This window comes from Corythoichthys intestinalis, chromosome 4 (assembly GCF_030265065.1).
Source record: "Corythoichthys intestinalis isolate RoL2023-P3 chromosome 4, ASM3026506v1, whole genome shotgun sequence".
In the NCBI taxonomy this organism is placed as follows: Eukaryota; Metazoa; Chordata; class Actinopteri; order Syngnathiformes; family Syngnathidae; genus Corythoichthys; species Corythoichthys intestinalis.
Genome location: NC_080398.1, coordinates 52,040,172 through 52,328,529, shown reverse-complemented (window position 1 = coordinate 52,328,529; position 288,358 = coordinate 52,040,172). Strand labels below are relative to the sequence as shown.

The following is a 288,358-nucleotide window of genomic DNA, read 5'->3' as shown; positions in this document are numbered from 1 at the left end:
TACTTTCTATTAAATTTTGTTTCAAGAGGATTAGTAGATTAAAAAACATATCTTAAATGACAAAAACGATGCTAAATTACAGCAAAATCTTACTCATTATTCTCAAGACAATCTCTTTAGTACCATGATTTTGACTGATTTTTCAAGGCACACACAATATGGCGCTTCCTTGCTATATAAACACAGTATGTAACAGAAGAAATATTTGACTCTCAACTTTCATCTGGGTTAAAAAGTTTAATTCCCCCCCCCTCTCTTTTATGTTCTTTTAGTTATTATCAGTTGAACATGACAAAATTGAAAAAGCTTAATCTCAGGGAAAATGATGCTTAATAGAGGCAGTCGGACATCCGGGCATTAATGACGTCACCAGCCACAACAAAGTGTCGCCATATTGAAAACGGGGCTAAAGACGAGTCGCAAGCAATTGTTCTGTCATGCATTGTAATACAAACGCGTTGAACTTTCGTCTTATTGGTGGGTTTTTTTCTGTCTGAAAGACTAAAAGTTGCTGTGTTGCGGGTTGTCACACAAGGAAGAGTTCGGAGCCGCATTTGAAGTTCTTTATTCTTCCTCGTGAGAGGAAGAGAAACAAATGGCTGAAAGCAATTATTCGAGGAACAGTAAAAGAAGACGGTTCTGTGGACTATTCTCACCTGTGGGGAACCTATATCCAAGCACACTTACGTTTGCAGCCGACATTTTATTACTGGTGAGTATACTTTAATTTTTGCCCCAATTAGCTGCTAGGATTCAATAGTCTAGGCAATGGTTATTATTACCGTAACCGGCAACTCGCAAAGCATTATTTTTCTTTTGCTGTGAACTGCTCTGATCAGTCAATCGGTATATTATTGGTATGGTGGGAATTGGTTATTTTGCCGTGACGTGTTCACGGCTAAATAACGCTTGGAGGCGAATTACCGGTTAAGGCAGAAATAATCACTTCGTATATACTGCCAATTTTCTCAGTTCCACACAGTACATATTCCACGTAATTGATAAAGGTCAACTTATTGGGTAACTTTTTGAGGTAGTTGTAGATGTTTCCGAACTCCACTGCAGGCTATTCCTTTGTTTATCCAGCTATCAGCTGCGACTTTGTATGGGCAGCTTTGTAAGCCAATAAACGGTAATTTTAAATTGTATCGCCTCCTCGCTGCTGTCGGCAGTGACTCGTGATAATAGTAAGCCACGTTTAAGACGTTTTTATGAAAAAAGACGCAAAACACACCTGAAATATATGAATTTCAGATGTTTGTCTATGGAATGTTTAGCTGTGCGTACCCCCGTCACTAAATGGCAACACGTTGCTAAGCAAGGTGACGTCATTGTGACATCACACATTCCTCCATAGGATTTAGATCAGAACTCCTAATTTATAGGGCAGCTTCAGAATACTGTATTTTTGCGACCATAAGGCGCACCATATTAAAAGGCTCATTTTGGGGTAATACTTTTGTATTTAACACACACACAAGGCGCACCACATTCTTGGGCTCATGAAAAACATACGCTAGCATGGACGCTAGCATGCGCGCTAGCGTGTTTTTTTTTTTTTTTTTAATTCTTATTTTTTAAAGGACGCGGGAGCAAAACTGAGTTCAGTTGAACTTTATTAAAGAATTCAACAAAGTGCTCCCATCAATCTTAATCCACAAATCCATCAAAGTCCTTATCTTCTGTAACCGATATTAACAGCTAAACTAGGTCTCCATCAAACATGGCAGGTTCCCTCTCTTGTTGTCAAAGTCAGTCTACTTGACGTGTGTCTCCTCCTTCTCAGAATTAATTCCAGTTTTGGGGAAAGCACGAACAACAGTGCAAGCAGAACCCTTAGCCCAAGCATCCACAATCCAGTCGCAAATTCGGTGCTGCCTCCCAGTCTTTGTAAAGCTGTTTTCGCCATTCGTCATCCATTGCTACCACGCCACACACAACTTGACTGTGAACACCTGGTTTACACCGACATCCAGCGGTTGGGGTTCCTTCATCCAGCCTCCCGAAGTGATGGCAAGCTCAAAGTTCATCAGATGCACTTGGTTTTTCACAGCGGGTGGGATATGGGCACGCATGGAGTCACAGATAACAGGGATGGTGACGCGTGGATAAAGCCTTCCGGTCGCTTGACGTACACTTCCCTCAGCCACTCTCTCATGTTCTCTTCGTCCATCCAGCCTTTTTGATTAGCGTTCACGATGAGTCTTGCTGGAAACATTTCTTTCGGCAGTGTCTTCCTCTTAAAAATTACCATATGTGGCAGTTTGTTTTTGTTTCGCGTAGGTGATAGCCTTGAGTTTGAACTGGGCTTCATAAGCGTGTCTCTTCACAGTAGATGCCATTTTTCCTTTGCCAAACCAACGTTGTTTAGCTTATCGCACACACTCGAACGTGACAGCCATTGAAGACACATCCCCTATAACGCGAACCTTCTCTCTTTAAGGTTCTCATGCAGCTCTCACTTACGTCCGCCTTTTCAAAAATTAGTCAGACACACATTTTGGTACTCAGTCCACACAATGGGCACACCACATTATTCGGCGCACTGTCCATTTTAGATTTTTTTTTTCTTCTAGGTGCGCCTTAAAGTTGTGAAAATACAGTACTCCAATGATTTGCTCTTAGCCATTCTGCAGCATTTATAGCAGTGTGTTTTGGCTAATCATCCTGTTGCAAGACCAATAACCTGCACCTGAGACCAAGCTTAATTTAGCACAGAAAAGCATATATCACTGTTATATTGGTGGGCAGAGAACCCCAAAACGGGCACATGAGACGGCGAGGACAGGCAGTCAAACAATTTATTTAATACAGGGCCTTGGCATGGAGAACCTGGGCGAAGGTAATAATTAATGAGAGATGTAGGCGAGATCCTGGGACAAAGCAAAAAGGTAGATGATCAGATGAGCACAGTATTGGCCCGAATATCAGACAGCCCTGATTATAAGATGACCCCCTCTTTTTCAAGACTCAAGTTTGAAAAAAGACTTTTTGAACACCAAATTATTTTTTATACAGAATTACAGTACATCCGAAACAAATGATTATAACAATATATTTGAGAGAAAAAGCATGTTATTTTGCCTCATTCAAATCCTAATATCTGAACATTTGAATATGTAAACTAAAGTGCAATCACATTCGTAAATGAATGGCTTCTGGTTTTTGAAATGTAAATGAACCAATCTGTTGTGATAAAACAACAAAATTGCAATAACTGCATTAACCATCAAAGTAAGGTCTAACTGTAACTGTAGTCTTGAACAAATCTGAATAAGGAAAACATTAAATAACAAATAATAAAACATAAAATAATGCAAACTGGTTAAACTAAAAAGAGTAGCTGACATCTGTCATGACAGAACATCGCTTCAATGATATCTGGCACCATCTAGCGTCGTGACTGGGGAGAGTAGCTGAGATCTGTCATGACAGAACATCGCTTCAATGATATCTGGCACCATCTAGCGTCGTGAATGGGTATAACGTCTTGACCGCGAATATAAGACGACCCCCTCTTTCTCAGTGTTATTTCAATGCAAAAAACATCGTCTTATATTCGGGCCAATACGGTATACTTGGAAAAATTCAAACCACGAAAAATCAGTATACTAGTATAATAGTATACTGAAAAAGACGATCCAGCGACGTGGTGGATCTCTGGCTTCCTTATGTAGGCAGATGTTGATTGCTGACACCTTGCCGCTGCTCCACCCGTCAGGTGCTGGCCCTGTAATGGGATGACAGACACACCCACACACTTGCTCAGCCCGGGGCCTGACAGTCACATTTTACAATACCTTGATAGTCTTGAAAATTGATTGTGCAATGCACATAATCAAGACACCCTGTGCTAGATGTAGCAAAGCAGAATTAGAACATAACAGAGAGACTTGTTTCACAGTGTTCAGTGTTTCACAGATAAATTTGAAACAAGGCAAGGCGACATGATGGGCAATCAAATTACCATGACTGCTTGGACAGGTTTTTAAACAGTTAACCATGTTTCCGGGACAGATGAGAAACGTCCAAAGCAGTAAGTAACATGGGGTAAACGCAGGAAAAAAAGCAAGGTGATACACTATGAGAATGTGACACCCCCGAACTGTAGTGTGCTTTTGAGCCTCAGAGACCCAGCCGCCTCTTCCTCCAGCAGCCCATCACACATAGTGTTGAAACTTAACAAGACTTAAATACAGATTTACACCAAAATCCCATGGTGAACTGTGCTTCAGGCAAACGGAGTTGTCGTGGCCTACGGGAACATTGTGCAAATTTAGCAGTAGAGCACCAGGTCTCTCGGTGAGTCATACACAACGACTCTTTAACAACAGTTTTCCTTTCATTTCCCTTCTGGATGACCCAAAAAAACTCTGCAGGGTGGCTTGTAACACAGCCCAACTAAGGTTTGAACATCATCTCTGTCCTTCATTTGTAGACAGGATGTTTAACCAAATTATTTGGACAGGTCAAGGGGGGGTGGTCATGAAGGGATTTGGTCCAGATGGTGTTACTAAAGCATATTTTGCACAGTGCTGAAAATGAAGAAATTGAGACACTGTTCCTACCCAGCATAATTCATACTTGCCTGAAACAAATTATGAGAACCGCTTCATTGACAAGTTAACATTATGAAAATACAATAATGTAGGATTTTTGTGTGTGTAGAATATTGGCTTTCCCAATATAAATACTACTGTATTTTCCACACTATAAGGCGCACCAATAAGCCTTCAATTTTCTCAAAACCCAATAGTGCGCCATATAGTCTGATGCACCCTATATATGGATCAATATTAGTTACCCATAGCATGATATTCCTTGTAGTGCAGCCCATTGGCGGATTTTGACTTTGTGGGGGGGTGGGGGGGTGCAAAACATGTTGAAAAGTTAAAATTAACTAAAATAACTAAATTAATAGCCCATGCTTGTACTTACAGGCATCCCAGCTGTGTATATTAGCGTGCGTGTGTGAGCAGACGCGTTTTGCTGCCTTACCTAGGTGGAGAAGTAAACGCCGCATCCTTATTGACTGAATAGTCCAACCAGGAATATTTACAATAATACGTTGGAAATTAGCATTTTGTAGTTGTTGTTGTTTCCCATCATTTTTGAGGGGAATTCTAAATCAGGCTGCTTAGGACAGCTATGCTTTGGCCAAGAACGTTTTCCATTGCATATGGTACTTTCGGTGGTGGCTCTGTTGTACAATTAAAGTCTTTAGAGTGGCAAACTGAAACGCTGCTCACCAATTTGGCGGTTTTTCTTCGGCGTTTCATGGTCCACATCTTCAATCCTTGGTTCTTGCTCAGTAGTTGTTCTCCCTTTTGAAAGCTTAAGTTTGAAAAAAGTACGTATACCCATCTGGCCTTTTCTGTCCTCAAGAGGTTTTGGCTAAGCAAAGCAAATGACCGTTTCTAAGGTGCTAGTCACATAATCTGTTCAAAAAATAATTTTGACATGACATAAAATGTTTATTTTTTATCAATTCATTTTTGTTTCTTTTATTGCTTTACACCTTTCATGGACAATATTTTACCGGCAAAGTCTTAACTTTAAATTCCTATATATAGAAAAGTCAGTTGCATGCAATTACAAATTCAGCCACCGGGGGGCCCCCTTAATCTCTGCGTATGGTGCAGCCATAGAATTCACTTTCAGTTGACGAAACAGCTCCTACAGACATTGTGCCACGGCATCCCCGTTATACAATATAATAATTAATTGGGATTTTATTAGGGAACGACTTTTGAATTTTATGATGCCCCCGCTCGTGGAGACTCATATACTGTATTTCTAAGAGAGGTGCCTGTTCTGGTTTTAGGTCGCTAGCGACTTTGGTTTTGAAAATATTTGAATTTTAAGTTTTTGAAAATAGGCCCCCTACGAAGCAGCCCCGCGCCCGGTTTCATGTCAACTGATAGTGAGTCTATGGTGCAACTTCATATAGTGGATGCATAACGCAAACAGTTTTAAAATAGAGCATTTATTGAAGGTGCTTATATTCCGATGCGCCTTATTGTGCAGAAAATATTAAGCCTTTTCTTTTATTCTTAACACCAAATTTCCGTTTCAGAAGGTCAAAATGTTTAAATGTATAGTAAACTGTGCTCTACACTTTTTTTGTCTGGTATTAGCTTATTTCCCAGAAGGGACAACTCCCACCTAGAATTTGAGACATCGTCATCCCATTTTATAAAGTTTTGGCCAGATTTATGTGGGCGCTTGACTAAGCAACATTATACACAGGAGACAATTTTCAATTTTCTGAAATTAATTTACAAATATTTTGAGCAACCTCTAAACCATTGTCAAGACCACCAGTCAAGGGTGTGCCACCCCTATAGATTTTTTTTTCTAATAATTACCGTAGCAGCTTCCTTGCGGGTATCTTGATGTATAATTATGCTCCATTCCTGGACAGCAGATGCTCCCACTCACAACGAATTAGATGAACAGCCTATATAGTAAGTGGGGCAATGGAGGGAGGCTTTGAAAGTTTGCCAGGGGCTTTGTTTGAATGTTTTATCATTACAGAGTGACAATTTTCTACATACCTCTCACCTCAAGTGCTCATTGAAGCTAAAATTACAGTGAAAAGCTTACAAACCACTGTCTTACGAATGTTGGTCCCTTTTCCTTGGACAAGGAGCTGATTTCCCATAATGGTGCAACACTTTAATCCAGAACTCCAAGATGCAAACCACCGCAATGCTTACATGGGATGAAGGGATACTGTATAATCATCAGCTTTCCCATCGTCGTACCTACATCAGCCGAATCTCAAACATACTACTGCAAAAACACACCTCCTTTAAACGAGTTGAATTCCCTCGTTTTCAGTGTAAATCTACTAGAAATAAGTGAAATTATCTGCCAGTGCTTCAAGTAAAATTTACTCAGATTTCTTGAAATAGAAAAAATAGCTAACCGAAAATAAGCTTCACAGATTTATTTTAAGCAATAAATTAGTATATCTAAAAAAAAAAAAAAAAAAAAAAGCTTTGAAATGTCAGAAATGTTCTTAATTCAAGAATTGCTATTGTTCTAAACTTGATTTGAAACCAAATTTTTTTTTTTTTTGATGTAGGTGAAAAATGACCAAATTTCAGATGTATGGGCTTCATAAGAACAAAGAGTAATATTTACCTTAGGTAAGTGGAATAATGTGACACATTATTCTGTTAACTAGTCTTTAACACTCAAAACACAATGGAGAAAATGATTTGACTAGATTTAAGAAAAATAATCTGATTAACACGTTATAAATTTGCAGTGTATACAGTATACATGTGACCCAGCAGAGATAGTCGTGTAAAAGTTAATTGTTGATTCCTTACTTTAAACTCACTGAAAAAAGGAGAGCCCTTTTCTCTGCTGTTCTAATCTCATCATCCTTCTTTAAATGTGTTAAAAATATTGTTAATTTCATGGCCAAAGCCTATACTTTGGAAAGAGTTCAGTTATTTACAAAAGTTTTCAATGCACAACAAACAGTGACTATCAATTTCTATCGGCTGTTGGCATTTTCTACTGTCACTTTGACATACAGGAGACGAGATACACACATACAAAAATATAAAACAACCAAAAAAAAAAAAAAATCACCGCATGAAGAAATTTATGTCAAGCTATACAACTGTATACTCCACACGAGTTCATGTCCCCAAAAATATGTGCTATACATATTGCAATACATACACACAAAAACACAAACACCTTGAAGTACTCATCACATTTTCTTTTCTTTTTTGTTTTAACCAAAGTCCACGTATACATCAAATGATGACAGGAGGAGAGGAGTAGGGGTCTACTATAAATTCAAGTGTTCCAAAATTGGTTGCCATACAATCAGGAACTTTTGAGGGTTGCCTGATACCTCGTATCTTAATTTTTCTATATGTAACACTCCTGTAAATTCCCTGAGCCAGGTTTCAAAGTGGGGTGGGACATCAGACTTCCATAATTTTAAGGTACACCTTTTGGCTATTATCATGCCTGTTTCCTCAGTGAAAGATTAACTGCAAATTTTAAAATGTCTTAATCACATTTTTTTTTCTTTAAATCTAGTCAAATCATTTTCTCCACCTTATTTTGAGTGATGAAAGACTAGTTTCTTTAAGTCAATTTTACTATTTGTTCTTATGAAGCCCATATAAAAGTTGGTAATTTTTCACCTCAATTAAGATATATGTTTTCAAATAATGTTTCGCACAATATCTATTCTTGAATTAAGAGCATTTCTGACAAACAAGCTTTTTCTTTTAATATATACAAATACTAATTTATTGCTTAAAATTAGTCTGGGGCTTATTTTCAGCTATCATTTTATCTTTTTTTATGAAATCTAAGTGAATGAAATTTACTTGAATTACTGGCAGATAATTTCATTTATTTCTAGTAGATTTACACTGAACACAAGGAAATTTAACTACCGTAATTTTTGCACAATAAAGCGCACCTGACTATAAGCCGCCACCCACCACATTTGAGACGAAAACGGCAATTGGCCATAGATAAGCTGCACTGGACTATAAGCCGCAGCTGTCAGCTGCATCATAGGACTGTCAAATTAAGCACCAGCAAGCTTTGAACCAATTGACTGCAAAGCTTCATTGCTTCAAGAAGCTTCATTTGGCAATCACTGCCCCCTTGGGGGAGACAATCAACATCCTGCTGTCAACGCTGTTGTTGTCCATAATTCCTTCCAGGATGCATTGCAGCACTACAGATGTAAATAACAATCAAAATTCATGTTCTGTGCTAATTATTTCTTCAGCGACTGTACCAATTGTTTCATTAATTGCTAGTTATGATATTTGGTAACACTTAATTTGACAGTGGTGCCGTAAGATTGTCATTAGACAATCATAATTATGACATGACACTGTCATGTGCATTATTGAATGCTTATAACAGATGTCATTTAGTGTTATCTGGCAAATTATCTCCCTTTTGAATGGATGTAACAGATACAAGCTGGACATATAATTGGAGTTAGTGACATATATTACTGGATAGCACTTCATCTGTCATCTGTCATAAGCATTCAGTAATGGCAATGATAGTGTCATGTCATAATTATGACGGTCTTATGTCAGTCTTCTGACGTTGCTGTCAAATACAGTGTTCCCTATTGACCCAAATAAATCAACAAATAAGACGCATTGGACTATAAGTCGCAGGATTCAAAATGAAGAAAAAAAGGAGCGGCTTATATATCTGAAAATTACGGTAGTTTTAAGGGGGTGTTTTTTGCGGCGTACAAGTATTAGCATACCGACTGAGCAGATCACACGACTCAGTAGTTGATGGGGGAAGATATTATGTGATGCCTTAACATTAGCACATTATGTCTTCGTGATGTATGATTGCCTCTGCGACCTAGATTGTAACAACTTCTATTGTTTTTCACCTTGGGTTCCATAGTTAGGAGGGAATCTCACGAGATAACTTGTTTTGCACCCATAATATTTACCGCGGAGACACAACATCTGTTACCAGGACAGAACAACTTGTTGACCATGTGAGAAGCCCTTTTTCAAGGGGCTGAACCAAAAGTAGCTGTAATATTTGTCATTGGGCAGGGCGCGTGCCTTCTGGGGGCGAGGGTTGGCCATCCCCGCCCCTACGGGGTGCGTTCCTACAAGAACCGGACATTTCCGGGCAACCCGTGAAGTCCGCTGGAGGATCACTTACGGATCGCCCGGCTTTGTTCCTTCGCCGCTTTACCGGAGTGTTAGCCCCCCGCTCATTTGTCACGGTAAGCGATTTTCATTGCTAAGGAACATCTTGTTGTGCTGTAACGGTAGCGCGGGGATTCTGGAATTGACAAGCTAGATCTAGCGTCATCGTTACCACTTGTTATGCTGGTTTTGATGTTTGTTTGCTTGCTCTTGTGGGATTGTAATCAATAAATCTAATTTATTCTGCATTTTCTAATCAATAAACTTCGTATATTTCGCAAAAGTGTACCTGTTGCTGACCTACTGCGAACCCGGAAATTTTGGAAAACAGTAGTTAAGACTGCGTTCTGCTTGGTTACTTGCGTTGGTGAAATACCCCCTGCCACCTCCATCCCCGATTGTGTAGCATTCAGTGGGATTTTCGAATCACAATAAAATGATAAAAAATTGATTCATATAATGATTCAGAAGAAAAGATGCACGTTGTTTAAGTATAACATGTTGAGGGCAACATCACATGACAGCTGGGCTGCGTATCTATTTGCATGTGACCTGTATGGTCGTACGCAAGACCAGCGGTCACGCCGGTCAACCTTGAAACAATGTAAAACTGTGGTAAATTATTACTTGAACCAGGCGCATTGAAAAAACATACACCCTTGCTGTACTGTTACGCCTCAATTTGCGCAGACTGGTCAACCTAATTCCAAAACATGTGAGGCCTGTGTAATGGCACGAAAACACACTCGTGTCGCATTTTTTTGCCAAATCGCTCAGATACATTCTATTAAGATAAGGCTCTTAGTGTTCCATTTTCCCTTCTCTTCTCTCTTTTCGTGTGCATCCTCTTTTATACCTTTTTTATGACTGACTGTATTTCCATTAGATATCCATCACAGTAAAAATAACCACATAGGGTGTAAGCAATCTCTAACCTTTCAGTTTCAAATAGCAGTATTAGTTCAGTCATAGTCATATTTATTCATTCATATATAACTCACATAAACTAAAATGCTTAATTTGGGATTTGGTGTGAGGTGGGTGTACCCAGAGAAAAACCACACAGGAATCGGAAGAACATGCAAACTCCACGCAGGAAAGTCGATGCCCGGGATCAAACCCTACTTAGATGCTTATTTTCCCATCATTTTATGCACACAGTATGAGATACAGTGGTACCTCTACTTACAAACGTCTCTTTATACGGAATTTGCAGCTCACTGCACGCCTCAATGAGAAAATATTGCCTATTGTTACGAAAAAAAAAATTCAGGATACCAAAGGCAAAAATACAGTATGGGCTGCTACTAGCAGCTCCAAGAGATTACTGAACATAACATACGTACTGTATAGTTGCTCTACCATTAGCTATTGCCTAACATCTTCCTGGTTTCCAACTGGCCAAGAGAGACCTGTATTGTATGTGTACGTGTGTATCCCAGCTTCCTCTTAATTCACCATGCGGTGTTCCGACAGCTTTACGTGAGTGTATTAACTTTATTCTTTTTTTTTTATACATTACGCACAACTCTCATTTTGTGTTTAATGTGCGATAATCTAATTGTAACATGTATTGGCTACATGTTTTGTTGCATTTTTATGCTTTATAAAAGATTTTTGTCTGAATTTTGGGGGCTTGGAATGGTTTAGATAATTTACATGGAAAATGCGTCTCTAATGAAGGGAATTGTCTCTTTTCTTGTATGTATTGATCGACTGTTTGTATTACTCTAACACACTTAATATGATCAATCAGGGAATAGTATCGTTTCTCAGATTTACTGTTTGACTGTTTGTATTTCTCTAACACACCCAATATAAAATAAATAGCACTTACACCATAGTTTAAGGAAAACAAGCAGAATATAAGGCATAAGAGATACATGACGCCTTCTTATGATGGAAGTCTAGCGAGTGCGTCATGCCGCTGACTGAGCAAGATTGACGCTGATGAGGCAAGACATCTACAAGCCCACGTCTGCACCACCAACTCTCGCAATCAGTTCTCCCGGACAGTCCAGAACAAATGGCGGGACGTCCTGTCCCAACACATGGAACAACGGAGAAAGCCCAATATCCAACTGATAGCATGACTGATAAGACTCCAAGAGCCCCTTTGACACTGAGGTGGCAAAATCCATAACCCTCGTTGCCCTGACAACAGTAATTCCCTAATCTTCCCGTCCAATCCACAGACAGACAATAATCCTAAACAACGCCCAAGCACACCCTTCTTCTGCCGTCTGCACGCCCCGCGACAGCCTTCAAAAAGACTGAATGTTTAACTAATCGTTGCCATTTTTCGCAGCAACCTCTCTGCCTCCTCGCCTGAGTCTGTTTCGCCTTGCCGTTTGATCGATGTCGACCTGAATAAATTGTCAACTTGTGCTTCGAAGCCTTCCAGCTTTCAATATGGAGTCAGTGCAAAGGGTTAAGACGAAGGAGGAGTAAGAACGCGTGGAGTTTGGTCTTTTGGCCGGGTTAATCTGGTCAGATTCCTTCACTACTTACAGAATTTTCAGTTTACGAAACTAATTCTAGAAAAAAAATTTTCATAAGTAGCGGTACCACTGTAGTTTGAAACGCATGCATCATCTGGTTGAAGAGTGTCATGTAGCCATTTGTGATTTGATTACAATCACTTTTAAAAGTGTTTGCAATTAAGCAGATTTTGAATCGGTGACAGTGTGACATCACACCGTGCCTAATTATTTAAGCTTATGCCCTTTTCGCGCTCAGCACTCGCAAACTCATCTCTTGAAAGTTGAAGAGACGAGCCGTCTCAACAACGCATTCATGATGTGCAAAGCTGCTGAAGTCAGCCAAATTCATACAACTTTATAAATTGCTTCAATCTATTTTGGGAGGACCTTTAGAACATGGATTTTACCATCTTCAGGTCCATTTAGTGAATATTAACACATGGAGCACATTTCCTCGTTCATTGACAGCAGGCATCGAGCTGCAGCCAAGCCATACAAACACAGTAAAAATGCATACAATTGTTGCAGTGTCTACAATAGGTAATACTGTGGCTAATTGAGGATTAGAGCAAAGTTTGTATATTGATGCCCAAAGGTGGATGGCACCAGGCTGTCAAGAGATTGAATGTGAGTACGTTGACCTTATCCACACACAGCAAGGTTTTTGTAAAACTAATAATGGGGGGATAAGACATGATAGGTCAACTTTAACTATGAAAATGATACTACTTGCACATTCATTGTTTATTAGTTATGAGTATGCTTGTTTTCTTGATAGTTCATCATTCTAAGGCACATGTGAAATGAGTTACTTTGTTTTGGGACTCGAAGTGGTGGAGCACTGTTGGAGGGTTCTCCCAGTCCAGAAGGTGGCAGATTTCTGGTGACATTCCAACCGTGCTTCCATTTTAAATCTGTTTCCACTTAATGTGATGTGTTTTCTTGAAGACAGACCTTCTCTGCTGTGCTTTATTATAAGTCAATTACAGTCCATTCTGGGTCTGGAGCCAGTCTGCTGGGGTCCTCACATGACTGTTCCTGTTGGGTTTCATCAGGGCTGAAGCTTCACAGTTTTATTAAAAATAAATAAATAAATAAATAAATAAATAACTTAAATTCAATTCACTTTATTTATCCATTAGTAACTTAATTCGCAGAGAGAGCACCAAGCTGAGTAGCACAAGACATTCACACTAGAGTGACCACCTGTCCAGTTTTAGGATGGACACTCAGCCTTTTCAGCACAACCTATTTTGAAGAAAATGGGCCGCGGTTCAGTTTATGTGACGCAACTCAGCCCCACGGTTGTCACAACTGGTCTGTGATTGGTCAAAAGTGGCTTCAGTTAAAAACGTCCTATATCGTTGGTTCAATAAAATGTAAACAAAGCTTCATGAGGCTATCTGAGGACATCATTTCCTCGCAGAAATTTTACAACAGTGCCATGCCAAACGCCGGACATCTTTTAACATGGACGAAAGAGCACGATTTCCACACCAAAAGCAGTCGAGACTCCGTCCACGGTTTCTGTATGCTTTGCCAGTGTGACGTGGATGTGAGCAGCAGGGGTGAAGTTGCCGTAGAATGTCATGCAGACAGTGCGAAACATAAAAAAATGAGGCAGCAGATGCTTTGAAATTGAAAATATTTTTTGGAGAACCCTCATGGCCTCTAGATAACAAAATAACTGCAGCTGAACTTTGCAAAGTTGTTCCTCTTTTAAATGGTTCACTTCTTTTGAACATATTAATGCCCACGTTGTTTTTACACAAAAAAATATTGTTGTAAAGAAATGTGCTTGTTTGTTACTGTGCACTTTCAGCTTGTTTTGTTTGGATGCATACAGGAAGAATGTACTAAAAATGCCTTGAGAAAATACTTAAATGTAACAATATCAAATAACGATGGTTTAATACACTATGTGCCTAATGTGGTCAACAGATTGCTCAAGAAAGCATAACGCTTAAAAGCTGTCAGAGGAAAACACACGGCAAAAGTATTTTGGGGCAATGGAAAGGTAAAAAAAAAGACTCAATAAACATGAAAATAATAAGTACTCGCTGCTTTTTACTGATGTGCGCATTGGTATGCAAGCACATTGAGCATTGGTAGACATTTCATCGTGTAGGATGTTTTGGCAGAACACCGTTTCAAAATAAGATTTGTTCTTAGGCACGTTGTAATTTGAAAATACGGTACTGTAAACTAAATAAATTGTCAAAAAAAGGTTGACCTTTAATTTGTATTTTTTTACTATCTAGTTACAAGAAATATTATGTATAAACCATGCAAAACTTTATTGTTCATGAAAATACACCGGACGTCTGATGTATTATTATTATTTTTTTTTCAATATGTCCATTTTGAACGTATGAAAGTGGTCACCCTAATTCATATATGATTCAACATATCACACTAAAAAAGTGAAAAACAAAACAATAAGGCAACTAAGAAACTTACATACGTATACTAAATAAACATTGGAATCAGGGGTCAGATTTACTTTATAAAGACAAGATTTCCAGGTATTTCCGCTTTACTTCCTTATGTCTGCTAGCAACTTCCGATTTAGAATTTCTCCATCCAAAACAACAGTGGGGCTGGAGTAACGTTACACATTAAAATCCCTTAAAAAAGACAATTTGGAAATACTGCATCCAACTGCCATCGTCATGACAGGGGACAGGGGAAGACAACATTTTCATGAAGGCAGATGTAGAAATAAACTCGTGCCACCACAAAGAACGGGTGTTTTTGTATCCATGTTGCCACTGTGTTATTGAAGGTATGTTTCTTCCTATCCCTGCATTTTTATGTGTCGGGCGCTCAAAAAATACTAAAGCTAAAATCTTGCGTATGAAACGACTTGTTGCCTTTGATATTGTTATTACGATGATGATTGTAATTATGATGATCTTAAATATTATTTACTACAACTACTGTGTCTGCTGCTAGCCTGTTGCTAATCAGTGCGTGTAGCATGGCGCAATTATGTCAATGCATCAATGCAATTGTTTCAAGTTTTTTGTTCGTTTGTTTACAGGTGGAAAACACTGTAAGGCAAGGGAAGATAAATTGATGCGCCCACAGTAACACTTAAGGCTGAGTTATGCTTCTGCGGCAGACCCGATTTACGACCCTTCGCCGTAGCCTGACGTGCATCTACAAAATTTTCTGACTTCACATCACGTCAACGCGTGGTGACGTGATGCAAATGGACTGTGATTGGTCCGCTCAGACTGTTGTTTCCGGTTCAGAGCGAAATCACCGCCATTTTCAAACATTGTTGTGCTACACGTAAAAATGGACCAAGCCGACGAGAGTATCATCGAAGAGGTCCGCATGTACAACAACCTCTACAATGTCTCGTTAAGACGTTATAAAGATTGCCAAATGGCAAACAAAAAAACTCAGTTGGCATTATTGTGTAACCGGAAGAAAACTAGAGGAAGTCGACAAGAGTCCCCCAAAACCGTACAAACACAACATCGCACCCCTCTAATGGCTTGGCGGTGAATTACAGAGCAATGCATTCCATTAGCTCAGAACTATCGAATGCTCATTGACGCCGTCGTTGTTACGCCGTCACCGCAACGCAGAAGTGTAACTCAGGCTTTACTGTACTTCGATGGATGTATATATCGAGACTACGTCGTTCTCCGCCGGGGCAGCCGAGATGCTGAGGATGGAGGCGGTGGCTCACTTCGGGCTGGACCGTCACCTCGATCCCGATATCCATCTACAAGCTTTTTAAATGCAACAACTTTAAGATACGCTATTGGAGCTGGAATTACCGAGGGCGGGGGGAGAAAGCCCGTCTGGAGGCTGAAATGTCGGGTGAAAGTTGCTGTCTGATATCGCATTCTCGTATGCTATTTTTCCAATGATTTTATAAATTGTGATTTATTGACCTGTTTTGCACATGCACCAATCGTTTTAAATAAAACAAGAAATGGAATCATGCCGTCCAAATGTTTTATTGCGATCAATATCTGCAGTAAAAAAGAATGACATACTGTTTTTGTTTATATTTACATACCTTGTAGTGTTTCCTTGAAACGACAAAATCCGTGTCAGCCCCTCTGCATTTGGCAAATGTAATATAATTTGTAATTTCACCTCATTTTGGTCACTCAAGTGGCTGGCGTATCAATCTATACCTCACATCAACACAGGCTGACAGGTTGTTATAATTTTGTGCAAGAATGATCAACGAAGTGATAAGAACAATCTCATCTATGTCGTGCTGAATCCATTTTTGGAGATTCCGTGGGTTCCTCTGACTTGATTTAGCAGTTTTAACTTTGTCAACACACTGCTTACTTCAACCACAATTCATGTTGGTCTTTCTAGGCCGGAAGTTCGGAGCAGACATTTTCCAAGATGGCGCCACCCATATTTCGCTCAGGAAACTTGTCTATACTGTAGATGAGGAATGGACCATCGTCTAGTTGTGGTAATCATGGAAAGTAAAATTACCAGTTATTGTCTTGTTTCACACTAATAACATGCTGGTCAAACACAAACCCGACCAATAGCGTACCGCACGAATGTTATTTATAGACCATGACGTCGAATCGTAAAGCGGAAGTGGGACATTGTAGACCCGCCCTCACATAGAAATAATGTTATTTCAGCTACTTTTCTCCGGTAATCTTTCAAAAGCAAACATGCCGATCACACATTGCTTTTTTGGAACTGGTAGGAACAACATATAAAGGATGTTTTCTTCATACGTTTCCCGAAACCAAAAACCAAGAGGAAAGAAGAATTAATCAACTTGCGCGGACGTTTAAAGCCAGCTCGGTGAAGCCATTCACATTTCATATGCAGTAAACATTTTGTTGGGTTGGCATGGTCTTTCAGAGGACAAAGATGTAAGCCATTTTGATATTTTGAACTTATTTTTAACGTGAAGTTGTCCCGTGCTGCTTCTGTCTGACAATGAATGACCTGAAAAGAATTAAAATGGTATCTGACTGCCACTGTTACCTTTTCTCTTGTGAAAAACCAACTTTAGTAAGGGGGAAGTGTAAATAAATTATAGAATTAGGATTTGGCATTAATGAAAAAATAAAAAGTGTTCGTTGGCTGTCACTGAGTAGCAATTGCGATCGCTACGCAAAACTAACAACATAAATTACCCCCAAAAACGGTCAGAGACGTAGGACAACCAGAGGATATAATATATAAGAAAGAGAGGGCTGTTGGTAAAGGATAGCTTGTTGAAACAGGAGAATGTCATTGTCAGTCATGTAAGAAAAAGGTGTCGGTAAAAAAGCTAAGGCTATGCTTAGGTCGGCTCGTTTTTTTTCGTCTTTCTCAGCCCTCGACACTCAAGCCATCTCTTTAACTGAACATTTTCATGTTCTTCCACATCTTTACCAGTGAAGTTGGCATCAGGACCATCATTTTCGGACAGAATTGTTAGGTTTAGCTGAGTAAACATCTCCTTCGTACACGATTTCGATTAATTTCCTATTGGGGAAAAACGGTGCGTGTCCTCCCTTAGCAACAGTAGCTAATGTAATGAATATTAATGAGCGGAAGTGACGCGTTGCATGCGGTACGCCATTAGCAGGCCCCGCTAAAAAGTGGTCAGCTGCTATATGGCCTGGTGTGTGTTATTTAAATGGCACAAATATGGAGAGCACACTCAGGCTCTGATATTACTCAAGCCAGAGAACACAGTTTTCAAAGTTGAACAATTCTTGTCATGTAAAGAGCAAAGCACAATGCTTCAAAAACCTGCCCTTTTCCCAGCGGTTTATATCAGCACGTTCTCAGATAGCTTTGGGAAACAACCCATCTGGCACATTGGGTCAGTCAACTTCCACCTTTTGTCAAGAGGTGACCAAATACCATACAGTATATCGCATATCGTCTTTTCCTTGGACCAGGCTTTCTTCCTTTTGGCTTCAAAATACTGTATGTAAATTCCGACAACTCTCTTTGTGTATTTATTAATGCCGTTGCTAGACACTATTTAATCTGTTTGAGCCTTTTTGGAGTAAGAAAAGGCGACTGAGGTACCGGCCACAACTGGACAGACATAAATCTGACAACAGATATGTAATTCTGTATTCATCTTTCATTGACTTGTTTATAACATGATAGCACAGTAACTGACACCTAGTCCACCACAGAGCTTCAGTCCATGTGGCTTCAGTCACTTATCACCTGAAGAAACAAATGTTATGCCAATATTTGGGCTGACCTGTTTTATTTTACCCATCCCTTCCGCTCACCCAACACCCCCTTTGTTGTTCTGTGTGTTTGGCTTCCAGACACAAGGAATTTTATTCTGCTTCTCATTAGCTGTGATCGCAATGACCCTGAGTTGTGATATTGCCAGAATGTCCCTTCCTATAACAGGAAACACCATCACCCACAATTAGCCAACCAATACAGAACTTTTGGAAGTTATCTCAAACTTTCAGTCTTGCAGATTAAATTGCATGAAACATAGAGTTGGCCCATAGAGATAAAACTCATAACATGGGAAATGTCCCAGTTTGCAGGGTTGTAGCACGGCATCCCACCAGCCAGATAGCTTTTACGGCAAGACCAGGACGTGTATTGTTCACAATCAGCCAATCAAGACAGCTTCTTGGTTCTCTGTCAGGTACTTTCAACCTCAAAGTATTTTTCTGATGAAACTCATGCAACCTAAACAGAAGCGTTGGGTGGCAGTTTGGCTGCTCCACCACTGCAGGGAGTTTTGGATTTATGGGCCAGTCAACCACAGAATCCTAAGATACCAGGACACACACTGGACAAAAAAATAATGCACACATGAATCTCATTAGTTGTAAACCATGCTTTTAAAGGTATAGGCCTACACAGCATGGATTATTTGGAGAGAAAATAATCACATTTCAGCAAAATGTAACTGGGGCTTTGCATCAGTATCTGTTTGGCAATTAAAGATAGCAGCAGATAGAAGTAATTTTAATGGCCACACATTACAAAGTACTATTTTGGAACAAAAAACGGTCTCAGCAGTATTTAAAGAGTTCTCTACTAACTCTCTAATCAGTTCTCTTTCCAGGTGACCATAATTTAGACTTAACTGGCGGACTCTAACATTGTGTGATAACCAAGGAACTCAATTGCTTCTAGGCTTATTCAGCATGTTAACCGGTTTGAAATGTTTTCCTTAACATGCACTGACTAGTTACTAGATCTGGCATGAGTTCCCCACATATAGCCCAAATTTTATATGTCCCCTTGATCTAAATCATCGCAAGCATGAAAGTGAAGTTTTTTGATGAGATTTTGGTAATTTCACTTATACTGTAGGTGTTTGCAAAATAAGCAAGCTTCTTTACATCCCCTTTAGCTGATACAGCTTGTCTTCTACCTCAGCGGTTCCCAACCATCAGGCCGGAGAACAGTACTGGTCCATGGAGCATTTGCTACCGGGCTGCACAGAAATAGTAAATAATTTAAAACGACCACATTCTAGCCTCTGCCTCTTGACACAGAAATCTGCCTGTCTGCCCTATAGATACGATAATACAAGTGGATGTCATCATTGAAATCCTTTCGAGCTAGCAGCTAGCGTCTATATTATTATATCTATGTGCGCTTGTCCTATGACGGAGGCCGGGGTTCGTTAACCCGTGTTTTGAGAACCGCATGCGGCTCTTTATCGCTGCCCTAGTGGCTCCCAGGAGTATTTTCAAAAATGTTTGAAAACGGAAAAAAATGGTTGAGGGAAACATATTTTTTGATTAGATATGGTTTCTGTGGGAAGACAAAAATGACACAAACGTGTTTTCCAATGCAGTAAAAATGTGTAGAATAAATATCAAATTTCAAACATTCTGTCAATTTGCACCATAGCCTGCGACACACTCTTAGCTGCGCGACAGTGATGCAAGTGACGTTCCGTTATTCCCCCTGTATGATTGGCCGAAGAGTCGAAATGCTCTCCCATAAAATGCATGTTTAAAAATGAAACGGTGGTCACAACGACGCTTGCACGAACTGATGGGCTCTTTTTTTCAGTAACCATGGACAATTTATTTAATGCAGCAGACAGGAGAATGCAGCATTAGGACACTCAAAATGTCCCAAGGGCCTAAATTCCCACATTTCGAGAGGGACAGATGTGTGCGTGCACGTTTGCTCTTTTATATAACTTTAACATTTGTTAATAATCCTCTCTGTGTGTGATAATATCGAACGCTTTACATATGCATTTTTAAATAGGCTCTTGTAAGCAAAAGCATTCAAGAACAACCGGACCATTTTTAAACAGGCATTTTATTGGAGAGAATTTCGACTCTTTGGCCAGTCATATAGCGAGAATAACTAAACGTCACTGTCAAGCGCAGGCCCCCCAGGGGGATAGTGGGTGCGAGTGGATAGTGTACCTACACCGGAAGATAATAAAGCGTGGAAAACCGTTCACAGATGGTGAGTACATGAAGAAGACATTCATCAACATATCAGGACATCTATTTGCAGACATCAAAAGCAAAACCGAGATAATAAAAAAAAAATCAAAAACATGCCCAGATAAGAGGCATGTTATGCACATTCCATTTTGTTGTTTTTTTGAAACCTCAAAATAAAAATGACATAAAAAAAATCAGATTTCTTTATTGCATTTCTATAATTTCATGAAAGCCATGAAACATGTCATTAATATTGTAATGGTTAAACTTGAGGTGGCATCATACAACAGAGTACTCACGTTGTGCGTTGGATGCACTGCAGGGAAAATAAATATTAAATCATGAAGGTTCATTATGTGTTTTTAGCCACTTAGTCATTTTGATAGTAGGCTAATATAGCTAATACAGATACATACACCATGTGTTGCCTTCATTATTAGGCTCACTTAAGGCTTTACATTTTTTGCGGCTCCAGACGTATTTGTTTTTGTTTTTTTGGTCCAGTATAGCTCTTTCAACATTTTGAGTTGCCGACCCTAACGTAGGCGCATCAAATTTGTTCCCTGAATAAATAAGCCCACACGCTGGCGAAGACGACTGAAAGATAGACGTCTTTTGACTGCTTTTTTACGGGGAAAGAGCCAAAATAAAAGCTTGCATCACAAAACAAAAGTCAACATTAAAAAAAAAAAATCGACGAAACTCAGACATAAAGTCAAAATCGGGTCCATCGTAACCCAGGGACTACCTGTATATATTGTTTTGGTATCGGATCCTGACTGCGGGTCGGCACATTCTCAAAATCAGGTGACATGGACTCAGACTTCGCTTAAAAATACGCGATCGGGACAACCCTAATTATTATTATTATTACATTTCAATAATGATTAATAGTTCCATTTTTTGCATTTTCTGAAAATTGTGAAAAAACTTAGGCCGTCATTTTAAAGGGGTGTTGATATTCTTTTGAAGAGGCACTACAATCTTTGTAGTACATTTTATGCAGACTGAGGCTTTTTTTATTTTATTTTTTTTATTTTATTTTTTTTTTATAAACAGGTGAAGAAATGATACACATTCTTTTTTTTTTTTTTAATCAAACAGTCACAACAGTGTTAAAGCGGGAGCCTGAGAAGCCTGACAACTCTACAAACACCACATTTGAACAGTTTCCTACATATAGAAGCAACTGTTGGCCTTTTTGACAAATCTCAAATTAGAGGAGTGCAGCAGCAGAAGAATGAGATTAAACTTTGGAAACAGTGTGTAAAAATATACATTACTCTTCCTCATTGATTAAGTATCAATCCCTCCAAAAATGAATGGTTGACAAGGTTTACTTGATTTTAGTTCTGAAACAAAAAAAAAGATCGAACAAACTTTGTACATGCCAGAAGCTGCAACTGAAACCATGAGCTCAGCTAACCTATCATTCACTTGCCACCCGAGATATAGCAGTACAAATTATATAACATCTTAACGAAGCTGCAGTAATGCGAGTTTAGTGGCACATTTGTTCCAAGAAGACCGTTTGTGCTCCTCTCTATACTTTGATACAGTTAACTACTTCCTGGATGAAAGAGTGAGGACATAAATCGTAAACATGCATGACAGCTTTCTGTGCACACTAGCAGAGGCTACTGCATGAAGGATAAATGATTACTGATCCCCATCAGGCTCTACTGGGGCCGACATAATGCAGACGTTCATGTGGCTGCAGTCAAAATAACACAATTGATGGTGAGCAGGTTAAGGGCCAAAATCATTTGACTCACTTGACTGAGGGACAAACTGCTAATGCACATTACCTTTAGCCTAATCTATCCATTCCCCAAGACATACTGGAAGATTTATTTCTTAAACAGCGCTGAGAGAATAAATCTTTAGACAAGAGGAGGATCTGACATTTCCAACTGCTGCTTGCCTGGGCCTGCTTTTAGGACCTCTAAACATCCCTCAATGATACATGAACTCACAACCATTTGTGTCATGTATGCCACAGGTTCTACCTATCTTGATAAAACGATAAGGATGTGGCGGTGTCAATTGTGTGAAGTCCATTTAGACTAAGACTCAAACTTGAGGTGCTAAAGTGCAGCTGTCTGCATGTTAGGAGGAAATTGTGCAGCAAAAAGGGAATGACTTACCCCAGTAAATATGCAAGTCAAGTTATGTGGCATGTAGAGACAAGGCAGACAGTTATATCACGTGGAGAAAAAGGTGAATCCATGTGCAGAACAGCAACATTGATCATGCACAGGTCACTTTGTCTGCACAAAAATTAGCACTCTGTTCTCCAGAGGCCTGACTCATGCCTGAAGCTTCGTTCTACTCCACTTGCGATTGTTAGTCATTTACTTTAATGTCAAAATGTTATAGCTTTGCTGTCATAGACCGTTAAGCAAATTTAGCCCAGACCAACACAATTTGAATAATTCTTATTGTCTACCCGGCACCAGTCCTTTATTACATTGTCTCATACATGAGGAAACAACTCATAGAGATGCTGGCCAAAAATGAAAATTGCAGCGTTGTCTTGCTTTTATTTACTTGGAGAAAAAACTTTCCCCAACTACAACAGGTCAGATTTTATCTAGTATAATAACACATAGAATGAAGGCAAAATTATGACAAGATCAAAGGTTTTCAACAGAGCAGAACTGATTTGTCATGATGCACATTGCTGTCACGCAGCCTTGAGAAAGAGCAGAGCTACTGTGAACATAGAGGTCCACACGCCCGTCCAAGAACAATTTAATTGGACCTATTCGATCCGACCCGCTCATGGATTACAACAACAATGATGTCTAAGGAACACTAAATAGGAAAATGATGCATTAGATTAAGGCACACATGACTTCAAAATGAAAGGGAATGCTTTGAACATCATTGGGTAATTGATCTACATAATGTGAAATCATATTCATTTTGTGGTGCATGGTAATAATCGGTAAACGATGGATCTAATTTAAAGCAACAATACACACCTTACAGTCTATTATTTTACCTCTCTGTAATATTTTTAACATCATGCTAAAGCTACACTGAGAAAAGCCTCTGAGTCATTGCTGTGGCCTAGATCAGAAACCGTATTCATCTTATAATTGTGTATAATATACTTAATAAAAACCTTTATGTGTTGAGCCTTGTTCATTCCCAATCAGGTGCGATAGTGCCTTATCACACACTAAAATAAAAAAAATGGTTATGCATGGTGTTATGTGTTTCATGTAAAGTCTATTTTACATTAAATCACAATTCACAGCTCTGGCAAACAAAGCCTTTTGTTGAATTTCCAAAGGATTGCATGGATAAAAATTATAAATGACAGGGCAATACACAATGCATGGCATTGGCATATAATATTGCATTAAAGAGCAAACGTGGTCATTTACAGTATTTTATGGTAGATTAAAAAAAAAACAAAAAAACATGTCTGAACAAAAAGAATCAGAACGTTATTTATTTAAGGATTGATTTCTAATAGGGTATTGAACATTTCTAAATGCCGTCATTTCCTTTTTGGAAATACTGAAGTCTGTCGTGTCCCCTCATCCCTTCCGATTAATGAGGACTGGGATGGTCCGGGGGACCACCCTGGTTCCCAGGGGGATGACTGCAGCCCCCTTGCTGGAGCTGTTCTTCTCTTCTGTCTCTCTCTCCTTTTCTATTTTCCTTTCTGTCCCCCCATTCCCCCTTCCTGCTTGGGGAAAAAAAGAAAAATAAATCGCACTATTGCAACGGAAAAGCGTTCCCCCATAGAAATCCATTGAACTTTGTCGGTTAGAGGACGAGAATTGCATGTTTTTTTTTTTTTTTTTTTTAATGACGTACTAGAACAAAGTGTCGTAGCACATTCACTACAGCAGGGGTCCCCAAACTACGGCCCGTGGGCCGGATACGGACCGCCTCCACATTTGGTCCGGCCCCCTGAACATTTTTTTTTTTCCTTTCCAATAGCGTTATTTATTTCCTCAATTTTTTCTGTGAAGAACCCAGAGAGGGTTATTTGTTTGTCATCTATTTAATTAATAGTGTTATTATATTATATTATATTATATTATATTATATTATATTATATTATATTATATTATATTATATTATATTATATTATATTATATTTATTTTATTTACTTATGTTCCGCGAAGAATCCAGAAAGGAAGATTTGATTGTGGCTTTCTGAAAAACAATACATTTTTACATTTAGGTACTCCTGCAATCGTCACACTTTTTCTGTTACAAACTGACCCGGCCCCTCATCAGAGAAGGGGAAAGTTATGTGGCCCTCACAGGAAAAAGTTTGGGGACCCCTGCACTACAGTGTTGAAGGCAGAGACATTCTCATTGTCCCAGTGTGCACACGGAATATTAGCCGTACATAAAGTATGCGTAGAGCTATTATGCAAAAACACACCTCCTTAAAACTAGTTAAATTCCCTCGTTTTCAGTGTAAATCTACTAGAAATAAGTGAAATTATCTGCCAGCGCTTCAAGTAAATTTCATTCCCTTAGATTTCTTGAAATAAGAAAAATAGCTAGCTGAAAATAGGTTTAACACTTATTTCAAGCAATAAAAAAGGTATATTTAATATTTAAAAACAAAGGGTTGTTTGTCAAAAAATTTTCCTAATTCAAGAATAAATATTGTTCAAAACACTATTTGAAACCAGATTTTTCTTGATTTAGGTGAAAAATGACCAACTTTTAGATATATGGGCTTAATAAGAACAAATAATAACAATGGGCAACAAAAAATTTGAGTTTTGTCAGTTGATTTAAGACGATTCTGATGAGCTGAATCCAAAAACGACATTGGTTTTGCTCAATCAAGTCAACTTTTTTTTCCTATGACCTAATATTGTTTTTCAGTTTCTGGTTGGCCTTCAGTCTTTATATGACATGTTATGGAATGTCAAATTATAACAAACTATATGCCATTTTGCTCTAAATTCATCAAGGAGTATGGCAGTGAAGACCCCATGTTGATATCTTTCATTGCAGCCTCACAAAAGGTGAACGTTGAAAAAAATTGTTATTTGACCACTGGAAACGCTATAAATTTGACAATTGACATGTCATAAGTTGGTCAAAAATTGACCTAAGATCCAAAATTTTATGCTCAATCGTGAGGTCTCTTCGAGAGCAATCTGCTGGTTTTTGAGATGCTCCGTTTGGAATTGACAGGGGAGATCACATAACATCCCCTCCAACCCAACCGTTCTTTCTCATACAGTGAATGTTCTGGTCATGAAGAACTTTCTTGGCAACAACAAGGCCAAGAACTATGCAAAACTTATCAACAACATGCTGACTGCTTTCAGAAACCTCGGATGCAATATGAGCATCAAAATGCATTACCTATTCTCACATATGGACTGGTTTCCTGAGAATCTGGGATCAATGACTGACGAGCAGGAGGAGCGATTCCACCAGGATATGAAAGAGATGGAGAGCAGGTATCAGGGACGCTCGGACGCAGTCATGGTGGCTGATTACTGTCGGACTCTAAAAAGAGACATCCCTGCCGCTGAGCATTCTAAGAGTTCGAAGAAACAGAAGTTCACGCCCTCAATTTTGAACGATGGTGAAGTAACATGCAATTTATGTGTACTTACCTTTTTCAATGTCCAACATTCAGCTTGCAGTAATCGATGTTTCTATCATATAATCAATATTTTTTGTTGGAAAACGATTTTTTTTTCTCGAAAACATGTTTCGGATCATGATATGTGTTGACAACAATTAGCTGACAATGCCACAAAAATGTTATTGCTTTTGTCATATCTTTTTCATTTCAAATCAATTTAGCTCAAAATCCTGACCTGATTGAGAGAAATGGATGTCATTTCGTGATTCAGAAGTGCAAAATACCCTAAATTGGATGTAGAAATCCAGACAGCATTCGAAAAGAGAAAAATATTGCCCAGTGTAATATTTACTTAAAGTAAGTGGACTAATCTGATGCATTAATCTGTTAACTAGTCTTTAACACTCAAAACAACATGGAGAAAATTATTTGAGTAGATTAAAGAAAAATAATTTGATTTAGAGCAAGGATGGGAATCAAGAACCGGTTCCTGTAGAACCGGTTCCGTGCGTTTCAATTCTATGGAATTGTTTGGCAGTTTATCTATCGATTCTCTTATAGATTGCAAGCAGCATGAATTTCGTCACGTAAATTCCGCATGTTACACATGCCCAATTCAGCAAGTAAAACTACGTGATTATTCAAAGAGTGACCAGTCACAAAGAATAATATGGAGAGTTGTCGCCGAGTGACTATACATTGATTTTCACAGGCCAGCTTATTATTCATGAGACTAACTAAAGAAATGCTGTTTTTTTCCCCCCCAAAAATCTATTAATCGGTCTATCGTATTCCTCGTCGAATACTCTATGAGAAAAATGTAACATATACTTTATGCATCTAAAATAACCCTAAACGATTTCATTAGCAATTTTAATACTCATTTCGGTCGGTAGTCCACCAATCAGTGTTTTTTTCAAAATAATTTGAATTTGGTGGGTCGTAGGGCCAATCTGACCACTGATTTCATGCAAAAGTATAAACCTCCGCATCCGATGGTGGCATTTTTGTGTTGCTACGACTAACGGAAGTGGACGTTGCAAATTACTTCCCAAAATGCACCTGACGACTACAGTCAATCAGCGTATTTTTTCCCGTAATTCGAGATAGAATGGTCCTGTTGGTCCCAAACCGCTTTTATTCTACTCAGCATCATAAGGCCCTTCCATAGACTACCCAAACTATGTCTAGGAAGTTAACAAATCCAAGTTAACGGAGGATTATGCTAAAATTCCTCTTATATTGTATGAGGTCCAACCGTCTTTATGTAATTACACCAACCTAATTATAAACTTGTTAATATTTGGGACAACAAAAGACATACTCTGCTGTCTGGTCTAGCTGAATATTTTCTGTGTGTGCAGGCTTTCTCCACCCCATCTGAGAAGGTGTTCTCCACTGCTGGAGACACCATAAGTCCAGAAAGATCACGTATCCTACCTGAAAAAGTAGACATGGCATTTTAAAAGATTAAAGACTACGCACTGTTCTGTTGTATTTGACAGTATTAATCTTTTTGTTATTTGTGAGTGCTATCACTTCATATGTTCTTTTAAAAAGTAGGATTTTTTATTTCTATTAGAAAAATGTTTCAGTAAAATGTTACACATTCTTGTCTATTTGCCACAGTTACATATTGCCAGTTAACATCGAGGCTTTCGACCTCTTTTGACCTCGTTGTGAGTTTGTAAGGTTGCGACTTCTGGTTAAATATACTAGATGCCAATCAAAATGTTTGTTCTTCTTTTCCCCCCAATTAGAATAGATAGGAGAATCGATAAAGAATCGAATCGTGAAGCAATATCGATAATTCCGGAATCGTTAGCGGTGATCAAAAGAAAAGTGGTGAGAGATGGCAGTAACGAAAAACAAATGAAAGTCTCCTAAAAGCTAAGACCAGGAAACATGACGTAGCGTATTTAACATTAGCTTAACTTTGACTAGGGTGGGAGGTGAGGAAAGACCAGTTTGTTCATTAAGTCAGCAGCTCAGCATGAAACCAAATACATTCAGACGTCTCTCACAGACATTATATCAGTGTATGTCGAAATTGTCTAGCAACTGTGAGCCCGTGAAGCCCTTTGAGACGTTTGTTGTGATTAAGTGCTACATAAATAAATGTGACTTGACATTACAGCTCCAACGATTATCATGAGCCGTTTGTTTTTACTCAATATTGATCAATATGAATAGTAGGAGTGGGAACCTCTTGGTACCTCACGATACGATACGATTTGCGATACAAAGCTTACGATAATGATGTTCGCACAATATGGTGATACAACGATTATCGATACATTGGTCAGGAAAACAACTAATAAACAGAAAAACAAGCTTCTGTTGTGAATTGGAATGAGTTTAGCACTAGCAGACGTTCAATCTGTTTGAAGTGGGAGGGATGGCAGCGAATGCACGAATGTGCATTCGCTGCCACCCTCCCAATTCAAATGGATTGGATGTCTATGGCCATCAGCGGCAGCTAATGCTAGGCAACGAGGTAAATTTGGGGGCATTTCAAATCATTACTTTATTGATTTTGAGTCACTTCCTGTTGATTTCGGGACATTTTATGAGTCACTTCCAGTTGGTTTTGGGTTACGGAACAGGAAGTGGCCCAGGAATCTCCCAAATGAATAGGCAACGACTCAAACTCAACAGGAAGCGACCTGTAAATGCACTAAAATAAAATTGACTTTTAAATGGCCTGAAAATCAGAAAGTGTGACTGTGAATGCTCTGGTTTCGAATAAACGAACCTTCGTTCGACCCTCCCAGTCTAAATGGATTGGGCGTTGAGCGCTATCAATGGCAGCCATAGAGTTAACTGAGACACTATTATAGTTGAAGATTTTGATAGCAAATTGTTGGTTCCTTTTTTTTTTTTTTTTTTTAACATTGACACCTTTTTAAAATGATATCTCGATTCTTGGCGGGTGCATATCGATAACCTTTTGGGATACAAAGTATCACGATATATCACCATTTTGATATTTTGTCACACCCCCAATGAATAGTGTGGTGTTGCAATGTATATAATTCACTAACCCTTTTAGGTGATACACTCGGGTCTGAGTTCCCACGTGCCTCATGTTTGCTGTGCAAGTTCTACTCTTGTGAGAAATAAATGTGTTCAAGTTTTGACCATAATACTCCGCCTCCGACTCCTGCTTGGCACTACAATAGCTTGGTAACAAAACTCTTGACATTTAACGGAGCACCTAATCATGTAAAACCTTCAGTGCATATTGTATGCTTGTGGTTATTGCACCCAAACAGATGAATACCGTCAAAAATGAATGCCAGTATATTTTGAGTGGGGGAAAAAAAAATCAAGTGAGGTTGTTGTGGAAATATTGACCACCTGTATTTACTGGCCCTTCGAGACTGTGTTTTAAAATGCTTTTGTAATACTGATTTTAAAATGCATACAAATGTACATACTACATTAAAAAAGGTTTCATAAATCTTTCATAATAAAAATAACTGTTTCGATGGGGAGGGAAGATTGGGGTATAGAGATTTAAATCATTTTTTTCCTTTTTTTTTTTTTTTTTTTTTTTTTAATATGAAAAACACGCTTTCCCAGAAGTTGACTGGTAATGATGGTAAGTATGAAGCTTCATTATTCTCAGCAGATGGCCTCTGAAGCCATTTATAGTGCAGCAAATGGGTCTACACCCATTGACAGAGAAATCTAACCCTGGAAAAAGACACAATTTGAGAAAACACCTAAGAACAAACCTATGACTTGATTCCACTCAATTCCGTGAACTTTAAAACTTACCCTTTACAATTGCACAACAAATAGTAACATTGGATTTAGAACATTCAATACCTTAAAACAAACAAACAAACAAACAAAAAAACAATGACCCCTAGGGCGCAACCAGAATGAATTAGTTGAACATGGGACTATCAGAGACAGTGGTACAGTGGACATCTATTCAAATTTTATTTTTAGCTTAACATATTTGCTAGCCCAGGTCACAAACTGATAGGGGAAACACCTATTCACTGCGCTAGACATCAAATGCATTGCAACTGCAGTTCTGTTTTACGTAGCCATGAAAACCAGCAACTTGTTCACACTAAGGCTAGGTTCATACTGCAGGTCTCAGTGCCCTAATCCGATTTTTTCGTGTTTTTTCGACTTGAGTGAGGCATTAACTTGACCGTCTGAACGGGACAAGTCGCATAGAAGTTGACCATTTCAAATCCGAACTGGGTCACTTTCGTATGTGGTTTAAATACGATCTGGGCCACATTTTTCCAGAATGTCGCGGCGGTCTAAACTGTCAAGTCTCCTAAATTGGAATTCATGCAGCAATTACGTCATCAAAGAGCGAGACAGACGGCGCGCTACAGTAGCGTTGCAGCTGTGCCTTGCCTTGAACACAGCTTTTGGGGAAGGGTCGGGCTTGACAACAGTCATAAAAAAAATTTAAAAATAAAAAATAAAAATGGGTTGAGGATAAGCCTGAGAATGATCGGTTTTCTTTCTGCTCTATCTGAGCAATATTTTAAGATTGCTTGCACAGCCGGGAGTCTGGGCAAACTGCCCGTATGTGTGTGTGACATGCACGGACAGTGCGTGCATGCTATCGATTAGGGGTGTGACAAAATATCGAAATGGTGATATATTGTGATACTATGTACCCCAGAAGGTTATCGATATGTCCCTGCCAAGAATCGAGATATCGTTTTGAAAAGGTGTCAATGTCTAAAAACAAAAATAAAAATTAACCAACAAGTTGCTACCAAAATTTTCCACCATAATAGTGTATCAGTTAACTCTAAGGCTGCACTGACGGTGCTCGATGACCAATCCATTAAAACTGGGAACGTTCGTTCATTCGAAACCAGCGCATTCACAGTCATTCTGTCTGATTTTCAGAGCATTTACAGGTCACTTGCTGTTCATTTTGGGCACTTACTGGTCATTTTCTATTGAGTTTGAGTCACTGCCTATTCATTTGGGTGATTCCTAGGTCATTTCCTCTTCTATAACTCAAAATAAACAGAAAGAGAACCATAAAATACCCCAAAATCAACAGGAAGTAACTGAAAATGAACAGGTGAAAATGAACGTGACCTTGAATGGCCCAAAATTACCTCATTGCCTAGCATTGGCTGCCACGACAGGCCATAGACATTCAGATCATTTAAAAGTCAATTTCTGTTCATTTTAGTGCATTTACAGGTCGCTTCCTGTTGAGTTTGAGTCGTTGCCTGTTCATTTGGGAGATTCCTGGGCCACTTCCTGTTCCGTAACCCAAAATCAACTGGAAGTGACTCATAAAATGCCCCGAAATCCACAGGAGGTGACTCAAAATCAATAAAGTAATGATTTGAAATGCCCCCAAATTTACCTCGTTGCCTAGCATTGGCTGCCGCTAATGGCCATTGACGTTCCATCCATTTGAAGTGGGAGGGATGGCAGCGAATGAACATTCGTTCATTCGCTGCCATCCCTCCCACTTCAAACGGATTGGACGTCTACTAATGATAAACTCATTCCAATTTACAGCAGAAGCTTGTTTTTCTGTTTACTAGTTGTTTGTAGAATATCCTAGAATGATTTCCTGACCAATGTATCGATAATCGTTGTATCGTCAGATCATCGTTATCGTGAGCTTGGTATGGCAAATCGTATCGTATCGTATCATGAGGTACCAAGAGGTTCCCACTCCTACTTGATCCATATAAACTTTGAATATAAGCCTAAACTGGTATTATTTATGTCTGTTAATTGTGTCCTCTTTTTGGAAATCAAAATATGATCATCCTGGAATGACGGATGACAGCCAGCATGTGTAGTAATTTGTTTTGATGCTTCTGCGCATGTGGGTCTTCTTACGCACTGTGTGTCGGACTGAGAATTAGTGCGCTTGCGAAATACTGTATTTTAACGGTCTCAATGGACAAAGGCAGTCTAAAAGGGCACGCCAAAAAAACAAATATGACAAAAAATCGGATGTGTGCATTAAGACCTGCGGTATGAACCTAGCCTAAGAAGCATGCTTCGATCTATTTTCTTTAACAGTGGCACGATTGTTAGCACAGTTCTTCCTCAACCTGGTAGAAGGAAAAACTGTGTTGCTCAATGAAGTCTGGTCATCCTGTAAGGGGAATCTATCTGTGGTCCCTTCTCAAGGTTTTCCTCAGACAGGGCTTTGAGTTTGTCATTGCTCCATTGATGGAATTTAGATCAGGGGATGTCATCATTTTTGTCAACTGTGGACCAGTGAAGCCCTTTCAGAATGTTGTGATTAAGTACACGTGACTTGACTTGTCTCACGCTTGGTATGAGGGAATACGAGTAGGGATATACACTGTAAAATATAATAAGTTGACTTTACTTTAAAAAATCCCTACTTGCTTCCTTAGAAAACATAATTTATGTTACATTTATTAGATGCACTTCATTCAATTATTTCATGTTATAAGGGCTGAAGTTAACCTCAATAATTATAGTAAATCTTTTATTTTGAGTTTGCAGTACTCAAATTAACTTGAATGTATTAGATTACTACTCATAATAACTTGAATACACAAAATAACTTGAGTGAAGTAACTTTATTGTAAGCTTCCAGCACTGAGGTGATACCAGTGTTGTTTTTGGCAGCCTTTTTAATTTTCATCTTAGTCTTAGTCTTTGAACGATAATACTTATTAGTCTTAGTCATATTTTAGTCATCTCAAAATGGCTTTGCCTTCGTCTAGTGTTGACAAAACTCAAGACTAATTTTGTCTAGTTTTAGTCAACATTTACTAAAAATGTTTTCGTCTGTAAAATTGAAAAATTTTACTCCAAAAATAAATAAATAAATTAAGTACGGCTGTCAAAATTATCGCGTTAACGGGCATTAATTAATTTTTTAAATTAATCACGTTAAAATATTTGACGCAATTAACGCAGGTGGCCGGCTCAGACAGATTTAAATTAGGGTACAGTGAAACGCTCACTTGTTAATTGTGTTTTATGGAGTTTTTCCGCCCTCTGCTGGCGCTTGGGTGCGACTGATTTTATAGGCTTCAGCACCCATGAGCATTGTGTAAGTAATTATTGACATCAACAATGGCGGGCTACTAGTTTTTTTTTTTGATTGAAAATTTTACAAATTTTATTAAAACGAAAACATTAAGAGGGGTTTTAATATAAAATTTCATAACTTGTACTAACATTTTTCTTTTAAGAACTACAAGTCTTTCTATCCATGGATCGCTTTAACAGAATGTTAATAATGTTAATGCCATCTTGTTGATTTATTGTTATAATAAACAAATACAGTCCTTATGTACCGTATGTTTAATGTATATATCCATCATGTGTCTTATGTTTCCATTCCAACAATAATTTACAGAAAAATATGGCATATTTTATAGATGGTTTGAATTGCGATTAATTGCGATTAACTACGATTAATTAATTTTTAAGTTGTAATTAACTCGATTAAAAATTTTAATCGTTTGACAGCCCTAAAATTAAGGTGTCCACCTATTTTGAATGAACGTGGACAGACGAGCACATATCTTAGCATCAACAAGGACATCGCCAACTTGGTGATAAAACACACTCAGCAGTTCTAATTATTTATACCCATCTGGACGCCACAAACTATGTAAAAAAAGTTGCCCAAGTATTTAAGAGAACATTCGTCATTAGCATTAGTCTAATGCTAACTCGAATGCTTTGCTAATGCTAAGAGTTACTTTAGTGTGTGATGATCACTCAGCACAGAGCTTTAAAGGCTAAAGCAACATTGCGGGTCCGCGGGAATGGAGATACTTTTGAGTCGTTTTTTTAACATGTCACATGTGTGACACAACCAGACACTGCTACAATGCAGGCTAACTACACATAAAATGTCGCACATTGTGAACATGTGACGGAAACTATTGAGAAAACTGGCATTCATTTCGTTATGGTTTAGTCTGCCAAAACACGTTTTTAGCTCGTTATCGTCTTGTCAGTCATGAAAAAAATAGTCGTTGACAAAATATTTTTGTTATCGTCATCGTTGATGAAAACAACACTGAGTGATACCTCAGTTAGCTTTAGTGCTGCTCATTTTTCATATGCAGGTGAAGTTCTTTTTTTTTTAACCTGAAATAATTGTAAGATATAAACAGCACATGCTAATTTAATTAATGACACATTTTCAAACAGTAATGACCCTACCCCCAAATAAATAAAGGGAGAACACTCAATGGAATAATTCAGTGGACTCAAACTACAGTATTTTAAAATGCTTAACAATGCATTTAAGACACACAAGACATTGGCTCTTGAGATGTTGCTGAATGTTTTGTTAATGCGTGGTGTAAAATGAACAATCAGTAGTTTAACCAGACCTCTTTTGAACACCTTCACTTACTTCACATCAATTTAGTAAGTAAATATTGTGGCGAGCAACGTGGAGAAGAATTACAAAGACCGGCTTTTGTTGCTGTTCTTATGCCCCATACACCACATGATCCCAAGAAACAACACACTTACCGGAACACACATGACTTAACAACAGAAATCACTACTCTCAATAGTGGTTGCCACAACTACCCATCATCCATTGCAGCGGAGCAGATAAATAAGTCGCTACAATATTTTACTACAAAAGAGTGAACTATTTAATTACTAAAATGATGTGAAGCAAGTAAAGTAAGTGCAGGTGATGAAGAGAGCTCTGGTTGACGGCGCAGTTCACCGTGGACGTATGCGTGAATATTTTGGTGTCAGAAAAGCACGAAATAGACGTGGCAGATCTGCACATGTCTGAAAGAATGCACAAAGAACACAGGGTATCAAAAAAAAAATTTTTTTTTTAAATTTGACTTACAGTAATTGTACAGAAAAGATTAGGGCCACTGAAGGAAAAAAAAAGCTGGCCAAGATTCTGACTTTGAAGTCAGAATAAAGATTCTGACTTTATTCTCTGAATCTTGGCCACCGTTTTTTTTTTTTCCTCCTTCCTGGGCCCCTGCTAAAAGCTTTGAATAGCTTCTTTGGAGTGTCCTATTCGCCCATCTTAACATGTGAACTGCTAGCGTATGATCATGTACTGTATTTGATGATGTGCGAATAAACTGAAACTGAATCCTCTTCCATATAACTAAGATACATCAAGTTAGGCGTATTTTCCAGCCCCAAATTACTACTTATTTATTGAAAATTAGTGGTCTCAACACGTTGATAAAAATTGGAGTTTGGTTCACTTATCATATTTAATGAAATTTTATTGTATATTGTAAAATTGTAAATTGCACGTGACTTCATAATGTATTGAGGGGACACGGGGCCGATTCATAGGGGGCCTATCTCCTTCAAAGCTGACCGAGTGGAAACACAGAGCTTTTTACGTTAAAAATTCTTGTGAATAAATGCTTGAATCCCTGATTTTTTTTTTTTATAGATATGAACGTAAAACATTCTCGATTCTTGGTTAGAAGCAAAAAATGGGCAGTTAGCATTTATTTTACGTAAATATGTCAAATGTGATGCTAGTTTTTAAGCCAATGTGGCGACGCCTTTTCACAACAAAGAGCTTTTTACGATGAAAATTCTTGTGAATAAATGCTTAAATCCCTGAATTCTTTATAGATATGAACGTAAAACAGTCTTGATTCTTGTTAAAAGCAAAAAAAACGGGCAGTTAGCATTTATCATACGTAAATATTGCGAAGTAGGATGCCAATGCTGTAGCGGCTAATTTCTCCCATTGATTTATTTCACAATGTATCAAAATGCATGCATGTTACAAAAAATATAATAATTACCTTGAATCCTCAAATAAATTATTCCTGAGACAATCCTTCCTGTTTGTATGCAGTACAGCCTTTGTACTTTTTTAACCTAAATCCGGCGTTAGATTGCTGCGTGCGTCTGTTTGAGTATAACTCCTCTTGATGCTAGGTGTGGGCAGGCCCCCAACCCGAAGGCGTGGTGCAGTGTCAGCGCCCTGTGTCCCGTCAATATACATGTTATGAAGTCTATGATTAGCATTTACAGTGTGGGACAAATTACATGAACGTGGCAAATAAGATCTGCTCAGTGAAATGGGCATTTTGCGAATGCTCTCCATCCGTTCATTTTTCCCCGCTGTGCCACTGTGCCTATGACGCAAATGAGTCTATCAAATACCAAAACATGCGTGGTGTGGTCTCTGCTGGCACAAAAATACCCTTGTGTCTTTTTTTACGCCTGAGCACAGGGATCCAGTTGACAAAAATAGGGCCTGTAATCTGTAATAATGGGAAAGGCACAACGTCATCAGCACATTCGTCCATAAAAACATCCCAATAAGTGACAACAAAGCATATACAGTACACTGCATTTGCATGACATACTGAATTAATTAGTCTCATAATATTTTCATCGTACGCTGACATGCAACAATAGCACTATAATAATAGCGATGGGAATTCTGAATTACTAGTATCAAGGATGAGCGGCCCGGTGGAAGAGTGGTTAGCATGTACTCTGTCTTCCTCCTATATCCCTAAAAACATGCATGGTAGCTTGATTAAACACTCTAAATAGTGTTTCCGTGGATGGTTGTCTGTCTCTACAGTATGCGCCCTACGATTAGCTATAGCAACCAGTTCAGGGTGTACCCAGCCTCCTGGCCATTGTTAGCTGGGCTGGGCTCCAGACACCCTTGTGAGGATAAGCAGTTCAGAAGATGAATGACTGAATAAATAATATCAAGATGTACTACAGCATATTGGAGTACCAGACCTTTCACCTGACTCCACCTGGTACCCAATGCTTTTACTGAACTTGAACAAATATACTGTATATATGGCAGAAAACACTCAGGTGACTTGAAGTTCCACTATGAGACCCCCAATTTGGCTAAATTTCTAAATTGTCCTGTATGCATCTGTGATACATCATTGGAAAGCTTAAAGTCTGTATTTTCTGGGAGTCGAAAAATTTTGAACAGGAAGGCATTTTTTGACACTGTAAAAGTAGGTCAAATCAGGTGAGAGAAAAATAGACATTTTTAAGACCTTTGAAAGTTTCTCATTAAAAAAAAGGTTTGGGACACCCATGCTGGTACATAATAAATAACGATCACTTCAAGATGATCCCCCTTTGACTACTCAAGTCTTTTATAATCAATATGTATGCACGAAGACATGTGGGTGGATGTACAATATTTAAAGGAAATTTCTGTGTGAGTAAATGTAGATTTAATTCAGCCCTGTGTTTTATTTTGTAAATATGGGAGTTAGCTGTATAGTTAATGATAACATTACTGCATACATGTATTTGGTTTGATTTCTAGGGGTCTAGAGGGTATATACATACATATATATATATATATATATATATATATAGATATATAGATATATAGATATATAGATATATAGATATAGATATAGATATATATATATAGATAGATATATACAGTGCCTTGCAAAAGTATTCGGCCCCCTTGAATCTTGCAACCTTTCGCCACATTTCAGGCTCAAACATAAAGATATGAAATTTAATTTTTTTGTCAAGAATCAACAACAAGTGGGACACAATCGTGAAGTGGAACAACATTTATTGGATAATTTAAACTTTTTTAACAAATAAAAAACCGAAAAGTGGGGCGTGCAATATTATTCGGCCCCTTTACTTTCAGTGCAGCAAACTCACTCCAGAAGTTCATTGAGGATCTCTGAATGATCCAATGTTGTCCTAAATGACCGATGATGATAAATAGAATCCATCTGTGTGTAATCAAGTCTCCGTATAAATGCACCTGCTCTGTGATAGTCTCAGGGTTCTGTTTAAAGTGCAGAGAGCATTATGAAAACCAAGGAACACACCAGGCAGGTCCGAGATACTGTTGTGGAGAAGTTTAAAGCCGGATTTGGATACAAAAAGATTTCCCAAGCTTTAAACATCTCAAGGAGCACTGTGCAAGCCATCATATTGAAATGGAAGGAGCATCAGACCACTGCAAATCTACCAAGACCCGGCCATCCTTCCAAACTTTCTTCTCAAACAAGGAGAAAACTGATCAGAGATGCAGCCAAGAGGCCCATGATCACTCTGGATGAGCTGCAGAGATCTACAGCTGAGGTGGGAGAGTCTGTCCATAGGACAACAATCAGTCGTACACTGCACAAATCTGGCCTTTTTGGAAGAGTGGCAAGAAGAAAGCCATTTCTCAAAGATATCCATAAAAAGTCTCGTTTAAAGTTTGCCACAAGCCACCTGGGAGACACACCAAACATGTGGAAGAAGGTGCTCTGGTCAGATGAAACCAAAATTGAACTTTTTGGCCACAATGCAAAACGATATTTTTGGCGTAAAAGCAACACAGCTCATCACCCTGAACACACCATCCCCAGTGTCAAACATGGTGGTGGCAGCATCATGGTTTGGGCCTGCTTTTCTTCAGCAGGGACAGGGAAGATGGTTAAAATTGACGGGAAGATGGATGCAGCCAAATACAGGAACATTCTGGAAGAAAACCTGTTGGTATCTGCACAAGACCTGAGAATGGGACGGAGATTTATCTTCCAACAGGACAATGATCCAAAACATAAAGCCAAATCTACAATGGAATGGTTAAAAAATAAACGTATGCAGGTGTTAGAATGGCCAAGTCAAAGTCCAGACCTGAATCCAATCGAGAATCTGTGGAAAGAGCTGAAGACTGCTGTTCACAAACACTCTCCATCCAACCTCACTGAGCTCGAGCTGTTTTGCAAGGAAGAATGGGCAAGAATGTCAGTCTCTCGTTGTGCAAAACTGATAGAAACATACCCCAAGCGTCTTGCAGCTGTAATTGGAGCAAAAGGTGGCGCTACAAAATATTAACGCAAGGGGGCCGAATAATATTGCACTTTTCAGTTTTTTATTTGTTAAAAAAGTTTAAATTATCCAATAAATGCTGTTCCACTTCACGATTGTGTCCCACTTGTTGTTGATTCTTGACAAAAAAATTAAATTTCATATCTTTATGTTTGAAGCCTGAAATGTGGCGAAAGGTTGCAAGATTCAAGGGGGCCGAATACTTTTGCAAGGCACTGTATATGTGTATATATATATATATATATATATATATATATATATATATATATATATATATATATATATGTAACCCATTTTACCATTTTAAGATAAGATTTAAGATAAGAAGATAATCCTTTAGTGATTTTCACTAATTACAGCAGCATCAAAACTTGCATATTTATATGTACACTATATGTATTTTCAGGTTAACACACCCCTCAACAGGGAAATATTGCCTGTTGTTACGAAAGAAATTTCATTCGAAAGGCAAAAATACAGTATGGCTTGTACAGCTGCTCTGCCATTGGCTATTGCTTAGCATTCCTGGCATGCTACGGTATGTGTGTATCCCAGCGTCCTCTTCATCCACCATGAGGTGTTCCGACAGCTTAACATGAGTGTATTAACTTTCATTCTTTACTCAATTCCTGTTTTTTTATGCATAATTCTGATTTTGTAACATGTATTTGTTACATATTTTGATGCATTTTTATACATCAAAATAGATTTTTGTTCAAATTTGTTGGGCTTGGAACAGATTAGGGCATTTACATGGAAAACGTGTCTCTACTCAAGGAATTTTCAAGTTACAAAACTACTTCCAGAACCAATTTATTTCGTAAGAAGAGGTACCACTGTATTGCTGTCTGCTTGAATTATCATCTTTAGTACCACTAACTGTTCACAATGCTTGAGTATACCATTATTTTATCAATATGCTCTGTATGTTGTTAAGCACGGAAACCCTATTATCCTACAAGACGAGGGGCAGTGTGTGTGCATGTGTGTTTGTCAGCACTGGCATGAGCAGATGCTTCACGCAGCAGTAAACACCAGTGCGATCCAAGGGCAATGCTTGACGTCAACCTCCCCCTTGCTTCATGGAAACACTAATACACATGCGCATGTACATTTGTGTGTACACACATATGCAACCACAGTTGTGTGTATCCTTCACAACGTAGGGCATCTCTATGACTAAATAATTGTGACTTTCTCACTAAAACATGAACACATTATCCCAGCATGCATTTATTTATAGGAACGATAATGTTTAGCCCATAAATAGCTGTCAGCATGTAATTTGACATCCAAATAAATACTTTTCCTGGACTCGCAGTGATATTCGTTGCCATTGCTGCAGTATTATCAGTGATGTCATTGAATAAATATATATGCTTTCTCTATTAAAGTGAAAATATTAATAATAAAAGATAGAAATTAGAGAAATAGATTAATTTTAGTTGCTGAACTATCTTGGGTTCATGAGTGAGGGAAGAATGGAGAGTGACATCGACATGCTGATCGGTCAGTGCACCGTCTGCAGTGTTGAGACACTTAAGATTTTCGTGTTTAGCTCAAATGTAGACAGATGAGCTGTCGTGTTGTGTGAGTAGGTGGGTTTGATAGGCTGTTTGGAATTTTGTGAAAAGGCTCTGGCACGTGCATTTAAAAGTGGACGGTTTGGACTTGGATGGGCATGAAATAGACTGTGCGAATCACAGCGGGGTTGACATTGTGCGAAGTACACTCAGGACGAGTCTTTAACCAATTGCAGGACTTGATCAATTTCACCTGATAAGAGATAGTTGCAAGTTTTAAATTTTACTGCAGATTTTGTTCTGTTCCAAATATTTTTCTCTGAAAAAGATTAAACGTGACTCTTCACCGACTATCTTTTATACCTGGTACCAACATGGTACCAACTTAGTGAATTTGGCTACGACCTAACTCTGATTTATCCAACTCAAGTGAGGCACTTTCTTCAGAGTCTGAACAGGCCAAGTCGCATGGAAGCAGGTATTTTCAAATCCGATTTAGGCCACTTTCGTATGTGGTTTTAAATCGGAACTGGGTTGCATTTTCGTAAAGTGGCTGCTACAACAACACAATACAAGGAAAAGATTTTTTTTTAAATTAAAAAAACAAAATAATAATAATACATTGAACTACAGTGATGCACCACTTGGTCTCCGAGTGACCCACTTTTACAAGGCACCAATAACAGTGCTTCCAGAACTGTGCTAAGCAGCATGTAGAACTGTGCAAAATGTTAGTCAGGCCCGAGACAATCCCATTTTTAGAACCTTTTAGACGATTGATAAAATTAAACATCAATATCCTTAAAGCAGACTGGAGAGTATTCACCCAAGCCGCTACAAACATTTCTGAGGTCCTGCTCCATTTGACAAGACTTCAGAGTATTTTATATTTTCTAACTCCCATACCTGGAACACTTTAATGTTCACTTGTAAGCATAAATGATTTGAATGCACTTCAATACAAAATTAGCAGAGGTGGGTAGTGACGCATTACATGTACTCCGTAACATTTACTTGAGTAACTTTTTGAGAAAAAAATGTACTCCTAAGAGTAGTTTTACCAAGCCACACTTTTTACTTTTACCTGAGTAGATTTGTGAAGAAAAAATGATACTCTTACTCCACTACTTTGGGCTACACATTTTTCCTCTTTATTGTACATATTAGATTTTTTTTTACCAGTGATGCCAAGAGTACTTTTACCAATTTCACCAATGAGACGTCGCAACAATAATCACATGATTCCATTATAAGAATCAAATGCAAGCTTGCCGTTCTATGATGACGCCAGCCTGCTCAATCAGTCTGTAAAGTCTGGAGTCTGTAAAGCACCATAAAAAATGAAGTATTTGACATAGAGCACTGCCCTCAACATAACTCGAAAGCGCAGATTTTAACCTCTCTCCCAGTTTTATTTGGCGCCGATTGACCACGGAAAACTAGGAACAATTTTCTCCACCAGAGGGCACTCATGCTCTTTGGATGGATAATTCTTCATTTTTGTCATTTTTTACTCTCACTGGAATTCAATGATTTTTTTCCCCCACCTTTGGCTTAATGTGTTTATCTAATGGGTTATTGTACAGTATCATTATAACAACATTTTATATAGATAACTTTGTGCTGAAAAAAAAAATACCATTATTTACATCTTTTTTAAAAATCAAACATCTTAAGCAGTCACTCACAATGTTACTCATTACTTGAGTAATCCTTTCAACAAATGCTTTTTTACTTGAATTGTGCTATATAAATAAATTTGCCTTGCCTTGCCTTGTACTTGAGTACATTTTTTGGATGACTACTTTTTCTTTTACTTGAGTAATATTATTTTGAAATAACGCTACTCTTACTTGAGTAAAACTTTTGGCTACTCTACCCACCTCCGGAAATTAGACAATGACAATGAGGCAAGGGGTGGCAGATGGATGAATTTTGTTGACACGAGATGCTCGTATGCCTCCAGTGGGACGCTGAGACATTTTTGAGGAGACAAGCATTGGAGAAAGCTCGCATGGCAACTGGCGGGATGCCAAGGCCAAGCGAGAAAGACTTTTCTGGCACTTGTATGGTAGAATATTTGCTCACATAATGAGACTCACTTTCTCTTGTGACAATGCTTGTATCGGTGGGAAAAAAAAACTGTAAATTGAGATCTTCATTTCATGAGGGTTCAGTGTATATGTGTGTGCATGCTCTATGCATACACATAATTTTTTTAAAAATATTAAAATGATAAGGAATTGTTGAGCAGACTACACAAATATTTTAAGTCTATTATTTTGGTGTCCTCTTTTTGTGGAGGTCAAAATATGGTCACACGAGAATAACGTAGAAGCAGTATGACTAGCATGTACACACTAGTACTAGTATAAACCAGGGGTCCCCAACCTTTTTTGCACCACGGACCGGTGTGATTTGGGTCTTTATTTCACGGACCGGTGTTTTGACAAATTTTGCAAACCATAAAAACGGCAACTATGCGGTTCTGCACATGCGCGTAACATTAAAAATGGCCGGGAATGCAGCGATTCCAAAGTAAACACTACGAACTTTCTTTAAAGAAAGGAATATTAACTTACGTTTGATCGTAAATGGACAGGAAAAGTTCTCAGACCCATCCTGCCATGTTAGCGGCACACCGCTCTCTCACCGTTAACGCCTTCGCAGTGTTGTTAAGCATTAATTAAGAAACCCGCTTCACAAAGATGCGATGTTAGAAATTGTTGCAAGGTTTTCAGTGTTCTGGTAGCGCTGTCAGGATATTCCAGAATGACTTTAATTGTCTCAAATGTACGTTTAAGGTCACCGTCATTTGCGATCTCTACAAGCTGATCCTCCTGTTGCACAGACATGCTCGAATCATTCGGTTTATTCACGGATCCACTCCTTCGCAGTTGGTGGGTCTTCGAGGTTGTAGGCTCATCTTCTGGCTCGTAAGGTGCCCCTTTTGGCCGTAAAAAATCTCTCCAAAGACGTCTGTTTTCCAGTCATTTTCGCTCGTGTGGGGGAACAAATGTGCTGCGCCCGCAGCCTAGTCATACGTTATTATGGAGGACAAGCGCACATAGATATATTATATATACAAAACAAGATGTACTACTTGCTGTCCAATCAATGGATTTCTATGACGACATTCTAATCTATACTGTAGTATTATATCTAGAGTAGACAGGGATATTGATGTGTTAAGCAGGGGTACAGGCCAAAGTTAATTCAGCCAGAATGCGGTTGTTAATAAAATATTATTTCTGTGCGGCCCGGTAGCAAACGCGCCACGGACCAGTATCGGTCCGCGGCCCGACTACAGTTTGCTCAGAGATAATAATTTAAAAAAAATGACAAGCCACAGATCTGGTGTGTTTTGTCTCCTCTAATAAACTGACCTCAATTGAGTGACACCCCTTCAGTGAAAACAACAGGAACATATTCATAGAAACTTCATGAAGTCATCATTAATAAACACATTATTTACGCTCCATCCAATGCAAAACACACAGCTTTTGTTTCAATAGATATGCACGAAGCAGCAAATGGACTGTCAATTATACAGGTCCGTGTGTGCTTGTGTGCGCCTCTGTTGCTCTAACTTAATACAAGTATTGACTGTTGGATGAGTAGAACTAACATAGGTTGGTTCTAAAAGCAGCCTCAATGTTTAAAAAAAAAAAAAAAAAAAAAAAAAAAGATGAAAGATGAAAAGGTCATGACAGCCTGATATTATTGATGGGAAATGAAAACTGTGAACTGGTGCGCTAGATGAGTAGTCAGAAATGAATCACCCAAATCATGAGATTTGTCTTCAGATTCGTTAGATTTTCTTGAAAATAAGATGCCTGAATGAACCCAAACTACCCAAGTGACATAATCCTATCCCATTGAATAAACAGAATGATTTATGACAGAAGGTCAGCAAGCATCATAATCATTTTCAGTCTCCCAATGTTATGTAATATGATGTGATGTAACGTCACTGATGGGTATTTATCAGACACATGCTAAACAAACCAAAAATAATCATATACCACTACTGCCATTAAACTGCCTCAAAGATGGTTTTGATTATCTATTGTGTAATCATTTATTTATTCATGTAACATCTTACAGTTCACTTTTAAAGGCAATTTTTGTTGACCTTTTGCAACACATTGATAACACATTGCAATTTATTTACAATACACATATCAGTGTGTTCAAACTTGTGGAGACCAGACATTCTCATTTTAAGATGTACACTTTATAGAACCAAAAAGGCATGCTTCTGGGATTTTTAACCCTCGCAGAACTTGTCTAATTGCAAACTCTCAGTGACAGTCAATACATCACTGGACATAATAAAAACCTATTACATTTTTATTAGAACTCATTGATCTTGATGTCAAGCAATGTGCTTAAAATTTGTGCAAATCTGGAAAAGATTTTTTCTTACAGTTTTGTTTTGATAGCTGGAAGGCTATCAGAGTGTGCACAATGTCATACTTCTAAAGTCTGTAATTGTTTTTAGTGAAATGAACTTAAAGATCTCACCATATTATTAACTTTGTCAAGTAAGAATTGTTGATGCAGCTCCATTGGTGACTGTCTTTATCCGTACAGTGGTTATTGTATTACGTAATGTCCCGGAACATATAATAAAGGTACAGTGGTACTTCTACATACAAATTTATTTCGTTCCAGTACCAGGTTTGTAAGTCAAAATGGTCGTAAGTTGAGCTGGATTTACCCATAGGAATACATTATAATTCCATTCCAGCCCAAAAACCTACGTAAATAAATAAATACTGCAGGTAATCGCAATTACACATAGCAAAACAAATAAAATATAAATACGAATTGGAATTATAATAATATACAGTGGTATTAAAAAGCATCTGAACGTTTTGGAATTTTTTCAACTTTCTGCATAAAATCAGCATCAAATGTGATCTAAGCTTTGTCAAAATCACACAGATGTAAAAACAGTGTCTGCTTTAACTAAAACCAAACAAATATTTATAGGTTTTCATATTTCAATGAGAATAGTATGTAAACAATGACAGAAGGGGAGAGGAGTAAGGGAGTCATCCCATTTAATATTTTGTGACACCCCCCCCCCCCCCCCTTCCCCCTTTGGCAGCAATAACTTCAATCAGACACTTCCTGTAGCTGCACATCAGTCTGGCACATCGATCAGGACTAATATTGGTCCATTCTTCTCTACAAAACTGCTGTAGCTCAGTCAGATTCCTGGGATGTCTGGCATGAAACGCTGTCTTTAGGTCCTGCCACAGCATCTCAATGGGGTTCATGTTTGGACTTTGACTTGGCCACTCCAGAATGTGTATTTTGTTCTTCTTCTTTTCTGAAGTTTATTTACCTTTGTGTTTTGGATCATTGTGTTGTTGCAGCATCTATCCTCTTTTTAGCTTCAACTGTCTAACAGACGACTTCAGGTTTTTGCCAAAACTTGTGCGAAGTGTCCAAGTGCCTTTTTGCGAACATTAAACAATGTTTTTTTTTTGTTTTGTTTTTTAGACAGCAGTGACTTCCTCCGTGGAGTCCTCCCATTAACACCATTCTTGGCCATAGTTTTTCATATAGTTGGTGTGTACACAGAGATATTGGACTGTGGCAGTGATTTCTGTAAGTCTTTAGCAGACACTCTATGGTTCTTTTTTATCTCTCTGAGTACTCTGCGCTGAACTCTTGGCCTGATCATCTTTGGTGGACGGCCAGTCCTTCGGAGAGAAGCAACAGTGCCAAACTCTCCATTTGTAGACAACTCTGATTGTAGATTGATGAACATCCAGACAATTCGAGATGGTTCTGTATCCTTTCCCAGCTTTATACAAATCAACAATCCTTGATCACAGGTCTTCATACAGCTCTTTTGACGCATCAGACAATGTGTCTCATCAAGACAATTCTTACCAGGTGTGTGTTGTATAGTGCTTAGGGCTGCTTTAAACTGCTAATCAGTGATTGGGCACACACCTGACTTAAATTGTTTTGTAAAAATTGATTTCAATTGCTCTTTAAGTCTCCTTAGGCAGAGGGTTCACCTACTTATTTTCCCCCTTCTGTCATTGTTTGCATGCTATTCTTATTAATATACGAAAAGCAATAAATGTTTGGGTGGTTTTAGTTAAAACAATATTTTTGCATGTGTGTGATTTTGACAAAGATCAGCTCACATTTGATGGTGATTTTATGCAGAAATGTGAGAAATTCCAAAAGGTCCAGATACTTTTTCATACCACTGTAATACAGATAATAATAATAATAACAAATAAATGTAATCAACTAGGTTCTAATGTGGCAGTTGTGTTTTGCATGTTGTTCCTGAATGCACCGTGTGACTGACAGGAAAGAGAGGTGCTGTAGAGCGGGAGGTTTATACTTGCTGTTCTGTTGTTGTTGGCAGGGGTGGAGGGGACCGGTGAGCCACATTGTCTAGCCAGTTCACCAGTGACGTGCGGTAAGGTTCATGGTTGGTGAGGCACTGACTCCTTTAGTGTCAGATTTCCAAATATATAAACCAAAAAGGGTAGCTTATTCAATTGGCTACTGGTTATTTCATATCTCATCAGCATTCTTCACAAAACACGCGCACACGGTATATATAATCGATACGTAAAAGTAAGAAAATAACATGCATTTGCTCTACACCCTCAATGTGTTGGCCGTCGCAATTCTATAATTCATGCAACATAAATGAGAGTAAAGAGTGGTGTACAAAACCACAGCATTCGATTCTGACCTTTAGTGAAATATTTAGTTGTTTTTCAAACTTTTAATTCTGATACTTTAATCAATTTATTACAGATTGCTAAACAAAAAGTGTGAAAAGAAAAACAAAGGATATTTTATTTAAGTCCAAAATTTAGTTTTTAAATATTCTATTGTATTTTTCTTAGTCTAAGCTTTTTTTTTTAATTAAAATTTTTTTTTTTTTTAATAAGATTGAAATGAAAACTGTTAGTGGTCTTGCGCCTGTCCTTCACCACAAAAACCGCCGTTACTTTGGAAGGGCATAGGTTTGGTCTCAACATTCGTAGGGACGATATAACAGCATAACCTGCATGTAGGTACACTTTTTGCTGGGGACGGGACATTAATAAGACCAAACAGATTGGATGAAGGGGGCAAAGGGCCACATTTCTCATGTATATGAACCTAATTAATTAATAGGCAAAAATGATCAATGCAAAATAAATCCTTATCTACTGATAATAACTTTTACGTGCATTGGTTCAGATGATACACTGTTCGATTCAAACCTTTGTTTTAAAAAAATACTAAAGAAACATTTTGAAAACTTCCTGAATAAATGTCTGGTTTTTATTAGCAAACATAAACATAATGAAAATAATTCACTTAATAATGGTAGGGTCAATTCTATCCTTACAACATATGGAACTATTGAAAGATCTAAATTCTCTATGTAACTGAACATTATATCAAGCAAAAAAGGTTAGGTTGCTTAAAAGTTGGTGGGGACAACTTTAGCATCCTGATAAGTTGGTAGTGTTATGTCCCTACCGTCCCTATGCAAACCTACGCCCTTTTTGTAAAAGTCCTCCTTATTTTCCTTTACTTTAAAAAATCTCTCCGACTCAATGGAGAGGATTGCTTCAATTAGATCGTTCTGTATTCTATTTGACAAGCCAGAAAACACAGTGGATGTGTCCAAATGTCTAGCTAACCTTTCATCTTTCTCAGCAAAACCATGTAATCGTTCTACATATATGCCATGTTTAGAAGAGCTTACACGCTCATCGTTACCACGAAATGTTAACTCCTGTTTAGCTAGGATGCAGGTTGGATTAATGAGGTCTTTCAAACTCTTTCAGTTTTCCTTTACCTTGGGCATTGTGGATGGTACCATTGAGCTTCCGCTGTTCGTCAAAGCCAAATCGATCCTTGAGCTTCCAAAAGTTTTTAAAGCAATCAGGCTTTAAATGTGAGTGGTCGAGCTCTCATGTTTGCTAAGGCTTCGTGGTAGTTTTTTAATGTCACAATATCTCGTGTTAGTCCAGGCATTGGCACAAGTTGAGAAGAAAAGGCAGGGAAAGCAGCAAAGGCGATTTTTCGAAGGACAGCCACATAGCCAGTCTTTTCGAGTGTACCAGTCCGTTTGAAAAGCGCGAGTTATCTTCTGTCCCGTAGTTTGAAGCAAACCTTTTAGCTCCGGTGTTGTTAATCGCGTCCACTTTTGACGGAAAGTCCAGTTTCACGTACGCCCCCTTTCAGTGCGGCAGAGTACTATCTGCCGCAACCAGTGCCTTTTCACTGCGGTTTTATTTCCCATCAGCAAAACTAAATATGTCGCTAACAAACATTAAACTTTAAGGGTTAAAGACATTAGCCAGATTGTGGAAAATCAGGTCAAATAAACGTATCTGGAAACATTATAATGGCGACATGCAGATGTACGGCAACCAGCACGCTCCAATTCCATGTATCAACCCAGTTTGTTATGGATTGCGCAATCAGAGGTGAGGCTTTACTCGTTGCTGCCGCACCTCTCGTTTCATTTCGTTATTTGAACAGGAAATGGGCAAATTCAGCGATTTTGACTATAAAAAATGTTTGAAATGAGTCATACATTAAGAGCAATGGACAAATATTCATATAAATTTGATGCTATAATTATTTTTTTGTCATGATGACAGGTGAGGCTCTGCCTCACCTGCCTCCCCTGACCGCACGTCACTGCAGTTCACTCACACTCATACTATCATTTCCTTCTTAATTTCAATGGTAAGCATCACGTTTTTCCTTTTTTCACCATTAACCTTCTTAGGACCAATGTTGATTTCTCTCACAAGAAAATCCGCAATGCCATCTTGCGGAAAAACAATGATATTGCGACGCTGCCATAAATCATTGTATCTTGAACATGTCGTCATATGTCGAGACAAATGGCGAGTCAAATTTTAAGTACGATGTCGAAAGGATCGCATGTCAATACGATCGTATGTCGAGGTACCACAGTATTTTTCTTTTGTCCCAGAATGTTACTTACCACCTGTATTACAGTATATACAGCTCGCTTTGGTTGTATAAAGATGTAGAGCAGGTATGTCCAAAGTCCGGCCCGGGGGCCAAATGTGGCCCGTGGTCAAATTTCATCCGGCCCCCAGCCTCTGTCATAAAATCAATAACGTCTGGCCCGCATGCAAATTCAATAAATTGGTCAGCAGTACTGCTACCAGCATATGAAGTAGCTTACACACTAAATGCTGCTCCTCATTTACCCACTAAAAGGCAGCAGCACTCTAAGGAACATTACCCCGTGTGACCCTTTACTTCCAATTTGCTGACGCTTCAAGGATAGGTGGAAATGGGACTTTCTTCACTAAAATACGCAACTGTGTCTGCCTCATTTGCAAAGAGACAGTCGCTGTTTTTAAAGATTTCAATGTGAGGCGATTTTACCAAACATGACACGCTGACATGTACGACAAGATTACAGGGAAGATACTCAGCGACAAAATTGAAGCAACTTGAAGCTAGTTCAATTTCACAGCAGCAGTATTTCACACGTCGAAAGAGAACACCACAAAGGCTAGTTGCGAGATTGTTGAAATTATTTATTTAAAAAAATAATAAGGCAAATGTGACACACAGAATGGCTTTCTACGTAAAGGACGTCAGCCAAGGTCGGCCCCCCACATTTTTACTACACCAAATCTGGCCCCCTTTGCAAAAAGTTTGGACACCTCTGATGTAGAGGAATGACAGAGCATGATGTAGACGACTTCATCTGTTAAAGTCTTTTGTCCTTCAGATTCTGAACCCATTTAACTCTTTCTTGAGTCTTACGCCACGTTTGCACGACAATGATGTTACGACTTAATGCAAAAGTGGCGCTTTGCAATATCTTAATTCCGTGTTCATAAGACCATTATGTGTGGAAAAAACTGCATGCACACGGAAGCGCAAAAGTGCATGAAACCTCCAATTTGCCAATGCAGTATGCATTCCCAATGTGCAGGTGGCAGCACCACAAAAACTTGATCTGCATGTAACCCTTCCCTTCTGCTGTTTCTTCTTTCATCTGGTCAAATAACAACATGGCGGAGCACATCAGGCAGTGTAATTTTGTGAGGACTGACAAGACTACATTCTAGAATAAAGTTGAATGCAGTCAGGCCGTATTCAAGGTTGCTACATGTTTTCATACACTGTCGGACTGTCCGCGTGCACTGATCAGTATCTTCACCCCCTTCACTGACAAATATATTGGAGCATTATAAAGTCAGTTGTCACCCAAAACTCCTTTTGTGTTGTCATCCGTTTAGACGGCGACAACAGTGGGGAGCGTTGTCAAGATTGCGTTTTTAGCCCCCCAAAACTCTGTCGCCGTGTAAAGGATAGAGCTCTCTGGAAAGGTTTTTGCATTGATAGATATTATTTAAAATATTATTTGAAAGCAAGCTTTTCTTGATTTAGGTAAAAAATTACCAAATTTTCGATGCATGGGCTCAGAAAGAACAAATAGTCATATTTACTTTAAGTAAGTGAAATAATCTGACGCATCAATCTGTTAAGTAGTCTTGAACACTCAAAACACAATGGAGAAAATTATTTGACTAGATTTAAGAAAAATAATCTTATTAAATAGTTGTAATTTTGCAGTGCGCATTCTATTTTAGCTCAGACCACAAAAGCATTTCGTCCTTTGATTCGGTTCTTTTTGGGATTCCACTTAATGTACAAAAAAAAAAACATCCACTTCCAACGTTGAACCTACTGGCTCCTCAAACATGTTAAGACCTCATACTCTCATTTACAAATACGGGAAAATTATTTTTAACAAAGTGAGGACATGCACATGGGAGCGGGCGTATGTCGATTCTTGAACACATAGACACATGTGAACACATTTTAAATGGGAACCATTAAGTTCTCGGTATCCAGATGAGGGGGTAACAAATTGCTCCTTGTGGACACAGACTTCAAACATTCTCATAAAGACAGAATCTGGGGAATGCTCCATGGAACATAGGACGTTTCCAAGTGTGTTTGAGCTTGCCTGTGGTGGGGAGAGGATGACAGGATGCAGGCTAAGCAGGCTAAAGGTTCACTGTAAAGTTGAGGATGTGCATGTGCGTGTATGTGTGTGTTGGGGTGCGCGCATGTCTGCGTGTGCAAACTGGATGTGCAGGATACTAAAACATACCTTTGCGGGGTGTAAATGTTATAGTGGCTTCTAGTCAAGGAGGCTGAAAGCATCTTTGACTTAATTACACAGTTTGTCAAGGCTAAAGAAGAGGTTTCCTATGAGATGAGGATTGGCAGGTCAGTGTGAAAGAGTGGAAACCGGTCTGCCAAAAATGGGAAGCTGTTGACTAAACATCTGTGTGAATGAGTGACGGTTTGCATGTGCATGTGTGTGCTTCCATGGGTAACACTTTATTTGACAGTGGCGTCCAAAGACTGTCATAATTATGACATGATACCGTCCTGAACATAAATGAATGAGATATCATTAAGTTTCATCTGGCAAATTTTGTCACTAACTCCATTTATGTCCAGTCCGCATGTTTTACATCCCTTCAAAAGTGACATAATTTGCTGGATGACCCTTAATGACATCCGTCATAAGTATTCATTAATGTTCAAGACAGTGTTATGTCATAATTATGACGGTCTTATGGCAGCCTTATGATGCCACTTTCAATTTTTTTTTTTTTTAAACATACCTCGTTTATTATGACAAAGCAGTGAACAGGAAGGGGTTATGGGGGAACAGAGGAAAAGAAACACAAAAGAAGAAAGAAAAACACAAACTACAACAAGAAATACATTGAACATCTAGACCAGGGGTCGGCAACCTATGACACGCGTGTCAGCACTGGCACGCGAAGGGTTAACCAGTGACACGCGAGGGCATGGCCAAAAAAAAAAAAAAAAAAAATGCGTGTTATGTTTATTGTCGGTTGTATCTTTATCACTTGCTCAAGCGCCCCATCTTGTGGCCGTTTTATTTATTGGTTCTAAAACAGAAGAAAAATGCAAATAGGAAGTTCTTCAAATGGGATTCAGTGTGTTACATGGCAGCTCCACTCTCACAACTTGAGTGGCATTTGTGTTCTTTAGAGCAACGTCTGTGAGTATTTTGTTGTCAAATGGAGAATTACACTCTTTATATTGTCTTTAGGTTGCATGTTTGAGGGGAAATGTGTTTGATATTTCTAATTAAGAACTACTGAATACAGGCTAATTGTGTTTGCATATATGGATGGCATTTTTGTTATTTGCAGCATTGTTGCTGATTGCATGTATTTTTTCATTGTTTTAGTTTCATAAAAAAGAAAACAGACACATAAAGGATTACTGAAAACATCCGGAGTGTGAACCTTTTCATGTTTAGCTGTTTGGATAGCGGAAGCGAGCCCATTTACAATGTGCCTTTTTACCGGAAATTAAGGCATTTTCAGTTGCGCGCCCTGTTATCTAGGGGCTTTACGGGACCGCCCCTCTCACCCACTCTGCCTATGGCGTTATATGCGAGCAATAATGGATTTTGAGCACACCTCCAGCTCTTCCCCAATTTCTCGACTCCTGCGGTTGTCGGATTTTTTTTCCCTGCGCGTTTAATTCAGCCCACGCTACTAACATGTCACGAAGCCGACCAATCAGAGAGCTGGCGGAAGTACACTGTGTTACCAATTGCACTTTTTGGTAATTGCAACTCTGCACCGTAGGGTGTGGTGGACAGGCGATTAACGTGGCTTGTTGTCATCGATTCGCCCGGTGCTTACTTCAGAGAGGTGGTGATGTGTATAAAAAAACAGTGACACGTTGGATGGTATTTTGCTCGAGACTTTTATTAACAAAACTAAAACCAGCATGGGACACAGCCACTTTTCATGGCGCTCTTCGCACAACTCTCTCTCAACACCTTGCTCCCTGCCTCTCTTTTTCTTACGCTTAACTAGTAAGCTGGTCATACTGTAGGGGACAGCGGCCCCTTGGGGGTGCTGGTAACAACTGGTTGGCTGGTTACTTCCGCTTGCTCTGTGCATTATGCCTCGGGAGCGTTGTGTGTGTCGCACAACAAGTGTCAAACGCAACTACGAGACGAAACATGAAATTCATGGAAAACAGGGCCAGGGATCACATTAAGGTAGGCATCTTTTGTATTTGTTATATAAAATCTACAATTGTGCATATAATTCACTGTTAGTGAAAAAGACAAAGTAGTCGCCTGACTTTGAAGGTTAAAACAGCCCGCTCTGTACTGTGAGAGACCTGCACTGAGAATCACGCTTGTTCCCCTTTTCTTGCTGGGTTGTGTGTGTGTGTGTGTGATATGTTTACATAAGATGATGCTCAAGTTTTGATATTTTCTACAATGTACTTTTATTTTTTAGTTATTTGATAAAGAAGAATGGTAGTTGTAAGATTTCAACGTATGTTCATGTTGTTTTCTTTGGAGTAAAATTACAGCTCTGTTGGATATAAAAATTCGGATGTGCGTCATTAATCTTGGTGTGGCACACTGATTGACAAGAAAATTTGAAAGTGGCACGCCACACCAAAAAGGTTGCTGACCCCTGATCTAGACCAATTACTAATATGTTGGTGCTATCGTCAGCTAGATGTATTTCCGGTTGACACCATGTGGGGGGCCTGTTGACCAGGGAAAGAGGGGAATGGGGGTGGGGGAGTCTATAAGCTAAATGATTGAAAGGGGTAGAGTGTACACAAATCAGCTCTGTGATCTAGAACCCAGTAATCGTGTGAATCCCCCGTGAGTGTAAGCCCGTTGGCGAACAACCCTACGCCGCCCCATCGCCAATCCCGGCATCGGGACCCCCCCACCCGAGCGCGCCCTATCACATCCAGCCACACGCGAACCCCACCAGGCGCGCGACAGCCACGTGTTAAAGTGTTACCCTTCCATGCATGTGTGCCAGGGTTATAATAATTTAGGATTTCTCATAATACAGGTAATCCCCCATTGACGAACGACTTCCATTCCTACGCTAGCGACGTAACCCGAATTTCCACGTAACTCTGAATTAACCCCTTCAGCACCCCTAAATACCCCCTAAATCTCAAAATAACTATCCAAAAACATGTATTATATATCTTACTAATAAAATAAGGCAATTAATAAGATACGGTACTTACCATCAATGCTGAGAGATCGTTGGACGAGACTTCTGTCTCTTTCAGATACGCTGAACTCTGGTTAAGTCCCGGGATTGAAATGGGTAGCCCTTATGTCTGAAAGCAATTTTCCAGGTTGACTGATACTAGGACGGTCGCATTGTAGTATAATGCCGGGGACATGTATGAAAGCAGCCGGGTAGTTCCTGGGTCACAGCGCGAAGGCTGATGACATACACATATCATTGCGGGCTGATCGTCATTACAGCTTTCTTCGCAGTATGACGAAGAGCGGTAAACAAACATCACAATTATCAACACAACAAACTGGAAAGATAGCAAAATTAAACTGAAAACATAACGAAATTGAATTGCTGCGGGATCTTAGAGCCGAGGAAGAGACAGCCCATCGTCCATCTTTGGATATGTGTGGTTTATTTTGGTGCCGATGCCGACTAAAAATGACATTATGTCAGGGTTATAAAATCCCGTGCCCCGTCCTCCCCACACAGGGAGCGCCGAGCCGCCAACACACACAAGTCTGAAAGTATCCAACCTGGGTAATTCCCGGTACATCGCCGCATGCCTGAAAGAATTGATACGGGTATTACATGGCACGGAACCAAGGGGATCCCAACGGGGACACACACTGGCACGATGGTTGTAATTTCTAAATGCTTTTATTCAAATAAGACTGATGAAGGCTGGGCAGGCAAGAGGTTGATGACACTCAGGAGAAACACCTGGTCCAGGTCTCGACATGAGAGTGTAAATCATTCCTGGGACAAAAGAAAAATTCATGAGCTGGGGATCAAAACAGAGAGTACTCAAGGAAGGCGAGAAGCAAATGACAGCGAAACCAGACGAATTGGTCAGGCAACAAGATGGGGCGCTTTTAAAGGTGGCTGATGGAGATTGTGCGTACACCTGTGGCCGCTCCACCCGTCGGACGTCCAATCTGCAATTAGATGAAAACATGCACACCTGCCCACGGTGTGCCAGATCTCAGGGGGGCGGGGGGGATGCCCTAAAAACGGATCAATCTCGCGTCACATTACACGGGAATTTAACAGGATAAAAGTCTGAAAGGGGCTACTGTTATGCAACTAAAAACAATGAAACAACTGGAGACAAAATGGTGGACGAGATTCCAGTATCGTAAAGTCAAAATCACGTACATCAGGTACGTTGTAACCCGGGGACTACCTGTAGTTAGTTTTCATTTGTGTTTTATTTTTTTACTTAATTTTTTTGAATTGCGGGTATCTGAAATTATTTCACTTTGATTTTAATGCTATTTATTTTGCGCCAAATTTCAACAGAAGTTGTTTGAGAGAACTTTACAGCTGGAGTAGGTCTAAGACCACACATTACCCATCAATTTCATAAACTAACTGAACCACATGAGAAAGCATTAGTTGAGGGAGGCAGAGAAAAAGTCAGTTTGAAAGAAGAGTCAATGTGGGGCGGCCTTCAGCCCCAGCCAGTTAGTTGAGAAAATTATAAAAGAAAGAGAAAGAAGGAGAGAGTTGGCGAGTGTGAGAACAAGAAAGAGAAGAAGAGAGCAAAGGTTGCAAAAAAATAAAAAAAAATCCTCCTCTTTGCCCTCCAGGCTTCCAAATGCAACAATAGTAAAATTGACATTGACTAAAATCCACTCACTGGCACTGTGATCTTCTCAACGTGTGAGTTGAACACACACATCGCTCTCTTTCCCCAGAATTATGAACAAGAACTCTTCCTATTATTGTAAGGGAGAAGACAGAGGTTAGTGCCCCAATTCGCCAATTAAAGCCTCCACGTAGGGCCCCAAAAGGACCCAGACTGACAACCCAATGCTGATATTTTGCACTGCGTGTGTGTTAACGCAATGTACGACGAAACATAGTTCAAAAGAGCAACAATGTATCATGTGCCCCTGTTTTTTTTTTCTTTCTTCAATCCAGGCAACACTACACTTTGCACTGATTGATCAACGTGATTTTGTCTGAGGCATCACGCATTTTGTGATCTGTAGGAGTCCAAGGGAAAAGCATGTTAAGACTATCCACATTGAAATTTGAAGGAGTTAGGGATGAGAATAGCAAGTAAAGTTGTCTTTTTCTGTAATGCACAACAATGTTTGTGTTTGTGTCAACATACAGTGATGGTGCCAATGGTGTCACATGCACAAGTGGTCACCTTGTCTGATAACCAGTCAGGGTGGCTGCATAAATCAGCACTCCGTCATCACATGAGTAGACCTTATTTAACTCCCCATTCCAACAGAAGACAGTGTAAATCGAGCCTGTCTCTGCACCACTTCATTATTTTTTTCAGTAACGTTAGAATAAGCATGCATTAATTAAAGTTGCCCCTGTCCTGGCCCTTGCCCTGCACTCATCATTAGATATTGCAATAGGCCTTTTCTATCTCTGAGTAATTTAACAATTATGTCGAAGTAAATTTAGCCGATTACTTTTAGGCTATTTACATCAACATAACACATCCAAAATAAGGCTACTCGGGAGCTATTGAAGCTATTGGAGCTAATTGAAAAGTACTTTGGCTTTTGGAAGTGCAGTGCCATCAACATCACAAGATGTTCCGGATATCACTAAAGATACAATCTCAGCCTTGTAAAGCCATATGTAAAGGTGCGTGTGAGACCCATTAGAAAAAGTTTTTTTTTTTTTTTTAATGTATATTTACCATTTTTATTTTGGTTGGTTATTTTGTGTACTTTTTTTTTTTTTTTTGGTTTGTTTTTTGGTTTGGCACCAATTAATGTGCATCCGATGTGCTTACAATATTGTGTATTTAATTATTTGGCAGCAACAATAATGCAATAAAACCTTAATGTCAAGTGGTACATTTGTCCTTATACTATGAATAATATCACTATATTTAGAAATAGTTATAATCGGTACTAATTCACCTCAGATTATTTTGATTTGGCTTTTATCAAATAATTCATAAATACACAAACTCTTGCTCTTCTTTATTTGATCATGTGTTGAAACATGCTGTTTGTATTATTAATCACTTAACAGCATTGTACAAATGTCCTGACCTAACCCAACCAGACCAAATTAAAATGCACGAGGAAGCAGGACAACATAAAATAGTTGGCCTCTACTGTTTTAGCTGATGGTAAATGATCCAATGTTTACGTACGATCACAACATGTATAAATGGAGAGGTCGCAGGCCTTCTGAGTCACCCATACTTGTGCTTGGTTGGTGCTTTAGTTAAAAGGCCCCTAAAGTAAATTCTGCTTAGAAGACCATGGTCGGCCCTGGCCCCGAAGGGATCAGAACTGAGAAACAAGAATAACTGTCGAGCAGTTTAACAAGGATATGTGCTGAGGAACGATTGGAATGATCCTTATTTTGAGGGTAAAAGTAATTTCAGGTCTATTTTGAAAAACATTCACAATTACTAATATTATGTTGCAAAGATTCAAAACATGTGAATAATCTCAGTTCTTGGAAAGGAAAAGCGCTTTTTCACAATATTATAATCAGTTTGTCGGACATGGTCGAACTCTTATTATCTAGAAATCCAGCAATTTGAAATTGACTCCGCAATCACATGGAAATCTTAGTAACCTCACCTGATTCTTCACACAAAAAAACAGCATCTCCATTATAGACGGTGACATACAGTATATATATATGTATATATATATATATGTATATATACAGGGGTGCACATATTTTTTTTGCCCAGGTTCTCAGAGGAGGACATGGAGATGTGACTTGGTCCTCACTGAGTTTGAGAGCCGACCCGCCTGATGCGATAAAATTATGACAAGCTTTACTTAGAGCCAATTACCTTTAATTAATTATATTAACAATTAATTCTTGATTAACATCAACTGGCACAACAAAATTGCCATTACTTTGCAGTGAAATGTAAAGAAATAAACATAAAAGCACTAATTCAAAATAAAGGGCATTATGCGGCTCCCACATTAACTCCAAGCCTTTGTAAAAGTGGGATGTCCTCCTCATAAAAGCTCATTGAACGTGCATGTTTAGCTTTGTGAAATGCGAGCAAAAACACGTTTGTCAGTGCATGGCGCTGTTCTTCATTAACTTTATTCTGCCTCTTGTCCATAGGGCGAGTAGGGTCCTGTCTGACATCGATAGTTTGCTTAATTGCCACATGTTCTGTTTTCTTCGTGCTTTTCAAAGTTTGCATGACTGAAATTCTTTGACCCTACATAAAATGCGCTGCTCTTACCAGCGACATTGGGATTCGCACGGCAAATTTTGTACCACATTTCCGTGCGAGCATCATTTGCTTCTAGCCATGATACCTCCTGCAGCCACTTTTCAGCAAAAGTCCTTTTTTTGGTAGCTCCGGTGACGTCTCTGTCGTCTGTCTGTCTTTTGACGGGGGGTGGGGGAACACGGAAAGAATTACCCATTGGGGCCTGCCTCTTTGACATTTTAAGAAGTGATTTTCTCATGCCCGCCGCAAACACAGTGGTCAGCCATCGGTACGCAAAAGCATATGGAAGCCGTTGAGGGCCAGCGCGTTTGTCTACGTCTAGTACGTATGCGCGCATGCGGGCCACTTATGTGCACCCCTGTATATATTATATATATTATATATATATATATATATATATATATATATATATATATATATATATATATATATATATATATATATATATATATATATATATATATATTAGGGTGTCCCAGGCTCCCTATATAAGATCACATATTAACAGATTCGGACTCGCACACCCCTTCATTGTATTCCACTTCCTAAAAGAACCGAGCACACGAAATTTCACTCCCATAGCTGGTTGCTAAGGCTTCCCTCATTGACATTCCTACTGGACTGGCAGTGGTTAACGTGTCGGTCTCGCACTCTTCTGACTAATGATCGCCTCTCTCCCAGACCAATTGTCTACCTTGCACGATTCACATTGGACAAGGTTTCACATGCACTGGTGCAATACAACTGAAGACAGGGAAGTGACAGCTGCACTACTGGAAGCTGGCCTTGTCAGCCGTGGGGAATTGACGGCGGTGATGTTCGACGACCTGAAAGATGAGCTGCCGCTCGTCTTTGTCCTTCGTCAGGCACTGGTCGAAGTCGGTCGCCAGCTTCACCGCTCGCTCGGCAACATCATTCACCGACTTCAGCTCGGACACGACAACTGAAACTTCCCGAAGATCCGCGACTGTAGCTGGGAGAGGCAGCTTCAGGCAGTGGAACAGGTTCTGCGACCTCCGGGTGATGAAGTCGCCCAGGTCAGCCCTCTTGAGTGTAAGGGGCCTCCTTCCTTCCACCCGCCGCAGTTCCTTCGCTTTCTCCTGAGCCTCGTAGAGGTTGTGCAGCATCTTGGCCTTCTCCTCTTCCTCGGTCTTCGTTGAAAACATCGCCAGGGGGGCCAAGTCCTCGCTCAAGTACCAGAGATGCCCACGGAACCTCTTGAGAGCAGCCGAGCCGACTTCACTGTCAACAGCGGTGTATCTGTCCAGCTCCTCGGACATCTCCAGGTCGTTGACAGGTGCATCGACGGTCACTGGAGCTTCAAACCACCGCTTGAGGTAGACCGTCACTGCGAACAAGTTGATCTTGCGCAGAGTTCTTGCTTCATGTGGAGTGAGTTGGAACTGCTTCAGGAAGATGTAGATTTTCAGCGAGTAGATGCCTTTGGCCATCCATCGAGCCCCGCCGGTTGAAGCGGACAACTTCTGTCCCGGGGCCCGTGAGGAAGAAGCGGGCGAGGAGGAGGAACTCGCGGTAGTCGTCCCTGTGGTGGGTGGTCTCCAGCTGGCTATCGATAAACCCGACGACTTCGTCCTTCTTGAGACTCACCCACTCTGAGAGGTTGTCGTTCAGATCGTTGTCAAAGGGAGATGCCTTCGAGTGGTCCAGAAAATTCCATTCTGCTTTGAAGCGGACAAACAGGGAAATATTAGGGCCAGAGGATCGGAAGAAGAGGCCGAAGACAGCTGCGATGACCAGTTCCATGCTATGATCGCTTGAAAGTGTCATTTTCTCGAAGTAAGGTCACATTCTATCAGAAAAAGACTTGCTTAAACCACCTCCCACGTGGTAAGCTTCCCAAATCCGAAGAGTTTTTCAAAATCGGTGATATTTTGGGGGGAAATCCCCCCCCTTCGAGTTTCAGATTGCTTTTCTGGATCAGCCACTGTCAACACCAGGTCAAGGCAACACTGCATACGTTCTATGCATGTGAGTGCAAATGGACAGTTGAAAACAGATCAGGATGACGCTCCTACCTGGTTGGCCCCTGTATATGGCATAGCAGACATTACATGTGCTCTGAGGGAACCCTAAATATTAAGCGATCATTGTGAATTTTTTCTCACAGTACTTTGGCAAGAAGTGGAATGCATTGAGAGGGTGTGCGAGATTAGTTTCCTGGATTTACTTTTTTGGGACACCCTAATATATATATATATATATATATATATACATATATATATGGCGGAAAACAGACAAGACTGAAAAAGCAGTTTCTGCTCTTGCACTCCTCTTTAAAAGAAACTGCTGTATTTTACGCCAAAACAACTGTTGTGTTTGATAGAACTATATGTTTATTTGATGCCATAGCAGATTCATGGCGCATTAAGCCCCCGAATTATTTTTAATTTGCCCATTTTACCCTCAAAACCCCCATTTACAGACGTCTTGCAACCGTTTTTGTTTTAACCCAGCCATGAAAACAAGGAAAGTAATTATATTTATTATTCGAAATGTCTGTCATTTTTAGCTTAGAATCCTTAATTGATGTCTAATATTTTGTGTAAAAAAAAAAAAAACAGCTTTAAAAATTATTCACTCGTATATTTTAAATTTTTGAACAAATTATGTCACAATGAAAAAAATGGCGTCTGTAAAAGTCACGGATATCTACCTCATAACTGTCGCTAAATTGTATTTTTTTTGTCACTGTTGCATTTTCCTCAATATGTTAGATGATAAATAATCGATACAAACAAAAAAAATTGGAAAAAAAAACGTTTAAAAGGGTAAATATATGAAAAAGTAAATCTCGACCACTCCTTGATGTCTGCGATTTCTGCATCGCGACCCTTGTTAAACTATCATGTTTCACCCATAAAATCCCCAAAAAATCCAGCTGTGGCCATTCACAGCTGTGTCTTGACACTCGGTGATACATGCGACATGGAGTTTTTGGATCGAAACAAGATAAGTACGCGATAATATCTCGTTAAAGTCATGGCGTCTGTAATTCTGCTCTCGCGTGTTCTCGCCTCCAAATAGGGTTTTGCTGTTTAAAAAACATTAAAAAAAAAAAAAAAGCCCTCCTGTTCAAAACTTCTTCCCCCAGAAAATGGAGATTTTAAGCTTTCCAATGATGTATCACACATGCATATCGGACAAAATTGAAAGTTGGCCAAATTGGGGGTCTCAGAGCGGAACTTCAAGTCACCAGTCACACAAGTCAGTCATATATATATATATATATATATATATATATATATATATATAATATAGCGGTACTTCTACTTACAAAATTAATTGGTTCTGGAAGTAGTTTCCTTACTTGAAAACTCTGTAAGTAGAGACATGTTTTCCATGTAAATACTCTAATCCAGGGGTGTCCAAACTTTTTGCAAAGGGGCCCAGATTTGGTGCGGTAAAAATGTGGGGGGCCTACCTTGGCTGACATCCTTTACGTAGAGCAATATATTTAAGCAAATTTTAGCAAGCCATTCTGGTTGTTACATTTGCTTTATTATTTATATTAATTAATAGTTTTAACAATCTCGCAACTAGCCTTTGTGGCGTTCTCTTTCGACTCTCGGGCTCTTGCAAAATACTGCTGTTGTGAAGTTAAACTAGCTTCAAGTTGCTTCAATTTTTCTTTGCGTATCTTCCCTATAATCTTGTCGTGCATGTCAGCGTGCCTTGTTTGGTAATATCGCCTCACACTGAACTCTTTAAAAACAGCGACTGCCTTTTTTGCAAGTGAGGCAGACACAATTGTTGTGTATTTTAGTGAAGAAATAGTTCAATTTCCACCTGTCCTTGTAGCGTCGGCCGTCGCAGTCAACTTTCTTTTTCACGTTGATTGTCACCATTTCAGAAATTTGGAAGTAGATGGTCACACGGGGTGATGTTGCTCAGAGTGCTGCTGCCTTTTAGTGGGTAAATGAGGAGCAGCATTTAGTGTGTAAGCTACTTCATATGCTGGTAGCAGTACTGCTGACCAATTTATCAAGTCAGTGTGCGGGCCAGACTTTATTGATTTTATGGCTGGGGGCAGAATGAAATTTGACAATGGGCCGCATTTGGCCCCCGGGCCGGACTTTGGACATGTGTGCTCTAATCCGTTCCAAGCCCCCCAAAATTCAGACATAAATCTTTTATAATGCAAAAAAAAAAAAAAAATGCATCAAAACATGGAACAAATACATGTTACAATTAGATTACTGCACAAAAAGCACAACATCAGAGTTGTGCATAATGTAAAAGAAAACAAAGAATAAAGTACTGGATAAAAGTTAATACACTTAGGTAAAACTGTTGGACCAAGAGGGGCGAATGAAAAGGACGCTGGGATACACACATGCGAATATAGTAGAAGTTACTCTTAGCCAATTGGATGCCAGGGATGCTAGGCAATAGCCAATAGCAGAGCAACTATAAGTTTATTATGTTTTGTAAACTCTGGGAGCTGCCATACTGTATTTTTGCCTTTCGTATCCTGAAATTTCTTTCATCACAAGAGGCAATACTTTCTTGTTGAGGTGTGTCCTAATCTGGAAATTATGTATGTAGAGACGGTGGTAAGTAAAGGTACCATCAGGGGTAAAGTGGGCTGGAACGCTCCCGAATACCTTTCCAGCATGAGTTTCGGGGCCGGAACATCGTTCCGGCGTACGGTGCTTTGATCCCGAAAATATGACGGCAACTGTAAAAAGTCCATGTTCAAAAAAAAAAAAATCTCCAAAAAGAACAGACTACTAACATCAGATTTACATACACAAGTGTGTACAACAAGCCTAATAAAGTGCTTGTGTAACATAATCCATTTGCAACTATATTTATTATTCAGTCATCAATTCTACATTCTTCTTCCCAGCGTCTCTCTGTTTCTGTAATGTTTCCTTTATCTCCAAAATATATTCCATTTCAGTGTGCATAATGTAAGTCATTTGTACTTATCTTTTGTTAATGTATGTTACTCATATCATTATTTAAAAAAAAGTCAATGTTTACCCAGTTTTAATGTACATGTTGTTGAATAGTTACAATTAAGGTTTCGTATGTAGATTTGAGGAAATGAGGGAAAATAAAAATTAAGATGTAGTTTTACATAGAATTTTGTAAATCGGTGAACAATTTTTGAATGGAAATCAGTTTGTCATTTATGCCTTGTTTCAATGTAATGCATTAGCCTAATGCATGTTAAACCTTTCATTCATTCATTCATTCATTCATTTTCCAAGCCGCTTATCCTAACGAGGGTCAGGGGGTGCAGGAGCCAATCCCAGCTAACTATGAGCAAAAGGCGGGGTACACCCTGAATTCGTTGCCAGCTAATCGCAGGGCACAAGGAGACTAACAACCATTCGCACACAGACTCATACCTAGGGACAATTTAGAGTGTTCGACCAGCCTATCATGCATGTTTTTGGGATGTAGGGGGGAAACTGGAGTACCTGGATAAAACCCACGCAGGCACGGGGAAAATATGCAAACTCCACACATGAAGGCCGGAGCCCAGGGCGGAAGCCTTGATCTCAGAACTGTGAGGCAGACGTACTAACCACTGCGTGTGTGAAACCTGTCGTGTTTTATTATGTGTTATATTTATAACCGTGCCAAAAGTAGTTTTTGCATTTTGGTGGTTTTATGAGGTTTTAAAAAAATAGAAAAAAGGTGGCTCCATGCCGACCTTTATAGCCCCTCTTACACACTCCGAAACACCGGGAATATCACGGGATTTAACCGTGCAGCAGTTGTATGTGAAAACAATTTTCCAGGTCGACTGACATGGAGATTAAGCAGACATTTCAAGAGTCGCGTCTTAGTATGGTGTTTGGGTCTTTCCCCGGGAGCGGTGTGCGTGAAAGCAGGCGTCAAATTCCCGGGTCACAGCACGATAGCTGATGACGTAAATATCATGGCGGGCCGATCATCACTTCCTCTCTCTTCGCAGTAAGACGAAAAGCGGTAAACAGACATCCCAATTATCAATATAGCATGCTGGAAATAGCTAAATTAAACAGAAAACATAAAGAAATTAAATTGCTACGGGATTGTAGAGCCAATTAAGAAAGTCCATCGTCCACCTTTGGAAATGTTTGGTTTACTTTGTTGCCGATGTTATGGTCCGCTACTGCGGAAACAAGGTTGTACTTCAAAGCAGAAAACAACGGAGGGATTCGTTCAAGGATTTATTAAATACAAAAAAAATACACGCGATTGCGGAAAAGGGGGAATAACACAATGCGTCCGTGACAGTAGGTCGACAGGGATCAATAAAATACGGCTAGGCGGTTGGCAGAGAGCTGATAAGATAACAAAACAAAGCCAGCGGAATTCTTCCTTCCCCCGGCGGCTTTCGGGCTGGCTCTCCAGCGGTTATAACCCATCTAATGAAATACCATCACAACATAGAGGATTTCAAAAAAGGGCGGCAGAGGTGTCGAATGGCCCCTGCAAGTTAATATCATGACACCCTTCTCTTGGATCGCCTGGGCTTAAATACAGTCTTGATGAGCTTGAATTGGCTGCTGTTACGACATCAGGAACACGCCTTCCGGAACAAAACACAATTTGACCACCATTGTGACAGCCGATGCCGACCAAAAATGACGTAATATCCAGGTTATAAAGTCACACCAGCAGCCCTTCACGCACAGAGAGCGCTAGTGGCAACACGGAACAAGTCAGTGAAAGTGTCCAACCCGCGCCATTCTCGGTACATCTCTACATGCGTGAAAGCAATAACGTGAGTAAATCCCTTGTCACCTAACACGGGAATTTCCCTGTGTGTGAAAAGGGTTTATGTAAGGTAGTTCCGGCAAGAAAGTAATATATACACACACGCGCGCGCGCGCGTACACACACACACACACATATACACATATATATAGTATATCTTTTCATGGGACAACACTGACAAACTAACACTTTGACACAATGGCAAGTAGTCTGTGTGCAGCTAATATAATATAATATAGTTATTTTCCCCTCAAAATAAATCAAAATATAGCCATTAATATCTAAACCCCTGGCAACAAAAGTGAGTACACCCCTTTGAAAAAACGTACATCCATAAATGTCCAGATTGAGTACTGCTTGTCATTTTCCCTCCAACATGTCATGTGACTCGTTACAGGAGTGCTGTCAGCAAAGTTTTATCAGTGTTGTCCCATGAAAAGTTATACTTAAATATCTGCAAAAATGCGAGGGGTGTACTCACTTTTGTGATACACTTTATATATATATATATATATTTTTTTTTTAAATATTTATTTTATATATATATTTATCTCGATAGATAGATAGATAGATAGATAGATAGATAGATAGATAGATAGATAGATAGATAGATAGATAGATAGATAGATAGATAGATAGATAGATAGATAGATAGATAGATAGATAGATAGATAGATAGATAGATAGATAGATAGATAGATAGATAGATAGATAGATAGATAGATAGATAGATAGATATATCAGGGCTGTCAAACGATTAAAATTTTTAATAGAGTTAATTACGGCTTAAAAATTAATTAATCGTAATTAATAGCAATTCAAACCATATATAAAATATGCCATATTTTTCTGTAAATTATGTTTGGAATGGAAAGATAAGACGCAAGACGGATATATACATTGAACATATGGTACAAAAGTACTGTATTAGTTTATTATAACAATAAATCAACAAGATGGCATTAACATTATTAACATTCTCTTAAAGTGATCCATGGATAGAAAGACTTGTAGTTCTTAAAAGATAAATGTAAGTACAAGGTATAGAAATTTTATACTAAAACCCCTCTTAATGTTTTCGTTTTATTAAAATTTGTAAAAATTTTCTATCAAAAAATAAACTAATAGCTCGCCATTGTTGATGTCAATAATTACACCATGCTCACTCATGAAAGCCATAAAATCAGTTGGACCCAAGCGCCAACGCAGGGCACCAAACACCAAAAAAAAGTAACAAACGGACGTTACACTCTGCTGTCATTTTAATCTGTTTGAGCGGGGAATGTGCGTTAATTGCGTCAAATATTTTCACGTGATTAATTAAAAAAGTTAATTACTGCCCGTTAACGCGATAATTTTGACTATATATATGTGTGTATATATATATACATATTAGGGCTGTCAAACGATTAAAATTTTTAATCAAGTTAATTACAGCTTAAAAATTAATTAATCGTAATTAATCACAATTAATCGCAATTCAAACCATCTATAAAATATGCCATATTTTTCTGTAAATTATTGTTGGAATGGAAACATAAGACACAAGATGGATATATACATTCAACATACGGTACATAAGGACTGTATTTGTTCATTATAACAATAAATCAACAAGATGGCATTAACATTATTAACATTCTGTTAAAGCGATCCATGGATAGAAGGACTTGTAGTTAAAAGAAAAATGTTAGTACAAGTTATAGAAATTTTATATTAAAACCCCTCTTAATGTTTTCGTTTTAATAAAATTTGTAAAATTTTAAATAGAAAAATAAACTAGTAGCCCGCCATTGTTGATGTCAATAATTACTTACACAATGCTCATGGGTGCTGAAGCCTATAAAATCAGTCGCACCCAAGCGCCAACAGAGGGCGGCAAAACTCCATAAAACACAATTAACAAGTGGGCATTTTACTCTACTGACATTTAAATCTGTCTGAGCGGGACATGTGCGTTAATTGCGTCAAATACTTTAACGTGATTAATTTTTTAAAAAATAACGCCCGTTAACGCGATAATTTTGACAGCCCTAATATTTATATATATATATATATAAATGAAACCAAAATACAAAAAAATCAATGTAATGATGCAATATAAAAAAGGTGTAAAATTAATCCATGAGTTTCAAAATAAGATTTTATATGTATAATTGCATTAAACATGCCTGCCAGGCAGAACAACCGCCGTGGGCCAGACCAGACCCCCTGGCCAAGATGTTCTGACTGCAGAATGTGCTGTCCTGTTATTCAGTGTGCCACTCACACCGAGTGGTAATCCTACAATGACCTTAATGTTAGCTCTATATTCAATATAAGAATGTAGCCTGTGGCACCAATATCCGCTTGACACTTGAACAAACAACAGCTATGCTATTGAGTCACAAGACCCGTATTGGTATTAACCTGTATTGGGTGAAATAAAATAAAGGGTCAATAGTTCAATGGATTTCCATGGTATGTAGTGCCAATGTCCAACTTCCAGTTTTTGCAAAAGGGAATATGGGCTTTTCTAAATTGCCACACCACAAACCAAGCCGATGCTAGGTCTTCATTGGTCAGGTTTTTTTCTGCAAACATGTTTTTTCAGTGTAGCATGATAAATTAAGTGCTAATGTTAGTGTTATGCAGAAGCCTTTTAGACTTAGTCAGGTCCATAAGTATTGGGATATCAACAAATCTCATCTTTTGGTCTCAAAATACACCACCACAATGGATTGGAATAGACTTCACTTATAGAGCATTTACTGTAAATCCAAATCAGGTGAACAGCGTAGGAATGATCCTTCATTACCGTTTCATTATATTTGAATGGGGAAACTGGTAGCAGAGCACTGTTCTCAGTAAATTAACCAAGTATTACAGTTTAATAAAAGAATCAAACAGCTTTCGTACGTTCGCTAGCTCCAGAAAATGATGTGGCAGGAATTCCTCGAGCTTGGCATGGGTTGTACTAATATGTGATCCAAAGTTTCATTCTCAGGGACATTTGTAATATATTTGACACCCTCTTTTGTATTGTCTTCCTCAATTGCTTTATAAACGGGATGAAGGGAAGACATTTCAAACAAACACATGGTTGAACATAAAATCCTTCCTAAGTCATGACGTGAGTGATGGCATTCCATGAGTCACAAACCAGATGCTTTATTGATCATGTAGGAAATGGTAACTATTTCAAACCCTACTGTAAATATCACAAGACATGATGATAAAGCTTTCAAATCGGATTGAGTCCAATTTAATTCCTCAGATAATGAGATGAAACAAGATTATGGCTGTGCGATTAACTGGCGTTCAGTCCATTGTGCATCATGCCTCTAGCATGAGTCAGATGTCATCAACTCCAACTCACCCGCAACTCTAAGGAAGAGATATGGTGAAGGAAATAGATGCGTGGACAGAAAGATCAGGACAAACACAATCCATAAATCAATCAGTCAATCAGTCAATCAATCAATCAGCTTTATTTGTATAGGACATTTAAAAGATCCCAGAGGGAAGCCAAAGTGCTGCACATAAAACACGAAAATAAGTTAAACGACATGGGAACCCAAACATAAAAGTAAAAATTGAAAGTTCATATCAGACTGGACATAGTATACGGTATATCACAGTGTCTTACAAAGCCTTTAGCAGTATGGACGCAAATAAAATCTTATTTTTGAAAAATCAGTCAGACCAACACATTTTTCTTGTTTGCGTGATAATTGTATTCAAATTTTGATTGAGCTTCAAATCTTACGACACTTGGAGCATTCCTCTTTAGACGTCAAACTATTGATAGTTATGGATTAAAAATTGTTGTTATTTTACAGTCTGTGTTCAAATGCCCAGTGAACAATTGATGACACCTATGAAATATAAATTCCCAAACAACCGCATAGTCTGATTTGCATAAAAGAAAACATGTTAAAAAATATATATATAAGAATTTGGTAACACTTTACAATAAGGATCCCTTAATTAGCATTAGTTATTGCATTTTTGGACAATAACTAATGTTTAAGTATCATTATAATAATTCATATAATCCCTTATCTAACATTAATTAAACCAAGACTTGGTAACTTTCAGTTTTGGTCGATTTTAGCAAAGCCGGTGGACAAAATTGGTTGTGTTTTGCCTTAAAGAAGGCAGGAGGACCAGCACACACCCGCACAGTGTCGTAAAATCATCAATCAATCAAAAATCTCTCGGTCGCCTGCAGATGGATTAAACAACATTTCTGTTCCCAGCAGCTGTGTGAAGGATAAAAAATAATGAGATAATGAATCCAGTTGTGGCTTAACAATAGCATATGACGGTTAGCAACTGTGTGGCTAACCCCCCACCCGAGCTCGTTAGCGCTGATGAGTTCAGTGGAGGAGGGGGCGTCACGCCAGCAAGTGAAATCCGGGCCAATGTTTATTCTGTAGCTCCTGGTAGCCTTCCTTTTTTTTCCTCTTCAGACAATACTTTTTGTCTATTTGTTGCTCTGCCATCTTTGCAGAATTCACGTGAAAGCCTTCGCATCGACTTCCGTCTTTATAATAAATGGGGAAAGGAGGAAGTGACGTATGCTGTAAAGCAGTCATCACATTGGTAGTTGTTTTTGTGTCGCGGGGTTCCTGCTACCCTCCGCAAAGTTAATTAGTGCAGCTGAAAGTGATACAGACCCCCTGAAGATATAAAAGAGGTGTCATTCAACTAGTTGTTAGACGACATTTTAACACAAATGTTATGAAAATATTTTATAAAGGTTGAAAAGTTACCAAGTGCTGCTTTGAAAAATTAATTAACATTAGTTAATGCAAAACCAGACAGTACCTAAACTAATGGTTAAGTACCATAAAAAAAATAATAAAATGCAATACTTAACATTATTTAACATACACGTTAGTATATAAATACACATATATTTATGTATCCTGGTTCGAGAAAGTGAATACTGTATATTCTTCCAAATTGGGAAATATTGCTCTGTGAGTCATTAGCACCTTTCAAACTTATATCCCACCCGTGTAATGTGACGCGGGGCTTACCCGTGTCATGGCTTTCAAACATGGGGGATGTACCGGGAATTACCCGGGTTGGACACTTTCAGACTTGGCGACTCGGCGCTCTCTGTGAGGGTATGGCGGTGGACGGGATTTTAGAACCCCAAGATAACATCATTTTTGGTCGGCATCTGCAACAAAATAAACGACACATTTCCAAAGATGGACGATGGACTGTCGCTTCCTCGGCTCTAAGATCCTGTGGCATTTTTTTCCTAAGTTTTCAGTTAAATTTTTCTATCTTTCCATTTTGCTTTATTGATAATTGCAATGTTTTCGTCTTTTTGTCTTACCACGAAAAAAGGAGATGACGATCGGCTCGCCATGATATTCACGTCATCAGCCTTCGCGCCATGAATGGAAGTAACTGCTGCCTTCATATATGCCATTAGAAATTATACTAGGACGCAACCCGGTTAATGTCCATGTCATCTCCGTGTCAGTCGACCCGGAAAATTGCTTTCAGGCATAAGGGCTACCCGTTTAAATCCCGGGACTTAACCGGAGTTCAGCGTATGTCTGAAAGGGACTATTGGGAATAGGGGCTAGCTAACGTTAGTTACCTAATATTAATCTTAAAATACGCGTGCAGGTGCTTCGTATAGTTAACTACTACTGAATACTGTGTGGACCCTTATTGTAAGGTGTAGCATATGTGTCCCTAAACTAAGAAATCAGAAATGCTTAAGTGCCTCTCTTTAACCATAATTAACCATTATTGAATGCTTTTGGACTTTTATTGTGAAGTAGACCACATGTAACCCTTGGGTAGCAGATAATCTTACCCATTAATAGTTCAAATGAATGGAGTTGAAGCAATCACAACCAAAGACTTGTCCATATTTTATTGAAAATAATAAAATATTATTCGAGGTGACATCATATGTGTGTTAATTGATATATTAATTAATGTTAAGGATTTTAATAAATTATTATAATGTTACTTACACATTAGTTGTTGTCTAAAAATGCATTAACTAATGTTAATTAAGGGGCACTTATTGTAAAGTGTTACCAAGAATTAAAAAAAAAAAAAAAGCATTTCACCATCCACATTCTGAATTTCTCTACTTCTCGCCAAAAATAATACTGGAAGATGACAATATTTACAGCCTGTACTGCCATAGCTTTTGAGGTTTTATGAACACTTTTTTAGCTTCCACATCCACATTGAGTAGATTTGTCATTTACCCCGAGTACAATAAGTGAAGCACCTCAATGCAAGAGAAGAAATAAACATAATTCCAAAAATGTTATCGATCAATAAAGACATATAGTAAGACTGCCCACAATACTCCAACACTTGGGAAATTAAGAGTATTATTTATTTATGATCCCTCCTTCCTGTCGTCACTACGTCCTACTATACCCACTCAGACATACTGCCTCTGTGGTGAGTTTCACTTGGATTGAGTCCGACAACTGTTGACGGTATGCTACACTAAGCATTGTCTGAGCTCGAGTTACTTCTATGGCTAACAACCAGGAATCTTTTATCTAAAAACATTTTGGCTCTCATTCAGCTTTTGGAAACCCTGAGGAACACATGTTAGCGTTTTGTTTTTCTTATTTTCAAAGGGAATGCCTTTTATGTAATTTTACATGGAGACTGACATGGACTTCGTTAGACCCTTATGTACATTGTACAGTGGTATGAAAAAGAATCTGAACCGCTTGGAAGTTCTCACATTTCTGCATAAAATCACCATCAAAGGTGATCTGATCTTTGTCAAAATCACACAGATGCAAAAACAGTGTCTGCTTTAACTAAAACCACCCAAATATTTATAGTATTTTGATAAGGATATCATGCAAACAATGACACAAGGGCGAAAAATAAGTAAGTTAACCCTCTGCCTAAGGAGACTTAAAGAGCAGTTGAAACCAATTTTTACCAGAAAATTTAAGTCAGGTGGGTGCTTAATCACTGATGTGTGGTTTAAAGCTGCCCTGCCCACTATAAAATACACACCTGGTAAGAATTTTCTTGATGAGAGGCTTTGTCTGATGTGCATCATGGCTCAGTCAAAAGAGCTGTCTGAAGACCTGCGATCAAGGATTGTTGATTTGTATAAATCTGGGAAAGGATACAAAACCATCTCTAAAAGTCTCGATGTTCATCAATCGACAATCAGAGAAGTTGTCTACAAAAGAAAGGCGTTTGGCACTGTTGGTTCTCTCCCAAGGAGTGGCCATCCACCAAAGATGACACCAAGAGTTCAGCACAGAATACTCAGAGGTAAAAAAGAACCTTAGCGTGTCTGCTAAAGACTTACAGAAATCACTGGCACAGTCCAACATCTCTGTGCACTCATCAACTATATGTAAATCTATGGCCAAGAATGGTGTTCAAGGGAGGACTCCAAAGAGGAAGCCGCTGCTCAGTAAAAAAAAACATTGTTGCTCGTTTAATGTTCGAAAAAAGGCACTTGGACACTCCACAGATGTTTTGGCAAAATATTTTGTGGACTGCTGAAACCAAAGTTGAATTGTTTGTGAGTTAACACACAACGTCATGTGTGGTGGGAAAATGGAACAGCTCACCAACATCAACACCTAATCCCCACCGTGAAGCATGGTGGAGGGAGCATCATGGCGCTGTTTGGCTGCCTCAGAGCCTGGAAAAATTGCAATCATTAATGAAGAATGAATTCAAAAGCTAAAAAGAGGATGGATGCTGCAACAAGACAATGATCCAAAACACTGAAGTAAATCAACTTCAAAATGGTTTCAGAAGAACAAAATACACATTCTGGAGTGGCCAAGTCCAGACTTGAACCCCATTGAGATTCCTTGGCATGACCTAAAGACAGCGATTCAAGCCAGACATCCCCGGAATCCGACTAAACTACAGCAGTTTTGTAGAGAAGAATGTGCCAAGATTAGTCCTGATCAATGTGCCAGACTGATCTGCAGCTACAGGAAGCTTCTGGTTGACGTTATTGCTTCCAAAAGGTGTGTGTGTGTGTGGGGTGGGGTATTGCTGCCAAAGGGGGAAAGGGGGGGCACAAAATATTAAATGTGATTGTTCACTTACTTATTTTTCCCCATTCTGTCATTGTTTGCATACTATCCTCAGTAAAATTTGAAAACTTATAAATTTTTGGATGGTTATAATTAAATCAGACACTGTTTTTTCATCTGTGTGATTTAAAAAAAGATCAGATCACATTTGATGGTGACTGTATGCAGAAATGTGAGAAATTCCAAAAGGTTCAGATACTTTTTCATGCCACTGCACACACTGGACCAATGATCTAACAGCATTTGAAAGCAGATCATCTATCCATACATTTTCTCCCGCTTATCCCAGGTCAGGTCGCGGGGGCAGCAGCTTCAGCAGGGAAGCCCAAACATTAAGGAGCTTTTTAACCACCACAGTGACTTCAACCCCAGAGACAGGAGGACCTGCCTTGGCTTCCCCAGGCTCCTCTGCTTCCTCATTGGCAGGCGCGTTGGTAGATTGAGGAGGTCTTCAAAGTATTCGGCCCACCGACTCACAACATCTTAGGTCGAGGTCAGCAAAACCAAAAGCAAAAAGCAAATCAATTTCTATTTATTGCCCTCATTTTTTTATTTTTTTTTTTTTTGGGGGGGGGGGGGGTTCTCTTGCTACTACATATTTTATCATTTATACAATATCGTGGTTGCAGAACTAAAATTACAAATTATTTCTGATTTATTTTCAATAGTCGGATTTGGAGGAGGGGCAGCTCGCAGCTGGGATGACATGGTAACTTCCAACTGCTCTGTTACTCTGACATCTTTTGCTTGCAAAACATTTTCATCCCTCTAAATTCCTGTTTACCTCAGTCAATTTCAGCCACTTTCAATGCAGGCAACTCAAAATCTCCAGTCATTTGAAGACCCACAGAATTTAAGTAGTTAAAATTCGATCCATTTTGTTCTTTAGTAATCATCAGGTTTTACAAAATGCAGCCATTTCTCACAGAAATATACTCTTGAATGGCATTTGAAAGATTTAAGAGAAGATAAACAGCTAGTAAGCGTTTTCATCATGGGTTTTCCATAATCTTTAGGTCCAGCACCAAAAACATGTGGACACTGCGTACTGTTAATATTTATTTTCTGTTTCTCGCCATTATTCACTCCTAATGACATACTGAATGAAATGTTGTAACAGGCTGTCTGTTACTCCATGAATTCTCCCTTAACAGAGAGTAAATTTTAAAGTTTTAAACTCCACTCCTGGCTTTGATTTCCATTTAGAAAATGTGATCCAATCAATTATGATTGCAATTGAAAGTCCTGAGACAAACTACATGATCCATATGGTGCCTGTCTGTTTTCACTTTTCTGAGAAGTGTGAAAGAAAGGGTCAAGAGCCACAAAAATGCATATTGCTTTATCTGTCACATCTAAGATTGTTGTCTCTGAAGTGTGGTCGGAGATTTTGGCAAAGGTTAGTCCCCAAGTCATAAACTTTGCATCATTGCTGCATCGTTGATGTTGCTCCATCTTATTATTTCAGTTCTGGCCGTGCTCCGATTTAGCTTGATTTATTTTTCTTGTTGGCTTGATTGTTACTTTGGCACTTTGAAGATTGGAAACATAATTAATTTGTATTCATAATTTGAGCAACTTTTTACTGATCTGGCTTCAGTGGGAGATCCGCACTGAGAGCATATAACCAGATCAAGCTGTTTTCCATTGGCTCTGACCAGGCCAAGCCATTATTATTTTGTTTGGATGCTGGCCCTGTCACATGTGTGTGACACTCTGGATGTCTGATCCACTGAAGCTGGTGGTCTTTCTTTCACTACAGAGACGGATTCCTTTCCAGATTCCATTCCTGTCATTTTAGTATGTTTTAACTTAACATGCATTCGATGAATCTGATGCAAAGTTTAAGCACCTTCTCTACTATAGAGCTGAGAGATGTGTGCCTTCTGACGTCAAACTGTAAACTAAATAAATACTATCCAACAACATGACTCCGGGAGGAGGTCACTACGAACTTGAATGTCAACAAACCTCGAAAAAGAGGAAGAAAGTAGGTTTATCTGAATGACATGAGGACAACATATTGGTTCAAGTCAAAGGAACAATTTTATTACTGAAAAAGGTGAAGTGGTTAAAATAACATAGAGGCTTTAGGGTTGGAAGACTTTAGTATTAGCGCCATGTGGTCAAAACCGACGTTGTGAAAAGTTATATGTATCGTGAGGCATTTTTATTTGAAATGGAAAATGTTGAGTTGCGTACATTATGATTTAATCAGAGAACATCACATTTTTAGATGTGGTTAGTAATGAAAAGCATACATGCCCTAAATGGATGACAGGAAAGAGAGATGTAAAATAAATGGAAGCATGACCAAAAGTACAATTATTTTATTTCTCCAAATCAGCATGAAATGGAAAGTGATGAACAAGTGCAAGGTTTGAGGGTCACTTGTACTACTTACTCAAAAATAATGATTCCCTGGCACAACAGCATCTGATTATTCAAATGCAAAGTAATGTTTCATGTAACAAATGCCCCTGCTTCAGTGACTCACTTCCCCCATGCAGTTACGAATTCATGACGTCCATGGCATTAGTCAACACTTGAGAGCAGCTGGTGATCTAAGACCTCACTTGGAGTCAAAGGTCAAGGGAGAAAATTTAATAGGTACTGGTTTGTGTCAGATATGCAAGCAAAGATCAGCCTGGTGACGTCTTCACATGGCCATGAATCACAGACAGCTGGGGAGCAAATGTTTAAGAACTGTTCCATGTCAATTTCTATCATTTACTTCAGTTCAGAAAATATGCTACAGAAAAGTATGCATAAAATATTTGCGTTTAATAGTACGCTGCAAAAACACACCTCTTTACAACTAGTTAAATTCACTTGTTTTCAGTGCAAATCTACCAGAAATGAATGAAATCATGTGCTAGTACATCAAGTAAAGTGTACTCACTGAAGCCCCTTTCACATACGCCTAAACACCGTTAAAATCCTGGGATTCAAAGGGGCAGCCCTTGTATGTGAAAGCAATTTCCTGGGTCGACTGACAGGGAGATTACGAGGACATTTCACGGGTTGTGTCGTAGAATATACCCGGGACGGGGCATATGTGAAAGCAAGCGTTAAATTCCCAGTTCACAGCACAATGGCTGATGACGTACTGTAAATATTTTGGCGGGCCGATCTTTTCTTCCTTTTTCTACGCAGTAAGTCGAAAAGCGGTAAACAAACATCGCAAATGTCTACATAGCAAGCTGCAAATAACTAAATTAAACTACAAACATAATGAAATTAAATTGCTACTGGAGAGTCCATCGTCCATATTTGGAAATGTGTGGTTTATTTTGTTGCCGATGTCAAGGTCCGCAACTGCGGAAACAAGGTTGTACCTCAAAGCGGAAAACAACAGAGGGAAGTGTTCAAGGGTTTATTAAACACAAACAAAAATACATGCAAACGCGGAAAAGGGGGAATAACACAATGGGTCCTTGACAGTAGGTCGACGGGGATCAATATTACTAACCTAAGCGGGAGGCAGAGAGCCGATAAGACAACAAAACAAATACACTCAAATACCAGCACAATATAGGGCATTTCAAAACTAGGGCAGCAGAGGTGTCAAATGGTGCCCAGCAAGTTAATATCTCGGCACCCTTCTATTGGATCGCCTGGGCTTGAATACAGTCTTGATGAGCTTGAATTGGCTGTAGTTACGACGTCAGGAACGCTCCCACAATAAAACACGATTTGACCAACATTGTGACAGCCGATGCCGACCAAAAATAATGTAATGTCCAGGTTATAATATCGCGCCAGCAGCCCTCCCCGTACAGAGAGCACCAGTGGGCAACAAGGGAGAAGTCTGTGAAAGTTTCCAACCCGCGTCATTCCCAGGACATGACTACATGCGGAAAGCAATGACGAGAGTAAATTCCACGTCACCTTACACGGGAATTTACCAGGATATGTTTGTGAAAGGGGCTTTAGATTTCTTGAAATAAGACAAATAGCTAGCTGAAAATAAGCTTAACAACCTTATTTCAAGCAATAAATTAGTAAATTTAATCTTTAAAAAAATTGCTTGTCAGAGATGTTCTTAATTCAAGAATGGATATTGTTCAAAACATTATTTGAAAGGATTTTTTTCTAGATTTCGGCAAAAAATGACCAACTTTGAGATGTATGGGTTTAATAAGAACAAGTAGTAATATTTACTTCAAATAAGTGGAATAATCTGCCGTATTAATCTATTAACTAGTCTTTAACACTCGAAACAAGATGGAGAAAATTATTTGACTAGATTTAAAGGGATCCATGTATAGAAAGATTTGTAGTTCTTAAAAGATAAATGTTATTAGGAGTTGAAATAATTTGCTATTGAAACCCCTCTTGATGTTTTTGTTTTCATACAATTTGTAAAATTTGTTTAACTATTAGGATTGCCATTGTTGTTGACGTCACAAGGCAGTGACTTTACATGGTTACTCTACCGACATAAACATGTCACCTATTCAGACCTTTCAATTTGAACCTGAGAGGAACATTAATGAGTATGACAGCACTGTCGATAGTTCACAAAACGACCAGCAAAAGCAAAATGAACAGGAAAGATGAGACGTCACAAGAGTAGGAAAAAAAAACTGTTCTGCCAAAATATGCTACACCGGCGAAACATCTACAAGAGGCAAATTTGACACCCAAAGTACTACCGTGTGTTTTCAGCTTGTTTTGTTTAGATGCATACAGACAGAATATACTACAGATGCCTTAAGAAAATACTTAAATGTAGTAATAGCAAATAAGGGTGGCTTAAATATGGTACGTGAATAATGTGGTCAACAGATCAACTATCTGCTTTAGAGCTACCACAAGAAAACACTATGCTTAAAAGTATGAGAGGGAAACACATACAAAAAATATTTTGAGGCAATGAAAAGGTAATAAAAGACTCAATAAAAACACAAATAGTGACTACTCACTGCTTTTAATCGATGGGCGCATGTGTTGGACATCTCGCCGTGTAGAAGGAATTGCAGTAATCCGATAATATTCGTCGAGAGACAGTGGCAATCTACAACATCACCCCGTGCATCGTTTGCGCGCTTAAAACATGGCGCCCTCCATAGGTCAAAAAATGTACTAAATATTATTGATTTTTAAATCAATGGCAAAATTTTATGTGTTTCTAATAACATATTTCCGTAAAAGAGAACAATTGTGCCTTATAAGAGCCTACAAGTCTTTGAGTCCGAGGTTCCGTTTAAGAAAAATATGATTCAGACGTTACAATTTTGCAGTGTAATAGTAATGACTAAAAACAAGAAGTGAAAAAAGACATTTAAAAACAACTTCATAAAATTCATGAAATTTGTAAACCATTGATTGCCAATCACAAATTTTGTTGATCCCACATGTGAGAAACATCATCCTCACACAAACATCTATTCTATCTAAGAGTGGTCTTCCCTGGGCAAAAAAATCAAAGACAAATTCAACCGCATTGCGAATGTCTGATAATGCAATTATTATTGAGTCAACCGTTTATCAACACAGTGGTACATGCAACAGTATTTCTCCCAGACAGTGGCTCACACAACTTGACAGACATTTGAACGCCTACAGTACTTCTTGTTTGTTATATAGCATACTCCACAATGCTTTGCTTTCTAACATAGTTTACCAGTCGGCTGAATAACACAAACTAGACAAGATTACGGACATCAAATGACAAATAACATGCCGAACCTTTGTGCCACACAACAGTTGCGAATATTGTTGGTTGCTCTGACGACATGCACATTATGCTCTGAATTTTCAGTCCATCACTTTTCTCAGTCCCAGCTCAGTAGTTAATGTAAAGTCCAATTTATATTTGAAGGGTGGGGGGGGGGGGGGGGGGGCTCGGGGGGGTTCACTCTGGAAGTGGTTAGTTTGCTAAACCTCACTTCACTTTCATATTAGACAAAGAGGACTACGTTCTGATTGAAAAGCTAGCTCCCAACAACACTCGCAAATGACTTGTTGCCAAGGTTCAGTATTCACACTGCGCCAACCGAACTTTCCGAGTACCATCAAGTGGACGAAAGGCGCACTCATTGATTGCACAATTTTTAGAAGATCGCCATCCCTGTCGGAAGAAGGGAAAAAAACAACAACTGAAAATATTGAGCCCTTGGTGCAGGCAATTCTTTCCTTAATACGCTATTTTATGTATAATACGCAACTGCCTAGCACGGCCAAATATCATTTGGTGTTGATGAATCAGGTGACTTGGTCCTTGTTACGAAGCCGAAAGAGGATGTATCTGATCAAATGGAGATTTGTTGCTGTCTATGCCTTTATGATACTATGCAGACTGCAGGTAAGGCATGTACAGTATTCTCAGCGTTTACAAACATTATTGAACGTAACTTGTCTTAATTCATCATTGCTTTGCAATACGTAACTTGTCTCAAACCTTAGATGCACAAGTTACTGGACCCTACACTCTTCCATAAGTGGGTTAAAAATGACCCATATTAGAACAAATGTGTTTTAATGCCATTTTGGTGAAAAATAATCACTTTTATATTAATTTGTATTATATTTAGGGCCACACAAGAATGATTTCATGCTTGAAATATCTTTATGATTCAAATAGCATTTTTTGAAAAAAAAAAAAATAAAAAACTTTATCCTTCCTTGTATTTGATCATCAATGATGAAGAGCTCCCATGCATCTTTTTAGTGATACAGCGGTGCTAAGATCTTGTGGAGGCACTGACCGATTTCTGAGGATATTGTGGTTCTATGTTCTGCCCTGGGTGGGAGGTAATTCTCTCTAGTAAGAGCCCAACCAACTCATTCAGTTGGCCATGATTTGGACACTTTCTTCTTCAGAGGACACATAAGTGAAATCTTATGAGTCAGATTGATCCTGTTCAGTTGGATTTCCAGGTGGACAACTGCCACTGCCACCTGAACAATAGTCTGGGTCCTCACCATTAGAAATTTTGGACACTTGAGTCCAACCCCGTCACTGCCTCTCCATCATCCATCATCTGTAGGCCCATTTCAGCTGTAAATCTAGCAGCTATGACATTTTAGATAAGGAAACATAAAAGTAGTGTTTTCAATAGATCAAAATGTAGCTGTATAAATGAATGCACACACACACTATATATATACCATATATATATAAACAGTAATGTTAGCTAACCTAGGCTAGGTTCGAATCCGATTTTTTCGTGTTTTTCCGATTCGACTGAACGGGAAAAGTCGCATTAAAGTGGACCATTTCAAATTCTATCAAGGTCACTTTCGTATGTGTTTAAAATCCCATCCGGGCCACATTTTTCCAGAATGTGGCTGTGGTCCGAACTGTCAAGTCCCCTAAATTGGAATTCATGCAGCAATTAACATCAGCAAAGAGCGAGAGAGACCAGGTGCTACGGTAGCGGTGTAGCTATGCATTAGCATTAGCGCCTAGCTTGAAGGCGGCTTTTGAGGAAGGAGTGGGCTTGACAACAGTAATAAAAAAATAAAATAGGTTGAGGATTAGCCTGACAATGCTCGGTTTTCTCTCTGCTCCAATGCTCCTGCGCATGCGGGCCAGTTTGCTCAGCACATCTTGGACTGCGAATTAGAGCGCATGTGTGATACTTGAACAGGCTCAATGGACAAAGGCAGTCTGAACGGGTACGCCAAAAAAACAGATATTACAAAAAATCGGAATTGTGCATTAGGACCTGCGGTATGAATCTAGCCTTAGTTAGCTCGCTAGTTATTAAGTAGATTCATTTGTTTATAAATAATAATAAAAAGAGTCATGAAAGACACACACACAAAATACTATATGGACATAATACTTACAGTACACGTATCAGCTCTAGCTGTGTAAAATAATCTTCTTAAGGGATTCACTTTTTACATACTTAGTCTGTGTGGGCCATGGTAAATTTATTCAAAGTTTATGAGAATGAAAGATTCCCATTGGTTTCCATAGAAAATGTACGTGGGTCATTTTTGACTTAGGGTAGTAATACAAAAATGACAATTTCTTCAAATGTATAAAAAATTCATCGAAAATTTGAATGGCATTACATCAAAAACATGTTTTTTGAGGAATACCCGGAACACGAATTGATAACAATTTTTCATTCCGAAGATATTTCAAGAAAACAACCTCACGGGGTCATTTTTTACCCATTTATGCATCTAAGGGTTAATGCAATCATTGATTTGCAATGATAGAATGACATTGTGTGTAGAATCACAACGTGGAGCTGTGACGGTGCACATAATGTATCATAAGCCCACCTGGCTCTGGTTACATTCACAATTGAAGCAGGACCAGTGTTGTCACAGATAACTTGGAGAAGTAATTTAATTACTGATAACTGATTACGCCTCAAAAAAAGCAATCTGGTGACTTTACTGATTACTTTATTATCAAAGTAACTAAGTTACTTTAAAAATAATTTATCAATTACTTTTTTACCAAATTTTTCTCCCTTTGCTGCCTCAACATAACAATGACAACAGAAAAATGTCATCATCGCATGTAACTGAGTTTCCAAGGATTCAATTTAAAGGAGAAGATCAGAATTTTTCACATAAGGCCTAATCTTCGAGTTAGCCAGGGTTTAATTAGTCGATGGAGTTGATTTCAACCACCATTGATTTGCGCTACCTTAGCCACTCCGGAGCCCTGACACTAACAAATAACTGACAAACTGCACGGAATTTGTTCAAATCAACTCCAACGACTAATTAAAACCCCGCTAACTCCAAGATTAAGCCTAATGTAAAAAAAAAAATCTGAACATCCCCTTTAAAATATAAGACCTAGACTTTAAAATATTGTCTATAAAAGTTGTAAAGCAATAAAACAAACAACAAAAATGAATGAAATGAACAGGAATGCTACAAAGTATTTAATAATGGGTCAAAATTATTTTTGGAACAGATCATGTGACGAGCACCTTAGAGACTGTACTTTGCTTTGCTTAGCCAAAACTACAGCTGAGGAGGCAACATGGAAATTTAGAATTTCTTTAAACCTTAACTTTCAAAAGCTTCAACAACAACTGAGCTTGAATCGAGGATTGAACACTAACAGTGTCAAGATGTATAGTACAGGCCAAAAGTTTGGACACACCTCATTCAATGATGATGGTCCCAACCCCATTGAAAAGGCAACAAATTCCACTTATTAAACCTGATAAGGCATACCCGAGAAGTGAAAACCTTTTCAGGTGTCTGCATCTTAAAGCTCATTGAGATAGTGTCAAAAGTGTGATAAAAGGTAATAAGCGAAAAGGGTGGATACTTTGAAGAAAGTAGAATATAAAACATGTTTTCAGCTATTTCACTTTTTTCCCAAGTAATTCATTCCACAAGTTCAATCATAGTTTTGATATCTTCAGTAGAATTTGCAATGTAAATAGTAGTAAAAATATAGAAAATGCACCAATGATGAGGTTGTTTCAGAGTCATCAACATGTTTTGCCCCCCTCCCACAAAAGTCAAACTCCGCCTATGGTTACAAACTGTAACTTTAAAATGTACGTAAAGCCTGGTTACAAACTGTAGAAGTGCTGGCTGTCTCGTTACCTGTAGGCTTTGCTTCGTGATTTGACGTGTTGTACTCTAATTCCAAGTGGTTTCTTGAATTGGATGTGGAGTTTTTAGCGGTTGACAGTGTTTTCAAGCTAGCACAAAGTTTGCAACGCACGGAGATATTTTTGTCATCTTTACTGGACAAAAATGTGAAGTAATGGCTGTATTTCCAGTGAGCAAATGCAGCCGATTGTGGTATCTCTCCTGCCTCTTTCATTGTTGGCGTCCTTACAAGGTAGCTAGGCAATTGTTTTGGCCGCAGACCCTCAGCGCTAACATCCGGCATGGTAATACACGTTTTTATTTTTTTACTCCGATGAGACAACGTGACATATGATGTTATTCCCAAACTCAAGAGCAACATTTCTGTTTGAAATGCTCTTGGTACATGACTAATTCTTCATTCTACATACATTATGAGGCAATACCCAAATAGGAATGCACAGACACTAAGGAAACTAACTTTGATCAGATTAATGGTTTGAAAAAATGAAGGCGTTAGACTACTCGTTAATGAAAGAAAGTAATCAGATTACAACACTGCCGAGACAAACGATTTTTGAGCAGACTTTAGTTTGTTTGTTTGGTCCAAACTACCGTTAGGATGCACGTTGACATTTACAAAATGAAGTGGACTATCTGAGAAAAAGAACTCCCGTCCGTTTAAAAAGGACCAAACAGTGCTAGTGTGAAAGCTCCCTTAAACAAAAGTGTGAGTAAAAGTGTTTTTCCCTTAGAAGAAAAATCATGCCTATTGAAGTTACAAAATCCCACAAGATTTTCCCTACCAAGCAGACACTTTGAAGGTCCTAAAATATCTGAGGAAAGGGGAAATTGTGGTCAGCTTTACTCGATCCACCTATCCATTTTTAGCGCATGTCCTCAATAGGGTCACTGGTGGTATCACAGCTGACTTTGGGTACACCCTGGACTGGTTGCCAGCTAATCATTTTCCCCAACCTAAAAATAAACAATTATTCACACTCACATTGAAGTCTATGAGCAATTTAGAGTGGCAAAGCTCGGAAAAAACATTAAACTCTGCACAGGAAGGACAGTGAGTTGAGTTGAGATTCTCATGAAAATGCCACTGCATGTGGAGACAAAAATTGCTACTGGTTTCCGCCTACCGTCTATATGTACAGACGGCTCTGCAACAATTTGGTTTGAATCCATGGAAAAACATCAATTGTAATTAGAGGTTAGATCAGCACGACATAGTTGCTTTTTTCTTCTTCACATGGGAACCAAACTTATGATCGTGATGGAAATCACAGAGAAGTGGAAGCTGTCATTCTCGTTCAGACAGGAAGACATTGAGGGGACATGGACCATGCTGGGCGGCGGCACGCTACTTGAGGTTTTGCTGTTGTCTTGAACTGCTGCCTACATACTTTCTGCTACTCAAAGGATCGAGCCGTTCAAGGTCCATTTTCAACGACGTGTGTGGGGAAAGCTACTGTAGGTTACGCTCAGGTTCGAATTGTGAGCAAATGAGTGCTTTCTCCTCATTGAACCTGCATGCACTAAAACGTAATAATATACAGAGGATATAGTGCATATATCCTTATATATGTGGTCTGCGAAGAGCAAAAAAAGTTGTTTATATACAATAGTATGTTTTAAAAGTGCTGGCTTTAAATGGCAGGGTGAATTTGCAAAAGTACAATCAAGTAAAATTTCTCATGATATGCACTGAAGTTTCCACGTGCTCAGCCATCATTAAAAGCCAAAGAGCAGAGACTACTGTATCCTTACTTCTTGGGGGTCAGCTAGGCTGTGTGTGGATTTGTGCAACAGCAGAAGTAGAAACACTGTGATTATGACCGTCCCAAATAAATATTTTAGATGGCAAAGTCAAACGAGAGATGACATGAAGTCCAAAATCTAACCGTTGTGTAATTATATCAGTGCCTTACTCTTTGAAGCCTTCCTGGCATGTACAGCTGAGATCACATAAGGACGCATACTGCACAACTAGAAGAACGGCACGAGGCTATTCACGGCTTGACGGGAACAACGCAATCATTTTGTGTGGGACAGGTCAACAACATATTGGCGTCCACAGTCCGAAGTAATGCATTCTTTACATCTGCAACAGGCTGAGACTGGACAATATATTTAGGCACCATTTTAATCAGAGATCTGTTGTGTAGGCATGAAAATAATGAATGATTAAGTTACAAATTAGTTTGACCATAATTTAAATGTTAGCAAGCGCATAAGCGATCATTTTAGGCCTATACTCGATTGAATACGCTATAAAGACATGAAAGATATTCAGTGTTCAAACTGATGAATTATGAATTTATATATTTTGTCATATGTTCTCTCATTTTAATCTGTTACCTGCAACATACTCCCCAGAAACTGTAACTTGAGCCATAAACCTTATAAATTTGTTGACGGGTCATATCCGTCAGTCACTGTGCAGTCGGTCGCAGTTAGTCAGCACATGCAGGGATCCAACGCCAGATTTAGGTTGAAAAATATGAAAGCTGTACTGCATACAAACAGGAAGGATTGTCTCAGGAGTGATTTGTTCAAGGATTCAGGGTAATTATTATATTTTTCAGACCATGCATGCATTTTGAAACGTTGTGAAAAAAATCAATGGAGAATTTAGCCCCTACAGCATTGCCATTATACTTCGCAATATTAACAAAAAATAAATGCTACCTGCACGGTTTCTTGCTTTAAACCAAGAAATCAAGACTGTTTGACGTCCCTATCTATAAAGAATTCAGGGATTTAAGCATTTATTCACAAGAATTTTCAACGGAAAAAGCTCTTTGTTTACTTATGGCGGCCGCTAATTGCTTTACTGACTAGCCACATAGTTCGCAATATTTATGTAAAATTGAATGCTACCTGCACATTTTTTTGCTTTTAACCAAGAATCGAGAATGTTTTATGTCCATATCTATAAAGAATTCAGGGATTTATGCATTTATTCACAAGAATTTTGAATGGAAAAAACTCTTTGTGTTTCAACTTGGTCAGTTTTGACGGAGATAAGCCCCCTATGAATCGGCCCCGCGCCCATCAATGAATTATTAAAGTCTATGCTTTAGCAATAAAAGATAGGGAAGTTAGAGGAAAACTTAAACCACATGTCTGGAACATTTCACCGATATTCCAAGAGTGTTATTGTCACCAGTGACCAGGTGAATTGGAAACAAGCGCGTGACATGCATGTACAGTGAATGTAAAAGCGTCCCCAAAAACAAGGACGGAGCGAGGTTTGTCAATTTGTAGACAACTGCTTGAGCAAAACTCTCAGGTACGAGACAGGAGAACCAAATGCGTATCGCAAACACAAGGTTTTATACGTGTTGGCAAGCAGTGAAAACGGTTATAAACTGGTGAGATGGAGTTGTCGGGTCGAGCAGATGAGGCTGAGCAGGCTGATCAGGTTGGAGATCTGGCGAACTCAGGTCAACAGGACAGGTTAAGCTAACTGTAGAGCTGCCATAGTGGGGTCAAGCAGGACAGGTTGAGCTGACTGGGTCAGAAGTGGTGATCGGTAGTGATGTAAAGAGGTGCGCCAAGTCTTCGAAGCGTCTGTCGAGTAAAGAAGAGACATTTCCGCAAAGCGTGTAACGAGGCTCGCTTCATTTAGGGGAGATTCCGAAAACAATGACGTCCGAAGTCTTGCTGGCCAGCTGTACCATGTGATTGCTTCAGGGAGTGCTTTAGATTTTGCCGTGCGGTTTGACAGCTCGCTACAGTACATAAACACCTCTGGCTGGATTCAAAATGTGGGTGTTTGAAGAAAAGTTACGATCAGGCGTGAGTTTGGATAGTTTCGAGAGTGAAAGGTTTAGGAGTGAGGAGAGAAGGATTACTACACTAGTTGATAGGATGGAGCCAGCAAGAAAGTGAACTTCCCCTATTTGCCCCCACACCCCCATCAAGTACATCAATGTTCAAGTTACACAAGCACTTTTACTGTCCTCTGACTGATTACGCTGTTCAGAAAAAGTATTGCACAACTTGCCATATTATGATAATACCATTTGGGGAATAATTTTCACACTCACATACTACTACTACAATTATTAAACTTAAATACAATGCTAAAATTCCAAAGACATTTTTATGAAGACCTTATTTTCATCTATGTATTTATAAACACTTACACACACCTCAACATACGAATCATATGAAAATAAGAATGTAGTCTGTATTATTTATACATTACTTTATGTATGTTATTTATATCATTAATATTCTATTTATGTTTCAAATTATTACTTAATGTTCTAATGATAACATATGCATTCATAAGGTTTTATATGCACTTACTGATATTATATAGACACACAAAAAAATACTTATTCAAAATGGGATTAGGTCGTTACAATACTTAATGTTTTTTCACTTCTCCATCAGATAATGGCTTCTTATGGCTGGCCAACACCCACGACACTTTGAGTTAGCACTCCGTTGCAATTTGTTGTTGTGTCATAGATTTAACAATAACCTTGCTTGACTCTCCATATGACTGATTCAACCTCTTGATTTCTTGCTTTCTCAATGCTGATTCAGGAGGAAACTTCTCTTCAAAAGAGCTGTGCTCTTTAACATAATAGCGTTTCACATTTTCACTTTTAACAGCACAATTGTCTTAAAGTATATTAAGCACATACAGTGGGGCAAATAAATATTTAGTCAACCACTAACTGTGCAAGTTCTCCCAATTGAAAATATTAGAGAGGCCTGAAATTTTCAACATGGGTAAACCTCAACCATGAGAAAAAGAATGTGGGAAAAAAACAAGAAAAATCACATTGTTTGATTATTAAAGAATTTATTTGCAAATCATGGTGGAAATTAAGTATTTGGTCAATACCAAAAGTTCATCTCAATACTTTGTTATGTACCCTTTGTTGGCAATAAAGGAGGCCAAATGTTTTCTGTAACTCTTCTCAAGCTTTTCACACACTGTTGCTGGTATTTTGGCCCATTCCTCCATGCAGAGCTCCTCTAGAGCAGTGATGTTTTGGGTCTGTCGTTGGGCGACATGGACTTTCAACTCCCTCCACAGATTTTCTATGGGGTTGAGATCTGGAGACTGGCTAGGCCACTCCAGGACTTTGAAATGCTTGTTACGAAGCCACTCCTTTGTTGCCCTGGCTGTGTGTTTGGGGTCAGTGTCATGCTGAAAGACCCAGCCACGTCTCATCTTCAATGCCCTTGCTGATGGGATGGTGTTAAATGGTGTTATAAGGAGATTTTCACTCAAAATCTCTTGATACATGGCCCCATTCATTCTTTCCTTTACACAGATCAGTCGTCCTGGTCCCTTTGCTGAAAAGCAGCCCCAAAGCATGATGTTTCCACCCCCATGCTTCACAGTAGGTATGGTGTTCTTCGGATGCAATTCAGTATTCTTTCTCCTCCAAACACAAGAACCTGTGTTTCTACCAAAAAGTTCTATTTTGGTTTCATCTGACCATAATACATTCTCCCAGTCCTCTTCTGGATCATCTAAATGCGCTCTAGCGAATCACAGACGGGCCTGGACGTGTACTGGCTTCAGCAGGGGGACACGTCTGGCAGTGCAGGATTTGAGTCCCTGGCGGCGCATTGTGTTACTGATAGTAGCCTCTGTTACTGTGGTCCCAGCTCTCTGTAGGTCATTCACTAGGTCCCCCCTTGTGGTTCTGGGATTTATGCTCACCGTTGTTGTTATCATTTTGACGCCACGGGGTGAGATCTTGCATGGATCCCCAGATCAAGGGAGATTATCAGTGGTCTTGTATGTCTTCCATTTTCTAATAAGGAAAAGGTGTGTTATTTACCGATAATAAGTTAAAACAGGTGCCATTAATACAGGTAACGAGTGGAGGCTCGTTAGACCTCGTTAGAAGAAGTTAGACCTCTTTGACAGCCAGAAATCTTGCCTGTTTGTAAGCGACCAAATACTTATTTTCCACTCTAATTTGGAAATAAATTCTTTAAAAATCAAACAATGTGATTTTGTGTTTTTTTTTTCCACATTCTGTCTCTCATGGTTGAGGTTTACCCATGTTGACAATTACAGGCCTCTCTAATCTTTTCAAGTAAGAGAACTTGCACAATTGGTGGTTGACTAAATGCTTATTTGCCCCACTCTAGGTTTGGTACTTACAGTTGGTAAAATGGACGCATATTTGTCAGTCCATTCCTCATAGAAACAGCTATTTTCATGGTCCCTTTTTCGCCTCTTAGTCAACTTTGAGCATGACATTTTGCTAGATTCGGTCTTCCACTGGTGGCATGTAAACAAACAGATTGCAAAGTGCCAGGTGCAACTCATGTTTCACACTGATGTGGTCTGTCCACTCTGGCTAGCAGCATGCAGGCTCTCTCAGCCAATCAGCACATCCATGCAGGCTCTCTCAGCCAATCAGCACATCGTGATGACAATAGAAGTGGAAACATGGAAATATTTGACTAAAAATGAAAAAGAATTTAGTAAAAGAATAGTAGCGCATAGCGATAGATCGACGATTAATACAAATAATATATGTTTTTAAAAAAGTGGGGGGGGGTTTGTTTACTTTTTTTTAAAAGTGCCGTTTGCTCTGGGTCCGCAGAGAGGTGTGCCATGGTCCAGTCGTGGACCGCGGTCCCCTAATTGAGGACCCCGAATTTAGGGGTTCTGCTGTATCTGTGTTGATGTGAGTATGAAACAGTATGATTGATGCCTGGCATGAGTGGTGCTCCAAATAACCTAAGTGTACATTTCATAAACCTTCCGAGTTACTCTTGATATTGAGGCTGCAGGATACATCACATTTCGGGTGTGTTAGTTTTGGAGATTTGAAGGGCACTCTACAGGCAATTACTTAAATACAGATTGTTTAAAAATGGACTGAAATTTTTGAAAATGAAAGCCATAGATGACCAAGTTAACTTCGAAAAATAATATTTTTTACTTTGTGACCACTTTGTGTCTGAATATAGCCACAGGTTACACACATTTCATAATTTTGCTAAAAATTTATTTCCATCTATTTTATTATAAGGTCGTCCTTATTAAGGTCATGGCTTAGCTGGAGCCTAGCCAAGCTAACGAGAGAAAAGAAGCAGGGTACACATATTTTATGAAAATGATGTGTGAAAAATTGCGAAGTAAGATCTACTGTACTTTTCCCAGCATAACCAATCTTTTGCTGCTGCGTATACAGTATGAAGATAAACCTTAAAAGATGGAGACTTCACACTATCATGATATACGATTCAATTGGATAAAACCACAAGGTATTTTATGCACTGATATCTTCCATCTGATCTCAAGTAAAAATTCTTTTTGTGGTTTTAAGAGTGGAAAATCATTCTTTAACAGATGAAATGTGCACATACAGACAAGCTTGGTTTATCTGAGAGACACTTACTCAAACAAGATTTAAATCAATTAAGGAATAAAATTGTGTACTTTAATGAATACTTAGGTTACCCATAATATTGTTCAAAAGCTTTAAGTGACCCATAGACGCACATACAGTATATTTTTATCAATACCATTGATTTCACTTGACAGTTTGACGTTTGCCCTACACGCTTAAAATACATTGTGCAATACTCAGTCATGGTGAAGTATTTGATTCCACATCAACTCGAAAAGTGAAGTTTGCACAAATGTTTTGATGGTTTGTGCAATAAATATCTAAATGAAACACCTCTATCAATACATCGCCATCAATACTTTTGGGTAGTCAACATGTTCATACGCAGTCAAAAAAATGTCAAATATTTTGACGTCAACAATATTTATGAAAAGGTTTGTGCATGTATGCACCACTTTAGGTTATCATTACAAGTGTCAAAAACATGTTTTACATTGTGTATTTAAGAATTTTACGCTTTGCATTGATGTATCATGAGATGCTGCCCTCACCTAATACTGCACACAGCATTGTTTCTTTTGGTTGCATACTACTATCTCACCCATGCGCAGATATGCTTGTTGACAAGTTTCGTTTAACATACCGAGAATAAACTATTGTTTCTGGAAGTTTTCTGTAGTTTGTGCAGTAACGAGAGAAGCGAGTACAAATCCCTAGAGCGAAAAAAAAAAACTTTTACTAAATCAAATATAAAAATATCCTCTCTATTGGTGATAAGAAAATAGTCCTACAAGCATTAGAAAGATACAGTCCAATGTAAAGCTATCCCCTGAAAATCTGAACTGTGGAATCACAGTGAGCGAATGTAAAACATGCGAGTAAAACACTTAAAAAAACAAGATTCAAGCTTAGGCAGATGTTAGAATTTAAAGAATCGTGCAGAGCAACACCGTTTTGTCTTCCTATGTCTTGCTCCTTGTGATTCCTTTTGATCATAACTGTGCCGGTTTACTGAGAAAGTTTTGGGGTGGGCAAAAGATTTTGTGAGAAGGGAAAATAAACGGACCATTCAGGGGGTCAGCTTTATTTAACGATGTGTCAAGATTAAAGCCAGCACTCTGCAGAAGAACATTACCACATATGCAGAAACCAAATGAGAAAAGTTTGTTGAAAAAAACGCATTTGCCAAATACAGCGGTGGAATGTAACAAAGTAAAAGGGCTTCATTACTGTTCTTAACTACATTTTTGTGTATCTGGACTTTACTTGAGTAAAAAATATGAAGTGGTACGTTTTACTTTTACTTCACTACATTTTACAGCACGTATCTGTAGTTTTTAACTCCACTACTATTTAAATTATCACCTGCATTACACATTACCGTAAATTTCGGACTATAAGCCGCTACTTTTTTCCCTCCCTCAGTATCCTGCGGCTTATAGTCCAGCGCGGCTTATTTGTTGATTTATTTGGGTTAATAGGTAACACTTTATTTGAGAGCGGCATTATAAGACCGTCATAATTATAACACTATCAAGGGCATTAATGAATGCTTATGACAGATGTCATTGTCATCCGGCAAACTATGTCACTAACTCCATTTATGTCCAGCTCGGATCTTTTAAATCTATTCAAAAGTGAGATAATTTGCCGATGACCAATATGACATCTTTCATAAGGATTCATTAATGCTCATGGCAGTGTCATGTCATAATTATGATAGTCTTATGGCACGACTGTCAAATAAAATGTTACCAAATACCATAACTAGCAATTAATGAAACAACTGGAACATCAGCTGAAGAAATAATTGGCACATAACATGAATTTTGATTGTTATTTATATCTGTAGCATTGCAATGCATGCTAGGAGGCATGTTGGACAACAACAGTGTTGACGGCAGGTGGCAGCAGAGGTTGACTGTTTCTCCAAGGAAGCAGTGATGTCCAAATGAAGCTTCTTGAAGCAATGGTGGTTCACTATCATGGACATTACTGAATGCCTATGACAGATGTCATTAAGTGTCATCCGGCAAACTATGTCACTATCTCCATTTATGTTCGGCTCAGATCTTTTACATCCATTCAAAAGTGAGATAATTTGCCGGATAACACTAAATGACATCCGGTATAAGCATTCATTAATTGTCATAACAGTGTCATGTCATAATTATGATTGTCTAATGACAGTTTTATGGGGCCACTTTCAAATAGAGTTACCAAATACCATCTCTAGCAATAAATGAAACTGAAACAGTAACTGAAGAAATAATGTGCAGAGAACATGAATTTTGATTGTTATTTACATCTGTAGTGCTGCAATGCATGCTAGGAGGCATGTTGGACAACAACAGTGTTGACAGCAGGTGGAGCAGTGATGGGCAAATTAAGCTTCTCGAAGCAATGAAGCTTTTCAGCCCATTGGTTCAAAGCTTCATGGTGGTTCATTTGGTCTTATGACAGTCTTATGGTGCCGCTGTCAAATAAAGTGTTACCGTTTACTGTCGTTTGGTGTAAATATTCCATAATACAGTGAGGAGTGCTGCGGCTTATAGTCCAGTGCGGCTTATCGGTGGACAAATGCTGTTTTTTTTTTTTGTCAAATTTGGTGGGTGCGGCTTATAGTCAGGTGCGCCTTATAGTCCAAAAATTATGGTACTTTTGTTTGTAGGCTTTTCTTCTCATTGTGAATTGATAGTTTCATTTTCATGCCTCCGGCACAGTCGATGAGCCCCGTGCAATTGTACCCTAATTGAGCACTGGAGACAGCAACACGAGTAAAAGAAAGATTGGGCAGGTGAACAAGATATCGACCAATAAAAACCAACAACGAGAGCAGTGCACATTCAGATGGGTGCTGCACACTCTTGTACAGTCGGTGGGGGTATGCACTTGGTAGTTGCTTGCAATCCGCCATTAAGCCAAATTTTGGAAATTTTTTAGCTTGTTAAACTTCTGTTTAGAATGCAGTTAATTTTATTGCTTGTTTTTTCACATTTTGCAGTTTTACATAAAATCAAGCAATCAGTTAATTTTGTGGTTCTTTCTTTGAATATTGCCTCAGGTTTACGGCTATATTTACTAGTACAGTGGTACCTCTACATACAAAGTTAATTAATTTCAGGACCTTGTTTGTAAGTCGAAATGGTCGTATGTCGAACAGGATTTTCCCATAAGAATACCGTAATTTCCCGAATATAACGCGCACTTTTTTTCCCCAAAATCAACTTGTGAAATCATGGTCCGCATTATAAACGGGTACATGGATGGAGACAGAAATATATATATATATATATATATATATATATATAAACCAATTTTTTTTTTATTGACACGGCCATGTTGTGTTGAAGAAACGTATGCGGCGATCCGTTGCCAACCACTACGGTACGTGACGTCACCATTTTGTTTCGGTAATACTTCACTCTGATCGGCCGAATGACTTCATCTGTGTTAAATTCTGCTTTTTTCACTCTTCATAAAGCACAGAATTTAGTTTCTTGAACTCATCTGAGTCAATGTTTATTGCAGCTCCGCAACTCGGACCATAATAAACGTAACAACACAGACTTCCTGTGTCCGTCAACTGTATCTGTCCGTCGGGAAACTCAAACCCAAATAACAATAGTTCCTATTGTTACTGTCGTGTCTACAGCAATGAGCTCTCTCGGATTTCCGACTTACGTTGTCACTTTCATTTTACCGTATCAATCCATGGAGGAAACATTTATTCATCATGATGAAACGAGCAAGTTATACAGCAGCCTTTAAATGAAAAGTCACATCTGTTTCTTTTCTCCTGTATTCTGGTAAGTTCAAGAAGTTATCAGATCATATTATTACCGTACATATTGTCAGTTTACGGTAATGTTTTGAACTACCAATGTGCTATGTTTGTGCTGTGTTTCACCAGTCAGTAAAATGACATTTCTGTATCTGTACATGAGCTCTGTTTTCTTGTATTCTTCTATTTATTGGTGCTAAAATTAGGGTGTGCGTTATACACGGGTACAATAATTTCCCCTTGATTTTACAAGTAAATTTGGGGTGCGCATTATACACGGGTGCGCCTTATATTCAGGAAATTACGGTACATTATAATTCCATCAATTCATTCCACAGCCTGAAAATCTACACAAAACTGTTAATAAACACTGATGTTACTATTGCAAATATCAATTAAAAAGAGCAAAAGGAATAAATTCTGAATAGAAATTGGAATAATAATATAATAATAATACCTGTAATAATGTAACAAACCGGGTTCTGATGTGATGAATGTGTTTGTGTGGTGTACCTGAATGCATCGCGTGGCTGACTTGAGGGAGTGAGCCTTTTTACTTTCATTTCGTTTACTTGTTGCAGGAGACACTAAGCGTGTTGTGTTGCACAAGTTGATGGAATAAATGATTAGAAACCTGACGAAGGTGGCGATTTCTTTGGCGATGCTACCTCAATAATAATTGCCACCTTAACTTATAAAGACTGGCGAACAGAGGAGGACTGCCGAGATAGACAGTCTACGGCTGTATTTTTTAGCCATATCAAAGATGCGCACCCCAAGGTCATATTTTTCTATCATATCCATCTTCATGTCAATGGTAAGCATCACCTTTTTCCTTTATTTCCACCACCTGCACCAACATTGTTGGAACCCATGTTGATTTCTCTCACAAGAAAATATGCCGTGCGTCCATCTTGCAGGAAAACAAAGAAACTGCAGTGCTGTATGTAGAAACAAAGGGCGAGTCAAATATTACGTCGGATATCGAAAAGATCGTGTGTCGAAGCAATCGTACGTCGACGTACCACGGGAGAAAATACTTTTACTTTGTACTTGTAAAGTAATTTTTAAAGCCAGTACATTTGTATTTTTATTTAAGTACATTTTTTCTTAGGTACTTGTACTTTTACTTAAGTAATTTTTTGCCCCTTTATCTGTACTTTTACTCAAGTAAAAAAAGTGAGTACTTCATCCACCAATTCCCAAATATGATTAAGCGTAAAGTTCAAATGAAATCTACTCTTGAAGTTTCTTTGACCATTTTCCGTGGTGATGAATGCGAATCGAAAGCTCTCTATTTTATAGCCCGCAGCAAGTCCCCACTAGTTTAGCAAGTGACCAGTGCAGAAGGTTTACTGCAAGCTTTTAAATTAAAAATTTCATGGTTTCAAGGTCACTCTTCAAATCTCTCAAATGTACATAGTAAGATGAGCACTACTGTATGGTCTGAAGGAAGCGACCCCTGGCCCAACCCTGAAATGGATAGGTTGTATGGAAAATTTATAGATGGCGAAAAAAAAAAGCGAGTGGATATACTAGTACATTTCCTGGCAGCAAAAATTCTTATTGTTAGAATCATCTCTGGAATTTACCATATTTGGCTACGTCACAGGAAGGAAATATCAAATACATTACTACACATTATTTAAGCATATTAATCTTATGACAATTTAGTGAAAGGAAATATGGCAACAACACTGTAGTTGTGTTTTTCTAAATATAAAATGGTTATGTTCCTGGGGGGGAAAACACGGAATAATCGTGTAATACTCATGAGCTCATTCTGTATGCTCAGCATTTGTCAACATGGTTATCACCATCCAAATCCTCAAAACCAAAGACCAAATATGTGATGTCTTGTTGATTTGTTATTTATGTAATGATGGTACTTGGATCCTACACATCTACTTTGAAAGAAAAGGAAAGTTGTGTCATCATCAGATTTACGAGCTCACTGTCCTTAACTTACTTTACATTTGCATTACCAGATGATAAGAACAATGGGAGATAAAGAAGAATATATTTGATTAAAATGTAACAAATTGCAGAGCTGTGACTAATATCAAAACCACAGTAACATATCTTCATCTGGTTGTTCTTCAGATCCTTTCAACACTTTCAACCCAACTCTTCCTGGTTGAGCCAGTTTGCGTTTTGCACACTCATTCACTCGTTCAAGTGGAACAATTCCAATCAGTCCAAATGAAAAGCAAGCTTCCAAACTAAACTGAACTCCAACCCGGTCTTGTGTGGTGTCTTTGTTATTGGAAACATCTGCGAGGAGTCATCAAATATTAGATATGAGTTATTCGGCTCCTTTCTGGGGGTATTAAGGAATCAAATTGAGAACAATTTTGCAAAGTGGGGATGATTTTGTGAATTCACAGCTAACACAATTCATGATATACAGTCATGTGAAAAAATTAGGACACCCCACTAAATATTCAGTTCTATATTAACTCATTCACTCCCAGCCATTTTCACCGGAGCAAGGCCCTTCACTCCCGGCCGTTTTACTGGATTTTGACTGATTTTGCAGGGCCCACGGAAAATTCTGTTCTATTGCTATATAAACATGGAACCCACCAAAAGAAAGATCAGACTCTCTTCTTTCAGTAGAAAAAAAGCATATCTTTTTCCATTCTTTGGAAATCAGAATAAGAAAATAGCTTAGTTTGAGCAATTTTCCAATTTCTGATGAAAAAACGGAAAAATGGAGCTTTTTGTGAAAGCATACATTTCAAACATAACGTTGACTTATACACAGCTATTTTTTTTGCTTTAGTTACATCCCAAACATCTGAATAATGTTTCCTTTTACAAATTAAGATAAACAACAAGACAAATAGAGCTTTTGATCGCAAAGTAACAATTTATTTACACATAACTAAACTATTGAACGGTTGAACTATTTGCGCACATAACAACGGGGAAGCCTCTCCGCTGCTCTCGTGGCTAATCTTATGAGTCCAGATCAAGATCAGTCTCACTTTTTTCATCATCTTCATCGTTGGTTTCAACCTCGGGCTAAGGGGTAAGGCAACGTGAGCTCCGCAGAACGAGTGTGGAACCTGACGCTGTTTTGGACGTCACCGTCTGTCTCATCAAAATAGATTTTTTTTTTTAATCCTTCTTTGAAGATGGTTTCGTTTTCTTTTCAAAACACTTCTCCATTGTCGTTTGCCTTTTTTTTCCCCGATCGTTCTCCACATTTTTCTCAAATTCTCACGCGTCTTCACAAGATCCCTCCAACTTCCGTTTCCTGATTATTTTTTCTTCAATTCCTTTCTTGGCCCGAGATGAGTTCTTACCAAATATGGGTTTTGAGCTTTGTGCATTGTATCTTAGATAAATAGGAACCTATAAATGCCTCATGTAAAAAATGTAAAAAAAACCAAAAAAAACGCAAAAGACGTATAAATACGTTTTTGAGACACTGAAGCAATTAAAAATAGAACATATTCATACGTTTTCGGGAGCAAATGAGTTAAGAAATGTTCAGGTATCAATTTATATCTTGTTTTTCTCCATCACTGGAAAAGAAAGTGATTTAATTGCAGGTAAAAAACAAAATTAACATTGTTTTACTCACTAAACCAAATATATCAACAAAAATGCATATTCTAAATGAGAAAAAAGTTAGGACACCCTACCACCTAATAGCTAATGGTACCCCCTTTGTCTGAAATAACTTCAGTAAGACACTTTTTGTAGATACTACCAGTCTTTGACATCGGTCTGAAGAAAGTTTTCCCCACTCCTCAACACAGAATACTTTCAACAGTGAGATGTTTGAGGGTTGTTTTTTTTTTTTAATGTACAGCCCTCTTCAAGTCCCCCTACAGCATCTCAATGGGATTAAGATCTGGGCTTTGATTTGGCCATTCCAGGACTCTCCATTTCTTCTTTTTCAGCCAGTCTTTGGTTGATTTACTGGTATGTTTTGGGTCATTGTCATGTTTAGCTTTAATTTTTTCACCGATAATCCCACATGTTCCTCAAGCACTCTCTGATACACGATAGAATTCATGGTAAGTTTTATGATGGTGAGCTGGCCAGGTCCTGCTGCAGCGAAGCATCCCCAAACCATGACACTTCCACCTCCATGCTTCACAGTTGGTATGAGGTTCTTGTCCTGGAATGCTGTATTGAGTTTATGCCAGAAATGTCCTCTGTTCTGGTGTCCAAATAATTCAATTTTAGATCATCCGTCCAAAGAACATGATTCCAGAAGTCGTGGTCTTTGTCAATACTCACTCTGGCAAACTTCAGTCTGGCCTTCATGTTCTTCTTGGAAAGCAAAGATTTCCTCCTTGCACACCTCCCATGAAGGTTACATTTGTAAAGTCTCTTTCTGTTTGTAAAGGTATACATTTTCACATCAATAGTAGCAAGAGCCTGCTGTAGATCCCATGATGAAATTGTAGGGTTTTTGGAGACTTCTTTTCGCATCTTGCGGTCTGCTCTCAAGGTGAACTTGCTTGGGCGGGCAGGCCTGGGCATGTTGGCAGTTGTTTTGAATGTCCTCCACATGTAGACTATTTTCCGGATGGTGGAATGACAGTTTTATATACTTTTGAGATCTTTTGAAATCCCTTACCAGACTCATAAGCGTCTACAATCTTCTTTCTGAAGGCCTCAGACAGCTCGTTTGATCTCATCATGCTGTTTTCTCTCACTTCAACAGTCAGTCACGTTAAAAGTAATCTGCGTTGAGGAGTGGGGCAAATTTTTTAAGACCGCTGCCAATGTATAGTAGATGGCAGCAAAAAGTGTCTCACTGATGATATTTCAGCCAAAGTGGGTAGTACACTAGTTATTAGGTGGTAGGGTGTTTTTCTTCTCAGTTAGAATATGCATTTTGTTGATATATTTAGTTTATTGAGTAATGAGTAAAACAATATTTGTTGTTTATCTGCAATTAAATCACTTTCTTTTCCAGTGATAGAGAAAAACAAGATCAGACATTGATAGCTAAAAATTTCTTAATCAAGGACTGAATATTTAATGGGTGTCCTAATTTTTTCACATGACTGTATGTGATCTGGGAGTGACCAGTGGAATTCTCTCACAAGTGTAGCGAGACAAATGCAAGCGTGTACATATTTATGTTTAGATTACAGGGTTCATTGCTATTTCCTTAAATATTTGTCTTGGGTGTTTGGCTGGTCAGTGGCTGGGCCAGCAGAGAGGGTTTGTCTGCACCAAGTAGCTGTCTTTGAAAGAAGATCAGAGAAAGTGCTGGCCTAATTACCAGCATGTTTACCTCAAGACATCTGGGCTGACTGCCTTCTGCCGAATACTAAGATGGAGGTACTAGATGTCATTAGAGCAGGTCAACACAGACTAATCATACAATCAGTTGTGGAATTCAAGAAATTGCTTAGTCCGTACAGTGCATCTCTTAACCAATAACTTATTTCATAAATTGAGGGCTAGCCATTGGAATCAACAGAGGTGGGTAGAGTAACCAAAAGTTTTACTCAATTAAGAGTAGCGTTACTTCATAATAATATTGCTCAAGTAAAAGTAAAAATAGTCATCCAAAAAATGTACTCAAGTACAGGTAAAAAAAGTACTTTGTGAAAAGAATACTCAAGTAATGAGGAACATTGTGAGTAACTGCTTGTTTTTTTTTTAAACATTGGTATTTTTTTCCTGAGCACAAAGCACCACATATAGGAGATTGTGGCACACTGCTACAACAAAATCAAAGGCACCACGCCACCAAATGAGATTTTTTTTTTTAAAGGGCGTTTCAAACTAGTGGCAACCAAGTGTGAAGAGTTCAGCTGCAACCGATTCATTGTGTAATGTAACGTCTGTAACGGCCCCCTTAAAGAGACGATCGGACTGGGGAGTTGTGACACAGGAGAGAGGGGAGTAGGAAGAATGGGAGAACGGGCGAGATAGCAAGAGTTAGCAGTCGCATGTAGCGGCAGCCTGCTGTTATTTTGTTATTGTTTTTCTGTATTAATGTTACCAAAATAAAGTGGATAAGCCAATACCGACTCCTCTCCTCCTTCCCCATATCCGAGGCATTGCAGTAGTTTGGATCGGACTTTTCAACAAAAGTGAGCGGTGGATGGCCGACATGGACGGAAGGTCAAGTTTGAATGAATTAGTGCCGTGAGGTGGGGCCCAATATAGAGCTATTTTCTATTCTATTCCATTCCATTCTGTTTCGATTTTCACAGCGCTGCTGCACTAACATCATCAATGAGGGGCAGGGGTACTTACAGGGTGACCCAAAAAAAAGTTTACACTCAGTTGACTGCTTGTTTAAAAGCCATTGTAACATATCTAAATAGGTTGTCATGCTTAAGTGATTCATTATGGTCACTCAATGCAGCTGGTAATCTCTTGTCTCTACAATTCCTGTGCTTCTGCTGAAAATGAAGAAAACTTTAGCTGTACCTGAATTGCTGCGTCCGGTCTGACACCTACTGAAATTGCAGCAAATCTGAGAATATCCAGATGTGCAGTCTACAAAGTTAAAAAGAAGCTGAAAGATACTGGAACAGCCTCACGAAAACCTGGGTCTGGAAGTGCCCGATCTGTGGGGACCAAAAAGTTGATTGACAAGGTGATATGTGGCCGCCCAGAGTCCAGATCTCAATCCGCTGGATTATAGCATATGGGCAACTGTGGAGGACAGTGCCTGTAAGAAGCCACAAACTTCTGTGGCAGCCTTGGAGAGGTCCATTGTTAGATCTTGGGAAAAGATGACAGCATCCTGCATAAAGAAGACCTGTCAAGCGTTCCGCAGGCGCCTGGAGGCTGTTGTGACACTTAAGGGAGGACAGATTGAAAAATAGAGTGTACTGTACATGTTCTTTACAATAATGTATAATTTGTGATTAAATTCTAATTCTAAGATGAATAAACATGGCATTTAAGTTGTATTATGGCAGTGTAAACTTTTTTTTGGGTCACCCTGTATATCTGTGCTATAAGGCTGTTTCGGCGGACGGATTTACGCAATCATGGCTGACGAAACTCTGATAAATGCGCTTTTTTTCAAGTTTCGCGAGCTCTGGGACACTTGAAAAATGACTTTCATACCGCTCCTTGCTAAGTTAATGGTACCTCGATGTGCATTTGTGTGGAAATGTAGTTCATGAACAACTAAAATTACAATTCACTTTCTCGCCGAAACTAGGAAAACTCGTTACATGGCTATTAGAATTCCCCCCACTACTCCTTGAAATGGGTCCGTTAACAGAAGGACTATCATTGTTGTGGTAATGTAATACGTACCTATTAGGGCTAAATAAAAGGTAAAAGAAAGACTACGACGGGGTTTTGCAACCGGCGGCTCTTTAACGCTGCCCTAGTGGCTCCCAGGAGCTTTTTCAAAGATTTTTGAAAATGGAAAAAGATAGGGGAGGGAAATATATATTTTTTGTTTTAATATGGATTCTGTAGGAGGACAAACATGACACAACCATTCTTTCAATTCATTAATAGTGTAATGAAGTTAAACTTGAGGTGGCATCGTACAACGGAGTAGTCACGGGGTGAGTCATTCTCTATAGGATCCCACTGCAGGGAAAATAAACATTTAATTGTGAAGGCTAATTATGTTTCCGTAGCCAACTTAGTCATTTTGATAGTAGGCTAATATAGCTGATATTGATTCATACAGCCGGTGTTGCTTTCATTATAAAGCTTATACAAGGCTTTTAATATTTTGCAGCTCTAGACATACTGTATCAGTTTTTGTTGTTGTTTTTTTTGGGTCAAATATGGCTCCTTCGACATTTTGGGTTGCCGACCCTTGGGTCACTACGAGATGCAAGTTGTACTATTGCTACAAGAAAAAAGTTGTATTATTACCTAGGTTAAAGTAGCTGTAATCAGCTACGCATTTTACGTACATGTACCGTAGCTGGGAGCTACGGCTATTAGCCTGGCTAATAAAATATTTCAAATATATCTTTGTTATGGTTCTTCTTGGGGAGAAAAAAACATGAAAAATTTTTTTTACCGTGGCACGACATGGTGAGGTTGTCTGACTCCGATGCAGCTCACCACCACAGTTTACAAAAAAAAATCCCAGGGGAAACCCTGATATGGACTGTTGTTATAATGATACTGTACAATAACCCATTACATAACCACATTAAGCAAAAGAAATACAAAAAACATCATTGAATTCGGACGACAGGGGAAAAAAATACATAAAAGAAGCATTATTCGTCCAAAGAGCATGACTGCCCTCTGGTGTAGAAAATAGTTTGTTCGTAGTTCATTTGAATAGTGAAGAGTTCCTTCATAATTACTATTTTGAAATTAAAAGGCTCATATCTCCGTTTTTCCATGGTCAATCGGTATCAAATAAAAACTGGGAGAGAGGTTAGAATCCGTGCTTTTGAATCATTTTGAGGGCAGAGCTTTACATCAAATACTTCATTTTTTACGGTGCTTTAAAGACACCACATGATTGAACAAGTTGGTGTGAAGATAGAACGGCAAGCTTGCGTCGGATTGGTATAATGGAGTCATGTGATTATTGTTGCGACGTCTCATTGGTGAAATCGGAAGAGCTACCCCGGTAATACACCAGGCACGTCTCTACTCTTTCATTGCTGGGAATCTAATATGTATAATAAAGAGGAAATATTTACCTACTCTTGTGTAGCCCAAAGTAGCAAAGTAAGAGTTTTTTCTCTACAAATCTATTCAAGTAAAAGTACAAAGTAGGCTATAGCTTAGTAAAACTACTCTTAGAAGTATATTTTTCTCAAAAAGTTACTGAAGTAAATGTAACGGAGTACATGTTATGCGTTACTACCCACCTCTGTCAATCAATGGTATCCCAGCATAACTAAGTTCAAGTACTACGGACGAATGTGTTTGGTTGAGCAAGAACTTGACAACCCCAGACACCAACTCCATAAATCATCTTTGGCCTTAACCTCACAAATGTTTTTAAAAGATGAATGGACAATGATGGACGTGATCCCACAGACACACTCCGGTTATAAATACCAGGGGTTCTACCAGTGATTTGAGGAAAATAGCACCTCCCTCCAGTTGAATGCCACATTCTGAAAATACTACTGTAATTTTAGGGCCTTTGTCGGTCATAAGGCCTTTTCTGTTACTTAAGGCAATAGCCCTAAAATGCCATTGACAAAATAAGTTTTACTTCACCCAAGAGAGTCACTTTGGCTTTATATGGCATACGCCAAATGACTCCCTCGACCAAATTCTTCTACAGTATCTTTATCGGCCTGCAGAAGTTCCGTTTCAGCACACCCAAGCCGATCACTTCTTCACTCTAAAAAATATTTCATATGAATTTTCAAATTGTAAAGCTTGCATAGCTGAATGCAGGTGCGTCGCAACTTCACCCCTTGTCAGAATCAATCGGTGTGCCAATTACTGAGCACTATCAAGCATTTAAAGTTGCAATTCTGGTCTTACAGTATTGATGTCGTTCATGTCAGGGATCTGCAATTGACTGTGGATGTTTATTAATATGCTCTGATTAGGAATTGTCAAAGCTTAAGCTTGTAGCAATTACAACAAAAATATGTACAAATGTCAACAGTCAGCAGTTTAAACTAAACTTTGTGGCATCGTTTCTTGCACGTCTGATGTCTCCATTAAGATTTGTCTTAACAGAAATTGATATAAATGATCATTCTGAACAACTGGAGCTTCTTGCTTTCATTCGCACTCCGCTGACAAGGGTTTGTTAAGTTAAACATTTTAAGGCGTCCCAGTGGGAAGTGTTGAGAAATGTCTGCCTGGCTTCCTGTTCAACTGTCTTCTTTTTTTTTTTTAAGGATGTAAACTCAAAGCAGCCTCTCTCTTACTAACACTAGCGAACAGAGAGTCAAAATATTTACAGTCAAATTTCCCATTATTTGGCCTCGTCATCCATGTCAACCATGATGAGCAGGCACAAGCAACTGCTGTTTTAATTAATCGCAAAGAGAAGGATGTTAAATAATGTCTCAGTTTATGCAAAATTGAAATACAGTGATGTGCAGACCAGCTATTGTTTCCTCCATTGTTCTCCCTGGTGACTTAAATACAGCAGGTCTCGAAAGCCACACAGTTTTAAATATGTATTTCTGCAGCGCTAATTAGAGACTGCCTGTGAAGCGGGCACTGAGCCCAGGACAAGGGATGGCTATATATACCAAAACAAAAACAAAGCTGCCACACTGAAAATTACAAACAATATGATAATATGTCAGAGACATGCAGTAATCGCAAACTTTCTTGGAAAGGTGAGTTTTTGCATAATTTTCGTTTATTGAGTTAGGAGCACCGCACTGGCATGAGGCGCCGATTTGATCAAGTGCTTTGAAAACGTGATAGAGGAGCTCGTGGTAGTGTATAGGATGGCAATGCTATAAACTTTTGACTAGAGTTGTCCGATAATGACTTTTTAACTGATAACCGACATCCCGATATTGTCCAATTCCAAAAATTCAATACCGATATACGCGGTCGTGAACATAACATATTATGGCCAATTGTATTGTGATGCCCCACTGGATTCTTTAATAATGATAAATGTAACAACTTCAAGGTTTTCCAAATAAATACTCAGTGAAAAATAAAAACAACTTTAACTTAAATTATCGAAAAAGTGCTTATATTGCACCGCTATATTTATTGCTGAAAAATCAAAATAGTGCAAACATCATTTTTCCGGATTAAGTGCCAGTGCGAGTACAAAGTGCCAATAAGACACTAATTCTCTCCACAATGTGTGTGTGGTTACACAAATTGACGGATAGCATGTAAATCAGGCTCTAAAGGGAATTCAGACGGTGTTGAATTGGCTTTACTGTGGTCATCTTTCTCTTGACAAAAGCACTGATACATTTTATAAAACTAAAAACAACAAAACATATTGTCAGTAATTTGAAATAAAATCACAAATAAAGCAAAGTATACACCATGTGTCAATTTGAATGGCAACTGGTAGTACATCTTGTAAGCAATGAAATAATCTACCGGTAACCACATTTTTTACCACAAATGCATACAAAACAAAATATCTCCAATATACAACACAATACTCATGAATATAAAACAAAGGAAGAATATAATTTCCAAGTGATGCTTGTAATCGGCACAAACAACATGCTGAGATGACAAGAACTGCAATGGTACAGTGGCCGCAGATGTTAGCTCGTCCATTTAGCTCTCTCTATTTGCAGTGAGCTTGTGTCGACATATGATTACGTCAACAGAAAGCGCTGGGATTATCAGCGGACAGTAGGCGTGTTGTGTTGCACAAGTTGATGGAATAAATGTTAGAAACCTGACGAAGCTAGCGATTTCTTTGGTGATGTTACCACAATAATAATTGTCATCTTAACTTATTAAGACTGGCGAACTGAGTTCGGAGGAGGAATGTTGAGATCAACATTCTACGGCCGTATTGTCGCGCCAGTTCACGGATGCGCACACCATGCTCATATTTTTCTACCAATTCCATCTTCATTCATTCATTCAATGGTAAGCGTCACCTTTCCTTTTTTTTCACCCCCTGGACTAACCCTCTTGGAACCAGTGTTGATTTCTCATGCAAGAAAATCCGCCGTATGTCCGTCTTCCAGCAAAACAGAGAACTGCGGCGCTGTCATAAATCATCGTATTTCGAGCATGTCGTCGGATGTAGAAACAAAGGGTGAGTCGAATTTTTATTTTAATTGCTAGTTCGCCATTATATCCACACTGCAACATTGTGTCCTTTTCCAGGTTCAGGTGCCAAGCTCTCACGACATGCTCAGAATATTTAACATAGAATGCAGAAACGTGTAGTACATACAAAAGTATTTCTGTTGGTGGTCCAACTGTGACGACATATCTAACTACATTTGGCCACCAGGGGAAGTAGTTGTGGAGCATGGGTGCTGAAATTGTTATTATTTTTGTACCTCCATTTTTAATACAGGTTAATAACCCATTTCACAGCCAGACATTGCTACGCAACATTTAGATTTCCAGACATCTGGTAATCTTGCATTGTTTCTTCTTCCATCAGTCAGAACAGTTCTGCCTCTTAAGAGGCTACTTTCCCTCCTTACTTTCATAGGGTAATCTTTAAAATATTTATTTTTCTTTGTCCAAGCCACTTTGAAGTGAAAAACAAAGTATGGAACAGCTTTAGGCTATACTAGCTGACTAGTGTCATTCAGTGGCTTAATGCTTCTACAATTGCCAATCCTTTAAATGGTGGTCCATTTGTTTTCCACATTCTGGGCTCAACTTCCGCAAGTTAAAGCCACTTTTAAAAGCCACCCGTAAAACTACGCTTAAGGTTGTCACTTTTACTCATTTTGTGGTCGTGTCAATATTTAGCATTTTGGTGGCAAAGAAAACTATGTACTATACAAGTGAAGAAAATGTGATTGTGTTGCATCTGACAAGTCTTTCAAAGAAAGAAATTTCAGCATCATCACCTTCTGCATTGGACAAGGTGATGATGCTGGACCTTTTGTTTGGTTCTGTTCCAGTGAGTGCCTGAAGACATCAAAATTCGCTCAGTCCTTGATGATATGGGGCTGCATGTCAGGCAAAGGCACTGGGGAGATGGCTGTGGTTAAATCTTCAATAAATGCACAAGTTTACAATTAAATTTTAGACAGTTTTCTAATCCCTTCAATTGAGAATATGTTTGTCATTTTCCAAGATGACAATGCATCATGCCACAGAGCTAAAACTGGTAAAGCATTCACTGGAGAAAGACTCATCCAGTCAATGTCATGGTCTGCAAATAGCCCAGATCTCAACCCTATTGATAACCTGTGGTGGAAATGGAAAAAAATGGTCCACAGCAAGGCTCTGACCAGCAAGGATGATCTGGCAACTGCAATCAAAGAGAGTTGGCACCAAATTTATGAAGAATACTCACCAAGTCCATGCCTCAGAGACTGCAAGGTGTCATAAAAGCCAGAGGTGGTGCTGCTAAATACTAGAGATCTGTTTTGATTGTTATTTGTTTGTTTGTTTCTAATGATTCCATATTTTCTTCCTCAGAATGGAGTGATTCCATATATATTTCCCTGCACTTGCTCTTTAAAATTAACATTTACTGACCACCACAATGTTTTTTATTAATTTCTTTTAGTGTTTCTGAATACTAAAGAGTTGCACTTTTGAACTAATTCATTATTTTTTCAAGATTTTTATCTGAGTTTGTTATACATACATACATACATACATACATACATACACACACATATATGTATAGTATAGTATATATATATATATATATATATATATATATATATATACTAGTATATATATAGTATATATAGTATATATATGTATATATATATACTAGTATATATATAGTGTATATAGTATATATATATGTATATAGTATATATATAGTATATATAGTATATATATATATATATATATATATATATATATATATATATATATATATATATATATATATATATATATATATACACATATATATACAGTGCCTTGCAAAAGTATTCGGCCCCCTTGAACCTTGCAACCTTTCGCCACATTTCAGGCTTCAAACATAAAGATATAAAATTTTATTTTTTGTCAAGAATCAACAACAAGTGGGACACAGTCGTGAAGTGGAACAGAATTTATTGGATAATTTAAACTTTTTTAACAAATAAAAAACTGAAAAGTGGGGTGTGCAATATTATTCGGCCCCCTTGCGTTAATACTTTGTAACGCCACCTTTTGCTCCAATTACAGCTGCAAGTCGCTTGGGGTATGTTTCTATCAGTTTTGCACATCGAGAGACTGACATTCTTGCCTATTCTTCCTTGCAAAACAGCTCGAGCTCAGTGAGGTTGGATAGAGAGTGTTTGTGAACAGCAGTCTTCAGCTCTTTCCACAGATTCTCGATTGGATTCAGGTCTGGACTTTGACTTGGCCATTCTAACACCTGGATACGTTTATTTTTGAACCATTCCATTGTAGATTTGGCTTTATGTTTTGGATCATTGTCCTGTTGGAAGATAAATCTCCGTCCCAGTCTCAGGTCTTGTGCAGATACCAACAGGTTTTCTTCCAGAATGTTCCTGTATTTGGCTGCATCCATCTTCCCGTCAATTTTAACCATCTTCCCTGTCCCCGCTGAAGAAAAGCAGGCCCAAACCATGATGCTGCCACCACCATGTTTGACAGTGGGGATGGTGTGTTCAGGGTGATGAGCTGTGTTGCTTTTACGCCAAACACATCGTTTTGCATTGTGGCCAAAAAGTTCAATTTTGGTTTCATCTGACCAGAGCACCTTCTTCCACATGTTTGGTGTGTCGCCCAGGTGGCTTGTGGCAAACTTTAAACGAGACTTTTTATGGATATCTTTGAGAAATGGCTTTCTTCTTGCCACTCTTCCATAAAGGCCAGATTTGTGCAGTGTACGACTGATTGTTGTCCTGTGGACAGACTCTCCCACCACAGCTGTAGATCTCTGCAGTTCATCCAGAGTGATCATGGGCCTCTTGGCTGCATCTCTGATCCGTTTTCTCCTTGTTTGAGAAGAAAGTTTGGAAGGACGGCCGGGTCTTGGTAGATTTGCAGTGGTCTGATGCTCCTTCCATTTCAATATGATGGCTTGCACAGTGCTCCTTGAGATGTTTAAAGCTTGGGAAATCTTTTTGTATCCAAATCCGGCTTTAAACTTCTCCACAACAGTATCTCGGACCTGCCTGGTGTGTTCCTTGGTTTTCATAATGCTCTCTGCACTTTAAACAGAACCCTGAGACTATCACAGAGCAGGTGCATTCATACGGAGACTTGATTACACACAGGTGGATTCTATTTATCATCACCGGACATTTAGGACAACATTGGATCATTCTGAGATCCTCACTGAACTTCTGGAGTGAGTTTGCTGCACTGAAAGTAAAGGGGCCGAATAATATTGCACGCCCCACTTTTCAGTTTTTTATTTGTTAAAAAAGTTTAAATTATCCAATAAATGTTGTTCCACTTCACGATTGTGTCCCACTTGTTGTTGATTCTTCACAGAAAAATTAAATTTCATATCTTTATGTTTGAAGCCTGAAATGTGGCGAAAGGTTGCAAGATTCAAGGGGGCCGAATATTTTTGCAAGGCACTGTGTATATATATATATATATATACTATATATAGTATAGTATTCAACAAGGTGCTGGAAGCATTCTTCAGAGAGTTTGGTCCATATTGACATGATGGCATCACACAGTTGGTGCAGATTTGTCGGCTGCACATCCCTGATGCGAATCTCCCGTTCCACCACATCCCAAAGATGCTCTATTGGATTGAGATCTGGTGACTGTGGGGGCCATTTGAGTACAGTGAACTCATTGTCATGTTCAAGAAACCAGTCTGAGATGATTCCAGCTTTATGACATGGCGTATTATCCTGCTGAAAGTAGCCATCAAAAGTTTGGTACATTGTGGTCATAAAGGAATGGACATGGTCAGCAACAATACCCAGGTAGGCTGTGGCGTTCCAACGATGCTCAATTGGTACCAAGGGTCCCAAAGAGTGCCAAGAAAATATTCCCCACACCAATACACCACCAGCCTGAACCGTTGATACAAGGCAGGATGAATCCATGCTTTCATGTTGTTGACGCCAAATTCTGACCCTACCATCAGAATGTCGCAGCAGAAATTGAGACTCATCAGACCAGGCAACGTTTTTCCAATCTTCTATTGTCCAATTTCGATGAGTTTGTGCAAATTGTAGCTTCAGTTTCCTGTTCTTAGCTGAAAGGAGTGGCACCCGGCGTGGTCTTCCGCTGCTGTAGCCCATCTGCCTCAAAGTTTGACGTACTCAGAGATGCTCTTCTGCCTACCTTGGTTGTAATGGGTGGTTATTTGAGTCACTGTTGCCTTTCTATCAGCTCGAACCAGTCTGGCCATTCTCCTCTGACCTCTGGCATCAACAAGGCATTTCCGGCCTCAGAACTGCCGCTCACTGGATATTTTTTCTTTTTCAGACCATTCTTTGTAAACCCTAGAGATGGTTGTGCGTGAAAATCCCAGTAGATCAGCAGTTTCTGAAATACTCAGACCAGCCCCTCTGGCACCAACAACCATGCCACGTTCAAAGTCACTCAAATCACCTTTCTTCCCCGCTCGGTTTGAACTGCAGGAGATTGTCTTAAACCATGTCTACATGCCTAAATGCACTGAGTTGCCGCCATGTGATTGGCCGATTAGAAATAAAGTGTTACGCAGTTGGACAGGTGTACCTAATAAAGTGAGTGTACCTATATATATATATATATATATATATATATATATATCAGGGGTCGCGATAACCGAATATTTTCCGTCGTTGACCGATTTTTTAAAACGGTGACGGAAAAAACTGAAGTTCATCCGTCATTTTGACCGGTTGCAATTCACACCCCAGACCACAGGGTGGCGAGTGAGCTTATTAATTAGCTATTGTCTCTCTTGATGCATGACGTCGTTGGCCTTACTCTGAAAAATGTCAAGGCAACTGAGTGTCTGAAGTTTCTTCAAAAAGCCCCAAAACGACGATGGTGTTGATAAAAGAGGTGAAAAAACAGGGACTGCACAAGCGGGCACGCAATTCAAGTCCATGCGCACCAGGAGGAAAGTGTGAGACTACGTTCAGGCTACAGCAGGTGAACTTTTAATTTCATTGTTCCATATGCTACATATGGTAGGCTACCTAAGTACTGGGGCCACAGTCAGCTGTTTTTGTCACTGCGGAGAAAAAGTTACATATTCATCTGCTTGATGTGTGATGGCACGGTGTGGATTCTCTGTTAAGCTTTTTCGGACAGAATATCAATTTAAAATGAATGAAAACTAAATACTATTGAATATGTTGAAGCGGTATGCAATGTTAAGAGTCTTGTTAGCTGTAGGCGCACTATCCTAGACCCCTCACTATCCACTCGCGGGGGCCTGCGCTTGTCAGTGACGTTCCTTATTCTCGCTATATGATTATACAACTTTAACATTTGTTAATAATACGCTCTGTGTGTAGTATCATCCATCGCTTTTCCTTTTTAAATGGGCACTTATAAGCGAACGCAAGAAGTAACAACGGGAACATTTTTAAACATGCATTTCACTGGAGAGCATTTCGACTCTTCGGCCAATCATATAGCGAGAGCGAGTGGATAGAGAGGGGACCGCGCGCGGCTCTTAAGTGTCTCTGTCACGTGACTGTCGTAGCCGGTAAACGCGCTCGGCCAAATGGACACACAAGTACGGAAGGTGAATTATGCCAAACAAAGGGTCTCCACAATGCACCCCGTTCTTAAAATCTAGCGAAGCCCCTGGCATCACCAGTAGGTGGATGGGGATGTAGTGTGAAGCACTTTGAGGGCGTTGAAGGTGGAAAGGCACTATACAAGTACAAGTCCATAAAGTAATCATCGAAATAAAATGTGGATATGTTGAGCGTTTTTCTTCAATGTGAGTCACTTGAGAAGTGTGATCTAGGGAGTGTCATGCGCCTGCTGATCATCCTCCCTCTTGCCTCCCTTCCAGCAGATATAAGAGTCTTGAGTCAGTCTGGAAGAAGGTGAAATGTTTTACTGTTCACACATTTCTCTCGCTAACCTCAAAAGAGTCCTCTCTTCCCTCCCTGCAAAATAGCGCTCCTTGAGATCCTTGTGCACCGCCACTCAGCAGCACATCTGACACATCTGGGAACCCAGAGAGGATTAAGTGCTCTGTGTCTAAATGTGTTTTTGAAAAATGAGACCGCGTCAAGGGTTGCAGGATGGAAGCCATGACGCAAGCCTCGAGCAGCATGGTCAAAAAGTGGAAATATGCAAACAGCAAAAATGCTAAGGCATCAAAGTGTGTTTATGACCATGACTCAAAGGTAAGCCAGCACCATGTGTTGATATGAGTTGCAAAAACTGCAAAGGAACTGAAATCATCGCTTAGCAACTTTGGATTTCAATTATATTGAGGAATTTCAAACTGCTTAAACTTTTTTTTTGTTTTGTAAATGTCAGCCAATGAAAAGCGAGAGGTGCGCCAAGTTTTCTGTATTATTTGAAATCTGACCTAGCATACTCTTTTAGCATTCACCATTTTAGTGTCGAAAGCAAATTAATATTGCCAGGGGTACAATTTCAGAATTCATACAATTACTTTTAACAAAATTTGCCTATTACATTATATTAAAGTCTTCTATGTGTACAGTATGTGCATGAACAGGTTTGTGTATATATATGGCGGAAAACATTCAGGTGACATGAGGTTTCGCTCTGAGGCCCCCAATTTGGCCAAATATCAAAATTGTCCTAAATGCATGTGTGATACATCATTGGAAAGCTTAAAATCTCAATTTTCTGGGGAAAGAAAAAATTTAAAGAGGAGGACATTTAAAAATAATAATAATAAAAATTTTAAGCAGCAAAACCCTAACTAGAGGTGAGGGTACGCGAGAAGATAATTAAAGATGCCATAATTTTTAACGAGATATTATCACGTACTTACCTCTTCTTGATCCAAAAACTCCATGTAGCATGTGTCACCGAGTGTCAAGACACAGCTGTGAATCGCCACAGCTGGATTTTTGGGGGATTTTTTCAGTGAAACTTGGTAATATAACAAGGGTCGTAATGCAGAAATGGCAGACATCAAGAAGTGGTCGAGATTTCCTTTTTCATGTATTTAGCCTTTTAAACGTTTTTTTCTTCTTCTATTTTTCTCTGTTTGGATCGATTTATTTATCGTCTAAAATATTGGGGAAAATTCGACTGTAAAAAAAAAAATACAATGAAACGGTAGTTATGAGGTAGATATCTGTGACCTTTTTACAGACAGGGATTTTTTCATCGTGACGTAACTTGTTTAAAAGTTTAAAATACGTGAGTGAAGTTTTTTTAAAGACGTTTTTTTTTTTTAATTCAATATTAGACATGAATTAATGATTCTAAGATAAAAATAATAATAATATATAATAATAAATACAATTACTTACCTTTTTATGGCTAAGTTGAAACAAAAACTGTTGCACGACGTCTGTAAACGGGGGTTTCCAGGGTAAAACGGATAAATAAAAAATAGTTTGGTGGCTTAATGCGACATGAAGCTGCTATGGCAGCAAAAAGACATATTGTTCTGTCAAACACTACAGCTCTTTTGGTTTAAAGTACAGCAGTTTATTTTAAAGAGGGGTGCAGAGCAGAAACTGCTTTTTCAGCCTTGTCTGTGTTTTCTGCCATAAATATATATATATATATATATATATATATATATATATGGCGGAAAACACTCAGGTGACTTGAAGTTCCGCTCCCAGACCCCCAATTTAGCCAACTTTCAAAATTGTCTGATATACATCATTGGAAAGCTTAAAACCTCTATTTTCTGGGGGAAGAAAAATTTTGAACAGGAGGGCTTTTTTTTTTTTTTTTTTAATGTTTTTTAAACAGCAAAACCCCATCTGGAGGTGAGAGTACGCGAGAGCAGAATTACAGATGCCATGACTTTAACAAAATATTATCGCGTACTTACCTTGTTTCGATCCTAAAACTCCATGTAGCATGCATCACCGAGTGTTAAGACACTGGTTAGTTGGAATTAGGTGACTAGAAATTTGAATTGAAATAAAGACGTTTTTTTTTTTTTAACACAAAATTGTCTAGGTGACCCCAAACTTATAGGAGTATATTTTATATTTAATTATACACAAAGACAGCCAGAGAGGTCTCACATTAATACATTATGTGAAAACCACAAATAGATCTATAGTTAAATAAAACTAGACCTAGACAAACCTAAAAAAAAAAAAAATAAATAAATAAAAAATAGTAGCTTCATAGTAGGAGGAGCAAACACTGTACTTTGCACTGAAAAACTACACTTGGGGACTAATTCACAGATCAATCATGTTTTTAGATAGCATATACATATATGGATAACGTTAGACAACAAAGCATGCAGTACAATACAATATTAAGCAAAATGTACTGAGCTGACCTTTAAACTCAGCTGCTTTCCATACATTTTTGCATACCGCTAAAATGTATGGTCTAACATACTGTATTTTGCAACATTTAGTTACATTTCTATTCCCACACCAAACCATGTTCTTTTATATGAATACGACTTCTTCAAGATGTTTCATTTCTCCCGGTGCTTGCAAACCAGAAAAGTAAGAAAAAGGGGGGGGGAAAGGCAGCCAGACCTATATAGGCATAATTATACCATCCTTTGAATATACAGTACATGTCTTTGCTACACATCTAAAATTTAAAACTATTTGTGATAAGAGGTTACATGCCATGAATCATTTTGCTGTCAGCTTTTTTCATGTGAACAATACCACATGGACAGCCAAGGTTTTGGATGAAGATAAATCCAGTTGAATGGTGGTCTATTTGAACTTTCCTTCTGACATGTGGTAATCATCAGCTGACAAAACATGCCGCAATACATTTAATACTGTAAAGACAAATAAAGACAAAAATTCTCAGGAAGCTACATTAAATCAAATGCATTTTAAGTATTATCAGCTTTTTTTACTCAGTTGATCATATATACAGTCCTGTCGGAGCATCAGCATCTGGTCAGGTCCATCCATTTCTATATACTCAGGGCCGTTCCTGACCAATTTGGTACCCTAGGCAACATATTTGTTGCCCCCCCCCCACCCTATTTTCACCACATACTGTATATTTAAACACTCACATTGAAAAAGCACATTATCTCTTTGTAATTTATTATAAAAAACAACAACGAACGACTGCAGAACTTAAGAGAAAAATGCTCTAATAACTACCCAAAAGCACCAATAAAAACACTTCAAAAACAAATGAATAAAATAAATTACAATTGTTTTCACAATATGATTAACACCACCCACACAAATCTATATAAAGACACACAGAACACTTAAAAATGCAATTTTTTTTTTTTACTTTGCCCTATGACCTTACTCACCTTGTCTTTACTGATGCAAAAGCATCTATTGCACTTTCATATGACAGTTGTTTTGGAAGGTGCACCTCTTTCCTGGACTTGGTGGGCTTGGACTTAGTGCTGATGTGGATAAGTTCGCTGTAAAAGATGGCCCAGGATGTACAGAGGTAGAAGGAAAATATTTCAGAAGAGCATCTACAAAGAGAAAAAGTGGAATGTTACAATATATTCGTCGAATAGCTGTTGATTGTGAAACCAGCATGACATAACCATAATAGCGTCTACATTTTTGCTGTCTACTGTACCTGTCTATTGAATCCGGCCCCTATCTTTGATGGGCGTAGTTAAAAGAAAATAAATTCTTGAAGCCCTGCAACTACACAGGACTATCCAATAATAATGAATTAAATAATATATGATAGCAAAAAAAAAAAAACAAATTGAATATTTCTAATTTTTTTTACATGAACGTGATTGCCATTTTAATGAATTAATGACACATTTGATAACAAATGTTTGCATTTAAATCTGTGGCACATTTAGTCCCCCATACCACAGAACTTTGAAATTATTAATTGCATATTTAATTGTGCATTTATTTAATTAACCTTGGCACTTTTAGGCAAGGCAAATTTATTTGAAAAGCACAATTTAACAAAAGGTAAAAGTGGTTCACATCACATGAAAATAAGCAACACAATTTTAGTCCCCCATACACTTTGTCCAAATTTCTCTAAAATGGGAGGGGGAGTAAATTTAACTGAAACTAATCCACAGCTGGCTAAATACTGAAAATATTTCTAAAACAACAGTCTGGCTAATGATACAGTGTAATTTTGCTTTAGCAGTAAGTCATATAAAATATATGTAAATAACCGCTGGCTTGCAGTTGCGCTAAGTATACGTGCTTATGCTGTTGAAACAATCATCACAACAAACCTCTGTTTTTCTTCATGTTTATGCTCTCCTTTCTTTTTCTTCTGACCCGGAAGGCTTTTGTCTTTTCATGAAGTTGACTCGTCACCGCAACGTTGCTCAAGTGCAGAGGCTAAAAATAGCACCTTCAGGTAGCTCGCTGGTCTGCTGAGTGGTGAGTGAGACTAGGGTCGGTGGTGAAATTATTGCATCACAGGAAAAAGTGAAACGGGCAAAAGGCACACTGAAAAATGATTTCATTATTATTTAAACACTTATTGCGGTTTTGTTGTTCTTTTGTTTTAATGTTTTTTATAATTTTTTGAATACTGCTATCATCAAATATTATTTGAATATTTTTCTTGACGCCCTTTTGGATGCTGCTGCGCCCTTAGGCATTTGCCTAGCTCACCTTATGGGCAGCACGGATCTGTATATACTGGACTACAACTTATCCCAGCTGACTTTGAGAAGAGAGGCAGAGTAAAGGTAGCTTTTTCAGTGATCCCACAAAATCTTATCATTATTTGACACATCATTATTATCTACGATAAACATTAAAGAAGTTATCAAAAGTTGGGGCCATCTCACACAGCTTTAAACCTGTGGTGCGGTACATTTATGTACATTTATGAAAGAAGCCCATTTTAAGCACCCACATTGTCATGGTCAACTATCCACAAGTTGTAGTGACACTAAGATTGCACCTTCTCGTGAATTGAAAATTCCAATGCAACAGGATTTCCTGGTTACATAATTGAACAGCACTTCTACAAAGAAGTACTTAGGATATCTTAGATAGAACAGATCATGGAAGACGGTCTGTAAATACTGTATATATACTATATGGTGGGAAACACTCAGGTGATTTCAAGTTCCGCTCTGAGACCCCCAATTTGGCCAAATTTAAACATTGTCCTAAATGCATGTGTGATACATCATTGGAAATCTTAAATCTCAATTTTCTGGGGGAAGAAAAATTTTAAACAGGAGGGCATTTAAAAAATAATAATAATAATGATTTTTTTTAAACAGCAAAACCCTAACTGGAGGTGAGAGCACGCGAGAGCATAATTAAAGACGCCATGATTTTGACACGATATTATGGGGTACTTACCTCTTTTCGATCCAAAAACTCCATGTAGCATGTATCACCGAGTGTCAAGACACAGCTGTGAATGGCACAGCCGAATTTTGGGGGGATTTTATGGGTGAAACATGGTAATATAACAAGGGTCGCGATGCAGAAATCTGAGACATCAAGGAGTGGTCGAGATTTTCATTTTTATACAGTATAGTATATACCCTTTTAAATGTTTTTTTTTTTTCCAATTTTTATTTGTTTGGGTCGATTATTTATCATCTAAAATATTGGGGAAAATGCGACAGTGACAAAAAAAAAATACAATTAAGCAATAGTTATGAGGTAGATAACCGTGACTTCTTTACAGACGCAAATGTTTTAATTGTGACGTCATTTGTTTAAAAGTTAAATCTATGTGAATAATTTTTTAGTTTTTTTTTTTTTTTTTTTACTAAAGATTAGACCGTATTGTCCGTTTAACCCTGAAAACCCCAGTTTACAGACATCACACAACCACTTTTGTTTCAACCCAGCCATAAAACGAAGGTAATTAATGATATTTATTATTCAAAATGTCTGTCGTTTTTAGCTTAGAATCATTAATTGATGTCTCATATTTCGTTTTTTAAAAGAAAACACTTTAAAAAATTATTCACTCACATATTTTAAACTTTTAAACAAATTATGTCACAATGAAAAAAATGGCTACTGTAAAAAAGTCACGGATATCTTCCTCATAACTATCTCTTAATTGTATTTATTTTGTTACTGTCACATTTTCTCCGATATGTTAGATGATAAATAATTGATCAGAACAAAACAAAAAAAAAATGAAAAAAAAAATGTTTAAAAGGATAAATATATTAAAAAGAAAATCTCAACCACTCCTTGATGTCTGCGATTTCTGCATCGCGACCCTTGTTATATTACCATGTTTCACCCATAAAATCCCCAAAAAATCCAGCTGTGGTCATTCACAGCTGTGTCTTGACAATCAGTGATATATGCTACATGGAAGTTTTGGATCGAAACAAGGTAAGTACGCGATAATATCTCGTTAAAGTCATGGCGTCTGTAATTCTGCTCTCGCGTGCTCTCACCTCCAGATAGGGTTTTGCTGTTTAAAAAACATTAAAAAAAAAAAAAAAAAGCCCTCCTGTTCAAAATTTTTCTTCCCTCAGAAAATTGAGATTTTAAGCTTTCAAATGATGTATCACACATGCATATCGGACAGTTTTGAAAGTTGGCCGAATTGGAGGTCTTCAGGCCGGAACTTCAGGTCACCTGAGTGTTTTCCGCCACATGTATAGGTGGAGATTAAGGGGGGCGTAGCCCCCCACACACACTGTGGCCAAAATATGTCATTGCATGTTATTGACTTTCCTATACAGTGTACTGTATATGCATTTAAAATTAAGACTTTGCCGGTAAAATGTTGTCTATAAAAGTTGTAAAGCAGTAGAACAAACAACAACTATGAAGGATATGAACAAAAAAAAAATCATTTTTATAATGGGTCAAAATAATTTTTCGAACAGATCATATGACGAGGACAGAAGAGGTAAGATGGATAATGATGTAATTTTTCAACCCTACGGAAAACTTTCAAAAGTGACAACAACTACTGAGTGAGAACCAAGGATTGAAGATGTGGACCATGAAACGCCAGAGAGCACCGACAAATTAGTGAGCGGAGTTTAAGTTTCCCCCACTAAAGACGCTAACTCGTACAACAGAACCACCACTGAGCGTACCATATTCAATGGACACCGATCTTGGCCAAAAGCAGAGTTGTTCTAAGCAGCCTGATTAAGAATTCCTCTAAAAAATGATGGGAAACAAAAAACGTTCATTTTCAACGTATTATTATAATACTGCCTGGAATATTCAGTCAAAAGGATGCCATCTCCTGTTTTGCTTGCCGCCATTTTCAAACTGACCACGGTGAGGATTCCTTTCGCAAGGGTGTGAGTGACTGGAAAAAAAACAGTAAATTGGATATCTATGTGGAATGCAAAAGTCGGCGTCTGCTTCTCCACTAGGTAAGACAGAATAACGCGTACACTCACACACGCACGCATGCCCCCCCCCAAAAAAACACCCACCCACAGCTGGGATGCCTGTATTTAGGAGCATTGGGCTAATGGGCTAAGCTACTAACCATGCATATATCTTGTAAATCAATTCTATTGCTGACACTGCATTTTGGGGTCATCAACATGTTTTGCCCCCCCCTTGCCACAAAAATCAAACTTCGCCTATGATATACACACATACACACACACACACACATATATAAATACATATACATATACATACATATACAGCATATATACACACACATATTCTGTTGCCAGCTTGTCAGAGTCCATTTTGTGAGCACCGTTTTTTTCCTGAACGCATTTGAATACATCACGCAGGGGCAGGAGTGAGGTCATGCTCTGCTTAACACAAGCAAGAAAAATGTATTTTTCTATTGTTTAATCTAAAACGTACATATCTACTGTATATCTGCCGTCATTGCTCGAGCAAAAATGGCGTCGGTTCGCGCATGCGCAGTAGCGATCTGTCAAGATCCGGTAGCTCGTCACGATCGGGTACTGACAAGCACGAAGGACAGAAAAAATAATGGTGGTATGGTATTATAAATTGCACATTCCCTGCGCTTAGCATTCATTTTTAGCCTTATTGTGTTACTTTATATTTGCTTTATTGTTCTACCACACACTGCCGGTCTGTGAAAAAATGGCCCACATCACACCTGTAAGTGGTGCAAAAAAAGTTGGGGACCTCTGATCTAAACCACCTTATGCAGACATGTCCAAAGTCCGGCCCGGGGGCCAAATGCGGCCCGTGGTCAAATTTCATCTGGCCCCCAGCCTCTGTCATAAAATCAATAACGTCTGGCCCACACACAGAATTGATAAATTGGTCAGCAGTACTGCTACCAGCATATGAAGTATCTTACACACTAAATGCTGCTCCTCATTCACCCAGTAAAGTGCAGCAGCACTCTAAGCAACATTACCCCGTGTGACCCTTTACTCCGAATTTTGTAAAATGGCGACAATCAACAACAACAACAAAAAAGTTGACTGCGACCGCCGACGCGTCAAGGATAGGTGGAAATTGGACTATTCTTCACTAAAATACACAACAACTATCTGCTTCATTTGCAAAAAGACAGTCGCTGTTTTTAAAGATTTCAATGTGAGGCGATATTACCAAACAAGACACGCTGACATGTGCGACAAGATTACAGGGAAGACACCTAGCGAGAAATTGAAGCAACTTGAAGCTAGTTTAATTTCACAGCAGCAGTATTTCGCAGGAGCCCGAGAGTCGAAAGAGAACGCCACAAAGGCTAGTTGCGAGATTGTTGAAATTATTGATTAAAAAAAATAATGATAAAGCAAATGTGACACACAGAATGGCTAGCTAAAATTTGCTTAAATATATTGTTCGACATAAAAAACGTCAGCCAAGGTCAGCCCCCCACATTTTTACCACACCAAATCTGGCCCCCTTTGCAAAAAGTTTGGACATCCCTGATCTAATGCCATGAACATTTCATCTTACAAAGTCAAATAACCTGGAATCACAGTTAGTTTTCACATCATTTTGCTTACAGTTCTGCAGGAACACATTTAAAAGTAGAAATGCAATATGTAATTGGAAATGGATTTCAAAATACTGTATCTAGCTGAACTTACAATGGCAATGCATTAAATCTGGTATAGACAACAGACACGAAACTAACATTCTTCTTATGAATCCTTGTTCATAAACAGCCTTTCTTTCGAGGAAAATAGTCAGTGGCTTTGCCTGTTTACTGTAACGCAGATTACAAATGTGGCCTTGCATGAACACATCTATCTGAAGCTGTAAACATCTATCAAAAACTGTGTGAAAAAGCAAAGCTGGATCCAATGTGTCCAATACTACAGTTACCTAATTTTACCCATAACTTGTTTATTTCCCACAAAGTTTACAAAATTTAACCATAAGCTAGAGCTTAGAAAACATCCGGTACTCCTTAATGTCTGACTTTTCCAGATGGTCAGCATTCTCATATCATCATTTTTCACGGTCCCATGGAGTTGCAATTTTTTTGTCAAGGGTGTCATCACTCTTAAAAGGGTTAAAAGACCCCCTAAAACGCCCCCTGCTAGATCTGAAGGCAGTATACGTGTCAGCGTCACGTGTGGGGATCCTTCATTAGGGTTGGGGAATCATTCCTTTGACACGCCAATTAGTGCTGTACCCATTACATGAGATGGAACTACACTCTGTGTTTAAAGTGTCAGTGATGTGCACAAGAAAGCCCGCCCGTCTCATTAGACCATAAGACATGGTTCCAGTAATCCATGTGCTTTGTTGACATGTCTTCAGCAAACTGTTTGTGGGCTTTCTTTTGTACCATCTTCAGAGGAGGCTTCCTCCTGGGGTGACAGCCATGCACAGCAATTTGATGTAGAGTGTGGCGTATGGTCTGAGCACTAACAGGATGACCCCCCACCTCTTCAATCTCTGCAGCAATGCTGACAGCACTCCTGTAATGAGTCACATGACATTTTGAAGGGAAAACGACAAGCAGTACTCAATTTGGACATTTAGGGATGTACATAGTTTATAAGGGTGTACTCACTTTTGTTGCCAGGGGTTGAGATATCAATGGCTATATTTTGAGTTATTCTGAAGGCAAAATAAATTAACTCTATTATATAAGCTGCACACAGACATTGTGTCAAAGTGTCATTTTGTCAGTGTCGTCCCATGAAAAGATATACTTAAATGTCTGCAGAAATACGAGGGGTGTACTCACTTTTGTGATACACTGTAAAATCTCTCCTTGTGGGGCATCACTCATCCCAAGAACACTATCCCCACTGTGAAGTACGAGGGTGGAAACCTCATGCTTTGGGGCTGCTTTTCAGCAAATGGGACAGGACGACTGTACTGTATAAAACAGAGGATGAATGGTAAAATGTATCATCAGAATTTGAGCCACAACCTCTTTCCCTCAGTCAGAGACTTGAAGATGAGTCGTGGCTGAATCTTCCAACATGACAATGATCCGAAGCACACAGCCAAGATGACCAAGGAGTGGCTGCGTAAAAAGCATATCAAGGTTCTGGAGTGGGCAAGCCAGTCTCCAGACCTCAATCCAATAGAAAATCTTTGGATAGAGCTAAACTTCGTGTTTCTCAATGAAAGCCCCGAAACCTGACAGATCTAGAGAAGATTTGTGTGAAGGAATGGACCAAAACCTTTGTTTCCATATGTGAAAACCTGGTGAAGAACTACAGAGAGTGTCTGACCTCTGTAATTGCCAAAGAATCCTTCTGCACTAAATATTAGCACTGATTTTTTTAGGGGTACAAGTACTGATGAACCTCAGTAAATTGCAAATAAATTATTTTTAAAAATCATACAATGTGATTTCTGTTTTATTTTATTTTATTTTTTTTTTAGATTATGTCTCCATGAGTGGAAATGCATCTACGATTGAAATTTCAGACCATTTTGCCTCCTCAGGTGTAGTCTTGGCTAAAACAAAAGGACCGTCTCTAAGGTGCTAGTCACATCTGTTCGAAAAATAATTTTGGCCAATTATGAAATACTTTGTAGGATTCTTGTTCATTTCATTCATTTTTGTTGTTTGCTTTATTGGTTTACAACTTTTATTGACAACGTCTTAATGGATAGGTCTTTATTTTAAGGGGGAACTTCAGAATTTTTGACAAATATTATTATTACAATATATTTTTAACAAATTCCGTGAAGTTTGTCAGTTATTTGTTATTTTTAGGACTTCGGAGTGGCTAAGCTAGCGCGAGTCAATAGGGCCTGCTTAGCATGCCAATTAAAAAATGATATTAACAGATTTAACATAGTTTAAAAAAAAGTTTGAAATGAATGACGGACTTTGTTGAAATCAACTCTAATGACTAATTAAATCCCAGCAAACTTGAAGATTAAGCCTTAAATAAAAAAAATATTAACTTCCCCTTTAAATTCATTAATTAGAAAGTCAGTTATATGCAATGACATTTTCGGCCACCAGGGGGACACTGCCCATTGCACCCCCTCAATCTCCGCCCATGATTTTGTACAAATAGACTTTATAGCTTTTCTGATGTTAAGAATTAACCTTACTATAAGCATGCACAGAATACCCTTTACGAAAGAAAGAGGGATAGAGGTGATTGTGCGCAGTTCGCCCACAGTTCTATACTTAATGGGGCAATGAGGGTTTGGGTAGGTTGAACAAGAATATGTCATTTTCCCCATCAATGAAGTATCAAACACACACACCATTTACTGGAAGAGTAATAGGTTACAGATAAGGAATTGAACTCACTGTTTTACTTTGAATGTGATACAGCCCTTGAGCTTTGGAAAGGTTTGTTTTCTGTCACTGAGGTAAGATTTGTATGAGTAACACTTCATTATTTTTGTTACTAAAAGAAGAATTATCAGCTACAGTTCAAAGGAACTGATGCCTTTTATAAGTGTCCCACTAAGATATCATATTTCACAAACGAAAAGGAAAACTCCGGTTTGGAATAACAATTTCTCATAATTCAGCGATCCAATCCAAAATGGAAAGCAAAGGCTGGGAACACATATGCAGTGGTAAAACATCCATGGGAGGACACAGAGTGAAATAAATGTCATTTCCTAACATGCACACAGTATTTCTGTTAAGTGTAGATAAATCATCAATTCACAGAATAAAAATTTGTCAGCAACTTGGTACTCCATTATTAGACGCAGATTGATCTGAGTCAAAATTCAATATGCAGTTGATTAAGCTCTGCATGCTGTATGTGTGTCACATGCATTCTCAGAATACCACAGCTATGCATGTCAGTGTAAAGTTGTATGTATTTAAAAAAAAAAAAAAAAAAAAAAAGGAGGACGCATGCATTACGTAACTCTAATCGCGAATGAAAAAAAACTCGCCGACTTTTCTATTTATGATCCAGATGTTTATTCTGTTTGGTTTACCCCAAGCCTATTTTAAAACAAAAACAAAAAGAACTACAAGTGGCTTTTTTTTTTCTTGCAGCAGCAGCAGCAGCAGCAGACGAGTCGTATTTCTCTATTTGTGAGTGTGGTGGCCTAAACTTGCGCTCTCTGAACCTAAAGTTACAACAATAGCAGGAAACAATTTTTGTGAATTATTTAGAGCTAAAACTAATTGAGAAAGTGTGTGATAAATCATACATGTGTGAAGCACTGCAGGCCAACATACCACATGCATTCCCATGCACCCCAAAACCAAAGAGTCCTGAAATACATAGAAAGAGCAGTGGTGGCTGCAGAAACAAGGACTGCCACAAATGTGTTCGGATGGCTCCAATGGACAGTGGATTGGTCTAGAACACGAAGTCAGACTATTTTTATGATTTTAAAAACATCTAGAATGTTGCTCATACATTCTTATTATAATGAATCACTGCTCATATAGACATTTCGTTTTTTGTTTCGAACCCAAGGGTCATGCAGAACACTTAAATTGTAGGATTGAAGTGATATTTTCCTTCTGAGTGTAACTATAATTATCAACAATTCAGACAGTAACGAGGAAAGAATGTTGCAATTTGTTATTGAGTTGGTCAGTCGTATGTGTCGGTTATTCTGGAACCATAGACTTCACTATCAGTTGACGAGACAGCTCCAACAGACATTGTGCCACGCCTTCCCGGAGGGGGCCGGCCCAGGTAGAGTATTGAGGGGCTTTCATTGTGATAAACTCAAACGCATGCTGCATTCAAATGCTGGATTTAGGCAGAAAAAGGACAAGGGTTTTACTGCATACGAGCAGGCAGGAGTGTCTGAAGAGTGATTTGGTCGAGAATTCAAGGTAATTATTACATAAAATAGCACCATGCATGCACTTTGAAACGTTGTGGAAAAAAATGAATGGGAAAATCAGCGTTAACTTTAGCTTGAAATATTTACGTAAAATGAATGATAACTGCCCAGTTTTTTGCTTTTAACAATTTACGCAACAACAATTTAGACTGTTTTATGTTCATATCTATAGAAATTCCAGGATGTGCGCATTTATTTACAAGAATTTTAAACTTAAAAAGCTCTTTGTTTTGTGATGGCCGCCATGTTGTATTTTCTATCTATACACAATATGGTAACTCTACATTCAAATGATCAGGAAATTTTCAGCCAACAGCTCATTTTTTGTCATAAAATTAGTCATTTAGACATTTCTGGATCCATACAAAAAATAAATTCGCCTTTTACGTGTCTCATTTTATGTAACATCTCAATCTAAAAATGACGAGCGCCAGAAAACCGGCAAGACGTGCTGAGGCAAAAGTATAATCGGAATGCAAATAACTTGTGATTGTACAGTGGGGAGAATAAGTATTTGATACACTGCCAACGTTGGCAGTGTATCAAATACTTGTTCTCCCCACTGTATATAGAAAAATGCGAATTTGGTTTTGTTGAGTAAAGTTAAGATGATTCTGCATGTTTTCCTCAAATATTGAGTTTCTGATGTGAAAATTGAGTGATTAGCTGTTGAAAACTTGCACTAAAAAATAAAAAAGTCGCTATTTCGGGCAAAAACTTATATGTTAAATGTTGCTATTGATCCTGAAAATATAGGTGATTATCTCTGCATTTGGAGATTTTTGTGAATCTAGCGTATAATTTGAGAATTTTATAGCCATTTTAAGCCATTATTTGTAATAGTTATATATATAAAAAATAAAAATAAATTTAAAAAATCAGCATTTCATTAGGGAATGAGTGAATTTTTTGATGTCGCTGCTCATGGTGACTCATATACAGTGGGGCAAATAAGTATTTAGTCAACCACAAATTGTGCAAGTTCTCCTACTTGAAAAGATTAGAGAGGCCTGTAATTGTAAACATGGGTAAACCTAGATCATGAGAGACAGAATGTGAAAAAAAAAAAACAGAAAATCACATTGTTTGAATTTGAAAGAATTCCAAATTAGAGTGGAAAATAAGTATTTGGTCACCTACAAACAAGCAAGATTTCTGGCTGTCAAAGAGGTCTAACCTCTTCTAACGAGGTCTAACGAGGCTCCACTCATTACCTGTATTAATGGCACCTGTTTTAACTCATTATCGGTATAAAAGACACCTGTCCACAATCTCAGTCAGTCACACTCCAAACTCCACTATGGCCAAGACCAAAGAGCTGTCGAAGGACACCAGAGACAAAATTGTAGACCTGCACCAGGCTGGGAAGACTGAATCTGCAATAGGTAAAACGCTTAGTGTAAAGAAATCAACTATGGGAGCAATTATTAGAAAATGGAAGACATACAAGACCACTGATAATCTCCCTCGATCTGTGGCTCCATGCAAGATCTCACCCCATGGCGTCAAAATGATAACAAGAACGGTGAGCAAAAATCCCAGAACCACACGGGGGGACAGAGTGAATGACCGACAGAGAGGGGGACCAAAGTAACAAAGGCTACTATCAGTAACACAATGCGCCGCCAGGGACTCAAATCCTCCACTGCCAGACGTGTCCCCCTGCTAAAGCCAGTACACGTCCAGGCCCGTCTGCAGTTCGCTAGAGAGCATTTGGATGATCCAGAAAAGGAGTGGGAGAATGTGTTATGGTCAGATGAAACCAAAATAGAACTTTTTGGTAGAAACACAGGTTCACGTGTTTGGAGGAGAAAGAATACTGAATTGCATCCGAAGAACACCATACTCACTATGAAGCATGGGGGTGGAAACATCATGCTTTGGGGCTGTTTTTCTACAAAGGGACCGGGACGGCTGATCTGTGTAAAGAATTAATGGGGCCATGTATCGAGAGATTTTGAGTGAAAATCTCCTTCCATCAGCAAGGGCATTGAAGATGAGATGTGGCTGGGCAACAAAGGAGTGGCTTCGTAAGAAGCATTTCAAGGTCCTGTAGTGGCCTAGCCAGTCTCCAGATCTCAACCCCATAGAAAATCTGTTGAGGGAATTGAAAGTCCGTGTTGTCCAACGACAGCCCCGAAACATCACTGCTCTAGAGGAGATCTGCATGGAGGAGTGGGCCAAAATACCAGCAACAGTGTGTGAAAAGCTTGTGAAGAGTTACAGAAAACGTTTGGCCTCCGTTATTGCCAACAAAGGGTACATAACAAAGTATTGAGATGAACGTTTGGCACTGACCAAATACTTATTTTCCACCATGATTTGCAAATAAAATTCTTTAAAAATCAAACAATGTGATTTTCTGGTTTTTTTCCCACATTCTGTCTCTCATGGCTGAGGTTTACCCATGTTGACAATTACAGGCCTCTCTAATATTTTCAAGTAGGAGAACTTGCACAATTGGTGGTTGACTAAATACTTACAGTATTTACCCCAGTGTATGCCTAAGGGAGGTGCCTGTTTTGGTTTTAGGTCGCTTGCGGCTTTGGTTTTGAAAATATTTTAATTTTAATTTTTTGAAACTAGGCCTATGCTGGAACATCTGCAGCTGTGGTGGTTTTGACTCAGTTTGTATGTGTCGTAGCAGATTATGTGAAAAGACCCCTACTTCCACCAAACCAATTGTCTTTGAAGGATCTGGTCTGACTCTGCTGAAGCTTCTCCACCATGCCACAGAGATTTCTGTCAAGCTAAATGTCTTTCTGAAGGCTGCCCTGATGATGAACAGCATTTTAATGGTTGTTACAGGCCAATCGTTCAGTTTCATTATTGAGGCTCTTGGTAATAAGCTCAGCTTTTCATTTAGGTTTAACTGTGAACATAAGAGGACTTCAGAGGAAGTCAATTGTATGGCAATTTCCAAAATAATCGACAGTTAAAGCACCAGCATTAATTAGTGCATCAGATCCACCAACAGCTAGTAGGGATGATTAACTGCTCTGTTCATTTGAAACCGTTTTGCTCATCAAAAAAGCGAAATGTTTCCCCAGCACTAATTTGATGACCTAATAAATAAATAATAAGGGGGAAGGAATTGCAATAAACAGCTTCCTATGCGATTTATCTGGAATGAGATGATTTGAATCAATCTTGTAATTTCTTCCTGAAACAACATTCAGTTCATCATATTCAACTTGAACCACAAGGCAGTCTGTTCCAGGAAGGATCTTTTGTAGAAGTATCAACTCAACCACTGGATGTTGAAAAACACGATCCTAGCCATGCCATGAATTTGTACTGATGCTGTAAAACATGACTTAGTTAACCATTAAAATTCACAAGCGGCCACATGACAGGCTGAGCGGTTCCCCAATCTCCAGTAATCTCTGGTTGTACAGTTTGTACCGCAGCATCTTTACCTCCCGGAGCTTCATGGTGAGACCTACCACCTCCGGTTTGTGTGTTCTATATAAATATAGTGTCTAATGATACACTTTAAGAGCACAGATGGTAATATGGTCTTCCTTCCAAGCATAGGTCATCGTTGCCACCCAGCCCAAAAGGGGGGCCACATTACTACTGTGGTCAAAGTGCCAAATAGGGTCAAATAAAACAACTATGATTGACTGTTGTTGAAAACAGCAATGGAATGGACAACACTTACACTTACTTGGTTTGCACAGTCAGCAGTGACTAAACTATACAGTAGTTAATTTCTTCACAGGTTTAATTTACAAAATTATGGAGACCCCATATCATAATGGATTAAAATGACTTATTCAGAAGTATTCAAAAATAGTACAAAAGGACATTGGACTGATATGTTGAGAAAATTACATAGTAGAGTTCACTTAACTCATTTTAGGTTCCCGGAGTGACCTAATAGCGATAATTCACCATGAAGAGAAAATTTGAGAGGAAGTAAATTTGAGCTATTATGATAATTTAGCCCATTGCCATCTGGGAGAGACTCCAGCACCCCTGCGACCATCGAACAAATTAGAGACAACAGTGAGTCATCTGGCAGTAGTACGTCATATTTCCAGTTTGCACAAAACCGATGACATATATTTAAAAGTTCTCTATTGAAAGAGGGTGATATGCCTGGTCAAATCTATAATTTAACAAAAAGTTGTATGTCCAAAATCGTTCATACCCATTTTTCAAGGTTCCATACACTAAGTTAAATTTCACTGAGATTAAGGCTCTAAAATTTTCTTTTAATATTACTGGGAAAACAGTGAATACAGACAGTGAGGAGCAGAGGTATTTGGACCCCTTGTGATTTTGCAACTTCATCAACTTAGAAAATAGGTAGAGGTCTGAAATTTCAATCATAGATGCATTTCCACTTATAGAGACATAATCTTAACAACAACAAAAAAAAATCCGGAACTCAAATTACATGATTTTTCAATAATTTCTTTATAATTTACTGGGGTTCATAAGTGTACCCCTGAGAAAATCAGTGCTAATATTTAGAGCAGAAGCCTTTTTTTTTTTAATTAGAGGTCAGACGCTTTTTGTAGTTCTTCACCAGGTTTTCACATATAGAAAAAGGGATTTTGGCCCATTCCTCCACAAATCTTTTTTAGATCTGTCAGGTTTCGGGGCTGTCGTTGATAAACACAAAGTTTCAGCTCCATCCCAAGATTTTCTATCGGATTGAGGGCTGGAGACTGGCTTGGCCACTCCAGAACCTTGATATGCTTTTTACGCAGCCACTCCTTGGTCAGCTTGACTATTGCCATGTTGGAAGATCTAGCCAGGACTCATCTTCAAGTTTTTGACTAAGGGAAGTGGGTTTGGCAAAAAATCTGATGATACATTTAATCCTTCATCTTCTGCTTTATACACTACAGTCGTCATGTCCCCTTTGCCAATAAACAGCCTAAAAACATGATGTTTCCACTCCCATACTTCACAGTGGGGATGGTGTTCCTGGGATTGTACTCGTCCTTCTTTTTCGTCCACACAACAAGTAAAGTTTGCACCAAAAAGTTCTACTTTGGTCTCATCTGACCACATGACTTTCTCCCATGACCCCTCTGCATCATTCAGATTGTCCCTGGCAAACTTTAGATGAGTCTTCACATGAACAGGGGAAACTTCTGAGCAAAGCATGATTTTAAACCATTGCACTGTAGTGTTCTACTGACAGTAGCCTTTGAAACTGTGCAGCTTTCTTCAGGTCACTGACCAGCTCATGCATGTTCTTGACTAAGCCCTCACTTTTCTCATCATGAGTTATACCCCACGAGGAGAGATTTTACATGGAGCCCCAGCCCAAAGTAGATAATCAGTCTCAGTCAGTCAGTTTCCATTTTTTAACAATTGCTGAAACATTTGATTCATTCTCACCAAGCTGCTTTCCGATTGTCCCATAGCCCTTTCCAGCTTTGTGGAGCTCAACAATTTTTTCTCTGTTGTCTTTCGAAAGCTCTCTGGTCTTGCCCATGGTAGCAATTGGATTATGACCAGGGGTCGCGTTAACCGAATATTTTCCGTCGTTGACCGATTTTTTAAAACGGTGACGGAAAAAACTGAAGTCCATCCGTCATTTTGACCGGTTGCAATTCACACCCCAGACCACAGGGTGGCGAGTGAGCATATTAATTAGCTATTGTCTCTCTTGATGCATGACGTCGTTGGCCTTACTCTGAAAAAATGTCAAGGCAACTGAGTGTCCGAAGTTTCTTCAAAAAGCCCCAAAACGACGATGGTGTTGATAAAAGAGGTGAAAAAACAGGGACTGCAGAAGCGGGCATGCAATTCAAGTCCATACGCACCAGGAGGAAAGTGTGAGACTACGTTCAGGCCACAGCAGGTGAACTGTTAATTTCATTGTTCCATATGCTACATATGGTAGGCTACCTACCTACTAGGGCCTCAGTGACGTTTCTTATTCTCGCTATATGATTATACAACTTTAACATTTGTTAATAATACGCTCTGAGTGTAGTATCATCCATCGCTTTTCCTTTTTAAATGGGCACTTATAAGCGAATGCAAGAAGTAACAACGGGAACATTTTTAAATAGGCATTTCACGGGAGAGCATTTCGACTCTTCGGCCAATCATATAGCGAGAGCGAGTGGATAGTGAGGGGACCGCGCGCGGCTCTTAAGTGTCTCTGTCACGTGACTGTCGTAGCCGGTGTAGGCGCTTGAACCTACACCGGTAACGCGCTCGGCCAAATGGACACACAAGTACGGAAGGTGAATTATGCCAAACAAAGGGTCACCACAATGTCATTATCATCATTTTAAAAATTTAAGTGACGGGTAAAAATAGATTATGACCGGATTTTTATGACCCTGTCAGTCAAAATGACAGACAACGAAAAAGTCTAGCGCAACCTCTGATTATGACTGACTGTGGGGTGCACAGGTGACAATATTGAGCTCAAATGGGTGGTGCATGGGTGCGTGGTTACTCATGGGGTAAAAGTGGACTTTTTTAAAGGTAGACTTGACAACTCTTTGAGTGTCATAATTACTGCTGTTTCTCAGGGGTAAAAATACTTATGAACCCCAGTAAATTACAAAAAAAAAAAAAAAAAAAAAAAAAAAAAAAAAAATCATACAATGTTATTTCTCGATTTTTTTTTTTTTTTAGATTGTTTCTATGAGTAGAAATGCATTTATGATTCAAATTTCAGACCTCTATTTTCTAAGTGGGTGAACTTGCAAAATCACAAGGGGTGCAAATACTTCTGCTCCTGTTTGTACAGTACATTGCAATACACACAAAATTTCAATTCGCCTTCATCTTTTTCAAATGAGGAGTCACTTTTGTGAACATACTATTAGTGGCAAACACTGGCACAAAGAAACATTTGAGGGTATTTGGTGTCTTATACAAGGATATAATTTTAGGCTTATCTGCAGCAAAGCACATTACTCGGGGTAAAGTGCGTTGCTTTTGTAAAACTGCACACACTTCAACTCATTACTTTTGAAGATTGTTGACAAAGCGATGCCCGTGGAATAACTTACTGCAAAACCTTTAAGTCAAGACACAATGTAAAACATTTCCAAGCAACACTAAACATGCCAATTGTATAAAAGAGGATTACAGTTTTGTCAGATGTTTGAGCAGTTTTTCACATTTCAACACTATTTGGAAAAATTTGAGTTTCATTCGCCACACATACAACATGGAAAACATGACCTTTTAATATATTAGTCCCACTTTGAAGTCACTCTCTCTGACGTGTCGTGTTGATCACTTCAGGTGCAAATAAAAATTACAACTTCAAGGCACGTGGCCATCCTCTCCTTTGCCCCTTATTTGTGAAGGTAAATTGTTCATTAGGAAGCTGCTTATACGTTTTCCATAAATGCTGCATGAATGTAATCATGAGACAGCAATACCATAATGTCAGTGGGACAACAAAATTACAAAGCAACACAGGTAACCATATAAAAGCAACATATCGAAAATCTGATGAACAAACATTCAAGAAAATGTGAAGAAAATAGTATAAAGTAATAATGAAATTAAAATTATGTTCCTGAGTGCATTTAACAGGAACCTATGGTGAAAGTGGAAAATATTCATTTTGCCTTACCCTTTTTCCAGTAGTGGATGAAGTACTCACTTTTTTACTAAGTAAAAGTACAGATACAGGGGCAGAAAAATACTCAAGTAAAAGTATCTAAGAAAAAAATTACTCAAGTACAAAAGTTCTTGTTCTAAAATTTACTTTACAAAAGTAAAAGTATTTTCTCCCCAGTCTAAATTCATTGACTGCTCAGTTTTACATAAAACTATGCAGAATGGAAAAACAAGCAGTAAATTTGACTGCACTGTAAACAGAAACATTTTACTTATGTAAAAGTACAGATACACGGGCAAAAAAAATTACTGAAGTAAAAGTACAAGTATCTAAGAAAAAAAAAATACTCTGGTAAAAGTACAAAAATACATGCTTTACAATTGTGCAGAATGGGGAAAAGCAAGCAATAAAATTAACTGCAATGTAAACAGAAGCTTACCTAGCTCAAAAAAAACTCCCCCAAATTTAGCTTAATGGCGGATTGCAAGCAACTATCATGTGCATACCCCCACCTAGTACTATACAAGAGTGTGCCACACCCATCTGAAGGCGCGCTGCTTTCACAGATTTTTTTTTTTTTTTTTTTTTTGGTCAATACCTGCTGCCTCTAGTACACAATTAAAGTACAGTTGCACGGGGCATATCAATTGCCTCAGAGGCATGAAAACGAAACTATCAATTTCCAACAATAGAAAAAAAAAAAAAAAAAAAAAGTAACGTGAAACGCAAGCAACAAATTGAAAAGTAGTAGGGTACAAATTGAAAAGTAGTAGAGTAAAAAGCACAGATACGTGCAGTAAAATGTAGTGAAGTAAAAGTAAAAAGTTCCACTTCATATTTGTATTGGAGTAAAGTACAGATACTACATGCTTCAAAATGCAGTAAAGTACAGTAACAAAGTACTTTCACTTCGTTACATTCCGACACTGCCTTTTTCACATTTTATGATCTTGTCGTAATCAAAATTGAAAAAATTATATATATATTTTTTCAATAAGACGGCATGAAAATGCAATTTCTGGTAGCTTTGTTGTGATGGTTGGTTTATCAAGTCCTGTTAATTCTGGGGCTTTTGAAATTCACTTCCTGTAGATTTGGGGACATTTCAGGGTCACTTCCTGTTGATATTGGGTCACTTCCTTTTGACACGGGGAATTCCAAGGCCACATCCTGTTGATTTGGGGGCATTTCAGCGTGTGTCCAATTGATAACGGGTCACTTCCTGTTAATGGAATGGCGTAAAAGGCCACTGAAAATGAAAGGGAAATTTTGTTAATTGGAAATAGGAAAGTTTTGGGCAAATTTTAGTGGAACCGTACGTTTTTGCAGCATGAAAAGTAATAACCTGCTGCAACTCAATATCCTGAATTTGGATAGTAGATTTTGCATGAATTGCAAATCTATCATCAATAAATCATACATCTGGTGGGGGAAAAAAAGTCCCATACCAGAGTAGCTAGAAATTGAGCTAAGGTCCACTGACCTGTGGTTGATCGGCGTCCCCATTTAGGTCTTCCGCAGCACACAGCAATTAAGAAGAAAGGTGATTATAGCACTGCGCGCACACTCACACAATGAATGAGATTTTGAGTGGCAGACCGTGTTCCACTACTGTTAGTGTGAAAATACCTTTAATGTCAGAACTAAGACATTGCTCGAGCCAGTTAGCCACTTTAGATTTGTTAGATTTGAGAAATAACCACAAGAATTTAGATAATCAAATTGCATTTCTTCTTCCTTTGCCCCTTATAAAGATGTTTGTGAATGGAAAACTGTGTATGAGCTGTTTCTGGTCATGTGCTATCATGCTCACATTATTTTGTAACAAATTGGAAAAAAAGAAAAAAACATGCTTAAACTCCATAATTCATAACATTATGTGTGGAGTATTGAGGAATATCATGCATTATTTCCAAATAGGTCAATGAAATAACATTCAAAAATAAAATAGCAAAAGTAAAACACTACGATTAAGTTTTGGATGCACTGTAGCAGATGAAAGCACACATGCTGAAATAAAGTACAGGCCAAAAGTTTGGAAACACCTCATTCAATGCAACACAAATGAAGATCCCAACCCCACAGATAAAGCAATACATTCCACTAACCAACCCCGAAAAGGCATACACATGTGAAGTCAAAAAAACAGAAAACTTAAAATAAAAATGTCTACCTTTAGATTATCGTTTATGGACTCGAGAGTACACAGCTTTGATTTTGTTTTTTTATATATCGTTAGCCCAATAGCACACTGTAAATTCCTAACTCATATTGTAACATTTTCAGGAAAATGGGGGCAGGGGGTGTTGCAAACACATTGATATTTTCATGACTAAGGCAGTGTTTTTAAACAGTTCTGATTGGCTTAGGAGAAAAGCAGTAAGGCAGGATGATGCAGCAGTTGGTAGGAGAGTAACATTATACAAAAATCTCAATTCGGCAAAAATTTTCACATAGGCAATTATGCTCTTAGGCTAATCATATGAAAAATTTGCCTCAAACAGTATCATGTTAACTTCAATCTGGACTGGATTGTGTTCTGTCTGGAGAACAGCGTCACGGGATTACAATGATGGCAACTGTAGATATCCACTTTTAATATCTGTATTTGAGAACAACAATCAGACCCGTGCCGCCCATAAGGCAATTTAAGTAACCGCCTAGGGGCGCACCAGCGTCCAAAAAGGCGTCAAGAAAAATATTCAAATAATATCTGATGAAAGCAGTATTCAAAAAATTATACAAAACAATAAAACAAAAGAACAACAAAACCGTTCATAATGTCTTTAAATAATAATGAAATCATTTTTCTAGTGTGCCTTCTGCCCGTTTCACTTTTTCCTGTGATGCGATAATTTCACCACAAACCCTAGTCTCACCACCCAGCAGACCAGCGAGCTACCTGAAGGTGCTATTTTTAGCCTCCGCAATTGAGCGACGTTACGGTGACAAGTCAACTTCATGAAAAGACAAAAGCCCTTTGGGTCAGACGAAAAAGAAAGAAGACAGCAAAGACGTGAAGAAAAACAGAGGTTTGATGTGATGATTTTTTTCAACAGCATAAGCACTAGAGCTGTCCAGACTAGTCGACGTTGTCGACATCATCGATGACGTAAATGCGTCGACGGGCAAAACACACCGCCGACGGGTAATGACGGGTTAAAAAAAAAATGACATGCGGATAAAATTTAGAATGGTGGGCGCTCGCGATGCAAGTGGTTGTTACTGGCACCCCCAAGGGGGCCACTGTTATTTCAATGTGACCGGCATTGTCAGATTGAGCAAAGAGGAAGAAAGTGGGCGAGCGAGAGAGAGGGAGCGAGATCGGTGAGTTGGGAAAGTGCGTGGGTAGCTTGGAGTTCAGTGGCTGCATCCCCCACGTTTATGTTTTGGTCAATAAAAGTATCCATAAAGAGCCATCCGATGCCTCTCGGTGTTTTTATGCACGCTGCCGCCTTCCTGAGGAGGAAATCGGACGAACCGACGACAACGAGCCAAATGAATCGACGGTTCACTCCTCACTACGGCGAGGAGTTCAAAACACCACCAATTACCAAAAAAGAGCAGAATTGGTGACACGTGAAAGTGGCATAAAGCCAAAAAAGCGGACCGGAATAGCCGGAGCCTGGAATTATTTCAAGGAAAATATGGCGTACACTGTGTGTACTCTTTGCTTTGCTGAGCTCACATACCACGGTAGCACGTAGGCTATGAACGAACACTTGAAGCGCCGTCACCTAAGTATAACTTTCGAAGACAACAAGAAACAACAACCTAGCGGATTGTAAGTCCATACAACTTTTTAACGATTTTTTAAAAATGGAAGTTACCTTTATGTGCGTCGTATCAACTAGCATTTTTATTTAATAAAATAATTATAATATATATATATTTTAATAATTATATATATATTATATAATTATATACTATTTTTTAAAATTATTATTAAATTTATTAGGATCATGGAAGCTCCACTTGGGGAAAATATATACATATATCCTGTATATACATAATATAATAAAAATATATATGGAAACAGCACTGGCCTGCTTACTGTAATCCATGACTGCACTAATGTTAATTACTTTATATTATAAAGTATCATTGTGTATATACATATAGTAGTATACTATAAAATTGATACTATATATTTATTTATTATTTTGTTACTGTGAGTATGTGTGCCTCTCATTCAAAATAATTGTGGTAATATTTCAGTGTGCCCTCTACTTTATCTGATTTCAGGTTAAAACAAACAAAAGTTGAGCAGTTTTTCCCCTCCCCAGAAATGCGGAATGCACACCAGAAAAAGCATCTGAACTCACACAAAGTATTCTGGAAATGGTTGTCCGGGACATTGCAATTCATTTTAACATTTAGAACAATATAGACAATGACATACCACAAAAAGAGTAAGAATTGTTTTGACTCCTGTTAAAGAGGTGAAGTCTCAGTGTTCACGTTTACATTTTTTGCACTTGTTAATGCCAGCCGCATTTGACCTCATTGTTTGTGATTTATTATTGATATTTAGGTTACCGGTATTTATTTATAAGTTAATAAAGAATTTGGGTGTTCCAAAATGTTTTTGTGAATTAATAAGCTTCTACAAAAATTTATTTATTAAAGTAGTTAAAATATATATATATATATATATATATATATATATATATATATATATATATATATATATATATATATATATATATATATTAGATTAGTTGACTAATCGTAAAAATAGTCGGCTGACTAATCGGGAGGAAATTAGTCATTTGGGACAGCCCTAATAAGTACGTAGACCTAGCGCAACTGCAAGCTCGCGGTTATTTACATAGAGCTTATATGACTTTGTGCTAAAGCAAAATTATACTGTATCATTGGGCAGGCTGTTGTAAAAACTACGGCTGTCAAACGATTAAAATTTTTAATCGAGTTAATTACAACTTAAAAATTAATTAATCGTAATTAATCGCAATTCAAACCATCTATAAAATATGCCATATTTTTCTGTAAATTATTTATATTCTGTAAAATAAATTGGAATGGAATGATAAGACACAAGATGGATATATACAGTGGGGAAAACAAGTATTTGATACACTGCCAATGGAAAAATCCATTGGCAGTGTATCAAATACTTGTTCTCCCCACTGTACATTCAACATACGGTACATAAGGACTGTAGTGGGCATTTCACTCTACTGTCATTTAAATCTGTCTATCCTGTCCTCACTCCGAAGCGTCTACTTTTTCCAAAGCTAGACAGCTAGTGAACGACGCCTTAATAATCAGTCTTCTTCCTTTTTCATCTGATTTATTAATAAAATAGCCTCAAACCATTGTCCTCTTTAGACCGTCATAAAACTACAGTACACAAGCATTGCATTAGCAACAACGTTAGCTTAGCACGCTATACAGGTTCACTAAACATAAACAAAAAGCGTCTCATACAAAAAATAGAACATTTCGCTTACTAACATAATATGTACATTCTTTACAACAACCATACTTACGGACAAATCTTGTCCAAGGATCATATAAGCACAACATTATCAGCCCGAGACGTCGTGCAGCCATATGAACTGGCAAGAAAAAAATAAACCATGTCGCAAAGCGACCACAAGAGTTCGCTGTTGCGCTGCAGCACAAAAAGCCTTGCTGTAAAACTTACCAAAAGGCAGAATACTGTCTGAGCGGGACATATGCGTTAATTGCGTCAAATATTTTCACGTGATTAATTAAAAAAATTAATTACCGCGCGTTAACGCGATAATTTTGACAGCCCTAGTAAAAACATATTCCAATTTATTAATTTTTTTTGCTATCATATATTATTTAATTCATTATTATTGGATAGTCCTGTGTAGTTGCGGTGCTTCAAGAATTTATTTTCTTTTAACTAGGCCCATCAAAGATAGTGGCCGGATCCAACAGACAGGTACAGTAGGTTGCAAGAATTTAGGCGCTATTATGGTTATGTCATGCTGGTTTCACAATCAACAGCTATTTGACTAATATAATGTAACATTCCACTTTCTTCTTTTTGTAGATGCTCTTCTGAAATATTTTCTTTCTACCTCTGTACATACTGGGCCATCTTTTACAGCGAACTTATCCACATCAGCACCAAGTCCAAGCCCACCAAGTCCAGGAAAGAAGTGCACCTTCCAAAACAACGGTCATATGTAAGTGCAATAGATGCTTTTGCATCAGTGAAGACAAAGTGAGTAAGGTTATAAATCAAGGTGAAAAAAAAAGTTGCATTTTAAAGTGTTCTCTGTGTTTTTATATAGGTTTGTGTGGTTGTAATAACAATTGTAATTTATTTAATGCATTTGTTTTTGAAGTGTTTTCATTGGTGCTTTTGAAAAGTTATTACAGCACTTTTCTTTGAATTTCTGCACTTGTTCATTGTCTTTTTCTATATAATAAATTACAAAGAGATAACGTGCTTTTTCAGTGTGTTTAAATATATGTGGTGAAAATAGGGAGGGGGGGGGGGGGGGTGCCAATAAATATGTTGCCTAGGGCACCAAATGTGTCAGGAACGGCTATGACAACAATGAAGCCTTTTAAGGAGTTATATGTATTATGTTGCTATATTTTGTGTGTGGCTAACACGCAATTTTAAGGCTGCTGTCCATTTACATTATTGGCAGAATACATACAGGTCCTTTTCTATTTAACGTGGCTAAACCATAAATTTGTATTTAACTCGAGGGAGAGCCCAGGGTCTAAAAAAATTGCTGTCCCACAATATTATTAAATTACTACATTTGATGCATTATGTGGGAGTGATTGAGTTTGATATTATTCCACAATCATCTGCCCATTTTACACAGTATTCATAGCAGCAGGATATTGACGTGTGCATCCACCCCATTTAACAGCTAAAGAATATTCCACACTGAGTGTTTTTATAGACACCACTATAACACCAATCTATAAAGATTTATGAACTGTAACTGAATGCATATCATGAAAAAACAACATTTGAGGGTTGGCAAGAGTAAATAAATTCATAGGCTTCAACATTTATTGTATATAATCAAAACACAATGGATGTTTAATGTGATCCAGTTTTAGTAAGACTGCAGTGACATACTGTTGTCTGCAGTGACATATTCTAACAATTGAAAAGAAAAGCAACACACGGTTTGACAATAAACGTCCATGCATAAATTGATTGATTACAGCTGATATGAGTCATTAGTATGGGGTATGAAAAACTTTGTGCCAGGGCTAGTTGAGTCTACGAAATGTTAGAAGACAGATTATATATTGTAATGTTGGAAAAGTTGTCAGTTTCCCAGAATGTTGTTAAGAAACGATGTTGTTAATAACGGCGTTAAGAGTATAACAGCGTTTCTTACGGCGTTTTTTTTTTTTTTTTTTCAGTTGTGGGTAATCTAATTAATTACTTTTCTTATTTTTGCAACATCGTTACCAAAGATGTGAAGGGCACGTCACTACTATTTGTTTGAAAGATGCGCGAGTAGTCGTCAGTTGATTTTGTCATACATTAGCTGCTTCCTGCCTAAGAGCAGAACGGGAGGGGGGACGGTGTTGCAAACGCGATGATGATTGGCTAGGTGGGTGGATCATGCTTCATCATGATCACTGCTTCACTGTGACTACACGTTCTGGCAAAAACAACAGGACATCGATAATGGCGACAGGCCAAGGAATTTCAAAGATAGCGTTCTTAAATTTATTTTCCACATTTAATATTATCAAATATCTCTATTATGATATTGTTATTTTGTGGAATATTTAAGGATAGTGTTCTGCTTATTGTGCATTAGGCCTAACATAGTTTCAGAGATTTGCAGTGGTTAAAGGTCAGTTTACATTTGTGTTTTCTTAACAGACTAATATATTTGATCCCCATCAATACCAAATGTTCTAAAATACTGTACACAGTGCTTTCATTCTTCAATCAGTTAATATAAACATATTTGATGTGAAATGTTATAGAATGTAATGTATAATGTAATGACGTGTAGAACATGAAAAGTAATGTCAGTTTGCTGAGGAACCTAATTACTCTTAGAATGAGATAGGAGTTAGTAACTCAATTAATTTTTGGGAGAAGTAATTTGTAATTAATTACTTTTTTTTTTAAAGTAAGACTAACAACACTGCTCCTCAATGATGTCTAATTGTAATCACCTACCAAATACAGCCTTGAGGGAGACAATTTGTTTAATGTGAGAGATTCAAATCACTAATGGCTACTTTATAATTAAGAGATAGAGTCTTGGTATTGTTGTTAATGTTTTGCATCATTAAAGAATGAATCATTAATTCATTTAAAACTTCTTTAGCTGATTGATCGACTGATTGATCGACTGATTGATTGATTAGTGCTCCAGCGAGAGTCAGGGTGTCCCATCCCTGTGCGTTGAGCTGACCATATGAACCAGGTTTTTCCAATGCTAGAGATCTTGTGCCAGCTGCTCTGCATCCTCCACGGCAACTCTGTGTTGTTGGAGGTCGCTTTAGCTGATGCTTAAGACTATTTCAAGTCAACGGTTTGTAGAATATAAAAAGATTCCTCAGAAGAAGGAATTCGGCCCATGACTCAACTTTAATGACTGAGAAAATATTAAATCAGCCAATGATCAATAATCATATAGCAGATATAAAAAACTAATGGTGTAAGTGTATGAGGCTTAAAAATCAAAACACATCGGCCACGAGTGGTTTATTTTTAGAAGATATGTACTTAATGATGGAAACACAATCCAAGACAATAAATAGGCTCCTTTAATTTTTAAACACACTGCGGATATTCTATAATTATCCCATCATCAGGATGTGGTAAAATAAAATGTGTTCAAAATTTTCCTGACACTGTGGTTGAACTCCGTCACTTTCAAGTCTTCCAGCGCACACAGCAAATAAAAAGGCCATTACACCACTCAAATGTTTTCACGGATTTAACATTTGTTCCTTTTTCCTTGAAAATAAAATGTAATGTGTGCGTGTGCAGAAGCATTGGGTGGGAGTTGGGAGCAGTAACAAGTATGAGGTAATTAAATGACAGAATGTGATTTTATTGCTGAAGGCAAAACGCAAAAGAAACAAAACATAATAATAGCCTATGGATCATGTCATCAACATAGTTGCCATCACATACATCACAGAGTAAAGTTCCCTATTTAAGAGGTATGTAATGTAAAAGTATGAGCTGTGAGGGTATACGGGGACGTGGAGTCATCTGGACATGGGCTTCCCTACTGAATGGTCAACAAAGTGTCTTTTCCTGGCGTCTCTCCATTGATTGGATACATGAGTTGGAAAATAGGGAGCACATCGTTGGGGCTTTCGGGAGCTGGCTCTGGAACAAGAGAGTTTGAGAAAGTTAAAGTGAATCACTTTGTGATGATGGCAGATGAGGCGGAAAAGTCATGCTGGAGAGAGATGGCGGATAGCAAAGATGAGCACTGACGTCTGTTGGATTTGATTGTGAGAATTATTAATGGCTTTGTGGCTCTCGGGCCAACGCTTCAGTAACTATAAGTCAAAATGAAAATGAAAAAGGGATAACTAAAGTGTGGTTGATTCAAAACACCCCAGTTCACAGGATTATTGTGCCCTCCTGGAAACAATCAGGCAGTAGTGTAGCCTCTTGAGTCACGTAAGTCTGCTGAGCATTAGCAGTGGACTTGAATGGTGATGAATTGTGGGGTAAAAAAAGCTATATGCCATTAACAATCCAGATCAGTAATGTTGCTGGCGGTAGGCTAAAGAAGAGTAACAAATCTAGTTTTACAGTACGTTGACAATGCCACATACATGTCAAAATCACATGGACATGCACTAAGTAAGAGATATCCATGTTTTGAACCTGTGCACACATTTGTGACAGAACTAGCAATCTGTTCACAGGAAGATATTTTAAACACATGGAGAAAGTAATGCCTCAAACTGAAGTTCAGCCAACAAACATAACTGTGCTCTATAAACACCTACGTGAAGCTAAAAGCCGCTAATGTGAATACAAGAACAGCAAGAATCAAGTTCAGTCTCACCTAAATGCTGCAATACACTTTATCTAGGACTTAATAACATACGGAATGCCCCTCTTTAATGGCAAAAATGTAGTTGAATAAAAAATGAATTTTGATGTTTTGTTTCATATTGTGCCATTAAAAGTCAAGTTCAAATAATACTGACACCAATCCACTCAAAACAAATGATTTAGAAAGAATAGAAAGCCTTTAATGTCATTGTAATACAAGATTTATGGTAAGTTCCTTAAAAGTATCTCAAATAACTACATTCAACCACTAATGTAGTGAAAATACGTCGTAATAAATCTCCCATTCAAATGCAATAAATTGTTCTTAAATAAAACACAAACTATATTGAAAACAATTAAAAAAATAAATAAAAAAACACACACACAAAACGTGTCATTTGTATACTAGCTAGTAAGTGCAGAATATGAAATAGGTGAGAAACCGCCATTTTTGTTCCCTGCCAATTAAAGCCCATCAAAAGTTTGAGGCAAAATGACTGTTGTCTTGTCCTGCAAAGTGCGCATGTTAGTAAATTTAAGCTAAATTATCCATTGCCAATCAGAAAATTTCATAACAGATGTCATTTTAAAGCTATTCATTGTATAGAATCTGAAGTATGTGAGATTAACTCCTGAAATCTTTATTTTCATGTTGAACATGATGTGCTTTTATTTTGAAATGTTCACTGGAAGTATGTTCGTAAAGCCGCTAACCGTAAGCTACACCCGGTAAAAAAAAAGTGCACTTGTCCTCTAGTTTCGTCATGCATGTGCTGTCAGTAATAGATCTTTTTTTTTTTTTTTTTGCATCGTTTGGAAATGCAGTAAACCAGTGACTTTTCATGTTCGAACCTTTTAACAGCAAGTTGGCGTTTTGGAGAAGAATGCCAATGTTTTATCACAGGCTGAAGAGGTTAGTACATTGTCTTTTCTATTAGCCTCAATGTAGCAATACTAACGTTTTACAATGTTTAATATAGATGTGTTTCATTATTTTGTATGTCGCAACTTGTGTGCTGATGACCAATAAGAATCTGCGAAAGGAACTGGCGTCTCATATGCAATCAACATGGGGGTGCCGCGTGCACGCAGACCACATAAACACGCGGCCGAGAAATATATGCATGCACGCACACGGCGATAAATTGCAGCCAGGAAAATTACCGACCTCATTTTTGTTTACCGTGCGATTAATTGACTTATTGGATATTGGGACATGCTTAACTATCGTATCTGTCAACATTTTAAGGTAAGCCCTTCATACAAAACAAATAATGGGACAGCAGCACGTGAGCTGAGCTAAAATTCTTACGTTTTAGGTAAGGATCCAATGAGTATAAAATACCCATACACCCTTGTTAAACATTTTTGGAATGAGAAAACATCCGAAAAAAATAAATTTCTGGAAAAAAGGGGGTATTAAAACTTGTGTAATTAAACTGCTATTAAAGAAAGATTGTAGTAACATAATAAGGATTATCTATACTTTATAATGATTATGCACGCCATTGAATTGATACCAGGACATTTCAATTAATTAAAAGACAAAGAACCAAAAGTCTTTTGGGTCACGACTCTAGAAGGTTAATCAGAGTTACTTTACATCACGACAGGTGTGTACTAACTATTACTGTTCTATTTAATGAGGTTTATGTTGCCAATTGTACTGTACAGGTGTTACTTCACAAAATTGTTCTGGAGGAAATTATTCATTTCGGCTTCTGTTCCACCAAAACGCTCACTTTCACTGTTCACATCGTATTTTGATCTTTTTTATTTTTTTTATTTTATTTTTTTAACACGCCCTCAAGTTGGTTTTTTTTGTTGCTGTTGTTGCAACGACTTAAACCCATATTTCCTTTTGAGGTACTTTAATGCAGATTTTTGCCGGCTCTGCCACAAGGTTGAACAAGGACCTTAATATACACCCTACCCACGTGACGTGACAACTCCGCCCTCCTGACTGGTGCCGCCCAATTGTCCGTCAACACATCGTGTTTGCCTGTTACGACTACGTACATTCCTCCTATTTACGGCGTGTTTTTCTGCTCGTTAACATTAATAATCAAAATGGTGAAGGCGTGTGTGGCGGTCGGTTGCAATAACAGAGAAGATAGACGGAGAGACTTGAAGTTCTACCGGATTCCGAGAGACCCGGAGAGGAGAGAGCGAGATGGGCTGCTGCAATTCGACGAGAAAACTGGGCTCCAAACGATTACCACAGATTATGTAGTAGTCATTTTATATCTGGTAAGATGCATTTAATATATATTTAGAGGGTTTTGGGCTGACAACCACAATTGAGATCATTGCTAGGCTATTCGCCGACAACATACACGTATGTATGTAGTGAGAGTGCTATCGCTAAACCATATAAACATTAAAAGCCCTAGTTCCATTGACAAATGACATGAAATACATTAGACTTGACAGTGGATGTTAGCAAGAACAAAAGATTTTGAATTGAAAATTTCGTAACTCACCTTTCCAAGCACAAGATAGATTCCTGCCGAATTTTCGTGGAGGAGGACCTGTTTCACCCAACCAGCAACGAAGTATTTATAAGCCTCCAAGCTCTTAAAGTTTTTCAAACTTTCGTGAGAATAGGCTGATTTTGTGTGGACAAGATAGTTGTACATATCAGGGTAGCTAGCAGATGTCAGGCAAATACGGCGGAGACAGCGGGTCGAAAAACATCGATTTAGGCATCAAATATGGATCTGGCGAATGGATAAACTGAAGCTTTTCCACATAACGCCTTTTATGCAACGCATCAAGTGAGTTTACGGCATCCGAAAGCACCGGGTCTTCCATGAAATGCATTATAAATTGCTCGATCAATTGAGACCATTGATAATACAGACACAAAATGACGGACAAGGGGGCGGAACAATACAGCGATCACGTGATTTTGTGACGTCGGTGGGTAGGATCTATAGAATAAATAGATGAAAGTGGATTTTTCTACTGAGGAGGAAAATAAGGTCATCCTTACCCAGGGGTCGCGTTAACCGAATATTTTCCATCGTTGACCGGTTTTTTAAAACGGTGACGGAAAAAACTGAAGTCCATCTGTCATTTTGACAGGTTGCAATTCACACCCCAGACCACAGGGTGGCGAGTGAGCATATTAATAAGCTATTGTCTCTCTTAATGCATGACGTCGTTGGCCTTACTCGGAAAAATGTCAAGGCAACTGAGTGTCCGAACTAAGTCGTCTGTCCGAGGCAAAAGTCCAAAACCTCATGACAATAGCCTGTGAAGGAATCCCACTTGAGACATTTGATTATGCACAAGCGGGCACGCAATTCAAGTCCATGCGCACCAGGAGGAAGACTGCGTTCAGGCCACAGCAGGTGAACTGTTAATTTCATTGTTCCATATGTAGCCTACCTACTGGGGCCACAGTCAGCTGTTTTTGTCACTGCGGAGAAAAAGTTACATATTCATATGCTTGATGACACGGTGTGGATTCTGTTAAGCTTGTTCGGACAGAATATTGTAGCGTCACCGGGGTCTGGCGGCGGCACCGTGATTGACACATCAATGCGAGGTTCTTATTGGTGCACCCGGTGTGCCAGCGCGTCATCCAATTGGTGGACTAGATTGCCGCCTGTGTATATAGTTGCCTCTTTTTCTTTGGGGGCGGAGTTGTTGTTTTGTTGGTGTTGCTGGCGGTAAGCAGAGTAAAAAGAGGGAGAAAAATACTGCGACTTCCGTGTCTAATTTTTCACCGCCAAGCAAGCATTACAATATTAATTAAAAATGAATGAAAACTAAATACTATTGAATATGTCATTATTATCATTTTAAAAATTTAAGTGACGGGTAAAAATAGATTATGACCAGATTTTTATGACCCTGTCAGTCAAAATGACAGACAACGAAAAAGTCTAGCGCAACCTCTGTCCTTACCGTATATTCAAGTCTAATAGTTGATCATCTTCCTGATTCCCTCAAAGCACTTCCACTTATCTGGGATGTAGAATGGCTCAAAAATATGTGGAAATGGGGTGTCATAACCACACACTCTACTAATGGGAGCCTCCAAATTAAGAAAACACTCCTCCTAAAAAGAGAAAATTAAAAGAAATACAATAATTAAAAACTTACATGTACAATTATGCATTAAGACATAAAAGAAGTGACATTACAAAATGGCACCTGCTCCATCAGTGTTTAGAGGCTTACACAATATAGTACTGCAGGTTGATATTCTTTTTATTTCGAACTTCTCAAGCTGGGATGGCCTATACATTGGATCTCTAGAGGTTCATTGTTACCTGTTGTCGATTGACTTAACGCATCTTCATTTCTTAACATTTGTCCTCCCCAAATGTGTGCGACTCAAGCCATTTTGTCAGTCGGAAAAACATGAGTTCCAACAGTGGAAACACACTACCACATGGAACATATTAGGTAAGGGACAGGATGTTTAACTGCTCATACTGTAGCCGCAGGCTATCCTGTAAACAAACACAGTACAGCTCAGCCTATGGCTATAATGTACTGTATTATCCTAGTATACTATAAAAACATACTGACTGACGAGCCCGAAAATTCAGCAGCTATGACAAGATGTCCATGTCCCCGATTATGTCTACCCAAGGACACTTGTGCCTTAATTGCTGCAGAAGTCTGAAATTAATCAAGCATAAAATTCATCCACTAACTGACTGACTTTTGCCACCCCCCCCCAAAGTTCAGAAATGCAAGTTTAAAAAAAAAAAAAGATTTGTGCTTGATTCTTTAAAAAAAAAAAAAAACGTTTGTAAAATAATTGAAAAGTTTTGGATAACAAAAAAGAATGGTGTATGTACTATTACAGAAAGAATGGGGGGAAAGGATTTGTGTAGCTACAAATGATATTAATTTTAGGACATCTTTGGCACAAACCTGACATTTGGTAAGAGTCATGTACATACAGTACATCCTAGAGAGATAATTGCTTTTAATGTAACAGGTTATAAGAAGTGAGTTTCAGCATCTAAACTCCACAGGCCTGTTGCAGAATTATGCATTTTACATATGCAAAGTTGCTGTCCCACTTCTGGTATTGAGTATATCTAAATAAAGACATCCAAAGCTACTTACTTACTTGCTACCTGTTGGTTTTGAAATTATGTTCAATTAATGGACAATGTAGACAATGAGTTGAACACACCCTCATTTTCATCCCTGTCTTTGTCCTTAGCAATTGATTGGAACAAACTCTTTCCAAAAGACTGTGGTAAAGCCAGACAGTAATCAAAATAAACGAGCTAAAAGGGAACTCTATTACACACGGGTTTTTATTTTTTCTATTCGCTCTCAAGTTCAATGCCACACATATACTAGTATTTATCTATAGATTTTTTTCATAATGTTGTTCTTTTATCTGGTTTACAAGATAATTTGGGTTAGAATTGGGTCAGAACTGTCACTAATTGTCCGCTCAGGGAGAAACTACCAGATGAAGAAAAGACACATTATACATTATTATACAAAAGGAAAATAATGATTTACAGAATATTTTGCATTTACAAACCTAACGCAGATAATTATACAGCCTACTAAATTACAAGTAGTTTACTTCAATTTTTGAGTCTGTAAAAAGTTAACATGCTCGAATAAACTGTGTCCTTTGAAGAATGCTTAGTGGTGAAAATGATCAAGAAAACTTTTGAATACATGTTGTTACACATGCCTACGTTGTAACAATGTAGTTTGGTTCAGAATGCATTTAACAAACACAAAAAGCAATCATCCTTGGTCAGGTCAACATAATAAAATATGTGCCTTGGTTTTATAAATATAGGGAAACACTTCAAAACCACGTCCAAGACCAGCCTGGCAGGGTGGACGAAATGCTGTCGGTTCAAGTTACTGGCAGATATAATGGAAAGTACCATGAATGGAACTCATACTGGGCAATTCAAAAGCACCACCCATGATGATGAGAACCCCCGAAGATGTAGGAGTTAATGCACTGTGATGTACCTCTGTACTGTGATCAAGGTGTGGTTGGTTTTAGGAGCAATTTTATTTACAATACATAAATTACAATATGTAATATGCAAGTACCTTATCTCAACAGGAAATTCAAAAAATGAAACATTCACAACTGGCAGTACAAGGCATTTAACTGACAAAGATTTCATATGTTATGTGGTCATTTTTGGCATCATTTTAATAATTTAAAAACAAATAAGTGAGATTTTGATACTTTAAATGTTAATCTACTGTACTTCGATATACTTCATTAAAGTCAGGATTTTTAACCCATGTAATTTATATTAACATATTCATGATAATGGCACAACAAATGGGTGGTTCGCACGTCCTTTATGGAGTTTGCATGTTTGCATGTACCCCGGTTTCCTCCTAAAATCATGCATGGTAGGCTGATTGACTACTTTAAATTGTCCCACCGAGATATGAGTGTGTGCATGATGTGTTGTGTGTCACTTTATGCTCTGCGATTGGCTGGCAACCAATTCAGGGTGTAGTCCACCTACTGCCCGTAGTTGGCTGGGATAGGCTCCGGCACCCCCACGACCGTTGTAAGGATAAGTGAAGGGAAGATTAATGAATGAATATTCATGATAAGTGCAGTGAGCAACTACAGTGGTGAGAACAAGTACTTGATACACTGCCGATTTTGCTGGTTTTCCCACTTGCAAGCCATGTAGAGGTCTGTAATTTGTATCATAAATTCTCTTCAACAGTGAGGGACGTAATCTAATACAAAAATCCAGAAAATCACATTGTATAATTTTAAAATAATAAATTTGTATTTAACTGCATGCGATAAGTATTTTATACATTACCAACTAGTAAATATTTCGGCTCTTAGTTCTTTTTTAAGAACCCCTCCTGTTCTCCACTCATTACCGGAAGTAACTGCACCTGTTTGAACTTGTTACCTGTATAAAAGACACCTGTTCACATGCTCAAACAAACAAACTCCAACCTCTCCACAATGGCCAAGACCAAAGAGCTGTGTAAGGACATCAGGGATAAAATAATAGACCTGCACAAGGCTGGGATGGGCTACAGGAAAATAAGCAAGCAGCTTGGTGAGAAGGTAACAACTGTTGGAGCGATTATTAGAAAATGGAAGAAGTTCAAGGTGACGGTCAATCTGCCTCGTTCTGGGGCTCCATGCAAGATCTCACCTCGTGGGGCATCACTGATCATGAGGAAGGTGAGGGATCAGCCCAGAACTACACGGCAGGACCTGGTCAATGACCTGAAGAGAGCTGGAACCACAGTCTCGAAGAGAACCATCGGAAACACATTACGCCGTCATGGATTAAAATCCTACAGCGCACGCAAGGTCCCGCTGCTGAAGCCAGTGCATGTCCAGACACGTCTGAAGTTTGCCACTGACCATCTGGATGATCCAGAGGAGCAATGGGAGATGGTCATGTGGTCGGATGAGACCAAATTTAAACATTTTGGTCTAAACTCGGCTCGTCGTGTTTGGAGGAAAAAGAAGGATGAGTACAACCCCAAGAACACCATCCCAACTGTGAAACATGGAGGAGGAAACATCATTTTTTGGGGCTGCTTCTCTGCCAAGGGTACAGGACGACTGCACCGTATTGAGGGGAGGATGGATGGGGCTATGTATCGCTAGATCTTGGCTGACAACCTCCTTCCTTCAGTGACAGCCCTGAAGATGGGTCGTGGCTGGGTCTTCCAGCATGACAACGACCCAAAGCACACAGCCAAGGCAACTAAAGAGTGGCTCCGTAAGAAGCATGTTAAGGTCCTGGAGTGGCCTAGCCAGTCACCAGATCTGAACCAGATAGAAAATCTATAGAGGGAGCTGAAAGTCCGTGTTGCCTGGCAGCAGCCCCGAAACCTGAAGGCTCTGGAGAAGATCTACATGGAGGAGTGGGCCAAAATCCCTGCTGCAGTGTGTGCAAACCTTGTCAAGGACTACAGGAAACGTTTGGTATCTGTAATAGCAAACAAAGGTTTCTGTACCAAATATTAAGTTAGATTTTTGTGATGTATCAAATACTTATTTCATGCAATTAAATGCAAATTTATTATTTAAAAATCATACACCGTGATTTTCTGTTTTTTTTGTATTAGATTCCGTCCCTCACAGTTGAAGAGAACTTATGATACAAATTACAGACCTCTACATGCTTTGCAAGTGGGAAAACCAGCAAAATCGGCAGCGTATCAAATACTTGTTCTCCCCACTGTAGGTAGCATGCTTTGAGATGATCATTTTCTAACTTGACTCCAGGTAAGGATTGACATTATTTTGAAGCTACTGTTTCACAAATGAAAGTACATTCCATTTAGTTAGGTCAGACAACTTTTTTACCTTTGAGGTTCAACTTTTTCTGTTCAAAGTTGCTCGCGATGCAAATATTATGATTTGTGTTGGCATTGATTATATTCGTATTTTAAAACCAAATTAAACATATCTTTAAAACTTTAAAAGACTAAAATAATAATTAAAAAATATGAAATGAACATTAATTAATTTTAAAAAATGCACAGTTAAAGGTGCTACATGGAGTGCTTATTTTACTCGCAACTGCCACCTTCGGCCTAAAGTGTAACTGCAGCCTCTGTGTTAAGCTCGTGCATGGTGCGCATGCTTGTACTGTACGAGTTGTACTGGAGTTGGGGCTGTGCTGGAAGCCGGTCTCGATTTGTTTGGAGCATTAAAAAAAATCAAATACTAACTTGATATGACACAGTATTATTTCAAAACAGAAAAAAAAACATTCACCTGTACTGTAGAGCTGATTTCAGCAGCAAACCCTCCAGTAATAGGGGCCTCGTGACTTATGAGCAAACGTCCAGTTTTCACCACCGACTGCAAAACAAAGACAAAAGGTTTTTGACAGAGCAAGAGTCTAGAAAACTTTCATTAAAAAAAATAAAAATAAAAAAAAATAATAAGTATAACTGAACAAAGGGTGAAGAAAGAAAATATGAACAATTACATGATTCCTCATTGTCTAATCATAACTAAGACCCCTACAACAATTCGCATAATTCACTCTGGAATTTTGCGCTTTAAACAGATTCTTTGTGAACACTTCATGATTTAATTCCCTTAATAGAGTTTTTTCTTAATTCTCCTTAACATGTCATGGATCTGTGATTTGTGTGTTGGTTTACACACTGAAGCCTCATTGTCATATCCTCATTTTGTGTGTATTTGTGTTTGCGTGTTCAATTAAGTTTTTGTTACTCCCTTAGAGGTTATTAAAGGCTCGACGTTGTTCTTCGGTTTTAACAACAATTTATTTGGACAATAGCTCTTCAGCTTGTCAGAATAATGATGCCCAAACAATGCCGTCGGAACTAGACAAATAAAACACATACATTTGCTTATAAAATTAAACAGAATTGACATGATAATTGACAAACCATATTCACATAAGACAAAAAGTTCTCCCTCAATGGCCACATTACATCACATACTCCAAGGGAATATATGAGCAAAATGACCTGCATGTGCAGAAGCATAAAAAAATGTAATCTGAATTTAAAAGCACATAGCCTACATCAAATCTGAAATGTGACGCTTCCATGCAACTCAGCCCATTCAGACAGTCAAAAACGTGTCTTACTAAAGTTAGATGAAAATGAAAAAATCGGAATTGGGTCATTTCAGCCTACATTGTGAACATAGCCTTGGTGAATAGACCAACAATGTTCATTTGCAGTGTTTTCTGCAACCATAATAGGAAACATACATACAATTTCTACATTCATCTTCAAGAAGATACGAAAGTGTCTTTCATGATTCATATACAGTGGACCATCACGATACGGGTTTTTCCACGATACACTCATCGTCACGTGAGAAAATGAGTCTCATTATGCGAGCAAATTTTCACGACACGAGCGGCAGGCGAAATCCAGAAAAGCTTTTCTCTCGCCTATGGCGTAGAGTGCCTCGGCATCCTGCCAGGTGTCATGAGAGCTCTCCCTTTTGCTTCGTCTCCGCAAGTGTCTCAGCTTTCTTCTATGTGGCGTAGGAGCATCTTGCATCAACAGAATCCCCCATCTTGTCACCTGCCCTTCATCATTGTTTCGGGTGATAAAATCATGTATTCCCTTTAAAACTGTTCTTTTGTAGCGGCATATCGCATCAGATGGAATCGTCTTCATCTAAAAAAACCCCATAGGTTTTGATTAAGTCTGACGAATCTTCTAGCAAACTTTATAGGCACAAGTGTAGCAGCCGAGAGCCATGCCATGACAAAATGTAGATATCCAGTCTTTTAAAATATGTCTAATTATCCATGGTTAGACATAAATGGCTCAAGGCAGCAAGGGTCTTCATCCAACAACAAGTCGGAATGTACCTGAAATTATGAGTTTTCAAGATGATTTTTTTCTGTGCTAACTAACCAAGTGTGCGTTTCGAGAATAAATTACACACTGAGCACAAGTGAATACCCACGGGAACTTGAGTGTCATAATGAAAAACTCTGGTGCGAGAATTTTGAACTAAGTGGCAACATCATCAAGATCTGCCAGGCTTCGAAGCAAAAGAAACAGGTTTTAATGAGAAAAAAGATCCATGAATAAGCAGAGCAATACAAACAAGGAAACAAAGTACAGTCTTTATAGATATATACAAATACAGTAATTGCGTATGCTACACCAGGTTGCTAGCTTTGCAAACGTCTGCGTGTTCTGCTGTGTGTGTGTGTGTGTGTGTGTGTGTGTGTGTGTGTAGAGTGGATACTTTAGAGCTACGAACTACCATGAACTTCAAGGGTTATTTCGGCTTGTGCATTGAGCCAAAGGCACAACCACGGACATTGGGTTTTCTTTAACCTGCGATTACCACATGAGGGATGCATTTGCTCCACCCGTTATCTGACACAGAATAGAACCAAACTAAACCAATAATATACTATAATCTCATTGATTTGACACTAATCCAGACCCATGTTAAGTCCGTTCCCTACAACTTAGGAAAGGACTGGCCTTCCCTACTACTGTTCAACTTTTGTGACAAGTTTGGAAGATGGAAGTTATTTAGTTAAATGTATGAAAGGCTTATGAGTTAAAGTTTTTCTTTATCTCTTGCTAGATTATGAGGTGTGAGGTTTGACGGAGGTCAAAAAATATATGTAGAACAATTCGTGTTTTTCTTTTAATAGGGAAACACTTGAATAAACTACCTGGGGAAAAAAGCTAAAAGAAAATAATAAATAAGTGACGCGTCTTATCATATAATATTATTATATATATTATTATATATATTATTATTATTATCGTATAATATTATTAAACATATTACCTCAATGTTACTATTATAGCATAATAAATTGAAGCTCTATAAAGTTTAAGCAAAAATCGAAAATGAATTCAGAATTTAATACCGATTGAAAATTGAATCATTACACTAAAAATTGGAATCGACTTGAATCAACAGGCAATGGATGATTCTCATCTGATCAGGATTACGTGATAAAAACTGCAGGAAGTTTTTCCAACTGACTGAAGTTCTGTCCAAAGGCTATAATGCCAACATAGTAATTATGGCAATTGCCTTAAACCCAATAGCTGGGTGTGTATGTTCAAGAGACAGAGGTATCCATGTCATGCATCCTACAACAAGTAAACTATGACTTTAGTTTTACCGTTTCCCCGAAAATTTAAGTGTGTCCTTTTAACAATTTTTAACATATACTTTTTTTAGGGAATTTTGAAGATGAATCAAAAGAAAAATGTTTGGAGACAAAATTTACAGTTTGATTATTTCAAAAGGGGAAAATTCAACATGAGGAAAGGACCATGAATACGTGAATTAAAAAACACTTGGGACCTCCTGCTGGCAAGATTTTTTTTACTCCATGGCTTTATAACATTCACATAAGTAGTATATAGTATTTCAATAGTAGTGCATAAAAAGAACACTCTCTTAGTAGGAGCAAAGAGTTGGTTGGGTACGGTTTTATAACTCGGATACCATAAGCATAACCACAAGCAGAATCATATCTATTGCTAAACTGAAGGTTGGACCTATAGCTGTGAAATAGATCATGACTTATGTGGATAAGCACTGTATTCATGTGAATAGTTGGACTGATGTTGATAGAGCCTACCACACAGAAGACGCTAAAAAAGATGGTTTTGTGGTGAGTCAGAGAAGATTTTGCTCACTCTTGCTTTAGTTCCTGCAATTTAAGTCTTCAAGACGAGGTAGCGGGGTACCAAGCGTATTATGCTTTAGGTAGACCTTACTCTTCCCCTTTGCAGCAGCACCAAACCAGACTGTGATTGGTGAACACAGAACTGATTTCATGTCTGCTGTTTATAACTACAGTTGTGGTCAAAAGTTTACATACACTTGTGAAGAACATAATGTCATGGCTCTCTTGAGTTTCCAGTTATTACTACAACTCTGATTTTTCTCCAATAGAGTGATTGGAACAGATACTTCTTTGTCACAAAAAACATTCATGAAGTTTGGTTCTTTTATGACTTTATTATGGGTTAACAGAAAAAGTGATCAAATCTGCTGGGTCAAAAATATACATACAGCAACACGAATTAGCGATTTTGACTTCTCTGAGGCCATTTAAATAGGGCTCATTGGATGCAAACGCCCACAAACGCTACAATGGGAAAGTCAAAGGAGCTCAGCATGGATCTGAAAAAGCGAATAATTGACTTGAACAAGTCAAGAAAGTCACTTGGAGCCATTTCAAAGCAGCTGCAGGTCTCAAGAGCAACAGTGCAAACAATTGTAAGTATAAAGTGCATGGCACTGTTTTGTCACTGCCACGATCAGGAAGAAAACACAAGTGTCAAGTTCAAAAACAGACCCTTAGGTAGACATTTGTCTATCACCTGCTGCTGAGAGAAAATTGGTCAGGAGGGTGAAGATTCAACCGAGAATCACCAAAAAGCAGATCTGCCAAGAATTAGAAGCTGCTGGAACACAGGTGTCAGTGTCCACAGTCAAGCGTGTTTTGCATCTCCATGGACTGAGAGGCTGCCGTGCAAGAAGGAAGCCCTTGCTCCAAAAGCGGCACCTTAAGGCTCGACTGAAGTTTGCTGCTGATCACATGGACAAAGATAAGACCTTGTGGAGGAAAGTTGTGTGGTCAGACGAAACAAAAATCGAGCTGTCTGGCCACAATGCCCAGCAATATGTTTGGAGGAGAAAAGGTGAGGCCTTTAACCCCAAGTACACCATGCCTACCGTCAAGCACGATGGTGGTAGTATTATGCTGTGGGGCTGCTTCCAATGGAACTGGTGCTTTACAGAGAGTAAATGGGATAATGAAGAAGGAGCATTACCTTCAAATTCTTCAAGATAACCTAAAGTCATTAGCCCGAAGATTGGGTCTTGGGCGCAGTTGGGTGTTCCAACAGGACAATGACCCCAAACACACATCAAAAGTGGTAATGGAATGGCTAAATCAGGCTAGATTTAAGGTTTTCGAATGGCCTTCCCAAAGTCCTGACTTAAACCCCATTGAGAACTTGTGGACAATGCTGAAGAAACAAGTCCATGTCAGAAAGCCATCAAATTTAACTGAACTGCACCAATTCTGTCAAGAGGAGTGGTCAAAGATTCAACCAGAAGCTTGCCAGAAGCTTGTGGATGGCTACCATAAGCGCCTAATTGAAGTGGAAATGGCCAAGGGAAATGTTACCAAATATTAGCGCTGCTGTATGTATATTTTTGACCCAGCAGATTTGATCACTTTTTTCTGTTCACCCATAATAAAGTCATAAAAGAACCAAACTTCATGAATGTTTTTTGTGACAAAGAAGTATCTGTTCCAATCACTCTATCAGAGAAAAATCAGAGTTGTAGAAATAACTGGAAACTCGAGAGCCATGACATTATGTTCTTCACGAGTGCATGTAAACTTTTGACCACAACTGTACCTTAAAGGCAGTGGTGAAATGTACCTGAGTACATTTTTTGTGTATCTGTACTTTATTTGAATACAAATATTAAGTGGTACTTTTTCATTTTACCTAACTAAATTTTCCAGCACATATCTGTACTTTCTACTCCACTACTTTTCAAATTGTTGCCTGCGTTACACGTTACTTTTTTTTTTTCTCATTGTGAATCGATAGTTTCGTTTTCATGTCTTCAACGCCATCGATAAGCCCTGTGCAACTATACCGTAACTGAGCACAAGGGGCAGCAACACGAGTGCTGGCAAGATTAGGCAGGTGAACAAGATAATGACTAATAAAAACCAACTGTGAGAGAAGCGGGCCTTCAGATGGGTGCTGCACACCTGCTTGTACAGTAAAGTGGAAGTATGCACCTAGTAGTTGCTTACAATCTGCCATTAAGCTAAATTTTGGAGTTTTTTTTAGCTTATTAAGCCTGTTTACAGTTCAGTCAATTTTATTGCTTGATTTTTCCCCATTCTGCACAGTTGTAAAGGAAGTACTTTTGTACTTTTACCTGAGTATTTTTTTCTTAAATACTTGTACTTTTAGTGAAGTAATTTTTTGCCCATGTATCTGTACTTTTACTTAAAAAAAAAATAAAAATAATAATAATTGTATTTCATTCACCACTCCTTAAAGGGAGATCTTCATCATGTGCAAAAAGCGAAAAAGTTTGTTAAACAATTTGAAATTAACAGTGGGGGACAAACATAATAAAAGCCATTTTTCCAGAAAGTAGATGACCCTAACCCTAAAAAACAGAACTTTTTGGCCAATCAAATAGGGCGCCTCTGGCACAATATGCCAATAGTGCACTAAAGTGGTACATACATGGAATTTGCTAGGGGGGGGGGGACTATATAAAGAAAAGGCGAAAGTGTATTTTGTCCTACTCATGTTGCTGTCGGTTGGTCCATGGAACATATTTTGGTAGTGTGGCATAGCGCAACTGTTGTACACCTAATCGTATAGTTCTTTCATCCACAGATTACTTGAAAATAAAAACAAAACAAAAAAACAAACAACAAAGAACAAGAAGGGGCAGTGCCAGTATGCCACAGTGTTCGGCTTTTGCCTGTAAAAACAGAACATGTGATATTTTATATTTATTTGTATTTTAAGCTCCTTCGAAAGCCATGCTCCTGTTTTTGCTGGCCATTTGTGAGGATAGAGTAGATGTTGGCCTTCTACTTAAGGTCTTAAAAGACTGGAACTTGAAGGGGCGGCTGTGGCAAAAGGACGCTTCCTGAGACTAAGTACCATCTTTACAATCTTGAGCATATTTAACTACAGATTGTCCTTGCTGGACCTCAGTGCTTGGATCTGTAGATTAGCAGACTCATTGTTGTCGCTGATTAGGTTAGTGACTGTGACGTCATCAGCAAACTTCACAGTTTAATAACTGAATGTACTTAGCTAAAGTTTTTCAAATACAGCAATGAATAATCCTTGGGAAGGAGGGTGCTGATGATGTGGATGAGGTCGTTGGCTATCAGGGAAAACCAAAGCCATTGGAAGGTATCAGCACTAATGATGAGCTGAAGGGGCATCGATGAGAGGGGTTCAGGGATGATGGTGTAATATGCAAAGCTGAAGTCTACCACCAAGATCCTCATGTAGGTCCCAGCATCATAGAGGTGTGGCAAGATGTCGTGTTATTCACAGATCCGTTTGCTTGATAGGCAATAAGATTTGTGCACCAAGTAAATACAAAGAAACCTGAATAAGTACAATCTTGTTAGTGGGCCATAAATTCGACAACCTGGAAGACAACCATTTCCACTAAACAATTGATTCTCTTTTGGAAAATGCAGTGGTTGTTGTCACTCCTGTTTATGAGTTCCACTCAAATGTTATACTGTTTGTGATTGTTTTTATAATCTGTGTTGACCTAATGTACCCTTAATGTGTACTCAGCAATTTTCCTCCAGTCTCTGGCCTTGTTCTGACAGAGGATTCCTGATTGTTGGTATGGCAGCAGCCTTGGCGGCTTCTGCACTGCTACTCATTGTACTATAGGGATGTCATTAGATGCCAGAGTTGTTCCAAAGGCTGCAAGCAAAATGTCATGTTTACGGCCATTCCCATACACGCCCAAACTAATGAGCAGCATGGAGTTTCATCCTGACACAACCACTCCATCCACATTACCTCTATGCTTCCTGCTTCTGGTTCCAGCCGTCATTCCTCAATGATATGGTTTGTCTCGTGTTTTTTCTTGGCTCCTCCCTTCATCGATTCTTCAAACCATCCACTTAACTCACTTTCATGAAGTCCATGTCATCAGTTCCAGGACTCCCCACAATGTGGCCTTCCCAATGTTGGCAGTCAATGATCCAGCACACTTTCAAAGTCTAAAGTCAAAACTGTCAATTTCCCATGGACTAAATATCAAATCTCACTCATACATAAATGAAAGCCTCCCTGTGCCAAATTTAACATGCAACCAAACACTCACACTCTTTTATATGAAGTGCACACCCTATAGTACAGGTGTCAAAACGATTCCACATGAAGTGGGTCCTGGTTTTTGTTCCAACTGAAAATGCACAGACAGTTTGACCTATGAGGTTTTTGCTGAAACAAGCCGCACCTAACTGCAATCAACTGATTACACCTGTAAAAGAACAGATTGATGAAAAGGAAGGAAAACCTGCAGCCGCTACGCCCTTTGTGGAATCGGTTTAACACCTGTTCCTCAGTGTCGACAAAAATGGCTTTTCGTAAGCTGCATATTCTGATTTGACTGAGTTACAGTTAGGGCTGAGCAATATGGCCTTAAGTATGTATCACGGTAAATTGACCAGATTTACCTCGATAACGATAAATGACGATAAATTTGCCCAAGCGGACTGTATACAATTTGAAAATCTGAATCAATGCATGAAATACAAATTAGCCATTTCTCGTTGATTTATTTACCAGCTTTAAATTTAACAATTGTACATTCAGTCTAAATATTAAGTATATAAAAATTTCTTGTAAACCATAAGACTTCAAGTCTTATGGTTTACACATTTATTACAGCTTGTATGACTTGTCACTTGAACAATGTTTCAACATCATAAAAATCAATACGACGACTGTGCAAACATGTAATTGTAACACAAATGACTTACAGCTTGAACAGTACACTTCAAACAGACAACTTATTGTTCATGGCTGCTGTGGCATTATTACTCAACACAAGTGTTTACTTCAAGGTTTCAGTTTTTTTTTTCCCCGGAGCATTTTTTTAATATATGCACGCACACATGAACCCCCCCACACAGACACAACCACATTAAAGCTATATTGCTCCTATGCCAATGAAACATTTAAGATTTTATGATGGCAGTAATGACACAGAATAAAGCAAGCACATACAGAAAAATAGCTGTGCCCATTAAACGGTCATATTATAGGCTTCACTGTTGGATTATACTTTATGCTGAATGCTTTATCATCATAAAAGCTATCAGAGAAATCACAAACACAGAGAGATACAAAATAATGTGACACACTGATTGCTAGATGCAGTCCGTGCCCAATCCACTCAATAAGTTCAGCCGTTTTGACAAGGTTAGAGCCACTAACGGACTTTATCACGTTCATTTGTAGCGTTAGCCGTTAGCCTGTGGCCTGGCTACCAGTAGAAAGCACTGAAAGCAACCTCTCCTGAAAGTGTGAGAACAAGGGAGGACAGCGAGTGAAAGCCCGTTTGGATTCTGCCGATATGCTACTTAATGTCAGGTGAAACTCCCTTAAGTGACTCCATCACGTTTGCTTGTAGCGTTAGCCGTTAGCGTTAGCCTACTGGGCTTCTGTTTGATTGATTTCCTGATAACCATGTGACTTCATACGTAAGCACACTGACTGCCTTCTTAAAGGGCAATGAACATAGCTGAACAACACAGACTCAAAGTGGGATGAAAAGACTATATTTTCTTGTTTTATTAAATTACCGAATTTATCGACACGGTCAAAATTATGTCGGTCATCGAGAAGAATTTCGGTAACTGTAAATTTTCAGTATACCGCTGGGCTCTAGTTACAGTTCACCAAGAGTTAAATTTCTTTTGACTGTCATATAAGTATTATGCAAATACCTCTCGGGTTCATTTTTGGTGTCACCCTCAATGCCTACAGTGTTTTAAGAAGATATGAGACATGAGTAAGGTAAAAATATGTTTTAAACAAATCTTTAAACGACCCTTACACTGTGCAGTAGCTAGATTAATAAAAAGTATGATGATAGGATTGCGGGGATGTCAACCCCAAATTCAAAACAGGCAAAAAAATTTAAAATTGGGACCACAGTGCAGTGCAAACATTATATTTACTGCATTTTCCCCATTGAGTGCAATTATGCACCTTTTCTCTTCTTGCTATGTAATGTTGATCTAAACCAGGGGTCCCCAAACTACGGCCCGCGGAGAATCCAGAAAGGGTTATTTGATTGTGGCTTTCTGAAAAACAATATTTTTTTTCCTTTAGGCACTCCTGCAATCGTCACACCTTTTCTGTTACAAAATGACCCAAACTGGCCCCTCATCAGAGAAGGGAAAAGTTATGTGGCCCTCACAGGAAAAAGTTTGGGGACCCTAAACTGATTCTGATTCAACTTAATTTGAATCATAATCTTGATTCAACCTTTTATTTGAAAATCTTACATTTTGATTGAACACTGACTCTGGAACAAGTTAAAATTAACATTAAAATTTTCACAACTTGGGAAAGTATTTGTGGTATTCCTTATTTTGATCAATGATTAAATGAGTTGTGTATTTTACCATATGTTGCCTTTCTAGTTCCTTTTTAATGGAAAACCTTTTTTTACAGGCCAACAAAAAAACAAAAACAATCACCCCTCAAAAAAGAAAGCCCTCCATTGAAAAACTTGATACAGTAGTTTAAAGCCCCTCCCTTGGAACAGAAAAAGTGGGTCCTTTACGGAGCTCAGTGGTCTGCATCGTGTGTCTCCAAAGCCATGTATGGCTCTTTCATATTTGTTTTATGGCTTTGTGTGCTGTCATTTTGGAAATGTGTATTTTATTTAAACCATTTTTTTATTTGTTCATTATTAAAGCAAGACTAGGGAACTTCTCAACCTTTATAAAATATTTTCATAACATTTGTGATATGTCAACTGGCAACTAGTTTTACGACACCTCCGCTATGGCCTGAGGGGGTCTGTATCGCTTTCACCGGCACAAATAAACTTTGATGAGGGTGGCAGGAACCCTACCACACACACACAAAAAAAATACTACAAATGTGCTGACTACTTTACATCATACGTCACTTCCCCCTTTCCCTATTCGTTTTAAAGACTGAAGTCCAAGCGAATGATTTTGCGCGAATTCTGCAAAGATGGCAGAGTAACAAATGACATAAAAAGTTTTATCTGAGGAGACAAAAGAAGAAAAAGGGAGGCAACAGGATAAAAAGACACTCAAGAATAAACACTGGCCCGGCTTTTCACTCGCTGGCATCACCCCTCCTGTCTAGCAGCCTGGAATTCAACACGACTTTTACAATTTATTGAGATATTTGACCCTTACCTGGAAGGCATGCATTTGTGGTCCTAGGAATCGTCGGACACACAAACAACTAGGATCAGGTCTTCTCCAGTGTTAACCATTATCAAACGAGCACTGTAAACGGCTCACAGAAGTAAACTTACGCTCCTGTTTGAAGATGAATGTGACCTTCCCTAATGTGAAGGCGCTGGGTCATGTGGTGTGGTGAGGTTCTGGAGAAATTTATGAATAATATTTTATTAAATTTAGATTTTTGCCTCCTAAATATGAGGAATAGAAAACATGAAACAGACGGTGCCAATGAAAGACAACAATGGTGGGAGGAAACACAATTGCTTTTACCAATTAAAAAATTACTTACAGTGTATCACAAAAGTGAGTACACCCCTCGCATTTCTGCAGATATTTAAGTGTATCGTTTCATGGGACAACACTGACAAAATGACACTGACACAATGAAAAGTAGTCACTGTGCAGCTTTAATTAGTTAATTAGAGTTAATTTATTTTCCCCTCATAATAACTCAAAATATAGCCATTAATATCTAAACCCCTGGCAACAAAAGTGAGTACACCCCTTTGAAAAAACGTACATCACTAAATGTCCAAATTGAGTACTGCTCGTCATTTTCCCTCCAAAATTTCATGTGACTCGTTACAGGAGTGCTGTCAGCATTGCTGCAGAGATTGAAGAGGTGGGGTCAGCCTGTTAGTGCTCGGACCATACGCCAGACTCTACTGGACTGTCTCAGAAAATTAGAATACACAATATTCTAATTTTTTGAGACAGTCCTGTGTATATATACAGGACTGTCTCAGGGAAATTAGAATACACAATATTCTAATTTCCTGAGACAGTCAGAAATTAGAATACACAATATTCTAATTTCCTGAGACAGTCAGGAAATTAGAATATTGTGTATTCTAATTTCCTGAGACAGTCCTGTATATATACACAGGACTGTCTCAAAAAATTAGAATATTGTGTATTCTAATTTTCTGAGACAGTCCAGTATATCAAATTGGTGGGCATGGCTGTCACCCAGGAGGAAGCCTCTTCTGAAGACGGTACACAAGAAAAGCCTGCAAACAGTTTGCTGAAGACATGTCAACAAAGCACATGGATTACTGGAACCATGTCCTATGGTCTGATGAGACGGGCGGGCTTTCTTGTGTACTATCTTCAGAAGAGACTTTCTCCTGGGTGACAGCCATGCACACCAATTTGATATAGAGTGCGGCATCTGGTCTGAGCACTAACAGGCTTACCCCCCACCTCTTCAATCTCTGCAGCAATGCCGACAGCCCTCCTGTAACGAGTCACATGACATTTTGGGTGAAAATGACAAGCAGTACTCAATTTGGACATTTAGTGATGTACGTTTTGTCAAAGGGGTGTACTCATTTTTGTTGCCAGGGGTTTAGATATTAATGGCTATAGTTTGAGTTATTATGAGGGGAAAATAACTATTATATAAGCTGCACACAGACTACTTTTCATTGTGTCAAATTGTCATTTTGTCAGTGTTGTCCCATGAAAAGATATACTTAAATATCTGCAGAAATGCGAGTAGTGTACTCACTTTTTGATAAACTGTAGGCCGTTATTTTAGGAAGGTGACAGTATTTGAATGGGCTGCTTTATAAATTTGTACAGGAAAGGTTACCCCCTAAGCCCAGATATTTCTGTTATTTTTATAGAACCTGTACCACCTAAAATACAGAAAACACATTTTACAGTTGTTCCACACTCACTCTAATAACAGACAACAAAAGTCATAACTACAGTGAAGGGAAACGGGAGAAAAAAAAGGGAGGTAAGACAGAGAGGAACTGCTTTAACACTGGACATAGGGCCAACTCGGCCTCAAACGCCAGGAGACCTCCGACTGGAATAACTGCTAACGTCCCATGAAAACTCACAAAAACCAATTAAAGTCAATTAGACCCTGACACACACTTACTGTTTGTCTGCCCAATTTAGCACGTAATCCGTGTAGTAAGTAGGAACTCTCCTAATGTTAAATGAAATTAGACAACGCTCCTGGAAAATAAACTGACTGTAATTCTTGAGGGTGGACAGAAACTATGATACACACTCAAAGTGAGTCAGTATGAAAAGCACTTTCTTACCCTGCAGAGGCTATTAAATTGTCTTGTCATCGTAATGGAGACAGAAGCCGAGAATAATGGAAGATCAACAATAAATTGATTCTGCTCCAATTTCAACTCCATTTGTCATGCAACTAGGGCTGCACAACTAACATTTAAAAATTTTTTTTTTTTTTATAATCGATTAATTGGACAATTAAGTAAATGATTAATCGGATAAATGTCACTTTTTTCAACCTACCTTACCTTTACAATTTAACTCGAAATTGTTTTAGGCATGTAAGTAACAATGAAGGCAAAATGGATGACCATTTCCTTAAAAAATAATATTTTATTACAGCTTCCTGGTTTAACTGTTGTCTACAACTGCCCAGCCCGGATAACAAGTTGATAGCGGTTGCTTGGGACGTCAAGACCAGCGTCGGTCACTGTGGCAACCAGGTCCCAGCCGCGAAGGATGACGCACGAACCTAACCGCCCAAAACCGGCCACAGAGGGATAATCCCAAGACAACACCCAGCCTTCTGCCCGGCCCACTCCACCGCAGCTTTCAAAGAGACTGGAGACTGAGATAACAAACAGTTTGCTGCTCGGAGACATTTCTATGTAGCCTTGTTTTGGATCCAGCAGGGTCCCTCCATTGTCTGTTTTGCCTTGGTTTTTGATCATTGTCGACAAATAAATTGTCAACCTGTTTTCGGTGAGCCTTCTTCAAACTTTTGGAACATGGAGTCAGTACAAAGGGTTAACATGGGAGTGAACACGTGGAATGTTGGCCCCCACCGGTTGGCTTGTGGGAGGGGTGCCAGCGGAGCGGCACTTCATTCGGCTCGCGGTGTTTCCGCAGCTTGGTGGTGGTGGTGGTGGGGGGGGGGTGAATTCCTTCGACAAACAATGTGTTAAAGTCTTTAACCAAGGTTCTGAGTATAAAACATTGAAGAATTTCTCAGTGGGTAAATCAGACAAAAGTCCTGTTCATTCAAATAACAAAAGTGCTGCTGATTTGATGACATTTTTTTTTGTGGGCAAACCGCTGATAGAAATTTTGTCAGTGACTTACGGTATTTATTTTCTTTAAACAAACTAAACAACAAAATCGAATAAGGAGGAGGCAGACTGTAATGAATCAGTTTTCATGTCACTGTTGTTCATAAATACAATCCAAATCCAATTTCAATGCACATTCTCTTATACGACAATTTACAGATTGAGTTTGTTTTGAAAGGAGATTCAAAGCTGTTATATGAATGAGTTTATGTGTGTGGTTTCTTTATAAAAAGAAATGAGACAACTGTCCTGTCTAACAATAGCATAATCGCTAAATAGCTTAGTACTCCATGCTAAGTATCAATGTCTCATCAGCATAGAATACAAACAATACAATTGCACATTTCTCTCCAGAATGCCTTGATAAAATTGAGATTTCATCGTAGCCTTAAACATGGAGTTTAAAAAAAAAAAATACAAAAAAACGAGACTGGTATTTAAGAACATATAGATTGACAAGGCACAAAGCTGCTGGTAGAATGGTCTTTTGACAGATGGGACAAAACTGTAGCTTAATGTTAAGGCACATCAACTCATGTTCATAGACGCAAAAATTAAGCGGAGTAAGAAAATAACAATGTACCAAATTCTGTAACATGGAAGAATCTCGGTTTTGTTCTGGTGCTTCTTTGCTTGCACAGAGTTTTTCATTCTGTCTGAGGTACAATAAAATCTTCAGACTATTAAGGCATTCTGAGAGACATGTGTTGACTTGTGTCAGAAAGTTTCTTCTCAGTCCCAGGTTCATGGTGTTCTAAACAGGAAAGCAACCCAAAACACCAAAGAATGGCTAAAAAAAAGGCATTGGTCTATTCTGCAGTAAAGCAATCCTTTTAACCTGTTTCAGTCGGGATCTCGGTCACACCAAAGCACTGTGACTGTGCTTATCAAAGTCTTAAATGATATTTGTCGGAACAATGACACAGGCAAATTATCAATTACTGAACTTCAACATCAATCTAAAGTTTATCACTAAATCGACCTATTACCACCTCAAAAACAGCAACAGAATTAAGAGGCTTCTGTTTAAACAAAACATTGAAAAGATTATCCACACATTCATATTTAGCAGATGGGATTAGTGCAATGGTGTGTTTAAAGGTCTTAAAAAATAGCATGCAGGATGCTGTTGCTAATCCACAATACTGCTCCCAGAGTCCTCACACATACACGGAAAATTGACCCAGGTCATGAAATCACTGCACTGGAGTCCGGTGAGTCAAAAAACTATAAATCTTACTGCTGCTTTACAAAACACTCAATGGCCTTGGACCAAAATACATGCTGGCTTTGCTTGATCTCTATGAAGCATCCAGATACCTTAGGTCACTTGGAACCTGTTTGTTGAGTGATCAAAGAAGAACAAGAACCACGCAAGGTGAGGGGACATTCAGTTATTATGCTCAACTGTCGAACAATTGAACCTGAATATCTTAGGCGTTTTCAAACGGTTAGTTCCTTTAACCATTTAACACCGAACGTGTCAGCGGCGACGTGTTTACGCATATCATCTTTGAAGCCTTGTCACGCTGTAATTACGTCACCCACGTGCCGCTGGCTGCTCTCATTTGAAAGTGCGGAAGTTGATGTACACACCAGTTTTTAGTTCCTTTAACCATTTAACACCGAACGTGTCGGCGGCGACGTGTTTACGCATATCATCTTTGAAGCCTTGTCACGCTGTAATTACGTCACCCACGTGCCGCTGGCTGCTCTCATTTGAAAGTGCGGAAATTGATGTACACACCAGTTTTTATTTGAAGTCAATCGACCAAGAAAACGGGAGATAATGTCATTTGAGTTTTATAGTTTTATTGCACTCATAAACAAGCATTAAAATGCTGCACGGACCATTTGTTTATCTCCATATTTCCATCATTTCTTGTCCTTTTTCCAAAACAGAAAGGAGAACGAAAGACTACATATCCCAAGAGCGGTTGTGAGGTCAAGAAGGACGAACCTAATGTGAACATTTTTAATAAATTGTCGAGCGAGGTGCCACCTAAGAAAAGGGAGGCATGCAAAGCGAGCACCAGCCGGTTGGATTGAGCAAGCGACTTTGAAACGTGCGGAATGTATCGAAAACTAAATTTAGCGCAAGCTAATGCATTATTTCATTAACTCAAGGAAGACGATGAGCCGTATTTCTCGCCGTTTTCCTCGTATGAGTCGGCGTCTCGGCGAGTAGAAGTGACAGCGCGCAAACCGCGGAAGAGTGGGCTGAGCGACGTGTGTGGCGTAGCTCCGTGTCCTGTTCAAGAGGAAACTTTACTGAATCTCCAAAAAAAAAAAAAAAAAACTATTGAGTCGCTTGCCTGAAAAAATTGAACTGAACTACTAGTCATTACTTTTTAAAATACTTTTTTTCAAGGTTATATTTGATTTTTTTTTCTTCATGATCAATCTTTTCAATTTGTATATAGAGGTGTGTGTTCGAGAAGCTTGATTGCATGTATATGCACTTTTGATAAGGTGATGGATACAATACCTAACCTCACAAAGAGATATCCCTAAACCCTTTTTGTGTTAGATGATGAGTTCTTTTTAAAATTCTTTCTATTTTGCACTGTATATAACCTGTTTTGACCATTGTATGTGTAAAGGCCAAAAACGCCTATGACCATAACTGCTGTTTGTGTTGAATTGTCAAACATAAAACTATTCAGTCTTATTTTTCTCTATTGAATGTTTATGCTAACAAGTTGAATAAATATTATCAAGCTTCAAAACGGTTGGTCCAGCATGTTTGGTTGTGAATGGGACATCAACATGACAAATTTTGGTTTTTTGTCTTTTGGGCCCAAAATGTTGATTATAATTGGTCAGTGAAGAAAACAACAGTTTGGACATGGAGGTCATGGTGTCCTGAAAAAAGGGACCCAACCTGTCCATTGTGAAAATTTTTTTCTTTGAAATATAAAGGCAACATCAAAGGCATGCAAATTCGGCCAAAATAGGCTTAGGTGTTAAAGGGTTAAAGTGTGTATGACACCAAAAAGCATGTTTATTTCATATTTCATTCAATGTTTTATGCTCCTGAATGAAATGGACCGCTTGGATGTGTGTGGAAGCGATCGTTTTATATATTCAATTGTTGAGCCCCGCGCCATGAAAATTAGTGACTTCCGGCTTCATTCTCGAGTTGAGAAAGAGGGCACTGTGACGTGTACGGTAGAAGGAGTCCTCTTCACTATCCAGCCGTACTGCTGTATGAGAAGGACTCAGGATTAAGCGGATTTTGCGGATTAATTCGTTTATTTTTTGCATCACGCCAACCAAACGGCTGCAGAAAATTTTTGCTGCACCAGGGAGAGGCGTGTGAGCCTTTTTGGGGTTTCAAAAGGTTCCCATTCACCGGTGGATATTGGCCACAACATGCCCTACTACTGTGGGACCATTGGACTTACGAGAGAGTGAACATCGTGTTTTGTATTATGTCAAATACTGGGATCATTTTAATACGTAGGCTGCTTGCATTTTGTGGCTGACATGCTCCTTGTCCGTTCGGCCGACGACCGAGTCGCACATCCCCCTGCCGGAAGAGCACTATACTCGGTTCATTGCCCTCCTCGTGTGCCCGATGTTCTGTCAAATTTTCAACCCCATTAGAAACTATTACCCCATTAGCAACTTTGTGTTAAAAATGGCCGCGAATACAGCGAATACAAAGTAAACACTACAAACTTTCTTTAAATAAAAGACTATTTACTTACGTTTCATCATGGATGGGCATGTAGAAAAGATCTCCTAAGACATATTCTGTCTGTCATGTTAGCTGCACAATAACTGCACGCCGCTCTTTGTTTAAGTTGTCGCTGCGTAGTAAAGCATTAGTTTTCATTATATTCGTGTTGACCATGTGGCAGCTACGCGTTCCTCCAACGTCGGCCGTTTTTTTCCGGCGGTACTCTCCAGCTGCTTCTCTGGCGAGCTCTCCTGTCTGTAGTAGCAGGGGAACGAGCAGTAACTTGCTCTCCGCCGGGCGGGTTGCCGATCGGCGAAGACAATCGACATCCCCGCGGCAGTGTGACATGATCCAGGCTAGTTTTGTGTGATTTTTCACTTCGAAAAGCAAAAATAAGACTTTTAGAAATCACTCGGTTCGGGTTAGCATGTCGGCTACCTGTCACGCCTCTTGGTTTGTTTACATTCTCCGAAGCCAGGGGGCAGGGAAATGACAAAAGCCTGACTAACTACGGCGGCATAATATAGCATTCGGGAGGTGCGACAGTAAAGGTGAAGTCGACAGTTTTGACCGTTATGGATTATTTTTGCCATGTCGTACTGAATAAATGTATTTTTATTATTTTATATTACATTCCATTTGTCATGACCATACCACTTATTTAGCAATTGGGAAAAATACTTTGATAAAAAGAATATCCTTTAAAAATATTGGAGTAGAGAGACTGAAACAATGACATTTTGCGGTTCTCTTTGTCGCATTTTCCTCGGTATGAATAATTCCCCCTCAATGGGCAGCATACTAAATCAGATGAAACCATTCTCCCACTGACGTCATCCACCTGTTGGGGACGCTAGAGCCCTATAATGGTAGGCGTGGCTAGACGGCGAATTAAAATACTATTTCTCGTCATCTGCACTTTGCCAAATTGTTGTATATAGTCGAATCATCTTAAAATATAATTTTAATTCACATAATAATGCTATTTAAAGACTTTATTTATCCTGTCGTCCGCACTTTAAATCAGGGCTACAAACATTTTTGTTTACTATATAGCATATCCCTAACTGCTGTTACTGTTCAATTCTGCACTGTACTGTATGACTTGTGGTGTTTCCCTATTTTAATTGTTTTCTGTTTTTAACTGGGTCCGGCCAATTTTAATGAGACTTTTTTTCACCTACACGTATATTGTTTGGACCTTTGAATATGATGTCTATTGTTATAGATTATGTAACTGACCAAATGATTTATAAATTACAGAGGATTTGGAGAATCCTTTGATTCCCAATCTGGTAGTGGATGCTGCGCTTGTGATCACAGAATTTCTTTTTCTTTTTCAGCCAATGCTGTTTTAAGGCAAACAAGATGACCCCAATGATCTCAACTGATCCACAACTCAAGCCAAGATTTTGTCCTCTTCAGTGGAAAATAACTAAATTCTGATGAAAGAATTCTGCCAAATCCTCCTCTGTTGAATGTTTATCCTAGAAAGTTAAACAAATATTATCACGCTTTAAAATGTTTCGTTGAGCATGTATGGTTGTCAATTGGACAACAATATTCGAAATTTTGACATTATTTATTTATTTATTTTAATTTATTTTATTTTTTGTCTTTTTGGGTCCAAAATGTTGATTATTACTGGTCAGTGAAGAAAACAGCAGTTTGGACATGAAAGTTATGGTGTCCTGAAAAAGGGACTCAATCTGGCCAATATGAACAATGTTTTCTTTGCAATACAGACGTAACATCAAAGGCATGCAAATTCGGAAAAAATAGGCTCAGGTTTTAAAGGGTTAAACAAAAGTTCCAAACATGTGACAGTACATGTGACAGGGTGCTGAAGCCTATCACAGCTAACTCCAGGTAAAAGGCGGGGTACACCCTGAACAGGTTGCCAAGCCAGTCGCAGGGCAAATATAGACACAACCATTCAGGCAAACACTCACACCTATGGACAATTTGGAGTGTTCAAACAGCATACAATGCACGTTTATGTGGCCCAGAGAAAACCCACGCAGGGAAGAACATGCAAACTCCACACATGAAGGCGGGAGTTGGGATGGAACCCACGATCGTAGAACTAAACAACAATAAGTAGAAAAAATGTCTTAATTAAATGCTTCATTGAGTGAGTCCCCTCAAATTCACCCACACTGCCAAGAACAGCCTCTCACATACGGGGGGTTCTGGTCCCCATTAACCATGTAAAATGAGGGATCACTGAACTTGAAAGTCTTACCTTGCAAACAGTTTCAACATCCCACGGCAGGATAGTGCGAAGGTCAATGACCTCACAGGACACACCCAGTTTTTCCTGTGCCATTTGGGCCACTTCCTTTATCACGTGTACCTAATGGAAAGAAGAAAATAACGGATAAGCCCGATGATTCATTTTTGGTTATTATTATTATTTATTAGTGCTACACTGTCTTAATAGATGACAGGTCACTTATAAAAAAGCACGTTCACTCTTCCCGTTATGAAGGACTAGGAGTGCCAAAACTAAACACACACACGCACACACACACACATTTTATATACATACATTATTATATATTATACACACACACACACATAGTATATAACGGGAATTAAATAATAACAAATGTGTCATTAAATGTTATTACAGTGGTAAGCTTGAGTAACGAAAAACTCATTTTTCTTAATATTACAAAAAATTACTCAGTATACAAAAGTACTCTAATAGATAATTCCAGCTCACAGAAAATTGTAAAAGTCACGCCATAAACAGGTAATAAGATCTTGCTGCCCTGTTGGCCAGGATTTTTCTTATCATGCTCAGTAACATGATCCTACTGCCCTACTGGTCAGAATTTTTCCCATCACCATCCCAGCAACTTTGAGGTGCATGCCTCCACTCTTAGAATCTACAGTAGAGTTTTCCCTACATACAAAAAAAGATTGTCGCGCACCGCCACAGACAAAATAAATGCCGCCGCGCCTTGCAAATGATTTACAGTGACCCCATCGCTAGTTCTCGCTTCAAACTTCACACCCTCAGTCCATCATGGATTTTTTTTTTCAATTGAAAAAAAATATATAATACAGGTGAGCTGTCCTGAGCCGATCGCGGAGTCCCTCCCTCCCTCTCCCTGTTGTTTAATCGTCAGGCAGTGCACTGAAGTTGCCTATTAAAGTTAACGATGATTGACAGATATTTGGGTTTGAGCTTGCCAGAGACACGAACTTCAAAGCGCCGCATGCATCAATCATCATTTAACTTAATTCGTTAATTCGTTCCAGGGCCTTGTTGTAAGTCGAAATGGTGGCATGTATGTCTGTGACAAAGACAGAGCATAAGAAAATACATTTACTTTTGGAACTCAAATTCTACACATGTTGTTTTCTTACTTTCTTTACTGGATCATCTCGCCTGATAAGTTACCCTTCAAGAATAATACTAACTATGATAGAGACACTTTCTCTCACTGTTCCATAAACCACCTCCCAGGCGGCAGGTACATTGGGCCCGGATAAGCCAGATAAAGTGGCTGGGCACAATCAAATCGAATCAGACTCCTGGCGAGTTATCGGCTCTGTGATAACAAGCCGTAGAAATCAAAGCTCACTAATGAAAACACCGTCAACAATGGAAAATGTGTTGCAGACATGTGCTGTTAATGGACTGAGAGACAAGAACGGCCTTGGTGCTGAGATGTCTGCGCAGATATAGTCCAAGCATGCCAGCTGAGAGACCCTGCAGTGACACAGAAGGCTGGTAATGGATTTAAAATTAATCCACTGGCTTTGGACTTTATTTATTGTTCATGTCACTCCCTACCTGTTCACGGTTCCAAAGATAGATGATAACTAAACTATTCGGCACACCTACTGAGATGTTATCAATGATGTGCAGGATCACCTACCTGTGTCCCCCAGGCAATCAAAGTGACATCACTTCCCTCCTCAACAACCTCAGCCTGTGATAGTGGAATGGTATAAGGTTCTGTGGGAACCTGCTCCACTGCAAACACACATAGAAACATATGCTAGTGTTGGGTTGGAAATGTTCGGCATGCGGCAGACTCCATACCTACACTATATTGCCAAATGCATTTTCTCACTTGCCTCAACTCAGTCATGAAATTAAGTGATATTGCATTTCTGATTCATATAGATTTTAATTTTATGTCGGCTCGTCTATTGCAGCTACAACAGCTTCAACCATTCTGAGAAGGCTTTCTACAAGGTTTAGGAGTGTGTTTATATGATTTGTCAAACCATTCTTTTACAAGCAATTTGTTATGTTACACATTGTATATACTAGAATTGTCTGATATTATCGGGTAGCCAATATTACAGGCAGACAAAAGCATTTTAAAATTACAGTACTGTGCAAAAGTTTTAGGCAGGACACCTGCCTAAAACTTTTGCACAGTACTGTATATGTATATTTTTTAATTATTAAATTTATTAGGATCATGGAAGCTTCCACTTGGGGAAAATATACACATACAGTATATCCTGTATATACATAATATAATAAAAATATACAGAACTGTGCAAAAGTTTTAGGCAGGACAAAACTTTTGCACAGTACTGTATATCGGATAATATCGGCATCGGTTTTTCATTATCTGTTTTGGGCCAATATCCATATGGCCGTGCTGTCATGTCCACTTATTGCCTGCCTGTGTTTCTTCCTTTTTTTTTTTTTTTAAATCAACCCTTGCTGGTACTTAGATGTAATTAGTTCGGATAAGTTCCAGAACTTTCTGCTGACATAATCATATGTCCGCGAGACAGCTAAATGGACGCGCTAACGGCTACAGCCAGTGTACCATAGAAGTTCTTGCCATCTCACCACGTTTTTGTGCTTACAAACATGGCTTTTAAATTATATTCTTTCTTTGTTTCTTCCTTTTCTCTGTTTTGGTATATTGGAGATGTATGTTGAGTTTTGTTTGCATTTGTGGTAAAATGTGGTTACCTTATTTCATTGCTTGCGAGCTGTACTAGCAGTTTCTATTTAAATTTAAACGTGGTGTATACTCTATAATTTGTTTTGTGACTTTATTTCATATTATTGACACAAAGTTTTGTTGTTTTCAGTTTTACAAAAAAGTATCAGTGCTCTTGTCAAGAGAAACATGACCACAGTAAAGCCAATTCAACTTTACTACAGCGTCTGACTTCGCTTTAGAGCTCGATTTGTTCCCTATCTGTCGCTTTGTGTACTCACACACACATTGAGGACAGAATAAATGCCTTATTGGCACTTTGTGCTTGCTCCAAAAGAAAAAAAAAAGATGTTTGCATTATTTTGATTTGAACAACAAATAAAGTGGTGGAATATTGGCACTTTTTTCATAACTTCAGTTGAAGTTGTGCTCTTTTTTTTCCACAGATTGTTTATTTGGAATACCTTGAAGTTGTTACATTTGTCATTAGTAAAGCAATCAGTGGGGCATCTTACTATAATTAGCCATAATATGTTAAGTCACGACCGCATATATCAATATCGATTTGATTTTGGTATCAGATTTTTGGAGTTGGTCAATATCAGGACATCGGTTAAAAAGTCATCATCGGACAACTCCAGTATATATAATGTAAAAGTGTTGATGGCTTGGTGGAATATGGGTGTTTGTGTATTTGTGTCTGTAAGGTTGCCATGGTAACGAAATGCATACAGGTGATTGGTTACCATAACAATGATTACTCCTGCTCTAAACTCTGGTCAGAAACAGATGGAAGCAGGTACTGTATCATTGCATTTTATTATTCACTATACTTAACAACCTGACTACCGTAGTTTTAAACCATGAATAACGGATATGTTTACAGAACATGAACTTGCCTCATGATTTACATTAGAAAAAGAATTAAACTTACCCGCTGCTCTGTAAAGGATCTTGGGTTCAAAGAAAATGCAGGGGTTGTTATCAGCGATGCAGGAGAGAAGCAGCCCCTTAGCCTGCACAGGGCTACGAGGTACTACAACCTGTGCACACAGATTTCATTTTGTAAATCCATGTCTAACACTACTACTAAATAGTAATACTAATAGTATGTTCAAAGGTGAAACTGTATCTTTTTCCCTGTTATATTTTGCTCTTAAAGACAAAGAAAAGTATTCAGTTATAAAGCACAGAGATGCACCAGCTATCCCACCATTATGGCTACATTCTTTTTTGAAAGTTGTACTCGCATATTGACATGTTTTGATTTTTGAAAAGTTGCAAGGATAACTACAGCCTTGAAAGGATTGTCTAGCTTTCAGAAGAAATGCAGTTAGGCTGGAGCCACTACACACAGAGAATGATGGGAGACATTGGTTACAAATGTCAAATTCCTCCAGTTTAACCACTCCTGAACCAGAGACAATGTCAGAAGTGTTTTATCTGTGTTACAGAGAAAAAAATGTGACTAAATGGATTCAAGTACATTTAGCATATTTTTTGGAAATCAAGGCCCCAGATTCTGAAGGAGGAATCGAGTATCCACATTGGTTATAGTCAGGTGCCACCAAACAGTTTTCAATGTGGGCTAAATAATCGCTCTAGACTGTGATAAATACATTTATACTAGGGGTGCAACGGTGCACAAAAATCTCGGTTCGGTATGTACCACGGTTTTGAGGTCACGGTTCGGTTCATTTTCGGTACAGTAAGAAAACAAAATGCAAAATACAAATGTGCTAGTTTATTACACATCTTTGTACTTTCAACAATAGGAACATTAGCCTATACAAAAATAGAATTCTGCTCAAAAAGTAGCGGGTATTTAAAGATAATCCAACAACAATTTGCCTTTCAGACCCCACATATTGGTCAGCTTTCTTTCTGAAAGAAAGAAGAAAAAAGAAGTCCTGTGCTAAAGAGAAAAGCAATCCCAATGACAAAGATTTTAACATGTATTTTACAAATGAAATGCCTCAATGAATCTTTTTTTTGTTTTATGAACGGTTTTCAAAAGCTTTATTGGTGGTTTTCTCAAGTTAAAGCGCCACACAGAAATTAATGATTTTAATTGTGTAAGCAGGATCTGTGTATAATTTTTATTATTTAATTACAAGTGTTTTAGCTCATTTCAATTTATTTTATATAAATGGGCTATTATTTATTTTATTATGTGTTTATATTTTTCAAATGTGATGTAGTATTCATTAATATTGTATATTTATATGTTGTATAACTTTAGTTCCTATGTGAATATTAGTTCCTACTTGTTTTGTTGTGGTAGGAGGGTTTTGTATTGAACACGGGGCCGTGTTAATTATTATTATAGCAGAGAAGACAGCAGTAAATCAACAAAGACAAGTCAACTGTGCCCCGATCTACCACTCAAGAGATCTGATGGACTCAAAAAGTGGGTTACGATCAGTGTTGTCAGTAACGCGTTAGTTTGTAACGCGTTACTGTAATCTGATTACTTTTTTCAGTAACGAGTAATCTAACGCGTTCATTTTTCTACACTAGTAATCTGATTAAAGTTAGTTTCCTTAGTGTCTCTGTGTTACTATTTTTTCATTGCCTCATAACGTATGTAGAATGAAGAATATTGTAGTCATGTACGAAGAGCATTTTGAATAGAAAATGCTAAGATAAAAGGTTCCCGATACGTGTTTCCATGACCACCTCTTAGCTATTTCCTGTTTTGGTCTCGCATCACGTGTTGTGGGACTGAGGCGGGTGGACATTCGCGCCATGTGTTGAGACGTTGCAAGAGAATGTTGATCTGTGGATATCCATGAATGAAGGCGAGTATTTTTCCTTCATTCTGGAGGGTATCAGCAAAAGGTTGGACCCCCTACATGCGCGGCCGTCTCGTAGCTTTGCCGTAGCAACGACGAGCAGTCATCGCTCCAAGTTGGCAAGCTTTGTTTACATGATATGCGTGTTGCACATTTATGCCGTGAGGTGATGTGTTCGTTTAGCATCTGTGGGATGTGTTGTAAGTCCGATTGAGTGTAGAGTGCTTAGTTGCCGACACGTTTTGTGGCCAAATTGACCGCGCGTGTGTGTTGAGAGGAGTACTTCCGGGTTGTTAATGTGCACGGCTGCACGCGCATTCGCGCTCGCCACCACCTTTGTGTTCATTGCACTGTACAATCCACTTGTGTGTTGTTGATTATTGTGCCGTCAGTTTGCATTGATTTACATTGGCACTGATATGCTGTCAACCATGACCCGAAATTCAGAAGTTTTGACATTAGGCTTAATCTTAGGGTTAGCAGGGTTTAATTGGTCTGTGGAGTTGATTTCAACAAATTCCAAGCAGTTTGTCAGATATTTGTTAGTTTCAGGGCTCCGGAGTGGCTAAACTAGTGTGAAATTCTGATAATTACCTTTAAATTCAATCATCGGAAAGTAAATGACATGTGATGACATTTTTCTGTTGTCATTCTTATGTTTAGGCAGCAAAGGGAGAAAAAGGGGTAAAAAGTAACTGATGGATTACTTTTAAAGTAACTTAGTTACTTTGATAATGAAGTCATCAGTAAAGTAACTAGATTACTTTTTTGAGGCGTAATCAGTAATTAAATTACTTTTTCAAGTAATCTGTGACAACACTGGTTAAGATTGCATATTAGTTTGAAAATGGACCGGATCCACCATATTTTTACACGAGTGACTTCCGGTCTGCCCGATCCTAGCTACCGGTAGTAGTATTGACGCAGGAGGGTCGCGTCTCGCGTCAAATGATAAACTCTGCCGTTCTTTTTGCGTGCGTCGTGTTGAGCCACTTCTGGGATGCGTCTAACGCGGCCGCACTGCGACTGGTGTGCATTGGCTGATTGACTTTAACGCCCGCGTTTCACTGCGTTGTCGCGGCGGCCACGTCGCGCTGTTGACGTTTCTGAGTTATACTGTCCCACCGTGTGGGTCCTCATTATAGTAGAGAAGACGGAGTAAATATAATCTACACAAAGAAACTAACTCACAGCCTCGAAAAGTAAGGGCTACATTACGTCAGACACTCCTTCGGTACGCCACCATTCCGAACCGAGCACCACGTACCGAAACGGTTCAATACAAATACATGTACCATTACACCCTTAATTTATACTGAAACAAAATAGGTTCTGAGGTCATGAAGCACAACCAGACTTCATATATCAGGCGCACTGGATTATTAAGCGCACACTTAATTAATGAATTAATCTTCCGTGCCGCTTAACCTCACAAAGGTTGCGGGAGCCAATCCCAGCTAACTACTGAATGGGAAATAGGCGGGATACACCCTAAAGTTGTTCACAGCCGATCGCAGAGCACAACGAGACAAACCAATCATTCATGCACACACCCATACCTATGGACAATTTGGAGTGTTCGATCAGCCTTCCTTACATGTTTTGCAAAGCGCTTATCCGGTAGCCCAAAGGTTGTGTTCTTCAAGATTTTGATCCTGGTTGCAGTACCATGTTTTGCCACCAATTTCATATATCGCTGCTTTGACGGCCTTAAAGTCCAAATACCAGGGTTACTTGCTCTTCTCATGAAAGTGGTGAATAATGTCACCGGTGTGGCTTGTGGCTTTGTGAAGTTTACTTGTTCAAAAAATATTGAAATATACATTTTGTGCTGGTCCACCTTCAGAAAAAAGTTAGGCGATCCGGTGCAACCAATGCAAAAAGTATATGAGGAGCCTTGGCAATATACAGTATATCGCAATGTCGTTTCTTTCCAATATCGTTCAGGCCCAATGTATATTTTTCCCACATTTTAAGGGTTTGAAATTAAGAAAATAACTCAGAAATACAATGGTATTGTCAAAAGATACAGAAATATATACATTTTATACTGTACAATACTCCCGGAAAAAGCGGAAGAGGAAGTACTGTAAAAAGTACAGTACTGTAAAATGTTTGCAACTTTTGTTCAAATAAAAACAAAAACAAAAATTTCGTTATCGGATCGGTATCGGCAGATTCTCAAAATCAGGTGACTTGGAATTGGGTGCAAAAATATGCGATCGGGACATCCCTATTAACTAGTGATATTCAGATCTATTACTAACTACAGTACAATTCAAACAGATACAATAAGTAAACTCTAAGGTACTGAAAGGCTCACCTTGATGCCAGGGCAATGGGCAAAGAAGGCCTCGGGGCTTTGGGAGTGGTAAAGGGATCCATGGCCAACACATCCCCAGGGAGCACGAATCGTGAGGTTTCCACAATCAAACAAGTTGCCAGAGCGGTAGCGGTACTTGGCAGCTTCATTGACAATCTACAAGAGACCATTTAAGTAAGTTTCCATGTCAGATGTAATCCACAAATAATACAAAAGGTTGTTGGAGAACGAAGATATTTTTAGCTTTTTACTTTATAAACAGTACAGAACAACTCTGAAAAAGGTCTTAAGTGACAGCAGTGAAGGAGTGATGATGTTTCCTCCCCTATTCTTGAGGTTGCAGTTTTAAGCAGGCTGTTTGTGTTTGTGATAAAGATTATATCAAATATGGCTACCCGTTACTCTGCAAATTAAGTAAATAACAAAGATTGTTTTTCCCAAACTATATCCGTGATTGTCATACTTATAGTAACAATTTGTTTCATTACGATGGGTAGGGTAATGCTGAAGACTGATCAAAGACTGCTGATCCATATTTCGTTGCATGCATATTTGACAGAGCAGGGTCAGACATTTATCTTCTGGAGGACAAACATGGCGTGGCATTATAGGTAACAAGGGTTAAAAGAATCTGTCAATGCCAATGTATCACCCTCAGAAAATATTCTTTGTAAAATGTAAAAACATTTGAGGGATGTTGATAAACCACCTCGCACTATGCTGAACAGGTTAGAAAAGGATCATGTTTGAACTGAACAGAATAAAATAAGGATGTTTTACAATTACTAGTGGTGTCAGTTAAATTAATAACGGCATTAATGTGAATTCCCTTTTGACGCTGTTCATTTTTTTTTTAACATTAATTATAGCCCTTCCCACCGGCCTACGCTTTGGAGCGCCAGACAAGGCGCGACATTCTCGTGGCTGCCAGAACCACAGTATTTTTGGTCACTCTAGCCCAGAGAGTAGGAGTGAAATCCTGATTGTAAGGCAAAACTTAATTTTGGGTTTTAATGGCCAAAATAGGCACGTTGAAGTGGAGTGACGAGCGTGAACTTGCCGGGCTGCTTAGTGCGTCCCATTATGGTCGTTTTCAAGCATGTTTGCATGAAAATACAGATATGAACCTCCAGGCGCTTTAAGCCACTCTCGTGGCTGCCCAAAGCACACTATTTTCGGCTACAAACATATGAAAGATCAGGGTGAAATCCCCATTCTGAAGCAAAACATAACTTTGGTTTGGTTGGTTTGGATGTTATCAATGCATTACCAAATGTAATATTTTTTACCAGTGTGCTGTTACGTTGTTGAGAAAAGTTGTTGAGAAAAGCACAGTAGTTCTCCTCCCGCCGTGGCAAAAGAAACAAACGCAGTGTTCCGCAGCGCTCGTAACTTGGTTGTCTAATTGTACATTTATGTTAATATGCTAAACTGACATTTTGAACAAGAACAAAGTTGACATGCTTGTGCTACGATGTTTTGTAGGTGGGGTCGATTGACTAGGGCAAAGATGGCTCTTTACGTGTTCACATATGTTTGTTCGTAATTGGATGGAGGAATAAAATTGTCTTTGTGTATACTATAAATGAATTACCATATGAAATATTTTCCAGTGTGCTGATATGTTGTTGAGAAAAGCACGGTAGTTCTTCTCCCGTCGTGGCGCGTACTTAAAAAAAGCGTGATTGATCGCATATTAACTATGGACCGCATGCGATTAATCACAATTTTAAAAGATTATTAACAAATAATTATGATTTAAATATAAAAATAATAAATTTATATAGATAAAAAATAAATAATAAAATAAAAATAAAACATTTATCACTTAGAATTAGTTTGTACGATTTGTGTGTGCGTGTTTCTTTTTATGTTGATACTATCAATAAAGGGTATTTTGTCCAAAATGTTTAGGAAATATTTTATTCAATTTCAGAATGAAGTGGTAACAAAAAAAAATTACAATGGATTGTAAATGGGAGGATTCTCATATCTTTAAAATGTATACTTTCCTTCATTATTTTTTCTTGTTTAATCCTTACCTGGTCAAAGGCAGGAAAGATGTAGTCTGCAAACTGGATCTCAGCGATAGCTGTGGCTCCCGCAACCGCTACACCAATACCAAATCCCACAATCCCCTGCTCACAAAGTGGAGTGTTGAAGACACGATCCTTCCCTGGGGGTGACAGCAAGCGAAAAATATATGGAAATAGTACGTTCGTGGATATGTGCAAAAACAGCATTTAACAAGCTACATAAGTGAGTACTCAAACTTAGCTATTCGACCCATGTCAGATTCGGCAGAGGGTTTACCCTTCCTTTCCTGTCCCCCACTGACCTGTCTGTGTTTTTTCCTCACGTGTACGTATTGTAATGCTTTATTTAAAGAGACATCAATATTCTATCACACATCTGTTTTGGGTCGTTGGTGTAGGTCAGTGTTCTCCAAAGTATTCCACATAGGGTTGCAGTGGGTGCAGGATTTCACTCCAACAAAACCAAACCACACCTTTTCACCAATCTGGTGTTTTATAAGTGTAATCAGTTGATTGCAGTCAGGTGGGGCTTGTTTTAGTAGAAAACACATTGGTTAAAAGCAGTGTTGTTAATAACGGCGTTACAATATAACGGCGTTACTAACGGCGTTATTTTTTTCAGTAATGAGTAATCTAATTAATTACTTTTCTCATCTTGGCAACGCCGTTACCGTTACTGAGGCGGGAACGGCGTGCGTTACTATGCGTTACTAAGTTGGTTGAATAAAAAAAAGTCTGAGAGAAACGGACTCACGGGGACGAGAGCAGAGCAGGAGTGGGGAAGACGCCGTTGCAACCGCGATGCTAGGTGGCTCCAATAATACCTGACTGCAGCCATAGCCGACAAACTACGCCCACAGGACACGGTAGATATATTATAGAACTAGATGCAAATGATAGACACTGCTGCACTGCCAACATGTTTTAAGGACTACATGCGTTTGTAAACAGCCGCCATCTTAAAGCAGTAGACCTCTCAGGAAGGCCCTGATGTAGAGATCCTTCCTAGCGAACCTAAGTAATTTTTTAAAATCTAAAATGCTCCTAAATCGGCAAAATCTTAACTTAAATCTATCTTTAAATGATGAAACAGTTTTAAAACTTACACGTTTAAAGTAGACAGAAGGGAACTAATGCAATAACGGGAGAAATTTTAACAACTTTAACGATTGATTCACAACTTTAAATGACTTCCACACATAGCAAAGGTTACTAGCTAGTTATCGCAATACCCTTGTGTCTAGTTAAGTGGAGGGTAAAGAATTGGGCTTGGGCCAATTGTCCCCCAAACCCTTTAAGCTTCACATTGTGTGACCTGTTTTGTTTTTTTTTTTTGGAGAAAGAAAAAAACATATCACTAGTTACTTTGCCAAGTAACTAATTACTCTTACATTCAGGTAACTGAGTTACTAACGCAATTACTTTTTGGGAGAAGTAATTTGTAACTGTAATTAATTACTTTTTTAAAGTAAAATTAACAACACTGCATGGCACTAAATGCGTTAGTAGACAGCCGCCATCTTAAAGCAGTAGACTTTTTAGGATGGCTCTGTTGTAGAGAACCTTCCTAGCGAACCTAAGTAACTTTTTATCTTTTTTTTAATCTTTTTATATAAATACTTCTAAATCGGAAAAATCTTGACTTGAATCTATCTTTAAATGATGAAACAGTTTTAAAACTTTCATATGTCGAAGGTAGAGAGAAGGGAACAAATGCAATAATGGGAGCAATTTTAACAACTTTTTACAGTTGATTCAGGGTAAAGGGTAAATTAGGGTAAAGAATTGGGCTCGGGCCAATTGTACCAAAAACCTTCACAAAAAAATTCACATAGTGTGGCCAATGTTTTTTTTTTTTTTTTTTTTTTTTTGGAGGGAAAAAAAAAAAAGTAATTATCACCAATTACTTTGCCAAGTAACTAATTACTCTTACATTCAGGTAATTGAGTTACTAACGCAATTACTTTTTGGGAGAAGTAATTTGTAACTATAATTAATTACTTTTTTTCAGTAAGATTAACAACACTGGTTAAAAGGTCTGTTCTTGATCGGTTTAAACAAAAACCAGGACCCACAGCCACCCTCCAGGATGGGTTTGGAGAGAGATAGAAGAGGGCCACTGTGGGAGTTCACCTAAGCAGTCTACATGTTTTGTGGACTTGGAGAAGGCATTCAACCAAGTCCCTCAGGGGGCTGGACCAGAAATATGGCGTCCGGAACCCCAAGTAAGAGTTTAAGTATCTTTGGGTCTTGTTCACGGGTAACAGAAAAATGGAGCGAAAAATCGACAGGTGGATCGGTGCAGCATCTGCAGCGATAGGGACTATGAATTGGTTTATCGTAGTAAAGATGGAGCTTAGATGAAAGGCGAAGTTCTCTATTTACCGGTCAAGCTACACTCTTATCCTCACCTATGGCCACGGCACGGTGACGAGTGCGTTGTGACCGAAAGAACAATGTCCTACATACAAGCGCCCAAAATGAGTTGCCCTCACAGGGTGACCAGGTTCTTCCCTAGAGATGGAGAAGCTTGGTCATCCGGGAGGGGCTTGGAGTACAGCCGCTGCTCCTCCACATCAAAAGGACCTTGATGAGGTGGTTTGGGCATCTGATAAGGATGACTCCATGGTGAGGTCTTCCGGGCACGTCCCACTGGAAAGTGGATTTGGGGTTGGACCCAGGACATGTTGGGGAAACTATGTCTCCAGGCTGGCCTGAAACGCTTCAGAATCCTCCTAGAAGAGCTGGACAAAGTGGCGGGACAGAGTGAGGTGTAATCTTCCCTGCTGTACCTGCTGCCCCCGGGACCCGATCTCAGATAAGCGGGACAAAATGGATGAATGGATGACAAGTCTTAATGTGTGCAACTTGTGTATCTAATTCATAGAGCAGCGTGAATGCAGTGTTAGTCTTGTTGCTTGGCAGCAAGAAGACTCTAAGTTCAAAGCATAGTGCGGAATATACAGTAATTATGTTCTCCCTATGCTCAACAGGGCTCTTTTCGGGTGCTTTGGCTTACTCCAATCTTAATAATGTTTTAATATATTATGGTTGGAGGTTTGGACATATGAAAAGAAAAGGTGGGTAGTTGGGTTTGTATGTCTAAAAATCCATGTAAGTAAATTGTGATGAGTTAACGTTCATTCAAAACTAATTGGACTTATTCACCATACAACAAAAAGGTAAGTAGTTGATGGCACACTTATCTGCTTTGTTCTGTTTCGTTGTTGCTATAGGGAAGGGCTTTTTTGCACTAAGCAAACAATATGAAGAGCGTAAACAAACTCTGAAGAGACGTTTTACACAGAGATAAAAAGGAGGGTTGCAAGAGACAGAGATAAGAGAAAAGAAAGGAAATATGACAAACATATGTAGTACTTATAATTTAAATAAAGATTATATATTTTTTCAACAATAGTTTTAGTACTTTAAACCTCGGAAGGTGGAGGGGGGTTTCGCAAAATGACTTCTTTGTAGGTGGGGCTAATACATGATAATTGAGAAGCACTGGTCTAGCCATAGTTCTCTTCCCCACATTCCTCCACACATGTACAACACGCCCACTTAAAAGCATTTCACTTGTCAGAAGACAGGCTCCGCCTTCAAGAGATGGTCTGAGAAATGTTATATAGACCCTACTCACCTACGTCACAAAATGGGCGTGTCGCTGTTTCCGGCCGCCATATTGTACCTCTTTTTCAGACCTATTCTCATTGTTTTCAATTAGTCGAGCAAGTTATAGAGCATTTCATGGAAGCCCCGGTGTTATCTGACGCTGTAAACTCATTGGATCCGTTGCATAAAAGGCGTTACGTGGAAAAGCTTCAGTTTATCCATTCGCCAGATCCGTATTTGATGCCTAAATCGATGTTTTTCGACCCGCTGGCTTCGCCTGACATCTGATATCCTGATATTTACAACTATCTTGTCCACACAAAATCAGCCTATTCTCACGAAAGTTTGAAAAAACTTTAAGAGCTTGGAGGCTTATAAATGCTACGTTGCTGGTTGGGTGAAACAGGTCCTCGTACACGAAAATTCGGCAGGAATCTTGTGCTCGGAAGGTGAGTTACGAAATTTTCAATTCAAAATCTTTTGTTCTTGCTAACATCCACTGTCAAGTCTAATGTATTTCATATCATTTGTCAATGGAGCTAGGGCTTTTAATGTTTATATGGTTTAGCGATAGCACTCTCACTGTATACATATATAATACGTAATAAATATGAAGTGCGATAGCACTACTCCAGATTGTCCCTAGTTGAATTTATTTTTTGGCTTTTGACCTCAATAGTGAAATTTTAAATTAATTGTATGACAACTGTCTGATTATCCCCTTATAATTATATATTTTCAGGTAGTTCATTCACAACGTCTGAGTGTATGCTGTCGGCGATTAGCCTAGCAATGATCTTAATTGTGGTTCTCAGCCCAAAACCCTCTAAATATATATTAAATGCATTTTACCAGATATAAAATGACTACTACGTAATCTGTGGTAGTCGTTTGGAGCCCAGTTTTCTCGTCGAATTGCAGCAGTCAATCTCGGTCTCCTCTTCGGGTCTCTCGGAATACGGTAAAAATTCAAGTCTCTCCGTCTATCTTCTCTGTTTTTGCAACCGACCGCCACACACGACTTCACCATTTTGATTATTAATGTTAACGAGCAGAAAAACACGCCATAATAGGAGGAATTTACGAAGCGCTAATGCATTAACATGACTAGTATCCGGACAACATGGCGCGGGGGCGTGGCTGTGACGTCACGTGAGTAGGGTCTATAAAGTGGTACCTCTACATACGAAGCTAATTCGTTCCAGGACGTTGTTTGTAAGTCGAAATGGTCGTATGTCGAGCAGGATTTTCCCATAAGAATACATTATGGTTCCATTAATTCGTTCCACAGCCTGAAAACCTATACTAAATCCTTAATAACTACTGCTGGTACATTGCAAATAGCAATTACACAAAGAAAAGCAAATAAATTATGAATAAAAATCAGAATAATAATACCTGTAATAATTTAATGAATCGGGTTCTAATGTGGCAGATGTGTTTTGCGTGGTGAACCTGAACACACCGTGTGGATGACATGACAGAGTGAGGGAGGACTTTTGACTTTCACATTTCATGTTCAGCTGTGGCAGACAGTAAGCATGTTGTGTTGCACATGTTCTGAAATAAACGATTAAAAACCTGATGAAAATGGCAATTTTTTGGCGATGTTACAATCATATTTGTCACCTTAACTCATGAAGACTGGCGAACGAAGGTAGCTACGGCCATATTGTTAAGCAGTTCACGGACGCACATACCACGCTCATATTTTTCCATCATTTCCATTTTATTTTTATTTTTTCACCCCCAGCTTTAACATTCTTGGAACCTACGTTCATTTCTCTCACAAGAAAATCCGCCGTGTGTCCGTCTTGCAGGAAAACAATGAAATTGCGACGCAGTCATAAATTGGCGTATTTCGAGCACATCATCGGATGTAGAAACAAATGGTGAGTCAAATTTTACATCAGATGTCGAAAAGATAATGTGTCGATGCTATCTTATGTCAAGGTACCACTGTATTTTGATTTTTTTTTGTACATCCTAATAATGAACAAAATTTGTACTGAAATATTGTTTCACATGGTACTTCAATACTAGTCAGTAACTGAAATTGTAATTCAAAATGTGGTCACTCCAGTCAGATAGCAATGTTGCTTTTTATGAATCACTGAAAAAATATGTACCGCATTATACAGAGTATTAAAATTGAACTTTTTTTTTAAGTTGTCAGCAATCCAAAGAAGGCAGTGGAAGAAGGCTGTGACGGATACATCATGAAAGCCATTTATATGGTCCTCGCCCTGCATTAACCTCTTTTTTGTATACTTGCTGCAGGTGGCAGAGGTGCACTCCTTTCCTTTCACTAGTGAGAGGGATAAAAACAGCTTTGCGCTCGTCACTGTACACAAGGATGAGATGGAAAATAATGATCCCTCTCCAAAAGGTCAACATTTCTGACGTCAATGAAAACAAAAGGCAAAGCAAGCTACTGCACAATTGATTTGAGGCTCCACATTATCAAAAACATAAAAAATACATTTGAAAAAACAATGAACCGCACCAAAATCAACCGAAAATACATGGAAGACAAGGAGAGTATGATTTTGGACTATTCTTCTATGAATGTCATCACATGAGAAATGAGTATAGATCAACACAAGTGTTGCTATTTGGAGAGGAAATTTGGGTTTTGGCATACAAGAAAACCAAAAAACAAACAAACAAAAACAATTTTAGATGGGAATGAAAAGAGGAAAAACTAAAAAATGTGTACACTGATGCTGTGCATGGAACTACGGCCATGTGATGAGTTATTTTGGTTTATCTAATTAGATGTGAGAGGATTAACCACACTGTATTACTTTGATGCTTTTTGTTAAGATTTAATATTTGAAATAAACATACTTGACTGTATTTCAATACTGAGAAAAATATACCACACTGAACAAAAATGTAAACGCAACATTTGTTTGTACTCCCATTTTTGCAAGCTGGAGTGAAATATAAAAAAAAAAAAACCTTCTAGAGACATGATAGGCCAACTCCCTCAAATATTTGTTCCCAAATCTTTGTTAGTGAGCATTTCTGCTTAATTGAGATCATTCTTCCCACTCACAGGTGTGGCATATTGAGATTAGGCATATGCCGGTATGAGATTTTCACGGTACGATAACCGTGAGCAAAAATACCGCGGTTTCACGGTATCACGGTATTGCAATTATAGCTCCAAAACTTTGAGATGTATGGGTTTAAAAAAACAAAACACAAAAAAAATCCATTGAACAGGATTTTTTCGAAACATATTTGCAAATTGGAACATGAATATAATGTGAAAATAAATAAATTAACAAAAAATAACAAATATTATATAAAATTAAAATAAATAGAACCTAGACTATACCCACAGCCACAGCTCAAGTTGCTCAATATTAGAGTAAGAACAAAATAATTGCTATAAAAAGTAAAAACACTTCTAAATAAAATTAAAAATATATACTGTATGACTTTTTTTTGAGGGGGGAAGCTCAAGTGAAGTTTCGCCATTTTCAGCCACTGTGTCAACTCTAGTCTACATGATGCCATGCCTTTGTGTTAAAAAGAACAAAGAATTCATAAGTTAATAAGTTAGTTAAAAATGTATAAGTTAGTTTTATAAATTAGTTAAAATGTAAATATTGTTGAGGAAAGGTTTCATCTTAAAAAAAAAAAAAAAAAAAAAAAAAGTGAGGAGTGAGACCTCCTCTCTCAATTAGCGATCTTTGACGCAATTCTTTTTCTTTCCCCCCTGCATTCAAGCTCTTCTCTCACTCAGCGGCTGTGAGACATAAAAGAAGCTGCTCTCCCAGTTTAGCCTAGGCTAACATTCGTCTTTGTAAGTTTTAGTTAGTTTGTATATTGAATTTGAAAGGAAAATGTGTGTTTTGTTTTTGGCGAATGTTTTAATGGAGCTACTGCTATCATGTTGAACCTTATCACACGTGGAAAAATACAATTGTACAGCGTTTTAAATGTATTTATTTGTATATTTCACCACGATTTGAGAGCTCAATAAAATGAAGAAAAGTACGCCTTGTGTTTGGAGGATTTGTTTTTGGGTTTGCTGGCTGTTTAGTGACACTCACGGCAACAAACGGGAAGGGGTGAGCGGTGCCGCACCAAGCCACTTCGGCTGCATTTTGGCACATGAAAAATAGCGAATACCGTACTAAGGTATGACGGAAAATTTTAGTGGTTTTGAAACCGCGACGTTTTCACACCACGGTAAACCGGTAACCGGCACATGTCTAATTGAGATGCTGAAAGAATAGGTGATACATAATAGAATGGTTATTGTGCATGTTTTCCTTTGGCTGGCCACAATGGAGACCTCTCTGAAATGTGCAGTTTTGCTTTATTGTCAGGGTCTATGGTAAATGGTGTTATACTTGTATAGCGCTTTTCCACCTTTCAAGGCGCTCAAAGCGCTTTACACTACATTACCATCTACCTACTGGTGACGCAGCACCAGGAGCAATATGGGGTTCAGTATCATGCTCAAGGATATTTAGGCGAGTTCATCAGGGCAGAGAATCGAACCCACAACTTCTGGGTTGAATGGACAACTACTGACAACACTGAGCCACGCCATCCCCACGCGTCTATCTAGTCTACTTTCTTCAAAGTATCCACCCTTTTCTCGTACAGTGATCCTTCACTACTTTGCACTTTAAACTTCACCCCCTCAGTCCACCAGATTTTTTTTCAATCAGAAAAAAAAAATATACACACAAAAAATACAGATGAACTGATCAGATGATTCTTGTTCATTTTTGTTGTTTATTTTATTGCTTTGCAACTTTTATTGACAACATTTTAACGGCTAGGTATTTATTTTAAAGGGGAAGTTTTTTTAATTTTGAAGATTTTTTGACATTAGGCTTAATCTTCTAGTTAGGATGGGTTTAATTAGTCGGAGTTGATTTGAACAAATTCCGTGCGGTTTGTCAGTGATTTTGTTAGTTTCAGGGGTCCGCAGTAGCTAAGCTAGCGCGAGTCAATGGTGGTTGAAATCAACTCCATCGACTAATTAAACCCTCGCTAACTCGGAGATTAAGACTTATGTGAAAAATTCAATTACATGACTGAACATTTTTCTGTTGACAATCTTATGTTGAGGCAGCAAAGGGAGAAAAATTGGTAAAAAGTAATTATTTTTAAAGTAATTTAGATACTTTGATGATAAAGTAATCAGCAAAGTTACTAGATTACTTTGAGGCGTGTGCAGTAATTAAATTACTTTTTCAAGTAATCAGTGATAACATTGATTAAAATGCAACAGTTTTTATTTTTTTATGCTCATAACATACAGCCGCCCTTGCAATAACGTCACCACCGGCATGGGCCACTTGATCCACAATGTTGGTAACAGTAAACCGCTCAACCAAACGACTCCGCACATGCTGTCTACCATCTGCCCTGAACAGTGAAAACTGGGATTTATTCATGAAGAGAACACCTTTCCCATTTGCCAGACTCCATCAAACATGAGCAGTTGTCCACTCAAGCTAGTTACAACAATGAACAGCAGTCAGGTCAAGACCCCCATGAGGCCGACAAGCAAGCGAGAGAATGAGCTTCCATGACAGTTTGTGCAGATATTGTTTGCTTTGTTTGTAGCAACTGTCTGAGTGGCTGGACTGAAAAGCTTTTGGAGGTGAATATGGTGGATGTGGAGGTTCAGGGTTGGTGTGGTTACCTGTAAACTACGGTTGTGAGGCCAGTTGGATGACTACCAAATTGTCAGAAACGCCTTTGAAGATGGCTTACGGTAAAGAAATGAACATATAATTCAAAGAAAAAAACTCTGACATTCCTGCTGTCAAAAGGCGATTGCACGCTCCCTCAAACTTGATGTCTTCTGTGGCTTTGTGCTGTTTGATAAAACTGCGGATTTCAGGTGAACATTATTTATTTAATCATCTCCCTTTTTATCCCTTGTGAGGTTGCATGGGGGGCTGCAGCCTATCCTAGCTAACTACAGGCAGTAGGCAGGGTATACTCTTAATTGGTTGCCAGATTCTTAGGGCACAAGGAGATAAACAACCACTCATTCCTGGGGACAATTTGGAGTGTTCAATCAGCATACCATGCATGTTTTTGGGATGTGAGAGGAAACCGGAGCACCCAGAAAAAAATCACTCAGGCACAGGGAGAACATGCAAAAAACACACAGGAAGGCCAGAGGCCAGGAATTAACCCTTGAACTCAGAACTGGTAGACAGCCATGCTAACCAGTCTATGTCTAAGTCTATGAATTAGGGCTGCAGCTATCGAATATTTTAGTAATCGAGTGATCGACTGAAAATTCTATCGATTAATCGAGTAATCGGATACATTTGTTTTTTTTTGGTTGTTTTTTTTGGGTAAAGAGCAATTTGAAATATACATGAGAAAAAAAGACATTTAATCCAACATTGAAACATTTTCAGTCAATCAATGTCTTTATTTTCGATGTACATTGTTGGAAGCAGCCAACAATTGCATCTCAGATGTGACTAGAAAAAAAAATTCACTGCTTTCACTCAAAATACTTCTAGATCTTATAAAAAAAATTTTTTTTAAACATATTTCTTACCTAAAAATGTAATTATGCTTGATAACACATCACTTGAGAGCTACGTTTTTTTCCCACGAGTTTCAATTTAATTTCCATTCGTGTCAAGCTATTTTTAAGTTCTAGTTAAGTTTTAAGTTAGTCTAAACTGTAAGTAGTGATAGGATTTTGAGTTTTTGCAGTGTTCAAAATAAATGTATGATACCTGCTGTATTGGAGTACATTAGGGACCAGTGCTACTTGGTGTTTTATTCAGCAATGACTACTGAGCTAAAACTGACTGTTAGCTTTATTATGTTTTAATTTTACATCCTCATCACTCTAAAGCGCTGTGTTTTTACAGATTAAATAAAGCATGTATGTAAAACACGTTAGCCACGCATCGACAGTGGTCACAATCAATAGAAACCTAGCCCTCCGAAAGGGCTAATGTTATGTGAGCGAGTGACAGTGACGTTATATTTATTAGCGATGAGAAGTCTACTGCTTAAAGATGGCGGCTGTTTACTAACGCTGCCCAGATGCGGCCGAGTCTGTCATTTCGCATCTAGTCCTAAATGCTATCACACTAGCATCATGTGGGCGTAGTTTTTAGCAACGTCGGCGTAGTTTGTAGCGGCTGTCGGCTGCAGTATTTTTTAATTAATTAATTTTTTTTTTTAATAGCTTCTTCCTCTACGCACGTGACGTCAGCGCGTTGTCCCGTATTTAAAGTAGTCCAGGCAAAACGTGATGCTTGGAGCTGGCAAAATTAAACGATTCCTCAAGGTGAATAAAATTACTCTGATCAGTTTTTAAACCTGAGTTACTCGAGATGCTCGAGTATTCGTTTCAGCTCAAATTTGAGGAAAAATGTGGATGTAAAGGTTTTAGATCTTTGACTCCAGCTCATAAAACAAAGGGAGCAAAACCAAAAGTGTCGCATTTATATTTTTGTTCAGTACCGTACTTTATTTGAAAGTGTTTTTATATGACAAACACATGCAAACTCGAAAGCACCTGTTTTAGCGGTGTACTATGAATAGAGAAGCCGCAAACAACTTCTGAGCTGACCCCTAATGGACACTAGTCAAACACACACAAATGATGCATGCATGCATTCAGCTATATCATGTCAAGTCTACAAAAGCTTCATAAACTGTTGATAGGCAGGCCCTAAGTTTGTTTCAACAGTTGCCATAGAAACCAGCAATGCAACAGTCTGGTGAAAACTCCATTCACAGGCATAGCAATGGCTCTGCTTCTTCTTTGCACACCTGTTGTGTCCCTTATACACTTTCCAATGCTTATAGAAATTCTAGATGAATACTGCGCTTTAGAACTGGATAATTGGTATGGGTATCACACTGATGTCCATGTTTTTGGTCCCTGGTGATAAAATGAAATAAAAGGGCTCATACCTTCATCATTGCATAATACATTTTGCACAGCTCACATTTGACTGATAGGCATAGGCACACATATAAATGGACTCCACAATTCACAATAATTTTCCCCTTTTGAATTTTTAAAATTCAAGTACCAGGTATATGGTAAACAAGGTTTATTCAAGCATCATCTGGGTGAGTAGGAACTGAATGTATATATTGTTAAGAATACTAATCTAAATAATGTATTGTGGTGATTCAAATACAAAATTAAATAGGTTACTGGGGAAATACAGTAGTATTCATATCTATACTCGTATTTAGATTTGCATTGGCAACTAAGCACATATTAGTTTTCTTAAGCTGCAAAGAAGCAACATTTTCAAAAGGGTCCTTTTGGTCCTCTAGGTGAACAGTGAACTCTTTCAAGAGCCGCGAAAGTGAGTTTGTCGGGGCTTAAATACTCTGCTGCCACCTTGTGGTACAATAACAAATGGGCCTTTAGATGATTGAAAAATGGATGGTATCGTGTAGGCTGCATCTTACCATATTTGTCTCTTAGACCCACTGTACATCGAAATACACCTCCAAAGGCCACATCTTCCCCAAAGATAACTGCAAATAAACAGCATTACAGTTACATTTTCCTTGACTCAAGGGGAAAATACACTGAAGCATCACAGACTAAATGACAGCATTGGGTCTGCCTACTTTGATCAAGAGAGACGGGCCAAAATTTAACAAATAGAAGTAGTTTAGAAAATTTAAGATTAAGGCATGATGTATTACTTTTGGAAATAGTGCCACACACAAAAAAGCAAACAAAATAAGTAAAAAAAGAAACATACTGTAAATTAGTACCACACCAGTAGTAGTTTCTGACCAATTTTGACATTGACTTTACTCATACATATGATCATTCATAAGACTCAAAAGAACAACAAGTGTTGAGATTGTAGCTCTTTTAGAAGTGTGTATGTAATGTGCACACACATTCTCCATGTCAGGTTTTCCCAACAGCATATTTAGATCTGACAAGCTGTACCATTTGTTGGAACTATAGTACTAGCATCTGACAACTACAACAAAATATGCACAATATTACGTTGGAAGGTGGGTGAATACGATTTTCAACTTTCTGAGTGTACGAGTAGCAATACAACACTTACTGTATTCTGTAAAGGTTTATAAAGTGTGCAGAAGTAATTGGTTGGCTTGATTTATGTTTAGAAAAATAATCAACTGCAATACTTTGTATGAAACCAAAAGAACACCTAATTTGAAGAAAAAAAAAAAGAATAAATACCTGCTGTGGGGTCACTGGAAAGAGTGTTGTCCAAGGCACTTGTAATTGACTGAAACAAATTCATCTTCTCGGTTGGTCCTATAATGAAGTAAAAATACAAATAAATTGAGAAGGAAATTCTTAATATAGCACTTGCCTAAGAAATAAGTTAATGTCTTAATCACTTATTTCAACAATACACACCAGATCTCAATAAATTACATATTCCTGTTGAAAATGTGTATACAATGTCGACCATGCACAGCACTTCTGGGGTCTAATCTTTTTATACTAGACCAGCATAATCATATAAGCCATTGATAACATTACATAGAATGATTCCTCATATTATTAATAATATTCATTATTGTTATCATTAATATGTGATTGGAAGGCAACCAGTTCGTCGTGTTCCACACCACCTGGCCATAGTCAGTTGAGACCCTTGTAGGGATCAGCAGGACCAATGGATGATGATGTTTATATGAGTCTTCCAGAGGACCCAAGTTCATCTTACACACCAATAAATATGTTTAATAAAGCTGTGCGATACGGCTGATGCAAAGGTGCAAAATTGGTGTTGACTATCATTAAATATTATTATTGCCATCTTCAACCAGTCACTAAAGAAATGTTTTTGTTTGTTTGTTTGTTTTTTAAAATAGCTAATAAATTCATTTTCAATATGGGAAAATAGACAGGATATACGTACTGATTTACTTAAATGCAATATGGACTGAACTATTATGCAACACAACCATTTAAGCTTAGCAAGCATTACCATAAACCTTCTTAATAAATAAATAAACACGTGTGCCCCAGCACACTACAGGCTAAAGGCTGTGTGCACGCATGCCCTCTACTGACTAACTCGTAACCTACAGGAAACATAGGCACCATAAGTCCGTGTGCTTGGCACGCATGCCCTCTCGTGGCTAACCCATAACCTAAATGCAAGCACCATTAGGTCTGCAATTAATTAATCAGCCCTGATTAGGCATGCGCCGGTTACCGGTTTCAAAATTTAACGTCACAGTTTCAATACCGTAGTACGGTAGAAGATATTTTTTATGTCCCAAAAGTGCAGCGAGAAATGGATCGGGAGGGCTCACCCCTCCCCTTTCGGTTGTTGCTATGTCTGTCATCAACGTTACTCTGTGCTGTAGACTAGAGTTGAAGCAATGGCTGAAGGTGGTGTGCTTTTTCCTGCGTCAAAAAAACAAAATCGCTTGTATCTATTATATTATTATTTATATTATTTTAGCTACCAAAAAGAAGCAGTTCTACTTATTTCAATTTTTATTTAAAATATTTCAGTTATTTATTTTTTGTTGTATTATTTATTGTGAACATTTTTTTAAATCCTGTTCAATGGATTTTTTTTAATAACCCACACATCTCAAAATAACACATTTTAGAGCAATAATTGCAATACCAGGATACCGCGGTATTTTTGCTTAAGGTTATCATACCATCAAAATCTCATACTGGCACATCGATAAGATAATAGTTCATATTACATCATATTACAGTACATATTACTTCATGAATGATGGAGGAGTACGGCTTCAAAGTTAGTGTTCGCAAGAGCAACAACAACAACCTGCGTGACGACTTGACAGGCCTGCGCGTGGAAAAATCAAAAGGTATTATTCTTAATCAATCAATATATTCATTCATAATCATGTGTAAGTAACAACCGTGTCATCAATCGAGCCAATAGAGCTGCACCTGGTAGAAATTCAATAATATACAAACTCAGGAGTTGATCTATCATTATTTTTCACCCACGATTCGATAAAACAATACTTTTTTAAAATTGGATCATGATTATATGCAAATATGATTTATACTAGAATTTAAAGTGCCTGTGACACGAAAAAGCATGTTTATTTCATAATACACGCGGTATTTTATGCCCCTGAATGATATGGGCCGCTTGGATGTGTGTGGAAGCGATCGCTATTTTTATTTAGTTTTTTTAATCCCGCGCCATGAAAATGAGTGACTTCCGGCTTCGGTCTTGCATTGAGGAGGAGGGCGCTGTGACGTGTACGGTAGAAGACGTCCTCTTCACGCTACAGTGTACTGTTGTGTATGAGGACGAAGGATTCAGCTGATTTTGCGGATTAATACGTTTATTTTTCGCATCACGCCAGCCAAACGGCTGCAGAAAAATCTTTCTGTATGAGGGAGAGGCGTATGCGCCTTTTTGGAGTTTCAAAAGGTTTCCATTCACCGTGGATATTTACTGTGGGACCATTGGACTTACGAGGAAGCGAGTAAACATCTTGTTTTGTATCATGTCAAATACGAATACAGCGATTACAAAGTAAACACTACAAACTTCCTTTAAATGAAGGACTACTTACGTTTGATCATTGATAGGCATGTAAATAGCTCTCCTAATGCTCATTAGCAGCAGCACGTTAGCTGCACAACAACTCCAGCCACCCTCCTCCGGGGAACGAACTGTAAATTGCTCTCCGCCGGGCGGTTTGCCGATCCGCAAAGACAATCGACAACCGGGTCGTCATGTCAGATAATCCAGGATAGTTATGTGTGATTTTCCGCTTCGAAGACTTTGAAACATCACTCGGTTCGGGTTAGCATGTCGGCTAGCTGTCACGCCTTCTGGTTTGTTTACACTCTCCGAAGCCGGGGAAGGGAAATGACATATGTCCGATTTAGGTGTCATAAAATATCGTTCGGGAGGTGCGACAGTAAAGGTGAAGTCGACAGTTTTGACCATTATGGAGTAATTTTGACATGTCGTCCTGAATAAATGCATTTTTATTATTTCATATTCCATTCAGCACAAGTCTGTAAAAAGAATATCCTGTAAAAATATTGAAGTAAAGAGACAGAAACAATGACATTTTGCCGCTCTCTTCGTCGCATTTTCCTCGTTGTGAATAGTTCCCCCTCGACGGGCTGACTGGTCCTTCTCAAGCCATTTATATAGCTATTGGGGAAAATACTTGGATAAAAAGAATATCCTGTAAAAATATTGAAGTAAAGAGACAGAAACATTGACATTTTGCCGCTCTCTTCGTCGCGTTTTCCTCTTTGTGAATAGTTCCCCCTCGACGGGCTGACTGGTCCTTCTCAAGCCATTTATATAGCTATTGGGAAAAAATACTTGGATAAAAAGAATAACCTGTAAAAATATTGGAGTAGAGAGACTGAAACAATGACATTTTGCGGCTCTCTTCGTCGCGTTTTCCTCGTTCTGAATAATTCCCCCTCAATGGGCTGAATAGTAAAACCGATGAGCCCAGTCTACCGCTGACGTCATCCACCTGTTGGGGACGCTAAAGCCCTATAATGGTAGGCGTGGCTAACCGGCAGATTAAAAGACTTAATTTCTCGTCATCTGTGCTTTGCTAAATTGTTGTATATAGTCGAATAGTCTCAAAATATGATTCTAATTCACATAATAATGCCATTTAAGACTTTTTTTCTCGTGTCATATGCTCTTTAAGTTAATGTAACATATAACCTCAAAATACAGTATTTGAACTAAGCAAATTGAATGATTAACAAAGATATAAAGATGTATATTATTTCCTTTTCATAAAATACTGCAGTATATTTGTGCCGTTAGAAAGAATTTACGGGGGGAAAAAAACTACCCAGAAAGCAGACAGATATTGAATAACCGTTGATTTTCCCATCAAAATTATCAGTATGGTTGACATCGAAATTTTTTACGTCAAGGGACGTTGAAACAATGTTGCTCTATGGTATGTCAGGAGATGGTTGGGTTAACATTGTTTTATAGACAGGGGTGCACATAAGTGGTCCGCATGCGCGCATACATACTGGACGTAGACAAATGCGCTGGCCCTCAACGGCTTCCATACGCTTTTGCGTACCGATGGCTGACCACTGTATTTGCGGCGGACACAAGAAAATAACTTCTCAAAATTTTGAAGAGGCAGGCCACACTGAGTAATTACTTTAGTGATGGGACGAAATGAGCCGAGGTTCCGAAGCTTGTGTCGAGTAATGGGAGGGGGGTTTCCATGAAGCTTGTAGCGAGGCGCGCTTCATTTCGGCAAAACCCGAAAATGATGACGTGGGAAGCCTTGCCGGCGGCCGGCCGGTGGCCGGCTGAATCTCGTGAGTGCTTCGGAAGTGATCCAACGTTTGGCGCACATTGCAAAAACAGGACAGACTACGGTATAAATTGGTTGCAAAACGCAATGGCGATCGCCTGTTATCTCACATTTTGTGGATTTCGGGCTCCTGTACTTGTTAAATCTGTGCGCAACAGTGCAACCAGTGCAATCTTTTTTCGAGCGTTGTCCTTTGCTTGCGATGGAACCTGCGCGAAAAGAGCGATCCTCCCCTGTATGGAAACATTTTGATTTGATTGCTTTCAATAAGGTAAGGGAGTAAAACTACTTTAATATATATGTGAGTGTGTGTGTGTGTGTACTAGGCCTGAACGATATTGGAAAAAACTATTGTCGCGATTTTTTTTAGGTTTGCAATATATTGCGATATTATATTGCGATATTAAAAAAAAAAAGATCTATCTTTTTTAAATTTATTTTCACTAAATACTTGAATAGCTGTTTGGAAATACTTTACATAACACACCGTGACCACAGTGTATTCATATAATACCGTTTAATTTGTGAATGATGAAGATTTCTGTATGAAGGTATCCAGGAAGTCATGTCTGCACAAAATAGATCATTTATTGAATACAATATTTTACACTTCAACAGCAGCAAATACATTAAATGATAAATAAAAGAGCAGGTGCATTAGTCCCCTTAGTTTTTGACAAAATATAACAAATAAAAACTTCTGTAAAATAACAACAAAGTTGTCAACATATTTGAACAAAAATATTAAATATGACAAATAAAAGAGTTGTTCACAAACTATAACAATAAATAAAAACCTCAGTAAAACAACAAAGTTGTCAACATATTTGAACAAAAATATTAAATATGACAAAAGAGTTCACAAACTATAACAATACATAAAAACCTCAGTTAAACAACAAAGTTGTCAACATATTTGAACTTAAATATTAAATCTGACTAATAAAAGTGCAAGTGCATTAGTCCCCTGAGTTGTTTACACAAAATATAACAATATAAAACTGCAAAACGGCAACAAAGTTGTAAAAATATTTCAACAAAAATATTAAGTATCAAAACTTTATGTGCTGCTGTACTATATATAGTTATTTGAAAAATACGGTTTACAATAAATTTAAATATAAAAGAAACAAACTCAATTGAACTTGTAAATAATTGAACTGAATAACTGCAAATAACTGTGATGAATAACAGAACCATTTTAACTCCCAAATTTCCTGCCTTCCTAATAGCTGTCACAGGAATAAAAAGAAAAGACATTCCTTCAGCTGTGTTATGTATTTGTCTGCATATCGTCCACCTTCCTTGCTCAGCAATTCTCAACTGGGTCTCATAGGTTTTTGGCCAAGACTATTAGTTTATCCACTATAGCAGGCTTGAGACAATAACGTTGGCACGTAACAATGTTCCCACCTGTGCTAAAAAGCCTCTGATGGGGAGCTCGTAGCAGGAATGCATAGATACCTGCGTTTTAAATGGTCCCACATGTTTGACAGATTACTTCTTGTTGAGGCAACCATGGCGAGGCACTGTCGACAGGGCTGTTTTTTGTCCCTTATAGTCTTGTTCTTGCCAAAACTCCTTTTGGATACAGTCTTCCTTGCTCCTCCAACGTGTTGATTGCTTGCTTTCACTTTGAGAACGGGCCCTCCTCCCTCCGCTCTGCTGTTCGGCCCCTCCTCCCTCCACTCCGCTGTTGCAGGGGGAGGGGGAGGAGCCGATGACTTGCTGGAGAGAAAGAGAAGCTGCGCTTTTTTTCCCCTCTCCTTCCTCAAAACGAACGTTTGTGGATTAAAAAAAATGAAATTAAAAAACTATCGCACGTCCTTGCGATGGGACTATTGCACATGCGCACATCGCGATGGCAATGTTTAAACGATATATCGTTCAGGCCTAGTGTGTACCTATCTGAACCAAACATCAACAGAATGAACAATCCATTAGTGTACTGGGAGGCACAAAAGAATACCTACCCAAATTTATATAAACTGGCACTCACATTTCTCTGCACCCCAGCTTCATCTGTGTCTTGTGAAAGAATATTTTCTAAAGCTGGTGAAATATTTTCCAAAAAAAAAAGAAACTGTTTAAAGCCAGCCACTGTGGGAAAGCTATTATTTCTAAATAAAAATGAATAACAAATTACCCTTAGCACTTGTTGTATTTTGTTCATATACTAAATTACTAACACAAGCACATTCATATCTTTGTCTTAAGCAAATAGCCATTGAATTCTTAACAATGTTGACCTCTTGGGCTTCTAGACCACTTGATGGCGCCATAGGGTAAATGAAGCTAGACCTGTCGCGATAACAAATTTTAGTGTGCGATAATTATTCTCATAAATTACTGCGATATGCGATATTATTGTGCCCCCCCCAATTTTTTAAAACTAATTTACAATAACACAGTGAGAATACACTATATATTAATAGATCAAGTACACCCATTTAAACGCGATTAAATATTGACTAAATTCAAAAATACTTTTTAAGAAATCACTAAAAACAATAGACCATGCCTCTTGAGTAAAAAACAACAATATTGATACCACACAAAAACACAGAATAAATAAAATGTGTTTAAAAAAAAAAAAAAAAATGCACTTAATAAGTTAAGCATTTAGGCAAATGAAAACTTTTCCCGTCATAGCCTCTGCAGCGGTGTTCCATAGGGATGCAACGATACAGTTAAGTCACAGATCGGTACGATTTTTGATACGAGGGACACGATTTTCGATCCGATTCAATATATTTAATGCTCTGTAAAAAAAAATAAAATAAAATAAAAATTTTTGTTTCGTTTTTTTTTTTTTTTTTTTTTTTTTTTTTTTTTGCTAACAAGCAAAAATTAAATTGGCATCATAAAAACATGCATTTTAGTGCATAATATTTATGTGCTTACTTCTTACTGATCTGAAAAAAGTTTGTATAAAAGTGCTGAGAACAATCTTTACTGTTTGTAAAGTGAGGCAGGGCACACCGTTGACTGCTACAGCTCTCTTAGCAGATAGGTTTACTACATGAGCAAGACATCCTATTTGTGGTCCGAATCCATCTGTGTCACGTACTGAATTATCAATATTTGCAACATTATCTATAGTCACTGGTATGGATTGATTTGGCCTTCTTAACTTCCATTCAGTCATGACAGTTAAGAATTCATCTATGTAGTATATGGACTACGTGTCCAATAATCACTCTGGGCTCACGTAGCCAATGGCATGGGAAGTAGCACATCTAGTTTGCCATTTCATGATATCTAGTGTGTGGGCGCATTAAAAAAGTTAGCAAGCACCGCTGAAGTCACGTCTGCTCATTACCACACAACACCAGACGTTTATAAACAGGACGAGTTTGAAGCACAGCGCTCTTAATTTCATTCAGCTGTTCGGTGTCAAAGCGAGGTTGTTCGTAGCAGCCAAGTCGGTAACAATGTTTTGGCGGACTTCGTTGTAAATATCCGGCATTGTGCCGAAAAATAGCCGGCCCGCGTGAAATGTCACTCCTGACGGGAGCGCCCACATGTCAACAACACCGGCGCGCTGTAGATGGTCCACAGTCACTCCGGAGCACTGACGCAGCCGGCATACGTTGAACAATAGGATATAATGGGAACGATTGGCTCCGGTGCTAGTTTTTGCCAGACCTGGAAGGAAGATGCATTTTGCGCAGTTGGTAACGAACTTTTAACAGCACGTCAGCCGCATGCGCGCACGCATGTGCACACGTACGTGCACGCGACGCGATATTTCGCAGCGGGAAAATTACCGCCTTCATTTTAATTTATCGCGCGATAAATGGAATTATTGCATATTGCCACAGGCTTAAATGAAGCACCATGAAGCTTTGCTACATGTGCAAACCAATTGGCTGCAAAGCTTCATTGCTTAATGAGGCTTCATTTGGCCATCACTAAATTACTTCCGTGTTCCCCCACCCCCGTCAAAAGACACAGACGACAGAGACGTCACCGGAGCTACCGAAAAAAGGCCTTTTGCTGAAAAGTGGCTACAGGAGGTACCATGGCTAGAAGCAAATGATGCTCGCACGGAAATGCGGTACAAAATGTGCCGTGAGAATCCCAATGTCGCCGATAAGAGCAGCGCATTTTATGTAGGGTCAAAGAATTTCAGCCATCCAAACATTGAAAAGCACGAAAAAAACAGAGAGCATGTGGCAATTAAGCAAACTATCGATGTCAAACAGGACCCCACTCGCCCTATGGACAAGTGGCGGAATAAAGGTAATGAACAGCGACATGCACTGACAAACGTGTTTTTGCTCGCATTTTACAAAGCTAAACATGCACGTTCAATGAGGTCTTATGAGGAGGATATCCCACTTTTAAAAAGGCTTGGAGTTAATGTGGGAGCCGCATAATGCCCTTTATTTTGAATTGGTGCTTCTTATTTCTTTACATTTCACTTCAAAGTAATGGCAATTTTGTTGTGCCAGTTGATGTTTATCAAGCATTAATTGTTAATATAATTAATTAAAGTTAATTGGCTCTAAGTAAAGCTTGTCATAAATTTATCGCATCAGGCGGGTCGGCTCTCAAGCTCAATGAGGACCAAGTCACATCTCCAGGTCCTCCTCTGAGAACCTGGGCAAAAAAATTATGTGCACCCCTGTTTATAGATGATAAACTATGTTGACAAATAGTTGATTTATGATTGACCGAAAAATATGACTGAAAAGTCATTGAATTATGGAAGAGCGGGCACTTTGGTCGAAACCATAACATTGATTCAGAGTTGTTTCAATATTATTAATAATCGAAATGACGTTTAGGTTTTGTAAGGATTTCAACGTTGAAACAACATTAATTGAGGGTGCAAAAGTGACACTGATTCAAGGATAGAAGATTGACAGCGGAATGTTGATCCAACATCTTTTCAACGTCGGTCTGTTATCTGGGTAGTAATCACTTGGCATTTGGCATCTTTCCATGAGACAAGTTTAATTGACTTAAAACTAGAATTGTTTGTTCTAAAACAACATCAAACAAAAATATTCATGAACAAAGGGTACTGCTTCTGAACAAAATTGACCTGTGTCCCTCTAAACGTCAACAAACTTCAATGATCACAAGTCGGACTGCATCATTACAGGGCTCCAACTAAATAGACATAATTGCGGAGTTTGGCAAACCCAGTTTTTATTCCCATATATTCTATTTACATTGAGATTTGATAGGCTACTACATTCACGTTTTCGCGTATTGTTATTTGTTACTTTAAACAAGGGCTGTCAAAATTATCGCGTTAACACGCGGTAATTAATTTTTTAAATTAATCACGTTAAAATATTTGACGCAATTAACGCACAGTATTCTGCCTTTTGGTAAGTTTTTTTTGTGCTGTCTAACAGCGAACTCTTGTGGTCGCTTTGCGACATGGTTTATTGCTTTCTTGCCAGTTCAATATGGCTGCACAACGTCTCGGGCTGACGCCTACGTTGTAACGTTGTGCTTATATGATCCTTGGACAAGATTTGTCCGTAAGTATGGTTGTTGTAAAGAATGTACATATTATGTTAGTAAGCGAAATGTTATATTTTTTGTATGAGACACTTTTTGTTTATGTGTAGTGAACCGGTATAGCGTGCTAAGCTAACGTTGTTGCTAATGCTATGCTTGTGTACTTTTTTTTTGTAGTTTCACTACGGTCTAAAGAGGACAATGGTTTGAGGCCATTTTATTAATAAATCAGATGAAAAAGGAAGAAGTCTGATTATTAAGGCGTCGTTCACTAGCTGTCTAGCTTTGGAAAAAGTAGACACTTCGGAGTGAGGACAGCATAGACAGATTTAAATGACAGTAGAGTGAAATGCCCACTACAGTCCTTATGTACCGTATGTTAAATGTATATATCCATCTTGTGTCTTATCTTTCCATTCCAACAAATTATTTTACAGAATATATATATAATTTACAGAAAAATATGGCATATTTTATAGATGGTTTGAATTGCGATTAATTAATTTTTAAGCTGTAATTAACTCGATTAAAAATTTTAATCGTTTGACAGCCCTACTTTAAACCTATACTTATTTTTGCCCATTTATTGGCAATAGCAGTCTAAAACATCTACGATGTATCTTGTAATCCGGTAGCCAATGTTTGCACGAGTACTGACGTAATAACATATAAGTGGGTTTTAATAAAATTTCTCCATTTGTCAGTTTAAATGAAGTTTCTGCATTTGAATCAGAGTTAACTATGAAGCATTTGTTTATATTAAAAGATATATTAAAAAATACTATTGCTTTACAATATTTACACCATGATGACACATCAACAATGGCTTACTAGTATATGAATGGATAAATTTTCGTGCTCCAAGCGAAAGTGGAGCAACCTGACTGACCAGCTAGCAACTTACCATACTGTGTTGGGACGAGGTCAGGCTGGAAGGTAAAATGTGCTGCATGTCTACGTTGCGTTTTCCCGTGGGGGTTGCAGCTCGATGACAGTTTTAGCAACGTAGGTCCAAAAGTGTTCTGCGGTACGGTGGATACGCCAGACACAGAAAGTTTCGAGTGTACACTTCGAAGAAAAAGCCGTGCTGCAGCCGCCATTTTTGTTGTGACCGGAGAGCAGACCGAACCAGACTACAAAGATCGTATATTAAAGATGACGACGTCTGGTAAATAGCATCAATATCACACACATAGTGATGTCTGAAGGGAGAGTTGGCGGTGTTAAGTAACTAGCGGCCATCTTGCGTCGGGAAACTTGTCTCGCAGACGCTACTGAAGTGGACGTAAAGTGAGTTATTTTCTCCACTAATACACACTTAACTCTGAATTAATGACAGCTTTGCTTATGGTTTGTTTCTAACAAAACGTTTTACCGCAGCTAAGCTATAATTCAGGCTGGACAATCACCTTTAGAAAATGTGTTAAATTTCTAAGTATGCAGTAAACTCACTGCACCTCTTCCAGTTACGATAGACCAACTCGTTTGAAAATCATTTGGCAATTGAGCAACCTATTACGTTTTCAAAGTATACGCACATTTGACTGTTGGCGAATGGCCCCGACGCAAAATGGCCGTTAAGTGACGCCTGTCCCCATTGGCTCACGGTGCGCATCAGACATCAAGCCTTGAAGATTCAAAAGAATATTTGTAACATTTTTTTTGTCTCTATTAGTTAGATTCACCAAGGACCCATTAACCCTCTTCCGCTGCCAGAGTAGAAGAAAATATTTTTTAGGGGTCAGCAATACCCAAAGTTTAGTAATCACTCCCCTGTGGAAGGCCGAGTTCAGGCATGTTAAAGAGTGAACCCTCTTTCAACAAGATCAGGAGTAAGGAGCGGCTCAATTTACATAAAATGGTATGATTGGTTAAGAGAGGGGGCGTGTAAGTGAGGTTTTTAGGTGCGAAAAATGCATCATTCGTTGTTATTGTTTTTTTTTTTCTTGATTGTTCATTTCGGTTAATTAAAAAAATCGTATGCATTCCTTAGTCAAAGGGTTAATAGCAGGTGATCGTTCTCAGAGCTGTCATTATGAGCAGACTACAATAATGTACACAAAATCATGTATTTTGTCTCACTCTTAGAGTCCGTGTACCTATCGGCCATTTGATTCTTCTTCTAATTTTGGTAAATAAAAAATAAAGAAAACAAGCCTAATTCTTTCTTTTCTTTTTTTTTAAAAATGTGAATATTAAAAAAAACACAATGTTTCCTTATTAAAAGTTGGTAATTCTATAACAGAAAACAATTAAACCGTAACGATACCAGTCTCGAATAGGAAATCGTGGTACTCAGAATCATGATCCTGTCACGTAGCATGACATCAAATCGTCAAAAATGATCTGAGATTGCAAAAACGTTTCAAGTGTGATACGGTTTGTTATACATTTTTTTTTTATTTTGTTAGTGCTTTGACTCAAAGCTTTACTGATCTGAACAGAAATATATATATATACAATTTAGAAATGTGGGTAAATTGGGGGGGTCTCAGAGCGGAACTTCAAGTGGCCTGAGTGTTTTCCGCCATATATATAAGGCAGAAAACACAGACAAGGCTGGAAAAGCAGTTTCTGCTCTTGCACCCCTTTAAAATAAACTGCTGTATTTTAAGCCAAAAGAACTGTTGTGTTTGATAGAACAATATGTCTATATGCTGCCAAATGTCGGTCATTTTTAGCTTAGAATCATTAATTGATGTCTAGTATTTCATTAAAAAAAAAAAAAAAACTTAAAAAAATTATTCACTCTAATATTTTAAACAAATTAAGTCACAATGATAAAAATGGTGTCTGTGAATTAGTCACAGATATCACCTCACAACTATCGCTTAATAGTTTTTTTTTTTTTTTTGTTACCGTCACATTTTCCCCGATATGTTAGGTGATAAATAATCGATCAAAACAAAGAAATATTGAAAAAAAAAAAAAAAGAGGTTTAAAAGGGTAAGTATATGAAAAAGAACATCTTGAACACTCCTTGATGTCTGCGATTTCTGCATCATGACCTTTGTTATGTTACCATGTTTCACCCATAAAATCCGCAAAAAATCCGGCTGTTGCCATTCACATCTGTGTTTTGACACTCAGTGATACATGCTATATGGAGTTTTTGGATCAAAACAAGGTAAGTGCGCGATAACTCATTAAAATCATGGCGTCTTTAATTGTGCTCACTCATGCTCTCACCTCCAGTTAGGGTTTTGGTGTTTAAATTTTTAAAATGCCCTCCTGTTCAAATTTTTCTTCCCCAAGAAAATTGAGATTTTAAGTTTTCCAATGATGTATCACACGTGCATATTGGACAATTTTGAAATTTGCCCAAATTGGGGGTCTCAGAGCAGAACTTCAAGTCACCTGAGTGTTTTCCAACATATATATTGTTTTCTTCCTGAAATGGTCTTCATTCATACGGTGCCATAGCTGTTGATGAATAGCCTTTTTGTGATTTGGCACAGCAATAAAATAAATTACAGGGACACATTCACAATTGTGAGGATACAGTGCCTTTATTTTTGTATACAAAGATAAGATTGCAGAGAACCATTTTACTTTAAGAAAAAAGTAAACTGCAGTTAATATTTTTATTCTATTCTAAAGTGTGTGGATAAGTATATAAAACAATATATTTACATTTCTTTCCTGCATTTTTAAATTGGCTTAGCACACTCTGCCACATCCAGCTTCCTGCCACTGCTGCACATTTTGGCCAGATTCTGTTAAGAAAAAAAAAACACCAAATAACATGAAGCAAATTGGCTGGAGAAAATTTTTCAATTTTTCTACAAAATCTCACATTCGCAGCTCTGACAATGGTGTTGGGAGATTGAAGCGCTGCAAGATCCATAAGGATTTTCTGCAGATCACCGTTGCATCGACGTTCTGAAAAAATTGGCAAAATTGGCCTGTAATTTTCATTTTTAAAATCACAATCTTTATTAAAAAAAAATAATAATAATAAATAAATAAATTAAAAAGCTATTTCAGTAACATAATTTTTGCTCTATTGTAGGTACAGTAGGGGAAATACGTACAATAATTTTCAGACATGAAGGCTTGTACATCTTGTGGGTGCATTTTCGAGTCAGTTGTACCTTATGTCCAATTGTTATGGAAGTTTGCAATTTAATGACATAACGTAATTAACTATCGGACACCCTAGTAAAACATGATTTAATGCTTGCCAAAGCCCTTGTTGGAAAGCAGAGCAGTCAGACATTTTTTATAGTTTTTTACTAAATTGGCACACATGTCAGGAGTAATTTTAATCCACTCATCTCAGCAGATTAGCTCAAAATCCTGGAGGTTTGAGGCTGGTGGTTGGAAACGCCAAGCTTCAACTCTCTCCAAAGATAATCTTTTGTTTTACTTTATTTTTTACAATATGGTGATGTCAGTTTAGTTTTTTTGAAATGTTGCATTTGTCTGTCATCATTCATTAACAGAAATATTCTCTTTTGTCATACTACATGAAAACCACTTTGATTAGTTTGGATCAACCATTTCAAAAATATTCCTTTTAATTCCGCCAAGGTTGGCAACTCGTGATAAAATCCGTTTTAAGATTGTAAGGGATCTAAACAGACATGAAAAAACATGTGTGAGTGAATGTGAGAAGGCTACCTGGTTCTTGCGACTCCTGTGGATTCAGTTGTAGGTATGGATGCTCTAGCAGTTCTGCAATAGATATGCGGTCTCTGGGATTTCGAACCAAGCACCTCTGTTCAGTTCAACGAGATAGTATGTTAGATTTTACCAACTGATTAACTGTACCATTATGACACAAAAAAAGTATAACTGAAGTATGCATCTCTACAAGTACTTCTTTGTCAGTGTGTTCTGTGAAGACACCCATTTTATTTTGTTTGGAATAATTCATGACCCAAATGATTCTAAAAGTGTCAAAAACAAAACAAAACAAAAAAAATCATAACTTCTTTAGATAAATCATTTCAGTATATGAGCATTACAGCCATAAATTCCACTGTTAAATGAAGTACCGTATTTTTTGGACTGTAATTCGCGTTTTTTTTTTTTTTTCTCCCCATAGATTGGCCAGGGGTGCGATTTATACTCCAGAGCAGAGGCGGGTAGTAATGCGTTACATGTACTCAGTTACATTTAGTTGAGTAACCTTTTGAGAAAAATGTACTTCTAATAGTAGTTTTACTAAGACACACTTTTTACTTTTACTTGAGTAGATTTGTGGAGAAAAACCGGTACTCTTACTCTGCTACTTTGGGCTCCACAAGAGTCGTTACATTTTTCCTCTTTATTCCACATATTAGATTTATTATTTGTTTTAGCCAGCGTTGCTAAGAGCAGCTCTACCGATTTCACCAATGAGACATCGCAACAATAATCACATTACTCCATGATACCAATCTAACCCAAGCTTGCTGTTCTATGATCACGCCAGCCTGTTCAATCATGTGGTGTCTTTAAAGCACCATAAAAAATGAAGTATTTGACATTGAGCGCTGCCCTCAACATGAATCGAAAGCATGGATTTAAACCTCTCTCCCAGTTTTTATTTGGCACCGATTGACCACGGAAAACCTGAGCTATGATCCTTTTAATATCACAATAGTAACTATGATGGAACTATTCACTATTCAAATTAAACTATTTTCTCCACTAGAAGGCACTCATGCTCTTGGATGAATAATACTTCATTTCTGTCTTTTTTCCCCCTCTCGCCGGAATTCAATGATTTCTTTTTTTTGTGTGTGTATTTCTATAATGGGTTGTTGTACAGTATCATTATAACAACAGTTCATATAGATAAGTTTCTGCTGATAGAAAAAAAAACTAACATGCTTTAAAAAATAATAATACAAAAATAAGCAGTTACTCACAATGTTACTCATTACTTGAGTATTCTATTCACTGGACACTTTTTTTTTACTTGTACTTGAGTACATTTTTGGATGACAACTTTTGCTTGAGTAATATTATTTTGAAGTAACGCTACTCTTACTTCAGTAAAATTTTTGGCTATTCTATCCACCTCTGCTCCAGAGCAACTTATGTGTGAAATTATTAACATATTATTATATCATTTCATTGTTATTTTCACACTAAACCGCAACATTAGCATACTGTACACATATTCAACCTGTTGTTATGTGTTCTATTTTTATTTTAAATTGTCTTTCAAGAGGACATGTCTGTTTTTGGTGTTGAATTTTCTCATACAAATTTCCCCCAAAAATTCGACCTATAGTCCGGAGCGACTTATATATGTTTTTTCGATCTTAATTGCGCATTTTTTGTCTGATGTGACTTATACTCAGGTGCAACCTATAGTCCGAAAAATACGGTACACCTAACATTCTATTGTGAATATTTGGGCTAAAAATTCAACATTCAATTTTGGCAAGCTTATTACTTAGTTTCATTTGACATTATCCAGAAAACTATAACAACTCATAACTGTTGTATAAATAAACTGATTAAAAATACAAGTATTGGCATTTTTGGGTCTCTTACCTTCAACACATCCAGCAACTCCTTCTCTGAGATGTCAGGAAATTCGATCTGATGGCTGGGATCGATGATGGCGTGTAGCTTGGTGATTTGATTGGTAATGCTTTGGAATGGGGTCTTTTTGTACGTCATACAGTAGAGTATACACCCAAGAGACCACACATCACCTTTTGGACTAATCTTGGAAGCAAAACAAACAAAAGTTATGACACACTTCTATTAATCAGAAAATAGTTATTGTTGAATAAACAAAGGGAAGAGTACTTTTGAACATGCTTTCCCATGCTGGGATGAAGTGTATTTAATTGCCTCAGGTGGCATATAGTTCAAGGTTCCAACCTGTGATCAAGAAAGAAAGAAATATTACATAGTAAAATGAATCATTACTACAAACTACACTTCACCATAGACTTCACTATCAGTTGACGGGAAACGGGGCGTGGGTCCTCTTCCTAGGGGGCCCATTTTCAAAAACTTAAAATACAAATATTTTCAAAACCAAAGCCGCTAGCGATCTAAAACCAAAACAGGCACCTCCCTTAGGCATACAGTATATGAGTCTCGATGAGCAGCAGTATCAAAATATTCAGTCGTTCCCAATAAAATCCCGATTTAATATTTCTTATTTAAGTATTAAAAAACTTAAAATGGCTATAATGTTCTCAGATTTTACGCTAGATGCACAAAAATCACCAAATGCAGTGATAATCACTTATTTTAAGGATCAATAGCAATATTTAACATACCATATAAGTTTTTGCCCGAAATATTTTTTTTTTCCAGTTCAGTGCAATTTTGCAATTTTGTTTTTAACAGCTAATAAATCACTCAATTTTCACATTATAATCGTAATACTTGAGGAAAGCATGCAGAATCATCTTGATTTTACTCAACAAAAGCAAATTTAGCATTTTTCTATATACAATCACAAACTTATTTAGGTTGAATTGCGATGTCACCATTGCCTCTGCACGTCTTGCCGGCTATCTGGCCTTTGTTGTTTTTTGCATAGACACAGAAATGTTTAAGTTACTAGTTTTTTGCCAAAAGAAGACAGTTTGGCCGAAAATTACCTGATTATATTTTAATGCAAAGTTACGCTATTGTGTATGGATACAAAATCAATGGCGTCCATCACAAAACAAAGAGCTCTTTAAGTTGAAAATTCTTGTAAACATGCGTAAGTCCCGGAATTTCGATGGATAAAACAGTCTAGATTGTTTGTTTAAAAGCAAAAAAAAACTTGGCAGTTATCATTCATTTTAAGTTAATATTTCAAGCTAAGTTACGCTAATTTTCTCCATTTTATTTTTCCACAATGTTTCAAAGTGCATGCATGCATGCTATTTTATATATTACCTTGAATCCTCCTGCCTGTTTGTATATACTAAAACTATCATCCTGTTTCCATCTAAATCCGGCATTAGAACGCAACGTGTGTTGGAGTTTATCGCAGTGAAAGCTTTCACGACGCTTTGCCTGGCCCAGTCCCCTACGGGAAGCCGTGGCGCAACGTCTGTAGGAGCTGTTGCGTCAACTGATAGCATGCCAAACATTCACAGCTCTTACTTGGGAATCCTTCATGATGCTCGTCACGTCTGGTTGAATACGGTTCGCAATGCCAAAGTCAATTAGCTTCAGTGATGCATTGACAATGACAAAATTAGCTGGCTTCAAGTCACTGTGGACAATACCTGCATCAAAAAGACAAAGAAACCATAAGTTTGGTTATAAATATCAGTAACTCTTTTTTGGGGGCATTGAAAGAAAATATACCATTCTATGTACCATGTTTGTGGATAGTTTGGACAGCCTCAAGCATGTTCTTCCAGTAGAACTTCCTCTCAAGTGGGTTGACAGTGGTTCGTTTCCGCAACCAAGTGTTAAGATCCAAATTACCACACTCCATCAGCATATAAATATAGCTGTTTGTTATTTCACTGCAAAAACATGAACAGAGAGACATTAAAAGAAGCACACATTTATATATCATAAATGTCCACGTATTTGCCCTTAATGGTGTTAGAAACTCGTTTTCATTTCTTTCTACATTAATTTAATATGTTTGTTGAAATGTGTGAAGACAAAACAAGTGAGTGTTGAATTGCTGAGTTATAGCAAACTTTTTCTCCTCCTTAGCCGGCAGGATTATTTTTTAGGCAGGTCTAAATGACGTCGGCAAATCCCCAAGTTTTCCCCTGTCCGTCCCAGTATACAAGGCCCAAGTGCAACTTCCTCATTCATAACTTGGTCATCATGCTATGCCTACACATTTGGTTTGTGCATTTGCAAAACCTTGCCAAGATGGAGGTGGGAGTAATGTGCAGCAAAAAAAAAAAAAAAAAAAAAAATGGCAAAGAGAGAGACGCCCCCCACGTATTCTGTTGTAAGCTTTGTTGGCATGGAAGATGAGTTTCACAGGCAACAAGCTGCACAAAGCAGCATCCAGTTTCAACGTCATAACAAGTAGAGGTAGTTGATTGACATTAAATCTTGGGGGAGGGGGGGGCATGGCTTGAGCACTGTTAGCAGACACATCTACAGCTTCTCAGGCCGACAGACCAGCCTTATTTTCCCAATACTCAAGCCACATGACATATACTTAGCAATTTGGGGTAAATGTGTGGTTTTGTTATGTACAGTATGTTTATATTGACTTCCATTTTACAGGACCTTGAAACATGAACTACAGTGTGATATTAAAACCACCCCTCAACTAAACATAATTTGATGAACAGAATTAAATGGTACACATTGATTTGTATAGGATGGAATATACAGTGAAGGAAATAAGTATTTGAACACACTGTTATTTTGCAAGTTCTCCCACTTAGAAATCATGGAGGGGTCTGAAATGTTCATCATAAGTGCATGTCCACTGTAAAAGAGAATCTAAAAAAAATATCCAGAAATCCCAATGTATGATTTTTAAAAATGTTTTTGAGTGATGTAGCTGCAAAAAATTATTTGAACACCTCAGAAAATAAATGGTAATATTTGGTACAGCAGCCATTGTAATTACAGAGGTCAAAAGTTTCCTGTAGTTTTTCACCAGGTTTGCACACACTGCAGGAGGGATCTTACACCACCCATTAGTGAGGTTTCTGGGCTGTCGCTGAGAAACACGTAGTTTGAGCTCCCTCCATAGGTTTTCTATTGGGTTTAGGTATGGAGACAGGCAAGGCCATGCTAGAACCTTGTTATGCGTATTACAGAGCCACTCCTTGGTTTTCCTGGCTGTGTGCTTCGGTTTATTGTCATGTTGAAAGACCCAGGCACAACCCATCTTCAATGCTCTGACTGAAGCAAGAAGGTTGTTCCCCAAAATCTCACAATGCAGGGCCCTAGTCATTCTCTCTTTAATACAGTGCACTCGTCCTGTCCAATGCACAGAAAAACACCCCCAAAACATGATGCTTGCACCCCTATGCTTCACAGTAGGGATGATGTTCTTGAGATAGTACTCATTATTCTTTTTCCTCCAAACGCGGGTAGTGGAATTGTGACAAAAAAGTTCTATTTTACCCTCATCTGACCACAAAACTTGCTCCCATGACTCCTCTGCATCATCCAAATGGTCATAGGCAAACTTAAGACGGCCTTTTGGCATGTGCTGGTTTAAGCAGGAGAACCTTCCATCCATGCATGATTTCAAACCATGACACCTTAGTGATTTACTTACAGTAACCTTGAAAACGGTAGTCCCAGCTCTTTTCAGGTTATTGACTAACTCCTGTCGTGTAGTTCTGGGCGGGATCCTCACCTTTCTTAGGATCGAGACCCCACGAGGTGATATCTTAAATGGGGCTCCACTCCAATTGCGATGGCAGTCATGTTTAGCTTTTTCCATTTTCCAATGATTGCCCCAACAGCTGCTAGGTAATTGCTCCATAGCCCTTTCCAGCCTTGTGAAGGTGTACAATTTTGTCTGTGGTGTCTTTGAACAGCTCTTGGTCTTGACCATGTTACAAGATTTTTACCGATTGTATGAGTTGGACAGGTGTCTGTATGCTGCTATCAACCTCAAACAAGTTCATCTGATTCAGGAAAATACATGGAGTGGAGGTGGACTAACAGGTCTTGCAGGGTCAGAATTCTAGCTGATAGACAGGTGGTCAAATACTTATTTGCAGCTGTATCACACAAATAAATTGTTTAAAAAATCATGCATTGTGATTTATGAATTTTTCTTTTTGGATGAGCTCTCTCACAGTGGACATGCACCTACGATAAAAATTTCAGACTCCTCGATGATTTCTAAGTGGGAGAACATGCAAAATAGCTTGGTTTTCAAATACTTATTTTCTTCACTGTATATAAACACACACATACATATATACACACAAATACAGTATATACACATTATATTTAGATTTTTTTTTAACCAGACATGTACAGTGCAGTACTTACAAGTCATAGAGCTTTATGATCTGATCACTGTATTGCTGCAAGTGGTTCAGATGTTCTATCTCATTTTTATAACTTTCCACTGTCTGAGCATCTGCGTCCTCAAGATTTACATATTTCACAGCAAACAACTGTTTTTTATGATCCAAGACCTGGTACACCTTGAGAAAAAATAATAATAAATCAAGTAAAGCAGACAATGATTACCAATACCAACTACTACTTGTGTATTAGGTAGACAAAATATTTTGCATCTTATATTTCCTTTCAGTCATTGTTTACCTTGCTGGATCCACCTTGTCCAATCATTTTAAGAATGAAGAACTGCTTGCCTTTAATGGTAATGGATTCATTTGACAGTGAATTGATGGGAGCCTGCCGGTATTATAAAATATATTTTAATACAGTTTAAAATAGTTGGAAAATAAGAGTTTAACACCGATTTGTGCCTCTGGCTATTGAAAATAACCATATGGCATATTATTATTGAATAGAAAAACCAAATTTGATTGCCATTTTCTCAACTGGCAAGCTCAGAGTTTTGTTATTTTACTTTTAAATACTGGTAATACTTATCCAAAGTAAGATGAATGTAAAGACACATCTTATGTAATGTAACTAACTATTATACAATATATGCGGGATACTGTATGTACCTGTAATGCGTGAGAGCCAGCTAATTGGTTCAGAGGTGTGTGTGGCTTCTGAACAGGTCCTCGTCTATGTGCTGATATTGTGGATGAATACAATACTGCAGGGTCTCTCTTGACGATAGGAGTAATAAAGCTGAAGAGATTAGTAGAAAGACAGTTTGGAGATTAATTTACACAGTGCCTCTCATTAAAGCTTCCTTAGCATTTAAAGCCAGTACACAAAATCGATGTATTCTAGCCAAATGCCCTTCATAGGTATTACCTATTGGCATATGGTTTTCTGTAGTTATCTGGTGTCTGTGGATCTAATTTTGATTGAAGCAGAGACGGAGTCGGGACGGATTTTAACACAGAAGGAGCTGGTTCGGAATAAGGTGGTGTGTCACGTTTCATCTGAAACCAAAATAAGTGCAAGCAAAAAGGAAGCCGTCATAATACATTGTGTGTATAAGGGTTTTTTCATCGATGTAAAATTGGGAGATGACGGCCTCTGGTTCTAAAATATCTGACACCATGAAGCAGTTTCTGAACTGTGCAGCATTGCACTCGTTGATTGAAATTTTATGTGTCAGACGATTTCATGAATTTTCAAATATATCATCTCTCTTTTATAATCATACATGTTTAACTTAGGAAAATTTGTTTTTAGGAGCATTATACCATATACTGTATCTATTACGTTTCATACATGTCTCGTAAAATAAGTGAGAAGTTTTTTAATTGAAGGCAGGGGTTCAGAAAAAAATGGACATCACAGGGATTCTTTCTAAAAAAGAATGTACAGTATATGCCAGATGTCACTAGCCACTGCTCAAGTTAGACAGCCGCCTGCATATACAGCCTTGATATCAGTAAGAAGCAGCTGAAATAAGTGACTGCTTTGAAAAAACTATATGGACAACCTAATAGGAATTGGCAATGAGCTGAAATTATGTCCAAATTTGTTCTTTATCATATTTTGTCATAAATCAATTGATAATACAATTGTAAAATACCCGTGTGGACAATTTTCAATTGACAAAAAAAGGCTCGTCAATGTCTTGCAAAAATTGCCAAAGAAATGTTTTTGGTTCAAACAAACATTTTTTTCCCTAAAAGTGATGATTTTGGAGAAGTTTCTGCCTGATGCCAGTAGCGCTGCCATGCTACAGCTTCAAAATTAGTAAATTACAAAAGGGTTTTGCGGAAAGTGTATTTTTAAAAAAATGACAGACCTCTGGAGAAATATCCTTCATTGTCGGCATCTTCCACTCTCCAGTTGATACACTCTCCTTGCTGGCAGGTTTGGGGTATTCCACTGTTTCGTTCACTGCAACCCTAGCAGCGAGCTGGGGTTCTAGAGTTTACCCCAAATGAAGATATCAATTTAAAAATAGATGTATAGTATATGAAGTTTATTATAGTGGATGTGATATAATATGCTACATTCCGTATTCATTTTTAAAATGCAACAATATCCAAAGCCAGGATTCAATTTTTTTTTTTTTTTTTTTTTTTTTTTTTTTTTTAAGGAAAATAACGAAGTGTGAGGAAAAAAATTAAATAAAGGAAGGGGGGGGGGGTCGTTGATAACCATATGCTTTAGCCAAGTGTCCTTCAGACATGAACTGTACATTAGCGCTACAGAGGTGGTATTGGTGATTTGCTTGAAGTATGGTGAAATAGGCCTGCACAATATCAGGTTTGAATATCGCCATCGCGAAACGCGCATACGCAATACTCCTATCGTGATCTTTTTTTTTTTTTTTTACCCCCACTCCAAACGGAAACTTTTGGTTTGCTTCATTAAAACCAGCAAGTGTGCAACGACATGGCTTCCTGTATCCCTTGAGCATTCACAAACCCCCTAAACCTTGATTAGACGGTATTATATGAATACAATCATATATCGCGGTTTTGCCATTTTTTGTACTTTCAGTTCTTAAATAAATACAATTAAAGTATATTGAAGCACCTTAAATATATAATGCTACAATAAAAAATACAAAAACTAAGATAACATGTATAATGAAGAATATGATAAATTGTTTAAAGAATATAAAATAAAGGGGGAAAAAAATGAAGAATACAAAGATAAATGTGGAAAAAAAAGGGGGAAACAATCTAATGAAATACTAAATGCAATACACTAATACAAAAACATGGTGAGTCTTCCCAAACAGAGCTATTTAAGTCATCTGGTGAAAATTCTAGTTTAAATATTGCAATATATCGCCAGAAAGTTGCAATTTAAGTTTTTTTTCCCAATACCGTTCAACCCTAGCGTGAAATGTCTAAATGAACTTAAATACAGTTGATAATTTGTTATTTTTTTAATATAAATCATCAATTGAAACGACAGAGCCAATTAGGACGAGGGTTAACCAATTAAGAAAAAATATTGTAATGTTTTCTCCCAAAAATGTTGTGATTTAGCTCTAGCCTATACTTTAGAAATGCTGGCTTTTATTTACCCTTTTCGTCACTATTACACATCAGAAAAAAATTGGAAGTCTGTGTTTTTTTCTATTTATGTAAAAAGATTCTTTACAATGGATGCACATGATGAAGGTGTTGTGTTTAGCGAGCAGTTTACATTTACAAACACACTTTCAGTCACAATTAGGCCAAAAACTATCAAAAATATCCCTTAGCGATGGTGCTAATCTTTTGTGTTGCAACATTAAGTCAAAATAGATCATCTGGTGCCTACGTATGTTGCTGTGCAGACTTTTTATATACTTTATATTAGAGCTGTCCTGACTAGTCGACGTCATCGATGACGTAAATCCGTCGACAAGCACAACATTCCGTCGACTGTTAACGAAGGGTTAAAAAAAATATATGCGTGGAAAGTTCAGAATGTCGGACGCTCGGTATGCAAGCGGGGAAAGCGGCACAAAGCCAAAAAAGCGCACCACTGTCCAAAACATTGACTTATTTCAAAGTAACAAAGGAGGGTACACTGCTGTGTCCTGTCTCTTCAATGCCAAGCTTGGCTGCACGTCGGCCGTGAATAAACACCTACGCTGTCACCCAGTTTTAGGGGCAGTTTACATGGCGACTCTGCGACACGAAGGCGCAATGACTGTGCGTGCATATGGTGTCGGCGAAGGCGGAAGGGGAAGACGAAAAATTCTGAATCCTGCCTCCCAAAAGGAAGAATTCGATTGCGGGGCATTGTTAGGGGCTATCTCCGCATGCAAATCAAAGGCTCCCGCGGCGCAACACAGCGCCGATAACGTCAGCACTCGTGCACGTCACATTGGGCGTTTAGTAGCAGTGCTACTAAACATTAAAAACAGCAAATATGGCGGAATGTTGGCTTTAATTTACTGTTTTAATAATATTCTTAAATTAAATATGTTGAATGTTTTCATTTTTGTGCCTTTTTGAACAAAAGAAAAATGCCATCGCTTCGAGTTGGCGGGTATATTTTTTTCGGAGCTGAGGAATTTTGGTGGGGTCAAAGTGCATCATTTGCTGTCACCTTGTAAATCTGCACTGCCCCCTAGGGCCTGGCATGAATACTACATCGTTTTCATGCGGAATTGCAACATTGTTCGAATGGAGACGGGCCCATACAAATGCAAACATGTCACAGTGTTTCCCATAGGATTTTTTGAAACTGTGGTGGTGGGCTGCATCGGAGTCGGACCGCCTCACCATGTCGTGCCACGGCGATTTTTTTTTTTCTTCATTATTTTTTCCCCCCAAGAAGAACCATAACAAAAATATATTTGAAATATTTCATTAGCTAGGCTAATGTTATAGCTCTCAGCTACGGTACATGTATGTAAAATGCGTAGCTGATTACAGCTACGTTACCCTATGTAATAATGCGACTTTTTTTCTCGTAGCAATAGTACGACTTACATCTCGTAGTGACTCAGGGTTGGCAACCCAAACTGTTGAAAGAGCCATATTTGACCCCCCCCCCCCCCCCCCCCCCCCCAAAAAAAAAAAAAAAACTGATACAGTATGTCTGGAGCAGCAAAAAATTCAAAGCCTTGTACAAGCCTTATAATTATCAATACTAGCTATATTAGCCTACTATAAAAATGACTAAGTTGGCTAGAAATACATCATTAGCCTTCATGATTAAATGTTTATTTTCCCTGCAGTGGATCCTATAGCGCACCACGTGACTACTCTGTTGAACGATGCCACCACAAGTTTAACTTCATTACAATATTAATGAATTGAAAGAATGCTTGTGTCATGTTTGTCCTCCTAGAAATCCTATTAAAACAAAAAATATATTTCCCTCCCCCATCTTTTTCCATTAAAAAAAAAAAAAAAAGCAGCGCTAAAGAGCCGCATGCGGCCCGAGAGCCGCGGGTTTCAGACCGCCGTCGTAGTCCTCCTTTTTCCTTTTTATTTGACCCTCGTAAGTACTACATTACCACAACAATAACAGTCCTTCTGTCAACTGACCCATTTACAGGACTGGGGGAATTCTAATAGCCGTGTAAAGACTTTTACTTGATTCGGTGAGAAGGTGAATAGTTTTTCCCCCGTTGTTCGTGAACTAAATTTCCACACAAACGCACATCGAGGTACCATTAACTTAGCAAGGAGAGGTATGAGAGTCATTTTTCGAGTGTCCCAGAGCTCGCGAAATTGGGGGGTGGGGGGGTTGCATTTATCAAAGTTTCGTCAGCCGTAATTGTCTGAAGTTGGCGCGCCGGTGTTGTGCCGAAAAATAGCCACTCCACGCGAAATGTCCCCCCTGACGGGAGCGCCCACACGTCACTCGTACAAACAGCCTTTTCTTACCAATCGATGGACACGGAAACGACGTTCTTGTACCGTGAATATGTATCGTTTTACTCTGCTTGAACTAATAAATATTTTACTGTGACCAACGCTCTGAAAATAGAGCAAGGCTTTATAATGGGCCCCGCCTCTCCGCGCAAGTTCAATCAAAGTTTGCTTTCCGTCCAAGACGGCCGTCCACCGCTCACTTTCGCCGAAAAGTCCGATCCAAACTATTGTAATGCCCCGGATATGGGGAAGAAGGAGAGAAGTCTGTAATTGCTTACTCACTTGATTGTGGTAACAATAATACAGAAAAACAATAACAAAATAACAGCGTGCTGCTAAGACATGCGACCGCTATCTCTCGCTATCTCGCTCGTTCTCCTATTCTTCCTACTCGTTCCCCTTGCGTCTCGTAACTAAATAAAATACTACTCTAAAACTACTCTACTACCCGCGCGCGCTCTCGCGGGTAGTAGAGTGTAGTGGGCTACAGCTGTGTAATCGGCTGACTGACGCATCTGATTATCTTTTTTTTTTTTCCGGCGGGGGTGGGGGGGCAAACGAGACTGTGGCGGGCCCAAACGAGACTGTGGCGGGCCGCCACAGTCTCGTTCATTTGTGGGAAACACTGCGAAATCGGAGATTCACCATGTAAACGGCCCCTGCATTTTCGAAGACGACAAGAGTAAGTCCATCTAACTAACTCACGACAAGTTTTATTGAATTTTGCTAAGCCTGTTGCGATTTGCAATGAGTCCATTTGTCGCAAGGTAAATAAAAATGAGGGCGATAATTTTCACAGCTGTGTTTTATCACCGCGTGCGTGCATGCATGCATACATTTGTGCGTGCGTGTAGGTGACATATGAGACTCTAGTTCATTTCACAGATGTTTATCGGTAATCAACACGCCGTAGAATTACAGTTCAGACATACAAAATAAGGAAACACAATAACACATCTATATTAAACACTGTACATTAGCATTGCTACATTGAGACTAATAGGAAACAAAGAACCTACTTTAGACTGCTATAAAACATTAGCAGTCTTGTCCAAAGCGCAAACTTGCAGTTAAAAGGTGACACTTCAAACATGAAAAATTGCTGGTTGACAGCATTTGCAAACGAAAGAAATGAAAACAATTTTATTACTGACACCAAATGACAAGAAGTGCTTTTTTTGCGGAGTGTAAAGCTTAAGTTAGCCGTTTAGCGAACATTTAAAAATAAAAGCATGCCATGTTCGTTATATAAATAACGATTTCTGGAGTTAATCCCACATACTTCAGAATTCGGATTCTATACTGAGAATACCTTTAAAATGACACCCTTTATGAAAAATCTGATTGGCAATGAATAGTTATTATAATTATCATACTTCTATTATGTATTGTACTATACTATAATATTAATGCTAGGCATTTTTTTTTTAATTGTTTGGAATCATGTTGGAAATGCGAAGTCAGTGTTCTGAATCTGTTTACATTCCATTCTTTTGCACTAGTTGATGCTATCAGCATTTTAACTCATTTTTTATTAGTGAGTTATTATTGTTATTTACGTGTTTATTTGTACTTTTATAAAGAATTAAAGTGTTCCAAAATGTCTTTGTGAATTGATAAGCGCCAACAAAAAATTCATTGCCAAATTAGATTAAATATATATATATATATATATATATATATATATATATATATATATATATATATATATATATATATATATATATTAGATTAGTCGACTAATTGTAAAAATAGTCTGCTGACTAATCGGGAGAATATTATTCGTTTGGGACAGGCCTACAATATATAATATTCATTCATTCATTTTCCATGCCGCTTATCCTCACGAGGGTCGCAGAGGTGCTGGAGCCTATCCCAGCTACCCCAGTTAACTACAGGCAGTAGACACGGTACATCCTGATTGGTCACGCACACACTCATACCTATGGACAATTTAGAGTGTTCAATCAGCCTACCACGCATGTTTTTGGGATGTAGGAGGAAACCGGAGTCCCCGGAGAACACCCAAGCAGGCACGGGAAGAACGCGCAAACTCCACCCAGGAAGGCTGGAGCCCTGGATTGAACCCCTTGATCTCAGAACTGTGAGGCAGATGTTTATATATTATGTATATATGTATATTAGGGCTGAACGATATTGGGGAAAAAAACTAATGCTGCGAGTAGACCTGTCGCGATAACAAATTTTAGTGTGCGATAATTATTCTCATAAATTATTGCGATATGCGATATTATTGCGCCCCCCCAATTTATTTAAAACTAATTTACAATAACACAGTGAGAATACACTATATATTAATAGATCAAGTACACCCATTTAAACGCGATTAAATATTGACTAAATTCAAAAATACTTTTTAAGAAATCACTAAAAACAATAGACCATGCCTCTTAAGTAAAAAAACAACATTATTGATACCGCACAAAAACACAGAATAAATAAAATGTGTTAAAAAAAAAAAAAAAAAAATGCACTTAATAACTTAAGCATTTAGGCAAATGAAAACTTTTCCCGTCATAGCCTCTGCAGCGGTGTTCCATAGGGATGCAACGATACAGTTAAGTCACAGATCGGTACGATTTTTGATACGAGGGACACGATTTTCGATCCGATTCAATACATTTAATGCTCTGTTAAAAAAAAAAAAAAAAAATTGTTTCGGGTTTTTTTTTTTTTTTTGCTAACGAGCAAAAATTAAATTGGCATCATATAAACATGCATTTTAGTGCATAATATTTATGTGCTTACTTCTTACTGATCTGAAAAAAGTTTGTATAAAAGTGCTAAGAACAATCTTTACTGTTTGTAAAGTGAGGCAGGGCACACCGTTGACTGCTACAGCTCTCTTAGCAGATAGGATGTCTTGCTCATATTTGTGGTCCGAATCCATCTGTGTCACCTACTGAATTAAAAATATTTGCAACATTATCTATAGTCACTGGTATGGATTGATTTGGCCTTCTTAACTTCCATTCAGTCATGACAGTTTAGAATTCATCTATGTAGTATATGGACTACGTGTCCCATAATCACTCTGGGCTCACGTAGCCAATGGCATGGGAAGTAGCACATCTAGTTTGCCATTTCATGATATCTAGTGTGTGGGCGCATTAAAAAAGTTAGCAAGCACCGCTGAAGTCACGTCTGCTCATTACCACACAACACCAGACTTTTATAAACAGGACGAGTTTGAATCACAGCGCTCTTAATTTCATTCAGCTGTTCGGTGTCGAGGTTGTTCGTAGCAGCCAAGTCGGTAACAATGTTTTGGCGGACTTCGTTGTAAATATCCGGCGTTGTGCCGAAAAATAGCCGGCCCGCGTGAAATGTCACTCCTGACGGGAGCGCCCACACGTCAACAACACCGGCGCGCTGTAGATGGTCCACAGTCACTCCGGAGCACTGACGCAGCCGGCATACGTTGAACAATAGGATATAATGGGAACGATTGGCTCCGGCGCTAGTTTTTGCCAGGCGTGGAAGGAAGATGCATTTTGCGCAGTTGGTAACGAACTTTTAACAGCACGTCAGCCGCACGTGCACGCGAGGCGATAAATCGCAGCGGAAAAATTACCGCCTTCATTTTAATTTATCGCGCGATAAATGGAATTACTGCATATTGCGACAGGCTTAGTTGCGAGTTTTGGGGGGTTTGCGATATACAGTATATTGCAATATTAAACCGGAAGAATTTTCACCAGATGACTTCAATAGCTTTGTTTGGGAAGAGTTTGGTTGACTGACCATGATGATGATTTTATGTTGCAAAACAGAAGTTTAAGTATTTAAAAAAAACAAAAAACACAATTGCACATCCTGCGACAGGACTATTGCGCATGCATGCACATATTGCGATGGCAATGTTCAAACGATATATTGTGCAGGCCTAATATATGTATGTATATAAATACGTATATTTAGCTTCAAGAATACCTGTGGCGAAGTGTTCCTTCTTGGTGAAAACAAGTTGCTTCTCTCCAGCTTTAAGGTTCTGCAGGGCCTCTTCAAGCAGCTCAGCTGGCTGAGCATTTAATGACTGGGCTTTAAGCAGTACAGAAGTTGCCTTCATCACATTTCCTTCAAGAGTACAAAAAGCATCCTAAATTAAATTTCGACTAAAAAAATAATCAGTACCCTAATTGAAATGAGCTCTCCCCTCCAATATCTGATTGAGCTACTATACCTTGAGAAGCCAAAAACTGAGCATGTGCTATATGAACAAATGCAAAGGATTTGCAGTTGGCTCTCGCAACTATGAAATGGTCTTCAGCTTCATCAGGGTCATCAATGCTTTTAAGAAAAGAAAAAAACGGAAAGTACTTTATACAGTATTATCATTTTGGACTTGATAGGTTACAAGTCATAAACTGTACAGTAAGTTAAAAAGACAATAGTAAAAGGCACTAGTCTGTAGTGTGCTTATACTTACCCCTTGAGTTCTGCATATCTTATCATTATTTTTGCATAGGTCTCGTTCTTGCTGAAATTTCTTATGGGCAGGCGTGAAAAGACTTTAAAATAACAGTCCTTGAGTTTATTATGAAGTGTGATGTCTGTATGAGGGTTGCCTCTTTTTTCAAGGTTAATCAGGTAAGCCCAACATGTCTCAGGGGAATTTGAAAGGATGAGTTGTTCAAAACTGGAAGTTACATCTGCAAAGGAAAAAAATAAAATCAGCAAATCAAGCATAACAAAATACATCTGAATTTGTTTACATTTTGATCAACAAATTAGTATGATGACAAATATTATTTTAAAGATATTATACCGTCTAATTTCAGGGTGTTCTTTGTTTCAAGTGTATGAAGAGAAGTGGTCGTGGACTCCACAGAGCCCTGATTCCCCCAGGGGTCACTTTCTGGACTGACAGATGGTGTCTACAGCAAATAGACAATGCATTCATTCTTCTTAAGCCCCCGGAACATTTCTACTCAACTAAACACACAAAAAATGCCTCTGTGAATAGTAAAACATGGAAAATAAAATGCTAACCGGAAAGTTGACAAAGTCATCAACAGTCGCTTTCTTTGACGAGGCTCGTCCAAGCATTGCGGTCGTGTTTGAACTGGATGTTTGCCTGGAGATGTAAAAAAAAAATAAAAATAATAATAATACACGATAAGCTTACATTTTTAAAATGACCATGGGAAAAGTAATAAAACATACAACATTTGCATTTAGGTACCTGTACCTTACCATGTTTTCTGTTTAGTGTTTTATTGATTTCAGCAAATTCCGTGCAGTTTCTTATTTATTAATTTCAGGGCTACAGAGTGGCTAAGCTAGTGCGAGTCAATGGTGCCAACCTAGCATGCCATTAAAAAACATAATAACATATCTAACATAGTCAAAAAAAAAAACAAAACAAAAAAAAAAAAAAAAAAAAAAAAAAAAAAAAAAAAAAAAACAGAAATTCATGTCAAAATTCAGATCATTGTTCAAAATACCCTTGCGGCCAAAACAATCTCACACCAAACTGCCCTAATTCATATTTTTCTGCGAGACTATTTTTTTTGTTGCGTAATGCGACCACAATAGAGAGGAGTGCTTCGGCCACTCGTGCTCATGCTGCATTCGAGGAAAGTGGGAAGTCGGACTTATTCCACTTGGATGGTACCAGCTGTGACCTCAATGGGTTCCAAGCGTTTTATTTTGAGCATCAAAAGACATGTTGACCTTCAGCAAACCTGCCTTCTCATAAGTGATCAAATAGTGGAGGAAAAGCTATGGCTAAGGTAAATAGACCACACTGTAAACTGCCTTCCTAAGTTTTCCTAACGACGGTCTATTTAGTTTAGTTTAGTTTATTCACACATCGTATCATGGTACACACATGAACATGGTCATATATACAAGCAATTCATCTGACAAGATGTATGAAAGGGACACTCCGAATAAGCTATTTAAAGCTTTTAGTAGGGGCCCAGTCAAGCAACACACACATACACTCATTCATACACATACATGCAATTAACTATGGGAAATTTCAAAATTCTGATTACATCGGATTTGACATGTGATACCTTAGGAATGTTATTCAAAGACAGCATATTAAACATACATAGCAAGGAGATGAGTTTTCAGTTTTCTCTTAAAAATAGAGATGGAGTGTGACATTTTAAGTGTTTCGTCCAGTTCATTCCAGATCTGTGGTCCTCTGCATACAATCCCAAAGCTTGTAGACTTTAGACTTCTGGTTTTTCCTGTGATGTGATGTTTTCTTCTAGTAGTATATGTGTGCTGAGGAGTACTGATTGGGATGAGATCACTTAATTTACGGTTTAGTTTATGGATGACCTGATACATTATGCAAGCATTTTGAAAGTAGTTGTGTTCTTTTAGCCTCAGAAGGTGGTGGTGGTGGTGAAATATTAATTTAGTAGGAGCATTGAACCCAGACCATGTTATGGCACGTATGACTTTTTTCTGTAGGATTTCAAGCTTTTTTAGATAGGTTGGAAATGTGTTGCACCATATGATATTACAATATTGTAAATGTGGCTCAAATAAAGATTTATACAGGGTGAGAAGTGCAGATAGTGGGATATAATGTCGCAGTTTAAAAAACAGCGCAGAATATTTCGACAGTTTATTTGTGAGCTCATCAATATGTTTTTTTAAAATTAAGGTACTCATCAATATGGACTCCCAGGAATTTTGTAGAGCAGACTCTTTCAATGGTTTCTCCATTTATGTTTAAGCAGATTTGTGTGATGGGCTGTTTTTTATTAGAGCGAATTATTTTTCGATGGGCAGCGCATTTTGTCGAGTGATTGAAGCAACTCGTGGTAGGGGTACGTTTTTTTCTGGCTTTATGACTAGGGCCTCCCAGTTCGAGTGGCGTTCCAATATTTCCTGGTCGACGCTTGGAAAACTCAGACTTCCCACCATCCTCGAATACAGCATCAGTCTACGGAGTCTAAAGAACGGCAACATAGTGAAACGTGCATTTAGAGGCTGTGGAAACAGACAGACTAAATGGGTAAATGAGAGTTTCCACAAATTCCCCATGAAGAACGAGGAACAATACAAACTGTGGATACTTGCTGTTGGCTATGGCATTAACACATCGGTGGAAAAAATATCACTCTGCTCTGCAGCCAGTTACCTCCAGAGCTGCTGGATTACAAATGTTGCTGTTCATCATACAGTTATTGAAATGCAATCGTAAGTTTTAATAACTTGATCCTGAAAACATAGCCATTAATATTGATTGCATGGGTCATCGGTGATTTTCATGCGTGCATGTTATTTTTTATTGGCATTCTGGGATGGGCCCATTGACTCGTGCTAGCTGCACCACTCCGGAGCCCTGAAACCAACTCCACCAACTAATTAAACCCCCGCAAACTCGAAGATTATGCTTCATGATATATTAAGCCTAATGTCAAAAATTCTGAACTTCCCCTTTAAAAGTGTTGATCAAGTAACGTGTAGTCTGTCTGCCATGAGAGGAATGTTCATACACTGAACTTTAAAGGTGATTTTCCTTTTTTTACTCCTCCAATTCATTTTTATTATGTTTGCTAGACAAGTTACATTGAAAATGCCCAGATTGTGCTTTTTTTTTTGTTTTTTTTTTTTAATTGCTTTGTTTGATCCTTTCTGCTTGTCACTGCAAATGTCCGGATTATAGTTGACTGGATCAAATTTAAACGTTAAAATTTAAACTCTTGGCTCTTTTAACGCTTGGCTGTAATTTAGTAGGTGTCTCAGCAGGCAAGTCTCTATAAAAAACCTTGCGATGCATTGGCTATTGAATGTGTATTTAGTACAAAGTGGGGATATATTTTCTTCATGACATCGTACCGTCACTTATCTAAACTATGCTCATCTGCAGAATAGCTTGACTTACAAAAGAGATTACAAAATCAGCAACTACACCAGTGACAAACTTCAAACAGGTCACACACTATTTTTTACCTATTTCACGCATAAACTTTGGGGGGGAAAATCCATGGAAGATCACCTTTAATAAAATGGAGAAGCTGGAAAGTTTGAGGTTGGTTTCCTTACCGTGAACTGAAAATGCTTGACAGATGCAATTCACCCATTCCATCTGATATTCTGCTTGATTTTTGGATGTCAGAGTCTTTTTTGACAACATTATGTGCAGTGGAGTTTGAATATGCTGTCAAACACAACAACAATACAAAAAAAAAAAAACATTAGTATAAAATGAAATAAAAACTTAAAATGATTAATACATAAAATAAGACAGTTGTGTGGGATTAACAAGATATCAAAAGCACATTTGAAATCGAAGCAGCAGCAGCTAGGATGGATGACACATACGGTAATAATTTAGCCAATACCCCATTTAAAATACAGTGTATTGTGCTTAGCGAATGAACCCTTGACACAAACTACTCAGAATGATGAAGCTAAGCAAAATAATGCCAAACTGAACCTTATAAAAGTGAAATGTGACATGGCTAACGTCATCTTTAAATAATGATGATTATACACAAAATGTATGCACTACCATTACTACCATTGATCAGTGTCAACCAAATAACAAATGCCATGCAAAAATTATTTGAATGTGTGGCACAGTAATTCATTACTTTTGACATGAAAGAAATGATTCTTACATGGGTCGTTTTCCTTGTCAACAGGAAAAATGTGTTTTTTTCCTGCCTCCAATCTTTGCAAGGCCGCCTGAAGTAGTGCTTTTGGTTTGGCACCCAGTTCAATGGCATTGTGCAGTATTTCAGCACTTCGCTTGGCGTTGCCTGATCATTATGATTAAAAAGGGAAAGATACATGTCAGTAAACATATACTGTACTTATTTATTATAACATGAACATTTTAGCACCTTGAGAATGTGCAAACTCTGCATGAGCAATGTGGACAAATGCAAAGTTCTGGCTGTGAGATCTTGCCACGTTGAAGTTGGCCTCAGCCTCATTTACATCTTGAATTCTATGAAACAAAGAACAAACTACAGTCAAATAAAAAGCGCACTGAATTTTTTAAATAGCAATGAGGTAAATACACCCCAGAGGCAAGCACTTGCACATGACTTATAGCATAGAGTCACTCACGCTTTCAATTCTGCAAATCTGATCAACATCCTGGCATAGCTTTCATTTTGACAGTGTAATCCAAGAGGCATGTTTGAAAACACTCTGGTATAAAAACTAATGAGTCGAGCAAAATGGTTAGGATCTAAGTGAGGGTCCCCTTTCTTCTCGAAGTCCATCATATATGAAAGACAAGCTTCAGACGACTTTGAGCTGATGATCTGGTTAATATTGTCAGTGTCATCTGAAACAAAAATCAACAGAGCTGGTTAAATGTATGCCTTTTTCCTGTACCCGATATGGCAACAAGTCATCAAAAGTACCTTCATTGAGATGTTTTCTAATCTTGCTGAGCCTTTGACAAACCCTGGCAAGGGTCTGCATTGTGTCCGTATGCTCTTTTTCACCCATCTGAAAGTAAAGATGGGTGAGATTATGTACAACACTTTGTCATACACGATATCACATAGTGCATTTTATTTGTTGTTAAATATGTACTTGCTTATATTTTGCTTTGTTTATGTCTGCAGCCTGATCGGGATCGCTAACGAGAATCTGTTCTTAGTGACCTTACCGTTGCAATTTTTGGCTTGTAAATAAACTCATTTTCGCACGGTTTACATTGAATCTGATGGTACTTTCCAAAAAGAATATTACTAGCATATCGTACTTCGCTTTTCCTTTGGAAGGGGAAATTGTACAGTAGAGAGGCAACTTTAACGGCAATCACAAAAGGTGATAAGCAAATGCAGTTATCTCGCAAACGTTTTCTGAGAGACGCTAATGTAACGTGGGTTAGCATTTCGTGCCGCCATATAACTTGGGGTTTATTCCACAATTTATCACGCTGTTTTGTTTATATCGCTGCATCGTTCAAGTACGTTTAGCCAAAATATATATTCGATTATATCTCACCTTGTTTCTAACCCGTTTTCATTGAAATCCAACTCCTCCTATTTGGGGCGCCTTCAATTGAGTTTTCAAATATACCACTTCCGTCTGAGTTGCGTGTTGATTGGCCGATTTCACAAAATGGCGGAAATGACGTCACAACTGTCAAACTGTCTTCCGTATTTTTTATTTTATTTTTATTTTTTTATTTAGAAGGAATTATATATGCAAACAAACACCGGTTTTAATTTTTTTTTTTTTTTTTTTTTTTTTTTTTACAAACATTCACAAAATATATAACTCTTGCTGCCCCACCTCCCCCCACACCCACAAACACACACTGACAGGGCTTCACAAGGTAATTTTTTTTCAAATACTGTACTGAGATTAAATTGAGGGCTGTTTATTATTATTATTGACCAATTTAAAGGTCTATTCGACAGAAGAAACTCATTCAGTTTAAAGAAATGTTTTCTCTTAAAATATCTGCATTTGTGAATGAAGAATTTTCCCAGTAACAATATCACATTGAGAACATACACGAAGTTTTAATCCTCTCCAGAAACTCCAAACTTGACTACTCCATTGTCCACGTTGGTACGAGGTATTTATACTTTATAAACAGGTATACAGCCCTCCAAAATATGGAAAATTGTCTCTAAAAGTGTTAGACATTGTTTTTCTCCTCCAACGATTGCTCATCCTCTCAAGGTGACTGCAAGAGTAGAGCAAAAGCTCAAGATTTGCATCACAGCCAGATGTCAATATGCCGGTTATCATGTCAAAATATTACATATAAATGGTAGTGTTGTCCAAACTACTGCCCGTGGGCCAACTGCAGCCCACTGCCCAGTTTTCATTGGCCTGCAGCAAATTATGGAATTATCATTAAATATGGCCCACACAAAGCTTAAATTTTTGCACTTCTAAACTTTTTGCCTAGATGAAGCTAATCACTTACACAGTGCCTCTCCATTATTTTCAAATAAATGTTGAAACCTGCATAGAATTTCAGTATTGAGTGTTATACAGGGGTGAAAATGGCCCGGCTGCAATAAAATGGCTTAAGCAACCACACCTGGGTGAGTTGTGCGGCATGCTGGGAATTGTAGTGTCGAGGCTGGTGGCCATCTTGTCGGGATTCCTCATCCCCTGCCAAGGAATGGAGCACCCCTCCACTACTTACCCCCGCTTGATGCTACTGGATTTTGTTGCTTTTAACCTTTAACTCATTCACTGTCAATGAATTATAGAAATCAAATCCATAGCAATTGGGAAGGTTGGCAATGAGTGATCATGTTTCACTGCCATTGATAGCCATTCAATCTAATTTGACTCACTGCCAGCCCTCCCATGTTTATTGCCGTCAATGGCAAATAATGAGTTAATACTTGACAAAATAAATATGTTTGAAAAAACGATATTTTATGGGGTTTTTTTTAACCCGAATCTGATCCTTAACAAATAAAAGCGGAAGAATTTCAAGTTGGCCCTTGCATCCTTTGATTAGTCTGTAAGCGTCAAAGCAAAAATATTGGACATCCCTTTTTAATGGGATTCAAGGTAGAATATACAGACATATACAGTGCCCTCCATAATTATTGGCACTCCTGGTTAAGATGTGTTTTTTAGCTTCTAATATTTTTTTTTTATTCAAATAATATGGGACCTTAATGGATAACGAGAAAAATCCAACCTTCAATACAGGTGCATTTATTCAGTGGGGGGGGAAAATCCCACATAAAGAAATAATTATTTGACATCAAATAATGTGTGTCACAATTATTTGCACCCCTAGTGTTAATACTTTGCACAACCCCCTTTTGCCAACAAAACAAGGTCTGGGGACTGAGATGACCATGGGAGGAGCTTGATTTTGTGTCTGGTGAACCATTTCTGTGTAGATATGGCCATATGTTTAGGGTAATTGTCTTGCTGAAAGACCCAGTGACGACCCATCTTCAGCTTTCGGGCAGAGGGCAACAGATTTTGATTTAAAATATCCGGGTATTTGAAAGCATTCATGATGCCATGCACCCTAACAAGGTTCCCAGGGCCAGTTGAAGCCTGGGACCATGTGCTTTGGTCAGATGAGACCAAGATTGAGCTTTTTGGCAACAACACTCTAAGTGGGTCTGGCGTGCCACGAAAGATGCGCATGCTGAAAAGCACCTCATACCCACTGTGAAGTATAGGGGTGGGTCAGTGATGCTGTGGGGCTGTTTCGCTCCAAAGGCCCTGGGAACCTTGTTAGGGTGCATGGCATCATGAATGCTTTGAAATACCAGGACATTTTAAATCAAAATCTGTTGCCCTCTGCCCGAAAGCTGAAGATGGGTCGTCACTGGGTCTTTCAGCAAGACAATGACCCTAAACACATGGCCAAATCTACATAGAAATGGTTCACCAGACACAAAATCAAGCTCCTCCCATGGCCATCTCAGTCCCCAGACCTTGTTTTGTTGGCAAAAGAGGCTTGTACAAAGTATTAACACCAGGGGTGCTAATAATTGAGACGCACATTATTTGGTATCAAATAATTTTTTCTTTATGTGGGATTTTTCCCCACTGAGTAAATGCACTTGTATTGAAGGTTGGATTTTTCTCTTTTTTTCCATAAAGGTCCCATATTATTTGAATTAAAAAAAATATATATATTAGAAGCTAAAAAACACATCTTAACCAGGGGTGCCAATAATTATGGAGGGCACTGTACAAGTGTATTTGTACCTCTTGTGATTTTGTAAATTCATCAACTTAGAAAAAGGTACAGGTCTCAAATTTCAATCATAGATGCATTTCCACTTATAGGGACATAATCTAAAAAAAAAATTCGGAACTCACATTGTATGATTTTTCAATAATTTATTTGCAATTTACTGGGGTTCATAAGTATTTGTACCCCTGAGAAAATCAGTGCTAATATTTAGTGCAGAAGCCTTTGTTTGCAATTACAGAGGTCAGATGCTTTCTGTAGTTCTTCACCAGGTTTTTACATACGGAAACTGGGATTTTGGCCCATTCCTCTACACAAATATCTGTCAGGTTTCGGGGCTGTCGTTGAGAAACACAAAGTTTCAGCTCCATCCAAAGATTTTCTATTGGATAGAGGTCTGGAGACTAGCTAGGCCACTCCAGAACCTTGATATCCTTTCTACGCAGCCACTTCTTGGTCAGCTTGGCTGCGTGCTTCGGATAATTGTCATGTTGGAAGATTCAGCCACGACTCATATTCAAGTCGCTGACTGAGGGAAGGAGGTTGTGGCTCAAAATCTAACAATACATTTCACCATTCATCCTCTGCTTTGTCCCCTTTGCCTCAAAGCATGATGTTTCCACCCCATACTTCACAGCGGGGATGTTGTTCTTGGGATTATACTCGTCCTCCTTTTCCCTGGATGGTTACTCATGGGGTTAAGGTGGACTTTTTAAAGGTAAACTGACAGCTCTTTGAGTGTCATAATTATTGCGGATTATCAGGGGTACAAATACTTATGAACCCCAGTAAATTACAACTAATTAAAAAAAATAAAAATAAAACAATCATACAATGTAATTTTTGGATTTTTAAGGCTGTGTCTCAATGAGCGGAGATGCATATATGATTGAAATTTCAGACGTCTACCTATTTTCTAAGTGGGTCAACTTCCAAAATCACAAGGGGTGCAAATACTTCTGCTCCTCACTGTACATTAAGAAGGATGCTGATGGTTTAACAACAAAAAAACTGCTACAAAATTCTGTGGACCAATTTAAGCCAAGTTGATTTTTTACAAAGAAACACCATACCATTTGTGGAGGAAAATGACACAGTTGGCCAACATTTAAACACATGCCTAGCTAGAATACTTCGCTTCCTCAGGGCCTGGAGAGCCTCAGTTATAAATGGAAAACACAAATCAAGTTCATCAAGATATTTTGCAGAAAAACTTAAGCTAACATTTGAGGCTCGAAAAGTGTTGCAACAGGACAAAAAACACAGGTAAATTGACATGTTCTGGAGTGTGCTATTGTGTCAAAACCTCGAGAGCTATTCACACCAAACAGCTTGTAGTTTAGCCTAAAATCGAGACAGAACCATTTCTCTAAACTCATGAGAAATGGTCCAAGTGTCCAAAATTCTTCCAGATGACTGGGCGCATCAACGACGGGTAACATTTGGTTGAGGCTATTGCTCCATAAACAGGTTGAACATATGTGTCAATGCAAGGATTTACTTTTTCTTTACCGTAATTTTTTTTTTTTTTTACATGTATGTGTATATATATATATCATACACTATACATGGAAACAACTTTTGTGTGGTATTATTGCAAAACCACAATCTGTTTATTGTTGTAATTTTTATACCTTTTATGATAAAGATATGCAGACATTTAAGAAATTCCAAAAGATTCATATTTTTTTTCCTTCTACTGTAAATTGCCTATTTTAGCAGCTACCCAAAACCAATTCCTGGAAGGAAAAAAAAAGTGACATACCTTTCACAGCCTAATGCTCATGTTAGCGGCTATGATGTTACCATAGGAACCCACATCTTAAATCTACAGAGTACATAATGCTCATCTTTAATTGTTAAATTTGCAGAGGTACAGTGCAAGTAATCATTGGGGGGAAAAAAGATTTTTAAACAATGATGAATCATAAATATAAAAACAATTCGGCAAACTAATGTCACTGATAAACAGTGATTCTTTAAAAAATAAAAATACACAACTTTGTCCCTTGTAGGTAGAAACAAGACCAAGAAAATTAATTGTACACCTTATATGACCAAGATGAGCAGTAGAGGTTTGAATTTATTTACACAGCTTGAATAGAGCCTGTGCTCACTAGCACATATGCCTAAAATACACTGGGGGCATAGAAATTCTGGTTCTTCCTTAAGGCCAAAATGTCAGAAACATGGGTTAGTGAGAGAACCCAGCGATGACTCATTGCTGCTGAACAAAAACAGACAGGAATGGCTGCTGGATGAGGACAGGTGACTGAAAATGTAGCAGAGCAGCATGAGAACTTTGGATGGTTTGGTGAAACTCGTAACTGATTCAATGTCTTTCCCTTGTATTCCTCTGGCCCAAAACTGAGCATTACCAAAATGTTATGAAAGTTTAACAGCCATTTTCTGTTCTTTCTTCATCATCCTCTGGGCCTCTTTCTCCATCTTCTTCCTCTGCTGTTCCATGGACCGTTTTTCTCTCTCAGCCAGCTTCTGTTGTCTGTAACAAGAACAACAGCGTTGTAAGATGTCTTTATACTGTATGATAAGCAAACACATTTCTCATTTTAGAAAGTAGTGTTGAACAAGGACATCTGCTTTCTGAAGGTAAAGTACTTCAGTAGATATTTTACCTGAGCACCTCTTCTGCTTCCCAGGTGGCATCGGATTCATCCTCCCAGGCATTCGTGTCCCCCTGCCAATTGTCCATTTCACCAAGCTCAGCCTGCACAAAATGATACAAATGCATCAATGTGGATTTGACAGCATAAATACAACAAAATTCCGGTAGTTTCAAAATATGTCGATGAATTTTTGTCTGAGAGTTTCAAGAGATTTCGAAAACATGTTTTCTGGAAGGTCTCTCTTTAACTCAGTGACGCAAAATGAAAATGAATAAATGGGGATTCCTCCTGTTGGCGGGCAGGAATGGATTACTCGAGTATTGTGTTTGCGGCCTATAAGGCGGAGAGCGGTGTGTGATTTGCACGGAACCTTAACGTGGGTTTACCTAACCTCAACCACACCCCTGTCTTGCATGCACCAGACATACAGCTGGAGTGCACTTCCAGTTTTGACGTGATCTTGTTCTGGTGGCCCCTAAATAGTGAACAGCGCTATCTGCTGGTATGGAAGGGAATTTATGGCTGTCACTTGACTTTGGGCAGTAATTGAGCATTTCGCTGAGCTACGGGAGGATTTTCTTCGAACTGCAAATTTATATGCAAATTCAAATTAATCTTAGCAAATGCAATCAGATCTAGAAGAGTGCACTCGTAGCCACATTTATTTGTTTGATGGGTAAGTTTTGTATGTGGAAAACAAAATGCATTCTTTTTTCATTATACAGTGGTACCTCGACAGACGATCGCTTCGACACACAATCTTTTCGAATCCGACGTAAAATTTGTATCGCCATTTGTTTCTACATCCGACGACATGCTCTAAATACGGACGCATGGCAGATTTTCTTCAAGAGGAATAAACATGGGTTCCAACAATGCTAGTGCAGGTGGTGAAAAAAAGGTTCAGTGAAGATAGATATGAAAGATAGAAGAAGATTGAAAAAAAAAAAAAAAAAGAGCGTGGGGTGAGTATCCGGGATATGGCTCGCTTAATAATACACCCGTAGACGGTCTATGACGGTCCTCCTCCGTTCGCCAGTCTTTATAAGTTAAGGTGACAATTATTATTGTGGTAACATCACCAAAGAAATCGCCAACTTCGTCAGGTTTTTAATCATTTATTCCATCAACTTGTGCCTAGTGTCCCCCGCAGCAAGTAAACAAAGTGGAAGTGAAACTAAAAAGGCTCAGTCTATCAAGTCAGCCACGTGATGCGTTCAGGTACACCACGCAAACGCATTAGCCACATTACAACCTGGTTTGTCATATTATTACAGGTATTATTATTATTATTATTGCTATTATAATATTTGTATTCCGATTTTTATTCATAATGTATTTGTTTTGCTCTTTGTAATTGATATTTGCAATGGTAACATCAATTTTTATTGAGAATTTAGTGTAGGTTTTCGGGCTGTGGAACACATTAATGGAATTATAATGTATTCTTATGGGAAAATCCTGCTCGACATAACACCATTTCGACTTCGACAAACAAGGTCCTGGAACGAATTAACTTCGTATGTAGAGGTACCCCACCCCCCGGTTGAATAATAATGTCATTTGCAAACCACACTTTTTTTTTTAGGGGCAAGATTCTGCCACCATAGACTTGCCCTGACATACATTATTATCATTATTAACGTGTTTGGTCAAAAATTCAAATTAGGAATCGGATACAGTTACTGGTTTTAGTACCCAATAAGAAAACTCATGTATCTCTCAGGCATAAAGAGAATGAATGCCAAAGCTTTAGAGGTGAAGGATAACTCACTGAAGGTGGAGAGAAAGTCATCATATCCTGAGAGGCTGCCAGCCTGCTGGAGAAACCTGCTGAGCCATCGGGCACCAGGAAGTTGAGTGGTTCTCTTTTCTTCAGCACAATCTACAACATGGGAAACGGAGACAAGGAAAAGTTTATTATGACATTCATAAATGCATTAAAAAGCATAAAAAAAATTAAAAAAAATTCTGATAAATTGCACATACAGTACTTGTGCTATCATAGATTTTTTTTTTTTTTTTTTTTTTTTTTTTTAAATCAGGCTAAATGTCAGGAATAATGAACAATTTTCAAAGTGATTTAATTTTGAAATGACATCAGAATTTCCCAAGAGTACTTTAGTTTGAGTCTTTGGATAGTTTATTATACTTCAGAAGAAAAAAAGGTCTTAATATCTCAAATTTAAAAAAAAAAAAGAAAAAAAGAAAAAAAGAAAAAAAAGCTAAATGACAGGAAATATGAGGATTTTTCTAATTTTGAAATTACATCACAATTTCATGAGAGTATTTTAGTTCAAGTCTTGAGGTAGTCAAGTATGCCGGGTATTTAGATCGGTCCTTGGATATCGCACAGATTTTTTTAAATTAGCCCTAATTAGTCCAGGCTAAATGACAGGAAATATGGAAATATGAGCAATTTTCAAAGTAGTTTTATTTTCAAACAAACAACATATCAGGTTTATATGAAAGTATTTTAGTTTGAATCTCGTGGTCTTTTAATATACCTTAGAAGTGGATTATTTCTTGTATTTTACAGATTTTTTTAAGATTAATTTTTTAATTCAGGCAAAATGACACCCATATTAGCAATTTCAGAGTGTTTTTATTTTGAAATCCCCAATCATTTTTATATTACAATACTTTAGCTTGTTTCAAGGGGTGCTCCAGTGCCCCCCTAAAGGAGACCCACTATAAGTTAAGTCCCTGTTTTTTTTTGTTTTTTTTTTTGAATATATATATTTTTTAAATATAGGGACTTGCACTCTGAAGCCACCTTGTTGCTTTACCGTAATGCACATAATGCAAACAATGATGCAAATGAGGGGGAACTAGCTTGCCTTTACCTTGTGGGAGGTGGCCTGACCGCAGTATGACACTACTACTAATCTCCTTTGGGATTTTTATGGAGCAACAATTTATTATCTGAGATCGACTAGTTGACGTTAGAAACTTTGACAAACGTGACAGCTAAAATTATTTCATGGTTTCACATTCAGGGGAAGAATGCAATAATGAAATTAAAAAAAATAAAATAAATGTTGAAATAAATACATCATGAAATAAATTCAAATTGAATCAAAAATTTTTTTTTAAATAAATCAAATAATAAATATAAATGGAAATAAATGTTGAAATAATTAAATAAAAATTGAAATAAATAAAAATTAAAATAAATCTATATTGAAATACAAGCATTTTAATTACACATTTAATAATTTATTTGTGTATTTAATTTTTGCACTCCTGGTCCTCCATGGATAAAACCTCTCCACATCTATAAATCTTGCTGAAATTAACATGTACACAGACTAATTATACATATTTATTGGCGTTAAATATAGGCTGTATTGGCTGAGCCAAAATTGTGTTGGTTCGTTCCACTGAAATGGATCTACGTGACCTCTGCATTGTAATTTACATACGTTGCTAATTACTACCAAAAAAAAAAGTTCTACTCACGGTTTCCAGTCATTTTTTAGTAATTAGCGTTTTCGTGTCGGTCTTTTTTTCCCACGTGGCGCAGTGATATTGATACGGCGGAGTCGTATCGTCAGTGTGTGAAGCCATTTTAGGTCACGTGCACCAATAGGAGACGAGGACTGTTGCTATGCGCTTCGATAAACAAACAATATGGCGGCGACCGTGCCAAGCTACAACACGAGCGAAGATGAACCAAAGATAAGAAAACCGCATTCGGAATTTAGTCAAAAGGCATCGAAACGATGCTATATGCATCTCTCAACTGTCCAAGGGCGAAAAAGGGCAGGAATTTGGAAAAAACGTGCAGAGCCGGCGTGGTTGCGTCAGACAATGGCTTTCTTCCCAGGCTCCGTCGAAGGATCTTGCTGAAAATGCGTCGACTGGGATTTTTAACGACATTCACTACAGGTAAGCCACACGCACGCCTTTACTACAAGGTTAATTGTTATTAACTTATGCTAAAAAAAATCTTATTTAAACTAGTGTCGTAACGATACCATTTTTTAGCCCAGATATCAATACCACTTTGTTATAAAATGTATATAGGGTACAGTGTGTCGAAAGTGAATCCAGTAGAACTTTTTATTGCATACCAGTTATGGGTGACAATGGCTAAATAAACCTTTTGGCTCAAGAACATCAAGCTGTAGTCAATAAAAGCCCTGATACTGACGTGGCAGTGATTGCTGTTAGTCTGCAGATAGATTTACAGTGTAAATTGCATTTTTTCACAGGAGGAGGCAGCAGAACGAGGACTGACGTCTCTAAGGTCTCTGCAGCTCCTGGCACTAGTGTGTGTTCAGCACTCATTGGCATCCATACATTCACAGGTTGTGACTCTGCTTGTGCCTTTCATGGCAAAGGCAAAAAAAACCTTTTCTTTTGCACGTCATAAAAAAAGAATACCTGACTGGGTTTGCAAAGCTGGGCAGCAGTTTTAAACTTGACCTACAAACATTTAACACGTTGTGTAAATACGTGTGCCACCTGTTTTGCCAGTCATGTGCCAAAAATGATGCCAAATGCAGATCTTTCTGTATGGCCTCGTCAGTCTTGCCAGAACATTCTATTCCCCCCAAAACTGATGCTCTGTACCAACATTGCAGGACAGCAGACTATCAAGCAGCAATTATGAAACGTTGTCTGACAGTTAAAATGTGTGCCCCTTCACCCATTGGGAATGGGTGGGACATTGAGGATGGGCAGTTGGCAGTGACATGGATGACTAAAAATCCTGCCCGATACTGTTTTGCAAGTAGTCAACTGTAGTTGAAAGGCAACCAATTGTGACATGGGAAGATGTTCCTGTATGTCTGCAAAACTTTCTTGTACTGATTTATATCGGTGCCAAGCATGTGAGAATGTTTCCAAAGAAACAGAAGACACTTGGATGGGATGATGACTTTGAGTAAAGCGATTTTGAGGAGTAATGTTGTCATGTACAGTTTTACTATTCTTTTATTTCTATTTTTTTAAATTCGTTTTTCAATATTTGTATGTGTAATAATGTGTATTTCTATAGTATGAGATACACATTTATTTAAACATGGAAGTACCAACAGTACTATACTTGAATGATTCCAACCTTTTGTGTATATACAGTGTGATTGAAAAAGGCTGTGCCAAAATCAAAATGCCATGTCAAAAATGAAAAACATAAAAAAAAAATAAAAAAAACTACCTTGGACAGATGTAGGAAGTAACTAAGTTTAATTTCATGTTTTCATAGTACTCAAATATGGCCATCACCAGCAGCATGGACAACATCAAGTTGACATGAGAATTCCTCCCTCCCGCGTTGATTATGTAATCTTTCATGTCATCAATATTCGCTGGAAGTGGTGGAACATACACTTAGTGTATAACATACGTTATGTGCCATAAAGATGGATAACGAACTTTGTCTTTAACATACCAACACGTCCAGCAAGTACTGATGATGTGAAATATCGAACAACAGTCGCAATCAAGACAATAACTGCGACATGCACACGTTTGAGAGGAATTCTCATCGTGGCTTGATTTTGTCCGTGCTGCTGGGTGTGCTCACATTTGAGCACTTGTGAAACATGAAATAAAACTTGGAAGTTATCGTCAACACGTGTCCATCACTTCTTTTGTGATGTCTTTCATTTTTTAAGTATCACCTTATGATTTTGGCACATTATATTTTTGATCACCCTTTAATTTTTTTGTCTTATTCCATTTTTGCCATGATTCACATCTAGGAGGGTGTGGTAGCAATTGGGTTGATTTTCAGCTATTTATGATCATGGCGTGCATTTTTTATTTTATATATTTCATTGCATAGTAGGTTGTGATATTTTTAATATGACACATAAGCCTTTAGCTTAATTCAATATATATTTCATTGTGCTGGGTGCAAATCATTAATGTTGAAGTGTTTCCTTCAAGAAATTAGCTACATTTCTCATTCTGAATTCACCTATGTGTATACTAAGGCACCAATACTTGTTTCAAATGTTTGGTAGATGTGTTTATGACATTTGATAAAGATTTTGTGTTGCCAGAATTAATATAACACTTAAAACAAGCAAAAACAGCAACACTAGATCTGTATTTTTGTGTATTCACATCAGGATACATTTCTGGCTGGTGACTAAGTTAGGAGGGTATTGGCTTTGAAAAAATCAATTTTCTAAGCACTTTTTCCATGGTCCCAATAAAGCCATATTTCCACAAGCTTGTCCATTCGCAGCACTTCCTGGTCAACTCTAATCTTTTAATGGACGACGGTCTCACAGAAGAAGTTGTAGCTGTCAGTGAAGGGTGTTTCAGTTCTGAAAAACACGCACACACACATAAACCATGTGAGAACTGTTTCATCCATATCATATTTACATAATCTTCCGATCCAAATTATATAGGCTTGTCTATTCTGCCATTTTTTCCTGAATAAAATTATCAAATAGGTTTTTGGAACTACGGTTAAACAGACTAAATACTATGTTATTTGTCAATCTAAACTTTTTGCTCAAAGTTAACAATCTAACATCATAATAATGACCGCTACAGCCCAGAACTCACATTGCAAGTCTTAACTTCATATGTGATCTGACCAGAAGCCCACAACTCCCATAGTTATTCACAACAAAAGGCGTGCGTGTGGCTTACCTGTAGTGAATGTCGTTAAAAATCCCAGTCGACGCATTTTCAGCAAGATCCTTCGACGGAGCCTGGGAAGAAAGCCATTGTTTGACGCAACCACGCGGGCTCTGCACGTTTTTTCCAAATTCCTGCCCTTTTTCGCCCTTGGACAGTTGAGAGATGCATATAGCATCGTTTCGATGCCTTTTGACTAAATTCCGAATGCGGTTTTCTTATCTTTGGTTCATCTTCGCTCGTGTCGTAGCTTGGCACGGTCGCCGCCATATTGTTTGTTTATCGAAGCGCATAGCAACAGTCCTCGTCTCCTATTGGTGCACGTGACCTAAAATGGCTTCACACACTGACGATACGACTCCGCCGTATCAATATCACTGCGCCACGGGGGAAAAAAAAGACCGACACGAAAACGCTAATTACTAAAAAATGACTGGAAACCGTGAGTAGAACTTTTTTTTTGGTAGTAATTAGCAACGTATGTAAATTACAATGCAGAGATCATGTAGATCCATTTCAGTGGAACGAAATCCATTTTCTAAGCACTTTTTCCCATGGTCCCAATACAGCCTAATAAGTGCAGAATTTTCTTGAAGTTACTTATTGAAACTTTCAGTTTCAATAAGATGATCAGTCAAGCTAACCTTCAAGAACAGCAACAACAAAAAACAACCTTTACGGTGTAGTCAGAAAAGAATTTAAAACTAGGCGGTCAGGCACTTCACCAATTCCGTCACGAAATGTTATTGTGGCTAGTAACTCAAACGTGCTAGAATTATTTTATACTGTGTAGCCACAATAGCTTGGATGTTTCATGTCCCTGGGGTAAACCTGAGTACAGAATAAAAAATGGACGTAGCAAAACAAAGCTATGTTTCTATCCTGGACATTTTAATTTTGATCATTCTTAAATGGGTTATAAATTACTGGCAGGGCTTGTGTTATTGAAAAAATACTAACCACAGATCACAATTTTGTCAGTTGATAACTAATTGAAAATGAGAAGAACACATGATATAAGACTTCTGTGCGACTGTAGATATACCTTCTGGGTTTTTCTGATGGTTGGTGCCATGTCTTTGAAGTAGTCAGGCTCTTCAATCTCAGTGGGTTGAGCGGGAACATTTCCATTTCCATCTTCAATTTTAATACTTGTTGGAGCTTCTTCATCCCATGAACTCCATTCTTCAACTTCTGGCTGTGGAGCATTAACAGCACAAAATCAACTTAACACAAAGACACAGAGACATTGGTTGTCACTATGCCAATTTCGTCCCTTCTTGACCAAGGATACCAAAATGCCAGAAAACCTTATGTTTGATAAGATTATCTTTATGTGTACATATGTCCCAATAATAGGGCCCAAAACGGGGTGATCTACGTGGTCCAGATTTACGACAAAAAATCTTGAAGCACAGGACAAATTTTTCACCAAGTGCATCCTAGCTGAAAGACTCTTAATGTAAAAAATTAATAAATGAAAAAAAAAAACAAATTTCTACTGTTTAATAGCTTAGAAAACCACAATAAAAGCCAATATTTCCAGGAAGTAAACAAGATTTCGGTTACCAGACATTTTTCAATGGCACAACAGCCAATGAAATGAAGTACAGTGGTACCTCAACATACGATCGCTTCGACACACTATCTTTTCGACATCAGACGTAAAATTTGACTCGCCATTTATTTCTACATCCGACAACATGCTTAAAATATGACGATTTATAACAGCGCCGAGTTTCTTTATTTTCCTGCAAGTTGAACGCACGGTGGATTTTCTTGTGAGAGAAATCAACATGGGTTACAACAATATTAGTGCAGGTAGTGAATAAAGGTAAAAGGTGAGCCTTACACATCAACCACGCGGTGCGTTCAGGTACACCTCGTTTTGCTGTGTAATTGCTATTAGCAATAATACCAGCAGTATTTATTAAGGATTTAGTGTAGGTTTTCGGGCTGTGGAACGAACTGATGGAATTATAATGTATTCTTATTGGAAAATCCTGCTCTACATACGACCATTTCGACTTACAAACAGGTCCTGCAATGAATTAACTTCGTATGTAGAGGTACCACTGTATTTCGGATAGTCTGCATTTGCTCGTGACATCAGTTATACACACACAATTGGCTTGGCTATTGCTATGGTGAAGTTTTGTACATGCCAGTCATCACTTAAACAGTCTTATACAAAAAGGCTGTGCCATGGTGTTCAGCTGTACGGACAGGAAGGCGGGTAAATACAATTTACAATTTCTTTCTGAAGAAATGCCTGCAAAGCAACGTGACACCTGCCAACTTTACCAACTTTAAAAACGTATTTTTGCTTCTTTCTTTTTTTTTTTTAATTTGTTTTTTGTTTTCCAGTCACATGTTAATTTGAGCATCCATTTCTAAGCAGTGGAATCAAACTAGCAAACTATGTGACAATGTATTAAGAACAATACCCCCCAAAACAGAAAATAAATCAAACCATACATGCAAACACAAAAAATCATACTCAAACACACAAACAGTACCTCGTCGGTCCTAAGATATAGACCCTACTCACGTGACGTCACAGCCACGCCCCGGCGCCATGTTGTCCGTATACTCGTCATGTTAATGCATTAGCGCTTCGTAAATTCCTCCTATTATGGCGTGTTTTTCTGCTCGTTAACATTAATAATCAAAATGGTGAAGTCGTGTGTGGCGGTCGGTTGCAAAAACAGAGAAGATAGACGGAGAGACTTGAAGTTTTACCGTATTCCGAGAGACCCGGAGAGGAGACCAAAATTGACTGCTGCAATTCGACGAGAAAACTGGGCTCCAAACGACTACCACAGATTACGTAGTAGTCATTTTATATCTGGTAAGATGCATTTAATATATATTTAGAGGGTTTTGGGCTGACAACAACAATTAAGATCATTGCTAGGCTAATCGCCGACAACATACACTCAGACGTTGTGAATGAACTACCTGAAAATATATAATTATAAGGGGATAATCAGACAGTTGTCATACAATTAATTTACAATTTTACTATTGAGGTCAAAAGCCAAAAAATAAATTCAACTAGGGACAATCTGGAGTAGTGCTTTCGCACTTCATATTTATTACATATTATATTTGTATGTAGTGAGAGTGCTATCGCTAAACCATATAAACATTAAAAGCCCTAGCTCCATTGACAAATGACATGAAATACATTAGACTTGACAGTGGATGTTAGCAAGAACAAAAGATTTTGAATTGAAAATTTCGTAACTCACCTTCCCGAGCACACGATAGATTCCTGCCGAATTTTCGTGGACGAGGACCTGTTTTACCCAACCAGCTACGAAGTATTAATAAGCCTCCAAGATCTTAAAGTTTTTCAAACTTTCGTGAGAATAGGCTGATTTTGTGTGGACAAGATAGTTGTAAATATCAGGGTAGCTAGCAGATGTCAGGCAAAGACGGCGAAGACAGCGGGTCGAAAAACATCGATTTAGGCATCAAATATGGATCTGGCGAATGGATAAACTGAAGCTTTTCCACATAACGCCTTTTATGCAACGCATCCAATGAGTTTACAGCGTCATATAACACCGGGGCTTCCATGAATTGCTCTATAACTTGCACGACTAATTGAAAACAATGAGAATAAGTCTAAAAAATACGGACAATATGGCGGCCGGATACAGCGGCACGTCATTTTGTGACGTAGGTGAGTAGGGTCTATACTGTATATTAGCATCGTGTCTCCGCAGTTCAGCAGCAGCAATTAGTCCCACACAGTGCTCCCCAAAAATCAGAATCCAATGCTGTACACATAGAAATATATGAACCTTTGGGTCCAGCGGAAGGAGCAGTCTCATACCGTACGTCACTAACCGAAATCTTGCTCCCACAGTGCTTTAATTGGTGCCAATGAGACATTTTGTAGACTACAAATTTGGCCGTAAATATTCAATAAACTGCCTTTAAGTGAAGGTAAAGGCATTAGAAAGGTATCCAAAGCATTCTCCTCTGGCAAAGCAGGGAAACAGGCGTTCAAACTGCTAATAAAACTGCGCACTTGCAAAAATCTAAAGAAATTATTCCGAGGAATACCAAATTTTGTCACCAGTTGTTCAAATGTCGCAAATGTATTATCGATGTAAAGGTCCCTAAGCCTGCAAATACCTCTAGTAGCCCAGGAAATGAAAGCATCATCGTATATGGATGGTTGAAAAGCCGGATTAGCTACTATTGGGGCAGAGAATGAAACAGCCTGAAGCCCCAAGTGTCGTCTGAACTGGTTCCAAATCCTTAACGTCGCTCGAACACATGTATTTCGTGTAAATGATGAAAAAGGGTTTGCAATAGAGGAGTGAGCCAAGCAAGACAGTGTCGCAGGTTTGGATGACCTCGCCTCCATTTCCAACCATACTGGACCCATCAGCTCGCTTTTGTTCAAACTGAGCTTATAGCCTGATAACCTACGGAATGTTGAAAGTGTTGTTAAAATGGCAGGCATAGATCTTGGGAGCTCAGAAACATACAGCAGCAGGCCATCATTTTGCTTCTTTCTAACCTTGTTCAAATCCATCAATGTTTACGTCCTGTGCTCTAACAGTGCCTACTAATGTCGAAAACTATTGCGAGGGGTGCACAGTGTTAAGTGTTGAGCTTGCCGAAGGACACTACACACAATACAACCAAATCTGGGACATGTCAGGATTTTTTTTGTATCTCTATGTGTGGTGTCTTTCATAGATAATATACGGGGGAAATAATAGTGAATGAAAAAGATCGTACCGTACATTCGTTTCAATATGTGTGAATTTGATCATTTTGCAAATATGAAAGTAAACCTACAGAAAATCACGTCCTTGTATTTTCTAATCGGACTAGAGTATTTGGTTAATTCACAAACAACTACAAACCTGTTTTGGTATGGATGATGAGAAATCCACCGTGGTCGGGAGGGTTATTTGATCCCCACTGAGCTTCCGGCCCCTTCCAGTCCTTTATTGCCAAACAATAAGAAAACCAATAAATTTAAAAAAGGGGTAAAAAGCAGAAACAAGGCCAAAAATAAATTTTGAGCTTTAATTGCGAATAGTTTACACTAAAATCAGAAATGAAAAATGAGAGAAAATGGATGGACATCTATGAAAAAAAAAAAACCAATGGATTAACTATGGGTAAATCTTTTCAATTATGACACCACAACACCAACAACTAGTTATCATATTAAAATATCGCTACATTTCTTTTATATTTTATCTTCAACACTTACCTGCATATCAATCTCTTGAAGAAAGACAGCAAACTGGCTAGGCATGTGCAGATTTTGAACAGACGAAATTGAGTGATGGCCATGGTGAAATTGATCTGTTGGGGGACGGGCAAAGTTATTATAATTTAAATGGTTACAGGCCTTTAACAAAATACGGTATTGTTGTATCAAAATCCCACAATGCAAATAGCAAAGCATCGAGTGTGGCAAAGGCAATACCGAGTAGTAACCAATCGTAGAATGCAACGTTTGTGTCCTTCACGTGTGTCCAGTCAACTGTGTCTTTCTCAACATTCGTTCATAATATAATACAGATACGGGCAAAAATTACCGTATTCAAAGCTGATGTTCCCTTTATGCTGCTGACGAGACAAGTTCATTTATTTGCCGACCGTTGCTTGCTAGCTTAGCCAGCAGAAAAGCATGTCTGTCCAAAAATAATTAAATAGTCTTGATGAGTGTGAGGAAATTTGCAAGGTACTAAATTGCCACCAAGTCACAACAAAGACCATAAGAACAACATACTCCAATTTTGTTTCATGACAGAACTCTGATGTGTCGCTGCTCATCTCTCTCACGTAGGTGCCATCTTGGAACTCTGCTGGGAGGAGCAGGAACAAGGAAATAAAGAGATTGCGCTGCGTTCAGTGGTTGAAAAAGTGTCGGAGTTTAGGTCGTTCAATACTATTTTGCAAAATTAGGCATGTACGTGCCGGTATTTGTACTTGCTTATTATTTATGGAATTGACAGAGTTTAGTGTTGAATATTTTTTGTGCACATTAACACAAGCTGATTTTATTCTCCAGACAAATGTCAAACAAATTGTTTGCTCATTTCCCCACTCTCGCCATGCAGAAAGATATGAAGGACCAATGCTGCCAAAATTAAAAATAAATAAATAAATAAACGAACAAATAAAAATGAAAATGACCATGAATACAACAATAAGACATCAAATCCAATACAAATATACATGTGCAAATATAAAATGCAATTGATTTAATACCAATCAATGAATAAAATCGCTTTGTTCTCAAATTTATTTCATTGTCGGCATGAACATGCCGAAGGAAAGGTTATTCAAAACGGGGGTGTTTTTGGTTTTTATAGTCCTTTTTTTAATCTTCACTTGTATCTATTTATTCATTTATTGATTTTAATTTTGGCAGCTTTGGTCCCCCATAGAAAGAGGCCACCCCAAAGACAAAGATATACTGCAAATCCCTCGACAATCAACTCATAGAATTCTGCTGTCAGTTCTCTGATTTAAAAAAAAAATTGACAAGTCATTTCAGTTTGTCAGAAGACCCTGAAACATCACTGGAGGAGCTACAATTGTAACTGATCGATCTCCAGTCCGGCCCCTCATTCAAATTTTAGAACCCAATGTGGCCCCCGTGTCAAAACGTTTGTCCGCCCCTGCAATAGAATCTAGAGAAATGGTTCTGTCAAGATTTTAGACTCAACTGCCAAGTTGTTTGGTGTGAATAGCTCTCTTGAGGTCATGACACAGCACCTCACTAGGACACTCCAGAACACGTATATATGTTCTTCTGAGACCTGTTGTTGATATGCCTGTGTTTTGGATCTTTACCCTGTTGCAAAACCAGACCTTTTGAGCTTCAACTGTTAGTTTTAGTTAGGTTTTTCTGCAAAATATATTTTGATGAACTTGTCAATTTGTCTTTCCAGGCCCCAAGGGAGCAAAGTGTGCCCACACCACGATGTTTCCTCCACAATGATTCACATCTGGACTGGTGATTAAATGTTGGTAGTTTGTGCCATTTTTTCTCCACAAATGGTATTGTGTTCCTTCATAAATGTTCCAACTTGTCTTAGATCAGTCCACAGAATTTTGCCACAGTTTTTGTTTGTGCGTTAAAGAATCAGCATGCATCTTAGTACATATTCTACCTTGAATCCCATTCATCACAGGTGCCCATACTTTTTTCACCGAAGGCCATTTTCAGACCAATCAAAGGATGCAAGAGCCAACTTGAAATCCTTCCACGTTCATTTGTAAAGGATCAGAATCGAGTAAAAAAGATTGGTTTTTTTTAATGTGTTAATTTTTTTCAAGCATTAACTCATTAGTTAAAATCGGTAGATATGGGAGGGCTGGAAGCGATCGAGTCACATTGGATTGGATGGCTATCAATGGCAGTAAAACACGATCACTAAATACCAGCCTTCTCAATTGAAATGGATTTGATGTTTATAACCGTCATTGGCAGTGAATGAATTAAGGGCTACAAGAAACTAAATAATCCAGAGGTATAAGGATATTTCAATATACTCAGAGGCGTCGCGTCCCATTAGGCAAGCCAGGTAATTGCCTAGGGCCCCCAGCCAGCAGGGGCCCCCAGAGGGCCAACAGATTTAGCACACGCAGCTTTACTGCACTATCGCAGCGACAAGTGCGACAGTGCCAGTAAAAGCCTTGTGTCTGAGTTCCCTGATGCGGCCCCTTCACTCGCTCTACACCCTCCACGTGACTCAGAGTGAGAGTGTGCGGTGATTTGGCTTTTTTTTTTTAAATTGGCGTAGATCCAAAATGAAGAGAAGTTATCTTTCTGGACACGACAAAAGAAAGGGAAAAAAAGCAGAAGAGAAAAAGAAGTAAGACAGCGGTGAGTGTACTATGTTATTGTAGTTTTATGTCCTAATGTAGTAGAAGCCGGGCACTTAGAGTGTCCTAAAAAGCACTCTATAAGACCGAGGCGTTATTATACTTTTATTAAATATGCTATTGCTCCAAGTCGAACTGTAACCCCTTACTTGCACACGCTCGAAGGGCCCCATGTTGCTTGTTGCCTGGGGCCCCCGGGGACCCTTGCTACGCCCCTGAATATACTGTATATATTCACACTACTGAAACAAACTTTGCAGAACAAAGACAAAATGTCCAGCGACTGCAAAAAAGTCAAAGAAATCACAACCAAGATAGCTCAATTTATCACATTAGATTATCATTATTATTATATATTTTTAAAAATGTTTTTAAGTTTATTTTTATACAAAACTAAATAATGAAAGTATAATAATAAAATAATGGAGATGCACCATTTAAGTGACTAACTTAATCCAGTGGAAAAGATGAGAGGTGCAACAGATTTTAGGCTGAATTTAAGATTATTGTCTGGGCCATATTCAATGATATTTTTATAATAATTTGCAGTGGGACCTAGTTTGGACACCCCTGTCATTCATATTTAATTTTTAGACATGATAACAGACATGTTGGCATATGGAACCGTTGCTAGTCTTGAGCTTTTGCAGTCATCTCGACAGGACACCAAATCTTTGGAAGAAAACAATGTCCAACACTTTTAGAGATAATTTTCTACATTTTGTAGAGCTATATATCTGCTTCTAGAGTGCTGACCTCAACTAGGTAGAAATGCTGTTGCATGACACGTGAGCCGTTCAAGGAATCTTCTTGTTGTACACTTGCAAGCAATATGATTTTCACATATACAGAAAGAGTGGGTCAATTCTCCAGTATCAATTTGATCGGCTTCACTTCACACTTTAGGCCCAGATTCTCTTTCCTCGCGACATGTTTGAGTACAGACTCAATGCAGATGATGCACCTTGCTCCTCCAGCTATTTGTTTCGCCATGCTGTCACGAAGTCCACAGCGTTGACCTCAACGCATGCCGGGCACACAGGCCTGCGATAAAAATGATTCCCATTAAGGCGTAAAATGGCATGTGGCATCTTTTCTATATCCTGAAGGGGAAATTTTCACAACAAATTACCGTAGGCAAGCCTACCATGGAGGGTGTTACAGCATCCTATGACTCAGCCTTTTGATGCCTACTGAACCAAGACAGTTTAGTTATGTAACTTGGAGATACGACATGGTCAGAGTGGATTGTCGTCATCATTGGGATTAAATAAATGTTAGTTCCTTTAGATTTGTGACTTTTTCCTTAGAAGATTTGGCTTGTTACATCATGACTTGGAAAAATATTTCTGGGGTAGACACATGTGAGCTGCAGTGCTTGAAAATTTACAGCTTCAGAGACTAGTCTTACCTAGTCGATTCCTTTAACTCAAGAGATGTGAAAATGGAGATCAAGAAAGCTTTTATAAGGTGCAGTCATGCAAATGCTGTTTGGATAAAGTCTGGATCGCGGTTTCATTTATTAATGTGAACATCTTAAATAAATGAAGGTTTTGTCATCTTTTATAAGTCTCTTACATAAGAGTGGCATACAGTCATGCGTGAGATACAAGTTTGTTTCATGTACTTCAAAAATGTTTGTATTTGTAAACTTGAAATGTAAAGGTACATTACATTGTGATTCGTGCCACAACCAGCCCAAAAAAATGTTACACTTCCAAGTATTGTATTATCATGCTTTAATAATATTACGTATACACAGACATCTTATGCAAACTGCAGGTATTGCACATAGCTCAGGCACATGACTGTATTTTGCTGTCAAGCATAAACTTTGTTTACAATACCAAGGTTCACTTAAAGCTAATGAAGTTTCACTTTCTGGGAGGAAAAATAATTCACAATAACAAAAAAAAAAAAAAAAAAAAACCCACAGTGATTTCACATTAAAGCTTTGGCTGAAGGTTTAAAGTTACTTTTTGAACAACTCAAACATCTCAAAACCTTGAAAAAGCACAACAGATATTCAATCTTTCATTTCAGAAACCTCATTCAAACAAGTGCTTTGATTTTTAATAAGGATGACCCGGGACACTATAAAACATTGAGAAAAATTGTACATATATCCATTCTAGATAATAAACTATTAGTAATCTGCCCCCCCTTAATAAATATCCCTTTTCATGTTACCACTTTAATACCCTTTTCATGTTACCACTTTAACTCATGGTAAGCATACAGTGCTGGACCCAAAGTATCGACATCATTTAGATGCTAAGGGAAAAAATGCTCTCAAAAATGCTTAAGTGCTTTTAATTCAAAGTGAGACATGTGCTTGTACATTGAAAGCCATTACACATTTGGCCTGTGAGCAATGTGACGAAGAGAGTGCAATCCCATGATGCAACAGCCCCTGATGAGAGATGCGATGTTGGCCGGAGTGCTTTTGACCACACCGTGCTGAGAGTACAGCCAGACCAATATGGGTAGCACAGGTGCTGCCACGGCAACCAGATCCACCAGAAAACTATTGCTCCAGTAACGCTTGCTGACCACACCCAGCCCTGGTGATGGAGGGTTTTTTTCTGTGCTTGTGTCAAAATCCAGCTCATCCATGAACCTTGGCCTCTCTGCCAGATCTGAGCAACCCAAGCCAGCGTCGTTAGCAATGACTGTGCTGTCAAGGGAAGCAGGGGATAGCATGTAAGGTATGGGAGCTATCATGTAAGGGGAATGTGCGTAAGTGAAAGTGGGCAGCTTTGGCAGACCCAAAAGAGCGCTGGAGAAGGACAATGTAGGCCCTCTATTCCCTTCGAGTCGAAGAAGCTGGTAAAGAAAAGCCTGAAGCTCTAGTGACATGGACATTATGTCAGTCTGGATGCCTTTATCTTCGGTCTTCTTCAGAGAGTGCGAAATGTTGCTGGAAACAGTAGCTGATATAGCTAGTGGCAGTGGATTGGATATTTCAGACAGTATGGACACTGCAGAGTCCAACTCCATCCCAGGCTTTGGCTTGTTGATCGAGTCCAGATTGAAATCAACTGCAGTGGACATTAAGACCTGCTCCAGAATGTCAGCTCTGTTGGCCATCTCATCATTTATTAGCAGCCCACTATCAGCCATGGCCTCTACCCCTTGATCTCCTAGCTCCATCCCACCTTCTTCCTCTCCTGCCAGCTTCTTCCTGCCCCTCTTGGGGCTGTCAAAGAAGAAGTCGTGTGTGTTTTCGTCTTGAAGGCTGACACCACTCTGAGCAAGTTCCATGCTTTGTAGCAGCGACTCCAGCTTCCTGTTTTGGATGTTTATGTCTATGAAGTACTTCTGTATTCCCTTATCTTTTTCCATTAGGCTATTCTTCATGGTCTCCACAACCTGGCGCAACTGTTTGATTTCCTTACGAGCTTCTTTGAGGGACAGTTGGGCCTCTACTCGGTGACATTCCTCCTCAATCCAGTCTTCTCTCATTCTGCAGAGTTGGCCTTTGAGATCCTCAATTTCTGCTTCTCTGAAAAACAAAAAAATTCGCTTTTACTTACAGAAGAACAAATACTTGCAAAGACCACCAACAAAAAGGCAATAACAAAAAGGAGAAAAAAAAAGTTTGCTGTAGCTAAGTGATGATGAAAAATTCAAACTTAAGCTTATCCTGGTGGAAAGTTCTCAGAATATCAGTCTAAGTCTTTTTTTTTTGTTTTCTTATGTAATTAACCAGGTCTGTCAGAGCCAATATAAGTTGAGCAGAGCTTCAGGATGTGGCCATTACATCACATCTACAACCACTACCGTCCTTGCTTTTAAACCACACGAAAAGTAACATCACAAGTAGGACTAGAGCTAACTGACCTGTCATGCACCCGGTTGTCAGACTCCAGCAGCTTTGTTTTCAGGTGTCTGATGGTCACTTCTTTCTGCTGCAGAGGGGTGAGGTACTGCTCAGGGTTGGGGGGTCTGATTCCATGGTTATCACCACATGACTGGTAGCGGCTCAAGTTCGCTCTTCTGTTGTGCAGAGGAATCATTTATTCATCCGTTATCACACAACAGAAATACACCACAATCTGATACTTACAGTATAAAACAAGACGATTACTTTTTTTTTTTTTTTAAGTCACTGATTCCAATATGCAGTTTGCCTGAGAGTGATGGAGGGGCAGCTGTTTGCTGGAACCCGACTTACTGTCTGATGCAGGATTACTGGCATGCAGACAAGAGACTGGATAATACTTATTCTAAATACATGCTCAAAATAAGGCAGAAATCCCATTACTGATTAAAAAAAAAAACATCTAAACCTGAATTATTTTAACATTCGTATTCTCTCTGCATGGCTTCCATTGATATTTTTCTCTTTACATTTTTTTCCTGGAGACGATGAGTGGGCGAAATCGAACAGCATGCAAAATAGCCTGAAAGCCTCTCTTTTCAGAATGCACTATTTCCTATGGTAACCACTTAAGCCTGTGATCCAAGTGTCCTCATCTCATCCAGAATACTGGGTGGGTAAAGGAGTAACTACCAGTAGTCTTTAAAAACTGGTCATAAAATCCACATTCCATTTACTGTATTTAAAAAAAAAAAGATACGTTTGCTCTTTATTGGTTATGAAAATGAAAGGATATAAAAAATAAGGAAGATGTCATCTTGGGCTGTTCTAAATGGTGACAATTTCTCTGAAAAATACAACAAAAAGATAATTTAGTTGTGTCAGTTTAAAATGCTATAGTACCAACTTTTTTGATTCTCAAAAGTCTGTCAATTTCTAATGCCCTTTTAAATTTAACCAATAATGAATGTGGAGACGTTCGAGACATATAAAATAAGCGCCATAAGTGATTATGAGGAGTTTGTAATTTCTACATGTTAGGTAAACAGAAGCATTTAATTAAGCCAAGCATTTTTCTACTACAGTACTTTATTCTTGTTTAAAAATGATTCAGTGGGACAGTTATGTTTAAAACTGATCATAATTATTACATTTGAAGTGCTTAAAAAGCATTTATTAAATTATATACATGTATATATACATACACACACATACATATATATATATATATACACACACACACACACACACACATTTTTTAAAATCATACTTTGGGGGGAAAAAAAGTAGGGTTGGGAATCTCTGGCATGAAGCCGATTCGATATGTATCTAGATACACAGGTTACGATTCGATTAAAAAAATGATACATTTTTATGGCCAAGCGATTCGATACGATTCAATACAGTTTAAGAATGATACGCTTCGATACAGAGTGAAAACGATACGATAGTAAACATTTGTTGTGTGTGTTCGTACAGTATTTTAAACATAAAAAAAGACCACATTTCTAATAGCAAAATTAAACAACAAAATTTCTTACCAATGTTATGTTTTATTTTTTTATGAAAAAAAAATTAAGGCTTTCTATATGACAGTCATTTTATTGGATGGGATTGATAAAAAAACTCCAGTGACAGACAACAATAAAGTGCAGTAATTCAATTACTGTATTTCCTGGTGTTTTGAACACAAGAGGTAAGTAAGTAATTTAAGTGCAAACTTTCAACGTAAACATCTTACAAACAAAAAATATTAATTATATGCAGCAGCAAGAATTAACCCTGCAATGTTATTATAAATAAATAATAAATTATGCTTTACCACTGGTATAAATGGGGGAATAAAAATATGGCATTTTAGACCGACAGGTCAATAATCATTACTTTAACCTTATACACAGCAAAGTCTTTCACTTATGCCTGTGTTTCCACATTTTTTTACTCATCACTTTCCATATCTTTTTTGAAGGGCAGATTTTTTCTTGAGGAAGATCAACTAATCCACATGTTCATGTTTAAGTAGACTGCGTTTCGTGGAAAAAAAAAAATTCTCCTGAGGGTCGTGCTGCCCTTTCCACCATTGTAGTGAGTTATTTTTCAGGGTTAAAAACTCACGATCTCTGTACCGCTCCACACTTCACACTAGTTCTGTCCCATGTGAACAGATCTGGCTGCCTTCCTCATTTCAAAGTCCGACTTTTGTTTTCCTGGGTGCGTTGAAAATCACTCGCTGGACGTCGCTGGCGTCGGTGCTCAAACTGTCCATTGTTTTAGCATGTTGCTTCGTTGCCACTACTAGTTTCGTTTTGGGCTGTGAAGAAAATGCTACGGAGCGTGCGTTACAGTGGTTTTGTTAGCTATCGTGTTGTTACGACACGCCCGTGACGATCGGGTAATGACGGCGACTAGTAGCTGTTCTGCCGAAATGCATGGGAAGTTGAGGCAACCACGACCGTGAGTTTTGCTTGTCCATATTATATCATGCGTGCGGTCTCAATCTAAGTGCGCTGTGTGGTGAATGACACAAGCGCAGCATGTGAAGTAAAAGCTAAATTATTCTCCCATTAAGCAATACATTGAACGAGGCATTAGAAGCCGATTCTTGTGCTCGCGATAGCCAAACTATCTCTACTATCGGTTCATTGAATATTTAATGGCTAATTACTGTTGAATGGTAAGTTTACTATCGATACAGCTGTATCTCTCACCTGTAAAACCGGATATCCGGTCGTATCGGTTTATCGTTCAAGCTTAGAAAAAAGTGAGAAAAAACATGTCTTATATGTATCTCTTTCCAGTGCTAGATCTAAATAAATACATTGAGCGCACACACACGCACGCACCCACGCACGCACGCACACGCACACACACACACACACACAAAAAAAAAAATAGGAGGGAGGGTGTGCGGTACTTCGCGGTTATTCACTTATCGCGGCGGGTTCTGGTCCCTATTAACCGCGAAAAATGATGGAATACTGTACACTGTGGTCATGAGTCATCCAAAGTCTTTCCAAACAGCTATTCAAGTCATCTAGTAGAAATTTCTTTATAAAAAATATATATATTTTTTAATATCGCAATATAATATCGCAATTAGGGGTGTCAAATGATTAGAATTTTTGATCGAGTTAATTACAGCTTAAAAATTAATTAATCGTAATTAATTGCAATTAATCGCAATTCAAACCATCAGTAAAATATGCTATATTTTTCTGTAAATTATTGTTGGAATGGAAAGATAAGACACAAGATGGATATATACATTCAACATATGGTACATAAGTACTGTATTTCTTTATAACAATAACCATTATTAACATTCTGTTAAAGCGATCCATGGATAGAAAGACTTGTTCTTAAAAGATAAATGTTAGTACAAGTTGTACAAATTTTATATTAAAACCCCTCTTCATGTTTTTGTTTTAATAAAATTTGTAAAATTTTCAATCAAAAAATAAACTAGTAGCCCGCCATTGTTCCATCCATCCATCCATCCATTATCTTCCACTTAGTCCGGGGTCGGGTCGCGGGGGCAGCAGCTTTAGCAGGGAAGCCCAGACTTCCCTCTCCCCAGCCACTTCAGCCAGCTCCTCCGGCGGGATTCCAAGGCGTTCCCAGGCCAGCCGAGCGACATAGTCTCTCCAGCGTCTCCTGGGTCGACCCCGGGGCCTCCCGCCGGTGGGACATGCCCGGAACACCTCTCCAGGGAGGCGTCCAGGAGGCATTTGAACCAGATGCCCGAGCCACCTCAACTGGCTCCTCTCAACGCGGAGGAGTAGCAGCTCGACACCAAGCCCCTCCTGGATGACCAAGCTTCTCACCCTATCTCTAAGGGAGAGCCCGGACACCCTGCGGAGGAAACTCATTTCGGCCGCTTGTATCCGGGATCTTGTTCTTTCGGTCACGACCCACAGCTCGTGACCATAGGTGAGGGTAGGAACGTAGATCGACCGGTAAATCGAGAGCTTTGCCTTTTGGCTCAGCTCCTTCTTCACCACAACGGACCGGTGCAGAGTCCGCATCACTGCAGACGCTGCACCGATCAGCCTGTCAATCTCCCGCTCCCTCCTACCCTCACTCGTGAACAAGACCCCAAGATACTTGAACTCCTCCACTTGGGGCAGGATCTCCTCCCGGACCCGGAGAGGGCATGCCACCCTTTTCCGGCTGAGGACCATGGTCTCGGATTTGGAGGTGTTGATCTTCATCCCAACCGCTTCACACTCGGCTGCGAACCGCCCCAATGAGAGTTGGAGGTCACGGCTTGGTGAAGCCAACAGCACATCATCATCTGCAAAAAGCAGAGATGAAATGCTGAGGCCACCAAACCGGACACCCTCAATGCTTCGGCTGCACCTAGAAATTATGTCCATAAAAATTATGAACAGAATCGGTGACAAAGGGCAGCCTTGGCGGAGTCCAATCCTCACTGGGAAAGAATTTGACTTACTGCCAGCAATGCGGACCAGACTCTGACACCGGTTGTTGATGCCATTGTTGATGCCAGTAATTACTTACACAATGCTCATGGGTGCTGAAGCCTATAAAATCAGTCGCACCGAGGCGCCAGCAGAGGGCGCCAAAACACAACAAGTACACATTTCCCTGTGCTGTCATTTTAATCTGTTTTAGCGGGGCATTTGTGCGTTAATTGCGTCAAATATTTTAACGTGATTAATTAAAAAATTAATTACCGCCCGTTAACGCGATAATTTTGACAGCCCTAATCGCAATCTATCACAAACCCCCCCAAAATCGCAGCAATAGTTTTTTCCAATATCGTTCAAGCCTAGTCTATAAGCAAATATTTTAATTATTGAATTCATATTAATTAAATCAACTTAACGGACAAACAATCAAAACTTGTTTTTAAATGAGGAAATGATCAAACAGCCTAAAACTAATCCAACCACATATTTACTAATCATCCTGTGTAATGGCGGTGCTTTTATTGCAGTCAGACTCACTAAAACGACATTCGCACACTGACAGATGGAGTTTGATAGATGTAGAAGTAAAACAATGAAAAAATATTTCTCAAAAAAAAAAAAAAAAAAAAAAGACAATATACACTATTTCTTACTCATAGATGATATTAGAATTATTGGTAAATTTAATGAATATGTTTTTCGTTTTCTCAATGCTGGCCTAAGATAACTTTACAGTCAATGCCCTTTTCACAGACCCATCACCAAGGCTTGTGCCCCAACCCCATTCATAGTACAGCTATTAAACTGCCTAATTTTTAGGTTACAAAAATAATCATCTTCCAACTGTATGAGTGCAATTTTTAATACATATTATACCTAGACTTTTTAAATGGTCTATTTTAAGTTTTAATATACTCTGACAATGATGTTATCGCAGTGGTTAAAAGTTTGAATTGAGGTAAGCATACCTTGTGGTCTTGGCTGAATCCTGCTTCACCATTTCATTTTTAAAACAATGTTAACATTTTTACTTAGTTTTTGCAGCTCATCGGGGAATAGCAAAGCTTCTTTGGATGTGATGAATAACGATGATTACGTGCTGAAGTATACTCAAAATATAGGAATATGGTAATTATTGCACACTTCCCTGCATTTCATTAGGCCCCTTTAAGAATAACATCTGGTGACAGGGCTGCATTTTCACCACATGGTGTTACTGGTAATGAACTCTGTATGCTTCTGCCCCCTTTACCCTAAATATGATGAGTTGGCAGCAGCTTTCCTGTGATCCTGAACAAGATAAGCAGTTATAAACAACAGCATAAAAGATCAAGCAGGTACCTGGATGTAGGGCTAGAGTTGCAGCTGCTACTTGAAAATGCAGCTCTGGCTCGAGTCCTGTAGGGAGCATATAGTTCTGCATCACGGTTGGCAGAAGGACTCCCTGCCGGTTTGAAGACTGGGAGCAAGCTGAAATTTGTATTGCAAGTTTGTTATAATGAAGCAATTTAATGTAATAATTAAAAAAAAACTTTTCACATAGTACATCAATTTAAAAAAACAACTTTGGATGGTTAAATAAGGCTCAAAACAGAATACCTGTGACATGGAGCTTTCTTTCCATTTGATTTGGTGGTACTCTCCCTGGTCTTTAGGCTCCCCGTGCTACTGGAAGAGCTGAAATCAGCCTCACTTCCTGTATGAGGAGTAATAGTAAACTATGTTAGCAGATCACACACTATTACTTAAATGACTTTAAATAATTATTGTTTTAGTTGTCATGTCAGTGACCCAAGTATAAAAAATGAGCAAGATTATACATTCTAATTGATTAAGGGTTAAAATGGATCTGCTGCCACAAATTTAAAATAAAAAAGTAGATGTTATGACATACTGTAGAGTCCCATTAATGAAGACTTGAATGCTTATGAAAATACAAATAGTGCATGTGGTTTTCAGTTTTTGCACTTGAAATCTCAGATTCCAACTGGTGAATTAACCCTGTCACAGCTGTACTGAAAAAGAAAATGCGCAAAGTATCAAACCCATACCTGAGAGACTGTTCTTGCCTTCAAACAAAACCATTGTATTGTGTCTAGTAATGATTGTGACAAACTAAATAAACTTTGATTCTCCACCACTTTGTGAGTCTACATGAGGTCTATGTACACCACCTAGTCAAGTAACCTCCCACTAATCAGCCTAATTAGCTAAGCCCTGAACTCTTCCCCTAAACCAATCAATTTATTCCCCTTTGCCTCATGGAATTTTGTGTCCTAAGAGACATTTGCAGATTTATTAAGATGGAGGAAGTTTAATGCAAAAGAAGGAGCCTACTTTTCTGCCTAACAAGGACAATTTATTGAGTAGAGTAATGATGTTTTTTTTTTTTTTTTAATTTTTTTTTTTTCTGGGATGATTTTTTTTTTTTGTTTGCTTTTGCTTGTATGGCATTTTAGTTTTACACGGGATTGTCTACCCAAACATTCAATAAGCACAGAATCAAAGCAATTTGTTGCCCAGCAAAAGTGTTGTGACATCATTGCCTATTTTGGAGAAGCTGTGACATGCTGGGAAGCTAGGTGCATTTCTAAAAATTGATTTTTTTTTTTTTAAACTGTGTGATTCCCATCTTCTATTTCTTTCTTTACCTCTGACTTTCATGGCAGACCTCAGCTTCTTCTTGTGCCTCGGAGCACTCCGTGGTTCGCGACTGCACTCCGCTATAACCCGTACCCTCTTCACGTTGACCTTTCGCTCGGGGAGTGTTGGTGACTTATGGGTACTCTCCTCAGAGCCTGATGGAGTTTTGGAGGGGGACACAGACTGACTAGTGGGGCAGCCGGTGTCATCTATATTGTAGATAGGCACACAGACAGTAATAACCAAAACCAGACACACGAAAACTTCGACGTTACACTCACACACATGCACATACACATACACACTCATGTTGTGGGGGCAGGGGTCAACTTGGTTATGCATTAAATTTGTAATTTTAGCAATATACTGTATGTGAGCCATTCCACCATAACCAGATCCTTATTGCACAGAGTCAAATTAAGATTTTAAACATTCTGGAAACAATTTGTTCATATTATTATCATTTCTTCTGTTGATTTTTTTCCTAAATGATTTAGGAATAAATTCTAACCTCAGAAGCTTTCACTTGAAATTTTGCATTCTAAAAATGCGTCTGCGCGTGCAGACCTATCATGAGTATTATGAAAACTGCCGCCAGAAAAATCCCCCATTTTACAGAAGCTTTCAACTTAATATTGACATATCACATGCTAAAAACAATACTCAGGGCAGACGGGTGGGGAATGACTGGATAGTAAAGATACATGATAATATCGGTTACAGATAATTATCGGCCGATAATGGCAATTATGACGTCACACAGATAATAGATTAAAAAAAAAATCAACCGATATTCTCCTCTTCTCCACCGCCGCCTGCTCAACCCCTCCCCTCTCTGAAGCCCCTGTGGGAGGAGGGGTTGAGGTGTACAGCGTCATAGAGGAGGCGGTGTTACACATCAGTGTTGAGGCGCCCTCACTAGCGTGCATTGATTTTCCCGTGTGTGAAACGAAATAAACGACGCTCTCGCCATCTACAAAAAATGCACTGCAGAAGTTCCACGAGGCGTAAAGAAAGCGTCCTCATTGAACACCACTAACCCAGCAGCCATTTAAAACTGCATCAAAAAGATTTTTGGAACGAATACGAAGCTGCTGCTAGCGCGAATGCTAAAGCTATTGGAAACACAAACTACAAAGGAAGCTACGGGGCCTGTGACGATACAGAGACACTGCGGTCCTCCCAGAGTAAGGTTGTTTGGGAATGCAGCCCAAAGCGGGTGGTAAACTCCCATCTATGGCTAAACACCTCACGAGACCGATAGTCGACAAGTAGCTGTCCTCTGACGGAGCCCGCTGGTCTGGCAGGCCGCTGCCTCACCCTAGGCGAGCAGAGCTATGCACCGAATACGCCGCAGCGAGCCGGCCAGGGCGGGCGGATATCCGGTACGAACTTAGCTGCCGCCGCCACTCCGGTTCAAGACAGAGGCCTGGCGCGGGTGCTAATTTGGCGGCCAGACGGACTGAAGGGCACAGGCGGGAGGAAATTCCCGAAATGACCCGATAGCCAAACCCCTGGACGAAAAAATAATGCCGTTTATACGACCACGATTCTTCGTGAAAGACATGTCGGTCACATCAGTTTTACCACGGACATTTGGACAAGTGATGTCAAATAAGCATGTTTATCATGACGGCACAGTGGTTAGTTGATAATTTTAACATGCACCAAACCACACAAAGAAGTCATCCAGTCAGTAATGCATTCAGTACGCTTTAAATTTATGACGTCTTAATCAGATCATTCTTCTTAAAACTAATCAAATAATTTTCCCCATCTTGTTTTGAGTGTTGAAGACTAGTTAACAGATGAATGCGCCAGAATATTCCACTTACTTGAACTAAATATTGCCATTTGTTCTCATTAAGCCCAAACATCTAAAAAAAAATAAGGTCACCTAAATCAAGAAAAAAATGCTTTCAAATAATGTTTTGAACCATACAAATTCTTGAATAAAGAACATTTTTCTGACAAGTTTTTTTTTTTTTTTTTTTTTTTTTACGGTTATGTATAATAATTTATTGCTTTAAAAATAAGGCTGTTAAGCTTATTTTCAGCTGGCTATTATCCTTCAAGAAATCTGAGTGAAATATACTTGAAGTGCTGGCAGTTAATTTCACTTATTTCCAATAGATTTACACTGAAAACAAGGGAATTTAACTAGTTTTAAGGAGTTGTGTTTTTGCTGTGTAGTAATGTTATACGTTAGGAATGGCTTACTTTTAAAGCCATTTTTGTGCACCTTAGGTATTTACTCTGTAAGTAATTGATGCCAAAAGTAAAGACAAATCTGTCTTTATTTAGATGTTGGAATTTACTACTTGTTCACATTTGATGTTGAAAAAAGAGCAATAATATTTTTGCACAGTAATATTTTCTCTTGTGTATACTTTAAAATTTTACATAAATCTTTTAATAGAATTATCGGCTTGACATTATCGGTTATCGGTTGGAACGAGGAGGAAATTATCGGTTATCGGTATCGGCTGAAAAATGCATTATCGTGCATCACTACTGGACAGCATGTTGCCTCACAGTTCTCAGACAAAGGGCTCAATCCTCAGCTCCGGCCTTCCTATGGGGAGTGCATGTTTTCCTCGTGCCTGCGTGGGTTTGCCCCAGATAATCCGATTCCCACCCACATACGAAAAACATGCATGGTAGGTTAATTAGCACTCTAAATTGTCCCTTGGTGTGAATGAGAGTGACTCATTGTTTGTCTATGTGTGGCCTGCAATTATCAGGCAATCCGTTCTGGGTATACTCCGTTTCCATAGTCAGCTGTAATAGGCTCTAGCATCCCTGCAATCCTTATGAAGATGAACAGTATGGAAGATGAATGAATGACAAAATGAGGATGGCTTGAATTGCTAAACTTGAAGAGTTGCATTTAAAACTGATTTTGTATGAGATCATTTATAATCGTTCAAATTGAATAACAGAATATGAAAGACAAATCTGCAGATAGGATGAAGTGTTTTATTGGACTGACATTGGCTGAACAACCACAGCTGTGCCATGGTGCAACGTAGCAAGACAACACGTCCTTCAAGCTTTGATCCCATAACAATTTGACCTGCGTACATAATTTTGTGAAAATTATGCTTTACTGCTCAATGTTTCCCAAATGAATGCTTGCAATGGGCAAGTGTCACATGGCCTAAAACAAAAGTGCAGAATGGCGAAAGGGAGATTTTTGCTATCAGCGATTGACTTCTTGTCCTTAAGAACCTGGATGTGTGTAATTACAAGATTGAAATTACACTAGTGTTCAGATTCAGTTTTCCAATGCAATGATAAAAATTAAACACTACAATTTCAAATTATATAATTCCAAATCAGTTTTTTAATCCTACTATTTAGCCATTCAGTTTCACTTAATTATATCACAAATTTCAGCCCATAGGGTGACTTATGAAAGATAAGCATGCCACATGGTTTCTTTTGCCATTTTCTCATATTTTATGATTTTTTTTTTTACCTGTAATTGATGCAGAACAAATTGGATTAATTCACCGAACAGGATTTCTAATATCCCCACAGTTTTGGAAAGCTCATGAAATACATTCAAGTCTTATAATTTTAAAGTTTTGACCCAAGTGTCTGATTCTGGTGGACTGGGTTACATAATGTTGCTTGTTATGCTGCAAGAGGTTTATCATGCTTTGCATTCTATTGGTCAAGATAATAAAAGAACAGAAAATGCAAGAATGGAGTGCATTATTGCGAGTTGAAGTTCTTACCTGAATAAAAACTGTTGGAGCTGATGGTCCTCTTGGAGTGATCTGAGCTGACTTCACACTCTTTGCCATCTTCTTCTGAGAAAGGGGAGTCAGAAAGAGGTGATTTGACACCCTTTGGCTGAAAGGGATGGAGGACCAAACGTGGGATGCGACTCCGAGGACTCCCTTTCTGTGGAGACTTCTTTTCCTGTTTCGTGGGAAGATATTGAATAATGTATAGGTTAATTTTAATAATCAATTATCAATCAATTACTTATATAGTAGTTTCATAATGTACACACATACTGTAATTATGTCAAATACTACCTTTACAAAGACTAACCTCATACTCTTGGAATGGTCCCATTGTGTTTCATGTAGTGTATTCTTACTGATAAACAATACAAAAAAAGGGATTAGTGGAGATGTCTTTGCTGTGCGGTGTTTTGCGATGACACGAAAACAATTAGCAAACAAAGAACAAAGACCCTCTTTTGGTTGCATTTACACCCCACCCTCCCACCCCCCAGTATACAGTACATGCAGCCTGACACAGATTGTACAGAAAGTATAGAACCAACACATTCAAACTTTACCATTTTATATTTAAAAACAACAAACAAAAAAACAATAGGTACACAATACTGTAGTTCTCGGATGTGTAAGGCATTTTTATTTTACACTAACTACATAGCATAAAGCCCTTTTAACTTTTTTTCCTTTTTTTAAAAAATAACTACATTTAACTGGAAAAATGTACTAGTATTTTTTAAAAAAACTAAAAAGGGTACGCATGAAATTAACACATTAAACCTGATTTGCTAGTATTGACCATGTCCTTCGCCTCGCGACAGTTAGCATGTGTTCAGCAAGCAGCATGTGTGTGTGAATGGTTGTAAGTCTATATGTAGAGTGGTTGGCCCAGTCTCTCTGTACACTACATCATAGTACTAAGAAGTTCAAAATGAACGCCCTCACTCGGAAAACAACAAAAAAATTAGAACTGGGGCTTTGAGGACTGATTTGTAAACATACCTAGAATATATCAAACAAATGTCATTGTGATCCATCCACGGATAACAGAGGAGTAGGAATTTTAATTCAGCAATAAATTAATCTCTGGTAATAAATCAGTCCCTAACAATAACATATAAAGTTATAAAATTAGCACATTTGACAACAAACATTCTGCCATTGTCCACTCAAAAGCAAAATATAAACATTTTTAACACAGTGTGGTGTTTAGAAAATCAACACAACATGAATTGATATTTTCCCCACACAAGTTTTGCAAGGAACAAACATTTTTTATTCATGTTTTGGAAATAAATAATGTAGCTTTTCTGCTTAACTAAAACCGACATTGTCATCACTTCTTCTGGTTTGTTAGCTGCACCGCCTCTATGCACTCTCTCATACTGGGCCAGTTACATAAGAGCAGATGTGCTATACTTAATTGATGTAAGTGACCCTGAGCTTTTTCCTCCGCTTTGCTCTTATTTTAAAAATCTGGCTCTGAGGATCGGTGCATATATAATCCTAGAATATAACAATAACATTTCATTCTGATCTGTTCACGAATAACGGGGGAGTAGCAATTTTAGTTCGAGTCCTCATCAAGAACAACAACACACAGTGAGGAAAATAAGTATTTGAACACCCAGCGATTTTTCAAGTTCTCCCACTTAGGAATGATGGGTGGGTTTGAAATTTTCATGGTAGGTTCTTGTCCACTGTGAGAAACAATCTAAAGAGAAAAAAAAAATCAGCAATAACAGTGTATGATTTTTTTATCAACTTATTTGTATTATACTTCTGCAAATAAGTATTTGAGTACCTGTCTATTAGCTAGAATTGTGAGGCTCAAAGACCTGTAAGTCTCCTTTAAAAAGTCAAACGAATAAGTGGAGGATACAGTAGGTGGACTTTTTGAGTCTGACTTTTTGACCTGTTTGAGGTGGTTAGCTGCTTATAAAAACCTGTCCAGCCCATACAACCTGAAAAGACTCGTATTCCTAACATGGACAAGACCAAAGAACTGTCCAAAGACACCAGAGACAGAATTGTAGACCTCTACAAGGCTGGATAGGGTTACGGTGCAATTGCCAAGCAGCTTGGTTATACTATAAGATCCACTATTGGAGCAATCATTAGAAAATAGAAGACGCAAAACATGACTGTCAATCTGCCTCGGACTGGGGCTCCATACAAGATCTACCTCGCAGGGTAAAAATGATCCTAAGAATGGTGAGAATCTGCCAAGAACTGCACAGAAGGAGCTGGTCAATGACCTGAAAGGAGCTGGGACCACCATTTCCAAGGTTATTGTTAGTAATACACTATGACGCCGTGGTTCAAAGTCATGCATGGCATGGAAGGTTCCCCTGCTTCAATCAGCACATGTCCAGGCCCGTTTTAAGTTTGCCAATGACCATTTGAATGATCCAGTGGAGTCATGGGAGAAAGTCATGTAGTCATATGAGATCAAAATGGAACTTTTTGGTCTTAATTCCACTCATAGTGTTTGAAGGAAGAAGAATGATGAGTACCATCCCAAGAACACCATCCCTACTGTGAAGCATGGGGGTGGTAGCATCATGCTGTGGGGGTGTTTTTCTGCACATGGGACAAGACGACTGCACTGTATTAAGGAGAGGATGACCAGGGCAATGTATTTTGGGACTTTGGGGATTGAACGCCTTCCCTAAGAGCATTGAAAATGGGTCTTGACTGGGTCTTCCAACATGACAATGGCCCGAAGCAGACAGCCAGAATAACCAAGGAGTGGCTTCGTAAAAAGCACATCAAGGTTCTGGAGGGGCCTAGACAGTCTCCAGACCTAAACGCAATAGAAAATCTTTGAAGGAAGCTCAAACTCCTTGTTTCTCAGTGACACCTGATCGATGATCAAGAGAAGATCTGTGTGGAGCAGTGGTGCAAAATCCCTGCTGCAGTCTGTGCAAACCTGGTGAAAAGTTACAGGAAACATTTGACCTCTGTAATTGTAATCAAAGTCGACTGTCCAAAATATTAATATCGATATTCTCAGGTGTTCAAATAGTTATTTGCAGCAGTATAATACAAATCAATTGTTTAAAAAAAATCATACACTGTGATTTATGGATTTTTCTCCTTTAGATTGTCTCTCACAGTGGACAAGCACCTACCATGAAAATTTCAAACCCTCCCATCATTTGAAAGGGGGAGAACTTGCAAAATCACAGGGTGTTCAAATACTTATTTTTCCTACTGTAAGTGAAAACATGGGACACAGCTCCAGGTGGTCTAATAAAGCATTTGAAATGTGTCTTATAGTCCAAAACATGGTATTTGTTCATACAGTATACGTATAAAAGCCAAGGCAGACTATGAACTGAAGGTGTCCACATTGTATTATGGGGATATTTACACCGAAAGGCATGCAGTTCATTAGCCTGTTAAAAATCCACAAATAAACAGCACTTGAATAGATCCTAAGCAGGGGGAAAAGTAGTCATGTACAGTATTTTGTGAAAGCAACCTTGGATTATGACATCCTTTTCTTCAAACCACAAAGGATGACGAATATAGAACAAAGTGCCTTGGGATTAACACTTCATTTTCCATTGTCAGATTCTAAAGTAGAACTAAGATCTAGGTGGCCTCCATTTTATATTTTGAATTCAAAATCCTCCCAAACCACAGTGCCATGCTACATGAGCAGATGGACTGGCACAACAGAATCTGATTTAATGCAGAGAAAAGCATCCCCCTTCTGTCCTAGCAAGTTTAAGTAACAAAGCGTATGCTGAAGAAAGGAGAGGTCCTGTGTGTTTAACAACTTCTGCATCACATTTTAAGACTTTGTCCTTCACGTATATCCTTAAGTATTATATGAGGGTTTTAACAGTTAACAGAATAGTGAGGCTTTCAGATTCTGTATGAACACAATGCCCTTGCTTCTGTGTCCAAAGGTTTGTATGTGCACACTATGTTCCAGTTTTCCATTCGAATGAGTAATAATAATAATAATTTTTGACATTCCGTCATCAAAATCCCCTAATCAGGGCTAGGAAGCCCTATAAAAAACATATTTTGGGGAGAAACCTAGAGAAGGGACTACGGATTACCAGGCTGTGATGGATGCTAACCATATGGTGTAATATTTATTCATTTTCCCCAACCCTTTCTAAGCCAAAGCATGTATTTCATATTGAAAACCTACAAGTATAAATTGTTATTATGGATTGAATGTAATTTTTGTGGTGGCATGGTGAAAGAGTGGTTAACACCTTCGCATCACAGTTCTAAAATCAAGGTTTCAATCCCTGGCTCCAGCCTTCCGGTGTGGCGTTTGCATTTTATCCCGTGCCTGCGTGGGTTTTTGCCGGGTACCAAAAACATGAATGGTATCCTGATTCAAAAGTGCAAATTGTCCTTAGACATGACTGTGTGTGTGAATGGTTGTTTGCCCTGTGTCCTGCGATTGTCTGGCAACCAATTCAGGGTGTAACCTGCCGACTGCCGAAAGTAGCTAGGATAGGCTCCAGCACCCCTGCGACCCTTGTGAGGAAAAGTGGAATGTAAGATGAATTAATGTAATTATTGTAAAAATAAAAAATAATAAACATTAAACAATGCTATATACAGTATGCTATCAGATTTCTGTTTCAAACTGGATCTGAGAAGATTAAAGGGTCAAATACTCAACTGCCCTAGCATTATTGTCGATGCCTTGAAAGAGGGCTACGTTATCCAATTACATAGTCATTAAATTGAACCCAGACAACATTCATAAGTTGTCATGTATCACATGCTATTGGTAAACACAGGATTTTAAGCTTTCTTAGGCAGTAAGTATCATCCCAGTTGCTTGATCCACAGCCCGGGAAACAACAAATCTCCACAGAAGAGTGGATTTATGAACGAAACACTGTAGTAAAGCAAAGAAATCTCAGAAATAATCTTGGTTTACTGCATGCCTTCTCCAACTTGACAAACCTGTCGGTGTTATACACAGAATATGTTTGCCCTGTTGACCAAGATCGGAAACTTGTTCAAATGTTTTCTTCTATGACCAGATGGTCAATGCTTTAAACAGTTTAGATATATACAATCTCTTAATCCTCGCAAGTCCAACTGCTTTCAAATGATGATCCTCACAGCACTCATGTCAAGCTGTTTTCCACTTGATTTCATTAAAGCAGTCAGTCCGTTGGGTCGATGCTTTCATAATCTGATGTCACTCACACAGGATACTAAACTGCTACCATTGTGGGTTAATATAGATAGTGTCAATTCATATATCAGCTCCAAATGATCCATCTGTTTGTATCACATGTAATGTAAGTATGGTACAGCAAAAAACAAACAAACAAAAAAACAAGAAAAGAAGTTAAAAATGAACTACGACTGCCCTGGCTCCCTCTATTGGCTAACTCGGGACTTAGAGGCAACAATAAGTCTGCAATTAATTGATATAATTAATCAGCTCTGAGACAAAAAAAAAAGAAGAAATATGGCTCTGGGGATCGATGCATATTCATGCCTAGAATATAACTACCAAATTTCATTCTGATCTGTCCACAAATAATGGAGGCGTAGCAATTTTTTTTGTGTCCTCTCCGAGAACAAGAACAAAAACAAAGTGAGTTTTTGGGACCTCCCTTGGGGATGTCCAAAAACACCACTTACATCCAGATACATATTTCTATGACTGTGGAGCTTAAAACAGATGCCCTGATCACACTGTCTTACTGAGTCATGCTTTTGAGTCATCCATCAGTAACACAATCAAACAATATTTATTTCTTCTAATTTCACTATGCGACCCACATCAATGTTTTCCCTGTTTTTCACATCGACAACAACAGAGGGTGTAATACCCACAGAATAAACACATGCGTGGCCACATTTAGTCAGTTCACCAAAGAATAACATTGAGGGTGTTATACCTAATGAATACACACATTCGTAGCCAGATTTAGTCAGTTCCCGAGAGAATAACATAATCACAAAAAACACCACAAACAACAACATACCAACACAGATTTCCAAGACATCTTTCCCAACAATAGCCTACCTTTTCTTGTGTGCGCAATTAATTTGTTTAGAAACACTAGTCATATATTGTTTCTCAATTAAATCATGATACAAATGTCATCAGAAGGCTCACCTGATGTTTTGTTGTTATCCCCCAAAGACAAATGCTTCTTTGTCTTCGTAGCACAAATACACGTCCGGATGTTGGCACCACCAGGTTGTGTTCTACAGGACAGATGGATCCACAGTGAGGACACACACCATTGGACCTCTCTGACAGCACACGCACATTATGACGACCATCCTTGGAGTGTTACATAACGCATTAACTCTTGAGTCGCACACGACAGTGCAAGACTGCATACGGACAAAGATTAGTAATGGGGAACGGCACACGTAATGTTGGATTACAGCTGAGGCTCAAAAATCAGCATAAACATTTCAAGTTAAGAATGCGCAATTATTTTTTTTAACGTGCAAGGAAGAGCAATTCTTCAGCATGATGGCTCTCCATGGTACTGAACGACAAGGGTGGGTGGGGTATAGTGCGCGTTTTTTCCCCTTCGTTTTTTTTTCTTTCTGTTTGTTTTCTTTCTTTTTTAATTTAGTCATTTATTCATGCATTTATTTACCTTTAAATAAGTCATCCTGATATGTTCAGATATGTTCTCAACTTCAAGCTTTTAACGAGTTGTTTGAAGCAGATTTTAAAGTTCTGTATAACGATGAGAAATTGTCATGCCATGCAAAAATAACCCAAAATCGCTATTGCATGTGTGGCTGCTTACCGTTTGCCAGTGAGTCAAAGTGGACCACCATTATGTTCTGGATTCTTGACGCTGGGTCGATGGGTGGAACCAGTGAAAGCAGTAAGCACGTGACCAAACAAATAAGTTTTGTGGCGGCTGACGTCCTCTGTCGGAAGTAGTGTGTAATGACAGTTTCTTCATCTGAAATCCTAAATCTTCAGATATACGAAAACTAAATTCTATAGCCATTTTTTTTCTAATGGCAACTGTATATTGGATATATTTATCAAAACATTTATCAACCTTGTAGGATATTTTCAAGCTCCATGTAAACGTTCAAACAACAACAACAACAAGAAAAATGAAAACACTACAAACAAAGAACAACAAACTTAGGCACGCTTAGTTTAAACAGCAGGCATGGAATTTTGCTTGTAGGAAAAACTCAAAAGTGCATCCCAAATATTAAAATTTGTGTGTTTTTTTAGTTTTGTACATGTATCACACATATATTATTTATTTGAGATGTTTCTCAATTTCTTCGCCATTTTCTGCCTCTAATTTTGGGATCTTCCTGTCGAAGTGCATCTCAATTTGTCAAATGACATCCATTCCATACTCGCTGTCCACCATGTTGATGGCAAAGCCTCGTTTCCCAAAACGTCCCATTCGGCCAATCGGGTGAAGGTAGGTCTCGTTATCGGTATTGCTGTGCATGTCTACGGGGAGGTCAAAGTTGACCACCAGTGAAAGCTGTACCACATCAATGCCCCTTGAACAAACATTTGTTGTGACAAGAACCTTCTCCTTGCCATCTCAAAAGCATTCAATGACACTAGCTCGCTGCATCACAGTTAATTCACCACTCAGCTGTGACCTTCCTTGTCAGGTTAACAGCCAGCCAAGCCCAAATCTAGCAGAAGATGGCCTGTGTCACAGTCATACTGCCATAGAGGTCGCACAGAAATGCAAACTTATCCTCCTTGTTCCTGCAGAAGAAGTAAAACTGCTTAATGGCGTCCAGAGTCTCCACCTCGCGACGCAGGCAGATGATGTTGGCCTCATGAACAATCAACTCTGCAAACTTCCACACCACCTCCTCAAAGGTTGCAGAGAGGAACAGCATCTGACAGTCTTTTGACAGCTGCCTGTGAACGCATATGCTCTGGTCACGATAACCTTGAGTGGCAATCATTAATCATTTGGGATCAATCACTTTAAACTTGGTGCACCAATCCAGGATGGTGCCAGGTGTTCCAACCACAATCTGCTCTTGCAAATGCCTCGCTCACTCCATTTTGTTGCCCTAAAGGCGTATACTAGTTTTACTTCAGGGCAGTGTTTGCCCATCTCATTTCAGTCTGGATTTCATCCACAACACAGCACTGAGACCGTGCTTATCAAAGTCCTAAATGATATTCGTCGGAATACCGATGCAGGCAAATCATCTGTTCTGCTACTATTGGATCTCAGCGCCGCATTCGACACGGTTGATCACAACATACTACTCAGCAGATTGGAGCAGTGGGTAGGGCTTACTGACACTGTTCTTTAGTGGTTCACATCTTATTTACATGATAGGGATTTTTTTATGTCAATCGGAAACCATCAGTCAAAACGAACCAAATTTACGTGTGGAGTCCCTCAAGGATCAATTCTTGGACCACTCTTATTTAACATCTATATGCTTCCTCTAGCTCAGATTATGGAACAGTATGACATCTCCTATCACATCTATGCAGATGACACACAACTCTACATTTCTGTGTCCCCACATGATTATAGTCCCTTAGCCTCCCTGAGTGAATGCATTCATCAAATCAATGAATTGATGTGTCAGAATTTTCTCCAGTTAAATGTGGAGAAGACAGAAGTGATCATTTTTGGGCCAAAAAAGGAAAGGTCAAAGATAAGCAGGCACCTTAGTACAATGTCACTTACAGCTACAAATCAAGTCAGAAACCTTTTTAACCTAATTATTGACTCAGACCTAAAATTTGATAGCCATCTGAAGTCTGTCACTAAATCTGCTATTACCACCTAAAAAATATAGCCAGAATTAAAGGGCTTCTGACTCAACAAGACATGGAAAAACATATGCAGGCTTTCATTTTCAGCTGATTGGACTATTGCAACGGTATATTTACAGGTCGTGATAAAAAATCAGTCAGGAAGCTGCAGCTAGTACAGAATGCTGCAGCCAGAGTCCTCACAAAAACAAGGAAGCTGGACCACATTACACCGGTTTTAAATCGTTACACTGACTTCCAGTGAGTCAAAGGATAGACTATAAAATACTACTGCTCGTGTACAAAACACTTAATGGCCTTGGACCAAAATACATGCTTGATTTGTTAGATTCCTATGAAACATTTAGACCCCTAAGGTCGTCTGGAACCACTCTCCTGTAAGTTCCAAGAACAAGAACCAGGCAGGGTGAGGCGGCATTTAATTATTATGCTCCCCACCTCTGGAGGAAGTTACCTGAAGGTCTGAAATATGCTCAAACTGTTAGCTCCTTTAAATAATGGCCAAAAACGCTTTTGTTTAGCCCTGCATATCCATAACTGTCTATATATTTCAATCTATTTGCTTTCTATTCCTCTTGTGCTTTATCTCCAATGCTGATTTCAATTATATAAATAAATTTGCCTTGCCTTGCCATCTGCTCCATCACTTGTCCAGTCTGCAGGGCAAGTTGGTATGTTGGCGCGATACAAAGAGCCTGAGTCCACTTAGTGGCAGGCTTCACATGGCTGAGCATGGCCAGAGAAAAAGCAGCAGTTCTGCCTCTGCCTGAGCGATTAAATTCTGAGGTGGCTGTGCCAGCATCATAGGAAGAGCTTTCTCCTGAATCATAGAAGGCATAGAAACCTGTTAGGCTCCGGTTTCAGGCACAACTCCTCGAAGGTCTTGACAGAGAAAAGTCTTGTGGGGTCCCGCTGTTAGACCTCCACTTCATTTCTACTCCTCACCAGAGCTCGTCGGATCATTTCATTGAGTAGGGATACTTCAGCCGGGTCCACTTTGTCACCTTCCATCTTTTTATGGTGGTTCACGTTTCCCCATCTCGAAATTTCTGTGCACCTCGCTGGTTATAAACTGTGGACGATTTGCAAGACTCATACTTTTTGTGGGCTCAATCTGCACGTGTGGAGTGTTGGCCTCCTGAATGTCTGCCTCGTGGGCCCACGAGTCCGTGAACATTTTCTAGAAAATTGACTTTTGGATGCTATAAACTGGTGACTTTCAGCAAAAGTTTGGCGTGGTCGTATGTCCGGTGTGGTGAGGTGACAAATAATTTGTACCGACGAGAAAACCTCACACAGCCATTTAAAGAGTGTTTTTTTTTTTGTCATGAGAGATCGTCAAAGAGATATTAAACTAGTAGACAAAATTTCAATGTGACATACAGTATATGGCTAGGCAGAACAATTAAATGTGTAATCCCACAATATGGTAAAAGGAAATTATAATGTGTTATGAACTTTGTCATAATTTTGTTTGCTTGTGTCATGACATTTCAAAGCTAAATTTGTTTTATGGCTAAAATAACTTCACTAATAACTTAAAAAAAAACACTACAAGTTGTTTTCAAAACAGCCATTTTGATTGCCAGCTCCTCATTTTGATGGAAGATTCACAGAATAATTTGTTCTATTAATATTACACACCTAGGTTATACTAGCTAAATGAAACAAACTCCCTTTTATTCCATTCTTCAATAATAATGTTGATTTCATCCAAAAACAACCATTTCTCCCGGAAAGCTTTCATATGGACTGCTTACTGAGGTGATCTAATCTCTTAAATGCTCCATTAGTGCCATTTTATGATATTTATGCAACCGTAAACTTGTTTTCAAGTTTGAAGTTTACTGTGAAGCAGTACCAGAACTGACCTCACCTATCCCCATTGAAAAACATTAGTTACAACTAGAGGAGCACTCTGAGAGAGCAGACAAATGTACTCAGCCTAACAGGTACTTAATTACTTCTTTTGCATGTGTGTGTGTTGGGGGTTGCAAAGCACACACAAAGTTCAAAATCACTCTTTTATTCAGAAATATATGTGGAACAAAATTATTCCACATGTGAAACATTAACAAAACAGTTAAGTTCCATGTCATTGGCTCTGTGTCATCTCACTTATCTTACCTGTACATGCTTGAAGTGGCGCGGAAAGTGGGGTGCTGAGGGTGCTGCATCACTACCTGGTGTTTGGGAGGGGGAAAAAAGTGTTTCGGTTGATTCTTTTTTCTTTTGTTAAAAACAAATCAGTCAATAGAACATATTGAAACAATAGCATATTTATCTTTGAGGATTAAATATATATGTTGATTTTTTTTTTTTTTTTTTTTTTTTTAAATAACATGGTCACCACCTGGCACCTTGCTTGCTATCAGGTCATGTTGATAAGAGGCTACTGGAACGGAAACGTTATCTGTTGACAGATGACAGATTAACATGGCGCAAAAATGAATTAGCGATTTTTTTCTTTACACAAACCTCGAAATATTCTCAAATTCAATTGAAATGAAGATGATTATGATAGTTTATAGTGGTGCCCAGCGAGGAAATGTTTGCGGCAGATCTACCGAGGAGAACCTCAAATTGCTTGCATTGTAGCCAGGGGCGTTACCAGGGGTGGTGGTGGTGGTGGTGGTGGTGGGGGGGGGGGGGGCAGTGCCCATCCACGGACACGCTCTGCCCACCCAAAGAATACTGGATGTAGTACTAACGGCAGTCTGGGCACCTCATATGGTATCCCATAGTACTGTGTGTTCTAAGTTTTAACCTTTGCGTTGTTACCTCCTCTTTCACCTTAAAAAAAAGAGATGAAATGTTGGTTTTGTTCCTTGGGGGCGCTACAAACATTTACACATATTTTATTTATTTATTTTTTTTAACGTTTCATTAAAGTTTTCACCAGTGTTCACCTGGCTGTTGAGTTTGGTGAGTTTTGAAGCATTCTCAGGGGGTCAAAGTAGGGCTCAAAGCGTCGGCGGGACAAAGAATGACTGCTAGGAGGCGCTTGGCGCTACATAGTGTATGTGGAATTTGTCTCTACACGGTATCAAAGATTACACCTGTCTTGACCTGCATGCTGATTTTGGAGCATTTTGAAGCATTCTAAGGTGTCAAATTGAGCTCAAAGGTGCTGCGGAACAAAGAATACCTATAATAATAAAATCAAGGAACCACAATAGCTTACCTAAAAAAAAACATTGTCACCTGCTTGTCCATACTGTTTAGTTATGGATGTGTTCTAAGTCAAATAAAATCAAATCAACTTTTGTTTAGACCAAATCACAACAACAGTTATCTCAAGTAGAAAAAAAAAAATGTTTTAAGGTGCAGTAGCCCTACGCTGGATTTCGACCTATTTGAGCATTGTAGCTTTTTTTTTTTTTTTTTTTTTGCCCCCCCCCCCCCCCCCCCCCCCCAGGTAAGACTAATGCCCACCCACTTCTGGCATCCTGGATCATGGTAACACCACTGACTGTAGCCATATTATTGTTCTTTGCTGCTGTTAAGCTGCCGCCGTGGATAGCGCTGTTGGGTATTTGTGTGCAATTTATTTGAGTGTTGTGAAAAGTGGGTGTTAAACCGAGGCTTGTTGGACCTTTCAGTTTTCAAATGTGTTCGTGTGTCATTGTGCTGTCTAGCTGCGGGGATTTGCATTATAAAACACGGGCGCCTTTATTTCCAATACAAAAACTCCAACACACTGTCGGTGAAATAGAACGCTGTCTTTGTAGTAGCCTAGTAGTAGTAAAATATAAAGCATGCATGTGTACTGCCATTGTGCACGCCTTGTATAGAGAAAAAGCGCGAGCATGACAAATTTAGACCGAAACGGCTGCTGTTTTTGGATGGGAAAAACACCCAAAATGCTGTGAGTGACTTTTAGTGCCCCCGCACATGTTGGTAGCTACGGTTTTGTATGAGGATAACTGCCTCTCTATCACCAAACAAAGTTAACAATGCCTGACATGAACTCAAAGAAATCATTTGGGTGTGGCCAGGTATTGGATTAACATTCCCAATGCTCCAAAGTATATTTCTGACATTTGTAAAAATCCATTTGAAAATAAAAATTTGGGAGATGCACCTACACCTTACGGGTTGATTAAATACACTCTAAACATCTGGTGCGTCGGCTCAACTAAGCAGCCCAATTTAAATACTGTATATGTTTAAGATGTCTGAAAAGGTGAGTAAGCCCATACAATGTGGCAGCGATGCGGAACGCCTTCTTTGACATGTTAAAGTTTGTACAGTGTTCCTGTCTGTGTTGCTTAATCTTTGGCACTGTACTGATAACAGCAGTCAGATGGACGCTCGCAGCACACAGATGCAAAATTATCTTTTTTTTTTTCTACCCTCTTTGCTCTTTCCATTTTATTTTACTTTGTAACGGATTTTTTCCCTTTTAATTATTGAGTAAATGATCTCGTACAAAACGTACAGATATTTAAAAACATTCTTTGTCTTGTCTTACTGATGAAGCTGTAACCTTGTTTATAGAACCTCTATGTCCATGTGCCAATCTGAAAGACAATTGAGATATTGTGCAGATGTTCACAAAAATTGTCTGCTCTGAGTGCATCTCTTGGAGATGTTCTGTAAGTTAATGCCGCCATGTAACCAATGTCGCCATGGTCAAGTTTTGCAAGTTTTCCCGGACGCCAGCTAGGTGGAGATCACCTTTTGGTCGTCTGAGGATTTGAAACCTCTGGAGTAATCCGGAACTCCAGTCCAGGCTCGTCAGTGGCTGCAGAGTATGGATGGGAACAGATTTGTGTGGTTCTAAAATAGTCCACTTATCTTGTAGGCCTGACAGAGACAGTGAGCGTTGAACATTGGAATGCTTACTTAAATACAAGGCACTTTCCAGCCACTTCTGCTCGGTGTTGGAGGAGATGGACAGGAGATTAGCCTTCAGTTTCCTGCAGGCTCTTCCAGCGTTGTTCCATATCAGTTATTCAGAACAGAACCTTCCAGGCAGGTTTCAAGCATCTCACCACTGCAAGTGAGATCCCTAGTTTACTGTCATCAACACTTGATGAATAAGTGAGGATTAGACCAGCATCCTGATGGGACTTGGCCAGGATATCGCAATGTACCTGTGGTAAGACAATCATTACATTACATTTTGGATAATGAAACAAGTTTAATGACAAATTTCCCATCAAACAGTAGACCTGGCGTTTAAATAATGACCACTAGAGGTCGCAAAAAGCATTATAAACGTCTTCCGTCGTTGAACTGCTGCACGGCTCTTTAGATCCCGCTGGTGCTTTGAGTTTGCAAAGGACTGTGCAATGTATTCAATTCTGTCAATTAGTGGGGTGCTACAGTCCTCTTCACAAAATCCAGATGTCATGCGACCAATTAAATGTAAAGTATGTGCAAAGATATCTTGCCCTGGTTTCATAATCGGTCGTCGTTATTTTGACAGCATTTTATGATAACTAAGTATTTTTCAACTATCAAGACGTAAAATCTTATCTAATCTGATCGGATGTGTCCTTGGGGTTCAGTCCCAGACTTGATAAAGAGCATTATACACTACCTCCATATTGTAGCAGTGCAGTTCTGTCTTAACCTTTTATAGGACAATCAAGTAATTAATTGGCTGCCACTGACATTGCTAGACGTCCAATCTATTTTTCCCGAGAGAGGCTGGCATCGTACCACTCAAAATGGATTGGACGTCAAGTGCAGCCAAGTGCAGTGAAACATAAGCATCCACAGTCCTCCAAGTTTAAATGAATTGGACAATGTGCCCTCTCCACACACACAGAGGGGAAAAAAAAACTTTAAAATGTTATTATTCAGCCATAACACGAGAGCATTTCTGTTTTTATTCATTTAAAATGTATTACTATTTTAGTTATTAAAGATGTATTAATTGATAATATTCATTAATTTAAAAAAATACATGAGAATAATAATACAAACAACAATAACTATTATTGAGACTTTGCGTCCACATATGAATAGACACCATCATTTGGATGTTTTATAGGTCATACTTATACACCGAATGTTTGCTAAGTTTTTTAAATGACCAAAAACATTCACTTACCCTATAAAGGGTTAAACAAACTAGTCTTTACTTATGTTAACTTTGAAATGTTATGCTCATGAGTCATTCATTATCAAGTACTATAACAGCATTTGAGTATTTATTCATTGTTTTGATTTTTTGTTGCACACTTCAGTATCTATCAAGAAAACACTAAATACATGTGCTGCGAAAGCACAACAAAAACTTTCCCACATGGATTCCCGGGTCGCTGATTTAATGGCCTTTGGCTCGGTGTTTGCAAGTGGGTGTCATGAAATTGGGAAGCACTGGGCGACCGTGTGGGCGTGTTCCATTCGGCCTAACAGGCTCCGCTCTTGTGCGCAGTCCAGAGCGCAAAACGCACTTCTCGAGGGCGCAAAGCAATCTCCCACCCTGACGCGCAGACCATCTCCGGCTCAGGCGAGGGAAGGAAACCTACGAGTCTCTCGACATTCGCCATCTCCCACTTACCCTCCAGCCATGTTTGCATGTCGACTTGTTACGATTTATGTGGGCCTGCTCCTTGTTTTCCTTTGGAATATACCATGTTTTCAATCTGCTGCTATTATATCTCCCTCTACCCCGAAGAGGAGTCGGGGAGCCAAGCTCCCTCATCAGGGCGGACAAAGGTCAAGCAAACTCCTAAAAGACATCTTCGCCTCTTCCCATCAGATGACGAGCCCGCGCAAAGACGAGCCTAAGGATGATGTGGTGCCGCATGAGTACATGCTCTCCATTTACAGGACGTACTCTGCAGCGGAGAAACTCGGACTTAACGCCAGCTTTTTCCGCTCCTCTAAATCTGCCAACACCATAACAAGTTTCGTGGACAGAGGAACAGGTTGGTTCGGGGCCGCGGCCAACTCACATCCATCTTGCCAACCTTTCATTTGGGCTATGCGGAAAAAGACAGACAGAAACGCTAGGTATTGGAAAAAAAAGACAAATCAAGCAACGATGTTAAATAAGATGGTGCACAATTTGACTGTCCCACCTTACTACAATTAACCATTTATAAGCCAAGTGACTATTTTTTGGTTTAAAATCAATCAAGTTAAAATGAATAAAAACAGACAAACACATTGGCCGTACCCCCCAATAAAACTAACGTTTTTTTTTTTTTTTTTTAATTTCTTATTACTTTTTTACCTGCTGACTACGATAGATGCCCAATTCAATTAAATTGGGAGCACCAGTGTTCTCAATTCTCATCTGCAGCCATTGACTGCAGTAGACGTCAAATCCATTTGATAGCCTCTTAAATGGATTGGACGTCTAGCGCCGTCATTGCAGCGAATGAGTTAAATAAGTGCCCTATAAAGGGTTAACCCTTGGGTAACACGACAGTAAAACACTAATTGAGACGCTCGCGAAACGAAGGCTGTAAATCAATGCCAGTGCAGGGGTTAAAAAAGGGGGGAAAAAAGAAAAGGAAAAACGCCACATATGGGAAACTTTTACCTTAACTCCAACACTTGTGGTTTCCGTGCACAACATTCCCAAATTGGCATGGAAATGGAATACACTCTGCACATTTTCACATTCAAGTGGCCGACCTGCCAACCGGGTGTGTGTGGGATATGAGGAGCAGGTGTTTGAGCCATTAGTAGTGTGAAAGCAAGTGCTTTGACGTTGTCATTTCACTCTCTCGTGCAATAATGCAATTCGAGTACAACCGCAGTACTATGCGACACATACAAACTCAAAGTATTTCTTCAATGTGGGTATTGCATATTATTAATTCAACACCCTTTTCGTTATTTCCAATGCAATGTATTATTTAATTCCAAGAAAAATTCCAAGATTTAATACAGTTTTAAAAATCAGTCAAAAATAAAATCACATAAGATTGCAGTTCCAAGTTCAATAGTTGACTCGCTTTTATTTTATTTTATTTTTTTTACGAAAATTAAAGCAAAACGCCATATTCCACTAATTCCAGTTCCAGTGTTAAGACACAAAACAAAGTCAACACAAGTTCACGAGGCCATTATTATGTCTGTTTCTTGCAATGTGAACTAATTCGATTGAAAAAAAAAAGCCGCACTTTTCTTTTCTCCTGTGATTTTGATGTGGTGTGTCACTGCTCTGACCCCGAACTGAGACCCTCTGAGAGCCGCTTGGCATCGAACGGCTGATTGAAGTATTTGAACTCAGTGATCTAATTGAGTGTTCATGTCATAACATATCAAACACCGTCTTCTCCCATAATGAAGACCACGATGATACTTCACCCAAAAAAACGACTTGGAGAAAAAGGTGAAATCAAACAACAACAATGACAACAACAAACAAACACTTCCTTGGATGTTAAATTATTTATTTAAATTTTTTGGGGGTGGGGTCGCCAATAATTACAACTGTTTTACTGAGAATATATTTTGTTCAATGCATGCTGTTTCAATGGACGTTTAAAAAAAAAAACAAACAAACCCTTAATGTGATGTTTTTCTTTAGTATCAAGCAGCATTAACCCAATTTGAAATACAAATGAAGAACAAACTGCCTTTAAGCACAAACCTATAGGCCTCTTGTTACTTTTTCCATGTACACTGCAATTGCAAAAACTATATATAAATATATTATTTTTAAAATTGTACGCTTTTAAGATTAAATCTACATAGACATTTTTTTGTCAAGTTGTAAAATTGCCGTTCGAATCAAATTATTATTTGCATATAATATAACAATGCATATATGCTCAATGTGTTGTGCATTTGTTGAGACAAAAATAAGGTTGAAATTAATCTAACGGAATCACGATATTAAGAAAACCTGGTACATTCTTGTCTGTCAACACGAATATGTCAGTAATTTCAACAGGCTGTTCACCCAGTCCGGTCAGGGGCATTTTAAGGGGGATGTTGTCGTTGGCAAGATGGAGTGAAATATATAGGGGAAGGGCTTTAATGAGGAAGATGGGAATTCGGGCTGTTAATTATTTGGCGAACTTATATTCGATTTTGTTTAAGGTCTTAAAAAATGTAAAAAAGAAACGTAATGCAGACCAGACGCGCAAGTCACAGGAACAAGCACAAGGTTTCAATCTGTTGCTTTTACGGTTTCACTCGGCAGGGTGCACGGAGGGAAACTGACAAGTAGAATAAAATATCTATTTAGAATAGTTTGTACAAATCACATGAGTGTGTGCACGCAGCCCTGTCACTCTGATTTGTCCAAAACGTTTGATATTTTGATATTATGCTCGTCAACCCAGGTCAAAAAATGTAATATTTAAACTGAGAATTATTATTTGTAATTCCCCCCCCTGACAATAGAATTTCAGATAAGTATATGCGTATTTAAAATATAATTAAAACCCGTTGGACGTTAAAAATAAAACGTTTCATTTAAAAGAAAAATGCGTTCAGCTTTATTGGCTAATAAAGTTACATTCGTATTGTAATATTTAATTGCAAGTCTGCAGCTGTAAATTAGCGCGAGCGAAGATCACTTGTTTGTTTTATTGGAAACTGTCATGATTTTCTTTCCACAAATTCGCATTGATGGAATATTTGCAGCCCCCCGCCCCTCCACTCCAGCAGAGTATAATGCATTAATTGTGCATTGTTCAGTTGAGTTTATCGGCCTTTGGCCTGTCATGTCTGGCGTACAACACCAACTTTAGACATAGTTGTTTTATTGATTAAGTTGCCAATGAACCTCCAAATACAGTGGGGATGTAAAAATGAAAAAAAAAAAGAATGCAAATGATTGCATCCAATGGCACGTAAGAACTCAAACGGCCACGATTAAGCACCCTTCCGATATTTGAAATGTAGAGTGAATGTGCATATAACTTGAGATATAGGCATCATTAATTATAGAAAAAAAATGAAAATCAAGCAAGACAAAATCTTATTGCAAATGACCTGCACGCTGTGTGCTTTGCATTTCAAGTATTGTTTTAACTATGATCGATAGGTGGAAAGCAAAAGGTGTGAAAGGAGTTATGCAAAAATTAGGAGTTCGATACATAAATAAGTAAATAAATAAATATTTTAAAGACAGTTGCAAAGTGCCTTGTACTTAAGTAAAAAAAACAGTTGCAAAATTTAACAACAAAATATTTTATCGGAAAAATCATTGTTTATTGTGTGAATCTCATGTGAATAAATGGTATGTCTAACTGAATATGTGTCTTACTGAGGACAATGAGAAAAAAACTTGCATAAGAATCTTTTTTAAGCAGTGTATAATATGTAATATTTTGGAATTCAGAAACATTTTTATTTCAAAGTAGAGGACAGATTTTTGCAAAAAATAGTTAAAATGATAGTTATCTGTTTTTAGTGTGGGTGTTTGGGGAGGGGGGTCAAGGCCTCTGGGAGCCTCCTCCCTCCCCCATCTGAACACTGTACACCCTAAGTGAATCTGACTGCAATTATTTTCTTCTTTTATCCTTGCAGATGATCTTTTGCACCCTCCTCTGCAAAGACAAAAGTATCTGTTTGATGTCTCAACCCTTTCAGACAAAGAGGAGCTGGTTGGGGCGGAATTAAGGATATTTAGGAGAGCGTTGGGAGACTTACAGACGACAGGGCTCTACCACATCCAACTTTACCCTTGCAGCTCTGATAGGCTGCTGGACTCCAGACTGCTGGACCCTTTGGACGCTGCCAAGTCCAGATGGGAGGTTCTGGACGTGTGGGAGATGTTTAAATCTCATCAACAACATCAGCAGCGGAATCCCCAGCATTCCCACCATCATCGTCATCATCATGAAAATCAAGGGATGCAGCTATGCTTCCAGCTCAGAGTCACTCTCGGTAATTCTGACACCGAACTGGACCTTAAGGCGCTGGGCCTGGGCAGGAGTGGGCGGTCCCAGCAGGAGAAAGCTATTTTGGTGGCCTATACCCGCTCCAAGAAAAGGGAGAATCTCTTCAACGAGATGAAGGAGAAGATCAAGTCACGAAGGTCTAGCAGGGAGATAGAGGTGGTGAGAGCTTCAGAGGAGGAGGAGGCGGAGGAGGAAGGCCTCCCCCACAGGGGGGTCAAAGGGGAGGGGCCCAGGAGGCGGAGGAGGACAGCCCTGAGCAACCGCCATGGGAAAAGACACGGGAAAAAATCCAAATCCAGGTGCAGCAAAAAGGCCTTGCACGTGAATTTTAAAGAGCTGGGTTGGGATGACTGGATCATCGCGCCCTTGGACTACGAGGCGTACCACTGCGAAGGGGTGTGTGACTTCCCACTCCGATCTCACTTGGAACCCACCAACCATGCCATCATACAGACGCTCATGAACTCCATGGACCCCAACAGCACCCCTCCCAGTTGCTGCGTCCCCACCAAACTGAGTCCAATCAGTATCCTGTACATAGACTCAGGCAACAATGTGGTGTACAAACAGTACGAGGACATGGTGGTGGAGCAGTGTGGGTGCAGGTAGCGGACATTTAGCAGAAAATGAAACCTTCGGAAAGACAACAAAATCCACGATGGTGGAGGAGTCCTTACAGGATACCTCGACTCATGCCATCCACATGGGACGCTAGATGCGATTATTTGCTATTTATTCCAACTCACCGCTTTCAAAAATGCACTCTCTCTGCCTTAAAGTGTTATTTCCCAACCATGCAAAAGTTACAGGTCATCAAACAGGCCCTTGTTTCCCAGAGATGTGTTCATTGTGTTATGGAATTCCATTGGGTTCCACTGTGCACCTGTTCGTGCTGTGGCTATAGAGCATAGAGGCTTTTTGCCTGTCAGCGTTTGGACTTGCAAGCTCTTGTTGTGCAATCTTGTCTGTAGGACGGACTCTTTTGGGTCTGTGCATCCAGCTCATAATTGCCTCTGTCCAACTGGAGTCATTAAAGGCCTGTGCAACTTTTGCAAAAAAGAAAAAAAAAAAGGAAAAAAATGAACAAAAACAAGAAGAATTGAGAGGGGAGAATGACACACGCACACACATAGTCAGAGAAGAGGAGACCATGCCTTCAAGAGATTTTTGCCTGACTGCAAACCAGTCAGGAGGCGCTGTGTAAGGGGTCACCGTGTGCTTTTCGGACAAAGCAGGACAAAAATGGACTTGTCGGCCCTCTGTTTTTGAAGAAAGATGTTTTTAAAAGCACACAAGTGAGGTGAACTTTATTTTGCTCAAAAGTCTGCATCTTTACGAAATGCACTTCCGCAGCTTACTGCGCTAAGGAGATGCAGTCAGTTTGTCTGCTCTGATGAGGAAAATGTAAAACAAGAGACTCGCAAATGAAGCGATATTTAAATGCACATTAGCTTTGAATGCACTGCTGTTCATTTTTTTTTTTTTGAGCTGTAAATATTTTGTATAGTCGATAACTTTACAAAGTGCTCCCAATGAAGAAATGAGAGAACTGCATTTCTTTGTAAATATACAAAATGCACTCAAATCGGTATAATTTTTATTCTATAATTATTTTATTATTTGTGATGTACAGAGTTTCATGATAATCATATATTTCTTACAATGACAAGAGTAATTTATGGCGTAGTCCATTTTTTTTTTTTTTTTTCAGTGGGTGGAAAATACCGTTGTTAAGTGTCTACCTCATCATTGCGTATTGGACCTGAGTTTTGAGGTGCATTCAGTGTAAAGAGCCTTTACAGTATCTATAAAATCATTTATATTCATATATTAATGGATTCTATTTCACTCCATTACTGTACAAATAAAATTCAAAACCAAGTCCACAAGTGTTTTATTTGGATTGGTTCCACCCTCCTTTTGTTTTGTGTATTAAAACCAATAAAATATTGCTGGACATCTTTACCACGCTGAAATTGGGAAAGTCAATTATTTGAATCATTTTTATTTTAAGTTTAAAAATCTATGTTGATACCATGCAAGACAAGAATCGGGTTTCCACATAGAGATAGGTCATCTATCTAGTTTTCAAACTAAAAGAAAATATGGAGTCATCTAATTTGAGAGTACGAATGATGTAATCATGTCAATGTATAACAAAGAAGAAAAAAATGATATGAGCCCTTGTCACTAAGTCAATAAGTTTAGACTGAATGAAAAAAAAGTACAGTGGTACCTAAACATGGGAATTTAATTCGTTCCATGACTTGGCTTGTAAGTTGAAATGGTCGAGCTGGATTTTCCCATAGGAATACATTCTAATTTGATGAATTTGTTCCACAGCCCAAATACCTACGCTAAATTCTTCATAAATACTTCTGGTATAATTACAATTATACTTAGCTAAACAAATAAATTACAGATACAAATCAGAATAATAATATAATCATAATAACAATTATGTAAAAAATTGGGTTCTAATGTGACAGCTGTGTTTTGCATGCTGTTCCTGAACACACCATGTGACTGACAAGAGGGGAGAGAGGTGTGGCAGAGTGAGAACTTTTTACTTTCTCTTTCTGTGTTCTGTTTTTGTTGGCGTCGGCAGGGCCGGGGCTAGCTATTTTGGTGCCCTAGGCATAAATGGGACAACTGAAGAGGTCATTGTAATCAGAGGACTCGATTAAATAAAAGAGGATATTTTTTGAGACAGCTCCTTAATTGGAACTCATTAGACGCTGTGGGTTTTTTGCAAGCATGGGTTTTTGGTAGACATGGAGGAAGGCCTATGCTGAGACCAAGAGTTTTACGTCATGTACTTGGAAAGAAATCTAACTATTGACTTAACATGTAAACCAGGTTTTTCCTGATTATCACACCACTGAAGTGCATGTAAATGCGTCAAATCTCATTACTGTCATTACATGGTTTTCCTAGTTATCAGATTATTGTAGTTATGTAAACGAAGCTGATAATAAATAAACAACTTAAAAAAAAAAAAAAAAAAAAAAAAAAACATTCTTACCTGCAAATGAAATCATCTCGCTGCTTTTTCCTGTTCCTTTTTTCCGCCCCCGACTCTTGTTGTCTTTTCGATGACATTTCAATGCAAGAATAAACTTCTGCCAAATTTGCGACTGAAGCATAATGGAGCAAACCACTAGGGAATTGGGGGGGGGGGGGGGCACCAAAGGTAGACTGACATGAGGGCCGCACAGGAGATTCTTTTTTTGTGTAAATAATGAGCCTATGTTACTTATATTTGTATTACCTTCATTTATCAGGCTTTACAAAGTTTTATTTTAAATACTATATATTCCTGTTATTATTACAATGACTATTTTTTAGGATTTTTTACAAACTTGATTTTTTTTTTTGGTGCCCCTTCAGGCAGTTGGTGCCCTACGTGCAGTGCGTGTTATGCGTATGCGGAGCGCCGTGTCTGGGCGTCTGCTACGGAGGACAGTAGCCATGTTCTGTTGCACAAGTTCTGAAATAAATGATTAAAAGTATGACGGAGCTGGCGACTTCCTTGCCGATGTTACAATGTCACCTTAACCCTAGACTGGCAAACGGAGGTCGTAGAAGGATCGTCGAGATCATAGACATATTCCGTATTGTCAAGCCAGTTCACTGATGGGCACACCACGCTGATGTTTTTCATTTCCATGTTAATTTCAATGCTAAGCATCACCTTCTTCCTTTTTTCACAACCTGCACTAACCTTCTTGAGACATATGTTGATTTCTCACACAAAAAAATCCGCCGTGCAAATGAAATGAAACTGTCATAAATCATCGTAATTCAAGCATGTCGTCATATGACGAGTCAAATTTGACATCAAATGTCTAAAGCAGGGGTCGGGGACCTTTTTAGCTGAGAAAGCCATGAAAACCAAATATTTTTAAATGCAGATACGTGAAAGCCATACATTATGTTTAAAACTAAAAATACAAGTAATGTGTGCATTGTATGTAATTTCAACACTTTTAAAGTACAATAAGTCTCTGAATTCTTTTTAATAACATTGTTATGCTGTTGCTAATCAATGATAAGTATTTCTTACCATTAATACGACTTCTGGTGCTGCATGGTTTTGTTGATGGCTTTGTAGTCTGGTTGATACTTGGTGGGGTTAAGCTTCATGCACGCGTTGAGAAACTTGTGTCTCTTTTCATGTTCACGAAGAAGCGCCACGAATCTCGTTTTTCCCCACCATGCATGGAGCGCCATCAGTGCACACCGAAACAAGTTCATCCATCGGTAGATTTTTTTCTTTAGCAAACTCAGTGAAGGACTTGAATAAATCCTCCTCTCTTGTTGTCCCTTTCACAGTCAAAACCTTGCAATTACGCTGAACTGGGATAAATTGCTTACGTCTGTTGACTCATCCGAGAGAGAAAAACTGTGCCGCATCTATGTCCTTATGTCCTGCTGAAAAGTACGATACTTCTGGTCTTTTCTTCTTTTTGCCATTTTCTCAAAAGGGTCTCTAAAATTAGCTGAAAATGCGGAAAACGAAACTGAAAACGAGGGAAGCTTACTTGCTGATTTCACGCACGTGCGCACATCGGCTGCTATTTTTGACAGCAAAGTACGGCAACCCCTCTTGAACAGTGTCTCTGCCT

General features: G+C 38.5%; 5 protein-coding genes and 1 pseudogene across 8 annotated transcripts; 1 reads left to right on the top strand and 5 right to left on the bottom strand.

Moving 5' to 3' along the window:
- Positions 1 to 141,376: 141,376 nt before the first annotated feature.
- bckdhb (branched chain keto acid dehydrogenase E1 subunit beta) lies at positions 141,377 to 204,573 on the bottom strand. The gene is made up of 11 exons (XM_057834220.1): positions 204,324 to 204,573; positions 193,839 to 193,916; positions 193,079 to 193,147; positions 181,019 to 181,152; positions 178,977 to 179,132; positions 174,793 to 174,901; positions 172,824 to 172,921; positions 171,176 to 171,286; positions 151,398 to 151,484; positions 146,573 to 146,726; positions 141,377 to 141,973 (listed from the first exon to the last, which is right to left on the bottom strand). The coding sequence occupies exons 1-10, from the start codon at positions 204,517 to 204,519 to the stop codon at positions 146,586 to 146,588; spliced, it is 1,179 nt and encodes a 392-aa protein (XP_057690203.1). The 5' UTR covers positions 204,520 to 204,573; the 3' UTR covers positions 141,377 to 141,973; positions 146,573 to 146,585.
- A 2,347-nt stretch (positions 204,574 to 206,920) lies between these two features.
- Positions 206,921 to 229,789, bottom strand: ttk (ttk protein kinase). Its single transcript, XM_057834477.1, has 23 exons — positions 229,678 to 229,789; positions 229,086 to 229,173; positions 228,784 to 229,006; positions 228,555 to 228,661; positions 228,330 to 228,470; positions 227,752 to 227,866; positions 224,728 to 224,812; positions 224,504 to 224,612; positions 224,165 to 224,387; positions 223,919 to 224,025; positions 223,669 to 223,812; positions 216,183 to 216,304; positions 215,231 to 215,361; positions 214,972 to 215,101; positions 214,598 to 214,690; positions 214,319 to 214,476; positions 211,697 to 211,848; positions 211,478 to 211,602; positions 210,173 to 210,247; positions 209,912 to 210,088; positions 208,043 to 208,139; positions 207,216 to 207,301; positions 206,921 to 207,135 (listed from the first exon to the last, which is right to left on the bottom strand). The coding sequence occupies exons 2-23, from the start codon at positions 229,171 to 229,173 to the stop codon at positions 207,070 to 207,072; spliced, it is 2,754 nt and encodes a 917-aa protein (XP_057690460.1). The 5' UTR covers positions 229,678 to 229,789; the 3' UTR covers positions 206,921 to 207,069.
- Positions 229,790 to 232,564: 2,775 nt separating this feature from the next.
- On the bottom strand, positions 232,565 to 247,455 carry ebag9 (estrogen receptor binding site associated antigen 9). 2 transcript variants are annotated; one of them, XM_057835320.1, is made up of 8 exons: positions 247,376 to 247,455; positions 247,182 to 247,277; positions 246,851 to 246,945; positions 246,495 to 246,576; positions 242,648 to 242,800; positions 236,771 to 236,881; positions 235,006 to 235,097; positions 232,565 to 234,872 (listed from the first exon to the last, which is right to left on the bottom strand). In XM_057835320.1, exons 3-8 carry the CDS (start codon positions 246,931 to 246,933, stop codon positions 234,755 to 234,757), a joined length of 639 nt encoding a protein of 212 aa, XP_057691303.1. In that variant the 5' UTR covers positions 246,934 to 246,945; positions 247,182 to 247,277; positions 247,376 to 247,455; the 3' UTR covers positions 232,565 to 234,754. The 2 variants fall into 2 exon arrangements, with proteins under 2 accessions (XP_057691303.1, XP_057691304.1); XM_057835321.1 differs by having other exon boundaries at positions 247,182 to 247,300; positions 247,376 to 247,432.
- Positions 247,456 to 251,202: 3,747 nt separating this feature from the next.
- Positions 251,203 to 270,984, bottom strand: sybu (syntabulin (syntaxin-interacting)). Of its 3 annotated transcripts, none has more exons than XM_057835196.1 (9): positions 270,911 to 270,984; positions 270,256 to 270,347; positions 264,445 to 264,492; positions 264,123 to 264,309; positions 260,388 to 260,588; positions 259,336 to 259,432; positions 259,078 to 259,206; positions 253,324 to 253,479; positions 251,203 to 252,985 (listed from the first exon to the last, which is right to left on the bottom strand). In XM_057835196.1, exons 3-9 carry the CDS (start codon positions 264,466 to 264,468, stop codon positions 251,833 to 251,835), a joined length of 1,947 nt encoding a protein of 648 aa, XP_057691179.1. In that variant the 5' UTR covers positions 264,469 to 264,492; positions 270,256 to 270,347; positions 270,911 to 270,984; the 3' UTR covers positions 251,203 to 251,832. The 3 variants fall into 3 exon arrangements, with proteins under 3 accessions (XP_057691179.1, XP_057691180.1, XP_057691181.1); XM_057835197.1 differs by having other exon boundaries at positions 260,388 to 260,534; XM_057835198.1 differs by lacking the exons at positions 260,388 to 260,588; positions 264,123 to 264,309; positions 264,445 to 264,492; positions 270,256 to 270,347; positions 270,911 to 270,984 and adding an exon at positions 259,788 to 260,095.
- A 403-nt stretch (positions 270,985 to 271,387) lies between these two features.
- LOC130915347 (ATP-dependent RNA helicase DDX19A-like) lies at positions 271,388 to 274,078 on the bottom strand (annotated as a pseudogene).
- A 5,281-nt stretch (positions 274,079 to 279,359) lies between these two features.
- On the top strand, positions 279,360 to 285,518 carry gdf6a (growth differentiation factor 6a). Its single transcript, XM_057834561.1, has 2 exons — positions 279,360 to 279,788; positions 283,357 to 285,518. Exons 1-2 carry the CDS (start codon positions 279,428 to 279,430, stop codon positions 284,337 to 284,339), a joined length of 1,344 nt encoding a protein of 447 aa, XP_057690544.1. The 5' UTR covers positions 279,360 to 279,427; the 3' UTR covers positions 284,340 to 285,518.
- The last annotated feature ends 2,840 nt before the right edge of the window (positions 285,519 to 288,358 follow it).

What these genes read in the sequence shown, in the direction of transcription:
- bckdhb (XM_057834220.1), bottom strand. Translation starts at nt 204,519, where the DNA reads ATGGCGGCTGCAGCACGGCTTTTTCTTCGAAGTGTACACTCGAAACTT. An exon ending in TCTTTCCTGCCTTTGACCAG is followed by an intron (nt 179,133 to 181,018) that starts GTAAGGATTAAA and finishes GGTCTCTTGTAG; the next exon opens with ATTGTCAATGAAGCTGCCAA. An exon ending in TGATTGCCTGGGGGACACAG is followed by an intron (nt 171,287 to 172,823) that starts GTAGGTGATCCT and finishes TCTTTCCATTAG; the next exon opens with GTACACGTGATAAAGGAAGT.
- ttk (XM_057834477.1), bottom strand. Translation starts at nt 229,173, where the DNA reads ATGGGTGAAAAAGAGCATACGGACACAATGCAGACCCTTGCCAGGGTT. An exon ending in AGAAAACCATATGCCAATAG is followed by an intron (nt 215,102 to 215,230) that starts GTAATACCTATG and finishes TAATCTCTTCAG; the next exon opens with CTTTATTACTCCTATCGTCA. An exon ending in CCAAACTATCCACAAACATG is followed by an intron (nt 211,603 to 211,696) that starts GTACATAGAATG and finishes TTTTTGATGCAG; the next exon opens with GTATTGTCCACAGTGACTTG.
- ebag9 (XM_057835320.1), bottom strand. Translation starts at nt 246,933, where the DNA reads ATGGCCATCACTCAATTTCGTCTGTTCAAAATCTGCACATGCCTAGCC. An exon ending in CATCATCCATACCAAAACAG is followed by an intron (nt 242,801 to 246,494) that starts GTTTGTAGTTGT and finishes AATGCTCCACAG; the next exon opens with CCAGAAGTTGAAGAATGGAG. An exon ending in CCATCAGAAAAACCCAGAAG is followed by an intron (nt 236,882 to 242,647) that starts GTATATCTACAG and finishes CCCATGTTGTAG; the next exon opens with ATTGTGCTGAAGAAAAGAGA.
- sybu (XM_057835196.1), bottom strand. Translation starts at nt 264,468, where the DNA reads ATGGGACCATTCCAAGAGTATGAG. An exon ending in AAGAAAGCTCCATGTCACAG is followed by an intron (nt 259,207 to 259,335) that starts GTATTCTGTTTT and finishes TACAAATTTCAG; the next exon opens with CTTGCTCCCAGTCTTCAAAC. An exon ending in GACAACCGGGTGCATGACAG is followed by an intron (nt 252,986 to 253,323) that starts GTCAGTTAGCTC and finishes TTTGTTTTTCAG; the next exon opens with AGAAGCAGAAATTGAGGATC.
- gdf6a (XM_057834561.1), top strand. Translation starts at nt 279,428, where the DNA reads ATGTTTGCATGTCGACTTGTTACGATTTATGTGGGCCTGCTCCTTGTT. An exon ending in TTTCGTGGACAGAGGAACAG is followed by an intron (nt 279,789 to 283,356) that starts GTTGGTTCGGGG and finishes TTATCCTTGCAG; the next exon opens with ATGATCTTTTGCACCCTCCT.